This window comes from Apodemus sylvaticus, chromosome 12 (assembly GCF_947179515.1).
Source record: "Apodemus sylvaticus chromosome 12, mApoSyl1.1, whole genome shotgun sequence".
Classification (NCBI taxonomy): domain Eukaryota; kingdom Metazoa; phylum Chordata; class Mammalia; order Rodentia; family Muridae; genus Apodemus; species Apodemus sylvaticus.
Window position 1 is genome coordinate 59,728,489 of NC_067483.1, and position 288,358 is coordinate 60,016,846.

Consider the following 288,358-nt stretch of genomic DNA (forward strand, 5'->3'; position numbering starts at 1 on the left):
ATGTCTGAGTTGTGAGATGCCTGCCAAGGAGGGCTGCAGACTGGGAGTGAAACCAGGCCAAGAGAGAGAAGAATGTTACAGTCAACAAAGCTGAAAGGGTTTGGAGATCTAAAGAGCGCTTTGACATCAGACATGGAGAATTTGGAGTTTGGAGTTTGTTCTGCTGGTTTTAAGTCTTGCTCTGGTCCAATATTTCCTCATTATGTTCCCTTTCCATATATATATATATATATATATATATATATATATATATATATATATATATATATATATATGGAAATTATATATATGGAAATTATATATTTATATATACATACATATATATATATATATAAAATTCTGTGCCATTATATGTTGGAAGTATATGATCTGCTTTTGTATTTTAATTTTGCAAGGTGTTACAGTTAGGAGATTGCCTTGAGTCTCAGAAAAGGCTTCAAACTTTGCACTTTTCGATGGTGTTGAGATTGTGAAAGACTTAGGGGATTCTAAAGTTGAACTAAATGCACATTGCATCATGATGTGGCATCAAGTCTCTGGGAGACAGGGAGTGGGATGTGGTTGTTTGAGTAAGAATGGCCTCCATAAACTAATATATTTAAATACCTAGTCACCAGGAAATAGAACTGTTTAAAAGGATTAGAAGGATTGGGAGGTGTGGACTTGTTGGAGGAAGTGTGTCACTGGGGATGGGCAAGGCTCTCTCTCTCTCAGCTACTTCACCACCTCTGCCTGCTACCATGCTCCCACCATGATGATGTAATTAAACCTCGGAAACTGGAAACAGGGCCCCTGTAAACAATTAAACGTTTTTCTTTTGTAAGTGTTGTGGTGGTCATTGTGTCTCTTCACAGAAACTAAGACAAGAAGGAAGTTGCAGACAAATAGAACCTTAAGAAGCCAAGGAGTGGAGCTTACACGACAGGTCTGGAAAGCTGACAACAACAACAACAACAGATCTCACCACATTTGTAAATACCAAAGTCTCTGTGGATTTTGCCAGAAGAGTCTCACAGGAAGAGCTGGACAACTTTTTCTATGGAGAGAGCAAAAAGGAGATTAAGAAAAGAGGAAGGCAGTGTTGACAGAGTACCACAGGAGACAAGGTTGTTATTTTTGTTTCAGAAGCAGTTTTACATAGCCCAGGTTATACAACATTGTGATATGTAGGTAGCCAAGATCACCTTGGACCCCTGATTCCTGTCTCTACCTCCTTGGTGTTGGAATGGGGAGTCTGGCCACCATGTCCACCAATGCTTGTACAAAGTGTCTGTCTGTCTCTGTGTATGTGTGTGTGTTTGTTTTAAGTCTGTGGGAAGGGGCTAAGTCTTAGGATGAGAGAAGGGAGCTGCTGCAAATAGACCCCTGGAAGGTTTGGAGAGCAGAGCAGAGAGATTGAAGCCTTGCAACTGTTATGGAGAGGGAGCAATACAACCGGTAAAAGATTGCGTGTCAGAGCTGAGGGCTGGCTGGCCTGGCAGTGACAGTGGTGAGCTTCCAGGGTCCCCAGTTCAGCCTGCACACAGGGCAAAGGCTGTGGATTTCATGCCACAGTTTACTCTGGCCCCCATGCTATCTTCAAAGTAAACATTTGTCAGCTGACTGTGTTTTGTGTTCTACCGAGGTCCTGTCTTCCGGTCTTCATTCTCTCTCTTCTCTTTGACACTGATCTTTGACACTGATCTTTCCACTCTTTGTCAGTTTGGGTGATTAAGCGGGGAGGGGCATGTGAATCTTTTCATCTCACTTAGGAAGGGGCTCCTCAGGCTGGAGTGAGAGCCCAGCTGTTAAGCGTTCATACTGCAACCTATCTTGCAGACAGAGAGAGAGAGAGAGAGAGAGAGAGAGAGAGAGAGAGAGAGAGAGAGAGAGAGAGAGAGAGAGATTCCAGAATAGTGATCCATTAGAACCTGTTATTTTCAGGGTTCAGATTTGAGGTCTAAAATTCTCCGAGTCTTCAAATTTTCAGAAGTTGTGTGTCTGTGGAAGTACACGCATTCTGCCTCTGTGGAAGTTATAACATTGTTTCTCACAGTCGTGGGTGGTTGGGGAGACAACCAATTTTAGAACTCTAATCTGTCAATAGATGCCTTATAAAACCCTGAATACATCGCGTCACTGTGAAGGACTTCATTCAGACTGCGGTTTGCAAAAGCTGAATAAATTTTCTTGGGGGATTGTACCGTCGTTATGTACACACACACACACACACACACACACACACACACACACACACACACACACACACACACGGCCCATTGGCAGACAGGGCCACACCTCACAGCTCTGGAGGAAGCCGCAGACCTCATGTGGGAGCACAGCCTGGACTAGGGGAACTTTCCCTGGAACTCGGGAAGACCAGACCTGTCCGCAGGGCGGAGCACGGGGCGAGCGCTGGTGGCAGGGAGTCGGTGCACTGGGGACTTAGTGGTCAGAGCCGGGCGGCGGCGGGTCCCGCGAGCTGCAGAAGTCGGTGCCCCCGTGCGCGCTCCCGCTGTCCCAGGGCAGCCTCATCCCCGGCGCCGCGGGCAGCACCGCCGCCTCCCGCCGGCTACGGAACATGGCTGCGCGCCGCGCCACCGTCGCCTGCGCGCTGTTGCTGCTGTCCTCCGCCCTGCTCCGCCGAGGCTGCCGGGCGCGCTTCGCCGCCGAGTCCGACTCGGATGAGGACGGAGAGGAAACGGTGGCGTTCCCCGAGTCGCCCCTGCAGAAACCCACGGTGTTCGTGGCCGTCCTCGCCCGCAACGCTGCGCACACGCTGCCTCACTTCCTCGGCTGCCTGGAGCGGCTGGACTACCCCAAGAGCAGGATGGCCATCTGGTGAGTGGGTAGGGGTCCCGGGCCACCGCGGAGGATGAGGGCAGCCTGCTGCGCCCGTGGGTCCGGGAATGAGACTGTGCTGGGGCCGGGAGGGAGTGAGAGAACCAATGGGCGAGAATCTGGTGACCTTGACTTTCCCCATCCCCTTCCTCTGCCTGGTTTCTGCTGGGAGAGAGGCTCCAGATTGTGATACCCAGAACTTAATTAACTAAGACAGGGAGGGGGTTCACAGAGACTTGCGAGATGGAGAGTGAAGTACCCAGACTTGCAGGTGCTAGGCTCCAGCTCCTTGCATAACTTGGCTCCTGGTCCTCCCCTGGGTTATCTGAACTCGGGGATGAAGATTTTGAAGCTTTGTTTGGAGTCTTTCCAATCACACCACACTGTGGGCTGGTCTTTGGGAGCCCCAGAAGGTCTGCCTGTTGAGCCTCCTGGGACACTTTCCTGCTGCAGCGAGGTGCCCTGGGGTTTATATGCTCGACGAGATGGAGCCACCTTTGGGAGGATAAACAGTCTAGTTTTGTCTTTAGGCTAAAGAATTCTATGCTTGGTTCCTTTGGTGTTTGCTGTGGATCAGGACAGGGAATCAATGGAAGTCTGTCCCTTCCTCCTGTAGACCTCAGTCCAGTTCCACACCTTTCAATCCAAGCGTTAGTGGCGGAGTTGGGCAGGCAAGCTCTAGAATGGTCTGCAGAGACGGTAAAATCTGGCCAGGGAAGACAGGCTGTATCCCTAAGAATAAAAGCTAGAGGCATCCTGGAATGTTTTTTGAAAGGAGCCATATCCTAAAGACATATCCTAAAGCAGGGGTGGGGGGGGGGGAGGGGAGTTCATTGGCAGCCTAACAGTACCTAGTACCAGAGGTACTGAGGCTCAAAAGCAAACAAGTGGAACAGTACAGCTCTGTGGGCACACTGCTCCCCTATATGCCCTGCCATACGTGACTGCTTCCACGCAGAAGAGCGTATTACGACGCAAAGAAAGTGGGAACGTTGGTTAGCCAGATTTGAACCGTGTGTGTGTGTGTGTGTGTGTGTGTGTGTGTGTGTGTGTGTGTGTGTGTTAACCACTTCCATGCCAGAAGCATTTCAAATCTCAAGTCTTGTCCTACTTTCTTTGCAAAAGAAATCTACATATGGTTTTGGTTTTTATGTGCTATTTAAGATTTCAAAACCTTGCAGTATTTGCCATAAGGAGTTAGGAAGGGGAAAAGCAAGTACTGAGACTCACTTAAGGCCACAGAATTAATAAATGGTGTATTGACAGAAAGCAACATTGAGAAAGAACGGTCAAGGGTGTAGTTCACCGTGGCGAGAAAGGCTCAGCTGCAGAAGCATGCGATCGCTGGTCCCCTTGAATCCAGGCAGACTGCAGAGGTGGGTGGTGATATTCCTCTTGTCTCTGGCTCAGCCCGGGACCCCTGTCTGTGGAACAGCGCCACCTACAGTCTGGGTAGGTCTTCTGGTTTCCGTGCTGAAAGCAACTTCATAGACACACCCAGAAATATCTTTCCTTGGTGATTTAAAAATCCAGTCCAGTCCAATCCAATCCAATCCAATCCAGCTGACAATGAAGACAGGCCACCACAAAAGATAAAGCTAAAATCCGACACGCGGGCTTGTCTACAGACTGCTTGCTCTTCAAAAGGGAAGAAGGTTAGGAAAAGCAAAATTTACAGACGTCTATAAATTAGAATATCCTAGAATAACTTCTAGTCCAGTCCAATCCAATCCAATCCAATCCAATCCAATCCAGCTGACAAGGAAGACAGGCCACCACAAAAGATAAAGCTAAAATCCGACACGCGGGCTTGTCTACAGACTGCTTGCTCTTCAAAAGGGAAGAAGGTTAGGAAAAGCAAAATTTACAGACGTCTATAAATTAGAATATCCTAGAATAACTTATGTGATTGGGACCACAGATTACAGAATCCAAGGATATTGATTTCTCATAATTAGGAGAGAGTTGGAGTAAATGACTGAAGAAATTATTCCTATCTTAAATTCTGTATAGGTTTTGTGACATAACTGAAATCAACAAGAACCAATGTTTTATCCTAACTTCCCTGGGTGGTCCAGATCACGTGAGCCCTCATGCTCGCTCAGACGAGCACCATTCTGATTCAGGATAGGCTTCTGTGGCTTCTTTCCCCTTATCTTCACTTACAGTGCCTGTCACTGTACTCATCCTTTAGGGCCAGCATGAGAAGGCTCCCAACACGGTGAGGATGGGGCAATGTTCTCATTAGTCTCTGGATGCTCTTAGTTCTATCTAAGAAACTTGGCTCTTTCTTAGAAGCCCTGTATAACACCTTAAATATCAACAGAAATGCCAGTTCTTAGGGGGTGTAAGAGCGTTGGCTGCTCTTGCAAAGGACTAAGCTGCAGTTCATTTCCCGGCACCTTGTCAGACAATTGATAGCCATAGAATCTGCAGGTCCAGGGCATCCAATGCCCCGTTCTGTCCTCTGAAGACACACCCCCACATGGCCACAAATACACAGGGGATACAGAAAAAAAAAGGAATAAATCTGTTTTTAAAGTCAATTTTAAAGTAGCCTCTAGAAGGGGACTTGCCTGGGGCATAGACAAGTGGAATAATAATTGTTTCCTTCTTGTTTTTTCAACTCAAGATCTACTCAGCATCCGAGATGCCACACAGGATATCTACTCTGCAACTTTAAAAAGTGGCTGTGAATTACCACAGACATCCAAGCAAGCACTGCAGAGTGCAGTCTGGGATGCTAGCTTTCGCTGAGTGACATTTCAGTAACTCGGTGCAGACTCATTTTTCGCCTTCACCCTCTGTGAGGTCTGGAAGAACACAGGATAAGATTTCTATCCTAGACCACTGAAGATCGAGACATTTCCCCCTCGCTAACTGTGTCATTGAGTCTGGCCCATGGACCACATGCAATCTTCCTTGCCATGTGATTCTCTTATGTAACTTTCTAGATCTGATCTGACACACACACAGGTGAGACAGGCACCAACTCCTGCTTCTGGAAAATGCATTTGGGGTTGGAAAGGTTGAGTGAGCATAGGAAAAGTTTTGTTTCATACAACATATTTTACAGCAGCAAAAAGTGAAAAAAAAAAATTCCATCCTCTTGTCTGATCTCAAACTCAACACAATATTTGTCTTTCTTCAAGTATCACAAGCTGGGATAGGAAACAAGGCCGGAACTTGATTCTGAATGCTCTAAAACTTGTGGTACTGCTCTGAGGTACAGGAATTGCGAGGCCTTGTGCCAGGCGGCAGTGTGCTTTGATTGCTTCTCTTTAATTCCCTGGTGCCCAGAGGAGCAGCCACAGCAATAGAGGGAAGGCTGACCTCCCTTCACTCTCTAAAGCTGTGGTTTGGCTAAGTAAGGTCCATGTGCCAGCAGTGAAAACTGGAAAAGGGTGTATTTGGCCCAAAAGAAGAAATAACCAAAAAAAAAAAAAAGACCATAAGTTTATCATTTGGATGGCCTGTGGTGTTTATGGAGAGACAGTGACAGGGCAGTAGGTGCTGTGTGCCTGTGGAACAATCAGGCATTTCATCTGGCAGAGGGTGCAAGTGTTTTACTAAATTGAGAACCTCTTTTTATGGTGTTAAATACAGAGATGAGATTTTGTTGTCATGAGTATGCAGCAGTGGGCTTCTGCTTGTTTTAAGGAACTAGTACAAATATTTTGGTCCCTACTTTATCTCTGCATTGTTTGGGGATTAACTGGAATTTCCTTCCACATTCTAATGGCTTAGCAACAGCATTTTGGCAGATGCTCAACTAGATACACTGATGTAAGTGTGTTTGTAAACTGTCCTAAACGGCTATTAGTCATAGTTTAAAGCATCTCGGGTAGAAATGATGTCATAGTTTGCCAGGAGCGTGGCCTGCACTGTTATCCCATCAAAGACAAGTTTTAGCAGTTTTATAGTGAAAACAGATGATTCTTTAGTGGCATTATTGATATTATTATTTTTTTCTTTTTTCTTATTTTTTTTCCAACATGGTTAATTGGAATGGGGTTAAGGTTTTTATAGATTAGAATCAGATGGACTGAGGTAAGGTCTTCTGGGTCACCACAGGCACACCTGTGGTGAGGTGAACCTTCCTCATTGAAGTGACTGACGTAAGGACTTCCTCAGTTATTGTACTGATAAGTGTAGTATATGCATCAAGCCTTTTACTTGACTCCTGCTAAATAAATGAGAAGAACTCTCCTAAAAACTTGGTTTTTCTTCCTTAGCTTTCTCTTTCAAAAATGAAATTTTATTTTTAGGTTTTTTTTAAATGATTTTTCATTTATTAGTGGTGTGTGTGTGTGTGTGTGTGTGTGTAGGTCAGAGGACTTTCTTCTACCAAGTGGGTTCCAGGGATTGGACTCGGGTTGTCAGGCTTGGCTACAGCACCTTCACCCATTGAGCCTTGTCTCCAGGCCTCAAAATGAGGTTTTTAAAAAGCACTCTGACCGACAGTCATGTACAATCAGTATGTGGTTATCCAAAATAAAATAAAATAGCAAGTAAAAATATTAATCACTCTAGCAAGAAGCTGCTAGCACAACAAAGTTAACATCTATAGGACAGTGTTCTTAAAGTTTTGTGAGGCGTGCTGGCTAGTCTTATGCCAACTGGACACACAAATTGAGAAAATGACTTCATAGGATCTGGCTATAAGGCACATTCTTAATTAATGATTGATGGGGGAGGGCCCAGCCCCTTGTGGGTGGTTCCATCCCTGGGCTGGTGGTTCCTAGGAAAGCAGGTTGAACAAGCCAGAGGAAGCAAGCCAGTAAGCAGCATCCCTCCATGTCCTCTGCATCAGCTCCTGCCTCCAATCTCCTGTCCTGACTTCCTTTAATGGTGAACCAGTGATGTGGAAGTGTAAGTTAAATAAACCCTTTCCTTTCCAACTTGCCTTTTGGTCATGGTACTTCATCACAGCAATAGAAACTCTAACCAAGACATGTGGTAACAAGCTTATTCCCAGTAACAAATCTAGAAAGGACTATTACATATTTCACTACCTCACTTCATATAAGAGGAAGCTGAGGCACAGAGATTGTAAATGCCTTGTGTGCATAAGGTCGAAAGGCTAGACCGTGAGCCAGTGACTGATGTACCACCAAAAGTGCACACGGTCCACGTTAGAGCAAGAAAGGACCAATTAGTTCTCCTTTTGGCTTCTCTGTCCAGTTGGCCCAGCTTGGGAAGATAAGACCACCGGCGTTTCTTTCAAATGAGAATTGTCTCTTCCGCTTGAGTGATGGTGAGGGCTTGAGGGCTCTCGTCCACTTGAGCGGTGCCGGGGTTCCATGGTTCTCGTCCACTTGAGCGGTGGCGGGGTTCCATGGTTCTCTTCCGCTTGAGCGGTGGCGGGGTTCCATGGTTCTCTTCCGCTTGAGCGGTGCCGGGGTTCCATGGTTCTCTTCCGCTTGAGCGGTGCCGGGGTTCCATGGTTCTCTTCCGCTTGAGCGGTGCCGGGGTTCCATGGTTCTCGTCCGCTTGAGCGGTGGCGGGGCTCCATGGTTCTCTTCCGCTTGAGCGGTGCCGGGGTTCCATGGTTCTCGTCCGCTTGAGCGGTGGCGGGGCTCCATGGTTCTCTTCCGCTTGAGCGGTGCCGGGGTTCCATGGTTCTCGTCCGCTTGAGCGGTGCCGGGGTTCCATGGCTGCTGTCCCAATCATTTCATCACTTAGCTCAGGCACTGACTAGTTACTTACTGAGCAGCGCTATTTTAGAAGATTCTCCAGGAACAAACAATAAAGGCTATAAAGCGTGTTGTGTGTATGTATGAAAGTCACTTCCTGCAACCAAAAGAAACCTCCCAACCACGACTAGTGGCAGTAATTAAAACAGAACTTTGTATTCGTTTGTTGACTCTATTTGGGGTCCCTATTGCTAAAACCTTCAAATTTTCAGCTTCTTCAGTGGGTGATTTTAGATTTGCTTGTCTAAAATATAAGCCAGGCATAGTGGTGCATGCCTTTAATTCCCAGCATTTGGGAGGCAGAGGCAGGTAAATTTGAGGCCAGTCTGGTTTATGTAGTGAGGTCCGGGACAGCCAGAACTGCTATGTAAAATTTCTTTGCAATGATTGGAGAAACCTGTCCATCTTTTCCAGCCTCCAATTTTGAAATATGATTGGATTTCAAAACGATGCACTCCTTTGAGTAAACACTGAAGTAGCAAATGCTTCTGCCACCGATCCCATTGTTTCAACGATGGCAAACTGCCTACCGCCATAGAAAGGGTCCTGAAGTTGTTCCCAAATGCATTTCACACATGTGGACTCCAAAGCAAAGGGCGGGTGAGGAATTTACCCCAGTAGGTTGGGTGGTAAACAATGCTGTGGTGACATCATCGATCGCCACTCTTAAATCCTGAGCGGTTGTTTTGGTGTTGTTTGTTTTATAGCCGCCCCTCCTGGTTTGTGACGCATGCTCATTAGACCTAGCAGAAGTTGGTTTTACGGATATTTCTCCGGTCTTTATCCTGCATCCCCTTGCCATTCTTTGAGCATGGGCATGTGCTCGCCGCAGTCCTCCAGCACGGCTGTCTCCTGTGGCTGTTGAACAATGAGCGCTCTGTGACCAGGAATGCTGTCGGTTGTGCTGTGGTCCCTTCCCAACACTTAAATGTGCACACGGGTCATTTCACTGTGTGGCACTGTCTCCACTCTGCGGAGCAGGATAGTAGGACCATTATGAGGGTTTCCTGGGGTTGATAGTAAGGAATTATAAAGGTTGTTTCTACACATTACTTCACAATATGTAACATTGTACAGTAAAGTCAGGAGAAGGCTGTTGGCCTATAATGTATTTGTTGGGCTGTTCCTCAGTTACCACCTTATGGGGAGATTTCACTGTGTGCTATAAATCATAGCTATAATTCATTAATGACTATATGGCTTTCACATATTTGCTCTCAAAGTGGCTTGGAATTTTGATTACATTTATGTTAACATATCAAAAACTTGTGATTAAAAGTTATACCAGGGGCTGGAGTGATGGCTTGTTGGTTAAGAGTGGTACTGCTCTTGCAGAGGACCCAAGTTCAGTCCTCCACCCCACCCCCACCCCCACCTTTCAGCAATCATTTTGGGAGGCTCAGAATCACCTGAAACTCCAACTCCAGGGGACCTGATACCCTTTAGTCTCTGAGGGCATTGCACTCATGTGCAACACCAACACCCCCCCCCCCGGACCCTGACACACATGCACACTCCCCACATATATACACATAATTTAAAACAAAAATATCTTAAAAGGTTAATCTTTCAGCGCTCATGTGTTTTTACTTATTTATTTTACAACTTGAAATGCCAGGCCCCCATACGAAAACCATCAGACACTGTGCGTGGGAACTCGTTGAGATGTAAATCTCACCTGCCAGAGGTGAGCAGAGAGAGTATTTTGCATATTTGTCTAGAAGCTGTCAATGTGTGTGCATATTTTGGCCCAAATATAGATGCTGCCTGTACCCTGCACAAGTGTGATGGTTTGAAACCCATCTTTCTGTATCAGGGTCTTTACCCACCCTGGGTCTTTATCCAGGTAGGTACCCTTAGGGTCTTTACGACAAGCCACCCTTTCCTGCATCCTGCATCTTTCCAGCTGGTAGAATCAGAACAGTTTCACATAACTTCTAGTTCAGGAAGTTACTCTGAGCGCCTCTCTGATCACATCCCCCTCTCTGATGACATCATTTCCCTCTCTGATGACTTCGTCCCCTTCTGATGACATCAATCCCCTCTAATGGCATCTTCTCTCTGATGACATCCCCCTCTCTGATGACATTCCCCTCTCTGATGACATCATTCCCTCTCTGATGACATCATCCCCTCTCTGATGACATCATCCCCTCCCTGATGACATTTCCCTCTCTGATGACATCATTCCCTCTCTGATGACATCATCCCCCTCTGATGGCATCATCCCTTCTCTGATGACATCACCCCCCTCTGATGACATCATCCTCTCTCTGATGACATCATTCCCTCTCTGATGACATCATTCCCTCTCTGATGACATCATTCCCCCTCCGATGACATCATTCCCCTCTCTGATGACATCTCCCCCTGCTTTCTTGCCCTTGGCTCTTTGTCCTCTAGAAAATATGGCCCTAACCACTCTTTCAAAAATATTTTTTAAATTTTTACTAATTTATGTGTATGCGTGTTCTACCTGCATGTATGTTTGTGCATCACATGTGCCTGGTGTCCTCGGAAACCAGAAGAGGGCATCGGATCTGAAGTTACATATGATAGTGAGTTGCTGTGTAAGTACTGGGACTCAAACCTAAGGCTCCTGTTAAGAGTAACCAGTGCTCTTAATCACTGAACCATCTCTCTAGCCCCCTTAATCAGTCTTTTAAAAAGTACTTTTGTAATTGTACATAAATTGTAATGTGCATCTGCACATCCTATATCATAAACGTGTGAGTTGATAATGTTTTGCGAGTGAACATGTCTGTGTGATGAATACCTGACATTGCCAGGTCTGCATTTCTCCACGAGAGGCTGAGTAGTCTCTGCTGTGAGCTTGGTCCAGGCTGCCAAGTGCCCATCAGCCCCACACTGTGTGAGTCTACAGTAAGCCCCTGATATCTCTTTGACTTGCTGTACCCGACCTCTGCTGGCATTTGGGGACTCCCTCCTCAGGCCCAGACCCAAGTAGTAAGTACTTAGCATTAGAAGCCTTGGCAAGTGGCCATGGGGTGACCTAGTGTTAACCAAATCAAGGTTATATTACCTTTCCTTCTGTTCTTTATTCTTCTAGTAGGAAAGCCGTGTTAATGTTCATAACTTAAAAAAAAATCTTGTTATAGGTAATAATTGAAAATCCATGCAGAATACACTCATAATGGCCAGAATTCATTTAGTGGGACATGCTGCCTTTCAAACACTGCATCTGTGGTCAGTGGCACTAAAGTTTCTCACATGAATTAAACCTTAGATTTGGCTAGAAAGCGCTTCTTTTCTTCTTTAGGAACACCATGTGTGCAAAGATTTTTTTTTTCAGTCTTGAACATTGAGGAACAACTTCATGATGGTCTGCTAGGGCTAAACCCAGGGCATAATAACAAGTTCATTTTGTTGAATCTATAATTGTTATTGTTATTATTTTAGCTGGCAAATTCAACAGGCTGTTGGCTATCTCCCACCTCATTGAGATTTCGTTGTTTCTATAAACATAATACAAAAATAACTTTCCCCCTCCTGTGCTTTTTGATTCATGATACCTTGGGAAACATGCATTCAGGAGCAAGGATTACTTAAGTATTCATCCTAGACTCTAAGGTCCCAAATGAGGCAGAAAGCCAGAAAGACTTCTGCTAAAGGATTTGTATGGGTATCTGGGTTCTGTGGCATGTTGGCTGTGTTAGAATAGTTCATTTCTTTCCGGGTTCAGTTACTTCAGAGTCAGCTGATGGGTATATACTAGGCTGGAGAAAGGTTTCTTAAATTGGAATGTCCCCATTTGGGCTACTAGCTACCACCACTGCCACCACCACCAAACAATAATAATAATGAATTAGACCATAGCCTGTGCACTTTGGACAGTAGGATTTTAATACGGTATAGGCCTCTTTCTTCGCTCTTCTGAGAGTGACTGTCTGTGTTTTGGTGAGCAGGATAGAGGGCAATCACAAGGTAGGCAATCCTAGAAGGTAACAGATGAGATGGGAAGCAGAGGAATCTAGGATGAGCTGTTGCTATTCTCCCTGGAAGCTGCAGTGAGAAACTGCTCCTTTTTAAGGTCTTGAGAAATGCAGGATTTTCTAGACACTCAACAGTAGAAATTAAATTCCTGAGATACCTGTGAAAAATGTATTTGTAGACATTCGGGGCTCTGGCATTCCCAACAGAGCATCTTGCTGGGCTAATAGAAGGACTTCTTTGTTTGTTGGTGGCCAGCCAGCCTTATAACCCTAGCCAAGTGGCACACACCACAGTGATTGTGGTGTAGACCTGCCAAGATAGTGGAAAATCGATGCCAAGTGGGATCAGGGTTTTTCATGTCATTACTGTGCCATGGAACAGACAGCTTAGCACACAGCTCCTGCAGGCTGTGCTCCCTCTGGAGCACAGGTTGAGGGGAGAGCACCCAGGCAGCCAGAACGTGCCTTGTTTTGGGCAAGTTTTGTGGAGCTGACATGGGAGGCTTGAAACAGCTAGCACTGGAAATATTTTAGAAAACAACCATTCTCCAGACTTCCTTGGTCTTACTAGATTTTCAGCTTTGCTAAGTCCACTAATTTTCATTGTTTGATTCTAACTTTAGCAAGATAATCTATGGTTTCTAAACCAATGGGTTAATGATATCTATCAAGGACCTAGGAAGCAAGTGCAAACCAGCCCCCAAATTAGTATAAGAGAAGGATTAATAAAAACCAGAGCAGAAATAAATGGAAGGGGAAAAAAAGGTCCAAAAGTTCAATGAAAAAAAGTTATTTTCCCAATGCAACTGACAAACTTTTAGCCAGAGCAATATATATGGAGTCTATATAGTCTACAGATTCTAATAAATAAAATCAGAGATGAATAAAAGGGAGAAATACCAATGGCACTGGAGATTATTATGAACAAGAACAGGTCAATTAGCATTCATTCTTTCTCTAACAGTGGCTGGATTCATTCCAGATATGTTTAAAGACAGTACTACAAATGGTTGACTCTTTGTATATAGCTTGTGCATTATACTCAGTATAAAGAGGCAATTCCTCAAGCCCCCTTCTCAGTTTGCATTATTAAGCATTTAGTTTTATAGAAGAACGATATTTATTGGTGGACATTATTTGAGTGGTGGGAGATGAAGCTAGCTAGCATCTAACTATACACAGTATTCACTCGTACTATATTGGTTCCCATTTTCCTTGATCTTTGCACCCTGTTGCTTGTATTTAATTTCTCCTTTTCCTTCTTCTTCTTTTGCCTCCTCCACTTCTTCCACTTCTTCCCCTCTCTCCCTTCTCTCCCTGCCCCCCTGTGTGTGTGTGTGTGTGTGTGTGTGTGTGTTAGTGCATGTAGTATAGAGGCCAAAGAAGGATATCCTTTTTTAAAATTTAATTTAATTTAATTTTTACTTACTCAATTCACAACCTGCTTACTGCCCCCTCCTGGTCACCCCCTCCCTCCTACAATCCTTCCCTATCCCCCTCTCCCTTTCTCTGCTGAGCAGGTGGGACCCCTTCTCCCCTCCCCCTCCCCCGGTGCTGCGGGAAATATTAAAAAATGTACCTATAGGCTTCCTGTGCTACTGCCGGCAACTATTGGCAACTGACAGACCACATGGCCAGCCGGGTGATCTCAACTCAGCCATCTCTCTGTGCTGGAGCTCCCAAGTCCCTTGGCGGATCTCTGCAGCCAGGCCCACTCACTGACTGTCCACTCCACAGTCAGCCACAACACCCATTTACCCAGTAGAATCAAAACTCTTAAAGCTTATAATAAACCAATCAGATTTATGTATCAATAAAATCTAAATTTACAAGATGCCAATACAACAATTTCAGAACCAATTGATAATGATAAAAGCTTTATTGCAATTATTCTAACATTATGATATCATAACAACCTGTGGCTGGTTAAAGTCACTCTGGTTCATGTCTGCCTCCATCTTGGCGTTCCCTTTCTCTCTCTCTGAGATGCTCTCTGTCTTTGCAACTCTTACCTCTGCCTCCCCTTTCCCTGTCCAATCACAGGCCTCCTGCTACCCTAATGTAATTGGGCAAGGAAAATCCTGCAACACCCTGGAAGTCTCTGCAAGGCTAGGCACTTCCTCTCCCACTGAGGACAGACAAGGCAGCCCAGCTAGAAGAACACATCCCACTACAGGCAACAGCTTTTGGGATAGCCTCCGCTCTGGTTGTTCAGAACCCACAAATACCAAACCGCACATCTGCTACATATGTGTGGAGGTTCAGCCTCTGTATGTTCAAAGAAGGATATCTAATGTTCTCTGTTCTGCTACACTATGCTGTCTTACTCGGTTGAGACAGGGTCTCTCTCTGTCCCTGGAGCTTAGATTGGTGACCAGTTAGTCCAAAGGATCTGCCTGACTCCATCGGCTAACATTCAGGTGCCTGTGTTACCCTGGGCTTTATGTGGGTGCTGGGGATCAGAACTTAAGTCTTAATGCTTGTGCACAAAGCACTCTTACCTACTGCCCCCTCCTACTCCTGAGAAAACATACCCTTTTGTAAGACAAAGCCACACACTGTAAATAGCCTATGCCATCTTGTAACTAATTCTTTAGGCACGCACTGGCCTTGGACTTATGGTAGTCCTCCCACCTCAGCCTCCACAAGCTAGGATTGTTGGCATAAGCTATTATATCCAGCTTAATATTCCTATGTTTGATTTCCCTTTTTCTCATGTCATTAAAACTTCCTCCTCCTACTTGTGACTAGTAAAATTTGACTATTTTCAACAGCAGGCAGTTTAGCTATTAATTACATGATGTTACACATTCCCCAAGCCTGTGTCCTCACTCATAACGAACTTGCCATTTACCTTTTGGACAATCATATCATTCTAGCCTTCTATACAAAAGACTGCTTTGGGTTTGTCACAGATGCATTTTGTAAGAAGCCAATACAGTGGCATTATTACAGTTACAAGGGCCGCTGTCTCCTATGGGCAGCAATGACTTGGCTGCGAATCTTGTATGTTTCATACCCAGTTTTCTTGAATTCTTTCAAAAGAAATACCTATAGTGAAGATTTGTAAGTGCACAAATTTATAGGGTTTTACTGTTTGTCTTAGTTAGGGTTTTATTGCTGTGACTAGATACCATGACCAAGGCAACTCCTATAAGGACAACATTTAATTGGGGCTGTTTATATATTTATATTTGTTTTTAACCCTTTTTTTTTTCAAGAATATGAGCTGTGTTCTATAACTGAATATACAGCACCAAGCAATCACTGAGAGATGGAGTTAAGGGAGGTAATTGGTTCTCTGCCTCCAAACGCAGCTCTGTCCATTACCCATTTTCCCTGCAGTGGGCATTCAATTTGTTAATTGCATTGTCTTGTGAAAGGACCCAGATACATTGCTGTGTGTACCACTTTGCATAAGTAACTTATTCCCTGTGCACCTCAGTTTCCTGTCCAGTACTGTGATGACTTGCATATGCTCAGCCCAGGGAGGGGTACTATTAGAAGATGTGGCCCTATTGGAATATTTGTGTCACTGTAGGTGTGGGCTTTAAGACCCTCATCCTAGCTGCCTGGAAGCCAGTCTTCTCCTAGCAGCCTTCAGATGAAGATGTAGAATTCTTAGCTACTCCTGCACCATGCCTGCCTGGATGCTGTCATGTTCCTGCCTTGATGATAATGGACTGAACCTCTGAACCTGTAAGACAGCCCCAATTAAATGTTGTCCTTATAGGAGTTGCCTTGGTCATGGTGTCTATTCGCAGCAATAAAACCCTAAGACAATCAGTAAAACCCTAACTAAGAGAAATGTCCTAGAATCGTGGCTCTCAAATGGGACTAATTTTTAGAATCATTTGAAGAGGTCTTTTTTGTTTGTTTGTTTTTTTCGAGACAGGGTTTCTCTGTGTAGCCCTGGCTGTCCTGGAACTCACTTTGTAGACCAGGTTGGCCTTGAACTCAGAAATCCGCCTACCTCTGCCTCCCAAGTGCTGGGATTAAAGGCGTGTGTCACCACCGCCTGGCATTTGAAGAGGTCTTAAGGAAAGACCTAGGCCAGGGCTGATGGAGTAGGGCCAAGACAACTGACGCATTTTATAAACCTCCCAAGGGATCTCAGTGTGCAGTTAAGATTGAAGACCTCTGGGCCAGATGTTCTTGGAGTCCTTTTAAAATGTGATATTGTTTCCCACACCCTTAATGAGACTGACAATTCCTGAGAACTTTGTAGAATCATAAATGTGTAAGTGATTCTTCGGGGATCCTTAGTCCAACTTTAAATCTTTTGAGAGTGGCCTCAAAATGTCGGATTTTATTAGGAGTTCATAGTATTCCACCCCACTGTCTACTGCTACAGAGGTTCTTCCCTGACAGATGTTCCATCCTTTGGATGGAATGTGCTCCCGAAGGCTGGCCTTGCAGAGGCGTGTTTGGCATTTTCCCATAGAGGGTTCTGTGCACCAGGTGTAGAAGCAGCTTTAGGCCAGGACTTTCTTCCTTGGCGTGGACGGCTGCCCCTTGGCTGGGGGAGCTGGATGCGGCACAGCTTTTAAAGCACATTCAGCAGGTTCTGGCCAGCCCAGGGTCCCTTCCTACTCTGGGAATTTGGTACATCGCCCAGCTGTGCTTTGGGTTTTCTGTTTCAGACTGATGTGAGGCCTCTAATCATCTCTGGGTATTGAATTGCTGATGTTCCTTTTAATGGCTTTGGAGTTCCTGGATTTGCATAAACAGTACTGCCTTTGTCCTGTGGTCTTGACACAGCTTCAAAGCCTTGACCAGGCCTGAAAGCCGCACTGGGTCCTCAGCTTTCTAGGATCAGGTTGCAGCAGTGTCCGCAGGTGACTGAGGGGGACAGCAGTGCTTCTGGCTGGGTTTTCTGTCCACCAAAGACTAGGCTCAGTTCTGCTAAGTTTTCTTCTGAATCTCAAGAGAGTTCTCATGACATCTATGCAAAGACTGCTGAAACAGAAAAAAAAAAGGAACTGCTGGTGTTTTATCTGAGGGGAGGAGGAACATGCCTCAGGCATGAATACCCTCAGTCAGGGTTCCTGTGGGAAACAGGAGGCAGCTCAGTCCCCTCAACAGACATGCCCCTGGAGTGCATTTTGTGAGGACCCAAGCCTCATTTTGCCAGGTGGTTCATAAGCATAAGAGAAGCCCTTGACTCCTCCGTGGCCTCAAGGGATCCTTAGTTTAGATGTAACGAGGCCTATCTCTTACCAGATTTAGTCCAGTCATGTGATCCACCTTGTCCACGCTTCCCAGTAGTGTGCAGTTAAATATTTATTTTTATTAGTAGTAGTCATCTATGTTCATTTTTTATATGTACACTATATATATACATTTTGGTTCCTTTCTCCCATTTCCTTCCTCTCCTACCAGAGCCTCCTCCTCCTTATACATCCCTTTCCCCTAGTTACCAGTTTGGATGTTGGTTAGTATCCTAAGTTCCATCATGGTCATCTGGGACCCTGCCTTTGGGACTGTGAGAGCCCAGTGGTCTCCAGTGGGTCTAGAGCTTCCCATTCTCTAGGAATCCACAGACCAGCAGGATATGTGGCAGGGCTGGTACATCCCTTCCCCCAGCTAGCTGACCATCAGGAATGCTCCGCTTCCATAGACCCAGTACCAGTACCAGTACCAGTATGCACATCTGCTTTGAGTTCCTAGTCTCCCTGTGCTTCCTCAGAAGATGGCTTCTCACAGCCCCTCTCCCCACCCTCTGACTCTTACAAGCAGGTCTAATCTTTATGTCAATTCCAAGACAGAGTGAGTGAGAGGTATCCTGAAACATTCCATCTGAAGGCTCAAAGCTCCAGTCTCACTGGATTTCCTGAGTGCTATCTCTTTTCATCATTTCTGCCTTGCGTCTTCTGTGCTTTGAGGTTTCCCATGATGCTTTGCCGTTTATGTAGTTCCACCTCCTAAACCCTAACTACAAAACACCTCACCCCCTTGACAGGTTACTTGAAATGACATGTTGAACTCCACCCAACTTTGTGTCATATTTGTTTGCCTTGACTGGTTTGGAATTTGCTATATAGACCAGGCTGGCCTTGAATTCATAGAGATCTCCTTGCCCCTGCCTCCCAATTTAAGACACACAGTACCATGCCCCTTTTACTTGCACTTGAATTTGAATTCCATCCCAGTTTGGAGTTATCCATATCTCAAATCCCCTGTACCACAACTGATCGCTCATATCTGTGTTGGAAAAGGGGGTGTTTAGCCCTTTAACACAAACAAAATGCAGCTTTTATGAAAATGGCAGCAAAAACCGGGACTCTGAAGAGAAGAAACAGAATGTGGAGAATGTTGTAAGAACAGCCTGCTCTAGAGCTGACAACTAGGGAAGCCACTGCCGCAGCACTAGATAAAGCACGCGCTTGAGTGGACAGGATGCAGGTGTCCCGTTACATTTGACAGTTTTTATTGCAAACAGAATAAGTGAACAGAACTAGGCTCTAGAATGTTCCCTCTTTTACTATGGGAAAGACAAAAATGGGAGTGTGACATTTGTGGTCATGATGGGAAACAGTTTGTGTGTTTCTTCTATGTGAAGGCTGCTGGTTAGCCCTGGAAGCCAGTGCACTCTGCTCGGTCCATCACATGGTGAGGGAAGTAGCTTACTTACAAGTTATAGGAGTTAGGGCAGTGGTTCTCAACCTCTGGGTCTCGACCCATTTGAAGGGTGAATGGCCCTTTCTCCCTTTCACAGGAGTTGCTTGCAATCATCCGATAACACAGATCTTTACATTTCAATTCATAACTGTAGCAATATTACAGATATGAAGTAGCAATGAAAATAATTTTATGGTCGGGGGTCACCATACCATGAGGGACTATAATAAAGGGTTATGACATTAGAAGGTTGAAAACCACTAACCACTGTGTTAGAAGAACCAGGTCCAACAGGCTAAAGATCAATGGGAAGGTTTTACTTCACCTTGCTGCCGTTATATCAGAGGTGCTTATAATATCCTGCAAGAAAAGGCAAATGAAGAAGGCAAAGAATGTTCTCTTTCAGGATGTTCTCATTGGTGACCCTAACTTACCTGTCTGGGCTTTGGCCTTCAAACTCAACTCTTCCATTCCTGAACACCAGGGAATCAGAAGGCAAATCCCTCGGGCTGTCAGAAGCCCCTGAGAAAGCCCTGTTCCTTGGCTGCTTCCCTCAGCCTTCCTGCTCCTGGCTGCTCAGCTGACACTCTGCAGCTGTAAGCTGTCTGCCTGCAGTCCTTAAGGCCGGTGCCAGATGTTTGAGCCTCTGGAGGAAGATGCTTTAGAAGGCCTTGGTAATACGGAGCGCTGGGGCCTGCGTGTGTTAAGCAGACGATGCTTTGGTGATTGTTTTCATTCTGATCTCATAGCAAGTGGGGCTCAGCAGATGGGAGGCAACCACTTCTGCTCTGAAATAGGTGGAATTTTGAAGCTCGGTCCCTCTTCTGAGTATTTGGGATTTGATGTAGTTTTGCTAATCTGTACGCTACCTGTCAAGTTTCAGATAATAAATTGCCCTGGCATTCCGGAAGCTTTGAGGGCAAATAGTTTTCCTTAGAGGGACACTTTGGTGCTTTGATGTCAACCAGGCAGACAGCCTGTGAGTCTCCATTTCACTTCCTGAAATCATGTCTCCTTTTGAATCTTTGGGGTTTTCTTATTAATTATCTAGCCTCTAAAATTAGCTTCATTTTCCTGACTCTTTCCTTTTGTTTCCAAAGAGTTGTTTCCCCAGGCTGTCCTTCTTTGGTTCCTTTTACCCATATGGCTGCTTCGGGTGATGCTAGATCACCCTTCTCTGTCTTATTTGAAATGTCAGGGGAAAGCTGTGTGCTCCGTCCACCTTTGGGAAGATGATTAGGACATTTAAAAGTCCAGACAGATAATTCTTGTTTTCAGCAATTTCAAGACCAAATATTATCTCCTTTTCTCTTTGATCCCCAGGAAGGTAAAGGTTACTGATGATTGTGGTCTATAGTTAATTTCACACTGGGTGGTAAAATCACACACTATCATTTCCAAACCCCCGAAGAATCAATTGTTAACAAATGAGGTCATTTTTTTGGTAGAACTGCATATGTCATTGTCTCAAGGGGAAAAAAAAAAAAGACAGGCTACAGGTTCTGTCTGAGGATACGCTTCCAAACGTTTGTCTAAACTCCTCTCAGCTTAGTCTGAATATGGCGCTGATCCCGCTTTGACGGTTAAAAAGTTCCAATGTGGCACATCTCCAACAGTGAGAAGAAACAAAAACCAAAAACAGCCACCTGTTAGTAAAAAAGGGTCGACAGTTAATCATTTTAATAATCTTTCAATTTATACTGTCACCAAGATACTCATATTTCTTTGTGTGTGGATGCAGTTCTCATGCATGGGTGTATAAATGTTCTCATGTGGAGTATGCATGTGTTTGTGCATGCACATGTGTGTGCGTACATGCTATGTGTATCGAAGTCAGATGCCAATGTTTTCCTCTACCTGTTTTCTGCTGTTTTTTCTTGTTTGTTTGTTTGTTTGTTTTTGTTTGAGGTGGGCTCTCTCACTGAACCCAAAGCTTCCTGTTTTCCCTAGTGCGGTTAGCCAGGCTTGAAACGAAATCTCCTCATCCCTGCCCGGGAAAGGACTGGAGATTTTTGCAGGCCACCACACGCACCCAGCATTTACACGGAACTCCAGGTCCCACCCTTGCATGTAGCCAATGGACCATCTTCCTGACTCCAAATTTATATTCCTTCAGCCCCTGCCCACTGGCTCTATCTATACCAGCGAGTGGCTGGCCATTTGGGACTATGCCGGTGAACAAAGTCTTATCTGCTGGGACTCCTGCATCTTCTCCAATCCCTGGCATCCTTCCTGTGACCTTTCTCCTTTACTGACATGGGAGCTCAGACCTCACATAGATCTGTACTCATGTCCTGTCCTAAAGCACTGGGAGTGTTGACCGGACTTGTTGACCATCTAGCAGGCAGCAGCTGAGTTCCTGGTGAGCCTTCCATTTGATTCGCCCATGTAGCTATATATATATATATATGTATATGTATATGTATATGTATATGTATATGTATATGTATATGTGTGTATATATATAATATATTATATACATAATATGTAATATATGTAATAATCAGTGGTGCTTTAGATCCTGCTTTTCATATTCATGTAGATGTCATTTAACACAGTCCCTTCAATGTTCCTGTTCCTTCAGTTGATGTCATAACATGTCTCCTATGGATTTAAAGAAGCTCTCAGATCTGCTCTGGGCTACATAGAGCAGTGTCTTTGGGGTTTGCTTCAGCTTGTGGTTGCATTCCAAACCTCAACCAGAGACTGTTGGACTCTTTTAAACTACCTATTTGCTTTCAATTATTTTAGGCTTTGATTTTGAAATTAGAAATATTATCAGAAATCCATGAAGAATGATTTGAAAACAACTTCTTTGGATTGAATATTTATTTTCTGTTTCCTATCAACTTCCATGTCCTAATTTATCAATTAATATAACAAGGAAAGTATAAGTCAGGTAACCTATACTTGTCAGGCTTAAGGTCAAGGTAACCAATTATTGAGTTAAAAAAATTCCCCGTAAATGAAGTATGTCCTGCATAAACCATTAGCCTTGTCCTGGGAAAGTCTCAATAAGGAATTATTTCAGACCAATGAACTCACAGCTGTCTGCTTGGCAGGGCCCAGCTCTGTTTTCTTCATGAAGAAATAAGGGCCAGGGAATTTCTATCTATGTTTCTACTCAAGCCTTCACAATGCTACTTTAGACCCCCAGCGACTGAGATTCTTCAGGTCAAAGGCATCCATTTCTCCTGCCTCTTGAACCAAGAAGGGAGTTGATGTTATGTTAAAAAAAAATAGAGAGAAAGAGAAAAGAAAACCAGAGCAGAGAGAAATTGTTCATTTCTTCTGAAAGGGAAATATATGGATACAGTGACTGTGTAGGGGGACATCAGCTGCTCAAATGGGAATGTTCAAATTCAAGATGTTTCAGAGTCTAATCTCTAATGTAATCCAAATTATGATCTGATTGGCTCTAAGCATAGCCCAAGTCCACAGTGCACTCTGCTTTTTCAAAGCCTTCCCCCACATTTGGAATTCTTTCTGCTTGCTACTGGCAGAGAAATCTTTCTCCCTTCTCTGTTTACTCTGATTCCTGCTGTCTGGAGCCTCTTCCAGCCTATTAATATCTGGCGTTCAGAGATTTCATGTTCATTTCTATAGAGGGTGTCTGTGTTAAACTTGACTCTAAAGTACCAAACCTTTTCAGCTGGATGTTTTGTGTAGTGTTACTGTGTATATCTTATTAAGTGTATAGCTTTTCATGGTAACGTGAGGGCTGTGCATAATCCGAGAGGTTTGCAGTGTTGTACATTTGGTTGTTAGCATCTGTGAGCTGGGATACAAGAAAAGCAGTTGAGCTTTGTCTCTTGAAAACACTTCCATCAGACATGAAGCATTTGAGTGAATGGCTCCGTTTTCATTAATGTCTGCTTAAAACAAAACTTCTACCAGAGACATGCTAGGTAATGAAATGAACTCAACTGATTATTATCATAAGCAGATCAAGGCATACATCCTTTTTCTATGAGAATTTGAGAGATTTTTTTCCCCTGGGAAACAAAACATGCCTGTGCCTACTCACCCCAGAAAGGGGAACCATCACTAAGCATAGTAATAATAGCACCAAGTCTAACTTGATGGATAATGAGTCTTTCCTGGGTTTACTGACAGGAGTATGAGTGGCGAGTCACTCACAGGAGCAGGGACAATCCTAAAGCAGCGGAAACATGGAAAAAGCCAGTCCAGCTGGCAAAAGCTGTGTTCCTGCAGTCCTTGCATAGCTCACAGGCATCAGAACAGGGAGAAATCTCTCCCTGGTGCAGCTCAGCCAGTTAAATTCTCCAAATCCAGTAGCTATTGACTACCCCTCTAAGACTGAGGAAGGGCCTTCAAGGAGCTTGTACCTAAGTGTTCACTGTCCCAGACTTATGATGACCTGTTGTTTACTTCTGAGTCTGCTCATCCCTCTCCTCCTTCCCGGAGGGACCGTTTCAGTTTGGAGCAGACTGTCATACAGCAGGGAATTGCATGAGATACAGCAAAGCTGTTTCTAGACAAGAGGTCTACAGCAGCCTGCAAGTTTGAGCAAGTCGCCTCTGCTTTAATGCCTCAGGGCACATGAAAGGCACCTTGGGCTGACAGTTCAACATGGGATAGTTCATAAAAGGGTCACCAACGTGGTCAATGGATTAGTTTCCATGTTGCTAGTGAGATACAAACTTCAATCAACCATGATAGAAGAAAGACTGAATTATGATATTTCTGTTCCCACTCTCCAAAAAAGAGTCTGTGAATACTTGTGAAAAAACGAGACCACATAAAGAAAAATACAAGAAAGCAGACTGATTGCACTTTGTCGGGCAGCTGGTCCATGACAGGCAGCTGGTCCGTGACATGCTTTGAGTCTTGGATTTTTGCAGCATTTCTTGACTTTTAAAATACAGCAGATTTGTTTTCCTAGTGGAAATAAATACCTTGCATAGGTTTCTGTATAAGAGAATTACTTTGGGAGCTGGGGAGAAGATGGCTAAGGGGTTAATAGCACTTGTTGCTCTAGCAGAAGACCTGGGTTTGACTCCCAGGACTCTCATGGTAGCTCACAACCCTCTAGAACTCCAGTTTCGGGGATCCAATGCCTTCCTCTGCCCTCTTCTGGCACTGCATGCATTTGATTCACAGATATACATGCAGGTAAAACACCCGTACTTGTAAAAGCTGTAAAAATAGAAAATAGTCACTCATATTCAATCCATTTGAAATTGTGTATGGATTTTCTTAAAAATGCATTGCCCAGCTAAATATGCCTTGAAGTGTTACAAAGGCTGGATGAAATTGCACCAGACTCTTCCACTCACAGCCTGACAGTAGCACTAATACCAACAATGCTCTTTCAGAAATTTTGTTTTCACTTTTGATTACATCGCAGAGCCTGCCCTTCCTCTGTTAGCTTTGTGGTTCATTGTCTGCACTGTCAGAGTAAATGGCAGTTGGCCTACTTCCACACTGAAATATTACCACTGAACAAAGTAGCATTCCCAGGCCCGTAGTTATAAATATTAGTTTTAACACCTACACTCATTTCCCACAGTCAAATGCGTTGCGGGCCTTACAGATGGTCACTTTTGCCACACTGAATAGAACAAGCCATAGCACAAGAAGAGTCCCCTTCCAGACTGGCAGGATAATTCCCTCCTGGACCTTTGGTGTAACTCCATGAATGACAACAGTTTTGGTTTCTGAAGATTTATATCCATGGTGTAGAGCTCTAAAACATTTTGACTCAGGTTAATTTAATAATTATCATTTAATGCACAAGAAATCATTCTGTCGCATTTTATTAACTCTACATGGTTCTAGATACTACCATGTGTCTATAAATAAAGCCACTCTGACAGTTTGAGGCTCGGAGAAGAGCTCAGGTTTGCAGCAGCACCTTTGCCATTTGAAGCTCTTCAACGCGTTCACCGAAACTAAAACGACAGTCAATGAGTTATAGATAGAATTTCTAATATGCTTGAATCCCACACACATCGTGACATCCACACGCAAGATTTAGAGTCTTCTCTTAGTTTCATGTAATAGCTCTGAGCTCAACTCCTCAAACCCTCTGTGTCACACAGGAGGGGTCCCCAGGACCTGATGACTGTCACCTGCTGGTCAAGTCTCACTTCTTTGTTCTCTCAGCTTCCTTCCTGGCTTCCAGCAGAATGAGACCCTGGCGGCAGACCAGGGACCACCACTGAGAGCCTCAGGGCTCAGAATACTGCAAAGGTAGCTGAGCAGAGATTAGGGCACATGGACTCCATTCTTGCCAAGGTAGAAGATGTACAACCATGTAGAGACATCCGTACATGTATCCATCCACTGAAGACATCAGCTCTCATGCACTGCTACCTCCCTCTGCTTTAGAGAGGCAGTGTCCCAGCAGCTGCAGTGTGCAGCTGGGCTCTGGAACCTCCAGGGGGAGGGACTGTGGGTGACAGCATAGGGTAGGGACTGTGGGTGACAGCATAGGGTAGGGACTGTGGGTGACAGCATAGGGTAGGGACTGTGGGTGACAGCAAAGGGTAGGGACTGTGGGTGACAGCAAAGGGTAGGGACTGTGGGTGACAGCATAGGGTAGGGACTGTGGGTGACAGCATAGGGTAGGGACTGTGGGTGACAGCATAGGGTAGGGACTGTGAGTGACAGCATAGGGTAGGGACTGTGGGTGACAGCATAGGGTAGGGACTGTGGGTGACAAAATTCGGATCCAAACTCCTCAGAAACAGGAAACTGGAGCTCTTTCTGTGGCACCCTGCATCTTATTTGTTTGTTCAGGGGGAAAGCATTCATTCCAGATGGCACAAGAGGAGAATTTTATGTTCATTTGAATTTCCACATCCACACTGGAAACAGTTTACTTATCATGATACTAAGTTCAAGAAGACATACTGTGCTCTGTCTGATGTTTCAAAAAGCCATCACATTCTCTGTGAAATCAGAGTCGAGATTTTATTTTTTCTCTCTCTGAAGAGAGAAATACACAGGTGTGTGCACGCATGCGCGTGTACAAACACACAGACACAGACAGACAGACAGAGACAGAGTGGAGGGGGCAAGGGGTTGAATTTAGATTTAGTGATGCAATCTCTGATGTCATAATTTCTGTATTTTCAGAACTGATGTGACTATACGAGGCTTTTCTATAAATCAGCTTATAGTGGATAGTGGAGTTTAAGGATGGGTCACACTGACCATGCTAAAGAAGAAGACAGCAGAAGTGTGCTCAGACTTGCAGACACGTGGAGGACCCAGGGGAGACCTTGGAAGACTCTGGTTTTCCTTGGTTTATTATTCTATTTTTATTCTCTTTTGAAAGAGGAGCCTGGAGAAAAGCATCCTCAACAAACTTGCGGAAGTCCAAGCGTTCCCTTTTTTCCCTGTGTTCTCCCTGGAGATAACAGAATCCTGAGTTACAATCCAGCATTCTATAGTAAAAGCCAGGGTAAAACGCTGAGAATGTGCAAGACTTGCACTTCCTAATCAATCCATGCTGGTTGGGTGATACTAATAACTGGTTTATATAATAGCCTGGGAACATACTAACACAGGGGCCAGCCTGCTGCTCACTTGGCCCTCACATTAAGCTTGTACACACATGATATGGACATGCTAAAATATCAGCATATAAAATGGAGAGAGAATTGCATGGTGATTGAAGCACCACCACTACACAGAGGACAAAGGGGAGAGGGCTTCTGAACTGCAGCCCACTGCAGTCCTGCTGGGGCGGGCTGGAATGCCCATTAATGCTGAGAAGCAAGGCTGGCGAGGGTATTTCTCCTTCCATGTTAAGTCACTGGAGAACTGTGTTGGAGAACAGGGGCCAAAATGAAAGCTCAGCTTCTAGTCTTCATTCAATATGCACAGTATATACTCTGAATACACTTGTATAGCTACCCGTGGCTTGTGTGTTAGACTCTGTCTGGAGGAAAGGAATGTGGGTTTTATTCCTCCTGTATGGCTTTGAATACTTTCTTGAAAAAAGCTGAAATAGCCCTTGTCTTCCAGTGGCTTCTTTAGTATACTGTTGCCATTGGTAATTACATAGGAGGTAATGGCCACCTCCCAACTTGCCCCTTAGCCACAGCATGGTGACACTGGATCTTCCCACTGGCCCACTGGATCTGCTTCCTCTGGTTGCAGGGCACTGCCAACTTTTACCAAGTGGTTGCCATGCATCTCCTGGTAACTGGTAATCATTTGTTCCTGCTCCCTGAAATCTAGACAAGAGATTCCTATTGGTGTTTTTCTTAGAGGTGACAGGACCTGCAGAGCAAAGGCTGAGGTCTTGAGGAACCTTGATGTTCTCTCCTATAGGATATCAGGAAACTCTTGGCTGAGATTCTTGGCGGCTCTGTGACTTTCCTGTCTGTCTTGTCAGGTAACCAGCTGTCCCTCTAACCATGAGAGAGGAGCTTCTTTGCTCAAATCTGTACACCTCATCCTTTAAGAAGAGGACAGAGAGGCTGATGGGAGAAGAGAGGGGAAGCATGTATCCCCTATTTCTGGAGACACCCCTTTGCCTGTAGATGTCTGGAGTTTGGTTACTTCCTTGTCTCATAGGACTTTTTAGGGTCTTGGAGTAGTCTGGAGACAGCTGGTGCTTACACAGCAGAGCTGTCCATGGCTGTCAACCTCAGTGAGGAGAGTCAGGGGACTCTAAACTCAGGACCTACGGTGATAACCTGCTGAAGAAGCTAGAGGAACACTGTTTTAGTCAGGGTTCTATTGCTGTGAAGAGACACCATGACCAAAGCAACTCATAAAAGAAAGTATTTAATTGGGGCTTGCTTATAATGTCAGAGGGTGATTCTGTGGTCATCAGCAGACAGGCAGCCATGGCCCTGGAACAGCAACTGAGAACTCACATCTGATCTACAAGATGGAGGTCAAGAGAGAGACTGAGTCTGGAGTAGGATTTTGAAACCCCAAACTTCACCCTGCAAGAAATACATTTCCCCCAACAAGTCCACATGTCCCAATCCTTCCTAAACAGTTTACCAACTGGGAACAAGCATTCAAATATATGAGCCTATGGGGGCCATTCTCATCCAAAGCACCACAGAATATCGAGGGCTAATTTTTTTCTACAAACAAAAAGAAACTGGATTTTTATGTTCTCCTTATGAATTAGTCTTGATGTTACTAAGGTTGAGGTTCGAGTTTTCAGAGTTCTGACTTTCAGCTAGAGAATGTGGCTCCTCGCCAGTGCCATTGCTTAGGGACAAAACCTGGATCCCAGAACCAGGGGTTTTGGAGCTCTCTGTATTCAGTGTTTGTCGGTTCTTGCCTTTCACCATGTCTGAAATAGGGTCTCTTGTTTGCTCCTGCATACACTGTGCTGGCTGACCTAGAACCTTCTGAGGACAGAATCTTCCCTCTTACCCTAGGAGCACTGGGGTTACAGCTGTCTGTCTGGAGGAAGTGAAGAGGATTTTTAAAGAGGGCAGAGTATGAAACAAGTAATTTGAAGACTTGCCGTCAACAAGCCCAGCTTCCCATAGGCTCCGGGCATCTGAATTCATGACATCATCAACAAGCCTGGCTTCCCATAGGCTTTGGGGAATTCATGTCATCACATGCACAGAAACTGTTTTACCCACTGAGTCCCAGCTGTCAGTTTTCAGAAACTTTGCCATCTTGAGCTTAGGTGGCAGTGTTGCTAGGAAGTGTGGTCTCCTTAGGTTTCATACTTCTCTTCTTAGTCACCGATGCTACCTCAGATTTGATGTTACCAGTCTGGGTGACAACCGTGGCTCAAATTCTTTTCTTGGATGCTCTCAGTGTGCCTTCTGACTGGAAAGTTTTAAAAGACAGTAAACCAGAATGAGAAAGCACATCTGTCAGCACAGATAGCAAGGTCACACCCGGCTACCTGGTCTCAAGTGACGGGACAATGCAGGCTACCGGTGAATTCAGGGCTGGAGGTCCGAGGCAGTAATGAAGTGTGAATGTATATGGCATGCCAAAAAGAGTAACTAGCAGAATTAAATATGGTGGTCTCGTGCAAGGTTGGTGGGGATGTAAAATCAGCTCAAGTATCTCTTGCGCTGTAACCTGTTATCTTGCAGAAGGTGGTTTATAGCATAAGTACCTAGTTTTTTTTTTTCAATGCCTTAATGTCTCTTTGCATAGCTTGGTCTCTTTTCTAAGAAAATTACAAGAGATAGAGTTAAAGTTTTGTGACCCAAACATGCATCACAGTACTTCTAAAAATGTAGGCTTAGAAACAAGAACAACATTCAGCCTATGGGAGTGGAGTAAGAGAACGTCTCCCTGAAGTATTTAATCACATGCTCCCTGGAGCACAGGGAGATGCTTGCACAGCACGCTTGCATCTTTCTTTAGCCACATATTAGACCAGAAAGTGACACACAGGAGGGTAGAAAGAAGCTGCTTCTGTATGGATCCTTTCCTATAGTTCTCTTCAAACATCCCAGGAAGACCTCTTCCTTTCTTCTGTACGTAAATCACCTCCAGAGTTCCCAAGACAGCAACTACAGATGAACTGCGCTGCAGGTCTTTGTCTTGTGCTTCTAGACTGGTTTCTTTACCTCTCCATTTCTACCTTGTACACATTGCAATGAGGAAGTGCACTCAAGCCATGGATTTTCTCCATTAGGAGGGGATTCAGGTGCGAGCTGCCTCTGAGATGAGCCCACTGGGAGATGGGTTCTGGGATTTACACAGGGTCTAAGAAGATATCTATGGGAATAGCCCCACTTACATCAGCACTCAGGGACCAGATCTGTGTGTGTGTGTGTGTGTGTGTATGTGTGTGTGTGTGTGTGTGTGTGTGTGTGTGTGGCCTGCTGACATGGTGAGCATCAGTGGAGAGACAGAATATGGGTGGGGAGTGTACGCACTGCTAAGACAGCTTGCAGGAGAGTAGCTATCCTATCCACACAGCTTAAGACAGGAAAAGCATGAGGTAGGAACTCTAGAATCAGAGGATCTTTTACAAGTCTGGAATAAACTCAGATCCCAAAGAGCTGTCTGGACCTTAGAAGGCATGTTCATCACACATGGAAGCCTGAAAAGTACCCCTGACCAAGAAGGTTCTCATTACTAGTCATCCAACTACCAACAGAGAAGCCATGACTAGGGGAACACCAAGCAGATGGAGGAGATGAAGATGATTGGCTCCCAAGATGCCAGCTGTTTGAGGGCCTCTACTGCGGCTCGACGTCCCGTATGAGAAAGCATAAGATCAAGATGTCCAATGTAGGGATTTTATGTGTATTGATGGCTCTGTGTCCATAGGTTCAGGAAGCCTGGAGAACTTTGGGGCTTCCTGCAAAGCTTTCATCTGTAAGTCCGCATCCATCCTCTCTTTGGTGTTCTGTTTGTCCTTGGCCCAGGGCCAGCAACCTGGGAGAGAGAGTTTCTGAGTCCTCGCTCAAAGTCTGCCCCTCCTTCCACTAACTGTGTGGGATTCCTTCTAAGCTGGTAGATGATTTCTTTTCACTATAAAATATTAATTATTCTCAATGTTTCTTTCATAAACCTTCTGATACAGGGAACATTTTAAATATGTAGTAAACTATGGGTCCCTTGAGAGAAGGATACTTTGTGACTTCTATCCACCTCTTCTCTGCCATGACTTCCTGTTGTCCCCACACTGAGACTCTTTTGTCATGTAGTGTCTGAAAGCCATTTCCCACAGCATTCCCAGAATGCTAATGCTCTCTCTAGAGTCTGTAAAGGGTCATTGTAACCCCCAGGATGTTAATGCACCATCTCCCATGCTGGCTCAGACATTATAAAAATGGAAAACCCTGTGCTGTATTCTTCACATGAATGCTGTGTGGGTTTGTAGAGAACTTGTTACCTCTTGCCATCTAACATCTCCAGCAAAGGATTTGTAAATTAAATAAATGAACTAAAAAATACAGTAGGAAGGCGCAGAGCACACTAAAGAACTTTTTCTTTACTTCTTGAGATAGAATCCCGCTGTGGCTAGCCTGGAACTATATGGACTGGGTTACCTTTGGACTCACAGAGGTCTATCTGCCTCTGCCCCCCACAAGACCCATGCCCAGCCTCTAATGAACAAAATCCAGTTTGTTATTTTCTGTCTTATTTCCTCGTATTACTTGGAGTTACTGTTGTGTCTGCATCTTTCCCAGTAGCTTCTTCATTATGCAAAGAGGATTATTAAGTTTTATCTCCCCCCCATCATTATCAGACTAGGGGGCAGTGTATGAATTCCAAAGGTGCCCTGCTTGTCAGCAATGCTTAGGAAAGAGACACTGATGGAATTTCAACTCTCCAGCTCCCACCTCACTGTCCCAAGCTTGCCTTGCTTAGAACAAACCCAGTGTGTCTGTGTCTGGGTGTCTTTGTTTGTGTCTGTGTCTGTGTGTGTCTGCGTTTGTGTCTGTGACTATGTCTGTGTGTCTGTGTATCTTTGTCTGTGTCTGTGTGTCTGTGTCTGTGTGTCTGTGTCTATGACTATGTCTGTGTGTCTTTGTCTGTGTCTGTGTTTGTGGCTGTGGCTCTGGCTGTGTCTGTGTGTCTGTGTGTCTTTGTGTTTGTGTGTCTATGTGTCTGTGTGTTTGTGTCTGTGTGTCTGTGTCTATGACTATGTCTGTGTGTCTGTGTCTGTGGCTGTTTTGGTGTCTGTACTCTGGTTTTGTCAGTGACTGTGACTATGTCTGTGGCTGTGGCTGTGGCTGCTTCACCATTCAGAGGTAGATGCGAAATGCAAGTAATGTTCAGTATGCACCTCAGTCTAGATGAAAACGGGGCGGTTTTTTGATCCTGGGCATGGAGATCACTGTTTTCTTTTTTAATTACTAATTTTTCATGGAGAGTGGGATATTAACAAAGCACGTGGTGTGTGGACACGCTGTAGTTGCTAAGGCTGCTAGTAGGTTATTTGATTTTAAATACGATGACGCCTTGAGCATTACTTATGATCCTTGGCCGCTTTAGCACATCGTGCAGGAGCTGGAGACCTGCTTGCTCCTGGTGATGTGACCTGGCAAATGTCCTTGTTTTATATGCACCTGAAGATGCAGTAAAGCATAACGGAGGTGGTAAGAGAAAATTTGAGCTGCTGTGGAAAAGCACACAGCGGAGAATACTTCTCAAAACTGACTATGAGCACAGCGCAAACGCCCACAGGTTTAGTGGCACACAGTGGCAATTGTCTCACTACCATCACTAATTCTGTGGCTCAGAAATTCAGCAAGCACAGTAATGGGGACATTTCTCTGCTCTATGATTTCTGGGTTCTCAATACAAAGAATTTGAAGGCCAGGAAGTCAGAGCCACCTGAAGGCTCTTCCACCCTATAGACGAGGCCGATTCAAAGAACAGGAAGTCAGTGGAAGACATACACAGGGCCACTCTCTTCATCAAAGCACGGCAGCATCTTGTACACTCTAATGCATCGGTGCTCTGAACAAGGAGGATGTCACCGTGTCTTGTTCTTAGAAGTCCCACAGTATCACTTGTGCTGCCCAGATTTAAGAGGGAACCTAGGCCACATCCTTGAAGGGTAAAATACCCAGGCTATATACAATAAAATACGAGAGACTGTTGCAGCTCTGCTGGAAATGTAACACAGCCCAGAACTGGGAGTTTGCTTCACCTGGAGATGACTTCACAATCATGCCTCGGACTATTAACAGCTAGGTGATAATTGACAGCTTGCAGCACCTGATTTGGGTAAAACTGCCACCTTCGGTTGCAGTTTATTTGCAATCCTTTGGTACCATGACCGATGATACAATACATATATTCGGATTGTCTCTCCTTATGAAGTGGCCACCTGCAGTTATAGGATGTGGCCTTATGCGTAGGATTCCTTGTTCGAAGAATTAAGAGTTACAAGTTTAAACGTTAGCAACTCTCAGAGCTATATCATTGCATAAAGATTGTCTTGACTCTGGCCCAAGCCTCTGAATAACAATGGCCAACACCCATGAGGAATTATTTTTCTCCGTGAGGGAATTTGAAGGCGGAGAGGCCAGAACCAATGTGGTGATTCCATAGCATCAGGAAACCCATCTTCCAGCTTTCCACCCTGAGTCCCTCCAGTTTGTCTCTTGTCCACCTAATACAGCATAGCACCTCGCCATCTCGTCTCTCTGCCTTAATGAGCCTTCTCGGAAGCCATTTTTGGCCCTCTTCCTAAATTTCATTAGCCTAAAATCGTGCACAGAAAGGTGGGGATCTGGGGTAGTGCCAGCTTTGACATGAGTGGCGGTTTGCCCAGACAACGTCATAATTCTTACCCCTCAGGATGGGGAGGAGAGAGAAAGCTTGCAGGCTGCCAGCAGTTTCTGTGTCGTTCCTTTGTATGAGTCACCTCTAAGGCTCACATAGGGGAACTGAAGCTTAGAAATAGTAAGAAACTTTCCCTGATTCCCAAAGATAGAAAACAGAGAGTACACATTTAGATCTAGGCCCCTCTTTTAAATTGTCAAGGACAGGAGTGTAGCCCCAGCTCAGCATCTCTCCAGGCCATCCCAAATGTGATTACTTCACATGGAGACCCCAGTAGGGCTATTTGACTCTGTTTTGTTTGTGTGGTACCTGTACAGTGTCCATAAAGTTATCGTCATGATAATTCTTCTTGAACCGGTGATTTCCGTTCCTGCTTCTACACAGCCACCCTGGCGTTAAGTCGGCTGTGTGTTATCTTCACGTGAATTGTAATGTCCTCCGCAATGCTTCCTTTCATAGTTCCTGGCCTCCTGCTCCTCACACAGTGCGCCCTTTCATGAAGAACAGCTGAGTCACGAGCTGCAGTGCAGATGGCCACAAGTTTGTTTGCAGCCTGGAGTCCAACCTGGATTTCTTTCTGCAGCCTGAGGCAGCTGCCACCTGACAGCACTCCAGTCCAGACTAAACCAAGCCCACTTACTGACAGGTTCAGGACCTCTGGTCTGAAGGTTCTAAATATGCAGTATGTGGTGCGGGACTAGAGAGGAGGCCAGGATGGACAGAAGGAAACACTAGCCTGTCCATTCCAAACTCTCAGCAGCCTAATGCTTGCTGCCTATAGTAGTGAGGTGTGGAAAGGACAGTGTTCAGAATAGATTGAGGAGGATAAGCAGGACTAGCAGAGCTAGGGCTTTAACCGTTGTCATTAGGAAGATTTACTGGGAAGAATTATAAAAGAAATGAAAATCTGTACCCTACAACCATGAGGTCCAAACTCTTAATCCTGTGGGATATTCGCACCATGTCCTTCTGACTCAGCCTTCAGATTGTAAAATTCTATACTAGCAGAACTTGCTTTCAAAAGGAATCAACTGGACACCTTTTCAAGCAACAAGAGCTTATTCCTGGTAGACACATTTTTAGTATGTTTTGCGCTGCTGTCACAGAATTCCGATGGTCCTCGGCTCACACGGTAGCTCCCACAGACAAACCCGTCAGAAGTGGTAAAATGGTTATGTCGAGAAAGCATTTAGTATAGTCAGCCTTATATTCAGCCTCCCGAACACCATTCGGCTTAGCAGCCGTGCCTGGAGAGTTCCAGGCGTTTCCCGTCATGCACCACGGCTCTCTGCTGCTGCTCAGCCTCTCAAGTGTGTATCAACCTCATCCTGAAACTAACGAAAGCCAGGAGGGCGAGGGCTACCTGGTACACCACTGCTTTCCACTGTGGCAAAGGAGAAATATTCAGTGCAGGCAGCATTAGGAGACCATTGTTATCCTAGTCTGAATAACTTCTAATGGACAGACATCCATGGCTCAAACTCCTCTAGCCTTGGAGGCCAGATAGTACAAGGTCCAGTTGCCCTCATCTGATAAAGGCCTTGGTGTATCATCCAGGCAGAAGGGGAGGAGAGGGAAAACATTCTGGTGATGGAGTAAAAAGAAAGCACCTTTTATAAGGTGTCTAGGGCTGCGATGATGAATCTGTTCCTCTCAAGCAACAACAGGAGACTCACAGGGCCAGGCCCCGGTGACTCGAACACCTCCCAGCACCACATGGGGGGGGGGGGGTGCAGAGAGGGCAAGCTTCTAACTCATGAACTTGGGAGAATACATTCAACACATCCAAGGAGGCACCGACCCGCATCTTCTCCAGAAGTAAAGAAAACAATATCAAAAAGAACATCCAGGCTGCAGACAGCAGCGGTAATCAAGGAAAGTGGCAGCAGGCTGTGGAATCTTGGACTGTTGACTTTATAAAATATCAAGTGTCTAATTAGGGCACTAAAAATAGAGATAGAACTAAATTTTGGCACGATGATAATGTTTTATTTGGAGTATGAGCCAACTCGATTGTTAGGTCGCCCTAAGGTTATTTGTTTGGAGAGGATAAAAATGTTTATTAAATTTAAATGTTGTTATATTAGACATACACGCATCCTAATTTCTATGCTAATCATTAATTATCACAGGGGAGAAAAGAAAACAGATGGGGAAAAGATCTAAATAAGGCAAAAGAAGGAAAAATCTTTAACCTTGCAGCTGAAAAGCATAGGCTCCTTTCAGACACATGGTATATATATTTATATATAAGAAATATATATATGCGCAAAACAAAAATAGGAGAGACCTGGTAAATTGATGCACTCTGGGGAAGTAATACTGGCAGAAATGAGGAAGAAAAATGGAACTCAAATATTGCTGTTCTATTTGAAACCTAAGTCAAAGATGAAAAAGTCGATCACAGTGGAACTTTAGAAAACAGAAAGGCTTGCCCGCTACGTAACCTAGGAGAAAATGTGTCGTCTTGAGAAAGAACCAGAATAAAGTGAATAAAATAAAGAATTATAAATACAAAAATGAATGAACTAGAAGAAACTAAAGATAGTAAAGATGATCAATAACCCAATATAGGATTAAAAAATTAACAATGTCCTGGTAAGACTGATCTTAACCCAGTACAAAATGAAAAGAATAAATAATGGTGCAACCAATAAGAATATAAGAATGCGACTAGTTTGTAATAGCCAGATTCATATGTAGATACAGATGCTTAGATAGAATATTGAAAGTTTTAGAAGAAAAATATATAATAGTTCAACTCCGTGAGAAAAGAGAAGTCCCAAATATTTCCCAATCAAAAGGGAAAATATTTTTCTCCACAAGAAAAGAAATCATGGAGGGACTGGGGATCCAGCCCGATTGGTAGAGCGCTTGGCTAGCGCACTCAGCCCCGGGATAGCCGCCAGCACTGAATACAGCTGATGGCACACTGTAATTCCAGCACTTAGAAGGTGGAGGCAGGAGGATTATACATTTAAAGTCATCCTCAGCTACATAGTGGGTTTCAAAACAGCATCAGATGTATAAGACCCCATTTCAGGAAAAACAGAAAAGGAGAAACAAATGAAGAAAAGAAAAGGGGAAGGAGGGAGGGAGAGAGGCAGTCAGGGAAAAGAAAGAAAGAGGTCAAGTCTGGGAGATTGTATAGGTTAGTTTTACAACATTGTGTATTCACTGGGTGATTAGAAAAAGAAGGAATATTTTCCAACCTCCTTGATATTAACACAGTCATATCAAACCCTTGCAAGGGCAGCATAAGAAAGGAAAACGCTGGCTAATCCTACCCTCACACTCAGAAGTAAAATTCCTAGGCATCAGATCCAACTGTCAAAGTGATTCTGCATTAAATATAAATTGGGATTATACCAAGAATTACAGGTTAAAAAATCCGTAAATTCATTTTGTGGCAGTAAGAAAGGGAAACAGCTGTTTGCTCTATCTCAATAATCATTCATAAACATCCTCTAAGCAGTTTAAGAAAGCAAGAAAATTAAACTCCTAAATTTTGTCTACAAAACAAATAAAACAAAGGGAAAAACTAGACATCAAATCAGGCTATAGTAGACACAATATTTCATGGTAAAATAGTAAACTATTCCCTTTGAACATGAGAAACAAGATATAGGTGCCATTGTTACCCCTTATTAAATTTTTCTTCTTTTCTGAGAATTTCAAACATGTATACAAAGGGACTTAATCATATATAGGTCCCAGTTTTCTCCATCCAAATCCCCCAATATTACTCCAATAAGCTTTCTGCCCAGACTTATGTCTTTTGTTTATAACATCACTCTTATTTTGCAGTATCCAGATGTTACACCTTCATCCATATGACCAAAAAGGAAAAGGTTAGAGGTTTAAAGAAGAAAAATAACCATTATTCCTAGATGATATGATTACTGGGAAAACCTAGAATTTGTAGATGTTCTAAGATTTAATCGAAAATTTCACAAAATTTACATATAGAAATCTAGTCCACTTCTGTTTATTACTTATTATCAGAAAAGGCACTCTCATTAAAAGTTTTATTAATTAATTTATTTATGTTTGCTTGTTTTAAGATTTATTTATTTACTTATTTTTAGAGTAATGTCTATGCGTGTGTCTATGTGAGCAGATATTTGTGTGCAGTGCCCACGGAGGCCAGATGAAGGAGGTCTTCTGAAGCTGGAGTCACAGGACTGGTACCCACCAGGGAGGGTGCTGGGAACTGAACTCAGGTCCACAGAAGGAGGATGCACGCCTAACTGCTGAGCCACCTCCTCAGCTCACATTTGTTTGCTTTGAGATGCGACCTCACTTCCAGACTTCTTAAAGTCTCAAACTTTGCATACCAGCTAAAAGACGTCATTTATAATAGCTTTCAAAATTATAGGGCACATAAGAACAAGCCAAACTAAATAATTAGCATACTTATGAAGAAACCTAAAATGTGTTGAAATCATTAAAGAAGACTGAAATAAGCATGGAGTCATAGGTGTTTGCGGGTAGGACAAGTCAGTCATCACATTCTCTCCAGGCTGGTCAACAGAATTAACATAATTTTTAACAACAATAATAACAACAACAAAAACTGTTGTTCATTGAAACAGTTGATGAATGACTTCATGGATAGACCATATTAATACACATACCATTTCCTAAACAAATGTAACCTGTTCCCTGTGGGCTGGGAATGATGACAATCACTCAGGTCAAATAGCTTTGACCATAGCAGGAAATCTGTATCCGAATAATCATGCCTACAATTCATTCCTTGGCACAGCAGAACTGTCAACTCTTAGCTTAGCAACTATGGAGATAAAATCCTTTGGTTATGTGAGAGATATTGAGGTACAGCCTTATTACAATGAACTCCAATGTCTAAAAATTGTTCTTATTTTGGGTTTCTACCTCAGTGAGAGCCAAGATTTTACACTCTACTAAAAACACAACAAACAAACAAACAAATAGACCTTATCTTTTTATGTTCACTAAATAACATCTCCATCATTTTTATGATTGGTATAAAAATATAAATTGTGTTGAATATAATAAAAAAATAAATTTAAAAAAGGAACAAGATTATTCATGATCTTGGATTTATTCAAAAGAGCAAAAGTCCTGAGGAGGATATGGAACAGTTGGAGGGTGGATGGGGGGTTGGGGATAAAATATGGAGTGAAAAAATAAAATTAATTAAATTTAAAAAAAAAACAAAAGAGCAAAGGTTTTTGTATGAATCTTCAGTTACTCATAAATCACAATTAGGTTAAGGAACAGCTTTTAATCAAAAGATGCCATAAATAATACAAACAACCCACGAAGTAAAAAAAAAAAATCATCTTTGCTGAACACAGAATGATAATATAGAGAATCCGAAAAGACAGGGAAATAGTATAGACAGAAATAGTAAAGACAGAGTGGTGATATAGAGTATACAAAAAGAGCTCGCAAGTGAGCAAGAACCCGATAGACACAGGTAAACCCAGAACATTCACAAATAAAAAGCACCAATGTGAACTGGAGAGATGGCTCAGCAGTTAAGAGCACTGACTGCTCTTCCAAAGGTCCTGAGTTCAAATCCCAGCAACTACATGGCAGGTCACAACCGTCTGTAATGAGATCTGATGCCTCCTTCTGGAGTGTCTGAAGCTAGCTACAGTGTACTTACACATAATAAATAAATTAATCTTACAAAATAAAAAGATTCTCCTAATTCAAATTTACAAAGTCTTCTTAAAAAAAAAAAAAACAGTGCCCATGTATGTATGAGACAGTCCACCAAATGCTCGGTAAACAAATGAGGTACACGAACACCACAGTGAGAGATAAGTTCTCACCCAACAAGATGGGAAAAAATCTAAACCCTAGCCCAGTCTGGTTAGAGTTGTACAAGAGAGGTTAGAGAACTCTGTAATAGCAAAACAGGAAAAGTGATGATCAGGTAGTTGACTAAACCATGGTGTAATTGTAGAATCAAGTATTACAGTGCTGACAGTGATTAGCTTTAAAGACAAGTATTGGCTTGTATGAACTTCAGTATCAATGCTGATGTCACAGGAAATATGCACAGTCTAAGTCTGGTTACATGAAGTTCAAAAGCAGTCTAAATGAAGATGTAGCGTGTCTTGGGTTACACGTATCTATTAAAAAGCAAGAGGGGCCTGGGATACGGTTCAGACAGTAAAATGGTTGCTGAGTTTGGATTCCCAGCATCCACATGGTCCCAGCATCCTGTGAGTCCACTACTGGGAATGTGAAGATAGGAGGTCCCTTGAGGTGGATGGCCAGCCAGCCAGCACAGCCAACTGGTGAGCAGCAGGCTCAGGAGGAGACTGATGAAAGCGAACACCACCAGACAACCTCTGGCTTCGACATGAACACTGTGTGTGCATACAACACAGGCACACAGCGGATAATTAAAGGACAATATTTCAGTTGTTATTGGCGAGGGGGAGTATAGGCAACAGAGAGGCACACAGTCAATTTCTAAGATATCTACTCAAACTAGTAGATAGTCTTTGTTGTTGTTGTTGCTTTATTGCATTTTGTTTTGTTGTTTTGTTTGTTTTGTTGACACAGGGTCTCACTGTGTATGAATCTCTGTCCTAGCACTCACTCTGGCCTTGGATTCACAGAGATCTGCTTGCCTCTGCCTCCCAAGTCCTGGGATTAATGGCATATGGCAGCACATCTGGCCTTTTAAAAAATATTTAAGCCTCTTATATTTACTTCATAAAAAGATCCATGACATTATGTGGCTGATTTATGTAAACTTACAAATCCTAGCTGTTTCTCCAACACAAAAATCTATTTACACATTCTTTTATAAGAATGTGCTTAAAGGGATAGATAAACTCTTTACCTTTTGCTTTTAAAGCATATGGATATACTTTTATGATACAAATTACAATAAGAAACAGCACAATTGGCATTGTCTTATGTGGTTTTTGTTTGTTTATTTTGTTTTGTTTTTTGGGGTTTTCGAGACAGGGTTTCTCTGTGTAGCCCTGGAACTCACTCTGTAGACCAGGCTGGCCTCGAACTCAGAAATCCACCTGCCTCTGGCTCCCAAGTGCTGGAATTAAAGGCGTGTGCCACCACTGCCTGGCAGCATTGTCTTATGTTTAAGGGATACTTTTCAAGGAATATTTTTTATTTTAAATTTGTTATAATACCCCCTGTTAAGCAAAAGACAGTTTTGGTCTACAGAAAATAAACTTGAGTGGTAAATTCATTTGCTTGAAATTTCACACTAGGTTTGTGGTAGGCTCAGAGCCAGACACCCGGCTTCTTATTTGCAGAAAAAGTCCTGACACTCGCCCCTGACCCGGATCACGAATTCGTTCTCGGTTACTCATTTGTTCCTTTAAACACCTAATGCGTGTTGTGTCCTTGCTGGACTCCAGCACTACCCCACTGAAATTGTTTCAATAATGAGAAGTAAGAATGGAAAAATGCTAAATAGTTACTAGTTGAATTTCCTTCATGGTGGTGCCCTCTGTATGCAGAGTCATCATGTTTATAATAGGTCGTCCCCTCTCACACACCTGCGTGTCAACAACTTGGTCTCTGAGCAGACGATTCTCTCTGGTAGGCCTGTACCTTCTGATGGAGCCCATGAGTGTTCAAACAGCAGCCGGCCCTTAGCCCTCCCCTCAGAGCAGGGGCTTCTCACAAGGGGAGGCCCTAGTAGCTTAAAAGTCCCAATGTTTGCTTCTGTCCAGGAGAAAGTGCCAGAAAATGCCCGTCCCCTCTCAGAGCGCAGTACCCAAGGCTTAGGGCTAGGTCTCCTTTATTTCAGCTCCTCATTCATTGTTCTTTCCATTTTAGATCATCTGTGCCGATATCTGATTCTGAGTTGAAATGAACAATACTTGGTCTATTTGAAAAGTTAAAAAAAAAAAAAAACCACACACACTATTATTGCTATTTTGTTTCCAACCCAATTCCCTGGTAAAAGAAAGTTCAACTCAATCAGTTAACAAAACAAGCTAGATTGGGCAGATCTCCCACTACACTACTCTATTCCCATCTATATTATCCCATATAAATTGCAGTTTCTCCAGGCCATGAGCTTGTCTCTCTCAGTTGATCTCCCGTAGCTCCTTCCTATTTATCCACACCCCTCATCTCTCCTCCCCTAGACTCTCAGCTCCCCCCACTTCCTCCTGCCCAATCATTGGCTCAAGCCTTTATTTGAAAAGTTAAGGCAAGAAGAAAGTTCACAAGTTTCATCTGCAGTGGAATTAGCATCAAAATACAAGCCCAGGGCTATCCACAACACATGATCATTGGGAAAAGTAATAGAAAGTTAAATGTTAGGAGAAAAAAAGATTATAGTGAAAGTTGCACTTTTAAAATTAGATAAAAGAGAGCAGCGAAAGGTTGTATAGCATTCTACCTCATGAAGGTACAACTACAAAACAATAAGTGGGGAGCACAGGGAAGAGGGTGAAGGAAGGACGCTGGGATTCAGGCTCACAATTAGCTCAGAGATAAACACTTCTCAATGTCTGTGTAGGACAGGGCAATACTTATGATTGATAGCAATTGATCATATATTACAAAATAGCTAGTCGAGAAGATTTGAAAATGTTTCCAACACAAAGACATAAGTATCTGAGGTGATGGGCTTGCTAAGCTCCCCCCCCCAATCCAATCACTACGCACACACATAGTATGCAAGCTTTAAAGTATCGCATTGTATTTTATAAATATGTAAACTTGCTGCAATTAAAATCAATTTCTCAACAGGATACCTGAAGATGAACATGATATGTTTATAAACTTTAACATAATTAGAATATTTTAAGTAATTCAGGTGTTGAATTTAAAAAAAAAATATGAAGAAAATTCAGAGTGGTTCACAGAAAAACAATTGGGCAAACAGACCAAGACAACACACACATGCTCTGCCTGAATCACAATCACAACACACAGCAAAGCATTATGGGAAGCCCTCAAGCTCTGGCTAGCTAGTGTGGTGTGACTTCTCAAGGCTGAGACTTCACTTGCAAAAAAATTCTAGCTGGAAAATGTGTCATGAGGAATCCTAAGATCTGTCCTTTCCCCAATCCCCTAGCTAACTGGGATGAGTACCTCTCTCGCTGGGACTAGAGCGTTTACTAGGAGTTTGTTGTTCACCTCTGTTTAGACACGACTATATGCACTGGGAACTGTTCACCACTTTATGTGCCATTTTGCAAGTGAATGAGGTTTTTAAAAACTTTATTTGGGGGATTTTATCCTTACTGAATGAAGACCAAATGTCCTTTTTTTTATTATGATGTATACATATCATATTACTTATGAATTACTTATGCTTGCAAGTTATTGTTACAAGGTTTTAGACATTTTATGCATAAAATGCCTGTTAATGGGGTATGGTGGCATCTGATCATAATCCCAACACTCAGGATGGAGGTAAAGACAGTGGAATCATGAGTTCAAGGCCAGCCTGGGAGCAACATAGCAAATCCTTCTCAACAACAACAGCACACGCACTGTTGCTTCTCTTGGCTTTTTTCTTCTTCTATATTGTTCCTTTGTGGTAAATTTAATGATGAGTGGGGACACTGATGTTTATGGCATGGAGTGACCTGGCCAGTACTGAATACCTGGAGGACTCAGTCCCGAGTTGAGGATGGATTCTATCAACAGCATAGAGTCAGCTGCAGGTGACTCTGAGGTATCTGGCAAGTGTAAGACATCTGATTTTATGTTTAGCACTTTGTTGTTGCTGCCCTTGAGGCTTCAAACAAAATGTTTTCATTGTCTATTTCTTTTGAAAATACCTCTTTATTTACAGATTAATTAGGCTGGGTTATCAGTTACAGGCCAATTGGGATCAGGATACTTTAGATTCAGAGTCTTTGGGATATTGGAATATTTGAATAAATTTTATTCCTAATCCCTAAATCCAAATGCTCCAAGCCTTCTTTTTATTTATTTATTTTTTTTAATCTTTCAGATTTTGGAGCATTTGGGCTTTCTCAGACTAGAATGCTCAATCTGTATCTGCTTTGGGACTATTTTTTTCATCCAGGAATTAGAAAACACCTAATTCCTGGAATTTGTACAAATTAAAAGGAAAATGCATGTGACTCGTTTTCTGGGCTTTGTAAGAATGCGTGTAACTGTTTACCAGAATCTGAGTTCTGTACTAAATCTGAGGGCTTCTACCATGCATGGAATTCACAATTAGCAGTCTTCTGAAATGGGAGCTCCTTTTGGGGTTCTCTACTGAAGGAAGTTGGGTTGGCAGGTTTGAATATGGCTCTGGTGATGCTCTCTCCTCTTCTACACATCAGCCCATGGGAACGAAAGTAAGACTTTCCACAATGTCCCAGCAGAACAGAATTTAGAGACAGACAATTGAAAGCTTAGCTGGGAAGCCCCAGGGCAATGAATTCTGGTGACTGGACACCAACTGGCTAGTCTTTCATTGTGTCTCTAAAGAACTCCTTCAGCATGGGCTAACCTGGCAAGAAAGGGCTACACTAGCTTGCTTGGTCCTAGGGCGGCTTGCAAGGGAAATTGCTGTCTTCTCCTGAAGTAGTTCATCTGGACTCTGTTTACAATGGTGAGTGCCAAGCCCTTCTGCTGGATTTCTAATTTGGCTGGGAGGACACACCCCAATGAAAGTTGGGAAGAAGAATGACTCATCTCTTGCCATATTTACCACCATCCAGTCCCATTTGCTTCAACTCTGCCTTGGCCCAGCGTCTTCTGGGGTGCTGCCTTCAAAGCAACGGATCACATTCTCCACTACCTTTCAACAGCTCTGCACCAAACAGCATCAGACCCCAGTCTCCTGTCAGGGCCTGTTTCAAAGTTAGACTGTCCAGATAGAATTGATTCAACAGAAAGGACGTGCTCCAAAGACTTCACCATCTTTACCTGAGACTTTTTATTTCTATGGATGAAATATTTGCATATTATGCATTAAGAGAGGAAAAGAATGACACTTTTACATTCAATAACTTGTTTACTTGAGTACTACCGGCACTCTACTCAGTACTGGTAGACACTCACCTGAGCCTAAGGACACAGTGATAGAAAAAATGGTGTCCACATTTTGTGTCTTTGTCCTTGTGGACACTATATACTGGGGGTGGGTTGGGGAGAATAAATCATCAGTCTCAGAACAAGAAAGGGGGAAGTTGGTATCGAAAACATTAAGTCAGGGATTTGACCCACTTGGGGAAGTCAGGAAAGTCTTTGCTAAACTAGAAGTTTAGGATACAGAATCCAGAACTGTAGGTAACTTCCAGAGTCACCAAATGGAATCTGGAACAAGCTTTCAAAGGGCAAATGTTTTATTCATCCTTAACACAAATCTCAACTCAAAGCGACAGCAAAATCTGGGCCTGGTGGTGAAGATCTGTAATCTTAGCTCTTGGCACATTGAGACAAAAGGATTTCAAGTTTGAGGCTAGCTTAGGCCACACAGCAAGATTCTGACTAAAACGAAACAGAACACCTGCAACAACAAATAGGCGAAGATCTTTAATCTCCTACCTGTTGGAGGACAAAGCTAATGGTTTGAGAAGCATAGAAAAGAGTGACCAACCAGCTCTTGTTAAGCACTTACTGTGGACTCTTCAAGAACTCATTCAAAATCATAAACATTTCACTCGTCCTGGTGTAATGAGGATAGCTAGTGAAGGCTCCCAAACAAACTACGTTCTCTGTAGCCCAGGCAATTTTATTGGCTACAGACTGTGTATGCTGACGGGCCTAGCAGTCTGAGAGAACAGTTACAGCTTTCCTTCTACACATTCCAAAGTATTTCCTTCTGATTTGAACTTCCCTCCTAAGTACAATTTCCAGGTAAGACATGGAGTATTGGATGAGGTGATCATTTTCTGAGGCCAGCTGCCTGACAAGAGACTGGCTCCAACTTTTACTATCTCTGAAGCTTCAGGCCTCTGTGGCCCTGACTTTTCTCATCTGTATCATGGAACTAAAAAGAACACTCCACTAGAATGCAGTTAGGAGGAATACAGGAGATGCTCTAAGAATTCTGGGTCTGGGTCTGACAGATGAAGAATGTTCAAACTGATCTCTCTGTTGCCCTCTGCAGAAGACAGCAAGTCCTAATGACAGTCAAAGAATTTATGAACTGTGTGTTTGTGCAACACACACACACACACACACACACACACTTTACACAGACACCCAACCCATGAGAACTTCTAGGAGTACACAGTGTTCCTCTCCTCTGACATGAATTTTCCATAATAGGGATGGAGGAAAATATCATTAGCATAGCCTGTTTTTCTCTGACACTGCCATTAACTTGAAACTCTTCAGAAAACAGCTCTTGGGACTCCCAACTTAAGAGTGACTATGGGTAAAGAAAATGGACACCTATGAAGTGCCAGGCAACGGTAGTCTGTGGAGGGACCCCTCCACAGATGGAAACCACAAATGAGGTGACATGGGAAGACCAGACTTACGGCTTTTTAAAGAAAGTAAATTCAAGGCAAACGTTTTCTCTCCCCTGTGAGCGCTGGCTGGTGTGTTGTCCCTGAAATGGTGACAACAGGTATTAGACAGCTGAGACAAGCTGACTGTAGTTTTGTGTCAGTTGAACCAAATTTTTGTCTAATCAGAAAACAGCTTAAAATTTAGTTTGCAAACTGGGTCCTTCTTCCCTTGGTTCTTGTTTCCGGCCTAATTCTATCAATGGGGAAACAAGGTCTGTGGTAGGAATGAGTTCAGGGGCTTAAACACAAAACCAGAATGGCTTGCACAGGGCTGCTATTATCCTGTTAGACTTTTGATGTTTTCTTTGATTAAGTGCAGAATCTTAGCAAGCACGTTTTCATTTTGTTATTAACTTATAGGAACATTTGCTTATCCATGTAGAAGTCATCCAGCAACATACACACATGCACACACACACATGCACATGGTAAGCATTTATTGTTTGCCAGGAACAGTTTTTGAATGAAAGCATTGGACATTTTACCTGAGAAGTACAAATGAAGTTATGAAGAAAAAGGTTCATAATGTCAGACCTCATACCTTTCCCAGCCTATGTGACTACTGAATCTGAGAATGAAAGTTGAAAACACCCACTCCTTTGGTATACAAGAGATTAAATCTAGGCCCTGGCAGATACTGAAATCCACAGGTGCTCATGTACCGTGGCCTTGCCTCTGCACACATAACCTATGCAATGACTTCACTTAGTGGAATCACCTCTAAATTACTTGTAATACAATGTGCATGCCCTATAAGTGTTTCTGTGTGGTGTTGCATAGGTGATAATAATATGCATATATTCAATACGGGCACAGTTTATAGAAGCATATTCCACCTTCAATACTTGAATCCACCAATGTGGCCACTTAGGCCATGGAGGACCCAAGGCAGCCGAGAGTCTGGTTATCACATCCTTCTCAGTTGAAGAATTCAAAGAACAAATGTATGCCCAAGACGACATTACACTCTGAAACAATGTATTATTTCATGGGCGAACTCCCTGGCTCGATGTTTTCAAGCAGGACAAGATGCTAAGAACCTAGGGACACGGGGCACACAGCACCACTGCTTTCCAAACCCATGTCGTTTGTAACATTCTGACACCCCAAACTTTTGCTCTGTCTCACCTCCTCGACTGAGAAGTCCTGACCCAACAGATTGATATTTACTTCCCAGAAACCATCGTGAACCGCTCCACACATTTTCTTCTTTCTGGAAAATTCCTCTATCATTCCCTCCTAAATATCTGTCTTCCTCATGTTTCCTTCAGGCTCCCCATTTTTAAAGTTTTCCATGACCCCTCACCTCTCCTGGCATTCCCTCCCCGCCAGCATCAGGAACTGACACACAGAGTTATAAATACGTATGCACCTTTATTTCCTATTGGACTGTGAGTGAGTCTCCTTACCTTGACTTCAGTGACAAGCTAGGATTTCTCAGCAGCTGCTATGATCCTGGCACAAAGGAGAGGTGTGGCGGTGTGGGAGGGGAGGGGGATGGCACAGCGCTATTGTAAGTTCCTGTTAGGTTAAGCATTTGGGAAGAAGGGAATCACTCAATAAGTATATTCAAGCAAGTCCTATGGAGCATATCCAGGCACTGACTTAAAGTAAAGATGGGGAGTGAGCAGGACAAATAACACTATTTCCAGAGCACATCCTCTCAACTCTAACTCGAACGTCCAGAGGCAAAGTTAGATTCTACTGGGAAGAAGAGAAAAATGGTTGTGAATACTTGAGTTCATTCTTTTTTTCCTTCTGTGTTTAAATAGGCATGTATATTTTTATTAGTTCTATTAGTTCTTTGAGGATATCATGTGTTTTGGTCACATTCACCCAACTCTTCCGAGATCTACCCCCCCTCTTCCCTAGTCACCAAACATTGTGTGCTTTTATATCAACCTATAAAGACCAATTTGTGCTGCCCAAGTATTCTTGGATATGTCATCTTCCACTGGAATACAGTCAACTTACCAGAGACCACACCTAGAGAAAAGTGTCTCTCCCTCTCCCAGAGGTGATGTTGCCAATATCTCCACTGGCAGGGGTGGGAGTGTGTGCCCACCTCTCACCTCCATGCATGGATTTTGTGTATGCTGTTGCATCCACTGTGAGTTCTGTACGACTTCCCTGCTGTGTCCCAAGGACACTGTGTCCTTGTAGTTATCCACTGTCTCTGACTCTTACACGCTTCTTGTACCCTCTTAGCAATGATCCCCGAGACTCGGGAGCCGAGGGAGGAGTGTCCGTACTCCATTCGGGACTGGGAATTCTGAAGTCTCTTGTTCTCTGCACCTTGGCCACTTGGTCTCTGCGTTAATCAACGTCTACTGCAAACAGAAGCTTCTTGGATGAGGCCTGAGGCCTGCACTGATCTGTAGCTATAATGATAAGTCACAGGCCGTAAGTTTAATGTTTCATCTATTTAGCAAAATAATAGTAGTAGTATCTCTCTTACAGCCTATGACCTGTGTAGCAAAAGTAAATTATAACTCTGAATTTTTCACTTCAACTTCTTATGTTGAATATTGTTACATGTACCTTAAACTGATTTAACAAGATGCCTATTTCGTACGTGAGTGAGTATGTATGTAGGTATGTATACTTACATGTGTACTAACATGCACATATGGTAGAAATAGTCATCAGAAAAAAGACCAATTTTCAAAGTTTTGTGATAATCCCCTAAACTATTTACATATATCACACATTGTTAGTTCATTTTACAGATAGGAAAAACAAGACATAGACAGATGGTAGAATCATATCCCCAGTCTCCTCAGGTTTTTGTTTGTTTCCGTTACGGATATGATTTGTTAAATAGTTGAATAGCCCAGTTCCATGGGTAACCAAAACATTTACTATCACGTTTAACTGCAATTGTTTCTGAAGAGGAAAGCTGTTCTTCCTGTACAGCCTCCTCCTGATTCTTCATCACAGGAACCAGGTAGCCCTTACACTGTGAACATAGTTGATCCAAAGCAGTGCTTGGTGCTGGAGTCAAGCCCAGGCTGTGGGCTGTGGCCTTCTCTGTGGTCACCCTGGCTCTGGCTTACCATGACCTCATGTTTCACATGTTCCATGTTTTGTCGTGACATTGCCCTGCCAGGCCTTAGGGCTCGCTGTTTACATCAGGAACGTTTACCCAGCCTCACCATTAGGCAGTGCTGGCGTCCATCCTGCCCGGGTTTAATCATCACATCCTGTTCCAGCTCCTCCACAAAGACCTGACACTCCCTGCATACCAACGACTGCCCCTGAGATTCTGAGTTACTGTATCTGTTCATGTCATGAAGTCAACATACTGTGAAGTACAGGAAGTGTCCTGTACCTCAACATGGACACCTGGACATTTCAAAAGTTAAGAAAATATGTATCAAGGGTTAATTAGAAGTAAAAAGAGAACGAGATTTGGGAGAGGGTCCCTTGGCCTCGAGGTTCTCATCTGTAAGATGGGACAGTAGGAGCTGGGGTGATGTCTCAGTCAGTAAAGTGCTTGTGCCATAAACACAGGACCTGAGTTCAGATCCCTACCACTCACTTAAAAACAAAGAATGAGCATGAATGTCTATAATGCCAGCCCTGAGAGTCAGGGACAGGTGGGTACCCATGACTGGCTGGCCAGCCAGTCAAGCTGAAAACAATGAGAGAACTTGTCTCAAAATACAAGCATATAAGGTAGAGGAGGCATGCACCTACATGTGCAAGTGTGTGCATACATGCACAAAGTATATAACACACACACATAAGATAGAAATAATAATAATATCAGTATAGCGTAAACACTAGCATATAATAATGTTGGTATAGAATATCCTTCAAGATTAGAGTTGTGTATATAAACTATGCAGCTTTATGTCTGAAATGCAGTAGGCTTTCCATAAGTGGCGGTAGATATATTTAATCTCTTTCTGTGAATATTTGGGGGGACAATACTCACGGAAAATGAAAAGAGACCCACCTAAAAAGCTTGTGCATGTTCTCCATAGCAGCATTCTCTCCAACCACTGGGAAACAAAACTATTCCAATGTCCATTAGCTAAGGACGGGATAGAGAGAACAGAGATGAGACAGGGATAAGCCCACGCAGGGGAATTGTGTTTGGTGGTAGAAGAAAATGAAGTGCTGGTGTGTGTTACAGTGTGGAGTAACCTTGGGGGCATGTAAAATGAAAGAACTCACACAAAAGACCATTGTTGTACAGTTCAGTCTGTACAAACTATTCTGGGCTGACAAAGCCGGAGAGGTGGAAAGTGCAATTGTGCATAGGGGACAGGGAAGGAGGAAGGGCTCACAGACTCGGGGTTTCCTTCTGGGGTGAAAAAAGCAGTTTGGATGAGACCACAGTGATGGCTGTACAACTTTATTAACTGTCTTAGTCAGGGTTTCTATTCCTGCACAAACATCATGACCAAGAAGCAAGTTGGGGAGGAAAGTGTTTATTGAGCTTACACTTCCACGTTGCAGTTCATCACTAAAGGAAGTCAGGACTGGAACTCAAGCAGGTCAGGAAGCAGGAGCTGATGCAGAGGCCATGGAGGGATGTTCCTTACTAGCTTGCTTCTCCTGGCTTGCTCAGCCTGCTCTCTTATAGAACCCAAGAGCACCAGTCCAAAGTGGTACCACCCACAAGGGGCCCTTCCCACTTGATCACTAATTGAGAAAATGCCCCACAGCTGGATCTCTTGGAGGCACTTCCCCAACTGAAGCTCCTTTCTCTGTGATAACTCCAGCCTGTATCAAGTTGACACACAAAACTAGCCAGTACATTAACATATTTAAAATCACTGACCTGTGTACTTCAAAAGGTGCTAAATATGTAAATACATCCTGATAGAACTGCTACTTAACTGTCGCGAAGCAGTTGTGATGTCTCAGTTGCTAATCAACCAGCGAAGGCATGCTGCTGGGTGTGTGCTTTCCCCCTGGTGCTTGTTCCATTTGTTTGTTTATTTGAGAATTTTATACATGTATACAATGCTTTAATCAAATCCACACTGACACCCCCTCTTCATTAATTGTTCTATGTCCTGTTTAGCTTTAATGGTCAATTTTGACGTAGCTTGATGGGAAAGCCTCCAGGGAGAAATTGCCTAGCTTAGATTGGCCTGTAGGCATGTCTGGGGTGTGTGTGTGTGTGTGTGTGTGTGTGTGTGTGTGTGAGATAGTGTGTGTGTGTGTGTGTGTGTGTGTGTGAGAGAGAGAGAGAGAGAGAGAGAGAGAGAGAGAGATAGTGTGTGTGTGTGTGTGATGGTGTGTGTGTGATGGTGTGTGTGTGATGGTGTGTGTGTGATGGTGTATGTGTGTGATGGTGTGTGTGTGTGATGGTGTGTGTATGATGGTGTGTGTGTGATGGTGTGTGTGATGGTGTGTGTGTGTGATAGTGTGTGTGTGATGGTGTATGTGTGTGTGTATTGATTGTTATTGGTGTAGGAGGGTCCAGCCTGGGGCACAGCACTTTCCCTGAGTGGGTAATCCTGGAAGAAGACTTGCTAAGCGTGGCCCTGAGGGTGAGCAGCCAAGCAGTGTTCTCCGTGGTTTCTGCTTTGGTTCCTGCTTGAGCTCCGGCCCAGACTTCCCTCAGTGATAGACTGTGACCTGGATCTGTAACCAACAAACATTTCTCCCCCGAGCTGCTTCTCATCAGAGTGTTTTATAACAGCAACAGCAGCAAACAAGAACACCCCACCTGTGTGTAACTTTCCACTGGCATCGAGGATGCTTTCTGTGTTGATGCAAATGGAGAAGTGATATTTTTTTCTATCCTCCTAGGCATATTTGAAATATTTAATTACCAAACTATGCGCCCTGAGCGGGAGATGGATGGGCCTTGGCTACCAAGAGCTGAAATAATGTCGTCTTTGTGTTGGGTTCATGGTTTCCTGAGAAGCCCTGCCAGACTGGAATATTTTCATGGCATTTCAGCCTGAGAGCTCTCATAGGTTAAAAAAAAGAAAGAAAATAAAACACCCCGACTTTTATCTCTAAAACCTGCATACCTGGCTTCTTCTAAACAATTGAAAAGTCTAGAGTTTCTGAACATAGTCTCTCAGGGCGACAATCAGATGTAGCCTACGTGTGCCTCTCATTAACAGTCCCTTCTAGAGGCTCATTCCTATTTGTGCCCAACTTTTAAAGGCTTTGTATGGGATCCGTCCCCAGGAGATTTTTCATCCATTCAATCACCAAGTCCATACTTTATACTACAGACCCTGATAAGGATGGGATAATCCTTATCCTCAGGGACGGGTCTGATAGCAAAGAAATCAACCCAGCGGGCCACAATAGATGTGTAAATGGAGCAGTGGAGGTCAAAGAGAGATTCAGGCATCTAAGCCTGAGGGCTGACGGGGAGGGGTGGCATCAGACTCCCAGAGACAACTTTGTAGCCTTGCTTCAAAGGGGAAAGCGAGTCACTGTCTTCTGAGTACTTGTACACAAGAAAGGACTTAGTAGTGATGGTCAGAAAAATAAAAGGAAATCAAGAGTGGGTGAAACAGGTGGGGAAAAGGAATAAATGAGGAACAAAGGAGTGTAAAAACAGGAAAAGGAGGTACTTAAGACAAATGCAGAACAGATTGGTTTTGTCTCAGATAAATGCACTTGGTATTTTCAAAGACTAGTAGGGTTTTGACTCAATGGGAAACTGTGATGAATTAGTCCTAGCAGAACTTGTAGCAGATAGACAAGTCTGCCCATTTTTCTTGTTTCCTGTTGGGAAATTTCCATCCTCTCCTCCTGGAGAGATCATATTGGTAGTGTAGACTGACCTCCTGGTGGCCTGACAGGTGTCTCGTGTGCATCTACTTGCTGTTGAGACAGTGTGATGGGAACTTAGAAGGCCAGAAAGAAGCACTGAGGACCTGTAGGATACAATTAAAGAGAAGGAAAGAAAGAAAGAAAGAAAGAAAGAAAGAAAGAAAGAAAGAAAGAAGGAAGGAAGGAAGGAAGGAAGGAAGGAAGGAAGGAAGGAAGGAAGGAAGGAAGGAAGGAAGGAAGGAAGGAAGGTCCCTGACATGACATTATGGGATAAGGCACCTCCAAAGACGCCACTGAGTTTGTTTTGGGTTGGCCTCTAGTGAGGGGCATGAGTCTACCCTTAGGAATGATTTGTTTCCCCACTGAGACTCCCTTGGAGAAAACGAAATGTTCATGTTTAAGTGGCTGTCAACGGAAGGCTGCTTCTGTGTCAGAGGCAGGATGTGTCTGCTTCTCCTTTCAGCTCCACGACTCCAGCCTGTGCAGGCCCTGCGCATGCTCCCCCAGTCTCTGCGCGTGCACAGGGGCCTCGGTCCTGTTGTGTTTAAAAGGCCTTGTTTCCTGGTGTCTTCCATCCTCTCTGGCTCTGACTCTGCCTTCCTTTCACAGCGTTCCCTGAGCCCGGAAGAGAGGGATTTGATGGAGACCTTTTGCTTACAGCTGAGTGTTGCAGGGTTTCTCACTCTCTGGAAAATGTCCAGCTGTCTGCTCTATTTTGCTCCCATCTTCTGCAGGAGGATGCATCTATGACAATGGCGGAAGCAGGCACTGATCTATGAGTATAGCAGAATGTCGTTAGGAACCATCTTATTGCTATGTTCCTTTAGTGGCACAGTACTATTTGGTTTTAACTTAGGTTCCTGGGTTATCTACTCTCAGGTTTTTGGTCACCCAAGCAGCTTAAGGTATGGGCTCCATCCATGCAGTGGGCCTGAAGTCAAATCAGACATTGGTTGGGACTCCCAATTGGGTTACATGCCTTAAGTAGCACTTACCCAGTCTTCAGTACCATGTCTGTGGTTGTTTCTGGAGTGAAGGAGTGCACTGAGGGAATGGTTAGAGTACAGACATTTCACAAGGAGAGTTTCATGAGAAATCAATTTATCTCATCTCCTAGTTTATTAAGACCTAGGAAAGGGTTTTGTTGGGAGAACTCTCCAGTTTCCTAGTCTATACTTGTATCCTTAATTGTGTGTGTGTGTGTGTGTGTGTGTGTGTGTGTGCTCTATATATAGTTTCCAACCACCAAGATGGGTTCTAGATATTTGAAACCCTACTGGGTGACCAGGAAGCAAGAAACTGTGGGCATATTTTGCAGTGGCTAAGTGTGTGCCTCCCTTGGGTAAGTTCACTGCTGGGGAGGATCTTCCTGGAATCAGAATAAAGATGGAGTGCTTTATGGACTAACTTAACTGGATATTAATTTCATTAGTTATTTCCAAAAGTGGGATTTTATTTTTTAGGTGTAATGTTTTTTTATTTTCACCAATGAACCTTTCCTGAGTGCAAACAGTCACTGAAGAAGGCACTTCAATGTTGAAAATCTCAAGCTGGAAAATTCATTTTTTTTTTGCCAATTACTACTCACGGTGAGAATTGTCCAGGCCCTGACTAGCAGTGTTCATTCCACCACTGTTCTCTGCATGACTGCTGTTTGGTGATGCTGTTTTTCTGACATCAGCTGGAGTCCTGTTACTCCATATGCCGAAGGCCTAGACATTCCGAGGCACCAGAGAAGCCAAGAACGTCCCCCCGGGACCTAGTGCATATGGAAGCGATCGAGAGTGCATGCCTTCAATAGCTGAGAAATCCAGTCTAGCTTCAATAGGGTGCCAGTGCCCCCCTCCCCTGGCTTACCAATGTGAGTTTAGCCATAACAGCCTCCGAAGGACATGCGGTTAGAGTAAATGAGCCGGTCCTAATTATTTCAAACTGGTTATCTTTTAAGAGCCAAGATTTAGAAATAAAAACCGACTTTCTGGAATAAGGAGAGATGGCAGGCTTAGCTTAGCTGGTTTTAGCTATCCCCAGGTAAATCGGAGTCCTGGCCCCACCCGTGTCCTCCCTGAAGCCCTGGCAGCCTACCGGACAGGCTTCTTCAGTGGCCTATGGACTGTCTTCTACCAACCAGTGGCAGTGTGCCCATCAGCCCAAGGCCTTCCTCAGCTGATACAATCCTACATGTGCCATTGGCCACAATTCCAGTGTGTTTGCTTTTGACCTTTATTGATGCCTGAACCTTTACTGACTTTCAAAGCTAGAGGCGAGAAAGATTGGGTACATGGAGAGCTTTAGCTGTGGCCTGTGTGTCCCTTGGAGCCGTGTGGGTGTTGCACCTGTTTCTGTCAGCCCTACCATCTCTGTATAGAAAAGGAGGTAATCCTATCTACTTTATTTTCATTTTCTATGATGATGCTGTTTTTCTGTTTTCTTTTTTAAGCCTTGAGAGCTCTGGGATGCCATTCCTTTGTATTAGATGACTATGTCAACAGTAATATTTTGATTCCTTTTTCATTTATTTCAGTGTATAGTTTTTGGTTGTTCTATTAATGTTCCTCTGGGTATTACAACTCACAACTGGGTTTATAACTAGAGATCAGATTGGTAGCTAATATAGTTTTAATAGTGCATTGGTTCTGTATAGCTTTCACTCTCCATTTTATGCTCTTTTTAAAGTCACAAATCATATGCGATGTCATAGAGTCTGTTCACTCATTCTTATAATTACTGCTTTATAAAGTTATATTTGAAATGCTAGAGGTAAAACATTTTACAAAATTAAGATACTTTAACACTGCAAAAATACACAAAGAGGGACTAATAGTCAGAGAGGGCCTAACACTGAGTCCTGAAAACATCCCAGGCCAGAACTCCCTAAAAGTGAAAGAGGGACACCCCTCAGTGCTGCAGGTCTAAGTGTTCCCCAGAGGCAAAGAGAAACCCTTCCCCACCTGACCGTCCTGGCTGCATGTTTGTCAATTCAGCACAAGCTAGAGTTAGGGGGGGGGAAGAGGAACCATAGGTGGGAAAATACCTCCATTAGACTTTCTATAGGAAAGTCTGTGGGGCATTTTGATTTAAGTAAGAGAGCCCAACCTGTGGAGGGAGCTGTCACCTGGACAGTGGCCCTGCATTGTTTAAGAAAGCAGCTGAACAACTCAGTAAGCTGCGTTTCACCGTGGTCTCGTCTTCAGTTGTCTCTAGGTTCCTGATCTGACTTCCCTCAGTAATGAAGTGTCACCTGAATATTACAAGCTGAAATAAGCCTTCTCCTCCCCGAATTGCTTTTACTCGCGGTATTTACTACACCAATAGAAACGTAAGACCATGGCCTAAGACTCTAATCTTAAAAAAAAAAAAAAATCAGTGAGGCTCAAGCTTATTTTTTCCGTGTTAAAGCTCAGAAATGTCTGAGCTCCCCTTTCACGCTACTATAGTTTGGAGCGATTGTGGGACAAAGACACGTTATCAAGAACCTGCTTTACCAGCAAGTGCATGTAATTTGAGCTATTGTAACAAAATATCTTAGATTACACCATGTGTAGGCAAAAGACTTAGCTTTGGAGCCTGGAAAGTACAAGACTGAGTGAGGGGCTGGTAGAGCTGGTGTCTGATGAGGGCTCCACCTCTGCCTCACAGGTGGTGGCTTGTTGCTGCATCCTCAAATAGCAGGAGGTGCCGGGAAGGCTTTTCTTCCTTCTAAGGCTTGCCCACCCTCTTGAGTGAACAAAGGCCCAGAGTCTTATGCGATCACATTGGCCCCAAGTCCCACCTTCTGACTGAATTCCAAGAGGAACAATTTGGACCACAGTAGCAAGTTTTGTGTTTATGTGGACAGTGTCTGGTTTAGTGGCCACAGATTATTTGTGTGCCCAGCTGTCTGTTGCATCATGGTGGATTTGTGTTTGCTTGATGCACATTTATTTTCTTGATGCTGGGGATTAAATCCAGAGCCGTGTATATGCTGTGGAAGTATTCTACCATTGAGCCACATCCCAAGCCACTTCTCTGGTTATCTGGTTATCTGATTATCTTCCGTGTCTGAGGGAAGCCCCATCATTCCTCTGGGTGTCTTTCCTGGTCTGTCTGACAAAAGGATAAAAGACTCTAGAGAATTCTCACTTCCCCTTTGGATCTGATGGAGGTCGCAAGTTAAGTGGAGAACCAGAGAGCCTCAGCTTCTCCTAAGGGGACTCACACAAGCGCTGTGCTCTCAGTTGGATGGTTTGTATTCTTATGGAATCTCGTGGTGGAACACACCCCTCACTGGTACATTATTCTGCAGGACTATGAAAATAGACCCATTAACACAAGCCTCGTGTTTCCTCCCGGAAACCTGCATCTGAGCCTTTGGTATCTCTCTCCTGCTTCAGCCTGTCTGAATATCCCTGAGCCTACATGTTTTCATTATTCTGAAGACACAGGAACACTTATTTGTACAGAAACAGAAAAAGCTGTAGTCTGACCTGTCTGCCTGGGTTTCTGTGTGTTTGGCTATTTCCAAGGGACTAGGAGGTCTTAGTGGGAGATGAAAGGCTTCCTCTGTGGGCTGGGCTGGTCCAGCAGCACTCTTCCTCTGGGACCTGCTGTTGGAGAGATGGGCCCAGAACATCAAAGGTCAGAGGAAAAGCTTCTCCCTCAGCTGCAGCCAGGAAGTTGTCCTTTGCTGAGGAAGCCAGCCTGAGAACAAAGGGAACCCTGCCCACTGGGAAGGAACGTGGGCCTGCTTTAACTCTGCGCTTCTATGTTTAGTTACACATGGGTGTCTCTGCAGAGCCCATGCACCCACCTTCCCAGAACAGCCGTGGCTATTTGGGCAGATTCGGGGGTTGTTTCATCTGCAAGCCAGAAACCCTTATTTCCTCTAATAACAATATTTTTAAAGGGGACTGGGAAACGCTTCCATATGCAAAGAGGACAAAGGGAAGGTAGTCCTGTGTGACAAAGAAACAACCACCAAGAAAAATGAATAAATTATTCCACATTATTTAAAAAAAAAACAATTAAAAAATGGAATTTTACTGAAGAATGCTATGCTATAAATCTAATTCTTGAGAGAGTGGCTCGATGCTCCCAGCACTCTGTGTGGCTCCGGAAGTGCTAGCCTGTGGCCCTGGGGACCGGTGGAGAGGACGGTAGCTGCCACGCCTCAGTTCTTGGCACAAACATAAGCAGTTCCGTCCCTCCTTTGGAACCGCTTCCTACCTCCTCGGTTGTTTGCTGCCTCCTATAACCCGGTCTTTGTTCTCAGATACTCCCGGTATCACACACTACTCCATGTCACACGCTACTCCACGTCACACCGCTCCTCTCCCTCTCCGGGCAGCACAGGGGCACTGTGGGTGGCTGCGCCTTCTAGATCTCACGAGAAAAGGAGCTGCTTCCGGTCGGTCCACTTTCAAGAAGACACTTGAACGTACTCCACAGTTGGTCCCTGAAGCTCTTACCTTTCGAGTGATGTTTTTTAATAAGGCTGCTTTTAATTCAAGTATCTCTTTTGATGTACTTCATAATTAAGAGGGAAAAAACAACAACAACCTTGCAACTAGAAAACATCACACACCAAGAGTAACCAGACCCAAAGTCTGTGTATTTCATTGAACTTTTAATCAATTAGAATATCTGTTATGAGGCTGTGAAGCTTTACGCTAGAGGTTAAACTGTGTTTTTATACATTTATTCGCCACTAACACTGAAATTCCATGACACAATTAGATCTAAAAAATCAATTAGCTTTATAACATATACCTGTGCGTTTATCCAGATGCTGGCGTATACGTCTGTCTGTAGCTGTTCTCAATTTGTGGGTCATGACTCCTTTAGGGGTCACATATCAGGTATCCTGCATATCAGATAATTACATTATGATTCATAACAGTAGCAAAATCAAAGTAGCAATGAAAATAATTTTTTACTTAGGGGTCACCACAACATGAGGGACTGTATTTAAAAGGTTGCAGTATTAAGAAGGTTAAGGACCTCTGGTTTAACTCCATAATTTCGCCTCTTTTAAATTGATTTTGTTTTATTGGAGTGAAGAGTTATCCTTAATATCTCTGACTTTGAATTATATTAGCTTGCGTTTGTGAGCTCTTAAGTTAGCCATAATTGAAGAAATACCCTGGAATTGAAATACTTATTCCAGTTTAAGTATCAGGATTTTTATCAAGAGAGAAGTCAGAAAATATTCTAAAACTTACATTAATAAACATGGTTAGACTTTGCAGGCTTAACAGAATTTCCATTCCAAGGTAGTTAATTTTTACAATTTTTAGTATATTTACTTTGTTTTGCAAAAAAAGTAAAATTTTGATATCCCTTTTCTCACACTATGAAATTATAAGAAACTTCTGGAAAACCTTGTTAATACTCAACCAGAATTTCAGAAGCCTTGTATAAAATAAATCAATAAAGCTAGTCTTAAATGTTTTTCAAATTATCAATTTCAAACGACCAGTTTTTTTCAAATATTGACTGTGGGCCTCCGCTCTCCGTACCTATGACTTAAAATCACACAGCCTCCAGTTAGTTAATATTTTACAGAAATGTATTCCCTTTCGCTGTGTTTTTATCTAGCAATTTATTTCATTCTTGAACATTCCTGGACATCCTATATCTTAAAGATTTTTTTTTTTCTGTTACTCTTGGAACAAAACCCCCAGTGAATATAAGAAGAAATCCACCATGGACCAGACCAGGCATAACATCGCCATATATGGTGAAGTGCCCTGGTTCAGGAGTCTTCCTCTGCTCCTGTCAGGGCTGCGCCTGTCCAGGGGCCAGCTGCTGACAGGCTCAGCCTCTCCCATTTGTCACCTTTTAAGGGTGTCAGGCAGGCCTGTCTGCCCACGACTCCTTTTTATCTCGGTCACTCAGTTTTCAGTCTTCCTTCCCTCTCCCTCCCAGTTCCTTCTTTCTTTCCTCTTTTAGTTTTATTAAATGCCTAACCTCTGCCGATAACTTGCAAATCAATCTCTATCAAGTTGAAAATCTCATCTACCCTACAAAGCTAGGTTTTATTTTGTGATATAACTTGAAAATAGTTTTGGTTTTAGAAGCCGCTTCAGCTCCCTTTTAAAAATCCATTTATATGTGTCTGTCTGTGTGTCTGTCTGTCTGTCTGCGTGTATGACCACAGGTTTGTATGCACTTGTGCTTGCATGGAGGCAAATACCAGAAGGAGGTCTTAGACCTTTTGGAGTCAGAGTTACAGGTGCTTATGGGATGCTTGGCTCGTTGCATGGGTCCTGGGATCTGAACTCTGGTCATCCTGATTGTGCACCAGGTCCTGTGAAGAGCTGAGCCATCTCTCCAGGCCCTATCTGCCCCTCTTTAAGTGTATTTAGGTTAGTTTCTAGGTAGAACAGACATGCATTCGTATATATTATTTGAAGGATTTTTCAAATACTCTACTTTGGGTAAGTGATGCAAAAGCTAACAGGAAAATTCAAACAGGCCAAGCCTCCTTGGATTTTGGGTTTTTACATTTGAAAATACCATTGTTATTTCTCCTTCAGATAAATGACTAAAGCAGTCCTGACTACATATTTTGTTGTCATTTGAAATTTGATTTGAAATGAAAATAATGTATGGAACTTCTACGGAATTAATAAAATATGTTGGGAGAAAAAAAAAAGAAAGCAAAAACACTCCAATTTTATAATTATTAGAGAGTAGAAATTTTATCTTAGACAGCAATCTTACTTTCTCTAGGTTAATTCATTTTGTACTTATCAGGGTTTAGCATTTCCATGTGTTTATTAATAGAACCACGTGTGGATTCAACCGTTGGCTGAGCCTTGATTTGTGTTTTCATAACATGAAAATGATAAGAAGCCAAAGCTCTCACTTCAGATGTCCTCCAGTGTGGTCCATGGGAGAATTACTTTATATATAGTTCCTCCCACTCCACCCATCCAGAGCCGGAATGTCTCCTTTTAGTTTATTTTATTCAATTATTATTATTATTATGTTTTTTGAAAGATGTGACTGAATCATACTGTGTTGTCTTCTCACTCAGGGCAGCCACTGATCACAATGTGGACAACACAACGGAAATACTCAGGGAGTGGCTGAAAAGTGTGCAGCGCCTGTATCACTACGTGGAGTGGAGGCCTATGGATGAGCCAGAGTGAGTAACAGGAGAGACGCAGAGTAACAGGAGAGATGCTGAGTAACAGGAGAGATGCTGAGTAACAGGAGAGATGCTGAGTAACAGGAGAGATGCTGAGTAACAGGAGAGATGCTGAGTAACAGGAGAGATGCTGAGTAACAGGAGAGATGCAGAGTAACAGGAGAGATGCAGAGTAACAGGAGAGACGCAGAGTAACAGGAGAGATGCTGAGTAACAGGAGAGATGCTGAGTAACAGGAGAGATGCTGAGTAACAGGAGAGATGCTGAGTAACAGGAGAGATGCAGAGTAACAGGAGAGACGCAGAGTAACAGGAGAGATGCTGAGTAACAGGAGAGATGCTGAGTAACAGGAGAGATGCTGAGTAACAGGAGAGATGCTGAGTAACAGGAGAGATGCTGAGTAACAGGAGAGACGCAGAGTAACAGGAGAGACGCAGAGTAACAGGAGAGATGCTGAGAACATGGAGAGACGCAGAAACTCTTCTTCCTCCTTTGCTCCTTCTCCAGCCATCGAGGGGCTGTGCGCAGATTTTCATCGCTATCCCTTCTGCATCTGGGTTGCAAATGCAGCCTTTCCTTCTATTAATAGATTCGCGCAACTCCCTGTTCCTCTGTGTTCCTGGGCTGCCAGCCAAGCTGTTTTCAACAGCTTATAAATTATAATGGTGGTATATGTTTTAAATGTTGATTCCGTTTATTGCCTTTTTAGGATGAACTGGTTTGTTTTCAAGAAATCAGGGTGAAAGTTTATAAATCTTCTGCACATATCTTACTTTTAAGTTATGTCTTGAAGGTTATCACAAAGCAATCATTCAAGGTGCTAACTCACTTTGAACTGCTTAGTATCTGTCGTATACTGTGATTATTTAGTCAATATTATTCTAGTGCTGTTTCACTCCTGACATAGAAATTTCGTAGTCATTTCCAGCTCTAAGTCAGCCCACATAGTTACATTACTCTTGATTCTCTTGAGAAAGACCACTAGGAAGTATATAGTAGAATATACAGAAAATATTATGTATCGGTGATTTTTTTAGACTGGTTTATGGACGGGAGAAGAGATAATCCAACAACATCTCTCTGTATGCTAGATAGCCAGAGAAACCAGACGCTTCTCAACCCATGAAGCTGTATGCCTTAAAACAAGAAAAAATGAACTTATAGTCCTGGCTGAAGGTCTGGAGACACCTGGGGGGGGAGGGGTATTTGTGTGCAGCTCCATTGGAAGACTGAAGGAGCCAAAGGTGTGGTGACAGGAGTTAGCACATGCTCAGACGGGAGTTAGCGCATGCTCAGTCCGCGAGCCTGCTTGTGCTGTCTGGTCTTCTGCCTTTGTACCTAGGCCCCCATCTCCTACAGTGCCATCCACATTTAGAGCGGGTCTTCCCTGTCACTGGTGGTTCCTCATGCCAATCATCTCTGGAAATGCACACACAGACACACCTGCAATTTATTCATCCCCTTGGTGTCTCTCAAGCCAATTGTTGGTCGTCAAGATCAACAATCCCAGTGTCACACCACCAAGTGAAGTCTTCCTAAGATACAAACTTCATTTCTTTATATTGCAAAGACTCAAATAGATCTCCTGTGCATACAGAACAAAGCCTAAACCCCTGAGACATCCATCCAAGCTTCCCATATTTCTTGCTCTTTCCCCCCAAAAATATACTTGATCCAGAATGTCAAGTTTATTTCCAATGCCCAAGTCTGAGGCACATCCTGGAAGTGTTTTTCTTCATTGTAACCAGCTATGATCCTAAATCACAGACACTTTATTCACGTGTAAAGAACTTTTTTCTTCGATTGCTTATTTTCTATTCTGTCCTTTTGACCCAATCCATTGGGCTAGCCTTAATTAACTGCGATTTATTCAAGCTTTTTGAAATTAACTGTGAGCTTTTTGTAAAGGGTACACTATACAAACATTCTCCATCTCCCCAATCTATCTATTTTTAGAGGGCAACAAATCAAAACTTGCTGGATGAACAAATGAGTGGATAAAATAAAGAATAAGTCTATTTTGTTCCCCAGGCAAATATGATTCCAGTTTTAGGATTTATAGAAGCTGAGTGTACAAGTAGCCTGGGTTTCTGCACAAGAAAAGCCATTTATCAAAAGCCAAATGTATAGAGTAATAATATCAACAAATGTCATTGCAGAACAAATACATTCTTCTAGACTCTGTCAGATACATATAAACATACATAATAGTTGAATACATATGTGTATATACAATAGCTAAAGTCCAAGTCTATGGTCTGTATATTAAGCAAATTTATCAGTTAAGTTTGAACACTACTATAAAAGATTGTAAATAGCCCTCCGGTATTTCTTGGATGAAAATTAGCCTACTCTTAAAAATGTTACACAGGAAGACTTTGTTTCCCTGCTTTGCTTCCCAGATACGTTCTCTGGAGCCAGATTTTTACTTCATAGATTATATGCCAAGGTCAGTTTGAAAAATATTTCATAAGGCATTAATTTTTGGCGATATAGTCAGAAAAAAACAGGAATTCCAGTAATTTCCACTGAAAAGGTAATTGAGGAAGACATTCCAGAGAATTCCTGGTTTGTATGCATTTTATTTGTATAGTTACAGTTTCAGTGTTTTGTGACTTTTCACTTGTCAAGGCAAACACACTGCCCACACATCTCCAAGACCGTGAAGTGCCAGCCAGCTGGAGTGGCATTTTTATCCACCTCAGATGAGAGCTTTCAGAAGGACCTAGAGAATGCACTGAATCATTTGCCTCTGTGCCATTTACGAGTCTTAGTCTATGAATCTCATGAATGTCAAAAGAAATCTCTAGAATGTTATGTGTCTGCTCCATCACCTCACAAGACAGGTCAATGTGTTATAAACTTTAGAGAATCATTTACTGAGATTGCAACAAGTAATCTAAACCTTTGACTTTCATGAGACACTCATATCTTTACCTTGTACTTTCAAATTTATTTAATAAGATACAATAAGTATCTAAAAACAAAAGCTTTGGGGGAATATCTGCCTGGATACTAATTCTGGTTATATCACTTATTGTAACATTAATCACTCTACACCAGTATTGTCGCCTTTGAAATGGAGACATAGCAGGATTACTTCATAAGGCATTTATTAGAGGTTGCTGAATGAAGAAAAATCAGGCACAGCAGCTATTATATACTATTATATACTTTATAATTGGAAGGCTTGGCAGGAGGATACTTCAGGAACTCAAGATCAGTCTCAGCAACATAGTGAGACCTTCCTCATCTCAAAGAAGGAAGAGAAGGAAGCCAGAGAGAACGAGAAGGAAACCCTGCCGATGTACTTTATATAAAAACTCTCTGTTCAATGGGAAATAAATTTCTTAATCTCTCATTGTTCCAATTTGCTTGTCTATGATATAGGGATGATGCTTCCTGGTCTTTTGTGCTTGGTTCCTAGAGTGGCAGAGGAGTCATTGCATACAAACACCGAAGGCCGGGCCACATCCACGCAGGTGCTCAGTGACTGTGAATTCTTCTTTCAGGTCTTACCCTGATGAAATTGGACCAAAGCACTGGCCCAGCTCACGGTTCGCTCATGTCATGAAACTGCGACAGGCAGCCCTTCGAACTGCGAGGGAAAAATGGTCAGACTACATCCTGGTAAAAACAGATGCTTGATTCCTTGACAACTGTTTTCAAAAATGTATCTACAACATTTTTGAGGTGGTACCCAGGCAACAGTCAAAGCAGGATTTTGTTAGGCCTGACCTTTCCCATGAAAGATTCAAGGGAAAACTCTTGTGATTAAATAATACAATACCTGCACCTCATCTCAGATGCCCTTCGGAATGCGTTTGCAGTGAATTGTGTGGATAGTGAGGTTTGTTTCATACCACAGGCATAAGTCATCTAAATCAGTGTTGTAGGTGAAGCAAGAGTAAATGTCTTAATGGTTTTTGTAAGAATTTTAAAGACATAAGAAAAGGATTATATAACATGAGATCAAAAAGAACACATTTGACACTCTGCCCCTTTATCTCTTGGGTGATCTGGGAAATCTTCTGTTTGTCATTCTGGACACCACCTGGTTCTCACACAGAATTTCTCTCCCCGAATAGGTTCCATCACAGTCATGAGAGCTTACAGAGTGCTTCAAACAAATGAGGGGCTTGGGAACTAGGAGTCCATGTATCCTCATCCCCTATGAACCCCTCAGTTAGAAAGTATGTCTCCTACCTGGGGATAAAGGGGCCACCAGCCCTTGTTGCAGAAGCCTTTTCTCCATGGGTTTGTTGAGCAAATGTTTTCCACGTGACAGAAGAAATGAAGCCGATATTACCATATTGCATTTATGGGCATCTGATTTCACAGCCTCTGATTCCTGTAGGAAGTGGATACTTGTAATCTAACGCCACTCCCTAGTCCCCTGAGCACTCAGAAAAAGTCAGTTTAAAATGTTTTAGAAACATTGTCAACACATGCAACTTCACAGAAAGTTTAAAATTGTACTATAATATTTAGTGTTATATGCAACTAGTAAAACGTTAGTAAAATCTACAAATTCTAAACTATAATTTTTTCATAAGCAAATTGACTAATGATGTTTCTGATTATTTGGAAGTTATAATCACATAAATTGCAAAATCTATTGTTTGAGCCTTATGAAAGCGAACATTTCTCTGTGATAGGATCTGATTCTGTCTCTATAAATGAATCAGTGCTGGCATGAGGACATGATGCTAAGAAACATGATACTTGGCTAGCATGAGTTAATGAATTGACATTTAAACAAAATTCCTATTTGTGACATTGCATTGGCACTAGAGATCTGATATGGGCCATTTTGGCATTACTGTCAAAAACCTAAATAGATCTCCTGATGGATTCTGAGAGTGGGCACTGGTATGTGTTTGCATGAGTCTATGGGACCTTAGGGACCACTGACATCTTGAACCTAAATCATTTACCAATGAGTAACTTGTGTCCTGTTGATTTTCTACGCACCCACTGGGGCAGTACTGGTTCACAGCTTAGAGCTGAACACGGGAAGTTAGATTCAATATGTCTGACTGACTGAAAGCTTCCCAGCTGTAATGGCTGCTGAGGAGGGAGAAGAGTTCATGACCCTTTAGCTGTACTGAGTCATTGAACCCTAACCTTTCCCCTGACCTTGTCCTTCTCTTTTCCTAGTTCATAGATGTCGACAACTTCCTGACTAATCCACAGACACTGAACCTGATGATTGTAGAAAATAAAACTATTGTGGCGCCCATGCTGGAGTCCCGGGGTCTATACTCCAACTTCTGGTGCGGGATCACACCTCAGGCAAGTCTTTCAACTAACCAGTGGAGGCTGTGAGTTTGAGAGGGCAGGACCATGTGAGTAGTAGCCTGCTCTTTCTCTTCTCCTCTTTAGACATGAGTGAGTCACTGAAGCAAGGACACGCACTTGTCACTTTCAAGAAAGGAGGTAAATCCACATCAAAGACCAGAGCCAGTAGGCATTATTATCAACAAAACATTCTAAAGAGCTTAGTCCTAGAAGTTTCAATTAACCACTAAAGTATAACAGAATTTCTATCCCTTTTATCCAGTTCAAGGATTAATTAAATTTTTTTGCCACTCAAATATCAACATAAGAATACATTAGAAAAAAAAAGTACAAAAAGGTATCTTAAAAAAGTTGAACAACCAAAAATATGCATCTCACCACTCTACCAATGCCATAGACAGAAACTTGCATTTCTTTAATGACTGTGTCATCACCAAAGACTATCTGTAATTTACTCAAACTTCCTCTTACTTTGAACATTCAAGTTGTTTACAACCATTTTTAACAATTATAATTACCATATTATGGATGCACAGTCCTTGGATTAGTTACTAGTTATTAGTTATTAGTCTTAGTTACTGTTCTACTGCTATGAATGGACACCATGACCAAGGCAACTTTTTAAAGAAAAGCCTTTTTCATTAAGGGCTTGCTTATAGTTTCAAAGGGTTAGTACATGGTTAGCAAGGGAGGGAACATGGTGCCAGGCAGGCATGGCACTGATGCAGTAGCTGAGAGTTCATATAATCCACACAGTGAAGGCAGAGAGAAAGGAGAGAGGAGAAGAGAGGAGAGAGAGAGACAGAGAGATAGACTGACAGAGAGACAGAGAGATAGACCGACAGAGAGACAGAGACAGACAGAGAGACAGACAGAGACAGGCAGACAGAGAGGCAGGCTGGGTTTGGCTTAGACTTTTGAAACCTCAAAGCCCACCCCTAGTGACACACCCTCTTCAATAAGGCCACGCCTCCTAATCCTTCCCTAACAGTTCTACTAACTGGGGACCCAACATTTTAAAGTCAGCTTATAGAGGCCATTTTTATTCAAACCACCAGAGAAGCGGTGTCACTGTGTCAAAATTTATTCTGATGGTCTTAAATAAACAACAAATTTATTCCTATAGAGTTCTGATGATTGAAATGGACACAGAAGTTTGCTTTTCAAAACTTGAAGTTAAAAAATGTGAATTTCTACCACTTCTTTTTCTGTAGTAAAATCTTAAATTTTAGATATCTGTTGCAGTAAATGTCAATGACTGTTTTATTTCAATTCTTAGTGAATTAGACACATAAATTAAACTGACAAATATAATATATCCCCATAAGGCAAAAATGTAATAAAGGGGAAGTATGTTCTGATGGTTAGCAAGCTAAATTCTGTTTCACTGTGTTTGGTTAGGCTTTTGATGAGGAATGAGGCCAGTGTGTGATGGATACTTAATAACTGCCTTTGCAAAGGGAACCTTAATTGGTATGATGTTCTAATTTTTATGATGTAAATAAATACTTTCATACAAAGAGCTGCAATGCAGCCACTTGATGAAATGATTATTTTTTTTAGTGTAGAATAGAGTTTATTCAGGGCATGGGGAGGGGTAGTAGAGACAGAGAAAGGCAAAGAGTATGTGTGTGTGTGTGTGTGTGTGTGTGTGTGTGTGTGTGTGTGTGTGTGTGTGTAGAGGAGTAGCGGCTGGCCATGAGCACATGGAAAGAGAGGGGGCAGAGGGAAGTGGACAGAGAGGAAGCAAGAAGGTAAGAGAGAGATGAGATGGTTATAAAAAATGCACAGCAAGGCAGGAGACCCAGAACTGAGGCTCGGGATGAGCGGTCCAGAGTATAGGGCTGGGGAAGTGGCTTCATGTTTTCTGTATGTACACAGGACCTGCCCATGTAAAAAGAGCCAGGCATGGATGGTCCCATGTGTGCCTATGACGCCAGTGCTATTGGGAGTGGAGGATCACTGCAGAGTGCTGGCTGCCAGCCCAGCTCTGGATCATCAGGATAACCTGTCTGAAAAGAATAAGGAGGAGAATGACTGAGCCTGATGCCTGTTGGGGAAAGTATTGGCTCAGACCCTCCAAGGCCAAGTTCTCAGAACAAAAGAGATGTATTCGCCTCAGAGGGATGGAGGGCAGGGAAAAAGAGACAAGGACAGGAGATGGAGGATTAGGGAGAAGGAGAAATGAACAAGGGAGGGGGAGGGGTGTATCTCCTAGAGGACAAAGGACTGCCTCTGGCTAGAGAGGTGACAGACATGGCCTGTAAGTGACAGTAAAATGGAAATCTCTGTATTAGGATGAGGGGTTTAATTTTAATTGGGCATGTAAAGTAGGTGAACCAAAGGGAGATTTTGATTGTTGGACTTTCATACTTTAGATGGACCTTGGCAGTCAGCCTCAGGAGGAGGAAATGGCCAAGTAAGGGAATAGACCTTGGTGGCAAGCTTTAGGAATGTAGTCTAAGGGTTTTTATCAAGGCAGGGGGGGTGGGGGGAGGCAAGGCCAGCCAGAGCCACGCCCACCACACTTGAGCTGGCCAGAGTCCCTTCAGTACTTAATGTCCTGCTGTCCTCCATGTGCGCTCATGGGTGCATGCACTTTCCCCAAACACATGTGTATACACCACCCACATATATATCATACACATAACCTGACACATGTTGGATGACAAGACTTTTCCTGGGGAGATGCTACACATAAATCTATTCACCCCAGATACAGAGCACATGACAGAACAATGCGCAAATACCACCAAAGCCCAACTTGGTGAACCCTAAGTTTTACCAGGTTTTCTTATAGGAATTTAGGTGAGGGGTTAGTTACAGGAACAGAGGGCACTCAAAGACAACTCTATCACCAAAGCCTGTCCTAGCATGGGTGACACTCACAAAAGCCAGGAACCTCTAGCACTCTGTGCAGCCTGCAAGCAGCTCAACAGGTTAGAGTGTCCGGTCCAAACGATTCAGTTGATCTAAACCACCTCTGTCAAGCAGCTTGGGGGTAGGGGGCTAGTTTCTGCTTCTCCTAGGCAGCTGGTTTGGTCTCAAAATCCTCTTTGCAGTTTGCCTTCTCTTCTGAGACAATTCTCTGCAGTTCGGCTATTCTGAGAATGACTCCTAGCAGGATTATTGCTTACTCTGGCATGGAGGTACCTAGTGAATCTGATCAGTTTCAGGGACTTCCTGAAGATATTTTGGGTTTTTTAACCTTCCAACTTAAGACACTTCCCTGCAGGATAGAATGTTTCAGTCTCGGGGAAACTAATATACAATACACACACACACACACACACACAGAGGGGGGGAAGGGAGAGATTGATTCAAGGCCAGTGAGCACAATGGTGCATGTTTATAAAACTCAGAATTTGGGAATCAGAGGAAGAGGGTCAGTAACTCATGGTCATTCTCAACTGCTTAAGGAAGTCAGAGCACAAGTTACATGAAATTTGTCTCAATCAGAACAGAAACAGGCTAGTTTAAACTATGTAATAAAGCCTTGTCCCCAAAACCAAATTCTCACCAGAACAGTCTTAACGTGACTTTTGCTTTTACACATTTGAATCTACCAACATCTCAAATGGCTTGCCAAACTCCTGAGAACACAGTCATGAATGGCCCCAACATAGCACGAGACCAGAGATTCCTGATTGTGATTATATTTCTTGGTCCTAAGAGCTTTTGAATGATTCTTACTACCATCTACCTGACTTTAAAGAGGTGACACATCGATATGTAGAAAGTTTATTACATTTCTTGGGAGAAAACATTATAGTAAGTTAGAATAAACTCTCCACTAACCATCTGCAATGTTCTATTAGGCAGGGCCACTTGAGGCTTGTTGCTGGTAAGTTCTGCTTTTCCACCAGCAGCAGGGGTGGGGGCAGGTTATCCTGGTGACTGCAGCCTTCAAGTTTCTGTTAGTTCCTTATTAAAAGCAAGTAGGAGAAATGTGCTCACTTATTTTGCAGAGCAAAACTCAATTCTGTGCAACTTGGGCCAATTATAACCCTCCTCATCTGGTTTTGGCTTTCTTCCACCCCAGTCCATTTTCAACTTGGACGGGAACAGAAATGGCCAGTGACTTCATAAGCTCAGGGCAGGCCTACTTTCCAGATCCTTTAAAGACATCCAAAACAAAACGATCTTGGCATGGTGTGGCTAATGAACAGGACTTATACCAATAAACTTTAGTTCTTTCGGAAGAATGAAACAACTACTAATGTGTCCACCTCTCTTTGTGAAGCATGTTGGTTGTCTTTCGCTCTCTGCTTCCTTTCCTACCATTCTCTCTCCCAGGATACTGAATGATTCACCATCCACCTAAATTTTCCAAGTTTCTCATTCTGAGACTATTACTCCTAACAGTATTGACTTCAGTCTGTAGGGAGCCTCTTGAAGAACCACACCCGCCCCACATCCATTAAAGAACTCTCATAGGCTGAAGCATTAGCAGAAACCAATATTCTAAGATCCCATAGCTCACAGGTGGTGAATCTAAGGTGAATTAATATGAATCTAAGACACTGTCTTAGTTAGGGTTTTACTGCTGTGAACAGACTCCATGTCCAAGACAACTCTTATAAGGACAACACTTAATTGGGGCTGGCTTACAGGTTCGGAGGTTCAGTCTATTGTCATCAAGGCAGAAACATGACTGCATCTAGCCAAGCATGGTGCAAGAGGAGCTGGGAGGTCCACATCTTAATCTGAAGGCTACTAGCAGAATAATGACTTCCAGGAAGCTAGGATGAGGATCTTAAAGCCCACATCCACAGTGACACACCTAATCCAAGAAGGCCACACCCACACCAACAGGACCACACCTTCTAATAGTGCCACTCCCTGAGCTGAGTATATACAAACCATCATAGACTCAAATCTTCCAAGTAGCAGTCTGTGGTCCTTATCACAGGGGATTTTAGAGTTAGTTAAAGTCAGTTGAACTGCTCCATACCCTGAAAGGTATATCACAGAAGTAGAAAAGTGGGCGGTACCTGATGCATGGTGCCTACATCACAACCAAAACTGCGCCATAAGAGGGTAGTAATGCTTAGATATTTAGAACCTTCAGTATCCAGTGAGCATTGTGAGCCTCACGGTAGTCTTGTGCGACTTTCCAGTCGTCCCCTGAGCCTGCATCTCCTACAGTATGGTTTTTAAAATGCCTTTCAAAGCATTTACATACTTTAAAGTATATTGGAATTTTTATTGTGGTCTTTATGACTAGTGCCGCTGGAGTAGAGATCCTCTACAAGATCCTACACCCCACATCGGCTAAGCCTGTGCCGTATCAGTTATTAACTCTCCATCATTCATCTCAGCCGCAGCAGGGGCTCTGGAAGTATTTGTTGAATGGCAATGAAGTTTGGATGGGAAACAAGGAGAGTCACACCAACATTATTGAGAACCACAAAAGAGAGGATAGGTTAAACTGTGTTCTCACACCGGTTAAGGGTCCCCAAAAAGAGCACTGAGAAAAAAGATCAGGAAATAATGTATGTTTCAAAAATGTTAGCCATGTAACAGTCATTTCAACGCTAGCCAATACTGGTTGGTGCTTTCTTGATGCTAGACATTGCTCTAACTATTTCAAAGCACCTTCTGAAATAGACGAGAAAAACCTCTGGGGTAGATAATAGTGTCTGTTCCTGTTTCAGAGCTCAGGAAAGTGACTTAGCAAGGTCAGGTCAGGTGAGACACCTATAATCAATAAGGAATTGAGGTAAGGCTTGAACTCAGAGGGCCTGGACCAGAACACTCGCCCATACTTGCTTGCTCTGGCTCCTCCTTGTTCACATTAGTCCTTTGTATTTAACCATAAGCCAGGATCTACTACACTTTTCGAAAGTATTAAATCAACAGAAATGAGATAAAATGGTTCCTGCTATTAAAACCCCTCTACATTTTAAGGGCAGATTAATTTCTCAAGATCATTTAGAAATTTGCTCATGACAATAAAAGTAGCAACTCTGGAGATTTCTATTGCCCTGGGATGGCTTAGAGGGTCCAGATGCCTGCATAACGATGCCCTCAGGTGAGAGGACACAGTCTGTCTACTTGCTCTTTTCCAGGGCTTCTATAAGCGGACCCCAGACTACCTGCAGATTAGAGAGTGGAAGAGGATGGGCTGCTTTCCTGTCCCCATGGTTCATTCCACCTTCCTGGTTGACCTCAGGAAAGAGGCCTCTGACAAGCTGGCTTTCTACCCCCCACACCAGGACTACACCTGGACCTTTGATGACATCATTGTTTTTGCCTTCTCCAGCAGGCAAGCAGGTACTGTTTGTGCTCTGTGTGTGGGCTGCCATAGACACACTGCAAATGACATGCATATTTAAAAACACACCTATCTCAATTTCAAGTCTGTTAGAGGCGATGAGGTGTTTGTAGCAACCATGCCAGAATTCTCTGTGTTGCTGTCCCCAAGCACCAAAGAGCCGGGCTAGCAGCCACACAGGACTCCAGTCCTGTTTAGTGAGGATCTAAGTTGGTGAAAAAGACAAAGATAATAGGGGCCTTGGAAATCTCACTGACTCTAAAGCTAATGGTATCGTTGTTGCTAATTACAAGAATCCTGTTATCAAATTGGAACCTAGAACAACACTGGTTCAGTCTCCAGGCTTTGCAAATGGAACTGTTTCTTCTCAGAAATAATCTGTGCTGCTGTAGTGACTCTGGCCCACAGTTCTTAACAGCCCAGATTCTTTCCACATTACCTTTCCATCACTCAGGAGGCATTACCCTTAGTTGTAAGATCCAAGATACCTCACCACCCATCTAGGTAGGCACTGGGTTGTAGGACTCTGTCCCTGTCAGAGTCCAGTCCAGTCCAGTCCAAAAGTTGAACTCAACACTTCTGTGCATGTCTCCTTAGCCAGAATTTAGCAAGCTGTCTCTTCCTAACTGGGAGGGCTCAGGATGTCATTGGTATTCTGTGCAGTCATAAAACCCAACCCTCTCACTCTTGAGAACGGATATCAGAAGCAATCAGTGGTCTCAGCCTCCATCTCTGTAGAAGGGGAGGCATAGCCAGACTTAGCTGCTGAGTCACTAGACCACCATTGGCACTGGATTGTGTGAGCTTCTTGACAAATCCACATCAACAGGAAGGAACGGGGTTTTGGTTTGGTTTTTCTTTTTCCACCCTTTTCTTCCTCCCATTCCCTCAGGGAGGACTAATTCACCAAAAACAGGTCAGGAAGATTCATGGTTTTACTAAGGCAAACTCTCCTAAGTACCTCAGGCCTGCCTGACAGTCCTTGGGCCTATTAGCAATGTATCATTTAGACTCTAACAAAATGGGTCAACAAAACCAAGAAGATGGTGAAATATGACTATCTAAGTTATGGTAAAAATGATTTTCCAAAGCTTCCTGATAGCTTGCTAGAAGGCGAGAATATCGATACCAAATCCAAGCTGTGACATGCACATAGTCATAGATGTTCCACTCACTTGTGTGTGTACATTTGAAAAGAAGGAGAATATTTTGTAGAAATGGGAATGCCGGTTTCCATGTTTGGTAGAATCATTTAGACTCTTTGGCCAGACATAGGCATTTAGAGGCCTTATGTTAAGGGAAGGACGGGCACTCCTCATATGGTCTGGAAGTTTGCACGAAAGTCCTTGTGTCCATGTTAATAGGAGCTGCTTCTTAATGTGTAATTTGCTGTGACATCTCCAGGGCCAGAAACAGAAGCAGGGCCTTCCTGTTCCAGCAAGTTCTGCCAAGTCTTTGCTTTGGATTCTGAAAAAAAGGATGTTTTAAGAAGCGAGGCTTTTGATGATTATGGTGATGGTCAGTGCCTAACAGAGATCTCCTTCATACCTGGTGCACAAGGCATCTTTGTGACCCAGGAATTAAACGATGATGTATCTATTTTAAACTAACACACAGGTCAGGCCTGGAAGACAGGTGCAGGCTATACTGGAATGCTTCATCTTTGCTATTTGTATTGTCTCTTCACCACAAATTCATGCATTATTTGCCAGGCTTCCCAGACATATTTATGAGACATTAAAAGCAGATATAGATCCTCAAGGCTGTTAGCAAGTCATCCGAGGGAAACAAGAGGCAGAAAAGGAAAGAGGCGCTAGAATTATGCCCAGCATTATAGAGTCTATATTCTTTGGGAAGTTCAGATCCTTTTCCATGGAAACAATACGCTTTTGAGAGCTATGAAGACTGAGGGCCAGAGTAATGGTGCTGACTACAAACAAGGCAAGAGAGAATAGCTGAAGGCTACTGCCACACCTCGTGTTCTAAGGTTATAGCTCATTGATGTTTTCAAAAGAGGTTTAAATGGACCTGGGAACCACCTAGCCCAGGGCACTTCTCAAGGCTGTTTCTTTCTTCCTACTTGTCGGACTGGAGAGATGGCTCAGCAGTTAAGAACACTGAGTATTCTTCCAGAGGTCCTGAGTTCAAATCCCAACAACCACATAGTGGCTCACAACCATCTCTAATGGGATCCAGTGCCCTCTTCTGTTGTGTCTGAAGACAGCTACAGTGTACTCACATATAACAAATAAATAAATCTTTAAAAAAATAAAAAGAAAAGCATGTTCCTTTCCCCTGACAGTCTAGGGTGAAAAATAGCTGTAAATCTTTTGTTTTCATGGTTCCAAAGTTCTCTGAATGTGGGTTATCCATCAGAACATCAGTTTTAAAGCATACCTAAAGAATCAAGTTGTCTATACCAGACAGGACCTTGGGACCACATAAATCCTACATCTCAGATTATAGACTTTGGCAAACGTGAATGATAGAATAACACATTCCAAGGGTTTGGGTGAGCTATATAACTGGAGCAGAGAGCAGATGGTCATAGAAGACTCTCTGTAGCAATATGATGACAATGACAAGAATTCACCTCCCGTGTAACTAGTGATGATGGTTCTGTGTCATAGCCATGGGAGCTCTCTTCTGTACTAGTCAAGAATCTTCCAAGTAATTCATCCACTGGGAACCAAATAAATGTATGGTGGTTGGGAAAATCTGCCTCTGCATCACTTGTTCTGGTCCTAAATGCCTCCCAGGGGAGAGATGGCAGTCCCAGGAACCAATGGCCTTGAGACTATACTGTAAGCTACAGGCAGAGAGAGGTTGGAACTGGCCCTCAGGGACAGAGATTTGGTACTGATGAGTTACTTTGTGGCTCTGAACCAGACACAGCCCATGTCTGATATCTCATCCCAGGGATTATCTATCTGTCTTTGTGATTCACAGGTATGTGAGCTCAGGAAAGCATTTGGTTCCTTTATTAAGAAAACAAAGCACTTCCCTGTAACACTCACCTTTCCTTCCCAGAGATTTACCAGAAACTGTTACTACAAGACATTCTCAGAGACTTGATATAATTATCAGTGCATCTCCCTATTTTTATATTATCCATTCACATCATTGAAAGAGTCCAGTGACCTAAGATTTATGAAAACGAACACTCTCAATGTATCACTCTTGAAGATGGCTACAGAGGCATAGTATTAGTATCTTTGAATGTAAGTAGCATACATTCCTCTTTTCTTGCTTGCTTTCTTTTCTTCTGCCTTATATTTCCCCTTCAAAATCAACTCTTCATTATAGAAGATAGTAAGTTAGTTCCCTTCCCTTGGCCTTCATTCTTCCTATCACCTGTCCTCTTGATGTTATTTAATATGCTGGGTGTTAGGGGTGGATAAATAATTCAGTAATTAAGAGCATGTGGTGTTCCTGCATAGGCCTTAGGATTGGTTCCCAGCACCCACATGGTGACTCACAACTGTGTACTTTTAGTTCTAAGAGGTCTGATGCCTTCTTCAGTCCTCCTTGAGCGCCAGGCACCCATGCGGTACATGGACATACATATGGGCACTCACAAGCACACACAAATAAAAATAATTAAATATTTTTAAAAGACCTTTAGGTTTTTATTATAATCACATGATCCTAAAACACCAAGAGGAGTAATTTTTCATATACTATACATTTTTCCTTTATCAAACGTAGTCATTCTGTGTGTGTATGTGTGTATTGTGTGAGTGTGTGTATGAAATGGAGATCACTAATACAATTGAAAGCTTATTACTCATTTTCTTAAACCCTCTTATTGTATTCACAATTATCAGCTGTCCAATTCCACTTGGAATTGTATGAGACAATTCCAAGATGTCTCTCTTGAAATCTTCTGAGGAACTCCAATCTCTGAGCTTCACAGCCATCAACTTGGGACAAAGTTTGATTCTGTTGTACATCATCTTTCTTGTGTCTTGAGTCTTTCTTGTGCATGATGATCTTTCTCCTTTTCCCTCTTACTCTCCTCCTACTACTTGTCTTTCTCTTCATCGTGTAGTAACTTCCTGAGAAAGTGTGATGGGAGGTAAATGTTCCAAGGATTTGCATTTCACATCTGGAAATGCCTTCCTCGTACCTGCTCACCTGATGGATAGTTTGGCTAAGTATCATATCACCTTTTAATGGAAGCCATCGGAAGCTAAATGATAAAAGGGGGAGGGTTGTCTGAGTACCACAGAGAGGCAATGCAAACACTGTCTTTTTCTTCCATGTTCTTGGTTAATTACAACTTTGTAAGAAGTCACATTCTGGTTTGTATCCCCAGAAGTAGTCACGTGAGCAAATAGCACAGCTTGTGAGTTCACTTAAACAAGTCAGAGGAGGTGACAGCACCCAGAGAGACCAACCAGGATCAGTAAAGGTGGCGGACAAAAGCCCTTTTCTCTCCTTGTTCGTCTCCGTTAATGCCCCAAGACAGCTTCACTTGGCTTGGCAGGTGTTACAGCTAACTGCTGGAAATTTCATCTGTCCCAAATAAAGATGTCACTATGTAGATAATTTCCTCAGGAAAACACTGATGATTGTAGCAATTAACAAACCAGAGACTTTAGTGCACCGCCCAGAGGTTGGCAGGTTTGTCCTTGCAACTAAGGAAGCTGGGTTGGTGGCTGGGACTGTATGAGGCCATCTTGAGTCTTCCTTTTTTAGCTGTCTGACTGAACAGAGATGCTTTATAGTTCTCCCTGCTCACTGGTGGAACTGTGGATATTAAGACAGAATAGAACAGAACTAAGACATCATTGACTCTGCCACACTGTAGGTGCTTAAGTTTTGAGGGGGATGCTTTTTTTTGTTATTATTTTCTTATTCTTGGAAATTTTGTTCACTGATCATTCTAAATCCATCCCAGCACAGGAAAAAAAATAAAACTAAGAGGAATCATGGGAAGTTATAAATTTCCTCTGTATCTTTTAAATATTTTGTTTTTCATGGGCTTGGCTTTTGCTTCAATAGTCTGTCATCTCTACAGGATCTTCCTGCACGCTTTCATATCAAATATGGATTTCATTCCTTGACCTCTTCTTATTTCCTGCATGTGGATTAGAGTGTTCCATTCTGCTCTCTGGAACAGGAATTCCTTCTTCCTGTCTGATTGCTTCATGTCCATTTCAAGCCACAAATGTGCTTTTTTTCTTCAGAAAGAAAAATCAATTTCCTCTGGACTGAAGAATGGCTCAGGGTTTTTAAGAGCACCCCAGTTCAGTTTCTGGTGTGTTTATAAAAACACAAAAGCAGAAAGAATATGTTCTATGGGGGTGTAGTGAGGTGTGGGGGAAGGGGTGCCTCAGCGGGCCCATGACAAGGCATCCCTTCCTCCTGAGGAACCAGCCACATGATGGTATAGTATAGAAAAGAGTTTATTCAGGGCATGGGGAAGGGAGTTAAGAGGGTAGTAGAGGCAGAGAAAGGCAGAGAGAGGGAGAGAGTAGAGAAGTAGAGGCTGGCCATGGCCCTGAGCACATGGAGAGAGGGGGAGGGGAGGAAGAGAGCAAGAGCAGGAGAGAAGCAAGAGAGCAAGAGAGGGAGGAAGGGGAAAAATCCCCTTTTATAGGGGACCAAGCCTATCTAGCTGTTGCCAGGTAACTGTGGGGCGGAGCTTAGACAGAATGCTAACAGTTTCAACTTTTTAATAAAAAAAATATTGTGGAGCTCTATAGATAGCTTCCCAAATAAGCCCCTTGTTGGGCTTCAGCATTGAATTCCTGTCAGCCCCAGCTCCCGTTCTTACCTGGTGTGTTTTTTGATTGGTTGACTCTCTTCTCTCACCTCTTCAGGCATCCAGATGTACCTATGCAACAAAGACCACTATGGCTACCTGCCCATCCCTCTGAAGCCCCACCAGACGCTGCAGGAGGACATCGAGAACCTTATCCACGTGCAGATAGAAGCAATGAGTGAGTGACCCGGGAGCCAGGGCAGTGGTGCCTTGCTCATTATCACAGTAACCAGGCCGGCCACAGCCAACTGGGACCAGCCGTGGCCAGCCCTGGATCTCTGCTTCTCAGTCTGACATTTCACGGCTGTAATTCTGTCTAGGCTGAGGCACAGACATTCATCTGCCCTTGTGTTCTTAAATATTTTTCCATGAGATACAGATATGACAAGATCAGCTGGACAGTGGTGGTGCACACCTTTAATCCCAGCCCTCGGGAGGCAGGGGCAGGGAAGCTCTGAGTTCAAGGCCAGCCTTGTCTACAGAGCAAGTTCCAGAACAGCCAGGGCTTCAGAGAGAAACCATGTTTCAAAAACAAACAAACAACAACAACCCCAAATTCGATAAGGTCATTGTTCTCAGGGAGCTTCCTGTTTTGGTGGACAGCTAGATCCGTGAGTAAGTATTTGTTCCACGATGCAATACATGCTGTAATGGCGCTGTGTAAAATGAAGCTAAATCTTATCTTTGTTACTTTCTAATTATATGACTTTGGGCCTGTGGGGGGTATGCCATATATGTGTGCTTGTGCATGCATGTGTGTATATGTGTGTGTGTGTGTGTGTGTATACTAACCCGAGAACAGCAATTATAACTTTAATTTAACAATCATTTATGATGTAACATATACAATGCTGAATACCTTTTGTACACTCTCTCAATAATTGTCACAATAACTCCATGAAGAGCAACTATTATTCCCCCAAATAAAGCTGAAGAAATTCAAGTATAGGTGAGTCTGTCATTCTACCGGTGGCAGATTAAAGTTTGAATCAAACATGGTACCTCCAAATGCCGTGGCCTCAGTGACCACTGTGTTGTCATTGCCACTGAGTCTGGCACAATTTTGGAATTGATATGTTTAATCATCAGTAAGTAAACTTATTGGTGGCCAAAGAAGAAAAGCTAAGTGACCCATCAGTTCTGGAGCATACTGGTGGCGGCTTCCCACAAGGAATCTTGTCTGTGTCTCATGACAGTCAGGTGGGTTGGGGACAGTAGAAAGTGATGCTGGAACCTGGCGAAGAGCACGGGCAGAGGACACTAGTGAAGTAGAGGACATTGGACTTTTTTTTTTTTTGAAGGGAGGGAATTGTGAAGGATTTTGTGCTAAGTCGTGAAGTTAGGTTGAAATTCAGATATAGGGAGATTGCTCTAGGAAGAGAATAAAAGAATGGGTCATGAGCCAGTGAGTGCTGGTCTACACCAGACTGAACGGGACCCTGTGGACGCTGCATGGCACATCAGGCAGAGGATGGTTAAAGTTTGAACTAAAGCAGGGATCATAGAAATGGAAAAAAAAAACTTTTAAAGTGAAATAATGGAAATCAGGATGTAAATGTAAGAAGATGAAGCCAGAGTTGGCCACAGATGAATGAGCAGCAAGAGAGCTATGGAAAAATCTCCAGTGTCCACGTGATGTTAGGAGTTTTAAATGGACTAAGCCTTTAAAAACCAAAGTTTTAAAGAGAAGCACACAACTTTATTTTAGACCCACCAAGTTGTCTGTGAGTAGTTGTTTCCCATTCTCTCCACCTATAAATTTCCCTTGCACCATATTAGTCTCGGGACACAGAATACATCCCACTGCCTCCCGTAGTTACTGGGTCATGATTGAGTGGAGGGACAGATGCACTAAGGACAGAAGAGGGTTAACTCACTGACATCACTTCTTGGACCAGCCCATAGGAATCTCTCTCTCTCTCTCTCTCTCTCTCTCTCTCTCTCTCTCTCTCTCTCTCTCTCTCTCTCCCTCCCTCCCTCCTCTCTCCCTCTCTCCCCCTTCTCTCTCTGTGTATGTGTATATGTGTGTGTGTTTATGTATGTGTGCACATGTGTATACAGATGTGGTTGAATGTGCACATATGGAGGGAGAAGACCAAACGCTATCTTCCTCCATCACCTTACTGAACCTGGAGTTCGCTGAGTGGCTGAGCTGCCTGACCAGTGAGCGGCTCAGGGAACCCATCTGTCTCTGCAGCTCTCCCAACCAGCACTGAGTTATAAGCATGCACTATCATGCCCAGCTTTTACATGAGTTCTAGGAGCTGCACTCAGGTTCTCATGCTTACATCTCGAGCCCTTTACCCACTGAGCCATCCCCCCCCCCACACACACAGTGCATATGTGTGGTTTCCGTCTCGGGCCCTAGGGACAAGGTTGTTATGTTATTGCCTTGTGCCTCAAACACCTCACATAGTGCTCTGGCCTATGGTTGGGGGCAAAGAAATGTTTCCTGACTGTATGATCAGACGTTTGAAGGAATTAATAAGTGAGTGGAGACTGTGTTGACTGGAGCCTGAAGAGCCATCCCGAACCCAGGCTTTGTCACCTAGAAGGGGAGAATCACTTCAGGTTTGTTTTTGTTCTTTCTTTGTAAAGTGAAGATAACTAACTTTGAAGAACTGAGAGTAAAGAATGATATATACAATCAGTTTCATAAAATAATAAACTGTGAGAATTACATATGCACATAAAGAAGTGTGACAATTATATATTACATATATAATAATTTTCATAAAATAATAGTGTGATAATACATATATACAATCAGCTCTATAAAATATGAACTAAAGGGTGACAGTTATTATGACTCCATCTAGCTCTTCATGAAAATGCTAATCCTTATGGTTACCATTTCATGGCTTACAGCCTCGACCCCCACACAGATGGCGGCTCACAGAGTGACCGACTAGACCTTGTGCTCTCTTATTTTCTTCCACATGCCTAGGCATGGGAAAAGTTCTCCTACATGTGGTCGATAGGGACCTTAATAATCATAATTTACAAATATGCACAGCTCCTTTTCTAGCCAGGCAGACTTCATCCGAGACAAGCCGGTGAGTTCTGCCTTTCAATCTGCTCTCCCCACACATGGTCGCCCAGGCAATGCTATATATGGTATTTTATTTAATCCTTGTGCTTGTTGTTTAATAACTCTGTTAAGCATTCCCATCTTCAACTTTACAGCCCAGGACACAATTGAAATACTAAACCAATTGGAAACTCACAGGCCGCTCTGTGAGTCTAAAAATAAACTCACGGGTCTTTCATACAAACCTCTCCTTTAGTCTCAATGATTTGTTTCATGAAAGAAAAAAGGTTGATGGTTATAATGCAAAAAAAAAAAAAAAATGTGACCTGAAGTCCCATGTAGGAAGTTACACTCCGGTAATGGTGAAACCATAGCTGTAAACTTTCTAAATGGAGCTGAATGAGCTATTAAACAACCCAAGATCTGGATTCCCATAGGCAGTAGAAATTAGCTACTGACAGTGTTGTTGGTAGATGATTGAAGCATTGGAACATGTCATTTTTAATGAGGAGATGTGGGATGCATACCTGTGGTATAAGTCACTTCACAAAGGTATTAGGAAGTCAAACCTTTTATAGCCAACCCTCAATTTTCAGAGGATCACAGTTTAACTGAGGAGACAGGACTCATATTTACTAACATGCCACTAACAATACAGTGCACTGTGAACTGAGCAGGTGCAAAGGCAACAGGAATTTAGAACAGAGAGAGGTTACTGTGGCCGGTGTGCTCACACGCAGCCCTGAGACTTCTTCAGCTGATGTTGGAGAGAAGTGAGAAGCTCAAAGGAGAGAACTGATAGTCAGGGCACCACAGGATGAGGAAGGAGACAGGCAGACAAACGACTTCCGTCCTGAACAAAGTGGGCTAAAACATTAGAAGAAACTAAAGTTTGAGAGGTTGAAGTGGCTTGAATAAAGTGGTCTTTAATTGGACAGTCCAGATGAAGTAGACTATCTATCCTAAGGAAGCAATGAAGGTTTTAATATAAAAGGATCAGGCTATATAAACTCAGTACATGCACGGTGCATAATTTCTCATAATAATGAATTACATCAATGGAGAAATCAAGCAAAACCTTGCCACCACAAATTTGTATTTTAACAGAGATAAAAGTAATATATTAAGGAAGCTGTTGCATTAATATTTGGGGGATGAATTCCAAACATAAAGAACAATACATATAAAGACCACTAGAGAGGAGAAACCTTGGGAGTGATCCAGGGCCAGAGGCCAACATGGTAAGGAACAAGGAGCTGGATAGAAGGAGATGCAGCCATGGATAAATGCAGAACACACTAGCCATGGCAAGGAATTTGGATTTTATCCTAAGAGCACTGTGAATCCATAAGGTGGTGTGATGTGATTTATGTCTTTTAAAAGATCATTCAAGCTGTGGTTTGGCTATTAGAGTATAAGGAATTAATACGTAGCTCATGTTTAGAGATGTTAGTGGTTGAGATTTGAGCTGTAGCAAGAAGGTAATGAGAAGCAGACAGGCTTAGGGTACATTTGAATGGCAGAGTCCATTGTGTTTATAGGAGCTTGGAGGTAGCCCATGAAGCAAAGGGGAAATTAAGAATGTCTCTAGCACTGAGGTCCATTCAACTTATTGAGCCCATCATGTATGCTTGAAGTATTTATTTCAAATCTGAATAGAGAGGCTAGGATATACATGGATCTGTGGGTTTAGGGAAGAGATTCCACAGAGAAAGACATTTAAGACTCATAACATCAAAAGGATATTTGAAGCCAAGGAATAATGTGACCTCATGTAGTAAAGCAAAAGAGGACAGATCCCCAGAGTAGACAACAGCCAGAAAGTTGGGAAGGAAGCACGAGTTATGTTTTGAGAAAAAGCCAAATAATGGTGGGAAGCCAGCAAAATGAGGGCAAAGAAATGATGTTCAGTAATGTCGGGCTAGAGCTCTGTACCAGCTACGGTGGCTCATGCCTGCAATCCTATCCCTTAGGAGGCTGAGGGAGCAGCCTCGAGAGTTTCAGGCCAGCCTGAGCTACATAGAAAGTTCCAGAGTAATCTAGAGTACAGAGTGAGACCCTGTCAAGAGAGGATGGGAGGAAAAGAAAGAGAGCTCTGATAGGGACACAAGCTGGTTAGAGCGGACCAAATAGAAAAGGAAAATGAGAAGATGGAATTTTGATGGAGTGTGGAACAAGGAAAAGAGGCAAAGCTGCCGGGAGAGATTTGCTTCATTTGTATTTGTTTTGACCTGGATTCTTAGTGCTATCTGTTTGTTTAAGGTAAGAGTCTGCAGTGTGTCTATGTGCTGATGGGAAGGAGCCCAGATAAAGGGGAACTTGATAGTTTGGAACGGAAGGTATCTGTAAGGTTGAAATTCTTGGGAAAACAGTCCTATTGCCATAGCCTAGAACAATAGTGTAAGACAGTAGTTCTCAACCTGTGGGTTGTGACCTGTTTGGGGGGGGGGTGTCACATATCAGATATCTTGCTTATTAGATATTTACATTAAGATTCATAAAAGTAGAAAACTATAGTTATGAAGTAGCACTGGAATAATTCTATGGCTGGGGATCACCACAGCAGGATCCTTGACCATAAAGTTGGGTCTCAGCGTTAGGAAGGTTGAGAAGCACTTCTCTAATGGTTGTGTTCAGAAGAAATAAGAATCATCTTCCTTTACAAATAGAAAAGCACAAAGCAGAGATGTGGGTGCGGCTGGCTTTGTGTGTTTGGAGGAAAGAAAAAAATCTAATTGGATTCTGCATATTTTCTTGGACTTGGGAAATTAGTTGGAGATACCAGAAAAATCGGGGCACAGAACAAATCTCTAAAACACTAGGAAGTAAATTCACTGTTGGTGCCATGTCTGATGGGGTCACTTGCCGACTTGGCATTGATTTGTCACTTTGAAGTGACTCACACGGTGAATTTGTATAATGTGTCTCCTGGTCTGGTTTTTTGGATGCTGAGTTAGTGCTCAGTTGGGTATAACCAGCATTATGGTCTTATAAAACAAATACCAATGGTAGAAAATTAAGAATGTTTACAGGGGAATAGCTAGGGTAGTAAGCAAGGTAAGGCGTTTGAGCAGAGTAGACCTGAGTCCTAACAGTAAGGTCCTAACTCCATGAATGCACTGAGGTATATGGAGAATTTTCTTCCTGTGAGAGAAGACTGGCAAGGCAAATCTTGTTAAGGCAATTGTTAGTTTCAGGAATTTCCTGAGACTTGTGAGTTATTTACTTCCTGAGTCCCAAGATAGAATCCTGGATAGAATGTTTAAATTCAGAGGAAACTGCTGCACAACAATCACTATCAGTTCTGTTTGTGTGACCGTGGGTGTTTCTGTGTATATGTGGTATATGGGTCACATGCATATGTGTGCACCTACATGTGGTATATGGGTCACATGCATATGTGTGCGCCTACATGTGGTATATGGGTCACATGCGTATGTGTGCACCTACATGTGGTATATGGGTCACGTGCATATGTATGTGCCTACATGGGGAAGCCAGAAGTTGATACTGTGTGTCCTTTACTTTTGTCCACAGCATCTCATACTAAAATCAGAGTTTGCTGATTGGCTGAACTGCCTAGCCAATGAGTTCTGGGTGTCTGTCTGTCTCCCCCACCCTGCCTCAGGAGTTACAGATGTGCACAACAACTGTACCTGGACTTTGCATGGGTGAATTTAGGTTTCCATGCTGGTGTAGCAAGCACAGTACTAACATATCTCTCCAGCCTCACTGATAGTTTTCTGAGCACTTCAGCAACCAGTTATTACTTAAAAGTTTTGTCATCTTATCATTTGAAGGGAAATCAAATTGATACTTGAATTTATATAAGACTAATAAACCTTCAAGGCCTTCTCAGGTTCTTTACAAAAGTATTACCAAGTACGGGAATACATATAGTATATAAAATTTGCTTTTTTTTTTTAAGGCATTGAAGTAACTTCTAAAAATGTGATACTTGATAGAATGTCCCTCCCATCTGAAATCTTTTCTTATTCTTGTACCAAGTTCTGAGATGTGAGGCAGCTCTTAGAGCTAAGCTGGGGCTAAAACAGGAATCTCACAGTTATAGCCTATTTAGATAGGATAAAAGTGGTCCAGACTCTGGAAGTTTTAAAAGATTAGAAAATACCTGTCTTCAAGGAAAAAGATTATGTTTTGTAGTTCTTTTCCCATGGATCACAGTAGGAAACAGCTATAAGTATTTCCTCTGCTAATATACTGAATGGATTTGCATGCAGGTCTCACCCAAACGTTATAGTACAGATAGATACATGTATTATCCCAAACTTATGTACAAAGAAACAGATCTCCAAGGCCTTCTAGGCCAAGGGTCAGGTTGATGGGTCTGACTCCTGAGCGTTTTCAACCATCACCCTGCTCTGCACCATCGTATTCTTAGAATGAATGTTAATGAAAATGAAAATGGAGCAAATATTTCCACGTGCAAATGGACAGGTGCTCTAAAGCCACTGCACCGACCGTTAGTGCCTCGTGAAGCTGCTCAGTCCTGAGGAACTTCAGAACGGTGGTCCCCTGCCCTGGTCACCAAGCATGGCTCTCAGCCTATCGGAGTGGTGGCAGAACTCTATTCCTGACCCTTCCTCTGATAAAGCACTCTGTTTCTTCTGTTTCCCAGTTGACCGTCCGCCAATGGAGCCTTCCCAGTTTGTGTCAGTTGTCCCTAAGTATCCAGACAAGATGGGATTTGATGAGGTAGGAAAATCTGTCTGTCTGTCTGTCTGTCTGTCCCTCCCTCTGTCTCTGTGTGTACGCTCTTGCCCTTATGTGCATATGTGTGCACTAATATGCACATGTGTACAGAGACTTCTGTGTTTATGTTGGAACAGAAGACAGAACATCTGTCTGAGAGCAAGCAGGCTAGCTTGGCAACTGGAAAGACCCTGAGGACTTGGGTTGGTTGTCATTCTGTTTTCTGGTCTTTACAAAGGAAAATCATAGAAAATTGAATCAGAAAGAATTATATGGCAATGCATGTAAATTTGCTACATATTTTACCAAACTTTTTATTGAGGTTCAAGGGTAAGGTAAGGAGAATATATGTTTTAAGTTCTGGAGGACATTAGCTTTATTCTGCGAGAGTTGAGTGGGTGGAAACTATTCTAGAATATTCTATGTTTTGTTTGCTTTCTTCTTTTCTTCCATGGAAAAAGGTTGGAGGGCAGAGTTGAAAGGACTAATGAAGAGAAAAACATGTTCTAAACTTTGGTCTTTCGGCAGGCAGGAACTTTAGAGCATGTTCCCCAGGGCCATATCTACTGTGCAGTTATAAGGATATAAATAATGAGCGAAGCAGACGGGGAAGGTTAGCTCAGTGGTAGAGCACTTTCTTAGGATAAGTGAAGCCCTGGGGTCAAGCCCTAGCATCACAATGAAAGGGGGAGGGGAGAGAGAGAGAGAGAGAGGAGAGGAAAGGGAGGAAGGAAAGGAAGGGAGGAGGCAGAAGGAGGAGGGAGAAGGGAGGGAAGGAAGAAGGGAAGGAGTTGAGAAAAGAGAAAAGACGGTAGGAAAGAAGAGAGGAAGGAAGGAAAGAGAGTAATATAAAGAGGAGCTTTTCTTGGTTGTGTGTAAAACAGATGGTTGCCAGGGCCAGAACTGTGAGTCTGCGACATGAGACCTTCACGGCCCCTTATGTGGTTGCTGGTCAGTGCTGAGGAGTCTTGTGGTCTAGAGCGGTGACCTGCCAGGAGTCCACAAACTGAGACAGAATTCTTCCAGGGGTTCTGTATTCAAGCCAAGTATTGTGCTTTGAGTTCAGTATGCTTTTTTGGAAGAAAAGGCCTTATCACATTGGAACATTAACATCTGTGTCCCCAAATCATGTTCATCCCAAGGAGCTAACAGAACTAGGAATTGGGATCTCTGCTAGACTTCCAAAAGTAGGAAGTGAGTATTTCATGAATACCAAATAGTGATTGTGCCATTTCCACAGAAGGCAGAAAGGAGAGAGATGAATTTAAATGTGGCAACATATAAATAGACCCTATTGAGTCTATTCCTATTTACTAAAAATAGGAAATAGTTTCAAAACTGACCAGTGCTACAAGGGTGGGTTCACTAGCACCACAATGGTGGGTCCTTGCTGTGACGGGGGAGGGAGGACTCCCCCACACAGCTGCCTTTCGCCAAGGGCAGTTCTCCTGCCCAGAGGCTCTGGCCTCTCTTCATTTTCTAGGAAAGAGAGCCCAAGGGTCTTTCAGAATCTTCCTTTTTCCTCCTGGCATCACATTTCTGTGAGGACCAGATCACAGCAAACGAAACAAAGCCAGGACCATCTTGATCCGCCTCGGGCAGGGCAGGGCAGGACGTGGCCAGCCCTAGAAAGAGAGGCAGGCAGGGACTCTGCTTTCCACAGCCCAGGATAATCATCTCTCTGTCTGCAGCAGACATGGGCTGTGGAAAAGAGGTGTCAGAGGTCTTTTCTGCCCTCCAATCCTGTGACCTGGTTGCTAGCGTCTGGCTGTATTTGGCACTCAGTTCTTTGCTCTGTTTACTAAGTATGAGCAAGCCGTCTATGTTTTCTCTTCATGGCTACTGAGTTTATTGCCCTTGCCCTGGCAGGGCTCGGGAAGGGACTATTATTTACTAAAAGCTTCCTCGACTGGAGGCCTCTGGTTTGCAGGGGACCTTTTGGATGCTTCTCTGTTTATTTTGCTTTGTTTTGCTTTGTCTCCTCGGGTGACCTCAGATGGCTCTGTGGATGCGCGGGGGATATGCTGTTTCCTTCCTATGTCTGTAAAACCGGGGAATGGAACATAGCCCTTGATGTTAGGATTCTAAAGATGGACAAAATGAGGCATGAAAGATACAAGCACACACTTTAAGCTATAAGTCCCAAATATACATCACACAGAAATGATGGTGTATTTTTTGTTGTTTTATTAAAACTTTCCTGTTAAGTAAACTAAGAGGCTACCAAATCCTGTTGCGTGCCTGCCCTGCCCAGCATCTCCAGAGAACTTGCAAAGAGCATTCTGGTGCTCCTGGAACTCTATGTGTGAACAGAGACGAGAATATCTTGCAGGGGAGAGTTGAGAGCTTAGTATAACTTCTGATCCTGATAAAGCATACATTTAAAATTATATTCAGAGTGACCATTGAGCCCAAGCTCAGTGCAGTATGGTCGGGGCCTCAGCCTGATTACACAGTAGAATTTCTTCATGAGTCTCATAACATGAAACCAACTTTATTATAAACCGATATGCACAGATTTTCATATGTAAAGAGCTTGAGAGGTGGATTTGCTCTAACCCCTCCTTTTCTAGATGGCGAGCTAATTGCACAGAAGCATTAAATGCTGTCTCCAGAGTCACCCCGACAGTCAGGAGTGTCCTCTGCCCTGTTCCTTCCTATTGGTTTCTCCTTCACTGGGATGTAGATTCCCAGTGCTGGCTGGTAATGTCTCCCAGTCTTGAATAGTTTAATGTTCGAATCAGTTCTTCAGCGCTTGCAGACAGAGGCCCTTATTCAAATGCTAACTTATGCACTGGTAAGACAGACAGTCTGGTGGCAGAAAGCACTTGCTGCCAAGCTAGGAGACTGCCAATTGTCCTCTGACCTTCACAGCACACACAGTTCCACTCTACGCACTAAATAAATGAATAAATGAATAAATAAAACGCTAACTTCCCCTCAGCAGTCTCCATTATTTTGGATGTTTGGAGACTGAAAGCATAAAGACTCAGATCCTTCTTAGTTCTTGAAAGCTGCAAAGCTTACCTAGTGGATGTGAATTGTGACGATACCAAGCATAGGTCTTGTGGAATAGAGCCACCGTGGACCCCATTCCTGGATGAGGAGATCAAGACATGGAAACAGCAGGCCTCAGACAGACAGCAAGCAGCAGTATTAAGCCTGAAGTACATAGATGCATTTAGTCATTTGGCTTGACTTAGCCATTTACAAACCACTTCTCCCCTTCTGAGCTTTGTGCGCGCAGTTTAATTCACCTTTGACCTTTGGGATCTTTTGCTTTTGTTGTTGTTTTGTTTTTGTTTTTGTTTTTTGAACTTTATTTTCTCAAAATGAGAGAGAACTTGCCCGCCAGTGACTATCAGGAAAACAGCAGATTAGGCCATTGCTGACGTGGTTGCATTTAGAAAGCAGCTCCGTTCGGATAAATAGCATTTGCCCCCCACCCCACCCCCGTCCCCACTCATGAGCCCGAGAAGGGAGACGGAAGTAGAGCCATAGCTTTCTTTCCACCCCTTATGCTACAATCCCCTCGGGTCCTCATATCCGGTTTCCTACGCTTTTCAACCAGCGTGTTTCGTTGCCCTTTTGTACCCTGCTTTAGATTTTCATGATCAACCTCAAACGCAGGAAGGACAGGCGGGACAGGATGCTGCGCACACTCTACGAACAGGAGATCGAGGTCAAGATTGTCGAGGCCGTGGATGGGAAGTGAGTCCTCCCCCCCCCCAACCCCTGCAGGTGTGGTTGGAGCAGTGTGGTGCCTTGTCTGACTGAGAAGGAGTCCTGGAGGGGAGGGACCTCTGAGGCTCTTCCTATAGACCCGGGAGAGAGATGCACACAGGAGCAGTGACCTGGGACCTGGAGCGTGGGCCTGGGACCCACTCCCCACCCCGTGACCCCTGAGCCTCACGCCGCGAGATGTGATCGCCCAGTCTCTGGCCATTCTCAGACCTGTGGCAGTTTCCAGCTTTCTCTCCTGTAATAGAGGGAATGCGTCTGAAACCATGCTCAGGTCTGAAGAAAACAAACAAACAAAAGATAGATAAAGGTCTATGTGTCCTGTTGTGTGAGACATCTAGATTCCTCCTGGTCTGACCACAGTGGCCATTTTTCCTGGAGATGTGACAGGAAAATCATACATACCTAGAACTGACTATAACCTAGGCTAGACTTGAACTTGCGATTCTCCTGCCTCAGCCTCCAAAGTGCTGGGGTTTACAGGTATGTGTCAGTTTTCTCTCCTACATTTGAGCCTTTGATCTATGTTGAGCTAAGTGTTTCTATATGTGGTACGAAGCAGGGACTCCCTCCTTGTTTCCATATGGTCATCTGGCTTTCCCTGTACCACTTATTTCAAAACTAAACTTTGCCAACTGAATTCTGGGGCCCTTTGTCAAAAATCAGTTGACCACAAATGTAAGAGACTGCCCTGACCTCTTACTTTCATTACGTTACTTTGTAGCTCTATCCTAAGGACAGTAGCACACTGATGAACAGCAGCAGCTTTCTGTGTAAGGAGCATGAGGCCTCTCCTTTGTCACTTGGTTGGAAGGCATAGGTGCTCGGCGGTGTTCTGTGAGCTTTACTGCTATCTTGTCAGTTTACACATAGATACACACACACACACACACATACACCCCAGCTTGGGTGTTGATAGGTAGGAGCCGCACTGACCTACAGGTCAGTTGAATCATAACAAGTCACTTCATTTATTCGATATATGTCAGTTGTTTGAATGAGGATTCCTTGCTTTCAGTTTTTAAGTCTTTCATGTACATCGTTACATTTATTCTTTGGCATTTGTTGATGTGCGCGGGGGGAGGGGGTAATAGAATTATTTCCTTAATTTATTGTTTTTAGTATTTATTGCCAAATGTATAAAGACACTGTAGGTTGTTGAATACTGATCACATATTCTGCAGCCTTAGTTATCAATTCTAATTGTGTGTGTGTGTGTGTGTGTGTGTGTGTGTGTGTGTGTGTGTGTGTGTACACTCATTGTTTTGGTTCTTCTGTAGGCAAGATCTTGTCATTTATAATTGGAGGAAGCGTTGTTTCTCCTTTTGCAATCTAGATAGAGCTTATTTCCTTGTCTTGCCTTATGGCCCTGATTGGTTATTGCCTTGAACACAACATTCAAAGGATACAATGAGAGTGGAGATTTTTGTCTTATTCTTGATCACACAGAGAAAGCATTTAGGTTTTCTCTGTTAAGTACTATATCCAAGGTGCAGTTTTATCAAGCTGATGGTGTAGACTTTTTATTACTGTTTTCTTATCATTTTTTTTAGCACTAAAGTTCATCAAATGCATCTGCCATTGGGATGACCACATAGCTTCTTGTCCATCAACATGGTGCATTGATTTTATAGATCTTCACAGGTCAAACTACAGTTGTAATCCTGGAAAGCAAATTCACTTAGTCCTGCTGTATAATTCCTCTGTTGCTAGATTCTGTCCACTAGTATTTTCTTTAAAATTCTGCAACTATATTAATAGGAATATTAGCCTGTAGTTTTCTGGTTTCATTTCAAATAATACTGGCTTCATAGAATCCTTGGGTTCCCTCCTCTTTCTCTTTTTCAAAGGCTATTAGGAATTGTACTAATTCTTCTTTAAGCATCTGGCTCTGGGCTTTTCTTTGTGGATTTCAAATTACTAACTCAACCTATTTTACTTGTTTTAAATTCTTCAGAATTTCTTAAGTTTAAGTAATTTCAGTAGTTTTACCTTTGTATAAATTTGCCTATTTAATATCAGTTGTTTAAATTTGGGCAAACAAACATTTGTACTATAATTGTTTTTACTTCTATATGATCAATAGGATACTTGTTATTTCATTCTTGATTTTAGTAATTTAATAATAGTTAATGAGTATAGTTGCTCTGTTATTTATCAAGTGCATAATTTTACAAGTCTAGGTAAAAGACTGCTGATTTGTTGGGTTTTTCAAGTAGACAGGTGTGTGTGTGTGTGTGTGTGTGTGTGTGTACACTGTGTTGTTTTGTGTTCTATAATGCATTTCTATAAGACTGTTGGCTTGGATAAGGATGGTGTCCCTGAAGCAGGTCTTCAGGAAGTTCCTGTCCACCCTGTCACTTTCAGTGGCTACTCGAGCCCAGTACTCACAACTACTCATGGTTTTGTGAGGTGACTGTTTTTCAAAGATGCTGTTGAGGCATGGAGAAAAGAATCCAAATGGGTAAACATAAAACCCATCACATTGATGCTGGTTGTAGAGGCTCCACTGTTCCCTATAGTCATTGTGAGAGCTCGGTTGGTTTCCAGAGTTTTCGAAAGCTGATCGTGGCCATTTTCACCAGTGCCTCATTATTCTGATCATGAGATCTTCCCTCCACCATTTGAGAAATTTATCTGTACTGTTTCTATTTTTGGCCTTGTTTTAGTTTAAGGTCCAAAGGGAGGCCACCTGTGCGCAGCCTGTCCCCTCATTCTTTCCTGTCCTCAGCCCTTTCAGGATGTGATGTGCCTACACATTGCTTTTTCTTCATTACAAGAGTACCTTTCTAAAGGTTTTAGAAAACCTTTTGGAGGAAGAAATCATGTTGGGCACTGTGTGAGGGATGTACACACATAAAAGATGCCATTTTCTTCACCTTCACCATAATGCTATTGTATTAACCTGATGGTGGTTGCAGAATTATTGGAAACTAAGAAGTCTTTCTTCATGAATAGAGAGGCTCTGAGGAAACATGCAGTCTCTTTCTCTCTCTTTCCCCTTATCCCCTTCTTTCCCTCCCCGATCTGGAGTGGGGGCTCACTGACCTAGTGACCTAGTGACCTAGTGACCTTCATGCATATTCTTTGTTATTCAGGGCACTCAACACAAGCCAGCTGAAGGCTTGGAACATTGAAATGCTACCAGGTTACCGGGACCCCTACTCCTCCAGGCCTTTAACCAGAGGTGAAATTGGTTGCTTCCTTAGTCACTTCTCTGTCTGGAAAGAGGTAAATATTCCTTAGAGGAACACTCTGGTAATGAGGGAAAGGGAGCCTGGAGCTTCCCAGGTGAATTAGAGTCAGATACAAGAGAAGCCTGTGATTGTCCTGGAAGAAGGCTTGAAATTTGCTCTTGCTTTGTGCATCGAACCTGCCCGAGGCCAGCAGCAAAGGCACCAGGATGGTGGCCTCAGTGCCACGTGGGACAATGGGTGATAGCTTTCACATGGTAGGAACTTTGTTTTCCTGGGTTCTCCTTCCTCGTAAACAGGAATGATTTGTGTATGTCTGTCATGTTATCATTTATCAAATGAATCCATGCAAGAATAACACAGAAGGCGTGTGAGGCAGGGTTAGACAGGATGGATTCTTCTCACAGCAGGCAGAAAGTATTAACTGTTTTCAGGTAAGAAGAGGCAGAGCTGTAACTGGACCCCATGCCGTATACATCAAGGTACTAATGGAGGAGGCATTGGACCTCAGAGTACATGAATATGGGTCACTTCTGAGCTGGGCGGTGGTGGCGCACGCCTGTAATCCCAGTACTTGGGAGGCAGAGGCAGGCAGATTTCTTAGTTTGAGGCCAGCCTGGTCTACAGAGTGAGTTCCAGGACAGCCAGGGACTACACAGAGAAACCCTGTCTCGACCTCCCTCCCCCAAATAAAAGGTCACTTCTGGAGAAGAACATAAAGGAGGAAAAAACTGAATAAGGACCTCTTGGTGCCTTCGCTCCTTTAATGATCCAGTTTTGACTTGTCCCTTTGTTTTCTATGCTTTAAATAAAATGCTATAGAAATATATAAAAGTGCATAGATTATAAGGTACAGTCAACAAAACGGCACACATAGAACAAGACACCAGTGTCAAGCAATACTGAGATCAAGAAACAGGTGGCAGGCATGCCCTGAGGAACCCCCTCTGTACAGCCTTGTAGTCACCCTTTCCCAAGGGTAGCCTCCATCCTGACATGTGACAGCGTGGCATAACCTGTCTTTGAACAACACAATGCAAACAACCTCTCAGTGTTGGGTTTGAGAGATCTTAACCTGCAACGTTGCTACCACTGTACCATTAAGACATACCACTGTACATCAGATGGTCCCGTTGCTAGGAATATGGCACAATCATCTATGCGACCTGCTATCAATGGACATTTTCTTGGATCCAATTATGAGCTTTTAAAAATAAAAATGGGTCTCGAGTTTTCATTCAGCGCTCCCCACGGTTTCGTTGAGCGTTGGTTCCCCACCATGGCCTTTGCAGGTTATTGACCGCGAGCTGGAGAAGACGCTCGTCATCGAGGACGATGTGCGTTTTGAGCTTCAGTTTAAGAGGAAGCTGATGAAGCTGATGGACGACATCGACAAGGCTGGGCTGGACTGGGAGCTGATGTGAGTCACAAAGATGGCTAGCGCTGAAGGAATGGCGTCTTTTCCAGGGTTCAGAAAGCCCACCTCCCCAGTTGGTGGGAGGCGCAGTCAAACTTCCGTCCATTTACCTGATTTTTACACCACAGATGTCCCCAGAAATAAGAAGTAGGGAAAGGTTGGGTGTGGCTGTTTCTGCCTCCATCGACAAGGTGGGAAACTATGGGAAGTTTTGTTTCATTTGTTTGTGGTTTTGCTTTGTTTTATTTGGGGGGGGGACTTTTTGTTTTTCTTTTTGTTTGTTTGTTCCTTTGTTTGTTTGTTTTTGTGAGATTGGAGTCACCCACCTGATCAGGAGCCTCTTGACAGCAGAGGAAACACCCTGAGGACCACTGGAGAGAATAGTGGAAATTTCACCTCCAAAAGCAAAGTGGCCTGTGGGCCGGATGTGAAGGAGTAGCAGACATTCACTTAAGAGCTAATGTGTATTTGCATGCCAGCTCCCAGGACAAGGGTCGCCTCTGCAGTCCCTTATGGGATCTGAAGCAAGCTCCCCCGTGGGGGTGGGGCTGTCTAACCGGGGAAGGCACTGACTGCAGGGCTGGGGAGCCAGGCTCAGTCAGGGAGCACTGCCTCAGAGCGGTACTAGCTGGTGCTTGAACTCTTGCCCCTGGGCTAGCATCCTTTCGTTTTCCTTCCTTCCTTATTCCCTTTCTCTCCTCCTTTTCCCTTTTTCTTCCTCTTTTCTTTGCAAAATAAGCAACACTTTCTGTTCCCTCCAGCGAGGGAGAAACATCCTAAGTTTTCCACTCTCGAAATTAGAGCCTGCTCATTTGAAACAGCCCACCTTTCCCTGCCCTTCTGTCCTCAGCAGGAAAGATAGATTTGTGCCCTGATGAAACTCCTCTTTTGAACTTAAAAAGAAACCCAGCAATGGTCCAATTAACTAGGAAATAGATGTCAAAAATCATACGATGTAATAAAAAAGAAGCCTTCCACTGTTAGAGTTGAGTCACATGATATTCTGACCAGTGTGTTAGGATCTCTTGCCTCCAGAAGTCACCGTTCTTCAGCCTTCTGCATCTGTGGCTATATAGCCTGTGGTAAAACATCACACACCCCTGTGGACTGGAAGCTATGTGCTTATGTGACACACTCAAAGGCAACTTTGACTAATCCTCAATAATCACAGAAAACACCATCTGGGACACCTAAATCAGAGACCCACTCTTGGGTAGCGTGGTTGGTACATTCTCAGGACAGAGCATCATCAGATCCAAGAAGGAAGGACAGCTGTCCTAATAAGACAGAAAGAGTTGCAGGGCAGTGGTGGCGCATGCCTGTAATCCCAGCACGTGGGAGGCAGAGGCAGGCGGATTTCTGAGTTCAAGGCTAGCCTGGTCTACAGAGTGAGTTCCAGGACAGCCAGGGCTATACAGAGAAGCCCTGTCTCAAAAAAAAAAAAAACACCAAATCCAAAAACAAAAACAAAAAAACAAAAAACAAACAAAAAAAAGAGTCAAAAAGTAAAAATGCCACAGATTCATCTTTGAAAGAACGATTAACTAACTACTTTAATGAAGAAGTGCTACTCAAGTCAAATACAAAAGTGTTAGCTGTGTTGTTTCCAAAAGAAACCAGACAAATAATAAATCAGGACACTCTAAACAGTTGCTGGCCTTATCTGGGGGAGTTTTATTCAGTAGAAAATGCAGTGTAGTCCATATATGTTATTTCAAATTTTCTGACCACATTAAAAAAATTAGTGAGGTAAAATGAGTTCTACTTAATATGTTTTATTTAACTAACTATATCTAAGTAATCACTATTTTAGCATGTAAATACTATTTTTAACCATGAATGAGATAGTTCATAGGTTTTGTGCCATTTTCAAAGGCCTGTGTATACTTACACTCAGAACACATTTAAACCCAGAAAATAAAATGTCAACTGTTAAACTATAATCCTACCAGATAATAATCTTGCTTTGCAGGGGAGAAAAGCATTTTACATAGCTAAAATATTTAATTTTTAAATTTTAATTTATCTTAAAAATTCTTTTGTTAAGCTTGTGAAGTTGTAATATACTTTTCATCATTTCCCCTTCCCTTTCTTCCCTCCAATCTTTCCCATGTAGCTCTCCTTATTCTTTCTCAAATCCATGCCCTCTGGCCTCCTTTTCTTTATTGTTGTTGCATATATGTATAATATATATAACATATATTCTAAATATGTAAGTATTACTAGTTTAGTCTATAGAATGTTACAAGTACATATATGATTTCAGGGCTGACCACTTGGTATTAGATATCCAATTTGGGGGTGTGATGATTTGCATATGCTCAGCCCAGGGAGAGGCACTATTAGAAGTTGTGGCCTTGTTGGAGTAGGTGTGGGCTTTAATACCCTATTCCTAGCTGCCTGGAAATCAGTATTCTGCTAGCAGCCTTCAGATGAAGATGTAGAACTTTCAGCTCCTCCTGCACTATGCCTGCTTAGATGCTCCAATGCTTCTACCTTGACAATAATGGACTGAACCTCTGAACCTGTAAGCCACCCCAATTTGTCCTTATAAGAGTTGTCTTTGTCATGGTGTCTGTTCACAGGAGTAAAATCCTAACTAATACAGGGGGTTCTTCCCAGGGCTGGGGAGACTTCTACTCTGAGTATTCCTTAGTTTCCTGTAGTTCTTTATCTAGGGCTGAAACCCCATGAGATTTCCCCCTTCTGTGTCTAATGCTGTTACTTATTCAGGTCTTGTTTAGGTAGCCATGTTGTTGAGACTTGGTGGGTGTGGCTTTCCTGACCCTCCTAGGAGCCGCAGTCTCAGCAGATATCCCATACCTCAGGCTCTTACAGTCTCTCCACCCTTTCTTCCTCGATGTCTCCTAAACTTAACATGTAGGAGTTGCATTAGAGATGGGTCAGTTGGGGCTAGGCACCACCTAAGTTGGAATTTATATTAGTAAGATTATAAAGTCAGTTCCTCAGCCCTTGTAGCCACATTTCAGGTGCTCACTAGAAGTTAAGTTCTCTACAGCACACTTGAGAAAGTCAGACTCAGAGGACATCTGCTTGAGGGCCCTAGAAGAGCTGAAAGCAGAATATGTTCTTGTTCATTGGTCCTTGGTGTCTTCTTCAGCTCATGAGCAGAGTGTACAGGGGAAAGACTTTCAGAGCTGTCATTCGGATTCCCCAGAAGGAACCCTTTGGGGCTCCTCTTGGGTCTCTAGGTCCTCTGCTGAGGACTCTTTCTTTGCATTTAGCACCAGCTCTTGGAAAGTGGTACAGGAATCATCTGAAGCAAAAGCTCCAAGGACACAAAGACAACAAACTCAAGATTCTCACATCTGGCTTCTTTTGGTCCTTTCCAGCCTCTCTAAACACAGCTGGAAATATCATCCCAGGGAAATCATCCAAGCAACTTTTTCATCTCTTTGCATCTTCCATTTCTGGCTTAAAGACAGACCAGTAGGCCTGAGTAGTTGGGGTCCTGATAAGTGGAGTTGGAAAACTGACTTTATGGGGACCAATAGCAATTATGGATTCTGATAGAATGATCTCTGTGGTGGTATAAATTAGGAAAAGACATGACAGTCCAGGCTTTAAAACATCCTTTAAAACTGAGTATGTGCTCTATTCTTATAATATTCAATATTCTAATATTCAACTTGGAACTTTTCTCCTCTTCCAATCTCCTGACAGTTACATCGGTCGAAAAAGAATGCAAGTCAAAGAGCCAGAGAAGGCGGTGCCCAATGTTGTAAATCTCGTCGAAGCTGATTACTCCTACTGGACCCTGGGCTACGCCATCTCCCTGGAAGGAGCACAGAAACTCGTTGGAGCTGATCCCTTTGGGAAGATGTTGCCAGTGGATGAATTTCTGCCAATCATGTACAACAAGCATCCTGTGTAAGTCTCCTGCCACGGCCACCTATTTGTCGGTCACATGTGTTCATAAATTAAGCCTCCTGGGTAGAACTTGGTGTTTTGATAGTTGTATGGCTTTCCTAAAGCATCCTTTTATAATCATAGCCTGGAAAAGTTGAGTAGCTCTTTGAACAGACAGTATGAGTTTGAGGAGGTGACTGTCTTCCCTAATATCCTCTTCCTTATTCAGTGCACGGGATAATGGTCGGTTCAGAATCTTTTAGCATGCCTCCAAACCTTCTCCCATTGCTGCTATCCAGGTCTCAGATGTCCTTTCTTTATCAGTGGAAACAGGAATGGGACACGGATTAGGAATTGATCATGTTTATTTATCACTGTGAGTCCGATAGAGTTGTGGGGTTTTTTTTTAACCTTTCAGAGTAAGACTTGAAGCTCATTCGCTAAACTGTTCTACCCAGCTACAACAGGGTGGGCCTGGCTGACCCTTTTGCTTGTCTGTGCAGATCTTGTGAACACTTTAAAGAAATCCTTTTTGTGTTTGTAGTCTAAGGTTCTCCACAATCAATACAACTTTACAAAAGCAAGAAATGAACCCAGGCAGTTTCAGAGGTGACAGCACGCCCTCTGACTTCCCCATTCCCTGAGACTTCTGCCCCTTATGTGGATGTGCACCTCTTGTTCACAGGGCCGAGTACAAGGAGTATTATGAGTCCAGGGACTTGAAAGCCTTCTCTGCAGAACCTCTGCTCATCTACCCCACGCACTACACAGGCCAGCCAGGCTATCTGAGCGACACAGAAACATCAACCATCTGGGACAATGAGACAGTGGCCACTGACTGGGACAGAACACACTCCTGGAAGTCCCGGAAGCAAGGACACATCCACAGCAATGCCAAGAATACAGAAGCACTACCACCGCCAACTTCTCTGGAAACTGTGCCTTCAAGGGATGAACTCTGAGAGCTTCCTGGGAGTGTGGTCTTCATGGTTCACAGCTGTCTGGTTTCTCTAAAGGGCTACTCATCTGTTTGCTCCAGTTTGTTGTTGTTGTTGTTGTTGTTTATAGAGATGGCAGTCATCTAATCAAGTGGTTTGATGTCATTCACCAAAATTCTATAATTTGAATAGTGAAGAACAGAGAAATTAAAAACCAAATTCCCTAGGAAACCATTACTGGAATAGCTAAGTTAAACTTCAGTCCAAGTGCCCAGTTCTGCTCAGTAGCCATAGAATGCTGCTAGCCACACTGATGTGATAACGTGGCTCATAGTCTCATCCAAGAAATGGCACCCCGAGCTGTCACATCAGCCAGTGGACAGTCAACACAGACAAGCCAGTGGACCTCATTTACTAATCTGAGTGGTCCATTTTATGTGACTGATGTGACCCTGAAACCATCAAGCCATCTAGACTACATGTGTTCATCTATTTGATGTGACCTTGAAAACTGTACTGTGTAACAAGTGTCTGGGGGTGGGGAAATCAAACCATTAATTGGGCTTTTATTCGAGGGAGCTCTGTCCTGAGCTTGTTGCAAAGTGGATGCTTTGTTCTTGGCCTTTTTATCCAATGGAGTTCGTAAGTGGCTCAGGCTGAGACCTGGCTCTTGACCATCATGGCTGCTAGATCTTACATTAAAGTGTCTAGGTGCCACGTGGATATTTATGGGGGAAAGATCTCAACCCTTGGCATTTGTATTGTGGTTTAAGTCCAATATGTCTATTTATAAAGAAAACTGTAATATATACAGGTTGTAAGGGATGGGGTGACCCAGAACCTCACACCTTATATGTCACCCCTTTGCCTGGGGATGAACTTCAGGTATGAGTTTAAAACGTCACTGTTGATGAGTTTAATATGTTACTGTTGAGAGGCTGAACACATTTCAGCCTCACAATTGTCCTCGCCTTGGATTTTCATTATATTCTGAATTATTTATTTTACAAGTGTGGAAAAAAACATCGTCTATAGATAGGGTGAAGGAGAAAAACAGGTGTCTCAGCTCTAGTTGCATACTGGGGAAGATCAGTGTAGACACATGGGTCGGACCATTTGAGTTGCCTGCATTTCCCAGCGTGGCTTCCCAGGGAAGACCTCTGATGACAGGCTAACCAGTTAGGAGTAAGTTACTCTCCAGTGAATGCTTGAGACATTGATCTAGACAATAGATATAAGTCAACAAGCCACAGCTCTCAGAGCCAAAAATCCTAAATAGACACCTTTCAAAAAAAAAATCCCTAAAACTCCTTTCTTATTCTTCAGAGGCTAATTTTATGTCAGGTGCAATGCTGGGCTGTGTCATGGCGTCCAGATTGCCAGCCAGCTGGGAGCGCCTTGTGGTGCTTCCTTAGCCGCCCTTCCTTCCTGGTTATGGCTCAGTCTTCTCCACTGAAGCTGAGGCCAAACTTCTCCAGCTCTGGCTTGCTCCTTCTCTTCTAGAAAAACAGAAGAGCATCAGGGAGCTAGTGAGGAACCCTAAGTGATTCCTAAGGTGTCTGGTATTTTGTTTGTAATTTGAATGTGTGTAAGTATGGCTGGCTTTAACTGTGTATTTTATAGGGGTGGGAGGTAGCTGGGGTGCTGGGAAAGGAGGGAGACTGAGTTGCATTTTGTGTTGTTGTTGTTGCTGTCTTAATGAGGAACTTTCCCCCATTTGCCCTGTCAGCTGGTCTGACGGATTTAAGAATTTTCATTCTTAAAAGACATTGGATTTCAATTTTTGAATTTTAGATTAGGACTTTTCTAACTGTGAATAAAGTTCTGGTTCTGTTAGTTTAGTGCAGCCTGTGTTTCTGCCTGCTCAGAGTGAGTCCCTTGTAATGTTTTCATGTACTATTATAAATTGCAGATCAAGTACTTTAAAAAGCCATCTTTTTAGCAATCCAGATAGTTTGCTAAGCCTCCCTTCTGGTCTTCAACTTAGACACCTGACCACTGCCGTGAGTGGCACTTGAGGCCTTCAGTACAGAGCTTTGTTTCTGTCCCTGAAGCCTGTTCTTGGTGCCTGAGAGGCTGAACTCCATGTGGATTCCTCTCAGGATCCAAACTGGGATCTTCTGACCGAGAAGCCTGACCTTGATAGTGTAAGTGATGCCCTGTGTGCTGGCCCCTGCAGTCTGCAGAAGACTCATCCTTGAGATCCTTTGGAAACTGGAAGGAACGAGCGTCCACACACCCTGGTCTGTCTTGCTGTGCTGTTTCAGGGTAGAGAAGTGGCCAGTTGCCTTCTGGAGCGCTCCATAAAAATAAAAACAAGGAACCTTATTTCTAAATTATGCTTGCTGCTTGGCTCTTCCAACCCTTGCCAGTGACCAACACTACTGGGTCTGCATCAGTGTTGAAAACCAGAGAGCATCAGGAACTGTCTGTCATGGGATCCCAAAGCAAATAAAACACAGGGCTATTGCCCTGCCCATGCTGTGGGAAGCTGCTGTGTGTAGTATTGTGCAAGCTGGTGTGGATTATGCCATATGTTCAAGGCAGAAGTCTCCCCCTGCAGAAAACTGAGGGTATGGCATATGCTCCCCCTAGAGGAAACCGAGGGTATGGCATATGCTCAAGGCAAAAGTCTCCCCCTAGAGGAAACTGAAGGTATGGCATATATGTTCAAGGCAGAAGTCTCCCCCTAGAGGAAACTGAGGGTGCCCACTGTTCATTGTGCTAACACGTGATCTATCCAACCATTCAAAGATAAAATGGTAGGGAGAGTGACTCTAGTATTTCCAATCAAATCTCCCCCAAGTCTCCAGAGCCATGTGTCAGGATGGCCTGGTTTCAGGCCCTGTTTGGGGAATGGAAACACTCAGGCGGCAAGGGCAAGTCCCCACCTCTGTGGGGGTCCAGTCAATACAAGAACCACACAGGCAGGTAGCTGTATTTTAGAGACTAAAAGGGGGAAAAGTGGATTTTAGGGTCCTAGAGGATTTGGTTCTGCTGAGGAAGTCTACAACCGACGAGGACGAGGCTGGGTGTGGAAGTTGGAGCAGTTTTATCAGCACAGCAAAAGGAGGCCTGGGAAAGGCCATCCAGAGTTAATGGGAGGATTGGTGGGAGGTTCGGGTCCAATGATAGAACAGGACATAGGCAGTGCTGACAGGCCAACTTACTTACAGTCTGATCGTGAAGACAGAGGCTGCCATTTGGGGAGGAAGTCTAGGATTCTAGGTTTGGTTCCTTTCCTGACAGACAGTAGAGAAGCTTCTGGGATAAAGTTGGTGCCTGAAGCCAGAAAGGCTCCCATTCAGGCACAAACCTGTTGACCTGTTTCTCATTTGCGGTTGGAACAGGTGAGTAAAGGTGACATCCCAGGAGCCTTTCCACAGTGTATGCCTTCACATCCTCCATCAAATAAAGCAGTATCAATAAGCAAGGTGTGTCTCTTCATCAAGGATTGCTGGAAGCGGGGGTCATCATAAAAAGCCATGCCTAAATTTCCAAGAGAGGCGTTTTCTCTTCCAACCCTTCCATATTCTCTTGACACCAGCTTTGAATCCAACTCTGAATCACCCACTCTGAGTTTAGCCCACCCAGGGCTCCATGTTGTCCCTTTCTGTGGACCAGGACCCCGGCTCCTGGCTCCTAGTGGTACACGGGTGGCGCCTGGTACACAGAAGACCGGGAACCACAACATTCATCCCAGACTCTGCTGTTTCTCCTTCTGGGAAAATATGGGCTGTGGACCACCATCTGGACTCTGTTCTGCCTCCTCTGAGTGGCGTGCCAGCTGTGCCCACACACCCCAGCAGAGAGGCAGGACACATTAAGGACACCACAGTGTGTTTCAGATACTCTTTCCAACCAAGGAGGGGAAGGGAATGATGTACAAGTGATGGCCTTGACTGATATTAGTTCACTGTGGAGTTAAGTCATAACAAAATAAGGCTGAAATGAGGCAGATGTCTGAGAGAATGGGAGGGAATGACAGCCCCGAGGACAAACAGCCCTGAAGGCTGTCACTATGGCCATGTTGAGTTTCGTAGGGTTCTTTTCTTCAGAGACAACCTACTGACAACCTACTGCCTCAGAGACATTCTCATAAATGTGGCTGGGGGATTAAGCAGTAAGGAGAAAGGACTCGTGGGGTCCCCTGTGAGCCTTGGATGACAGACCCCTCAGCACAGGGCAGCGGAGGCAAGGAAGAAAAGTCTAGCATTTTCTGTTTGCCTGCTTGGAGAACAGTGGTGGCTTTAGTACCAAAGACTGCATAGAAAATGGCGCCTCCTCTCACGACAAGGACAGGAAAAGATGAACTTGCTTTAGTGTTCAGGAAGAAATGTTGATGGAGGTATGAGACACTGAGTGAGATCTGACGGTCAATAGTGAGCTGTGCCATCAAAATTTGGGGAGACAGGAGGCTAACTTGCTCTCTGCCCTATGATGTCACTGAAAATTCTCTCTCCTGCCCTCTCATGGTCTTCCCCCTCCTCCACCCGTGTGTGTGTGTGTGTGTGTGTGTGTGTGTGTGTGTGACTGTATGTGTGCACATGTGTCTGTGTTTGCTTTCTTCCTTCACTGCACATGGTCATGATTAAAATGGCCTCCCTTGGGCTGCCTCCACCACACCAACGGTGTTGCTCCTGCTCATACCCCGAACCATCTACCCCCAATCTGAGAAGGGCGGGAGGGTGGGATGAAGAACCACCTGAGAATCAATTCTCTTGACTTCTGAATAAACTACATTTGCTCTTAGATTCTTTAGCCTAGTTTCCCTTGAAATGGGTGTGCAAGTCAAAGCCCATGTGGGAGCAATTCTAAGGTCTGACAGGCATCTGCTTAGAGGCTCCCGGGGACCACAAGAGAGCTCCTCTGCGCAGTTCCCAACACAGGGCTGACCAGAATCTCTATCCTGGAAGAACGGTATCCTTCAGGATGCAAGGGACAGCTTTCTGTTTCTTTTAAGTTGTTGGTGAGAAGGGGGAGCCAGACGTGTGGGACAGGCACGCACACAGGCCACAGCTGACTTGCCAGGGTGCCAGTGGTGTGAGCAGAAAGGTTTGAACTGCTATTCTACACTGGCATGGTGGTGTGAAGACCTGAAGAGGACCGTACGATTGTACAACCTGGCTGTGCAGGAAGAAACCGGGCCGACTTGAGGGGAGGGGCTACCCATGGGTGGAGAGGAAAGTGGGAGTCTGCAGAGCAAAATCCCGATGCCCAGGGGGTTTCTGGGACAGAAGTACAGGGCAAGAGGAGAAAGGAGAATGCCAGGTCACACTTGGAGGTGGTGATTTTGGTGCAGGGACCAGACAGGAAAGAAACCAAGTGGAAACCAGCGGCAGAAGGCAGGTTTAATGGAAGTAGTAGTAGCCCAGTCCTTAAAGTGGCCACTTTATCCTTAATCCCACCACAGTGGGAAGCTGAGGGGGCTTAGGCCTGCGATGAAACGGTGTGGCCTGGATTCAGGCATGTGAGCGCCTCTGCCTGGGCCTGTGGCCCCAAAGCTCCTTCCAACAGGAAAGAGGCAGGGATTCGACTCTCACAGAAGAGGACCCAGGAGTGAGGTGGAGGCCCCTAGAGGGACACTCCAGCACAGGGCTCAGCTCTTCTGTCAAAGGCCCCCTCACTGCAAGGCCTGAGGCTGGCCAGGGAGGCTGTGCAGAGCCCACAGGATGGTCTTCATGAGTCGCTCCGGGTCACAGCCAAGAAGCAAGCTGCAGGAGCCCGGGCGTGCTCCAACTCTATGAGTCAGACTTTCCCAAGGCAGCAGCAGGCTAAGATTTTCCCAGGGTGCTGTTCCCCGGGTGATTCTCCCGGCTCACACCTGGAGTGTGGGCTGCTCCCCCAGCCAAGAATGTTGGTTCTCCCTTGCCCTAGGCCTAAAGGAAGGCAGCAGCCAGCTGAGGCTGTGCACTCAAATGAAGAGCTTTCTGTGCATGCGCTCTCCCTCGATACTGAACAGACCTCAAGGAGTGGGAATGCCTGTCAGTTCTGCTTCTCAGCTAAGGCAATGCTGAATGACATAACTGCCTAAGTGGCCAGGGAGCCTGTCTTCCCAGAAATTGGCTCTCTCTCCCCCTCCCCGCACAAACACAAACTGCAAACTACAGCCCCAACAAAATGTCTCATAATTCTAGTTCTCTCTCCCTCTCTCTGATATATCCGATATACTTATTATTCAAAAGGTTATCAAATATACATACCGTAGTGTACATTCTCAGGTTAGATTCTGTTGGCTGTTGGCTGTCATATAAATGAGGATCATGGATGTCTGAGAGAAAACTATCATTTAGAAGATCGCTTCCATTTCAAGTCTGGTGCCTTGAGTTTTTGAAAGCCGCCATGGGAGCAGTTTAGAAACCACCTTGATCATCTCTTGTGTAAGATGATGTCCTGGCCCTCGTCCATAAGCGTGGGTACAAGCCTGGCCCTGTGACGCAGCATGGTGTTCTGCCAGTTAGGGATGGAGGGACGTGATGACTCCTCCTGGGAAGGTGTGAGAAAGGGCTGGGGTGCCAGCCACCGAGCCCAGAGGTCAAGGGTCTGGGAGGGTCTAGGACTGGCTCCCAGAGAGGCCAGCCTTAGCTTCACAGTGAGATCCTTCATGCTGATTCCCCTCCCAAAGGGGCAAGGGAGGAGGGAGAGAGGAAAGAAAGAAGAGAGGGTCTGCCCCCCAAACTGCTAAGTAAAACAGAATACTTCTACACAGGCTACAGGTTTCTGCATAGGGATACAGGGGGCCCATACGCAATAGTAACCCGCAAGCTAGGATCTAAAATACTGGCTCTTATTGAATTTTTCTGCCTCTTTGACAAATTTAAACCAGTCTTTCTGGTATTTTCCCTTCCCTTTAACACCTCATCTTCAGCTTCTCCTTTGCTCTGTGCAGCCCCGGCTTAGGTCCTCACCATCTATTCTAAACGCTGTCTCTGGAGGGTGTGTGGGACAGCCAGGCCTCTCTGCACAGTCTATATGCAGCCCAAGCCAGTCAGAAGAGCTAAGACTAGAAGCCTTTGTCACTGCGACTTGAAGGAAAACAACATCAAGCAGGTAGAATTGTCCCAGTTAAGGGACTTGCCTGGCTTCCACTGTCCTCCCTTAGCTGCAAAAGAAAAGCTCTGCTTTAAGTTCCTGGGATGTTTTGGTTACTTCAGTCTGGTCTTGGGTAGCCTAATACACACTTCCAGTAGCATTTCAATTTTAGACATTTCCAGAGGAAATCATTGATGAGGACAGCAATGTAAGTAACTCCTCAGATTGGGGGTGTAGGCACCTGAAGAGAAAGATGGTTTCAGGAAACTCCTCAGTGTTACTGAGGTCAGAGCACTGTGGAGCACAGCAGCCTCCTGTGGTTTTTACACCGTGTGACCTTGAAAGTGGTTCAGAGAGGGGAGTCTGAAGACAGGAAGGCTTCAAGATCAGTTTCAACATATATAGGGGGAGGGGGCTCGTTTTCTAGAATGGCTTTGAAAATTAGTCACATAGTCTCAGAGGTTAGGCCACATTATCAATTCCCTTTCAAAACACAGACTTGGGTCATTTTAGGAACCTGTTGGAAAATAATTCTGGGTAACAAGATGAAAATTATGTGACTGTGTGTTGTGTGAAGTCAGGTGAGTGGGGGAAGGCCTTCTGAGAACTTCCAGGGAGGTGTTTCCTGCTGGGGGACCATCACGTCTGTCCAGACGGTGCCACCACTGCGCTCGAGAAAGGCTCTGGGGAGCTGGCAGGGACTGCCTTGACATCTCACCCCAGGTTCACACAAAAGGCCGCCCCACTGCACAGTCCGAAGAAGGCGACTGAGCAAGGCACGCGTCACTGGTCTGTCCTGAGTACATACATGCCCTTCCCTCTAAGCTCACAATCCTTGCCAGTGGGGACAGCCCTCTGCCGCTGGCTGTCCCCCTTCTGTCAGCTGATTCAGAAAGGGCCTCTGAACGCTGGCAAGCCTGGAGCCCGGGACCCACCCGATTAACACTCCAGATACACGCCCTTTGGGTCTGGCAGCACATGCCAACCAAGTCCCAAGCCAGTTTATTAGTTTAACCAAAAGGTAAACAGATGCTGGGGATGCAGAAAGGCAAGCGTGCAGGCAGCTGGAAACAAAATCCAGCTGTTTACCCAGAAGCAAAATTAAAACAACTGAAGTGGCATTAAATAAATGAGGCCATGTTTTACCCACCTGGGATTTCCATTGTCTTTTTTTAAAAAGGTAAATATATATATATATATATTTTTACATTGCAGTATATAAATCTAGGCTCTACATATACAGTTTAATTACACAGGGTACGCGCACAGTCATGATGTGTATGTCTTGTGAGCCACACCCTAAACCTGGACAATAGCTCTGCATTGACTTTTTGACCTTGACACTGAGAAAGCCAGGCTGAGGCTAGGTTTCCCTCAGTCTTCACACGGCTGTAACCCTTGCTGTCTCCCCTCCCCACACAGAAGCATTAACCAAAAAAAAGGTTGACAAACAAAAGAACAAAGTGCCCTCTGACGACTGGTCTCCACGGCTCAGTCCAGTCTACTAGAAACACCAGGGTACACCTGGTGTCGGAATGCACCAGACAAGGGAATCCGATGACTTCCTGGCTCTCTCTTTGGTCCACTGCCACAAATCTCTGAGCTTTTCCCAGTGTTTCTTGAGTTCCTACGGCTATTTACAGAACACAAACCCTACCTAACCTTTGGGAGCTATAGTACAGGGTTAGAAAAGAAAATTCCCTGTGATAATCCGGACATCATATTCTGGGTTCATTCTCTTTATTTTTGGAATAAAAACTGGTATTTGGAGAAAAAATTAAAAAGGGATAATAATTTGAAAGTGCTTCTTATGCATGTCAGCTCCTTCACATATGGCTTTTCCATTCAGCTCCCAGCACAGCGCAGACCGGAAGCACGTGTATGATGCTGTTATTACTACAGACGTAGAACGTCACTTACCAGTGCTGCTAGGAGAGTAAGTGTGAGGTGAGAAAGCAAGGGTGCTATCGGTCCCATCTACAAGGGAAAGGGCGGAGAGAGCGCCGGCAGTCCCCTTTCTCTCCCTGTGACTTGAGCACAGGAATGCTACAAAAGGAAGGAAGGAAATGAGTCACTGTAGTCAACGGGGGACATTTTCTGAGGGGGGGGGGTGCGTCGCTGCTCAGAAATCTTTCACAGGCTTGAAATGATTGCATGTAGTCAATTGCAGCAGAAATGTCTGCACCTGAGGAAAAATTGCACATAAGATAAAGGCCCAAGACTCCAAATGGCAGAAGACCGGACATACACGTTGCCATGCAGAGGGCCGTGAGGGTGGCGGAGTGGTCCGCAGCAGAGAAGAGTCCAGAGGAGTCGCTGATCTTCTGTGCTTTCTTCTCTGGCTGAAAAGTTTCGGAAGACCGAAGCTACTTGTGCGGTAATGATTGTGGTGTGTCCTTTATGAGAGAACGCAGAAACACAACAGGGGTTCCAGGAATTGAAACGAGCTTGTGTTGGCCCCAGGGGCACTGTGATGGGGACCTGCAAGGCACACAGGCCTCTGAAGCTCCAGCAGATGCCAGCCAGCAGAGGGCAGAGATTACTGACTCATCCGAACCCCTCCAGGGACCCTTCATGCAGCCCATGCCACTCTAACCTCTGCGGTTTGGGTATCTGGTGGCACGTGGGTGGAGAAAGTAATCCTCTCCCTTTATAAATGGAGCCTGGCCTTGTAATACTGGCATGGAGAACACTCTGCATTGGTGGGTCTAATTTTATTTACTTGGAAGCTATGAGACCAGGTTCTTGGTCCCTTCTGTTTCCCTGTAAAAAGTGACCTCAACTTCCCAGGCCATTGTGCAAATTGGTTTTTCCACAGTCCAGAATCTTCTGTATAGTCCCTCTGGTATATCTACATATCTACACACACACACACACACACACACACACACACACACACACACACACACGATATGTGTGTGTGTATATATATTTTAAAATATGGACTGTTTCGTATTCACTCTCTGGTCTAAAAGCATCAGTGAACCATTTATCCTTTTAATGTCAAATTCACTTCTACTCTCCCCCGCACAGTCCTCTCTCCACAGCTGAGCTCTATAAATATCTGTTGCTTTCACCAATGATTCCCCAACACTGGGTGGTGGTTGGCGTCACCATGGCTGTGCTCGGAGTCAGTCACCATGGCTGTGCTCGGAGTCAGTCACCATGGCTGTGTTCCGCATCACTCTGCCTTTGGCAGAAGGGGCGTGCCGTCCCTTCAGAGGGTGATCTTGCTGTGCCTGTTACTCCAGCAGCCCCGCTTAGCTGTCCTGGGCAGCGTCAGGCTGGTCCGACTGCGCAGCGTCACCTGCTCTTCCACCGAGTTCTTTTTGCGTAAAATGAAATCAAAGTTCACTTGGCTATTCATGGCATAAAAGACGTTTGCAGAGTCCGGGATCACCAGTTCTAGGAAAGAGAAGGAAACAGCAGCTGGTCAGTGTGTGTAGGGCAGCCCATCCCTGACTGGCAAAAGCCAGTGCTGCCCAGACGCACAGCTGGACGGAGTCTCTGTTTCTTGACTATAACCTAGACCAAGCAATGTGAATACTTCCTCATGGCTGGTCCCAAACACCTTATCCCTTTCTGAAACTGAGCACAAGGCATCAGAACTCCTGTGAACTGGCTGCTCAAATACAGGATGGAGCCTGAGGCAGGCGCAGGGGTGGGGCCACCAACGGCAAGACAGACGGTCCCAGGACCACAGAGCTGGAACCAGACCAAGGCTTCCTGGCTCCTGCAAGCACACACACACACACACACACACACACACACACGTACTCCCACAGCCTAGGGTGTCCAGTCACATGGATGACCTGCAGCAACTGTCAGGCATCTTTCCTTGGATTAAATTAAGATACTTTGACATAATTCCAAATCAAACCAGTCATTTATTCTTTTTGTCCAGAGTTTGCCTTTTAACACTAAACATAAGACAGTGTATGCCACTCATTTTTAAGCCATATTCAAATTCAGTGATGCCCAACTAAACACCTGTAATATATAAACAAGGGTTGTTATTACCAGTGGCATACTAAATTGTGTCAACGCAAAGTTGTTTTATGGTTTGAAAACCATAGAATAACATGGGCAGAGGTGGACATTGGGCTTTGTAGAAGTGAGGTCAGAAAAGAAAATGGCAGGGGCTTCTGTCTCCAGATCTGCATGAGGTGAGCTTCTGGTGAATTCCTCATACCAGGACCCCTCAGTTAGCCTGAGATGAACAGGCTCTCCAAGACCAGTACATGATGTCCAAGTGTGTCCCAAGGACTAACACCCCAGAGTCCTCACTTCCGCTCACCTATTTGGGGACCACGATACCGGCAATCCCAACTACACAGCAGTTAGCATTTCTGCAAAGCCCTGTCTGGTACATTATTTATGGTGATTTCATAATTGCCTTGAGCAGAGAGGGCTCTTGTCTCCAGGGAGCTGGTTAAGGGCTATGGCCACTCAGCTGGGGGCAGAGCTGAGCCCAGGTTTCCCTCTTTGAGCCGCTGGGTCTGCAGATCCACCGCTTCCCTTTGCTCCACTCTGCAGCCACGTGCTGCAATTCAACAGACCACCTGGGGAATTATCATTTTAACTGCAACCGCGTTTAGGTATTACAACTGAGAGTCAGGATGGCAGCGCCTGAAAAGTGCTTGCTAAAGGGCGCAAGGACTAAATTTCCTCCCCAGAACCTACACTTAAAAATAAAATAAAATAAAATTAAATTAAATTAAATTAAATTAAATAAAAATAAAATAAAATAAAATAAAATAAAATAAAATAGCTAGATTTGGAGCTGGAGAGATGGCTTAAGGTTAAAGAACACTGGCTACTTGTTCGAAGCACCTGGGTTCGATTCCCAGCACCAATAACCATCTGTAACTCTAGTTCCAGAATTAAAAACAAAAACAAAAATAAACAACAAAAACAAAACCCCACACTCTAAAACTATGACAAGAGTGCTTCCGGGTCAGACAGGACAGAGAATCGCAAAGGCAATAAAGGCTGTGTGTGAGGACCTGCCCAGACCCAACAGGTTCCACCTGCTTCCCACTCGTGACACACAGAGACTGCTCATGGGAATGTACTTCTCATGGGGAACACAAACAGTGGACAAGAGGAATTCTACAGAAAAGCCCAGAACAACAGCAAAGGAGTCTACGGGATGGGGTAGCAGCTTGAGAGTCACCCTGGCACACCTAAAAACCACCAGCAGGGGGCACTAGAGGCAGATCAGTGGATAAGGGCACTTGCTGCTGTGAGCATGAGAAGCCCCCTGTCAGGATTGCCTGGGCTTGCTGGCCACCAGCCTTGCTCCAGGCTCAGAGAGAGCAGGACACATTTTGTACAGTTCTGGTCACATGCACAGGCACACATCTGTACACTCATACAAATATGTGCACATGCCCCGCCATCACTAGGATCCAATGAAAAGAAAGACATCACAGGCCTTTCTGCTGTGGGCGGCTGGCTCTGCCGCAGTGCAGCGCGCGCCCACCTTTGTCCTCCGAGATGACCTGGACCAGCTCATATTCCTCCGCTGGGTCCGACTCCAGATTGTGCTTTGACATCGCCCTCTGGATCACGGCGGGGGTCTTATCTTGGCTTGTCAACTGCAAAGACAACAAACACATCTGTAGTGAACTTAGTTCACGGTTCCTAAGCTCCTGACCTCTGACTTGTGCTGTCGTGATAGAGTAGGTGGCGTTGGAACAGGACGAAGAGCCAGGACTCCTGAGTGCTAGTGCAACTTCTGTCTGAGCAGCTGAAGGAAGGCAGGTGGTGATCACATGCCCCCTCCCCAGCCCCGACTAAAATGGGGGAAACATGTATTGCCTATCAGCCCACCCTAGTTAAGTTCCCCGAATAAAAGAATATACATGAAGGAGCTATGAACAAGGAGGTACAGCATTATGAGCCCTGGGCCAACGCGATCTTCATGTGTCAACCTAATGCTAACATTAGCTGACAACCAAGAGAAAAAAATCCGCTCTAACTCTGCCCACTGACCACTGCAAAAAAAGAAAGGGGGGGGGGCAAGAAACTATGACCCAGCAAACCATTTGCTAAAAGACATGAAAGCTTCTGTGCACAAAGGCCTTCTGGGCCACTAAAGGAGAACAAGCTAAGAACTAACACCTGCAACAGTGGAGAAGACACCTACAAACGCGCTGAGGAAAAGAAACGAGCCGTAAAGAAGGCATTAGCCATGAAGCCTGTCTCTGGGGCATTAGGAAACCAGCCTCGAGTTTAAAGGGGACTGACTGGTGGGAGGTTGTAGGGAGTCTTGGTGTGGCAGACAGACAGATATATACAGACTTTTAAAACTCAAAGAACTGAACTTTAAGATCTCTAACTGTATGTAAATCACACGTCAATAAAAACCAGCTTCTAATTAAAGCACAAGTGTTCTGTTCATCCTCAAGTCTGAGTTTCCTTTTCTTTATCTTGCCCTGCTAGATGATTGGAACATAAGCTCAGGTGGCATGAAAGAGGGACATCCCAAAGCCATATCTTCAGTGATTTCTTTAAAGGCTAAAGACGTGAAAGGAAACTCAGGTTATGCATATTTTACAAGAAAATCTGTTCTTACCAGGAGCAGATTGCTGGAGCTTGGCACGCACATGTGCACACACACACACACACACACACACACACATTCACACAAGAGTTGGGGAAACAGTGAGAGTGAGAGAGAGAGAGAGAGAAAGAGAGAGAGCCCATGAGCGCGAGCACTTGATTTCCTCACGGCCTAGGTGTCTGACCCTCACTGCAGCTGGTGTCTGTGGTTCAGTAAACAGCAATAAGGACTTCATAGATTTACCTAATGCTAAAACACTAAACATGTGGCTCATACTTATACTTACAAGGAAAGAATTGGTGAACACAAATTTTAAAGGAGGGAGATATATTTTTTGATAGTATAAAGGAAATTATCCCCAAACAGAATCAAAGTCTGCCGGTAGTGTAATGCTGGGGGGAAAGCCACGTGTGGGGTGAGCATTAGGCTAAGATAGAGAAAATTTCGGTTTAGAAATCAAGGCTTCCTCTTCAGCGAGAAAATAAAGCTACAGATACTGGCTGTGGCCAAGAGCTTTCATTGGATCCTTATTATTTTGTGGCACAAACGCTATAGAGAACTAATAGTTAAAATTAGCATTAACAGCAGAGAAGGCTCCAGACTTCACCCTGTGCAACATAAAGGGTCCCAGGAAGGGACAATGACAGGGCCTGTTCTCCCAAAGGCAGGCCTTATTCCAAGGAAGGAATACTCTGGGGCCCCAAGACCAGGACAGCACGTTCGATCCAAGATGTCTCCTACAAGGCAGGTTTTCTCCTGACAGAGCAGAGCACACTGCTGTGGCCACAGCACACAGCATTAACCACGGGGTACATACATTTGTACTCTGATTCCAGACACTGTGGTCATGTAGGTGGCCCCTGTCTCTCTGGTTGGCATATGTAACAGAAGCAGATGACTAGAGTGTGCCAAAAACACAACTACTATTGCTGACTTGGGCTCCCTTGGGCTGCTGTTCTTCTAGTGCGTCTTCATTAGCCACTCCCCTAAGACACTGAACTGGGCCTTATCCCACACTCATTCCCACTCAGTGGGGCTGAAAGACACATACTATTGGACTCCAACACCAAGCCTCCATCACCCGTGTCTGTGGCAATCTATTAAACAATGTCATTTGGATGTCCCAATCTAAAGACCCTGAGACCTCCTCCTTTAGTACTTTCACCAGCTACCTGCCACCAGACGGCCTTGGGTCCTCCCTCTCCACAGAAATCCTCCCTCTTCCTTACTCTCCACAACAGTTACCAAAAGGCTGATAAGGGATGAAGGGCCTCATTCAAGCCCTTATCATCCCCTGCAGGAAAGATGGGAGCAGCTTCCTTCCTTGCTTCCCACCCACAGTGCTCCCTCCCTCCCACCTCAAGCAGCAAGTCTCCACAAGGCTTGTCACGTTTCTCAGGAACAAACCTAATCATTTCTTAACCTCGGCCTGAACATTAACACAAAGTCCCCCGAGGACACTAGGCCATTTCCAAGCTGGCCTGGCTTCTGTTAGAGTACCATTTGGTATATGACCTCTCTCCCGTTCCAAGTTCTTCAAAGATCAATGAGTCTTACACATCTCCCTCTCCTCACAGCTCAGGGCAATAACTAGTAACAACACATCCTCAATAATTACTGTATTCAATGAGTGCTTCAGCAAAGGTTAAGAGACAATGACTCCGCCCTACCTCCGGCACACCTAAGCCTCAGCTTGGAGGCAAATGAAGACATGAAATTTATTGTAGATTTTAACTACAGAGAAGATTTTTCTTTTCTTTTTCTTTTTTTCTCTTCTTTTTAGTATATGATAGGCCCTGCTGACTAAGGAATTTAATCACCTACCACAAGACTTTACAGTTAAGGTTATGACCATGAGAGGCCGAATATGTATTCCAGAAAGACCACCATCATCAGAAGTAGCTTTGGAATTTCCCTGTCTAGTGCTGTTTGTGTAAGAAGCACATAAATCTCAATTCCATTTACTGCTGAAGTGTAGCTACTTGCCTACCCAAACTGCACCTCCACCATAATCACCCACTTCAGGAGCTCGGCTTGGTCCAGATGGCTAAGGGAGAAAGTGGAGCCACCAGGGACTACACTCCTGAGAAGGCGTGCTAACTTAGTAGTCGGTGCGATCGTAGGAAGAACTCCAAGAAGACATGTGCAGCAATTGCATCTGCCCTGGACTACTGCCCCACAGTTACCCACACTGTGCACCATGAAACAGGACCTCAACCCGCATGAATGGGTTTAAACAATTCTTAAGATGTCAAAACTATAACCTATATGCATCTGTGCCTTAGATAAACATACCACCAATCTGCGCCCAGGAAGACATTTTTCATACTGGTTTTGTGTGCACGTGCAGACAGGTCTGATAAATGTGGGAATTCAAGGGTGTGGGTCCACACAGCCGACAGACCTCCCAGGGAGGCCGGCCCCTTACCATGATGCTCTTGTACATGTTGCCATTGCTGTCTTCTATACTGATGCGGATGATGCAGGTGTCTTCATTCTGCTGATTGTAAACAGGAGGCAGTACTGTGGAGGTAATGGACGTCACAGAGACGGAGCGCTTGTGGATTTTAGGGTTGTTGTTGCAGGATGGAGGGGAGGACAGGGGGTTGATTAGGGACGACATCCCTGAAGAATTCGTGTCCATGGAATGGATGGAGGAACAGGAGGAGGAGGACTCGGAGAGCTGGAAGAGTTAGCACATTCCCAGAGAGAACAAAACCATTAGAACCTGGACCAAACACGCTTTGCTTTCCAAAACAGAAGTAGACACAAAGATTGATCGGGTCTGATTATTTTCTCAATATCTCATGTGTCTCTTATCTCTGATACACACACACACACACACACACCATGGGCTCATGTGACTATCAGTGACTCTGTGTGAGCTAATCACTCTGAATCCAAGAAAGGCACAGTGGCTGTTTGATGGCCTGTTTTCAGTCGTCGGTATGAAAGTTAACCAGGAGGTGGCAGCAGATACCAGACTATACAGGCCGTTCAGGCTGTTTACAGCTGCTGGGAAGCCTTCCTTGTAGGAGCCCACTGAGTCTCACCAACAGTTCTCAATGTGGCCATGGAGAACATTCCGTCCTGACTACTTCATGTCCAGATTCTGTAGTAGGAGATACATGTCTTCATGTTTAGAAGCATCTAAGATAAAGACTACTGCTTGTGTAGTTCTGCTGGGAGGGCCTCAGAGATCACCTGACCCCTTTGTCAAATAGAGAAACTGGAGGCCCAGAGACAACACCGGGCCCCAGGTCCATCTACCCGGTCTCACGACCACCAGGACCAGAGTTCACCATCCCCCTTTGCTGTGGTGTTTGCACAGCAAGCGCCAAGCCATGCACAGCTATGATGAGTCAGCTAATTTGTGTTCGAGTTTTGACGCCCTTAGAGCTGTGAGACTGTTAATGAGCTTCCACTCATCCTTCTGCCTTAGGTCACAGCTGTCTTGCAGGGTTGGGGAGGGAGGAGGCACCCCCAAAACAGCATCGCAACAATGCCGAGAGCACGGTTCAGCAAGTCAAGTCACTTGCCTTGAAGACACAGCCTTGGAGGATCCCTGCCACTTTTCACATTTGCTGGTAGGACCAGCGACATACACTTTCACGGTCTACATCAAGGCCATCTGCCAGATGTATGGCTGCAGTGATGTGCTTCTCTGAGTATTTAAGATTCAACCGATATTAATTTCCAGACAAAGAGATGCTTTAAACTCACCAGGGTGTATTCCTGACATAAAACCATTAAACTGAATCATTTAAACATCAATTGTTACAGAAAAGTGTGTGTGTGTGTCATATTCAGAATAAATTAAGATGGATTATAATAATCCTATAAAATAAAACTCATTATTAACTTCATACACACACACAGTTTCACAGAAACAGATTAAGGAATTTAGCTTTTCGATAATGTGGCTTCTAAAAAAAATAATAGGAACTATGTTATCTGTAATTTCTCAGGGCTGCTTCTTCCTATGTCACCCTATGTTAAGGACTATTCCACAGCATGGGTGTCCTATGATGGCTTGCAAACTGCAATGCCAGTTCTGATATGTAGTGTCTACAGTGGGAATGCCATGATATCATTTAGCCATTTGCTGCTGCTGTTTGGAATTCTTCTTCTGTTCCCAAGTGACTCAGCCTGAGCACTTACTCAGAGTGGATAATTTTAACAGCATTATCTTGCCTGCAAGTCTATTAGCCAGGAAGGTCAGCTCTCCAAATGCTGCCTGAAGTTTTTTCACATTCACCTTCCTTTTTCCCTTGGGCTTTCCATGATCCTAATAAAATTTATAGCTGAGGGGGTAACACATTGGGATGGCGAGCTCATATGAGTTATATATAGCATCCTCGCAAGGATTTAAGTGGTAAGGAACAAGCACAGCAATAACTGTTTATAAGTGATGATAAGGTACATGAAGAAAGAGGAATGCAAATTACACTTTACTTTTAAAGAAAACAGCCTCATGTGGGAGAGCAGGAGAGATGGTGGTGTGGAGGCCACTAGGGAGGAGGCGTCTTCTGAGGCGCTCCTGTCTCTTCCTCCCATCTTATGCAGTAGTTCTAGAATTCCAAGTAGACAGACATGCCTGGTTTTTTGTACTTTGGAGGAATCTCAACTCAGGGACTTGCATTTGTGTGACAAGTGCTTTGTCACTGAGCCATCATCCTCTGGATTAAGATCCAGCTGATGTCAAGTCATGGAGAATGACAATATTCCAGGCTTAGGAAACATGGTTTTTGAGACAATAGCCAGATGTTAGCTGTCTGCAGCCTTTTTCCTTCAACATCTGGAACATGGAGGACCGTACCTGCTCCATCCATGGCAAAAACGATGTGAGAGCGGTTGGATCACCTCTAGCTGGTGAGTCCTAAAATACCTCTCAAATTACGACTTGGGGACACTTGAAGGGTCTCAGACTGGTGTTACAGCTGAGGACAACGTGCAAAGCAACACAAGTGCCCCCTACTGGGCAGAAGACATAGGGACTGTCACCTGTACTCTTCCCTGGTGTGAGTCCAAACGAGGAGGCCAGAAGAAATGACAGAATAAGTCTAGTAGCCAAAACTCTCCCCCAAATGCTGTGGGTTCCAGTCATGGCAGAGCTGACCTCTCTGAGCCAAGCTCCTTGGCCAGTGAGGAGACTGAAGGAGATGTTTTCTCTTACTTACTTGTGCAGCCATGAGGAATGGCCTGGACAAGGAGCCCATTATCAGGGCATACCGTTTGCAATCTATTTCCACTGTGGTACACTGTGCCACCATTATCAAATCCTCAGCCACTGAAGACTGCGCCCCCCGCCATGTGATTGGTTTCACTGTCCCTCCCACTGAAGCCAGATCATATCTCCCTGATTCCGTTATTTATGTTGGATTGGACCACATGACCGCTTTGAGCAATGGAATGTCAGTAGGTATGACCAAGAAAAGGCTCTCCCTGTGTGTCCTTGCAGGGCGGGGCTTTGTCCCCTCTTCATATGCCTCAGCATGGTAAGAGGATGTTCTGGAAAACCAATTATTCTAGATAAATAAATGACAGGTAACTGAAGCAGGCTTTGGGTTAAAATTGTAGTGTAAGGCCAAGCCCAACATAGCCAGTCCCCAAGACACAGGGAGGCTGTTCCCCATCATTGAGTCTTAGTGCTTCCCTGTGGGTGTGCTATGGGACAAGTGCGGGTAAGACAGCACATGGCACCAAAAAGCTGGTGGGCATCAATTTCTCGGTTTTGCTCCTGCTCAGGCAATCCTGCATCTGTTGTATAAGGTGTATTTGTGTTATGGGCCATAATCCTTCAGTGCACTTAGATATGGACATAGAAATGTTTGCAGGGACAAATGAATAGCAGCCTCCTTAGTACTTTGTATCTTTTTCTCTGGGGATGGGTCCCCAGAAGGAACTCTGCTTCTGATGCACTGGAAAACCTGGACACAGACATTCTTCACGTGGCAAGCAGCACGCTGGGGGCTGCGACAGGAGAGAATTATGGGAAGGTTTAGTATGCACCTTCTTTTGCGGCTCATCTGGTGTGTCCATGGGTGTGATGGAGCCCTCCTCGGCCTCGGAGTGGTTTGACTCACAGGACGACACGCTGACCGAGTCCATGCTCTCCCCAGAGCTCCCGCTGGCTGCGGACTTGGGCTGCTCTTTGGTGGGAGTGCTCCCGGGGATGATGTCAGATCCCAGAAACAGTCTGCAGGAGACAGAAAGCCAACATCTGAGCTGTTACAAACCTAGAACCCAGGACTGACTGAATAATGTGTGCTGATTAAGCCCTTAATGTTTTTTCAATCATGTATGTTCTATTGTAAATATTGTTTTAAAAAAAAACCTGTAATGTTTCTAACAAACAGCAGTGATTATCTTGTCCCAGTTGATTATGTCCCGGTTCAAATGACACATAGGTTGTTTAACTGATGTAGCCAGAGTCTTTCTAAGCCATTGGTCCTCCATCTTTTACATGGACCTCTGTGACAGGGTCCACTATCAGCACCCCACCCCTTATTGCTTCCTAGCCTAAAATGAACTTTAAACTTTGTGAATCTGGGAAGGGTGGGTGTGCGCTGAATAAATGGCCAAGGAAAATCACTTCTGCTTCGAGACATCTGGCAAACTAAAATAACCCACACCCTTCTCCATGAAATAACTAGGTAAGAAATATTAAAACCCCGCTTGAGCTGAGCTGGTAAGATGTAAGGGAAATCCCTACAGGCCAGGCCTTACAGAAAAAGGGAACTGAAAATCGGAAGCTGATGAGCTATTTCTGCAGCTGCTCTGGTTGGGAAATGGAAGATATGAATGTTGCCAAAACAGTCATTGTTTTAAAAAACACTAGCACAATTTAATTATACATAATAATGGGATTCCATTGATATTTCCATACATGTATACATAATTCATGTGTATGAATTTAACACATACACAGTACTGTGAAATGAGGGTTCTGCTTACTAAAGTAAGGTAGATAGCACCTAAACTCATATATAAAGCCAGGCACTCAAAGGGCTTTACCCTCAGTAAGGAGATGGGCTAGAAAAGTATCTTCTCACAGGCACAGGCGACAACAGGAAAGTCTACCTGGCCTGGCCTGAATTAATACAGAAGAAATAATGTCTCTATGCATGATGGCCCTGATAGACATGAAGCTATGGGAAGAGAGGTTAGGGTATAATGAAAACACAGGGAGCCCTGCACACGTGCAAGAGCAGAGCCAGGAGACACTGAGACCAGACAAGGAAACAGACAGATGCAGTGCCTGAGAAGATTCCAGAACTGCTGAGCTGTAACAGCCCACTGATCCAGAAAGCACTGCACCCTCACATCACAAAGACAACCATGATGTCTGCAGGCAATTGGTGGGCTTGGGAAGAGTCGAGGTAAACTGCTTGGCCAGGGAGAAGTGGCCAATGTTCCCTAAGGACTATCCTTGTTTGCCCCTAGCCAATGCAGGTAATGTCACCCAAAAGTCCGCTCTTAGGTTTGTAAGTGATGCGATCTGTGTGAGAGAGAAGCGTCCTAGAAGTGACACCTGCCTTCTCTGATCCCTCAAATTCTGAAGATCAGCTTTCTGGAGCAGAGCGGGTCTTCTCAAGCTCCTGTTGCAGAAGCTGGCTGGCACACTCCAAGCCTGGACCAAGTGAGCACTTTTTATTCCCTTTCTCCTCTCCTGTGGTGCTCCCTCCTCTCCCGTATCCCTTCCACCGCTCTCTCTCTCTCACTCTGCCTTCAGAATGTAATTTCACCATATGGTAAAATTTCTATAAACTTCACTCTGAGCTGAATCTGAGCATGCGTTCTGTCCTCCCATTGTAAGCACATGAGCCACCTTTTCCATACTTTGGTTTCCTGGGCTCTGTAATTGGAGCTAATTATAGAAATGGTTTCCTAGATCATGTTGTATGTAGATTTTATAAACACATACATTGCTCTTATAATAGCCCTAGCTTTTGGCTCAACTTACCTATGCTAAACATACTCACTAATCACTGGGGAGTGGGGGGGGGCACAGCATTTAGACCCTGTGAACAACAAATACAGCCGAGGCGTCTCTCCATGGACTTTAAGTTCTATACAGACACATACCGTATACAGTATAGTGGAAGAAGTTAATGAGATGAAAGAAAAAAAAAAAAACAAAGACAAAAGGCAACCAAGGGAGGGCACCAAGGCCAGGTAAGATGAAGGGCTAGAGTGTCCAACACGCTTGTCAAGATGACATTTCTACAAAAACACTGGAAGGAAGTGAGAAAGTGAGCCAGGTGGCTCTTTGGGAGAAAAGTTAGTAGAACAAAGGCAACTGACAATGACTGCCTGGTGTGTGTGGGGGGGGGAGGCGTCCTGAGGTAGCTGAAGTGCAAATGGTGGAGTGAACAGGAGAGAGGACAGACAGATGGACACAGGCAGACAGGGTGGTGGTGCTGATGCTGTAGGGCGATGGGGGGACAGACAGATGGACACAGGCTGATAGGGTGGTGGTGCTGATGCTGTAGGGCGATGGGGTCCTGTAGATGGTCTAAGGCCTCTGGGTTCTACCCAAATGGAGTGAGGCCTCTCGAAGCTGACCACAGAAGGCCTCCTCATCTACCATACATGATGAGCACTGTTTCTACTATAACACTGCTTACTCTAGGCTGTGCAAACAGCCGACAGGAATGAGGATGACCAGAGGAGACCTCACCATCGGAAGATCTCTTAGGAGAGAACATTCTGGCCGACATCTGAGGAAGATAAAGACCATTTCTAGCCTGTAGGAAGGACTAGTGTGAAGGGCCTGAGCAGGCAACAGCCTGGTGTGTCTTAAGGTTGGTGTGGTGAATCTTGGTGAGGATTCCAGAGCAACTGTTGGAAGCGAGGGAAGGTTGGGCACAGATCCTATAAGGCCTGGGAAACTAGGGCCTACAGTTGAGAGTTCACTTCAAAATAAAACCATTGGGAGTTTTAAAACTGACATAATTTACTGTTCAAAGGATCACCAGGCTATTTAGCGAAGAATGAATTGTTGGAACAAGAGGACAGTCAGATGACTGCAAAACTGTCACTAGAGTGTCCAGGAGAGGAATAGATGGACCTAATGAGCTGTCTGAGTTCAGGAGAGAAAATGCGCCTGTCACGTGAGCATTCGGAGCACAGTGCTCTCCCCTCTGTGACAGGACCTGACGGGGACTCACAGGCTCAGCCTCTTCACCATGCTCTTCCGAGGCTTAGGGGAAGTGGTGCTGGCGTCCGCAGCTGCTTCGATCTCACACGAGAGGGCATAGCTGAGAAAGACAGGGAAGGTTTGAAGTCAATATCTAAGCACAGAAGAACAGATTCCCAAACTCATGTGATTTATTGAAATACTGGATTTAGAGGAAGGTTCTGCATAGCCAAAGTAAAGCTCTGGACCGTGGTGTCCTGGCATGAGTATCAGCGGGGGCTTGCTGATGGCCACGTGTGACAGCTTTACACTGCAGGCCTCTCCTGCTCCTTTCACAGGCAGATGGATAGAGCCTGTCCTGTTCTGCAGGCTTCGACTCAAGGATGACTGGCAAGAGCTGAAGCTGACGGCAGCCTGCCCCTTGATCATCCTCATCTAACCCCAAGACTGGGGGCAGAGTGGGGGAAGGAGGGGAGAAGAATCGCCTTCCCTCTATCAATCACCAGCGCTTCCTTCCTGCTTCCTCCTTCTATGCGACTGTGTCTCTGTACACATTTCTAACATTATGTTAGAGAAATGAAAGAAGGTATTTTTGTAAAATATCTAACCTTTGGTGAATAGACATATCAATTACATTAGTTATAAAAATATATAAATATAATTACAGACATTATCTTTGATGGCCAAAAAAATGCCTCAATTAAAAATGCCTCAGCTTCAGATATTGATATGCCAGGCAAATGCTAACCAATACATGCACGAGAGGAGTTTCTGCTTTGGAATGTTTCTTGTGAGCGCCGGAGGCTGTAGCTAGCGCAGGTACAGTGGAGCAGGCAGGAGGGTCAGGACGCCCTTCATTCCAGCACCTCAGAGCTAGGGAGTGACCAGGTCGGCCTGTCACGACTGCAGTGCCCCTCAAAGCCCCAAGCCTCACAAATACTTATTGACTGTTCATTCCACTCTCGCTAATGATAAATCTTCAAAGAAAATCTCAGGTCTACCTCAGGGATCAGCAAACTTTCTCTGAATCAGACCAGATAGTAAGTATTTTAGGCTGTGGGCCATATGGTCTGTCTTAACGCACAAGAGCAACCACAGATGTAAAGGACTGGGCTACATTCCATTAAAGCCTTATTTATGAATCCTGAAATTTGAATTTCAAACGACTACTTTCCATGCCACATTCTTTTATTTTTTCCTTCTGCCACTTAAAAATGTGAAAACAGGCAGCGGGCCGGGCCACATATGGCCTACAGACGAATCTGACGACCACCAGACTGGAGGAAAGGTCGGAACCCACTGGGCCAGCAGTCAAAGCATGAGAATCAGGGTGCCTTTCCTTGTACACCAGCCAGTGTTTTGAGAGCTGTGTCCTGGGCCCCACCCATACCGGAGGCATCACTGGCCTCCACACACCCAGGCTGTCAGGACCTCAGGCCTTTACATGTTCCTATCTTGCTCTGTCTGGAATGTTCTCCAGCTCTTCGGATGAGGTCTCCCTCCACAGCCCCACCTACTTGGTAGTATCTGTCAGTTTTCCCTGTGCCCCGCCACTTCCTGGTCAGGGATCTGCTCCTGCCCATAGGTCCAAAGCACTTTACTCTATTTCATCTCTCAGGAGACCTCTTTTTTCCTCTTCCTCCACCCCTCCCCATCCCCGCTCCTCTGTCTCTGACAGTTCACACCATGAACTCTGGGACAATGGCAGGGGCAGTGATGAGGAGGAGCACGGTTATCATTCTAGGGCTTTCCAGAAAAGGACTTCATACATTAGAGCCAACAGGTTACAACCGGGTTTCCTGCAGATGGGGAGGGATAAGACTCGCTCTAGGCTTCCATGGTAAGGGGAGGAGCCAGACATAAGACCCACCCTCTAGTCCTGCTGACAGGTGACAGACAGGTCAGCCTACCTCTCCTCCTCTGTTAGAAGCTGCTGCCTCTGGAACCACTGGATAAACTTCTGGTCTGGGCTCATGCAGTAGCTGTTGCAAGCAGACTGTAGGAGCTTTATCTGGGCAATCACTTCAAATTCCTAAAGAAGACAGAAAACCAGGAGACTGAGTAATACGATGAAACCAATATAAATCTTTTCCACATGGAACTGTAATATCTAAGGGTATTGTATGGAGAAAGCCATTGATGAAGACTCTGCAATCCGGCTGCCTTAGAGAGTAAATCGTAAAAGTTCTAACTCAGGGGTGAGGGGTGGGACCTAGCTCAGTGGTGGAGCGCATGCCTGGTATATGCATGCTGCTCTGGTTTCAATCTCCAGTACAAGCACAAATAAATCTTAAAATACACATATGCAGCACTTCAGCTCCTCAGTCCTCATATGCTTCGTTTCCCAATCCTCTCTTCTTGAAAAGGAAACTCATATGGATACAACAGGCCATCCAGAGAAGCCGGCTCGTCACCAACTCAGTTCATAATGGCGCCTTCCTTCCTGTTGCCATTCTTGGGATTTTTTCTTTTAAATATAAGATTATGAAATATGTAAAAAAAAAAAAAACTTTTTTCACTTCTATTTCATATCTTAAAAAGAAGAGATGTGAGTCAAAAAGCTTGAAGCTCCCATCGCAGCGTCTCCAACTCTTCCCCCTCAATAAATGCACACCAGCGGGGCCGGCCGCCTAAACGGCCAGGGTCTCGGCAAGCCGGATGTTTAGGTTTTCTAGATCCTTGGGTTTTTACTACTCCAGTAAAGAAATCATCTAACTAAACCTTCTAAAGCTCACAAGAAGCAGGCACATAATTATGCCCCAATCACTTACATATCTTTGCTTGCTTCAAGGTCCCTTTTTTTTTAAAGGATTTGTTTATTTATTTTATGTATATGAATACACTGTAGCTGTATGGTGTGAGCCTTCATGTGGTTGCTGGGAGTTGAATGTTTAGGACTCTGCTTGCTCTGGTCCACCCCGCTCGCCCGCTCGCCCGCTTGCCCGCTCGCTCCAGTTAACCTTGCTCGCTCAGGCCCAAAGATTTATTTATTATTATAATTAAGTACACTGTAGCCATCTTCAGACACACCAGAAGAGGACATCAGATCTCATTATAGATGGTTGTGAGCCACCGTGTGTTTGCTAGAATTTGAACTCAGGATCTTTGGAAGAGTAGTCAGTGCTCTTAACCACTGAGCCATCTCTCCAGCCCTCCAAGGCCCCTTCTTAATGTCAGCAGTCAGCACAAACTGCAGCTTTAGGCTTTATACTTAAACTCTGTAAACATTTAGTTTCTTAGTCTTAAAGGGAAAGAGGGTAGCATGCATGCTCATGCTGAAGTTAAAGGACCACCATGATGCACTGTGGAGGCACAGCAGGCCGGGCCAGAAGCAACCGAGAGCGGGCAGAGCCTGTGGGCCTCAGCGCTCTCATCCCTTGGTCCAGCGCTATCGTCAAATATTTACCACCATGCCACAGGGAGCTCAGTGGACCAGGGACCCAAAGCTCCGGCTGGTTCGTGCTGGTATCTTGTTGCTCTGGAGTCGAGCCCAGCTTGCTTCTCTGCCCTGTGTTTGCATGATGTTCTTTGTCCCTGTGTGGTTCTCTGGCCTCAGAGCTGAGACTAGACTCGGCCTCCTGTTCGCTTCTCTAAGAAAGACCCTTCACCTCTGCTTTGAGCTTGGACAGATAAATATGGCTGCCTGCTCCCCTGCCTGTCTCCCTCCTGGATTACAGACTTCCTGAGGGCAGGGCTCTGGCTTTCCACTGTACAAGTTCCCAAACTCCCATACAACCATACAACCAGTGCAGGTGGCGTGGTGGATGAACACAGGAGTAACGGACGGAGGGGTCCTACAGGGAGTTACTGCACTCACTCGCTTTCCTTCCAAATACTCAAATGCCTATCTCATGTCCATCTGACCCAATATGATGGCAAAATTTACACTTAAAAAAAAACAAAAAACCACAGTACAGGAGGTGAGAGATGGCTCAGTGGTTAAGAGTACTGGCTGCTCTTCCAGAAGTCCATAGTTCAGTTCCCAGCAACCACATGGCAGTTCACAGCTGTCTATAACTTCTGTTCAGGGAATCTGACTCCCTCACATATGTAGGCCAAGCACCAATGTACATAAAATAAAAATAAATTCTAAAACAAACATAATGCAGAACTACTCTATCCACAGAAAGATCAAGTTTGATATAGAACACCCTTCAAGATAATCACCTACTTCTTATAAGGACACTATATCCTTTCCTCTCCCAGACAGACCCACCGGAGTAGCCGTCTTTGATAATGTCATTCACTTTTAGAAACTTCTTAAGTGAACTTGTTTTTTTTTGTTTGTTTGTTTGCTTGTTTGTTTTATTTAAGCACTAACACACAGGTCTATACAACATGATATTTTGGAATATGTATTTGCTATGAAATGACTAAAACAAGCTAACTAATGTATTACTTGTTTCACAAACTTCTTTGTGGAAGACTTCCACATATATCCTCAGCAATGATTTTCATGTGTTCCTACATATGAACATTAGAGTTCATACACTGTGACTAACTATAGAGTAAACCTGTATTGCTAAACATAGCTGTGAAGGTGATGGTAGGAAAGGAATCTCAAAATCTCTCTGACTCTGTATTAGGGATCAAATACAAGACCTCATGCGTGCTGCTCGCGTGCCCTGTCACTGTTGTGTCCCCAGCTCTACCTATACCACCTTTCCTTTATTAATGAGATTTGCCGCAGGACAAAGTGTGAACTCCGACTCCCCACCAGCTTACTGTGGCCCAGTCCTTAATCTCTTCCACCCCCACCTTTCACTGAAGATGTGGAAAGAGAGCTTGCAGGGCTCTTGTGGAGTAATGTGTAGGAAGACGCCGACATAATGGTATATTTATAAATGTTCAGTGATTATTATTTTTCTGTCTCCAAAAACAAACAAAAGAACATAGTTTCTCTCCACTTCTTTCAGTTTTTTCATGCCCAGGTGAAATAAAATGGCAAAGCCCAGGCGAGGGTGGTACTTACCCTTCTTCTTTTCTCGAAGTTGATCAGTCCACCCTGAAAAAAATGTTTGGAAGAATGTAAGCAACGGAACTGCAGCGCCCATGCTGTTGGGGCCACGGTGAGTAAGTTAAAGAGATGAGAGAGTTGTAACTCTTAATGATTGTATAAACATGGCAGCGATGGGCAAGACAACCATCCTTTTCTTGAAGAAAAATGTCCCTTTATTTATGATGGAGCAGCTCCTAAAATGTCTGAAACCAACAACAATGGCAGTGAGGAAGCACCGAGTCCGCATCAGGCACATTTGCCAAGCTGTGAGGAGCAGACTCTCCACTCCACTCCACGCCTCCCCTCGGCTGAACGACAGCGACAGGTGCACGTTGACTCACGCTGGGAGCCAAACTGTCCATGATTTATCATAAGGGAAGTCACTTCTCCACAGCGTCGTGGAAATTAAGTTTCAATTCTTCATCACTACTGTCCCTGCTCTCAGTAGGGTCAATGTAATTCCTCAGTATTTGCTCACTCCCTGCACTTGCTCAACTCTGAGATTCAGGGAGTTTCCGGAGAGGAGCTGTGGCAGAGTGTGTGAGGAGACATGAGCTCGGGAAATGCACATGAATGAGCAAATCTACACCACTTCAAGAATCCTTCCAAGTAAGCGGCTTCCCTTTGTAGCACAACATTTCATAGGCCGGGGATGGGGACAGACATGGCTGCTTTGTTTTGTAGCGTGTTGTGTTGTGTTTGTTCTGTGATCTATGCTTGTTTGTCATCTATAGTAACTGAACCAGAACATCAGAGACAAGTGCTCTGAGTTAGAAGATGAGCCCTACAAATTCCCTTTAACTCTCCTTTCAAATACCAAGTCCTTTTCTAATTGCCATTTTATTACTGCTATCAACAGTCTGCTTGTTCGAGTGGATTTTAGCTCTTCCTTCACAGCACAAGGAAGGCAGGACGTGGATCCAAGCACATACTGTACAACAGGAAGCGGTGGCACAATCATTATCGAAAGAAATGAGGAATGAACACTTGAAAACTCATTAATCTGTCTCATCCGTAACATATCCAGGCAGAGTGTCGGTGTGGGTCATCCCTTCAAATCCATCTGTAGCTCCGATGCTCAGACCCCAGCCCTCAAAAGGCAGTGCGGCCATATCTGTGCGGATGGAGCTAAACACGCTGTCACCTGACATCCCTCACACCCTCACCTTTCACTGCATTCCTGCCCACACTGATGCCATTCCTAGCCATTTCTACTGCTTTGATGAGCCGAGATCTCTTTCCATGGGCTTTGTGCAGTCTCTGGTGTCTTCTGGTGTTTGTTTTGTTTCATTTTGTTACTACCTAGCCATGTGTATTGTGGGCTCTAAATAGATCCTGAGAGAAGCAAACTTCCTCATGCAGCCAGGAAGAAGGCCGCAGGCCCAGCTGCACTGGCCGCACAGAACCCACCTCGATGTAGTCCTGCAGGGCGGTGTCCAGCATGGTCAGGTCTGTCAGGAAGGTGCCCAGGTAGGGCACGGTACCCTGCATCACACCCTGAAGAGGAAGAAGAGTAGGGCTGTCTTTGCTGTCACTGACATGTTAAAGGCTTCACAACCCACACACCAGAGAAAATGCCCCGGGATGAGACTACTTTGTCTGTCTCTTGCAGGGCTGAAATTGTTGTAAAGCCTAGACAAACAGGACAGGAACTGCAGGACCTAATGTCTAACTTTCATTCAGGAAAAGCAAGCCTCCAGCCATTAGATCACACACGTGTGCAGTGTGTCCACAGTGGGGTCCACAGTGGGGTCTACTGTGCTCAGGCTCTGGTCCGTGTGGGCTGCTCTCTTCAGTGTGTGTAGACACTTCCAGCTGTTAGGAATGCCACGGTCTCAGCATCTCTCAGAGGAGGACACTATTTCCTGATGAATGAAGGAGTGCAGGCTGCCTGTGGTGTGGGGCATCACTATGAGCGACTGACCAACAGAAAGACAGGAAGAACACTGACTTTAGACAGGTTAGTCTGACAGACCTCACTTTAACCATGTTAATGGTGGGTGATCTCATGACCATCAGTGTGACAGCAGATGACACACTGACACCACAGAACTCCTTCAAAGAATGTGAGAGGAGGGGTATTTCATCTCTGCGAAATTCTTTCCAAACAGGTATGACCACAGTTTAATCACTAGGCAAACAAACACAAACCCAGACTATAGGATGCTCTACAGGACACCGAGGTAACTTGATGACTCTGGAGGTCATGACAAACAAGACTCTGGAGCTGCCCTGGACCATAAGTGATTAGAACATCATGACAGCTAAGTGCTGTTGGTATGCTTGAGTCCTAGAACAGACAGGCGGACTCACTTCAAGTGAAGTCTAGATTTTAACTGGCAGGATTCTGTCTGTGTCCATTTCTTAGGATTGTCTGTTTTACCACCACTTTAGACAATGTTAAAAGCAGGGATGAATGAGTAGATTTTCTAACTTTCATCTCACCAAATCTCTTTTGAGTTTCTGTTCTCCACAAGACCACTGAGGCACAAGCATTCTTCAGGGAAAATAAACTGGGGGTGGGAGGGATGGAGTGGCTTCTTCTCATATATGCAGGTATGAGGGAAACTAGCATGAACACGCGAAATCAGAGCCAGGGCAAGACCAGGCCTCTTGGCAGAAGGTGGGCCATGTCCTCAGCCAGCTCACACCACACAGGACTTTGTCCTTCAGAAACTCACTGTCAGCTCCAGTTTAACTTGTCCTTCCCTGTTGTTTGTGCAAGGTCTTATCCCGAACTAAAATAATCTCTACCCCTCCCTCAGCAGCAGCTATTTTTAACTGTCTTTGAACAACCAAAAAGTTTAAAACACTTTGAGTTAGATTAGCATTAAGTTACAGGAGAGTTCTAGCTCTCAAAAACATTGCTATGTTATATCCACCCTCAAGGAAAGGCAAGGATGAAAATATTCATTTGTCTAGACTCTAATGTGCTCTTTTGTCCCCACACCCTATACTAAAATTTGGGGACTTAAGGACAGGGGCAAAGATGATAATAACTATTCTGCTTTCAGAAAGGATGCATGGGATTCTCAGAGACGTGAACAACAAGATCCAGTTAGGACCCAGAATAGTAAGGAGACTGGGCAGTGATTAAAGAACCTGGAAGCAAAGGGAATGATGTTCTCCAGGACAAAGACCAAATCTTCCTAATGGGAGACAATGTGGTTTCCTTGGCCATTACATCCCCAAAGCTGATGTAGATACAAGCCTAGGAGGCTTCTTACAAAAATGGCAGCAGCAAGCAAGATGTCAGGAGGATAGAGATACCCCACTGCGCATTTCCCTCTATCAACATCTGGTGTGTGTATATCAGGAAGATGGAGATACCCCACTGCACACTTTCCATCATCAACATCTGGTGTGTGTATATCAGGAAGATGGAGATACCCCACTGCACACTTTCCATCATCAACATCTGGTTTGAGTGTGCATTTTGTACGAATGCATCTGTGGAATTTGTACCTCTTGGTATCCATTTTTCACTGGGTCTAACACTTTTGCTAAAGACCTCCCAGGTTAAGAACAAATTAGGCACCGAATGGTAGAGCCTTCTGACAAGTGTGGGCGCCCTGCAGAAGGAATCTGCTGCGGCGGTGTGCCAGCTGCCTCTCTCCTGCTGGCTGGTAGACAACGGGGTCAGACATACCATATCCTTCTGCAGTTGCAGGCGCCTCTGGGTCCGCTTCTGGTTTTCTTTCACGCTGCTGTCCAGGTTTGCAAATTTTGAGGTTCCTTCCTAAGAAACAGGGCACAGAGGAAGGTCATGGAGGATGCCAATCTAGAGAGGAAAGGGTTATCTGGGTTCTATGATACAATCTCTTCCTGTGTCCCAAGATGCCATGCAGGCCTCTTGCAGGCCCTCAGGCTGTTAAGGCTGTATTTTGGGGCCTTGCTGCAGACAAGTCTCTGTGTGTGGTGGTCAGGGATTATCCTAGCCCCAAAATCTGTAAAAGCAGAGTCCCTAATTTGACTAGAAAATCAATCATCACCATAAGGTCACCGATTCCCAAAAATGGAAGATGTTCTTTTGTACATCTCAAGTTTCACACAAAGTATCTTTTATCTTAAAAATTAAGCTTTCTTCCTGCACATTTTATGACTTCTTTATCTTGGCCTGGAATGAATGTGCCAGCATTCTGTGAAGGAAGGGCACTGTGTGGTGTAACTTAGCTAGACAAAACCTTTACACAGCAAGATCTTGAGGAAGTCCAGAGTTGGAGTACATCTTGACCAATGAAAGGGGAGCCATTTGTGGGTTCCCTTAGTCCTCCTAAGATGCCTCCCTGGTTTGGAACTCTGACAAGTCTACCCTGCCTCTTGAAGGCCTGAGACAGCTTAGCCACCAAAGCTCCCTGCCTGCTGCCTGGAACAAGAACCCAGCTTCCATGTAACAACTAATCATGGCCTTGCTGACTGAATATAAAATGTTTCAGTTTTGTGGTTTCAGGGTCTTGTTTAGGTCTCATTTTCCAGGAACTGCTTGAATGGATGGCAATTTCACAATTCAGTGTAACATCTATATTAGTTTTTCCTTAGTCAGGTTTTATCACATGACCTTAGCATGTGACCTTACATCACCGTACAATCACAAAAGGAATCCTTCTGAGCGTCGGGGCCTGACTAACGTTGTCAGGGCATAAATGTATTCTGTTGGTAACCAGCTGTGATCCTGGCTGTGCATGACACTGGGGACAGAGTCCATCTCAGAAGTCTCTATCACAGATGATAAGAGAGAGTTATCATCTAATGACATTACACAGGTTTTCTTGGGGACACATGACAGAAATCTAGTTAGTACGTGCCACTTCCCAAACCAGGTGGTTGCAAGAGTCCCCAGATTCTTAGGATTTATTTTGGAGTGACAAATCAATTCTACTTGACATGAAGATAAGCACCCACCTCTTCCTAATGTATAACTTCTTCTAGAACCTGAACTATGGGTAGAGGGAAAGTGCTAGAAACTATTTTGGATTTATCTAAAATAATTCTTCTTCCTCCTCCTCTTCTTCCTACTCCTCTTCTTTTTTGGTTTTTCGAGACAGGGTTTCTCTGTGTAGCCCTGGCTGTCCTGGAACTCACTCTGGAGACCAGGCTGGCCTCGAACTCAGAAATCTGCCTGCCTCTGCCTCCCAAGTGCTCCCAGGCATGTGCCACCACCGCCCGGCCCTGCTCCTCTTCTTTTTCCTCCTTCTCCTCCTCCTTCTTCTTTTTCTAGAGAGTTCAACAGTGTAGCTCTGGCTAGCCTAGAACTTGCTATGTAGGCCAAGCTACACAGAGAGAGTCACCTGCCTCTGCCTCCCAAGTGTTGGTACTAAAAGCAGTTTCCACTATGCCGGGCTCATCTCAAATTCTTAGAAGGCACTTCTAAAAAGCTAAAGCCTAAGAATCATAAAGCAATGAGTGATCTTAAGGAGCACTGAAGACTCCATCCTATGAGCACTGGAGTAAAAGACCAGAGACAAGGAGCAGGATTTGTTGATTTCATGATGGTAGTTTCACGAGAATGAGATTCCATCCCTGGCTGCAGGACTCACACAAATCTGACAAGTCAACCATGCACAGCGCACCCCTGTAATCTCAACACTCGGGAGGTCAAGGCAGGAGGATCATGAGTTCAAGGCCAGCCTGGGATACACCATGAATTCAAGGTTATCCACACAATAAAATGCGGTCCAGAGAAAAGGAAAAGGACAAAGAAAGCAGTGACTGCCTGCTGCTAGCTCCTCCCAAGGGAATGTCAACTGAAAATCCATCCACTTGACATATCCAAAATTCGCATTCATTTCCTCTGCTGGCCTGAAACTCTCTCCATCGCCACCCCACCACAGTACCCGAGCTTCCCTGAGTTTCCCTGAGTGGCCTCCTGCAATGCACCGCCCTGGCTGGAAGTGACTTCAATCACCTCTGTGTGATGAATTTCACCTTCGCCGAGCTTCCTCCAACCTCTCACACAGATCCCTGTTCCTCCTGTGCTCTCTAACCTCTGGCCTTCTCCCCAGGCAAGTGTCTCCCTTTTCCTTCATCTCTGCTTTTGCAGAATCCAGCTGCCTTCTGTCGACCCTGAGCCTCGGAGACTTATACAAGGCCTCAGATGACTGTTGATGGGTGCTGGCTCGATTTTTAAGAAATGATGGTTAAATTGCAGCTTGGAAGCTACTGGAAACTTGTATTTGGATGGGTCTTCACAGTGTGAATGGCCTCTTGCTCCAACCTTGGTATTAACATGCTGCCGAGGCACACTGACCATTCATTTCCACCGGAGCAAGACTCTTGCAGGTGTTTAGACATTGTTTACATTGCAACCAGGGCGAGCTAACTGTCATCTACCAAGACACAGAAGAGCCAAGATTTGGTGGTATCCTGCTTTCCTATTGTTTCAAAATCTATAGATTCAATGATTTGTAATTATTCTAAGTTTCAGAAATCACAAGGTTATAATAAATTTAAGACTTTGAAGAGAAATTTAAAAAAACATCTTTTCTCAACAGTTAGAAGGAAAACCACAATGTTTGCTAATTATTCTGTTGTCTGGGCCATAGTATTTGAGAAGTGGCACATTCCATTCACCCACAAGTAGAACATAGGTCATTTTAAACCAAGATTACCCAACTATAAATCAGTCTAGGAGTAACACATTAGAAACAGGGCCCAGTAGTTTTTCTTAGTGCTTATTTTGAGAACTTAAGTACCTTGATCTCATTATTTACAACTGTGCTGAGAAGTTACACCCAGAGCTATACAGTTCACATGAATAATGATCAACAGAGATGATGGGAAAGGGATCTGCATGCACACATAGATGCCTGAAGCATTCCACCAGCACTCGTGACAATGTCCAGGCCACCTCCATCATGGCCAAGTTTTTCAGTTTGTTGGGATCTGAACCTTATATGACATCTAACGTAGAGCACTGAGGTGGATGTCTCCATTTGAGAAAGGTTTATGGGATCTTTAATGTCTAGATATAGCCTCGCCTCTAAGGTTTCAGCCAGAAGACTGTCACCAGGCAATGAGCTACACACAATCCAATTTATCTGCCTTGGGAAGGATGATTCAGGGCTATTGGGATTTCAGTGTGTGGCTCCAGTTAGTCTAGCTCTGTGTTGCAGACTGGGAGGCCACTAAGCCCTGTCCTTCCAGCCAGATGGGTTTCCATTTAAAGTCTGCAAATCCAGAAAGATGTGAAAGAAGGAGTAACACAATCCCAGGAATCACTGGGTTAGTGCGCAGTTTATCGGATATCAGTATAAACTGCCCATTCCATTATCAGCTGCTTCTAGAAGGAACCAGAGCAGGAAAAAGACAGTTATGTGGACAGCAAGCCCCTTAATCCGTGCAGTCAAACAATGGCTTCTGGATGTATAGTTGACGCAAAGCACTGTAGCAGGCATTGGCAAAACAAGGGATGCACCTTTGATTGTCCCTAAGTTGAAATCACAATTCAGCTATACTATATGTTAGGTGTAGACTTTAGGAATTACAGGAATGCTACACCTACCTATGGGCCTTAGTTATCTATAAAATAAAGATGACAAAATGTAGATAGTGGAAAACTGTGATAACAGTTAACTGGCCTGTATTAAGTGACCACTGATTGTGCGTGAAGTTATTTGTCATTATTGAGTGATTACTGTATAGTACTCACAGTCATCAACTATGAGTGAACTCCTAGACACAGAGGCTGCTGTCAGTCTTCATGTCTCTAAAGACCAGTTCAATGTTTTATAAACACTCAACACATTTCTAAAGAAGTGGAACGAGTCCGGCTATACCTTTGCCCAGCAGGCTCAGGAGGCCTCACTTATCTGGCGCTCAACATTGCCGACTGAAAACGTATTGTGCAATTGGGTCCAAAAAAAGGATGTGGACTTGGAGGCTGGCCTCCTCATTGTAAGAGCTGTGTTGCTAAGGAGTGATACTCCAAGGCCTCTCATCCACGCAACCAACAGCACTCAGTATCTGCTTGCTAGACACATCCTCATTCGAAGCCAGGTTTTCATGTCAGTTGTGTGGGTGGAAAGGAGGAAAGACAGGAGGAGAAAGGCTCAACTGGGTTTTGAATTTTTCTCACTTCCATGTTTCCCAGATTAGGTATAAGATAAACTTTCTGCTTCCCTGGAGGCCGAGGAACTTAAGTAGCTTTCAGGCCATTCTTCTCAGTTCCCAGGGGCTGCCAGGAATCCTCACCTTCATTAGCAGTTCCCGACTGGTTAGATGGTTATTATGGTCAGAGAAGATATCTGAAAGTTCTTCAAACATCAGCATTCTGTCCCTATGGAGAAAGATGAAGAAACAAATAAGCAACAGAGATTCAGGAAATCCAACACCTAAGCGTAGCTGTCATCAGTTCTTATTGCCTGTAAAGACTGTTTGGACCTCAGGATTTGGGGTAATGCTACACAAATGAAGCTAATGAGTGTCTTCATGTACACAGCCTTTGAAAAGATGAGCACGGTTACCAGAACGATAAGAGGAAATTTTCCAATCAAACCTATTTAATTAATTTAAAAAAATGATGATTCAATTGGGGCATCAAGTTCTAGAGAGATGCTCTCGTAAGTAAGTTTTAAAAGCTTTTATCCTAGTAATGCACACAGAGTCCTGCGGAGATCACCTTGGCCAGACACCCAAGTGCAGAGAGAAGTTTTCACTGCTAACTGTTGAGAGCTGCAGATATAGAACCCCAATGTTCAGCATCCTAGGTGGCCTCATCGTGGTTCTAAGCGCCATGGCGGATGGGTTCAAACCTCGCTTATCAAGCGGCACCTCACTACTTCATTGGTGATCCTGGACAAGTTGCTTAGCTTTCCAGCTTCAATTGTCTCTGTACATAGGAGACCTACCGCAGGGGTGCACTGCAGAGCACCTGTGGGGTTCAGGCCCCTCAGGAGCCGGAGCACCCTGCTTGTCTGCCTGTACATGCCTCTCTCCACAGCCACTGAATGGATGATGATTCTGAAGGCCACACTTGATTAGCAGCCAAGTCTCCATGTGTACAACATCTTCATTACCATAAAATATCATAAAGGCCATTATTAAGACTTATTTGCATTTTAAGGAGTATAATATTATTTGTATAACAAAACCATGAAAACTCTGTTTTGGAGAAAATAATTAGGAACTTAATTATATAAGTACTTCAATAGAAAGAAGGAAGTAGGTAGCCTCTGTCTGCTGAAAGCTAGAAATGTAAAAGATTATGATTAAAGTGGCAAATATGGTACCTTGACTCCACTCCCCCTAAATTCAGCCATGGAGACACATAAAACTGATGTGCAAAGGGCATGTGGTGTCCTACAGCACCCTTCCTAAAATGTAAATTAGTCAAGCAGCAAATCACATATGTTCAACAGGGTTGAGTTTTGTGAATTGTTTTGTTCTTTGGTGTTTAAAAAGTTGTTTTAAAGACACCTGGAAGAACGGATCTTCTCTCTGGCAACCCAAGAATCTAAAACACGCATATCGTGGACTAGCATTTTAAAGACTTATTATTACTTTCCATTATGTGTTTATGCGTGTCTGTGTATGTGAGGTGTATTAGTGCGATGCCCTCAGAGATCCAGAGATGAGAAACATCTGGTCTTCTAGAACTGAAGTCACAAATGGAAGGTGGTACTGGGGGCTGAACTCAGGTCCTCTACAAGAAACAGTGCTTATGATGTCAGAGGCCAGCCTGCAGGTCCACCTTCTTTTCAGTCAGCAATGTTTATGGAGTACCAGGCAAATGCTGGCTCCTGAGTGGCCTGCTGAGCAAAGGCACAGCCTGGAACATGGCGTGCTCTTAACCATTCAGCCCGGTGTACGCTAGTTTTTAAAGTTGCAGTTTAAGACTCAGACTTGCTGGAGAGGAAATCCTGGGACAGGGAAGTGACTTTCTAAACTAGTTGACTCTACTTGTCAACCACCCAAAACAGCTATACTCGGTTTTCCCTGAAGTCAGACAGATTTCACCATCTGACCATTCCTTTGCTTATGGGAAACTATAATGAGAGTGATACCAACCAATGACTCGTTAGGACCTACAGCTTTCATTAAATGTATGTTCAGAGGAAAATTAATCAATTCATCTCTCTCATACAGACTAACACTCACTATTGAAATTCGTAAAAAAAAAAAAAAAAAAAAAAAAAAAAGGAGATGAAGGGGAGCAAGAGCCGGAGTCAAGAGAGTGCACTGTATCTGCAGAGCCTGTGCTCCAGCTCTGTCACCCATGGGGTGTGGCTTCCATGGCTCTGTCACATGAAGCATGCTGCAATTTAAAAAAGGGGAAGGAGTCTCACTATATCCCTGGCTAGCCTGGAATTTCCTATGTAGATCAGGCTGGCCTCCAACTCACAGAGGTCCACCTGTTCGGCTTTCTGTGTGCTAGGATTAGCATCACTTACCTTAACTCCTTTTTAAAGCATCAAAGAATAACCTAACCAATGAAGTGACTTCTATCTCATCTGTAAGCATCTCATCTCCTCTGGCACCCATTTTTCAGCATACACTATAAAACTCTGGTTGGCCTCTTATAGGATTAATAGCATGGTTTCTGTGTTAGAATTACCATGGAAATATATCTCTGATTGTGTCTGTAAAAAAAAAAATCTAGATTTGATTGAGGTGGAAAAACCCATCCGTGGTGGTTCAAACCAGAATGTCTCCCAATATATTGGAGTGGTTGGTTCCCTGTTTGCAGAACTGTTGGGGAAGATTAGCAGTGTAGCCTTGTTGCAGGAGGTGTGTCACTAGGGCTGAGCTTGGAGGTTTCAAAGCCCATGGTAAATCCAGCATCTCTTCCCCTGCCTCTCTCTCCTTCCCTCAGCCCCTACTGTAGATCAAGAGCTAATCTCTTAGCTACTTCTTTCTCCCATACCAGCTTGATACCATGCTCCCAGTTATGATGGCCACCAACTAATCCTCTGAAACTGTAAGCAAGTGCCCAGTCAAATGCCTTCCTTTAGAAACTGCTTTGCTCGTGGTGTTTCTTCACAGCAATAGGGCAGTAACTAAGACTGGATCCTAAATGTGAATTATACCGTCCCATAGGCTGGAGTCCTGAGCTGAGCGAAAAGGAAAAACCAAGTTCAGAACAAGCACTCACTGCTCTCTGCTTCCTGACTGTAGAAACAACGCAACCAGCCGCTTCCTGCCTCCACTGCCACCCCCTCTACAGCTCCAAGAATTGTAAACCAAAACGAACCCTTTCTTCCTTAGGTTGCTTTGGTCAGGGTGTTTTTATCACAGCAGAGGAGACTCTACCTAAGACACCTTCTAAATCTGAACTAATGTGGGAACAAACTGTCCCTTCCTCTGGGGGTTGGGGGGAGGAACAAGCCTCTGGTCCTTCCAGAAGCAAAGTTCTGGAAGTGGAAGGAATACAGTAATGACAGAGGAAGATCTCTGTGTTGCTGATGATGCCAGAGGTGGGACTGAGAAGGATGAGAAGAAAACAGCACAGAATGTTAGTCGTTAATAATCTCAGTCAGAGGCCATGGAAGGAGTCCTGGGTCTCCCCTCACTAAGACATTTTAATATGCTGAAGCGGAAATGGACTCAATCTCCTCCTACTAAAGCTCAAAAGCTGAGATCTGAATGGTTATCCCTCATATGCTGGCGCAGCTTAGGACCTTGGAATGAGACTGAAAAACAATAACCAGAAGTCATGCAAACTGCCCAACGTCATCACCCTACAGCCTCATCCCTCGAGAGCCGGATAACAAGCACGCCCCGCCCTCCGAGCCTCGGAGACCATGGCGGAGAGTGGGTGTGGCTCCTGTAGCTGCCCACCGTAGAAACTCATTAATGCACTCTTCCTGGAATACAGAGAGGTTTCAAACATGTTTCTCTTGTCACATAATATGTGCTCTGATGGTAAAGACCCACGGTATGGAAGCAGACCGATCACGGGGGCCAGAACAACAGAGCAGGCACTGGGGAACTTACTTCGGGACTGCAGCCCAAGCCTTTTTCAACCGATAGATGGAATTAGACTGCAGTGCGGAAACGATGGCCCTCAAGGAGGAAAAATTCTTCAGGATTCTACATTCCTGTGTGGGGAGTGACGGAGACATAAAAGGCATTTAAATATCAGTGTTACAGTGAGTTGCTGGTTTCCTGTGTTAGAGGTATTACAGCTGCTATGAATTCTTACCACTAAATGGGCAGCTGTATAAATACTGCACATCAAAAAGTGGCTCCTTCCTCCCGCCCCAGTCACCAAAACACTTTATAGATCTTGGCACGGTAGGCTTGTTTTCCTCTCTAATATACTTTTGCGTTGTTGTTACAGTTTCATGGTTTCCAGCTTTCCCAGTAAAAACAACTCGAGGAAGTAAGCACGCGTGGTGGTGCAGGGAGCCTGTGCGAGCCTTCAAACTCTGCACGAACGTGTGGAGGACCACTGTGCCCTGCAGGCCTTCCGAGGGGGCAGGGAAGCAACCGCAGTCAGTCCAGATGGTACAAAGAGCCGCAGGCCTGAGAGGTGTATATAACTTGGCAATAAAAATTCACCACAAGTTGAACTTCAACTTTCATGGTCTTAGCCAAGGGGGGAATATTTTTATACACATTCATTTGGTTTCAAATTGGCTTGTCCCACAATAGCAAACATTCAGAAACACCTTGGTACTTCAAGGCTTTCAAAATAACTTGGGCTTTTAAAAATAGGATTCATTTTGGCAGTGTTTTAAAACAAAACAGAGAAAGAACAGATTTGGGGTGTCATTTTTTTGGGGGTAAGAAGAGAGGCTCCTCACTTAAATATACCCTGCCCTAGGGGGCCAAGCTCAGAGGGTGGGTAGTCAGTGGCCCTGGAGGCAAACCCTACAGAGAGCAGGGCCAGTAAAACAGGGAAAGAATTCCATCCCAGAGTTGGCTGGCCTGGGGGTGTGGCCACATCCGTGAATGTGCCGCATCTGTCTAGGTCAGAGGAGATGCTTTATGGGTAAGCAGGAGTGAGGTTTCTCAGCTGACTACATTGCATGAACACATGTTTGGCCTCATGCTGAACCTCTCAGGCAAGAGGTGCCAGGGTGGTTGGGCATAAAGCAACTTGCTTCAGGAACCATTTTCCTAAGTAATGTTGATCTGGACTATGAAGTAAAAACAGAATTCTCCAATTTGTCATGACAAAATTTTGCACGCTAACCAAACCTCAAATGTTTTCTTCAGAGTAAATTTCAATGTACTTCATAAAATTCATGCCCAGTCTTTTAAAATGTCCTGGTGTCCCCTTTATTTAAAAAGAAAACAGAGGAGGAGGGAGGCAAGGAGAGACGGAGGGGGTAGAGAGGGAGTGGGAGGGGGAGAACGAGGAAGGTGAGATGTAGAAGTGATGGAGAAAGAAAAAAGACAGAAAAGGGGAGGGAGGGAGGAACAAAGAAGGGAGGGAGGCAATGGCAGTGAAGACTATGAGACAGGGAGGGAGGGAGGGGGAGAGGGGGATAGGAGGGAGGATAGGGAGGGAGGGAGGGGGAAAGAGGGGGGGACAGGGAGGGAGGGAGGGGGAAAGAGAGGGGGGACAGGGAGGGAGGGAGGGGGAAAGAGAGGGGGGACAGGGAGGGAGGGGGAAAGAGAGGGGGACAGGGAGGGAGGGAGGGGGAAAGAGAGGGGGGACAGGGAGGGAGGGAGGGGGAAAGAGAGGGGGGACAGGGAGGGAGGGAGGGGGAAAGAGAGGGGGGACAGGGAGGGAGGGAGGGGGAAAGAGAGGGGGGACAGGGAGGGAGGGGGAAAGAGAGGGGGAACAGGGAGGGAGGGGGAAAGAGGGGGGATACAGGGAGGAAGGGAGGGGGAAAGAGGGGGGGAGGTTAGCCCTGCTGCTGTCTGAAACCTGTCTCTGACAGCATGGTTCAACAAAGGTTCAGCATCCCAAAATTATGTTCTAAAACCAGGAAACTTGCAATAAATAAAGACACCCAGGCCCCAATATATCATGTCTATCGTAATAAACATATGGAACACATTATTCAGTAACAGGCTGAGGCTAAGGGTTTACAGGAACTCATGAAGCATCCAGTCCTGTTTCTAGAAAAGGAGGCATATTCCAAAAGATGCAGTGCAAATCCAAAACTGCAGCAGAGGCCAGGCCAAGGGTACACACCCATATTAGGTCAGAAATAGTTTCTACAAGTAAAATTAATATCATTTTTCAAACTTTTTTTTCAGCAGAAATCAACTATGACTAAGGAAGGAAGAATAAAATAAATCTTGGCAGGAAACCACCTGCAAGTTTTAGCATTTTATGAAGTTATTCTCTACAATTTCAAGAGACAAAACATACTCAACATGGGGGGAACCCATTGCACAGCAAGGCTAAGGGCTCTTGGCTTTGTGCACATGCTGTGGGATGCGGAATACACTTGGAGTTATTCAGAGTTTCCTTATCATGTAAACACACAATCTATATTTAACTTCAACTGAAAGTCATGATTTGAGTCACTACCCCCACCGGGGATACTGCGTTCGGGCTACCTAAGGAGTTCAGTTTGTTTGTTTGTTTTTGTGGAACAGTAAGTGAGTTCTTTACAATGTCCATGCCTTGCTTCCTGCTTTGTTTTTGTCCAGATACTGGCATGTGTAGGGTAATAAATAGGCCATCTTAAAGACTCAAAACAAGGCAAATTCTCTGGAACTATTGTGGTTTTGCTCTTTGGTCAAAAACAATAAAAGAAAATATGAAAGACTTAGGTGTTATGTCCTATAAACAAGGCGTGGTGGACAAGTACATTGAATGGGACATGAAGCTACATGTGTTCTGGCTGAGGGTTAGCTATGGCCCAGAACATGGACTAATGGCAAATGTATACATCAACTAATTTCATGATCCTTGCCACTGCGGCTTCTTCTTGCCTTCTTCAATAAGCTAAAATCCTACTCTTTGATAAAGTGAGATCCATTCTTGCTTTCTTTTTTTAAAAATTTATTTATTTTAAGTTTATGAGTACACTGTTGCTGTCTTCAGACACACCAGAAGAAGGCATCTGATCCCATCACAGATGGTTGTGAGCCACCATGTGGTTGCTGGGAACTGAGCTCAAGACCTCTGGAAGAGCAGTCAGTGCTCTTAACCACTGAGCCATTTCTTCAGCCCCAGGGCATTCTTTTTGATCACTCGGACACAGAGATAACTTTTCCCTTCTCCACTTCTATACCATTTCTATTGCTGACTCCTGTCCTTCATAGGGTGAGGTCACTTCAGTGAGTCTGGCTCCTGTACAGCTAAATCAGTTGTGGTCTTATTATAGCCCTAAAGATTAATGTTGTAACTTACTAGGAACCCACAAAATAGATGATGGACAAGTTAGACACTACTTTTCTCTACCCAGTGTCAAGACACTTGTCACGGGCTCGGGATGGCGGGATGACGGCTCTGACAGACTAGAGTCCGAGACTCAGCGAAATGTAACTCATGTCTGATGTCAGGAAGGCCGTCTACCAAACACAACAATAGGATTTTAAAAGGCAGTTACGTGAGCGATGTTGATCCACTTCTCGATGACTCTGGCTCGCTGCTGAGTTTTGAGCTCTCTGCTCCCCAGGATGGTGCTGACAACACACTTGGTGAGGGTATTAAACTGAGAGATGGTGGCACGGATCGTAGGAGCCAAATGCTTGTTTTCTTTTTTATCCCGCTGAGACCAGATGCAGCCCAGGCAGTGGTGAGGCACTACTTTCTTGAACAGTTGCTGAAACAAAGGAGGGAGTGACATTAGGAACATGCAGATGCTTTACACAACGTGTCACCTGAGACAACTGGAAATCAGGGGCTTGTAAGTGGACAAGGCATCTTCCTCTGCTGGACTTGCCACATGGTGTTCATCTTCACACTCAAGGTAAGTAATGGATGAATGGATCAGAAAGGACCACATGATTTGTTGTTAGTTTGTTTTCGTGTTTTGAAACAGAAGCTCTCTGAGTGGTCCTGGCCATCCTAGAAGTCACTATGTATAACCAACCTGGCCTCGAAGTCATAGAGATCTGCCTGTGTCTGCCTCCCCAGTGCTGGAATTTAAGGTGTGAGCCATCACAGCTAGACTCCCATGTGATCTTTTAAATTTGCTTAATAGAGGGGAAAAAATTACCAAAAGAAAAATTAAATCATCAAAGCCATTTTTATCTATCCATTTTGCCCCCCAAAATCAAGTAACTCTAGTAGGATTGGCGCTACTAATCAAAAAAAAAAGGACAGTGGGAATGATCCTTTAGGAATGTCTTCAAAATCCTGCACACGCAGGGACACCAGCTGTCTAGCATGCTAACAGATGCTCTGGGGCCACTTGGAAAGAAGTTCACGTAGGTTATAACACATGCCACATCTCGCAGCTCAATTGAATCCCATTTTTCAAAGCAGAGAAAGAAACTAACATAGGGGGAAAATCAACCTCACATACTCACAGAAAAATGAGGGACTGTTTTCAGGTCTTTTCCTTAAAGCAATAAAAATATTTTTTTATCTTTTCCTTATTCTAACAACAAATGGTAGAATAGATCAGATTCTGATTTGTACAACTGAATATAAGGTAGTCAATGTGTAATATAATGTATTATATTATATAATTATTATATGTAATATATAATTATAATATAATACAATATAATATAATGTATAAAAGATGGCCAGCAGGTATTCCATATGACTATGTAATCTACTTTCCATATTCTATTTGCATTCCCATTGGATGGAAATTTTGGCCAGTTCATATGCTGCAAAAGTTTACGTGCTGAAGAGTAAAACCATCGTGATAATTGCTAATTCTTTGACTATGTTTTCCAACAATCTCCGAGCTATGCAATCTGGTTAGCACAATCAAATGTGCACAGCACACAGAGACTGTCAAAATTCAAATGTGCAGGAAGCACACGTGGAGACAGCCTGCCAGATGCGGCCACATGTGGACTCTGAGCTCACTTCATCCTAACTAAGCCCTCACCCCTTTACAGTCCTCCAAATAAACAGGTCAGCTCTTGAACTATTTATGAGTCCGAAGGGAGAGAAATACCCACAGCACAGGGTAGATTCTGTTTCGCTAGGATTAGAATTCTTACTTCCCTCTGTGACCAGAGCTCTGAGGGAAATGCACTTTCACCCAGGTCTTGAATTATTCACGCAGATGATTCGCACAGAGCCTTAACTCTCCTTTTGCAGGCACAGACTCTCAATGACTCTAGGACTTTTAGCACGCTCCCATGCTGCCCACTGCCCTCTGGGCCAACAGTACTGTCACTACCCCACGTTTTAAGTGGACTCACATCAGAGATACAGCAAGAGGACCTACCGCGTCCATGTAGGTCAGCTGTTCCGCCACGAGGTCTTCCGAGAAGCTGGTGAATTCTGCTGACCCTCCGCTCTCCAGTTCCTCTTCCTCCTCCAGGCTGAAGGAGCTGGTGTTGAGAAGTCCATCTGTCCACAGTGGGGAAACAATCAGTTCGTGCGTGGGGGCCGCAGAAGGCTTGGTTCATAGAGTCAAGCTACACTTCTTTCATTCAGGAAGAGGTTTTCTGAAGAGGGCTAACTCTTCAGAAAACCATAGGTTAGAGACGAACAAGAATGAGACATTGGAACAAAATGGAGGTCCAATCCTGTGTGTTCTAACGTTTGTATTAAGCTCAGCGAGGCCTTGAGTGATCCGCAGAAAATCATTCAGAGGCTAGCCTAGGCAAAGACTAAAGAGGCAACGCTGAGCACAGCCTTTGTCTAAGCTCACACCAACTCCATCATTACTTCTGGGACTAATCCAGCTAATACCTACACCGCAGCCCTGAATTCTGGATTGTTGAGTCACTGAGAACCAGCCGCCTAAAAGACTGAGCCAGGCGACCTGCAGGGTTTGGTAAGGTAGGACAGGTCGTTTGGATTTCAGAGATGTGGTGAGACCTGTAGAACTTTCAACAATACTGAGTAGACTCAAACGCTGCTAAACCAAATGGCTGCCGCCTGCTTTTGCATAGAGAACAGATGGAAGGTAAATGCCCGGGAAGCCTATAGAGCTTGTTGTCCATCTGAGAGTTACACAGGTCAGAGCCTGAAGAAGTGAGGGAAAATCACTTCCGGGAACCCATCTGAACTGACGAAGGGCCCAGCTGCTAGGCCTCCAGTCTCCTCTTTGAAGTCTCTCCCCCAGCCTCATTCCCATCACAGGCCTTGCTCTCTTCCCATCACAACTGCACTTCCTCTGGGGCCGGGGAGCCTGGCTGCACACAGCAATATCCAGGCAGAAATTCGGTTCTGTGTTACTACCCCCAGCATAGCTCCATTTTACTCCTTTTCTTTCTCTTTATGGGGGTCATTGTTAAGCATCTTGTATAGAATTGATGTAGCGTCTTCAAAGCTTCCTGTGAGAAGTGGAAATGCCCAAGGTGAGACCTTTACCCGCCCACTACCACGTGCTGCCTGCCCACTCTGGCAGCGGGCTGTGATTATGGGACTGGCTCTGGGCCTCAGAGCTGAGCGGTCCAATGTGAATGAGATTGGGTTATAACTGGGAGACGTAGGAGAGTGTCACTATCTATCTCTGTTATCCTAGATACAAGCAAAAATACCCAGTGAAGAGCCGAAATCCCACCCTTTGGAGGATGTTAGGGCCTGACTCAGTACTTCTCCACTCGACTCTGGCACTTTCTCATTGAGTGAAGAAAAAGAAATCTGATGTGCAACCAAAGGTTCAGAGGACCTTCTATCTACCTCTCCTGACGGCTACAATGTACCTGTAAAACCGTGCAGAAGCTGTCCGGCTTAAGCCAAAAAGAGTACAGGGTAAGGACCATTCACTCACATACTCATTAATTCACTCACTCACTCACTCATTCATTCATTCATTCATTCATTCAAGTACTTATAAATCTGGCATGCTCTTAGAATGTTACGACATGTGGAAACTATGATCCTTTCTCTCTGGGACCTGGTCCTGCTTTCACTGCTCCTGCCTGACTCTTCAGGGGTTATGTAAAAATCTCTATGCACAGTTTTACTTTTGCAAACGTGCAGGACAGCTCACTGCTTTCTCTAGTGTGCCCTGGGGTGGGGTGAGGCACAGGGAACCAAGCTCCCAACGCTCCAGTTCAGGAACGGAGCCTGTACTTCGCAAACAGGGCCTGGAGCATTCTTGGGAACAACTGCCTGTACTTAGGAAAAGATTCATTCTTGAGTATTGCCTAAAAGTTTTTTTGTCAAGTCGAGCCACCTCCCTCTGCCTGCCAGAAGAGCTCTGCCCTCCAGTCCCTGAGCTGGAGACAACCAATGACTGAGCCCACTGGCTCCCCAATTAGGCATGGGGCCAGAGGCGGGCCCCAGTGGGGAGAGCTGGACTCCAGTGCAGCAGCAGCAGCAGCAGCAGCAGCAGCATTTTCTACCCCAGCACAAAGCTGGGCAGGCAGGAGGGAGGGAGGGAGGGAGAGAGGGAGGTAGGGAGGGAGGGAGGCCCTGAAGGGAGCTGAGGTCTGGCAGCTGGAGCTTCCCCGGTATTCAAGCATTCCCGGCAGATGAAGTCATCTGAGACACAAAGCCTTTGGCGATCTGAGCCAAATGATGCAATTGCATTCCCCTTCTCTGGTCCCCAGTACATACAAACCACTCAACAGGTCCCGGGCAGAATTTAAAGTTACTGTATTTGCTTTGGCTCTGGTATAGAGTCCCTTATCTGTGCTAGGAGCCATTTCCTTTCCCTCACTGAGGATATCAGCTATTACTTCAAGGAAATGCCCATCAGAAGTTCCAAGTGGGTCAGCTGCCATGGAAACTGTTACCCAGCACCTCAGTGAAAGGACATATCATCAGCTAGAGCCCGGTGGAACCTCTTGACTCGTTTCTTCAGAGCTTGGCTGGCAGTCGTCATACTCTGTGGCCAGCAGTGGTGGCCCTGCATTTGTCTTTGGAAACTAGAGGTCAGCCTCCAATAGGAAAAAACAGCCTCGGAAACTTCCTGTGATTTGGCCATTAGAGACAGCAGATGACAGGAATCGAGGTTGCCAGGGGACATGACAGTAATGCTTTTTAGGGCAAAGGAGAGACCCTTCCTCCAAGCTTGTGTAAGAGGGAAGTGGTCTTGAATCCTTGCCAGTCGCACAGGTTGGTTGTCACAGGTTTACATTTGATACAGCATGTTAGGCAGAGAAGAAGTCAGTCCATGCTGACAAGGGAAAGTTAAAAAAAAAAAAATCCAGGAAACTCCCTTCCTGGTAACGTAACCCTGAGCCTCTACTTAGCTTCTCTGAGCTGGTTTTACAATTTAATCTTTAAAATCATAAATCCAGTCTTGAAAAATTCCTCTTTTCACTCTGAAACTCTAAGGACCTGAAGCTAACAGTTCAATAATTTTACACTATCCCAATTTTCTGAGGGTACCAGGGTTTCTTATTGAGCCAATAAATGGGGAACCCCTACATTTCTGAGTCCCAGTAGAGGTCTCCCTGGGACCAAACAGGTACTCACTGTCAGAATCCACATCTTGCTTTTGAAACTGTTCAAGAAGGTTCTGTGCTCTCCTCTCTGGGTCGGAGCCAGGCATCATCTGCTTGAGATACTCCAGCAGCTTCTGCAGGCAAGGGAAGTGAGGGGGCTCCCGGAAGTCCTCTGCACACTGGTCCAGCCAGGCCCTCAGGATGGAGGCAATGGCACTGGGGAGGAGAGACAGAGACCCGCTAAGCCCGATGCTTGATGCTTGTGGGACTCCAGACAGGCTCTGGACACCACAGCTGCTAGCTGGAGGGGGGCTTTGAGGGGATTGATAACGTTGAGTTGTTAGAAAAATCCAACCAAGGCAGATGAAAGATGAGAAGAGGATTTTTCTGAGTTCCAAACAATCCAAACACAAGCCACTAACTGTGTGTTTGCTCAAATTAAAGACCAGGAAGCCAGGCTATCAAGATGATTCCATGAGTAAGAAACTTTCTACCAAGCCTGACAACTGAGTTAGTTGGTGCCTGGGTCCCACAGTGGAAAAAGGGAAACAATGTTACCAAGTTGTCCTCTGACAACCCCTACTGTAGCAGCTGGAGCCAGTCCTGCAGACTCACACACAAATAGATTAACAAATGTAATAAAACAGAAAAGGAACCTAAAACTAGCCACACTGATAACTTAGGACATAACTGTCTACCATTAGGCCAGAAATCCATCTGGAGTAAGAAGTGTCTGGGTTAGGGGAAGTGGGGGGTGCTTCAGTTTAATCTTAAAAACATGACTAGGGCTTTAGCACAAGGACCAGAGCTTCCCTTATAAAGTTTTTCCATTGTTTCTCAAATTATAATGAGACTGTGTGTCAGAAACCACCCCCTCCAGGGGTGATGGAGTCACAAGGTCCCCCAGGGGGCAAGGCACAAAGACAGTCAGGTTCATTCTGGGTGCTTGGGGTGCTGTGCTATAGACACATTCTGAGTAACACAGGGTGCTGCCTCTAAGTTAGGGGTAGCTCCTCCCCCTGGACAGAGTCAGAGCAATGGCAAAGGGGCAAACTCTTTGCAGTGCCATTACTCATAGTCAGAAGACTTCAAAGACACTTCAGAGTCAGATCCAGGCCCGGCTGGGTCCCTTTTCTAAACACAGATACCCTGCCTCCTGAATAACACAACCTCCTCACAAGGGTATTCATTGATGCTTGCTGGAGAAGATATGAGGGAGAATCAGTAACCCCCTGTGCATCCCAACGCAAAGAAACCATACTTTGTCTTAGCTGTAGTGACAAAACTTTCACCCACCCAAAAGACTATATGTGTGTAGGTCAGAGGTTAACCTCCTATGCCACTCCTCAGGAGCCATCTACCTTTTTTGTTGAGATGGGTCTCTCACTGGGACCTGGGGGATCACCATTAGGCTGGGATGGCTGGTCAGCAGGCTCTAGAAATACTCTTGGGCTCTGCTTCCCCAGCAGTGGGGTGGTAAGCACATGCCACCATGTCCAACAGTTTTTTACACATGGGCACTAGGGATCCATCCACCTGGGTCCTAAATCTTGGGCAGCAAGCATCTTACAGACTGAGCTATCCCCCCAGCAAGCATCTTACAGACTGAACTATCCCCCAGCAAGCATCTTACAGACTGAGCTATCCCCCCAGCAAGCATCTTACAGACTGAGCTATCCCCCCAGCAAGCATCTTACAGACTGAGCTATCCCCCCAGCAAGCATCTTACAGACTGAGCTATCCCCCCAGCAAGCATCTTACAGACTGAGCTATCCCCCCAGCAAGCATCTTACAGACTGAGCCATCCCCCGCCCCCAACCACAAAATGTGTTTTTTAAAGGGGTTGGACTCCAGCAGTGGCACGGCATTTGTCTAACAAGCACAGGATTCTTTGGGTTTGGTCTACAGAATCAGAATCAAACAAATGAAAATTATAATTATCTACTGTAGTTAAACAAATAGTTCATGCAGTTAAGAGCTAGCATAGAAGCTAGTATCACTGTGCAGGGGGACAGCAGCCTGTTACAGCATCTGAACTCCCACGCTGTCCTTTCTTTTTCTTTTTTTTTTTTTTTGGTTTTTGGTTTTTTTGGATTTGGGTTTTTGGAGACAGGGTTTCTCCATATAGCCCTGGCTGTCCTGGAACTCACTCTGTAGACCAGGCTGGCCTCGAACTCAGAAATCCACCTGCCTCTGCCTCCCAGAGTGCTGGGATTACAGGCATGCGCCACCACCACCCAGCAGCCACGCTGTCCTTTCATACCAAAGAGCTGGACTTCAGTCAAGGAAAGCTACCACCAAGTCCACTGAGAGTTAACTCAACTTTTGGAATCCAAGTACAAAGAGCAGGAATGTTACACAGCGACTGTTTCTCTACGTACACATCTCTGTTTTGCTTCTGTGGACTCTACGGTAGCTACATGATTTAATTATCTACATGAAACAAATGACATTAGACTACCATCATAAGAGAAGAAATTTAATAATCTAAATCTTTAAATTAAATAAAATTAACCAAAGCATTATTTCCTTCCAGAAAGCTGAAAGAAAGTAACCTGGGCTTTGGATTAAAGTTGAAAACATGAGCGGGGGCAGTGTGGCACACACCTTTAATCCCGGCACTCAGGAGGCAGAGGCAGGCGGATCCCTGTGAGTTCGAGGCCAGAGACAGTTCCAGGATAGCCAGGGACACACAGTGAGACCTGCTCTCAGAAAAAACCAAACAAAGAAACAAGCACTGAAGCACGAGTACAGTGACGTCAACCACTTTCTATTGGGGGCCCTCATGCCTTTCAGTTATCAAATTTAATATTACCATTTTAAATATTTATCAACAGTTAATATTCCATAATTCCACTAACTGGCCTTCGTAGGATATCTTAAAAAAAAAAAAAAAAGAATACACAAGGCCAGAGAGGATGGGTGGGGAGAATTTGGCAAGGGTGGGAAGGGAGAGGTAAGGGTAAATTTGGTAAAGATACATAGTACATATGTATAAAACTGTCAAAGAATAAATAAAATAAAAAATTAGCTTATCATGCAAATGTTTATTTTTTATAAAAAATATAATTTGTAAGTAATTTTCCTTTCTTTGGTAAGCACAGAATCATTATACGTGCATAGTTGGTATACCAGAACACAGAAAACCTGCACTTAAATATATAAGTTAGATTCTTACAAAGGAACACTTTTATAATTCTTAAAATAAAGGTGGGTGATCACTACTCCCTTCCCATTTCAAAGAGAATACAGCCTGCTGGGGATACTAATGAATACACACACAGACACACACACACACACACACACACACACACACACACACACACACACACGCGCACGCACGCACGCACACGCACGCACGCAAGCACACACGGAATAAATAGGGAGAAGAAAGAAATCAGAGAAGAGAAAAACAGAGATAGTCTAAGCAAAGGAGCAGACCCTTGCCCTCCGTCCAGCAGAACTTGGCTTGCCAGGAACGGAGGGTTTCTGGAAAGGCCTGGCCCCTTGCCTGAAGTTCACAGTAGCCTTATGTTTGCCAGGCCTGGGAAGAAACTTTCCATTCTCAATAGAACAAGCAGCAGATACAAATGCTGGGCTGTTAAGATGCTAAGAAGGAAAGCAACATCGCAAATATGACAGAGGAAAGGGGACAGCAGCTTTTCCATTTTCCTGGCCTTGGCTCTGCTCCTCTCCAGGACTGAATGGGAGGATTAAGGAAGGGAGATACTGGCTGCAGTCACAAATGCACAGGCAAAGTGAGCCTATCCCACTGCAGAAGTCACTTGCCCCTGTGCACAGAACAAGAAGGGGCTGGGAGAAGGGAAGACCCAACTTCTCCCCACCTGTCAACCTGGAGAGTTTGTTCACACAGTCCCACTGATCCCTACCTGAAGAAGGGACGGAAAACACCTGCCTGCATCTATCCAACACTGATTGGTGGTGATCTGAAATGACATAATGTCAGTGGGACCTTCTGAGACACATCAAGAGGGGCATAGTCTGTAATATGCTTACAGTGACCTACCAAAGGCCACAAAAGGCTTGGTGAAACCAACTCAAAGAATTTGCCACCAAGCACTGAGACAAATTGTGCCTCCATATTTGTGACCCCCACACCTGCTGGAAGAAGGTCATAGCTTTGAACAAATACTGTACATGTGGGCAGAACCATGTATGCACAAACAAACATGCACACATACACACTGAAGGTCACACTAAGGCAAAGCAACTCAAAGACATCATGCTGGAGTATTCATCAGAAGTCAGGAAGTCTTTGTAGACCGGAGGAGTACCAGACGGAAAAATTAAGATTATACAGCAGTCTGCATTAAGGAGAAACACCGATGTACAGCCTTCCCCAAAGCAACTCTTTGATGGGTCACAGAGCAGAACTCCTCTGTCCTAAATGGAGGTATGAATCTAACCGACGTGCCAGATGGGTGGCAGCTCCAGTGGCCAAGCCAAGTGGCAAAGGGGATTACCAGCAGACAGCTTTCTACCTCGGGCATTCTTGGCAAGTGCCACCTTCTACCTATTGCAAAAGCCTATGGGAAAGAAACACACGTGGTCATGGCCCACATGTGGAGCCTGCTAAGGTCGAGTCTAAGGCTTTTCCTTCCAGGAGAGACCTCAGGGAGAATCTACGTGACTAACTAACTTATTGAGTACTCTTTGTTTTCCATACCCACTCACTAATTATGTGGTAAATGTCACAAGAGAGCCTTCAGGGACCCACAGAAGTACTATCCTTTACAGGGAACCTGGTCAAGGCTTCAGGAGGGTCCCCCTAGGAACTGAGACCTTAAGGATAAGAAGGAATCAGAAGGGTTGGAGAGATGGCTCAGTGGTTAAGAGCACTGACTGCTTGCTCTTCCAGAGGCCCTGAGTTCAATTCCCAGCTCACAACCATCTGTAATGAGATATGATGCCCTCTTCTAGTGAGTCTGAAGACAGCTGCATGTATTCACATGAATAAAAATAAATAAATAAATCTTAAAAGAAGGAGAAGAAGGAGGAAGAGGAAGAGGAGGAGGAGGAGGAGGAGGAGGAGGAGGAGGAGGAATTGGAATTAGTAGGAAGGGAACTGGAGCAGCACTGTGAGCAAGGGTCTCTAGGTAAGACAGCCAAACCCAGCACTGAGTAGACTTGAGAAGAGTTTAATGAAAGTACAGAAAGAGGAGACGTGCACATTGCAGTGACACGTGCTATGCTATGGCCAGGTGACACATGCTATGGCCGGGTGACACATGCTATGCTCACTGACTGTCTAGCCAGCACAGGTTGTACTTGGTAACACCTGGTTAGCAGGGTGCCTTGCTAAAGGGGTGAGCCCAGGAAAATGGTCCATACTTCCTAGTCACCCATAGGCCTTTGGGTTCGTGGAATACGGAGAATTTTTAAAGTGCACACAAAGGACTGACAGGCCACCAAAGCAGCAGCTGTCCTCCAAACACAGATGTGACAAACCCAGAGACTATGAGTACGTATATCAAATTATCCTAAAATTCCAATGGTGACTACACACTCTAGAATTAATAAGATTATCACTACACAAACAGAATAATTCTGTCTACTTAGCGGTGTGTTTTTCCTGACCTAGAGCCTATTTGACACGATAGCTCATATTTAATCACTGCCAGAAGATAAGACACAGAAACTTTTGGAAAGACAGCAGAATGTTTCCTTATTCTAGGACATGCTCTACAAACTTGATCACGTCCTGGACAGTGAACAGGAAGAAAGTGCAGCCTACGAGTACCACGCGTGTGTGGGGAACACAGCCGTGCCTCTGCCACGCCATGCCGGTGGGCTGTAATGCATTCTGTCAACCTCGACCCTGACAGAGCTGGGCCTTCCACCTTGTTCTCCAAGTCACCACAAGCTTTTCCTGAGTCTTAGGGAACAGTGCCAGGCCGAGCTATCAGCAAGATGGTTTCCTTGCTGAGAAAGAACAAAGAAAAATCAAAATTCTTTTCTCCTCCCCTCTTCCCTGAAGAGACACAGTGCTATCTGGACTGCCAGGGTCATCTGCTCAGCTTCCAGTACTTTCCATGTCACACTTCGGTATTTGTGGTAAATAAGGATTGAAACTCTGGGTGGGGATGGAGGGAGGGCTGTGATAAGGCCAGAGGAAATAATTGGAAACAAAGCCAGAATCAAGATCCAGGTACAAGGAGGCAGGGATGGGGCGGAGAATTAAGACGTACCCAAGGCAAGACAGGCAGAGGAAGGCACCCGGAGACAAAGCTGTGTACTGTAAGGAGGGGCTGTGCCTGGACCCTATTACCCGGAGTCAAGGTTACTCACACATCTGTCTTTCATTCCCACACTTAAGAGAAATATTTTCATTCTTATCATGGGGTTAGAATGAAAGGGTCTATGCTGTGGAGCACGGCCCTGGCTAACTCCGAGTGCTCTCATCCACTGTATGACCCGGGACATGCTCTTCCACTGCCCAGGCTACTCTCCTATAGCTGGAACAACCATAGAGAAGGTCGTCAGGAGAATTTTTAAAGTGCACACAATGCACTGTTCTTACTCAGCAATCAATAACTTCTAACTATTATTAGAAAAGCGCATCAGGCCTCATCAAAATTCTCAGTTCAGGACCTCACTAATTCCTTCCCCAATTCCCTGGTCTGAGGAGAGAGTTTGCACATTACAAATTGGGTGCTTCTGCTTACAACCTGCCAAAGTTTCACCCTGGATGGTGATTCTCTCAAAGGTGTCAGGTGCTACCAGGTACCAAGGACAGGAAGCAAGCCCTCCTTGACGGGACTGACCTGGTCTTCCTTCATCTCTTCTCCGTTCCTTCAAACCATCTGCCTCTGAGGGAATCATGTCAGACTTCCACATTTCACAAGATCTGTTTGGGGACCCCACTGGGGGTTGGGGGTATTGATGAAAGGGTTAGCTCTGGAACTTTGGAAAGGTCATGGAACACTTGCCCCTCCCAGAAGGGAGAGGCTGAATAACATTCTTCAGATCACAGGGAGGTCCCTGCGGCTATGGGAGGACCAGAGTTATTCCAGAGACCTTTGGCTACCTACCACATCTCCTAACAACCAATTAGTTTAAAGGTAACACTGTTCTGCCAATCACATTGTGCCTAATAGTGGCTGCCCTGAGGACACTATAAAGGCCCGCACAGAGGGCTGCTTGTGGTTGTTCTCACCCCATGTGCAGGGCGACCCCAGCATGCTGGACTGAATAAAAAATCGTCTTGCTTTGTGCATTGATTCTGTCTCCATGTGGTCCACTCAGGAGGTCGAGTCTTACACCGATGTGGTCTTACTGCTAGCAAACCCCATGCTTGCCCCTAAATGTGTGAAGCCCAGCTGAACTTGATTCTAAATCCTTGGCCCTGAACTAACTGCCTGATCTTGGCCAAAGCACACAAGTTTGATTAAACTTCAATTAATGGGCTTATGAAGTGAGGGCAAGATCTCTACACATTTGTAACAAATGTGTAACAAAGATCTCTACACAAAAGTAAATACATGGTAACTAAAAGAGCATCTGCAGCAAGAACCCACAGACAGGCAGCTAAGGTGGCAACTAGAGTCACAAGGATAACCCACCCACTGTCTTCTACTGATAAGAATCCACAGAAACAAAACTGGTTAGGATGTCTGTTAAACCGTTTCCAGCAGGTAGAAAAATACCGTCACGGGGCTGGAGAGATGGCTCACTAAGAATTCTTATAGAGGTCCCAGGTTCGATTCCCAGGACCCACATGGAGGCTCACAAATGCCTGTCAATATGGTTCCAGGGGATGATACCTCTTCTGGCCTCATAGGGCATTTCACACACATGGTGCACAGACATATATGTAGGCAAGGCACACATAAACATCCAAATAATAAATCTTAAAAATAAAATACTGTCATCTCTGATTTTTATCTTTTTAAAGAAAACTGCTTTAAATCCAGCTTAAGTCACTGATGGACTCTTCTTTGGTCAGAGCACCAGTTTTCTGAGGATTTCCATCTGCATCTCACAAAAAGAAACTAGCTCTTAAAATTACAGTTTTCCTTTTCCTTCTCTGCCCTGTATAGACATTTAAAAGGCAATGGCCTTCTCTTTAATGTGACACATCACTCTATTTCTTCTGTTTTACTAAAAGGATAAATACATATTTCTCTCACATTATGTGGTGGCATTCCTGAAGGCGAGGTTCTATTGATGCTTTTGTTTTGGTTGAGGCTGACTCCACCATTGAGTCCAAGGCTGGACTCAGACCTAAACGTGCTGCCATTACAGGGTGCGCCTCCATGCCTGAGCCTGGTGTGTCACATCTCATTTTTGTTTAGTTCTGGTTTTTGAGACAGGGTATCTCTACATAGTCCTGGCTGTCCCAAAACTCACTCTGTAGACCAGGCCTGCCTCTGCCCTACGAGTGCTGGGATTAAAGGCGTGTGCCACCACGCCCAGCTTTATGTCTCATTTTTGAGGGTTCCCCACCTCCCCACCCCTCAAATCTCTTCCTTTTCCCATTTTCCTTATAATCGGTCCATTTCAATTGCCTTCTTAGGGCATTTGGATTTTCTGGAATGACTACTGATTGCAAACATTCCAGGAAAGAGTTTTCAAATACTTTTCGATGTAATTTCCCCAGGCGCTAATAACTCCGGGCCTCAGCTTTTCTTTAAAGATGCCTGACATCTTGGGTTAATACTTCTTACTAGCTCTCTTACCAGCCCGAGCCCTGGGGTCAGCAGCCCCAGCCTCTTCGAAAGATTACAAGAATGACATTGTATTGTCTGAGCATGGGGTAAGGAAAATAAGGCAGCTTCTACCATCTGAAGCAGGATGATAGATAGTAAAGGTTTGAGAAAACAGACTTGACATTCCAGAAGGGAAGGGGTGGGACCCAAGTAAAAAGAAACAGAAGCTACAGAGTGCTGATTAAAGGAAAGTAATAAAGCATCGCTGCCTGGGGAGGGGTATTAAATCTCTATAAATAAAGTTACACACCCTACCTCCCCACCCCCACCACCCCCCCCCAGACCTCTCACACTTTCCAAAGAACTCACAAGTGAATGCTGGGGAGTTACCATCCCCTTCCCTGCTTCTGTTCCCTTCCGAGTTCAAAGGCTACAATAAATTTCCTAGGAAAAGTTTCTTCTTCCTTTCCAGTTCAAGTTCTGCTACTGGAAAAACCAGCGCTTTATCATGTAAAATGTTGGTGGAAGGGTGGAGAGGCCCAGGTGAAATGAATGTGAGCTGGCTTGTTTTCTTCTGTTACAGGAAGTGGGTTTCCTGATTCCCAAATAATGGTCATTTCTAGGAGGGGGGAGAAGGGGGGACGCGGCCTGCCTCATTATCTACAAAGCTCTTGTCCTCTAGTCCCAACTCCAGAAGCCACTTGTGAGGCAATGGTCTTGAAAACTGGGAGCATGGATATAAATTCTTGGCAAGTTGAGACTCTCATTGAGCTGGCTGATACTTTCTGGATACTTCCAGGAGCTGGACTCGGGCTCCCCAAAGGCTGGAGTCACCCTAGCAACCTGATAACTCAAGACACCAGAAACCATGTTTCATCCGTATTTCCATATTTTCCATCTTTATAGTCTTTTGTTGGCTTGATTATGTCCATTTTAAAATATCAGAAATGACTGGCAACTTGGTGCACGGAAGCTTATATAAAGTATATGGATCCTGCTACAATTTACAACAGAGACTGAAAAAAAAAATTAAACCATTTTGGGCACTTTGGAGTTCATGGGTAAATGACTCCCAGTCCCTGCTCCCAGTTCCCAGCAGGTCCACAAAACTGAAGGCAACTGCCCTGACACCGGGTGTCTGGTTTCCAGAAAGTCCCTAGATTCCTGTTGGCATGTGCCGCGCCTGGTGTTGCCCCGCTGCACAGTGTTTCTGCTTTGCTCTTTATTTATGACGGCAGGAAGCAGCTGTGACGTCACGGCTGAACACTAAGCAAATCAGAGCCTGGCTCCTTTTTCTGACAGTTTCTTCAGTCTGATACACATGCTTTCTCAGAGGAAAACACTGTGAGGGAATTTTCTCAAAAGCCTACTTAGTACTTAGACCACATTTCTGGTCTTTGTTTTTGGAAAACTAAATACATTTATATTAGCTATCACTCAATTGAAAAGGACTTGGAGATTGTACGCTCCAAGAGCTCAATTTTCAGGTGAAAACTCTGAAACCAAGAGACATAAGGTAACTACACAGAGGCCATTTTGGCTGGTAAGGCACAGGAGCCGGGCGCCTCGCCTTCCAGTGGCTGCCTGGACCACTGCAGTATTTAACTCTGATTATGAAAAGGAACACAAGTGGACTCCCTTCAAAGAATGTGTAGCAGGCAGGGTTTCCTACCAAAGCACTGGTGCTATTTAATGTCATATCACCGAATGGGAGGGGCCAGTCATGTCCTATGCATTGTGGGATGTTGTCTACTGTCATGCTTGTCCTCTGCTTACTAGATGCCAGTGACACACACCCAACTCAGGCACAACCAGTGTCTCCAAAAATGCTCGTTAATGTCCTCTGGGAGACAGAGTCATCCTGTGAGAACTGTGCCACAAAACCATGCCTTCTATGCAGCCAAGGCCAAGAGGAAGGCAAGACTCATTCCTGTGTCGGGGTCCTGAGGGATCTGCAGTGTTGCATACAGATTGGGGGAGATGCTCCCCTGGGGGGAGGTGCTCCTCTGGGTTCTTCTCAGGAAAACAAGGCAGTGGTCATGTAGACATGGGCACTGTCAAAAGGACAGTCAACAGAAAAAACAGTAGAAGATGGTAATGGGGACATGGAATACAAATTAATAAAAGGAGAAAAAAACTGGAAGAAAGAAAGAGGTCACCAAGAGACGGAGTTTTAACATTCCGGAGTCTGGGGGACAGAGCGACCTATTATAAAATAAAGTGCTCTGCGTTCATTGGGCACAATTCTTTTAAAAAGGCAACTCAGCTTGAGCAAAGGGGTCAAGAACTTTCTACCAAGTCACTGTGAGGCTTTGGGAAAGGACCATTGTCCCCAGATGACGGACCCCTCAGGGGAGTACTGTGTGAAGCTCTTTGTTAAGGTCTCATGTGCTTAAAACTCTAAAGCCCTTTAAAACAGCTTAGCCTGGAGTCTCCCCCACATTAGTGTTCCGAGTGTACAATGAATTTCAGTGGGACTTTAAAATAATGAACGTGGCTTTTCACATTCAGGATACAATCAATTTTCCTAACTGCTACTTCCCCCAAACCTATTTCATCTGAGAACACCCTCTGGGAAGCAGAAAGGCTCTGGGTATGTTTCAGACTGTACTCTTCTTGGTTCTTCCTGTGGCTAATCAAATGGTAAAATTCCAGATTGGCTGCCTTGCGACAAGTGTGGGTGACAATGTGCTCTGGACGGAGTCAGCTCACAGCTCAGCGCCAGGTCCTGCCAGTCACTGGAGTCTCATGCTCTCTCTTATGGATATCCACGAACTCCCACTAAAATCATATTTTAGTGACTTTTTATGGATGAACAAAATCAACTTTAAACACTCTAATCTTGCAATTTCCAAACCCTAAAGGACTCACTCAAGGGTCTGAAGCTGCAGATTCTAGTCCACTAGGTCAAGTTAGACCAGTGGGTCTCACCTTCCTGGTGATGCTCTGACCCGTTAATAAAGCTCCAGGTGCTGTGGTGATGCCCACATAAAATTATTTTGTTGCTTTATAACTGTAATTTTGCTACTGTTATGAATTGTAATATAATATCTGATATCCAGGACCCCAAAGGGGTTGTGACCTACAGATCGAGAACTACTGGCCTAGAAGCAGATTGGCTTCATTCCTAAAGCGCTTTATGGAGGCTGAGCTGTCGGTGTTCCCATCCTGATGATCTATCTTAAAATGCTTTCCATAGACACAAACCTTGGCATCTCTGGCCCACAGCTCGCTAGGGGACATCCAAACCTTATGTGCACCATTAAAGTCTCCAAACCTTATGTGCACCATTAAAGTCTTCCGCAGTGTGACCTCAGGCCAGCTTCAGCCACACAGACTCTCCTTACCCACAGGCTACACCATGAAGTAGCTCCAACAACAACTCTGTTGCTTTTCAAAATTCCACGGATTCTGAATTTCCTTGACCTGGCCCTGCTGGTCCCTCTGCCTGGCCAGTTCCACTGTCCAAGGTTTGACCATCTTTCAAATGTCACTCCTCCCAGAGGCCATCTCCTGAAGTGTCAATGTAATGGTTTTCTAGTACCATACTTTGCCCTTGACTTTTAAATATGTATATTAGTGTGTCTACTTTTCTGTAATAAAATTATTTTAAAAAAAAAAAAAAAAAGGAGTCTCTTACTTCCACACCTACAGTCTCTAAGGAAATCTTTTGGAGAGTTAAAAACTAAACAAAGAAGTCCAAGTATGTTCCCACTCTCTGATTTTGGCCCCAAATGAGTATTTGACACTAGAGATTATTTTTGGATCCCAGAATATCCATCCAACCTGCTCCAGAACACTGCCCCACAGTGGCCTCTATCTCCACACTGTGGCTATTTCTTCAGTATCTTCTAGATCGTTCTCTTCAATGTAAACAATTGCCCATTAAAACAGACCATACCTGGTACATAGCTGGTTCCTAAGCCCCAGACCGCATGCTATGAGATCAGAATCCTCCATCTCTACATTCACCACACCTCCATCCAATCTTTGTCAATGTACCACCCCAAGTGCCTTACATCCTGGCTTTGTTTGCACCTCCAACTCATGAGTTTCGTCCTGCATTGCCAAGCCATTCCCTGTATCTTCCTGCTGGCTCTCCAGTGCTATCCCAGCCTCACAGCCTCTGCCATTTCCTCTCTGCCTGGATGCCACATCGCTTGGCTCACACCTCAGATCACTATGTTCCACTGTCACCAGATCAGAGAGCCTCTTTCTGTCACCCTGCATGAAGCCTCGCTCCATGGCACCCAGACACTTCTTTGCTGCCTACTTCACTCGTGGGTTTATTCTTTGTCCTCCTCTGCTAACACACAAACTCTGCAGCAGCCAAGACAAGTTACTGCTGGTCACTCGTTCTACTCCTGGTTTCTTTCATATCCCTTCAACTAGCGCCTGGTAAGCCGCTATATTTTTTTAGATATATTTATTTTATTTTAGTTGTATGATTGTTTTGTCTGTGTACCGCATGTACACCTGGTGCTCTCATAAGTCAGAAGAGGGACTCGGATCCCCGGAACTAGAGTTACAGGTGGTTGTGGGCCACCATGTGCGTGCTGGAAACTGAACCTCAGTCCTCTGCAGAAGTAACAAGTACTCTTAACTGCTGAGCCCTCCCTCCAGCCCTAGCAAATGTACTAAGTGGGGGAAATCATGGTGGCACAGTAGCACCCCTTCCAAAGGAGTGAAACAGTCTGCTAACCTACTTCGGTTTTATTTGAAACATGCTGACCTCAAACTCACGCTTGTGCTGCCTTGGTTTCACAAGTTCTGGAGGTTGCAGGGACACACCACCATGTTCATGCACCAAGCGTGAGCTTGGCCAAGACACTGTCCTGACTGAGAGCTAGTAGTGGTGCTAATGAGAAGGAAGACACACTCACTTCCGGATCACAGCCTTGGACTCAGGTGAACTTTGGCTTCCATCGTCTTCACAGTTTGGGCCTGTCAGGTTTCCATACCTTTAAAGATGAAAACAGGCAAACAAAAACTGTCATAAGGCTGCTGCTCTATACCACTTCTGGCATAAAATAACATGTCAGGAATAATTAAAGAAATAAACATATGAAATAGCACCAAAATAAAGCAGCGTTAACAACAACAAAACCAAAGAAAAATAGGTAAGAAAACTCCAAACAGAATCAGGATTTAACTGCAACACTTCTTCAGAATGTTCGCATAATAATCCACAGTTCCTGGAGTTTCTTCTACACACCAAGGTTTCATCTCAGGAAGAGGATCAGATATCACACACTCTAAAGAAAGCAGATTCCTCATGAACTCTCATATAAGCCTGTCTTCCACTGTCTATGCCATGGGCACACAGCTGTGTGGGCACACGTGTGAAACGTAGGCCCTATGTGGGCACAAAAGTGCTGTGTCCACGGGACACCTGGGAGCGTGGTCTTTTGATCGGATCAGTGCTGGAGGGTCTGAAAGGCTGGGATGGAGTCGAGGGCAGGTGGAAGAATAGAGTCTTTTGCTGCAGGTAACAGCTGTAGTTGTGACTCCACCTACCCTAAGCCAGGCTGATCTAGATGCAGGCTGACAAGAGAACAAGTCCTGTTTTGGGGAAAGCAGTCAGTGCTTAGAACTGAAAATTTTGCTTGTCATAGACTTAAATTTCTACTAAATAAGTTGACCGTTCTCAAGTATACGATATGCTTTTACTTTAACTCTGTATGTGAGAAGGTTCATTTTGTACTAATACGTCATGTTTTGTTTTGCAGAGAATATGTATCTAGGGGATGGAGAGATGGATCAGTGGTAAAGTGCTTTGCCTGGCATGCCCAAGGCCCTGGCCTCAATCCTTAGCTCTGCACGCAACCTAAGAGAATATGTATTTAGTAACTGACACTCAATCCTTAAGGAACATCCCATTAACTCAAAAGGGCTGGACTATTTCTGCAGTTTTTCCTCCCAAGAAGAAAGAATTCTGAGTCCCTGGAGTTGGAAAAGCTGTTTGTTGCCCCCAAGGCTTTTGATACTAGAAATTATATTTGGTGGGTTTACAGTTTTAAGGAGGACACTTTGTCTTGTATGGTGGGATTAAAAGCTCTAGTGCCCTATGGCTCCTTGTTCTTAGAATTTACAAATTCCTTACAAAATAAAAGCCTGCTTTAATTGACTGTCAGTCCATCTGGTGTCCCAATCACCCCACCCTGACACAGACATTCTCGAACACACACACACACACACACACACACACACACACACACACACACAGCTCCTTTCTCCAGCGCATCAGCCCCATTGGTCTCTTGGCCTCCCGATGGTATTTTCCACAGTCTCGACCCTCCTGCCCTCTTCACCTTGGGCAGCACCTGCTTGGTGACAGCTTTCAAGGCCGCCCTCTGCTCTTCCTGAGACAGTAGTTCAGTCAGATTAAGATTTCCTCAACCCCACATGAGCCAGGCAGGGGTGGGAAATGAAGCTCCCAGTAAATAAACAAAGTGGGATTTTTTTTGGCTCTTTCCTTTGGCCACCATCATAGTGAACTGTGTCCTTATGTTGCCTCGAAGAGGATTTTGAGGTTTGCAGAAGTAGGAGAGTCTGGGGAGGCTGCAGGAAGGGGGGGTGGGGCATTGCAATGCTACTAAGCCCTCCTAGCTCTCCCAGTAGCCTGCAGCAGTTACTAACTAGGGCGCTTGATCTTTGTTTTGTTATGTTAATTTATCTGTGAGCCTTCTCTCTAGAAAAGTCTTTTATCTTCCAGCTTGGAAAGGTGAGATATAAAAACAGACAAGGGTGATCCAATGCTCCTTCAAGGAAAAGGTATACATTTTACCAACAGCTTTCTTTCAGATGCTTTCACTCAAAGCTTCCAGATCTTCCTAATTTTTTTGTCTCTAGTTTCTCCTGCTCTCCTGCTCTTTTGTGGTTCGTTTTGGAGCTGATGTGACACTAGATTGGGTGACACTAGCACCTATCTTAGTTCCTCCCAAAGAATTGGATGCCTCAGCGCACAGTCCATTGGTGTCAAGAGAGACTGAGCATTCTTGTGTGTTAGTTGGCTTGTTACCGCTAACAATGGCTAATATGATAAAACCATTCCTTTTCTCTGCTGCCAGAGTGTCTACCCCCAGTTCGCCACTGGGATCAAGGTGACAGTTTGAAAATAACTCCTCCAGGAGCTGTTTTCAATCATCAGGCAAGGGTTGGAAGGCCACAAGGTCCCAAGGCTCAAATCTAGCTCCATCCACCCCGTGCCCGAAAACTTCTTATCTGTTTTTATTCTGCCTTCAACTGGCGGCCAAAGCAACTCAACAGCCACTTAAACTAATCTGATCTCTGGGTGTCCACCCACCATCACAACAATTCTGTTCTATGAAGTCAGGGCCTGGCCCTTCTCCCTTTAGACTGCTCCCATGATTCCAGTCTGAGAAAGCACCAGTCTCACCTCTCCTGGACCATGACGTCTTCTGCTCACTGCGCTCTATCCATAACTTCCACCTTCCCCTCACTCACTCCGGACCATGATCTCTACCTGCCTCACCCACCTGTCAATCATCCCCCATCCCCTACCCCGCCTCACAGACGTCTCTTGCTTCTGCTGCTCCTCATGACAGGTTCCCGGGGTCCCTTAGATCTTTGCTGAAGTGCAGCCTTATCGGCGAGGCCTTCCCTGGACATCCGGTTTAAAAGGCAACCCAAATCTAACTCCACCCCTTCGCCACCATATTCTCTACAGCTTTCAATAGCTCCTGACATGGTGTAAGGTCAGCGTTGATTTCTTGGGGATCGACTGGAACATAAATTTGAGGTGAGTGGTATTTCTGACTCTGTGCCCACTGCTCTTTGAAGCTTACAATGCGTGTACCCAGTGAGGTCACAGCAGACATGCCAACCGACTGCTCTAATGCTTGGTTCAGAGACTGCAAAAGCACTATCTGCCCCCGCACACACAGGGCCTTAACCTGTCCTTTAAGGGCTTAGGACAGTGGCTCTCAACCTTCCCAACGCCGTGACCCTTTAATACGAGCTCCCCAAGCAGTGGTGACTCCCAGAATAAAATCACTGTCATTGCTACTGCATAACTGTTGTGCTACTGTTACGAACCGAAATGTAAATATTTTGGAGATAAAGGTTTGCCAAAGGGGTTGTGAGCCACAGATTGAGAACCACTGGCCTAAGAGCATAAAAAGTTTATTTTGAGCTTTGGCTGTGGTTATTCAAACCATCCAAAAATTAACATGAAAAAACGGTTTAAGAGGGTTTTTTTTGGTTTATTTTTAAAAGAGATCCTGGAGGTGTTAGCAGTATGAAACTCCAGGTATATGTACTGTTAAAAAGACAAGGGGTGGGAGAACCTTCTACAGTTGAATGCGCTAGTCAGGGGTGACTGTCTGCTCTTGCCCCTTTCTTATCATTATGGACAGGTAATGCTCTACGGGAAAAACAAAATGCATGCAGCCTTGGAATGGAGAGCTCTTTAATGTTCACGTCAGAGTTGGTTTTACCAGACAAGGAATGCCTCTTTGATGTTTCCCTGAACCTGCTCACTGCTTCCCATCAAAAATCAAAGTCAAGTTCACTTTGACTCCAAAGGGGTAAACAGAACATGTACATGTGTGTGCTTAATTAGTGGCAACAGAAAAGCTACAGACAGCCCTGTCATCGATGTCATCTCCAATTTCCACCAAGCCTCCTTAGGACTGGAGATCAAAGCTCAACCCCCTTGGGCGTACCAAGGAGCAAGCACCCTTCTTTATAAAACGTAAATCAAAATTCACATTGCCAGATGACTTTTGACATGGGTTGCTCGTGTTGTCATCAGGCAGAAAGAAAGGCTTACAAATGCCTTCTACAGTATAGCTGTAAGCAATTATTAAAATTACTTGGATTGAACAAGAGAAAGAAAAACATAATGCTTAGGTATGGAAGAGGCACTTCCAAGGAGTGTATCTGAGAGCCATCTGAGCAGAGTATCCACTATGTATCTGAAGTGACGGATGAGCAGGCACTGGTAGGTCAGAGAGGTCCTAAGTTGCCCACAAACACCACCTCTCTGTAGAGAGGACCATCTCCTATCTGTGCCCCAACAGCATCGTCTCAGTAGAGGCAGACCAGGATGCGGTCATCCCGAAGAACTTTGTGAGAAAGCCACTGGTAACCTGTTATATGCCAGGAGCTGTGCCAACTGCCTTTGGTGGAACCCTACAGGGTGCTATCACTCTTCCAATTTCACAGAGAGGTAAAGTGCGACCCGGAAAGCTTACATAATATCGCCTGAACAACAATCACTGGCAGGTAGGATAGGGATTTGAACTTAGCAGGCAGATCGTGGGCCCAGCACTAAGTCACTGCCCTCCCACACATGCCAGCAGGCCCTCTCTACTTGTTCAGGACCCTATCCACTCATTCATGAGCGCACTCTTGGCTGCTTTAGGCATCACTGGATGAGGACTGTTTACTAAGGACTGTTCCCAGGTACTTACTATTTAAGAATAAATCACTGCCAAAAATAAAAAAATAAAAATCACCGAGGCTAAGGAAATGGCTCAGGGGGTACAAGTACTTCCTAAATGAGCATGGTGACCTCAGGTCCAATCCCTAGTAGCCATGTTAAAAAGCTGGACATGGCTGCACACAATTAAGACTCCAGTGGAAGATGGAGACAGAAGGACTGACTACCAGAGCTACCTCCAGGTTCAGCCACAGACACTGTCTCAAGGGGATGAGACAGATGGAAAAGGACGCCTAACAGTTTCCTCTGCATGCCGTCATACACGCTTGCCAATACACTGCCTGCACACACACACACACACACACACACACATACACACACACACACACACACACACCTGAACATCGGCAGAGAGTGAAGAGCAAAGCAGACAGGAGGTGAGGCCTGGGGCAAACATGCAGGTCAGGATAGCCTGGCACATCATGGTGAAATTGTTGGGGTTTTTTGGTTTTTGGTTTTGGTTTTTTAAGACAGGATGTCTCTGTGTAGCCCTGGCTGTCCTAGAACTCACTCCATAGACCAGGCTGGCCTCAAACTCAGAAATCCGCCTGCCTCTGCCTCCCAAATGCTGGGATTAACAGCTGCAAGATTGGGTTTTACTCCTCTCCTGCCTCCTTCTACAGCCCTGGGCCTGGTGTAGCAGATAGCCAGCACAATCCAGGATTAGCTTACCTTCTCCTGCTCTGGCTGGTGGAAAGCCTGGGAAGAGCAGAGGAAGGAGGGCATACTTGTGGGAGCAGTGAATGACAGAGGGGGCAGTGCAGGCAGAGACCACACAGAAGCTGCTGACGTAAAGCCCTCTGGGAATCTTTGAATGAATCCCAGCTTTAGAACACTTGGGCATGCTTTCACTGACCCACAAGATCTCAAGTTGTAAGGCATGAAAGAAACGTCCAGAACCTTCCCTCGGGAGAACGCCAGGCATGCAGCGGCCAACAGTTGTCTGGGACTTCACCAGCAGCCTAGGAAGGTTTGCCCTGCTTCCCACAGCGCAGACAGGCTTGTTTTGAAGCACCCTGAATAACGCCCTCGGGCGGAAGGCACTCCCACCAGGTCTGACAAAGAACTGGGTCATGGTCACTTAGTCTATCTTGGAAAAGTCCAGTTCCCACTGTGAAGTTGGTTACTGAAGGGGAAAAGGATAAGTCAGGGGGCAGGGGGGGGGGGGGGCAGAGGACAAATTCTAGGCATCCTTTGCCTGGAGAAACAGAAGCCACGATCCTTGAGTAAATTTATTATTATTAACCATTTTTTTCTAAAGAAAGATTCTAGTGTTAGCAGGTAGACTCTTGTGGGAGTAGGGCATGTATGTAAGTATGAGTGAGGTGTATACATGTAGTGTACGTACGCTTCTGTGTGCAGGTACATACACTCCTGCATATATGCAGAGGCCAGAAAGAATGAGGGGACGTGGGAGGTGGGCAGTCATCCCCTATCACCCTCTGAGCCAGGGATTCTCAGTGAATCTGGAGAGAGACAGGCACCAGTGCCAGCAATTCTCCTGCCTCTTCAGCCGCACTGGGGTTACAGGTGGGGTGGCCACTCTGACGTTTTAGGTGGATGTTTGGGATTCATACTTAGGCCCTTCGAGTGTGTGCTCTGACCCACAGGGCCATCCCTGAGGACCCTGAGCAGACAAAGGAGTTTGTGATCTACTTTTTCTTTTAAATCAATTACTAGAAAATGGTCAAAAACTACTGCTTTAGCTTATGAGTTAAAGTTAAAACTTTCCAGTTACCGCTCAGAATATCCACATTGTTTTTCCAGTTCTTGTCAGTTTTCTAACTTGCAAATATATACATACTTTTAAAAGAATCTTTCAAAGTAATTCAATATTCTTCTCAGATAAAAAATAAAGGCAAATGTATCCTGTATCCTGCCTGCCTTGCCACTGTTGCTAAGTGGGAAAGGAAAGCAGAAAGGCTTTGCGTCTCTTAGGTCTTACAAACTACTTCAGCAAGAGAAGGCCTGTCTATAAAGGGGGGCCAAGCCTTTGGCAGTACCCTTCAATGCCTGTGTTAGCAGAGCATCACCACCATCCCACAGATCAGGATTCTGCTGTCTCCTGTGTTCCCATGGTTCAGCTGAGTGGGATGCAGGTCCACTTTAAAAAAAAAAAAAAAATCAATTGAATTACCAAATCAAAGTAACCAGGGAGAGAACTTATTTCCAGTTTCCCTTATGTGATTATGGTTAGAGGTAATTCTAAAACAGTATCAGATTAAAGTTTCCTGGTTAACCCACGGGAACGGGCATAGTTACAGGAGAAAACAGTAGCAGTGCCTGTCTGCTGAGGCGCAGGTTTCTGGCAGTGGTTTCTGAGCTGTGAGACCACAGAAGATCGGGGCACACAGCCCTAAAAAACAAAGGCAGAGGGTACACACCTGACCCTTGGCGCCCCTGCGTCCAGGAACATGAGATTTTAGGAGACAATCTCCCTAAGAAGATGTCCTTGTTTCTTAACTATTGCTGCTACAACAAACTGCCATGGAATTCGTAGCTTCCAGCTTGACGGTTTAATAAGTGCATCGGTCTGAAGTTCGACACAGGCCTCCGGGAACCGAAAAGCCAGCTGTCGGCTCGACCACGCTCCTTTCTACGTGCTTTAAGAAACCACTTTCACGAGGGCTCACGGCCTCCTTCTCTCTGCCACCCTCCACCTCTCTGCCTGCCACAGAAGGATGTGTAAATTATTATTATTGCAAAGGTTTGTCTTCTATAGTTCTATGAACTAAATAGTTCTCAATCCAAGAAAACACAAAAGAGCAAGAAAATGAACTTTATTAAAAAAGATGGACCTACAACTTTTTAAAATTCCTTCTTTTTATGCAATAGACATTTGTTTTGATGCCCACGGCTTCCATGGTCCTCTTCACCAACACTGTCATAACCTCACCTCTCTCACAGACGCAGGGCCAAACTCCCCTCAACTTGTCTCTTTTTTTTTCTTTCTAGGACAAAACACATCTAAAGTCTTTTAACTTTGCCCAAGGAATTATCAAAACCCAGACCTAGATATTTAAACTTATCTACAATGAAAAAGAAAAGCTATAAAATAAAATGTCCATCATTTGCTAAGAAACTGCCATCCCTATCAGGATGCCCAGGTTGTCTGTATTTTAAGCTGAACAAGAAACAAAGAAAGAAAGCAGTGTTGAGATTTCCTGAAAGGTTTGCCCTGAATCAGCAGGAAGAGCACCCAGAAGCCCACAGGCCATTAACTCTCCCGGGCCTCAGGCATCAAAGGAAGAAGCACTTGAGTCTCCTCCTTTCCACATGGCCCCGTGGGAGCTCAGCTGAATAGTCACTAAAACCAACACCAACGTTCTGAAAAGCTTCCTACATCAAGGATGAAAGCTGAACTTTAGTACTCTTAGGACAAGCAGAAGGTTAGAAAAGCCATGACTGGTTCAAAGAAGGTTACACCTGAGCCACTCCAGGACCTGCTTCCTAGTGATGTCCCCGCTGAGAGCCTCATCCCTTGACCTGGAAGAACAGAGAAAGGGTCCAAGACCCCTTGCCACACACAGCAAAGGAGCCCCTGTCTTCTCTGGGCGACACACACTAGTGGACCTCTAGGACTGCTTGTCAAGTGCACAGTTTAACTTCAGGACTAAATGAAGACTGGGTTGTTTTTCAGTGAGGCAGTCATTTGGGACATACTGCATGCATTTCAGACATCCTTAACCAGCTGCTTCTATGGAGGCGGTTGAGCACTGAATGGGTTTGTACGGTGTTCTTCTTACAAAATTTACTACTACCGATTCCTAGCTGCCAAGGGCACAGTTTTTTTTTTTCTTTCTTACTAAGAGCATGTCTTAGTCCTCGCTGTCTTGAGGGGACAGTGCACTCAGCAGGCAGGTTAGACCCTCCTAGTAGAGATGAGCACAAGTTGAGTGGCACCCAGTGATTCCAGAACCTTCCAACAGACGTGAACAACATACTGCTTGGTAGGCAGTGTTCCTAACACCCCACCCCCCACCACAAGCATCATTTCTCTCAGAGGTGGGGCAGTCCAAGAACACGCAAAGTAAATGTGGGAATTTCGAATCATCACAGAGAAAGGAACACCAGTCACATTCTCCAGTTGTAAATGTTCCCTTCATTATCAAGTCAAAGCACAGAAGGACCCTACAACCAAAGTGTTACCTTATATTACCATTGTGTAGCTAAGGAACAAGACCCAGGACCCTAGAAACAACGTGTTATTTTATATTACCACTGCATGCCTACAGAACCCCGACTGAGTGGACTAAAAATCAGGAAGGAGTGTGAATTAGCCAGCTGGTTGGTCAGCTTTCTCTCACTGTAACAAATACCTGAGCTAATCAATTTACAAAGAGAATAAAATTCAATTTTGATCCATGCTTGGATAGCCCTGTTATTTTTGCCTGTCTGAGCCAAGGTGCACCTCACGGTGGGAGGCATGGAAGAGCAAACCTGCTTCCTTCACAGCCTGGAAGAGGAGGAGCGAAGCAGGAGGGACTGAGGCTCCCTGCCCTCTGTGAAGGCGTGTCCCAAATGACCTGTCACTGTGGCTGTCTGTAGTGCCCCCTCGCCCCTGTACCTCACTAGGATCTAAGCCTCTATCACACAGACTCTGGGTGACATTTCAAAGTATTGCAGATCACAAACTGGAAATAAATCTAATTTTTTTAATTCCTGTGCTCCACTCAACCACTACACCTGCCTAACACACAAGTCTCACAAGTGACTGAAAGAGAAAAGTTGCTTTCTTCATAAAACATCCTAAAACCCTAAAAGCAGGAAGCATTTCTAGCCTAAGGAAAGGCCCGCCAGGTACATTTAAAGCACCTTGGTAAGATGAGGTTGAGAAAGCATCCCACTCTGTATCCGAGGTCAATCAAAAAAAAACTCAGTGATTCTCCTGCCTCAGCTTCCCAAGTGTTGGACTTACAGGCATGAGAGGCGCAGCAGTTTGTAAGCTGTCTTGATGAGGGTTCCTGTCTACCAGCACATGTTACATATTTAAGACGGCGGGAACTGAGGCGGGCCCAGCCCCATCTTCACACAGTGCCTTGCGCGTAGGCACTTTGCATTAAACAGCTGATAAGTAACTTGAGTTGGCAACCGAGAGTACTGCTGTAGTGGATTTCCCAAATTTGTGAAATATCATTTCCAGGGAAAATGACATGAGGAAGCAGCCAGGAAGATGACTAAGAAAGCATCCCCGCTCGCCCTTTCTTTCTGAGTTAGCATGGGAGGTGCTGCCGCACTGGGAAAGAGGGTCTGAATCACGCCGGGTCGCTTTGAGCTTTGATCCCTCCTCTGCTGCTCGCCCATGGCATGTTTTTTGAGCCATTGGATTCTCATTTGTGAGTGCAGAGTTGTAATAAACAAGTGGTGTGAGATGAAGTTTGAAAACACGTGGCAAGCAGATACGGGAAGAAGAAGTTCGTTCAAAGACCTGCCGATCGCCTTGTCTCTGTGACATAAACAGTTATCACCTTAAAGCATGGATTCATAGGTGACCTGGCCTTCAAGCTTCCCAAAGTCCTCTGAGGGAATTTACCTGCAATGCAGGAGAACTTAGTGTTCTCCACACTGACCTGAGGCCTGAGAATGGCTCGGCCAGGGCTCCCGGAGACCGGGCTCTCCCTGGCTGGCATACTGTTGCTAACGTAGTCATCAGAGAAGGCAAGACTGCCTGAAAACAGCAGGGTCTGCACCTTTGTGGGCCGTTCTCAGGGCCTCTGCCAGCATCTGAGGTTGGGCGTGTTCAGTGCTATCTACTCCCCTCCTTCTTTAAATGGTGGGGTGGGGCTTTGCACAGGCTTCTCTGAGTGAAATGTATGCTTGACATTAGAGAAAATAAAATCTCAGAGCCCAACACAGTCAACCCCCAATTAAATAACTTCCTCTTAGGTTAAAGGGAAGCAAAGAAAACCTAAGTCTGGGCCATGGCAAAAAGCACGGCAAACAGGAGCCCTTGAGTTACTGATCCCCCCAATAAAGGGTAAATAAAGGATAAAGTAAACGTGGGATTAGCTAGTCATGACTTCAAAACACTGTCTACTTGTCAATCATACAGACCCATACTAAAAAGAGGAAATAAAAGCTATGAAGAGATTAAAAAGAAATCCCAGAAAGTAAACAGTTGCATACATGAAAAACCACAACTGGAAGTCTAAAGGGAAATCAAAGCTTGACTTCACATAAGCCAGACTCCAGTGGGAAATGAACACAGCAGCATCTGCATGAATCTATTCTTGTCTGGTTGTTACAGGATTAGCACGTACTGCAATCGGCTCTCAACGTTTCTTCACACGCCACTGAAGACACCAAAAGAAATACATTAAAAATTCTGTCCGAGGCTCACAAACAAGCCCGACACCCTTTCGGTGTGAAACGGTGTTTCCAATGGTTATCTTCACGACAGGTGACTTCGCACAGTAAATTGCCTCCTCTTCATTACAGGCATTAAGATCCTAACAACCAATTTAGGAACACAGCGTTTCACAGAATCTACAGTTGGATTTTGGTGGAGACTGAAACAGGGCCACAAGATTTCAGCGTGAGGAAGAAATGAGGTGAGGAAGAAGTATTCCTGTTGAGGTTGGCACACACGCAGACAAGGTTAAATTTCTGCAGAGAAAGCAGAATAAATGGGATTTGTTTCTCTGAACTCCCCTCCCAGCACCTATCAGAACTCCCCACCACCTTGTAGGAGGTCTTGGCACGAGTGAGCTGGCCTTATCTTCTGCAGGAGAATGTCCTGAGGCATGGGTCTAGGTCTGATGGAACTGACCTTTGCAATTTGAGGGATTCCCCCTCCGCAGGGAAAGAAATATGAAATTAAGAGGGTAGAGTCATGGGAAAGAGCTCCAACTGAAGAGGCTCAGAGTTTAAGTGCCATCAGCTCAGAGTGATCCATTCCTGAACTACCTCAGCACAGAGACTAAATCATTTCTGAGACCCCTCTGAGTGATGTCTTTCAGAGTGCTTCCTGCGTGCCTACCACATTACACAGGTATTCCGCCCTTAATCCCCTCGCTGCAGAAACAAGCGATGGATTGAACTCTGAGATCACACTCAAAGCCAGCCTTAAGCCAGCTCACATGGTACAGACTAAGTCTTAATTCTTCATTCAGCTGTACTTCAAATGATAGTTTGAATTCAATGTGATCTGAATTCATATTAGATACACTATTTAACTACTGTTATCCAGTTAGTGTTTTTTAAAAAAAAAAAAAAATCCCAATGATTCTATGCATAGTACAAAGAAAAGATGTTTTAAAAAAAATCACCAAATAATAAGTCATAGACTAAACACTCTATTTCCTGGTGTGTGTATGTGTGCAGTCTTTAAGATAGACAGACAGCCGGCGCTTACGTGCATGCCTTTACACACTGTGGTCATCTGTGGGCTATTATCAGTGAAGTTACCTCCTATGGAGAAGAGGTCACTGATTCAAAGTGAACCTGTAAAAGAATTTCCTTTCTGCATTCTGACTGCCAACAGTTACCAGGGCCATCTTTACAGCTATAAGTACAGAAGAGAGAAATTTCACATAATTCTTCAATTTCTACTTACACATATGAACTATTATTACATAAGAACCATGATTTTAAAAAGAGACCCACCAAACTCACATTTTATTCCAGGCTTAATATTTTGTCAAGTACTGTTATGTAGAAAATAACACACCTTATGCCATAGCGCAGAACGCTGTGGGCAGATACATGCTTCATGAATGTTCCTGAATATAAACACTGAGCCAGTAACTTCTCTGTGTGTGCACCCATTAAAAACACTTATCCAATGCTTAGGAGCTTGTGCCCCCAAAGTGCCTCTGTGTTAGAAGTCTGATGCTTGGGTGGGCTTAGCAGGAGGGGGAGTAACTCTGACATAGCCTTTCTTACCTGGCAGTTTTTAGTCCCCTCAGGAGGAGAGAGCAAAAGCCCAGCCCTCCTTCTCTCTACTCTGTACTCAGAGGCGAGCAGTTTCACTCCACAGTACATTCCCACCATGAAACACTGACTTGTGACAGGACTAAAAGCAGCAGGGCCAGCTGATCACTGACTGAAACCTTCAAAACTTTGGGCTCAAAATCAACCCTCTCCCTTTATAAGTTGATTATGTCAGGTATGTGTCACAGGGACAGAAAGCTAACAAACACTACTCTTGTCAATAACTTTAAACTGGCATGGGAAGTTGTTTCTTCAAAGCCTTTCTGAAGACAGACAGAAATATTACATAAAATAGTTATATACCAATTCTTAAGGAACAGACTTTAAAATCCAACAACAAATCAGGAAGAATAATCCAAATACAATTATAAGCAAAAAATCAAATTTCTTTAATACACAAATAATTATAATTTGATGATTAATAATTAGATTAAAATAGTTCAAATAGTTCAATATAGGATAGGAGGAGTTTGTACCCAACTAATGGTGTGGTTTGTGAAATACCAAATGCTACTCATAAACATGGGAAGCTTGAGTCCTGGACCCATTTTTCAATGGACAGTTCAGGTAAAGACAGCTCAGTGGAGGAGAAAGGACATCAGTAGCTGGAGGGTGGGGGTGTGGCCTGTGGTGTGTGTGTGTGGCCTGTGGTGTGTGTGTGTGGCCTGTGGTGTGTGTGTGTGTGTGTGTGTGTGTGTGTGTGTGTGTGTGTGGCCTGCAGGAGGGAATGCTCAGAGCAGCAGTGTGGCTCCTGGTACTTTCTGGAGGCCCAGGTGGCAGGCTTCTAAATTCCTACATCCTGGTGTAGTTACTCTTCCATGAAATTATACTATAGCAATCTTGAAAAGCATCAAGAAACCATGCATATGTATAAAGATGATCCTGGTGGTATTGTTCTCACAAATGTTTCAAAACAATTTTAAAAACTAAAAAGTGCTTAGTTTTTTTGTCCATGAAATTATCAACTTGGTAAGTACTAGAAAGCAACTAAAAGAAAAGCTAGAAAACCCACCCATATGTGCTTATTTGGAAATAATAAAGTCACATCTCTTGTACTTTAAATATGATAGCCACGATTATAAGCCTTTTACAAAAGCCTTTTACAAATGCTGATTTACTAAATGAACTCAAATATCACCAAAATGGATAAATATGTAAAAATAAAAATTGTAGGATACTTCGTTACTCTGATGGATTTCGTTGTAACATATATGTGCTGTGAATCTGTATAGGCAGGTAGGGCTGTCACTACTGCCCAGCCTGGTCAATAAACTCTTGTGACAAATGAATAAGTTTATAAAGACAATATATATGATATACTGTATATTAAGAATGTAAATATATGAAGCTTTTTCATGTATATATGACATTTGTATTTCAAAATCTAAAGTGTTCCTTGAGTAAGACAGCAATTAGAGAAAACTTTAATATTTCTTTTCATACTTTCCATCATAAAGGAATTTTTAACATTTTCAACATGATTGTGTATTTCTTTAGAATTAAACACATACACACACACACACACACACACACACACACACACACACACACGGCCTAGCCTAACAAAAGCATTGGCTCCCACTTCCTTCCTTAGGCAGGAAACCCCAGACTACAAGGATCTGAATGAGGAGTCTCATGATTCTAAAACAACGGTTTGGCTGACAGTTTTCTTTGTCCCAGGACCAAGTCAACATAACAATATGTTTGCAGAGTGCCTAAGTTTTACTAAAAATAAAACAAAGGTAAAGGGGAAACAAAGATTGTCCTGTGAGTCCCAGTGTTCGCGGCTGAGGTGCACATGCTCCTTACTACATGAGCAGACATCCCTCACATCCACGTCCACAACCACTGACTCCACAGTGACTGCTTACAGTCCTGCCTGCCACTGCCAAAGCCCCGACTGACTCATCAACTTCTTCCTGCAGATCTAGGACGGAGCGCCATACTTCCTAGGTATGAGACACTCCATCCGTCCCCAGAACAAGGAGATTGCTGGCTGGTTGAGTACTTGTATAGAAATTAAAAATTAATCTATGTCAAATTTGAAATTAGGAGTAGCAAACAGATACTGAAATTTATAAATAGTTGAATCTATGTTTATAAAACCTACTTTTAATTCTTTTGTTTATTTTTATAGGCTATTGCTTAGTTTTAGTTTAGTTTGGTCCAGGCTGGTTCATCTTCGCAAGGACCCAGGTTAGAAGCACATACCAGCATATCCAGCCTTTATGGACGTTCTGAGTGGGATTTCTTTACCTTAGAAACAGACCATGCAGTTGACTCTCTGCATGCCACTCGTTCCAAAGGCTGGCCTTTCCAGTTACTCTTTCCTTTTTCCTCCTTCCCAGACTCCCAAGCGCCCTTGCTTCAGAGCCTCACCGTGTTCCCTGGGCAGTCTTAGGCTCTCCTCAACATTCCCCTTAGATCTTACCTGTCCAGCAGCAACTCCAGCACTTCCTTAGTCGAGGCAAAGCCTCTGTATGTCGACAAGAAGATGCTGATATAGGTAAAGTCATTGTCCCCAAAAGCCGTCAGCAGGTTCTCCACAAGCTTCTCTAGGGTTCCAGCTTTGATGGTCCTGATCTTACAGGTCTCGTACTGACTGACCGTGTGTCCTGGCGGTAGCTGGTCCCCTTCAACCTATAGGACAAATTCATTATTAGCATCAGATGGCATCACTCCCTGATAAAAAACTGGAAACATTGAAACAGTCAGCATTTCGGCCTACTCTCATACAGTCTCTGAAAGTCATGTGGGGCAGTGTGCTCTCCTGTGCACGAAGCGTGGCAGAATGGAGACCTTGTGGGCAAGTGTGTGGAGATAGTCCCATTCTTCCTGAAGAAAGAGAGATTCTTGCTTTGCAGCTATACAATGACTTCGTCTTACATCCCTAGTGACAGCAAGGGTGATGGCAAATACTTTATCAAAGATGTTGTCTGTCACTGGATGGAGTTTAGCAAATTGCCCACTATCTGATGCTCTTTGTACTGTTAAAGATATGTCTTCAATCTCATTTTTAAAAACAGTGCCTACTATGGTATGCCAGAAGAGTCAATACGTAATAGTTCTGGAAGTCTGATTGTTCCAAATTTATATACACACACATTTCTATATAAAACATACACACACACACATTCATATATAACATATATTACACATACAGAATAGGAGTTATATGAGTCAGCTGACATTATGGTCACAGCCTGAAAAATGAACAATGGAGGAGGTCTGTTCTCCATGGTACCCTATGGAGACCTAACACGATCTGACAGGCTTCAGTCTACAGACGGCGGGGTGCAGAGTCTACTTTTATCCACCGGTAACCGAGGGATCTAGGTGAGAAACACCTGCTCTGCAAAGCATGGGGCTTCCCAGGGAAGCACTGCAAAGCATGGGGCTTCCCAGGGAAGCACTACAAAGTGCAATGGGTACACAGCCCTGCTCTCCGGAAGTTTGCAAACACCAAAGGATAACTACTTATGAGAAACAACTTGCACAGAAAAGCAAACCTACAGTTTTCAGTCGATATCACTATAATTCATACAGGTAAATCATAATGTGGAAAGACTGGTGATAAAATGTGAAAACTAAGGCTAAGGGAAGAGAATCAAACTACAAAAAAATAAGGGTGTGCCTCGCATTCTCAGTAAATCTGTGCCTAGCAAATTACATGCAGATGTAATTTTCCAAGTTGAACTCCTTCATGGATGCTAAGGAAACTGACCTACCAAGAAGAGCTCTGCAATAAATCTGTGTCCAAAGCAAATAATTAGCCTCCCTGGTGCAAAGATTCTCATTGGTGCAAAAAAACTACCAGGCATCTGAACTATAAATTGAATTATTCAAGATTGACTGCCTAAAGTTCTAAGTTGAAATATATACGTACAGAAATCAGAGTGACAACATATGAATCTCTAATAATGACAGCTATGACTACTGAGTTCTGGGCTTGTCAGAAGTTAAACTGAAAGAAGAAAACTAACCCAGAAAGGCCCATGTGGTGGCGACCACTTTTAGGTTAGAATAGCTTAATGTCATCGTGTCTAGCTGCCGACAGGAACTGATGCGTGAACCACAGTGTGTGAGGTGCATGGCTTTGTTTCTTACTTTTTTTTTTTTTTTTTTTTTTTTTGGTTTGTTTTGGATTTGGTTTTTTGGAGACAGGGTTTCTCTGTATAGTCCTGGCTGTCCTGGAACTCACTCTGTAGACCAGGCTGGCCTCGAACTCAGAAATCCTCCTGCCTCTGCCTCCAAAGTGCTGGTATTACAGGTGTGGCCACCACCACCCAGCGCTTTGTTTCTTAATTTTTTTTTTAATTTTCTAAGGATGAGGCTGGAGAGATTGTGCAGCAGTTCATGCTTTCTGCTCTCTCAGAAGTCTCCATTCAGTTCCCAGAACCCATGTCAGGCAGCTCACAACCGCCTGGGACACAGGCTCTAGGGCATCTGGCCTCTACAGGCATAAACACACATGTGACACACATGTGTACATCACACACACACACACAAATATAGACATACAAATAAAAACTTAAAAATTATAAAAATTTTCCAAGGACAAAGGTCTGAGGCAGGAAAGGCAGGAGCTTCCCTGCCGGGCTCCTCTCTCTCTGCGGGGCCCCTCTCTCTCTCTGCTGGCTCAGGCGAGGTCTAGGGGCTCCTCCCTCTGCCCTAGCTTTGCCACAAGCTGAGCCACAGGGTCCATCTGTCCCCAGAAGTCCCAATTAAAGCAGAAACAATGAGAGAAAGACTATAGTCTCGAACTCTAATTACATGTGTAATTATACTACATGCAGCTTTTGAATGGGTATTGTAAAACACTCGGTTGTTTTGTTCTGTTCTGTTCTGGTTGTTTTGTTTTGTTTAATAGAAGGTGCTGTGTGTCACCTTCAGAGACTACAGACATTTCTTTACTGCTGACTTTGTGTCCACACATGACTTCATACTCTAGCAAGTAGGTATGACACCCAGCCTTTCTGGCTCCGTTCCCTTTTATTCTGTGAGCATCTTACAAAAGCCAGTAAAGAACTGCAATGCACTGAAGGCACACTTCATGTTTACCACTTTATACCTAGAGAGAAAAATCTAAGCGAAGAAATATAAAATATAACACTAATTAGCCAGGCCTAATGCCTCAGAACTATAATATGCACAACCATCCACAGGCTAACTACAAAGGATTGCTGTGAGTTCAAGGCCAGCCTGAGCTACACTGCAAATTCCAGATCAGCTTTGGATACAAAGTGAGACCCTTTTTCAATAAACAAACAAACAAATAAATAAAAGTATTAAGAATTAAATTTTTGGGGTTTTTTTTTGTTTGTTTTTTGTTTGTTTGTTTTTTTTGAGATAGGGTTTCTCTATGTAGCCCTGGCTGTCCTGGAACTCACTCTGTAGACCACGTTGGCCTGGAACTCAGAAATCCACCTACCTCTGCCTCCCAAGTGCTGGGGTTACAGGCGTGCACCACCAGTACCCGGCATCAAAGAATTAAAATTTAAATACAATAAAAATATTAATCTAAAAATACCTGTATCTCTTTGATCTCTTTCTTAATGAAATGCTAAAAACATAAGGATGTTTTGTAGTTTTTGCTTTGTACTTCAAAAGACTGTCAAGATAATTATCTGCCTACACAATAATATACAAGTCATTAAAAAATATTTAATGCCAAGTGTTACGGGCATAAGGCAAGGCTTGTCCATTAGTAGGAATGGTCAGGGTTTAATTTTAGATCAAACTTCCTTACTTTGTGATAAGTCAAGGCTCTCTTACTGAGCAGTTTTGTAATGTGATGAGTCTCACCTTACTTTGAAGTGCAAACTCCACTCAAACACTAGACCTTTCTTACAGAAACTAATGCTGACTCAAAAGAACTGATTTTTCACTGATATTGACGTGGCCAAGAACTCAAACACAGAGAAAAGGGCTTGTTGGAGGGCCTGACCACATGGGTCCCTTTTCCTGCCAGAGAGCGGATCTGGCAGGCTGCCAGGCACTCCCTGGGGAATGGGATGGCTGCTCCAGCCAGCCAGTCTCTTTCTTTTACTCCGCATGCCGGATGCTCTGTGTGTCCTGACTCCTGCTCCTCTGTGTGTGTAGCTGTACATCAGGAAGAAGCACGGGTGACTTGAGAGATCCACTCATAAACTGTGCTCGGTGCTCAGATGTGGAGGATTATTCGTGAATGCAATGGGCAAACAGCAGTATCAGAAAGTGAGATACAGAATCATTCGGTTGGCCAGAATCACTCTCACAGACCTCAATGACAAAGGTCGGGGCCAGCACGCCTACTCCGTGTTTTCTATAACACTTCTAGATTCTCAATGAGTACACTAAAGGCTGCTTGCTGTCATGAGGCAGACTAGATTTTTGTTGTTGTTGTTTTGCTAGGCTTTTATGTAAGTTTTAACTGAGCAATATTCAAACAGTACATTTCACAAAACAAGCAAACAAATGAACAAGCAAAAGACTTAGAATTATCTGCTGACTGCTGGAATTATTTTGAAGTGAAGTTTTACAGAAATAAAATGTAACAACATATCCACTGGGCTAACAAGATAGGTCTGTGTGTATAGGTGTTTATGACTACCTAAAACCAATCCCACAGACCCACGCGGTGGAAGGAGAGAACTGCCTGACGCCCAGAAGCTGTGTTCTAAACCCCACATGCACATGCATGGTACACAAATACATACATGCATTCGTGCGCACACGCCTACACACATACTTACACATACACACATACAATAAGTAAATAAGTAAATGAGAAAAAATTTAAATAACATACGCCACATTGGATAAACTAAAATGTTAAAGGTTTCATTTCTTACAGCGGAAGAGTTCATAGGCCCATAATCCTTTTAAGGAACTTCAGGACTTATTCTTGTTTGTAGTATCTGAATAACTTCTAATTGAAGGCTTTTTTTTTTTTTTTTTTTTTTACAAAAGGGTGGAGAGCTTGGCAGACAGTGTTTAGTAAGTCAGACTTGGAAAGGCCGACAAGGAGGCCTGAGCCTGCCCTGTGGGTTAGCACGCTAACAGGAAACAGCTCAATCTGGGTTTAATCAGAACCCATGACTTTGCTGACAAGACCATGATACCAAGGCCACAAAAATGCTACATGGCTGTGTATTTTGGTCAACTCTTTTGCTACCAGAACTCAGCTTTGTCAGCATGCTCACTGCCCAAGGCATAAATATCTACAATTCTGCCCAAGTAACTGAGCTGTGTGAACAAGTTCCCTAATTACCCAAGCTCACAAAGACTCTGGGTCAAAGACCACGAGCTCAGCACCGGCTACCTGCTTAGGTACGGACTCACTCTTCTGCGAGGTTAACCATGCCAGTTAAAGGATGCTGAACAAAAATTTACTTGCAGATAAACGATAATAACCTAATAATTTAGGAGCATTCAGAAATGTCTCACATGGTATTTGGGACCTACCCATAGAACTAAAAAATTCTACTCCTTATTTTAAATGTAAATGTGAGCCTCATAAATACATATACATGTATACATACATGTGTGTACTTATTTATGTATAGGGGAAGTCAAGACAGGTTTATAATCTGAAGTGAACTAATCGGGAACTAATTAGCACTTCTATCACCGCAAATATTACCATCCCCATGTATTTCTAACTTATACATTCCTCTGGAGCTGTTCTGAAATGCAGAACTAACATCATAGTCTATGGTCCTAATCATATGCTCTCTTACTAGCCACCGTCCCTCTTTCTTTTCTAACTTCTAGAAACCTCTATTTTCTCTGGCATGATCAACTTCTTAAACAGACACAACTGAGTGAGGACGTGTCGTTTGTCTTTTTGGGGCCTGGCTTGTTTCCTTTAACATAGTGTCTCCAGCTCTGTCTATGTTGCTGCAGGTAGCAGGATCCTTCTAAGGATGAGCAATGTTCCACTGCGCATATCCACGCCACACAGTGACAACCCACTCATCCACTCATCCCACACCTTGACAATGTAAACAGTGTTGCAGGAACGTGCAAGCTCAGGTTTCGCTTGTAAGTAATTAAATGATTGCACTTCCTTTGGGGATGTGTCCGGCAATGGGGTTGCTTTGATTAGATGGCAGCTCCATATCTGTTCCCATGCTGGTAGTGTGTCCTATATTCTTCTTAATGAGGTCATCAGCCCTACGCTAGCAGCACGCAGTGAGTGGGGCAGGAATAGATGCCTCTTCCACCTGTTCATCTAGTTACTGACTCACATATTAACACAACAGTACCACAAGCCAGCCAAGCCTTACAGTTTAAACATCCAGGCCATCCGGCACAACAGTGGGATTCATGGAAGGAAGCTATGAAAACACTTAAGCAGAAGAAAAGCTACTGTTCACCCATCACAAGGCCACACAGGTTACATCCCCTCAACTGAAGACAGGTTAACAAGAGAAACCCTACAGCAAATGATAACTTGCGGTTTTCCATGACCTGTGAGTCTGCAGAAAAGAAGGCTCCGGGAAACACTGTGCCCGTGCCTCTGCTCAGTGCAGGATGGAGCCAGGGAGAGACTGAAGTGGGCAAAGGGAGCATGATCTGACCTCAGTGACAGAGCAAGAGGTGAAGTTAGCACAGCCTGCTGGGACTCTCTCTGCATAGTGTGATGTATTAGCTACTTTTCTACTGCTCGGATAAAATACCATGGCCGAGGCAACTTGTAGGAAGAAGGCTTATGGTTCCAGAGAGACCATCATCATGGGGTTGAGGGGACACTAGAGTAGACAGACACAGATGGTGGCTGGACAGCAACTGAGAGCTTGCCTGCCTCTCAACCTATAACCTGAAATACAAGGACAGAACTGGAAAGAGTACATGGCTCATTGAACCTCAAAGCCCACACCCAGTGACATGCTTCCCCAGCAAGGGCACATCTTCTAAACTCACCCCAGAAGCACCACCAACTAGGGACCAAGTATTCAGATGCCCAAGAATATTGAGAACATCCCATTCAAAAGTCCACATCTGTCTTCTCTGAGGGCAGAGCAGAACCCTTTCTGGGATGAGGGTCCTAACAGCTATTACCCGATGATGTAAATCAGGTAATTTATTTATTGCAAACTATACACAAAAAGGTGGAGTGAGTTTTGAGTAACATTTTAGCTCTTCCAACAGCTTTGGGGAAGAGGTGGTTTAGTTTCTGTTTAAGGAGATAAAAGGGGAAGAGAAGTCAAAAAGTCAGAAACATCTTGCTTTTACACCGGTCCTTCAGTTCAAAATAATCCACATGCCAAAGTAACTACTTGGGGGGTGTTATTTTCTGAGCCCCAGCGTAACTCAACAGAGTGAAATGTGGAGAGACAGACAGCAAGCAAATCCTGGAAACGCCAAGAGGGACTGGTGCACTGGGGGTACCAAAGCCTTTCTGAGTAGGCGGTGCCCACACTGGGACTGCACACTGTTGGCCGGGGCACAGCAGGCACAGGGCCCAGCATAAACAAAGCCATTAAGGAGAATAAATAGTGAGGGGGAAGATGGTTGCAAAGGTAATGGGACAACAGGAACGGTGGCCTGGCTAGACAGTCAGCTGGGTCCTGCGTGACTACAGAGGTCTTCAGGGATGTACCCGAAGGCGTAGAGATGCTCGGTCCTCTAGGAAGGAAGCTGATGGTGAGGGCGGACTCTAGCTGGGGTCAGAAAAGTTGGTGCTGAGGAAAGCATTGGTGAGGAGTGCTTTGTAGCTGGGAAAACAACTGGTGAGCTGCTGGCCTGCAGGGGGCCTGGGGAAAGGTCTTAACTGGTACAAAGCAAAGAGCTGGTGAGAGAGACGTTCAAAAGATAAGAAAACCATGAAGACTTAGAGGGCAGTAAAATTATAATGCAGAGGTAAAAGATAAAGGCAAAGGAGCCAGGATGCTCACCTGGATGATTACCTGATTTCTGACATGGCTGACTGTTCAAAGACAGTGTCACCAAATCAAAGAAAATGGAGGGGCAGCAAGGGTGTGGTTGGAGAAGGACTGAATTCTGTTTAGAAATTACATAACTTGAGGAGCTGGGGACGGGGTTCCTTGTTAAAATGCCTGCAAAGCAAGCATGGGGACCAGAGTCTAAGTCTGGATCCCTAACTCCCATAGGAAAGCAGGGTATGACACATCTGTAACCCAGGGTACAACACATCTGTAACCCACATACACATATATGACACATACAAATTTAATTAATTAATTAAAAATAAAAATGTACAACTTGACCATTCTCTGAGAATTCTTATACTATGAACTAACTTAAGGACATCCAATGGGTATCCAAGGGGCATTTAAAAAAAATCTAAAAGTGGGCCAGAGAGATGGCTTGGTAGTTAAGAGCACCTGCTGCTCTTCCAAAAGACCCTCATTTAGTTTCCAGCACCCACATCGGTGGCGTGCAACCGTCTGTAACTCTAAACCCAGAGCACTGAAGTCTTTGGCCCTCAGTCACCGGCGCTCATGTGAACATGTCCACACTCAGGCGCCCATGGAACCAGAATAGGAACCAGAAATCTAAAAGCTGGGAAGAGGAGTTCCAAAGGGAAATCTGTTCTAACCACCAGACAAGATTTATTCTTCTAGTAAGTTATGTAAAATAGGAGTGACTTACTGAAGATGGCAACCGAATGTTGAAAATAAAGATGCTTCCAGAGGGAAGACGGCAAGCTGGGAGGAAGCACTCGCACAGATTCCTCGGTGCCATTTGTGGGCAGAGAACTCAGAAGACATCCTCCTCATTGCACTGCACACAGACTCAGAAGCACATATACCCACACCTTCCATCTGACCGTGCAAATACACCGCGCTGCTTAGCCAGCAGTGCATGCTGCCCAAGCCAGCACGTACCAGTAGCCAGCCATGCATACCCTCTCTTGACTCTAGTCAGTGACATCGTGTTAGTATGAACTCAACTATGCTGGGAGCATGCACATCAACTGTGACAAAACAGGATCTTGGAGAGCTGTGTTCTCCGCATCCCACCCCTCAAGGGCCCCTCTGAGTCTGGGGTTGGCAGCTCAACACTTTTCTCTTTGTGTCCCACTACAAGCGACTTATTTTGTTGCCACTCTGGTCGTCTCTGACCTCAGAGAAGACAGAGAATTTGCCTCTGGAGTTTAGAATATGATAAAAAAAAAAAAGGAGAAGTGTGGAGGAGGAGACTAGAACGAGTTCACAACAATGAACTCAATCAAAACAACCCTTGACCGCTGACCTCACATGAAGTCACCTGTCAGAATGGGGCCCAATGGCCAGGCCTCTGAAATGAGTGTCCTTCATTCTCAGGAAAATGCTAAGGGAGTCCTACCATGGAACAATAGCCAGCCATTATCACACAGAAACCCCATCCCCCTCCATCCTGTCTCAGCAAAGTTTCCTAGATCGCCCCTAAAGTCCAGGAACTATCCCTGAAATAACAGGAAGTTGTTTTTTCCACAACAGACTACTTCTTTAATATTTCCAGCACAAATCACTATTTCTGGTCATCTTCTAAGGGTTCAGAGTTTGTTGGGAATACTCTTAGCACTGCCTCCTCTCTCTATTTTTTTCTTTGTCTGAAAGCAGGTCTTGCTACCCAGACTGGCCTCAAACTCCTACCTGGCCTCTGGTGATCCTCCTGCCTCAGTGTCCCCCATCCCTGCCCCCACATCAGACTTAAGGTGCCTGTGACTAGTGCACCCTGTTTCTGCTTCTGTATCTAAGGTTGTTAATTTAGTATAGAAACTAAAGCTAAGCTTTAAAGTTCCAACTTAATTTCTCCTTATAAGTTTCTCTTTTAAGGAGAAATCACCCACTATGCTACCTTGAGAGGTCCAAGGACTTAAGAGTTTGAATTAGCATAGTCTCTGTTGCACTTCCTAAACATCACACGCGGCCCACCCAGAACAACATCCAGGGCAAACTTCCCAAAACACAACCCTTCCCTGTCCTCTCATCAAGAGCTTCCAAGGCCCAAGGTCAGCAAATACTGTGGCCCCAGGTCCATGGTGTCCTTCCTGTCTGGACGTTCATCTGATCTGTGTAAGCCAACTAATATCTATCTGTAAGGGTGGGCGGGATGTAGGGAGCTTCTGTGCGACCTACTGTTCTTTATGAATGAAGCCAGTTATGAAATGAAAGCCTTCTCCACAGCCCTGAGCTTTCCCACAAGCCTGGAGAGCCCTCAGACAGCTCCCTGGGGCTTCATCTCCTTGAGAGGACTTCTAAGTTTCCATTCACAGACCCTAAGCCTGGGTGCAGACAGAATTGCCTGACATTCACAAATTTAAAATCATTAGTTTGATTCTTCTTCTGTATATAACATCGAGAAATCTCTCTTCCCCATCTTCCTATGGGATTAGTTCAATTTTAACCACACTAAATATTTCCCTACTCCAGTTCCAGGAGATCCAACGCTTTTCCTCCGTGGGTACCGTAGACGTGTTCACAGACATATATACAGGTAGAACATACATACACATTAAATAAAAATAAATAAATCTAAAAAAAAGTGAGGACCTAAGTTAGGATCTCTACCACTCGCATAACAAAAGGTGGGTATTTCAGCACATGTCTGGTATCTTAGCACGGAAGGTAGAGAAAGTAAGATCCGTGGGACAGTCTAACAGAATCTGTCTCGGTGCTCAGAGACAGTCACAAAAACTAAGATGGCCAGTGAGTGAGTGAATCGCCTAGAACCCACACACTTCAAATAATTCCCTAAAGAACACTGAGACAGATGACAGACACAAGGCAAAGTGTAAGCCGGCACATTACTCGCTGTCCACAAATAAAATACTGTATGTGAAGTACTAAAACCCTTTTCATTTTTCCTCCAGCTATATGACTTTTACTAAAAGTTGGGTCTTCAAATCATCTCCAGCATTTCTAACTCCTGCCATAGACTGATAAGTGTGTTAACACTTAAAAGCAATATCGCCTTAGCGCCACAGGCCTTCTTTGGGGGAAACCAAGTCTCCCTCATCACTACATCTTAAATAACTAGACCGTGCCTAAGAAAGACGAACAGCTTCATCAAAGGGTGCAAGAGAAGCCCGGAGAGAGTAGGCTGCATGGAGCACTACAGAAGGAACACCCCTGGGGAGCACTCACGCATCTCCTGAGTTTCTCCTGTTAGTTAATTTACCTACGTGCTAGGTTTTTTAAGTCTACTCTAGAGTCACAGAATTTTATGACTGAAAACAAGGTATAAGAAAAAAGGTAGATTTATAAACTGAAACTTAAGAGAGGAAAAGAAGGCAGAGTATCAGAAATACTGGTGGCTGGGTAAAATTTCTCCATATGAAAACAGCAAACATCTTGTTCACTAAGTATTAGTGGTCAAAAGTACACATGTAAAAAGGCAGGTGCCAGCTATAAAGAAAAAGCTTATCTGCCTGATAACACGCTTACCATTCCCATGGCTAGTGATGCACCCTCATGTTATTTAGTGAAGAGAGCATCAACACAGCCTCCACTGTGCAAGGAATTTAAATGAGATACTACAGAAACCTTAGTATATGAAGAAAAGGAGAGGATCTTGTCTTAGTCAGGGTTTCTATTCCTGTACAAACATCATGACCAAGAAGCAAGTTGGGGAGGAAAGGGTTTATTGAGTTTACACTTCCACACTTCCACGTTGCAGTTCATCACTAAAGGAAGTCAGGACTGGAACTCAAGTAGGTCAGGAAGCAGGAGCTGATGCAGAGGCCATGGAGAGATGTTTCTTACTGGCTTGCTTCCCCTGGCTTGCTCAGCCTGCTCTCTTATAGAACCCAAGAGCACCAGCCCAAAGGTGGAACCACCCACAGGGGGCCCTGCCCCACTTGATCACTAATTGAGAAAATGCCCCACAGCTGGATCTCATGGAGGCACTTCCCCAACTGAAGCTCCTTTCTCTATGATAACTCCAGCCTGTGTCAAGTTGACACACAAAACTAGCCAGTACAGATCTGCTATTTAAAACTCTAATAGTACAGATTATAGTGTATATACAAACTTACTTATGTCTCAAAGGGATAAAGCTTAACATTAATTAAAGAAATGCTAAGTGAATGACAGAAAGCTTAAAGGGGAAATTACAGAACCCTGAGGTTCATTAGTAAGATTCACAAGTAACAGTAAATATGACAAGAAACTAGATTTCATTTCTAATTCTAGGCTGATAAATCACTGAGAACTAGCTAGTGTTCCCTACGCATCTCAGCAGTGAGCTAGCTTATAATTTGTGTTTTTGCTTGCTCCTAACTAAATGCACTTAAGTCAATTAATTCATTCAACAAATACTTGTTGAGTCTCTACTACTTGGCTGCTGGAAGTCACAGACACAACAAAGAACCAGACAGACAAGATATCCAGATATCACCAGATGAATGAACTCCTCTGCAATTAAATAAGATGAAAGCGATTCCTGGGCCCATGGCTGGCTGCTTAACGCCAGCTTGTGGGGCCCCAATCCCACAGAGACATCTTCAAACGATCGATCTGCACCTGTGAGTCGTAAGGAGCAGGCTAAAAATGCCAGAGAGATGCAGCCTGCTTCACTGCCATGTGCACAGGGAAGGCAGAACAGACAGGGAGCTCAGTTCCTCCTATCACTGAGTGCGGAGCGGACAGGACCCCTGGCCGGACACAGATCGACAGCAGTCCCCTGCCCTGTCGCTTCGCTAGCAGCTCCAGGGAACCTACCAATGGGTTCTAGTATTCAGTCATAGCAAAGATGGGTTTCTACATTTAAAACTAGTTTAACTTTGAAATTGTTACCAAGAAATATAGCACATACTTGGAGATGTGCTTATCTCCTCCCTCAAATGCTAGAGTCTTCAAGAAAAATCAGCTCAGGTTCTGGGTGACCAAGGACTTCTGCCGCTGTGCTCCAGAGGACCTAAAAGAAAGCCCCAGTATGGGCAGTGGCTTTGGTGCACTGGGTACCATTTGAGAAACACAGCGTGACAGTGTGAAGACAAGCACAAACAGGGCTTGGGGAGGGGACAGGGAAGTCACCCACGACAAGCCTGGACAAGGCACCTGGCTTCACTCTCATGTCTCGCTGTTTTCTTGTCACTGATTCTTTGCTCACTCACCTCGCCATTATGAAAATGGCTTTTCTAACTGTGGGATAAAACTCCAAATATTTGAGATTAAAGGACTGTGCAGCATGGAAAGACTTTCCTGCCACTCCCGCCAGTGGCCTGCGACACTTTCGAGAAAGCCATGGTGAGCTTTCTTGAGTGTTTATGTCATGGAACCCAGCAGGTTTTGCAACGAGAAGTGAAGGCATTTCAGTCAGCCTACGGAGCTGGCCTCTGCCTTCATTTCTCTTCCTGCTGGTTGTCCACTCTGTGGAAATGTTTTAAAACCTACTTCCTGTGGTGACCACAGGACTGGCACTGCGCACGCCTTCCTGGAACTCATTGACCCTTTTGCTCAAGAACAACAATAGGTTATAAATGGTACTCTGGTTCCTTGGCCCTTGCAGGGTACTCAGCAATCTGTGTCCTTCTAAGAAAAACTGACAATAACAATTAAGATCCTAAGAATCCTGTGCATATATCTCATAATAACCTTATATAGCAGATACATCTATTATCTCCTCTCTGAAGCTGAGGAAACTGAAGCCCACAGAAGCCAAATAGCTTGTTCTATATCACATGCTAAGTGGTAAAGCAAGGATTCAAATTCAAGTGGTCCGGACTCAGACTCTGACTTTGCCTCAGTACGATCATGTAAATCCAGGCCGACCACTAGTTCCTCAGACTGTCTTATGTCCCTCTGTTCACTCTACCTCCTTAGCCCCAGTGCCTCTTCTTAACGTAGACCCCACACCTTAACTGAGGATGCGTAATGACCTCATTGCTCTCATCATCTGCTTCCAACCTCTCCTTAACCTGTGACCTGTAGCCACAATGATACTTTTAAAGTACATGTTCTGCATTAGAATAAAGTCCAAGTGTCTACAGAATCTAAATTTATCCCACATCTCAGTAGTTTGCCCCAAAAATGTCCAGCACTGAGTGTGTCTGTCCACCAGAAGATAAAGACATGAGTTTATTCAGAATAGCCACACTGTTTCCATATCAGACTATTTGTTTGCAGGGATCTGCCACTTATCATAAGATTACAGATTACTCATCAGGGTGGCAGTCCCCCCAGTCTGTGTCCCAGTCAGGCGGGAAGCTTAGGAGAGCACTGAACTGCCCAGAGCAGCGCCCTTTCAACCCCGACTGAGCCCTCACTGCGCACAGGAGTTTAGCATGAACGGCCACAGCAAAGCCAGCACACAAGTCTTTTCCTTCTTTATAACTTCATGACTAGAAGACTCATTCCTCTTACCCGATTCTTAGCTTCAGGTCACGTCACTCTCTTGCTTCAAACCCCCCTTTGGCTTTCCATGACGCTTGGAAACGATTCAACCTTCTGCAGGAACTCCCAAGGCCAATCCCAACTCTCCCCTGGCCATTTGCTACCACCACCACCATCCACTCGGTTCCCCTGCAGGTCCGTGGGTTCCTAAAATGCAGCAGGTTCCTTCCAGTCCGCAGACCTCTGCATTCTTGCCTTCCATGCTGCCGGGGCCAAACATGGCCTCCAGGATGGCTCCTCACTCATTCTCATGAAGAAGCAATATCTGCACACAAATCAGCATCCCAGCATCCCTCCACAGCTACTCCACCTCACACGCCAGCTGTAACCAGAGAGCAGCCATCCTGTCTGTCTTGTTCCAGGCGCTGTCACTGGTCACGACGGGTCTACCATGCCATAAATGTTCTGCAAATGTTTGTAATAATGAAAGGCATACGAGACTCCACATATGATCACAGGAAAAATACAAAAATCCAACCCACAACTCATAGATAAACAACGTAAGCCGGTGTATTCTCTGCACAGCAATGAAGTGTTGCGGTGTATCTGCTGATTTCATTATCCCGAGCATTTTCCTGAGACTAGTCAGTTCTGCAATTCATCATCAGAACTAAAAATTACTAAACTCACGAGATTTTTTTTTCCTCCAGAATTCCTTTCCTATCGAGGTGGAAATGCTGAATCAAACTTTTGGTCTCTGGGAGCCACACTGCTCCCTCAGTTGTAAATGCCACAGAGCCGTTGCGAAATGCAAACTCTCCTGTAAACCCACAGGCTCACTCTCTCAAAACAGAGAGTGAACATCTGCATTTGCCTGCTTTCTGGCAGTTCCGAGTTGGAATGTCAGAGAAACAATTGCACGAACAAACTAGCAGCACTAGGGCATGAGTGTGAACATGCACACTGCAAGAGATGTACTTGTCCACTACCACAGCTGTCAGCTCCTCCCACACCAAAGATGTCACACAAAGGAAGGTGGGATTTCATGAACCCTTTAATTGACATTTTCCTCAGCCAGGTTCTAAACTTGGAAGGTTGTGTGGGGTCTCCGAGTTTGTAGTCAAGTTTTCATAACTAAAACGATACTTCACCCAAACATCTCCTTCTAAAATGTGGGCCAGAAGGACTCTGATCTTAAACCAGTCATGTTTGGGAAACAGTTGAGAGCTATACACCAGTGAGTATGTCAGGATGAGCACTGAATACAAAACAAGTGTGTCATGATCAGATGGGTCTACACTGTAGAGTCTACAGGGAGAATGAATTGAAAACAAGCGAGAAGGTGCCATTAGAACACAAGAGAGAGCAGAAGCAAAGCATCTCAAACTGTGGACCACTCTCTCTAATGTCAGAGCCACCACGAGAACTAATGGGTATAAATGGCAGGCTATGTGCACACCTACCACCCACTCTATCCAAATGCTGGTACTGACGCTGTGTGCTTCGGCCCATGTCACTATAACAAACATTACTGAACAGGAATCGCGGCGCCAGGCCCAGATGAACTCCAAGGATGAAGAAAGGGAAACCAATGTCGACAGAAGTTGAGAAAACTCCTTCTCTACTTCTAGAATTTCTGCACTCCCCCCTTCCTCCAACCCTCTTTCTTCTTCACCTTGAACAAAGCACCAATTTGTTTTCTTCTCAGTCATCGGCTGGCAGCAGCTCCACACTGAGCAGAAGTGTACATTTGTTTTGAATTGTTCCCCACTGGAGCAGAGGAGACGGCATGCAGGTTTGCATCTGACTGGTAAATCTCAGAGACGATAGGTATTATTACTACTTGTATTTGTGTGGCCTTTTCCAACGCTCAGAGACTTCCTCTGTACACACTCTCATCAGAACCTCACATCAATTCCATTTAGAGGGGTGATGCTGGCAAGGTCAGAGCTCTCCTGGGACCCCTCCTGACGCTCAGGGTGCACATGCAGACCCCAAGAGCCCACTCCAAGGCTGATGCTGTACATGAAGCGCAAATTCAAGCCCTATACAGACTTCCTCTACTGGGGATGGGGGTGGGGGGGAAACAGCGTCTGCATCCGTCTGCCAGTTTTTTATCATAACAAAATGGCAAAGACAGGCTAACCTCCTAAGGAAGAGATTTGTATTTAGCTCACAGTTTTGGACATCAGAGGGTGAGGTGACCGTATCAGCTCAGCTCTAGTGAGGACCTGGAAGGCAAGAATCACCTCCAAATAGGAAACAAGAGAGACTGGGAGAGACAGGATGGCTCTTGCAGTGGCTGGCTCACATGAGAACCTAGGGAATCCCACGGCCTTAACCTAAGGGAGACGCTCCTCCAATGACCTGTACATCCTAAAGATTCTATGTCACCTCCCAATACCAGCACCCTAAGAGCAAGCCCTGGAGAATCCTACCCAGACCAAACCAAAGCACCACTGTAGGGCAAACTGTGAAATCCCTGTCCTGTGTTACCAACATTTTAAGGTAAGTTTTTAGTTCTTTAGGTGTAAAATGTATTTGACCAAGTTTTACCCCAATAACTCTTTCATTTCCCCCCTCGATCATACTGAGCCCCTTCAAATATTTAGATCAAATTAACATGACAGAGATCATGAAACTGTGGAAAATTATAACTGTCTAGATCTAACAAAACACAAGTTGTCTTGTCAAAGAAGTGTAATGGCCATGTGGCCAGCAGTAATTATATGTTTGGATTTTCAAATAGGCATCCTCCCCTCCCTCTGAGAGGGGGAGGGGGGAGCTGCAGTCTTTTCCTTTCCAGGAATGCGATTTAACTTAATAGCTAAGCTAATAACGGCAGGACGCTGACTTGCTGAGCACAAAGAGGGCACTGTCTCTGTGGGGACACAATGGTCCTGGGTGATGGATTCCAGTATCTGCGCTGAGTGACCATTCCATTATGTAACTGACGGAGCTGTGTGACTGCCCGTGACCAAGGCCACACGGCTCTGTCTCTCTAATCGAGCCGGAGGCCTTCCCTTCACATTCAAAAGCCGTCCTTGCTTTTAAGGTTATGAAGCTGAGATTATTTTCAACCAGGGAAATCGTGGACATAGCTGTTGTGCCTCCACGTAAAGAACAACAGGAAAAGAAAGAACAAAAAATAAAAAGGCTGTATTTTTAAGGCTCAGGAGCCAACTATGCACAAGGATAACAGGCACAGAAAGGAGCCAGACTCTACTAAGTCTACTAAGGACCAGTCTACTAAGGCCAGTCTACTAAGGACCTACTCTGTTAGCTAAGACTTAATTGAGGAAATCACAGTGTTTTCCAAATCTACTTGTGTGACTTGATAGACGCTCTGCAGACACTTAGGAACACTTATCAATTCCTTCTTCCAAAAACGGCATGAGAAGCCGTTGCCATCACACAGCAGATCCAGGGAGCCCAGGACTCTGCACACCGCCCTGCGCGGCTCAGAGCCACCCCCACGCCTTCGGGATCCAGGTCTCTGAGGCAAGGAGAGAAACATATCTTTAAAAGGGCCTTCAGGTAAACTGGGAAGATGCTGTCCAGGGTGTGAATGAGGCCGAAGAACAAAACCAATGTTAAAAAGAAGCAGCCTGTGAATTGTGCAATGGGGGAAGAATTCAATGTAAAGTACGCAGTCATTTTCCCAAGGGGTGAGCCCTTCAAACGCCAGTACTTAAGTTTCATTTCTTTTGATGGAAATGTTTCAAAACTATGTTCTTTTTCTGCCTTCAAAAGTAGAATATACTGAGTGTGATTTAGCCTTTCATTCACAGCCCAGTGGGCCACCAATTGTGATCCGGGCTGTGGTATGTCCTCTGACATAGATAAATGTGCTTATTCCAAAGCCAAACAGTCGCATATGCTTTTCTCAATCTTTCCCTAGAACCATCTTTTCCTGGCATACATTCTCCAACAGATATTCCTATCTTCCACCGTCCGTCACCATAGCACTGGGCGAGGGAAGGAACGAACCCATGACCTCTGGGATGTGGAGTCCAGTGGAAGAGAATGAAAAACCAGAGAGTGAGGGAGCAAATGAAGAAGGGAAGGCACTGGTGATGCTCTCGGGGAAAGTGAGGCAAAGGGGGTAAAGGACTCTAGGGTGGGAAGGAAGGAAGGAAGGACTGCCCTTGAATGAGCAGACAGAGAAAGCCCCTAAGGGGACATGTGACCACAGCCCGCACCTAGGGTGTCCAGATGTCAGCCTCCAAATCCACTACACACACACACACACACACACACACACACACACTTGCTATACAGTAAGCACTGGCATGGAAGTCATCAAGAATGCTCTCTCCTGGCCTAGCCTCTGAGATATCTATTCCAGAACCCCTTGCATTAGCATCAAGATTTTCTTATTTGGTTTTTGCTTGGTTTTTTGCTTGTTTGAGTACATACGTGTGTGTGTGTGTGTGTGTGTGTGTGTTTTAAAGAAAAAAAATGAAATACCCAAAAGCCCAATCTTTAAAGTCCTTATCTTTAAAGTACACGTAAGATTTTTAAACATCTTAAAACGATGGCCACCCAGGTAAACTGTGACCTTCCTGACTCTGCCCTTTGTGACTCTTGTGCCAACCGTTCTCTATGCCCTGGCCTCTGAATGTGACAGTACAAGTTCAGTCCCCATCTATGTGACTGTCTGTCTCTGTTAACGGCTTACTCTTCTCTGCCAGTAAGTCAGGCCCAGCAGTGTGCTGTCATGGAGGCAGGGAGGACCCCGCCTCTCCTTGAGGATTTATAAGCAGCAAGGTTGATAAGGGAGAGACACTTTCTTCAGTGGTGTAGCCCCTGGTAAGAAGCCCATGCTCCTTTAAAAAAGCCTGTCCCATGGTGCTGTCCTGTGATGCTGTAAGCAACTATAAAGATACTCAGTGGAACCAATAAAACAGAGCCTCGAAAGGAGCCAGCTGGGAAAAAGTGGATTAGCCTGAGTGGGAGGGAGACAAGAGAAGGTAAGGTGTGGTGTGTGTGTGTGTGTGTGTGTGTGTGTGTGGTGTGAACATGACCAAAATACATTATGTATATCTATAAACACATATTAGTATAGTCACCAAAATTTGTTAGTACAAATGTTATAAGCATAAATAAATACAAAAAAGTTGACCTGCTCTCCTATTCTTTTTTTGGAGTAAAAAAAAAAAAAGGTTGTTTTTTTTTAAGTTAAAAAACAAAAATGAAAAAACAAAAACAACAACAACAACAACAAACCCAAAACCTTAATACCGTGATTATCCAGGTTTCTAAATTATGAGATAAAAGGGATTGTAAAGAGTTAGTAAAGACCCAGTGCTCTTAACCAGGACCATGATTGAAATCTCAGAACTTATTCAATGGCTCACAGCCACTGGTAATTCTGTTCCAGGGGATCCAACGTCCTCCTCTGGCTCCTCAGGTACCAGGCACATACGAATAGTGCACAGGCAAACATGCAAGTAATACCCAAACACACAAAATAAGTTAACTCCTTTAAAAGGCTTTTGAAAATTAATGGAAGAAGGTCTTGCTTAGAGTAGAGTGAGTCCCAGACACAGAAACTGGAACAGTCACAGTGTTAACAGACAAAGAGCACTGGGAACGCCTAAGGCCAGGTCAAGGGCTTTCTTCAATTATTCTAGGACAAGAATAAGGAAGGGTGTGGCCCACTGCTGATAGGTGGGGTCCTTAGGGCTGATAATTCAAGAAAGCAGAACTGTTCAATCCTATCTCTGCTTCCATCTTCCCTATCAGTAAAAGGCCTTTGAGCTGGAAAGGGGGATGGAGAAGAACAGCGCTCACAACACTGATGAATGGAAGAGAGGCAGAGCCCTTGGGGCGTCTCGGCATAGCAGCAAGAAAGATGAAAACGCAAGTGAATGAGCGGAGACCAGGAAGGACAGGCTGCGGTTCCCAGGTCGGGCCAAACTCCAGAACTGCTTTGCAAATAATGATCACTGGCAGTTCACATAATATCATGAGACAAACAAAGTCAAACCAAGCTAAGGATCCTCTGTGCTGACCCACATGGGCACCCCTGCTGCCTGCTCAGGCGTCAGGGACACCAGGACCATGCCACACTCCTTCTCCCTCGGGTCACAGGAGCCAGGATGGAGATGTGAGAATGGAACAGTTGGAGAGCTGGCTAGATCTGAGTCCAAACCCCATGGGAAGCCTGCAGATAGAGGTGCGGGGTTACTGAGCGGACAGCACAGCAGCTCTGTGAACTGAACTGAAAGCTATAGCTGAGGCGCTGCTTAAACTGAATTGGGATTTTAAAAGATGAAAAACTAGGGAAAAACATGACTACAGCTAAGAAAATTGAACTTAGTGGAAGTAAATATTTTCCATAGTTAGATGGTTAAAACATATATCCTCTAAACACAGGCCTACTAAGATAGCTTAATGGTACTTAACAATGATTCCTAGTTTTGAAAAGATACCAAAGAATGTTTGCTAAATATGTCTTGAATGCAGCACATTCAGAGAGAGACCTATCTCAAGTCCTATACGGAACACAGCTAATTTTAGACAGAACTAAATGAAAACTGCCAATACTTGACCATTTTTAACACAAAACTGATGACTCTATGTGGTGTGGCTTAGAAGATAACATGGAATATCCCTCAGTACGGCATGCTTTGGTGTGCAGAGAAAGGACATGTAAGTGCCATTTGTGAAATGGACGACACAGCTTTATGGGGAAAGTGGCATGAGGGCTAGGATGCGTGAGGTGGGATTCAGCCGGAGAGAGGTGTGACAAAAGGAGGGAGAGATCCTCAGACACTGGTGTCAGAGACAAGACCCTAAGACAAGGAAGCAGCCCAGTCAGCTACAGCATAGAGTGTGCAAAGAGGAGGAAGCTGTCCCAGAAAGGGTCCCTGGAAACTCGCATCTTCAAATCTACTGTGATAAAAGCTCCAAAATCATCTGCTCCTCCTATGGAGGCTCCATCCTGAAGGGAATAAGTAAACAGACAAATGAACGATTTTGATGGGTAGCCATTTAAATGCCTGGTGCCCGCTCAGGCTGTCCTTGGTACTCCGGTAGGAACTTGCAGATCTTTAAACCGAGCTCCCTTAAAAATCCTGTGTGATCACCAACAAGGCTGGAAGTGTCCAGGGGCAGAAGAGGCGAAGTCTGCCTGGCTCTCTGCCAACGCCATCAATGCCGTCCATGCCGTCCGTGCCATCCATGCCGAGGGTGAGCCAACTCAGCTAGCTCCCGGGGCAAGCGATCCGCAGACAGTTCTGGTTCAGTGACTCCTAAACGCTGTGCTTTAAGATTCCTTCCTGGAGACAAATACCAGCTAAATCTACAAGCTTCAGGAACAAATGTTTGGTGGCTTTTGTGGGCAACTGTTTTATAAAACTCAAGCGTGCCTAAGTCATAATTTTAAAGACCTTGGCTCCAGGAGAAGGAGCAGAAGCACTGAGTCACATGGTTCACATGTCTTACTCTTGCATGCCAGACTATTTTTTTAATTAAGAAAGGAAAAATGGGTCAACTCAAAAGAATTTTTACAACTGTCAGAATAAATACAAGGCCATAAACTCATAAACTTTATTATTGGGTGAGGGGGGGACTTTGTCCCCTCCCCATGCTGTAAGTATCCTGTGTTTAGAACCCAGTCAAACATACATACATACATACATACATACATACATCTGATGTACTGTAATGTATTGTCCCTATATCTAATGTACTGTAAGGACATCTTTTCTGGAGGAAGAGTGAAGAGATCCCAAGTTAGAACAACAGACTCTTCTAACCCCCCCCACACACACACACACACAGTGGCCTCTTCAGATGCAACTGGGACACAGTAAGGAAAGGCTCTGCACTCACAAAATACAGCAAAATCTTTTACATCTGACTTGAGTCCAAGGTCACTAAGAAACATCTCACTTCTTAGAAAGAATCACCACTCATGAGACCATTTTGAAAATGGTTTTAATCACACAAGAGAAGTTGCTCCTAGACTCCAGGGGAACCTTAGGGCTGAGCTCACAAGACAGGCCTTCAACAGACAGAACTGCAACATCTTTGCTCCCTCTTCTCTGGAGTCTCCTGGCTAACTGAGAGGAGACTGATACGTGGGCTTATGTTCCTGCAGGGTCTGATTTAGACGAGGAGTTCTGTATCAGCCCCAACCTCTCAGACATATTAGTTCTATACAATGTTCTTGGTACCAACCTGCTCTCTGGTAGAGCAGGCCAGCCCTTCTGGTAATGCTCCAGATTAAGCTGGCTTTTCTGATATTTCTAATCCATTCTATACTAATTTTAAAACACTATTTTCATAATCACTGAATTAATTTGAGACCCCTACAACCTGCATTTTAAACACTAAGGTCGAAGAACAACACTGTCCAAAGTAAATATAATGCCAGCCATGGGTAACTTCTGTAAGTGCCATATTAATAGTGAAAAGAAACATGGTTTATGAATTCTAACAATATTTTACTTAACCTATCATCCCCAGAATATCATCACTTTACCTTGCGCTCACTACAAGAAATCACTGCGATATTTTCTATCACCAAGTCTTCAAAGTTTGAAGTGGACTTGGTATGGGCAGACAGCCAGTCCAGAGGAACTCATTTCAAAAACCCTGTAGGCTACCACTGGGCAGCACAGCCCTGAGCCTGGCTCCCACAGCGCTGTGCAGAGCAGAAGGTAGGCCTGGTCCACTCCTGCTGAATTCCCTGCACATCCAGTCACGAGCCCTCCTCCCACACAGCGCTATCAGCCTCCAGCTCCTCCACAGGCTCCAGAGCTCTGATAACGGCCAGGAATTTCACAAAGAAAAGGCCAGAAAGAAGGCCTGTAAACCAACAACAGGCATTGTCACCTTGAAATGCTACAGACACACAGTTGGGAAGCTTTGAGGTCGCGGATGAGGGTCGTCCTGGGCTATCAGAAACTTAACAAATGCCACCAGCAACTCAAATCAAAAAGTAAAATTTGGAGAACTTGCTTGTAAAAATATTTGCTGATGACAAAACTGAAGAGAAATCACAACAGCAGCAATCTCAAACAGTGCCAGTGACTACAGATGGGGTGGGGGGACAAGGAGCAGGAGAAGAGCTGTCACTGCGGGGACTGCAGGGCACAGGCCATTAGCCCAGCACTTGGGGGCAGAGGCAGGCAGGTCTCTGAAGGGTCCAGGCCAGGCAGGATTCCATAGTGAGGCCAGGGTTACAGACAAATACTCCCGCCCCCACCCCGCAAACACATGGTAAGATTATGAAGGACATTTTTTCTTGTTCAAAATAGCTGCAGTACTCCTTCAGAAATACGATGTCTTTAGTGTTTCCTTTTTTTCCAAAGCAAGCGCATGCTCTGTTGGATACCTACCCCAGGAAAGGGCAAGCAAGCCGGAAGGGAGGGCCAGAGCCGCCAGAAAAGCCTCTGACCTCTGACCCTCCGAAAGCACCTAGAAATGGACGGCAGGAAACAAGACAAACAGCTTCAACTCCAGCTTCACATGTTGCTGAAAGTAGAGACTTAGTGTTACGGATCTGAGCTGACAGGGAAAGGGAAAGGAAGCAAAGCGGTCTGTGTCTCACTGGGAAAATGAACTGAAACAGAGAATATTTTATATTATGTAGCTTATTTCTAAGTCTCTTCCTCTGTCTCAAACAAGTCTCTAGCCCAAGCTGGGCACAAACTTCCAGAGAGCCCTGGAGCTGAGGAGAGATGACCTTGGACTTCTGATCCCTGCCACCATCTCTCAAGTTTCGGGATTATTGGCATGTGCCACTATGCGTGGCGAGTGCAGCCCGGGGGACAGAACCCGGGGCAAACACTCTACCCACTAGGATGCGTTTCCATTCGACTCTTTTGGCCAGTGAATCCTGGCGAGAGGAGCACCTCTCAGAAAACAGCCCCACAGCAAGCCTCCCTCGCTCATCTCACCACAGGAGGCTGGAGCGCGTGCGCACACACCAGGCACTGTTTGGCACACGAGGAGGAGTGCCAGGGCCCTCTGAATAAACACACTCAACAAAGTAAAGCCAGACCAGCTTGATACTGAGTTCATGGACATGTGAGGAAAATTACAGAGTTTAAGTATCAGATATATAACACAGACAAAAATCCTACGTAGGGTCACTTTGGGGTTCATCAAAAATGAAGTTCCCAGAGGTTCATTCCTGATTGGTAATTCAAAGCATTATATCTCTAGGAAGTCGACAAGTGAAGTCTCAACTCCATGCCAGCCCATCTGGCTATGAAGTTCACTTCATAGATCACTTCACAAGACCATGTAGTGTGGAGATGAGATGGCGGTAATGAAGGGCAGCAAAGGCAGGATTCCCTTCCTCTGTCCTATGGTTGGCTGGATAGGCAGCGGGAAATCCAATCAGCTTTGCTTATGCAATGCTTCCCTTCTGTTTCGAAAACTGACCCTGAGCATTCAACCAATGACAAGAGATAACACCATTAAATATACATCTTTTAGTTCCAAGACAACCTGGGCCAAGCAGAAGGCCCCTGACTCAAACAAACATGGAAAGAGATACTACTGAGTACATGTAACATGACGTCCCAGGTTATGGGGATGAAACGATGAATGAAATGTGAGCCAAGCCTCCAGGCACTCAGGTGAGTAGGGTAAAGGAAAGTTAACAACATGCTCAAGGGCTCTGGATGACGTAATCTCAACACCTGGGAAGCTGAAGTAGGAAAACCACGAGCTCATGACCAGCCTGGGCTACCCAGTGACTCTGGGTCCAGCCTTGGCTTATAAAGCAAGGACCTGGCTCAAAGAACAAAAATTATCAGGCTAACAAGAGTTGCAACAGTGCTTAAGTGCTAAGAACATCCCGGAGCCCCAAAGAGGCAATGAAACCAAGGAGGTCAGAAAAACAGCAGAGCAAAGATAGCATCTTGGCTGACTTGCAAGGTAAGTAGGGGTGGTCAGCAGTCTGTGAGACTGGAAGGCAGGCACAATGGCAGAGGAGAATCTGAACGGGAACTTCACTCAGGATAATGACATTGACAGCTATTCACGGAGTCAGCCATGCAGGGAGCTAGAGGGCCAGAGGAAGGGGAACCTTTGAGATCATGTTCTGCCTAGCATGGGTTCTAGCAGACCCTCTTCAACCCTCTTGCTGGCCATCAATGTACAGGTTGGGGTAGAGGCTGGAGTCACCTCTTTGGCCACCAGTCATCCAAGTCTGTCAAGCACTTATCCTAGAGTGCACGTTTATTTGGGGACTGCCTTAGTCAACATTGGCTAGGAAGCTATTTCTGTAAAGAATATCATAGTCTTCCAACATCAATAAAAGGCAGTTCATGGAGAAATATTTGAGGCAACATGACCCCCCCCCCCACATACACACACACACACACACTGAGAGATATTTCAGTGGGGGCAGAACAGCTGAACACCCCCCCCCATGATACCCTGCATATCATGGTATCTGTGCACAAAGATGAATGTCCCAGTCAGTGCAGCCTCTTCTGCACCACAGGCAGTCAGCAGGGGAGGAGAGCTCAGGGTTTGTCGGGGACAATGTGAACAAGTCACTGATTAAGCACCCTGGTACAGACGAACTTAATTTTCAGCCAGCTCTCTGAGTACAAGGGTCGGCGAGCTCCACAAGTCAGCTGAGAATAGACACAGATTAGCAGCGTGGGTCCTGGGGTGCGACTATCTCAGTGAACAGGATGCAAGATGCTCGCTCGGGAGAGACCCATTTGAATAGAAGGAAGGTCAGAGTTGTGGCCAACCAGCCAAAGACCCTATTTTTAAACCAGAAAGGACAGGAAGGAACAAGAACAAAAAAAGGAACTCACACAGGAGAGATGGAGAGCACGAAGGAAGCATCTGGAATAAGCAAGTGGAAAGGCAGTGCGGAAAACGGGAGGCCGGGAGTGTGCAGGAAAGACACGGGGGTGGGGAGGAGGCAGACACAGCCACAGTGCTACTCAAGCATCCCAGATGCCTATGTTGCAGGAGGGTTGGTCCTGGGTGGTCAGCCACATTCTTGCATCCTGGCATCAGGTCATGAATTCAAATCCCACATTAGCTTCCAACCGGGGGCTGACTATGCAGTCACTTTACCACTCTGTGCAAGAAACTAGAAGGACCAGCAAGAGAAGGAGCGTCAAAGAGAAGAGAAAAATTTCTCTGTGCAAGCCGCTCATGACAACTGTCTACAGCATCCTGTGAGGAAGGGCTATTTATTCCCACCACCACCATTGTACAGACAAATCCCAGTGCTGTGCGCCCTCACTGCGCCCACAGCACTGGAGGCACAGACTGGGGTGGCAGGGCCAAAGCCGTTCTTAGCGAAGCAGCAGGTGGAAAGAGAAAAATACAGAATACCCTTTCCAGAGTGAGGCAGGACTGAGGAGCAGGGCGCGCCCACTGAGCAACCAGATGGCGAGCAGAGAGAAAAAAGGTGAACAGTCCCTTAGATTAAATGTTTATATCACAACCCAGTGATAGACTTTAACTCAGGCGATCTTCATACAACCCACAGGCAGAAGAGAAACCAGGTCCTACCCCACTTTACAGATGAAGAACCCCTCGAATCATGTGACAGTTTCAAAGTCACATAGTTACCTACTGGCTTGGGACCCAAGTATTGTATTAACTGGTCAGCAAGGGGCACAAGGAGTTTATCATTAGCTCATACAGTAGTTAGGATTTGATATTATGCTGTAAGCACAATTTGTGATCACCCTAAATTTCTTCCACCCGAGTCTAACACAGTGAAATAGAACTATTTGCTACCCTCCAATTTTTCCACCAGAAATATCAATTATAGAAAACAGAACATTAACCACTATTGGGTCATTTTTAAAATTTATTCTTGTTTCTTTTAATTAGCGTGCCTGTATATGTACGTGTGTGTGGGTGCCCACAGAGGCCAGGAGAAGGTATTAGATCTCCCTGAGTCAGAGATACAAGTGGTTGTGAACCGCCCTACCTGAGTGCTAGGGACTTAACACCAGTCCTCTGCAAGAGCAGCAAGTACTCCTAATCATTCTAGCCCCAGTTGAAAAACAACACCAACAAAGTAACTGAAAAAACTACAGGAGACTGAAATGCAAAATGTTGGATCCTAAGGAGTAATTTCGTCTTTCACTGTGCGAGTGGCCAACACACTAGATAGTCACCGAGGGTTAATCTTGAGGCTACAGCTCACTGGGGTTAATCTTGGGATCTGACCTGAGGGTTTGGGGTGAGTCTGTGAAGCCCTTCTCAGCGCCCTTACAGCAGGCGAGCTTGGACAGTTTGGGCTGAATCTACTGCTGGATTTAAGACCCTAATTGGCGTTGGGAGCTGGCAGCACTGTGAAGGTGGAACCTGCCTGGAAAAGCAGGTCCTTGGCAATGCATCCTTGGGGCTGTATCTTACATTCCACACCTCTCCCCTCACTTCTCTAAGTTTCTTGTCCAAAATGCTACGAATTGTTCCTTTGCCACTCTCCTTCCCATGAGAGTGAAACTTACAAAACAGTGAACAAAATAAATCCCTTTAACACTGAGACACAGCACTCTCTGAACTATGAGAGAGTGGACACCGTACTCTTTTAATAAGCAAATTATACTAAGTCCCATCGTGGTTGGGGCTTCTGTTCTTGTGTGTAAAATGAGAGGACAGAGCTGGGATCCTGTTTAACACAGTTTGCAGAGCATCCAGGGGGACAGAGCCGGGACCATATTTAACCCAGTTTGCAGGGCATCCAAGGGGTCAGAGCTGGGACTGTGTTTAACACAGTTTGCAGGGCATCCAGGGACTGCTCATAACCCCAAGCTTCAGGAGGCACATGGGGCAAAGTCACGAATCCCTTTGATGTTCCATGGCTGGGCTCCAAAGAGGCTTCTGCAGTGGGGAGCCAACAAGAGGGCCCCCCTCAGTGAGCATGCGTCCACCAGATCCTATGCCCTGTGCCAAGCACCTTCCATGAGTCACGTACACCCCATGGCAATGCACTCAGAAAGGCACTGGAATTGTCTCCCCTTCAGAGTAGAGGAACCCAGGGGGTGGGGGGTGGGGGGCTGGGGGGGTGGGACGACACAACATCTCAGCACGGCACCCTGAGGCTGGGATGACTTTTCACAGTAGATCTGTTAAGGCTCCACTAAGCAGGCTACTTACCCCAGCCCCTCCACCCCCACCTCCCACCTCCCCATCCCCTCACCCCCCTACACCCGCAGGAAATAACCCTGAAAGGGAAGAACAGCCAGGAGGGGCCAGCTCCTAGGAAAACCCAGCAGAGTTCAAAGACCAGTGTGCTAATTCCCCAGCCAGGCCTCATGGAGCTAAGCTCTCCCCATTAATGCTTCCTCAAGTCATTTAGAAAAAAAAAATTGTTTATTGTGTCTGTCCGTCGGAAGTCAACCTTTGGACAGAGGTGGCTGTCCTCTTTTCCCTATGCTTTGCAAACTGACCCAACGCTTCCGATTTCCTGGGATTTTCCATTCAGAACTATAGTTATCTCAACAAACAACTTCAAGTGTTGCAATTCCAAGCAGGGAAGGGAATGACCATAAAGCAGTGTATTTTTAACCAACATCTAATCTAGCTTCAGTTATTTTTACCTATATCGGTGAAACCTTTTTTGTGTTTAATTTTGTAGATAAAAACTGTCTGCAGACCCCAGCCCCACCATTAGCAGCAAGAGAAGAGGCAGGCACACATCTGCCTACCATGAGAGGTGTCACTAGTAAGAGGGTACCCAAGACTTAGGTGATAGACCAGCAGCCATTAGGAGAAAAGACATGGAGAAAAGACATGGTCTGGGCCTTCAAATTGTCCTTAGAATTATGAAAGATGTGGCCTTGGTTTTGTTTATACAAAAGATATTCAATTGGCAGGAAACAACAACAACAACAATAACACACACACACACAGAGGAAGAGAATCATGGCATTGTTGAATACATACAGAAAAAAGCAAACATCCAGAAAATATCTAGGGTTTACATACACGGAATAAGATTACCTATTGAAATGAAGTTAAATAAACTGACTATACTGAGCAATAGAGTTACAGATCCGGGGCAATGGGTATCTGTTTGTTGTTTTAATGAGAATTTTTAAAAGTATCTAGAGCCATTGACACACGATCTCTATCCCAACTACCACCACTGGTACCCTGAGGAATCACACCCTGAATGGCATCAAGGAGAAGATGGGTGTGGAGAAGGAAGCTATCCAGAGCCTCACATCATCAGAGCACAGCACAGGGCCATGGCAGAGATGAGAAGGAACAACGCAAGCTTTTCTCTGTGCGCACAGACAGTGCTTCCTGCAACAGGCAACTAAGTAGCTGGCCACTGAGTGAGCGCTGTGGGCTTGTTCTATCTTTATTCCTTCTGTGCTTCCTCTATTTGTGTCTTTTTTTTTTTTTAAACTAAAGGTGGTTCTCAGATTAACGTCAGTCAGGTGAGCTCAAGAACCACGGGGCTGAGGAAAGGCAACCAAGGTCAAACTTTGATCGGTTATCCAGAAGAGGCTACAATGGAGAAGTGCAGACATCCTGCAAAGTGAGATATGAGGAAATGCTTGAACACAGGAGCTGAGAAACAGACAGACAGACAGGCAGGCAGGCAGGCAGGCAGCAATCACAGTGAGCCTGAGAAAGCAGGAATGACAGCAGCCACACACAGTGTCAGGGAAGGGAGACACTGTTAGGGACAGAGATGAAGACCAGAACACCTGACTGCAACTGTGTCCCCAACAACATGATTGTCAGGTTAAATGCTGTTATCTAAAAACACAGCTCTGTGATCACGTCACGGCGGGCTCTGTATTTACTCTCCCTCCATGGTCTTCGGAGTCCATGTGTTTCCTTGGCAGGGGAACCAGAAGAGTCAAGCCACAGAGCCCTCTGGAGTCTGAGCGGCGACACAGAGCTTTCTGCCTCATTCCTGGGGCGCCTATACTGATATTGGATCTCTGACTGTGACACAGCAAACACACCCAGCTCTGGAGTTTCTCCTCCTGGGACAGGAAGCATTGCTAGTGAGTTGTCTTAGTGCCTCTGACTCAAGGAGACAGGAGTGACAGACACTGTCCCCAGGAAAGCGGGCCAACTTTGGTCTGGCCCATGCATGGAAAGCCAGGTGCTGAAGACCTCTGCCTGCCAAGAGGACCCCAGCTGGGCCCCACCCCACTACCCTTCCTCCCCAGTGCTCTCTGCTCTGCCACTGCAGTCTCCCTTCAGGCTGTCGTTCACCATGTGACTCTGAAACCTTCCTCTGGGGTCCCCCTTGCTCCAGTCTGGCTTCCTTCCAATGCATCCCCCCTCAAAGCCTGTCAGCACTCTAAAATGAAAATCCGGCCATGATGCCCTGTTTAGAACCCTGCACTCACTGTCCCTGTAATAGCACAACTCCACTACTATAGCGTACTCACCCCACAGCTGAGAACCGCGGCTCGCAACACCAGGCTCCCACCTGTCTTCCAGCCCTGTCCCTTGTCACTCACCCACCAAGTTCTGGCCTCTTCCCAGGCCTCATGTACAAATTCCATTCCTGGCCTCCCTGCCTCCTCACACTCTATACTCTCTGACTGAAGTGTGTCATGGACCTGAGATTGGCTTTAAGTTCCTCCTGAGTCATAGCCCTCCACAGAAAACCTCTCCACAGCGCAGCTTGCCTGGGCAACCCACCACCCCTGCCTCATCCACAGCCCCCAGCGGGTATCACATCTACAACACCCTGGACTTGGCTTGGTGTCTCTCTCACTTGTAACCCTTTTAGAACACTGTTTACTGAACTCTGAATCCACATATTTAGCATGCTGTCTGTGCTATCAAAGCGATAGGTGCTATCAAAGGCATGGTTACCGGCTCACACACACATGACAGAAACAAGACCAGCAAGAGATCTCATGAGGATTGTGTTTACCCACAAATGACCCAGAAACTCCAGAGAACCCCAAATCAACTCTGTGGAGCTAGCCACACCCATTGGCCGGCCAGAGACAGACTGCTGGCTGCCTCTCTCTAGGAGAACGAGGCAACTTGTATGACCTCTCCACATTTTCACTCCTTGCCTTGCTCTGTTTATAGAAATTAGCCTTTCCTGCCAAGACGCACACCGTGGCCGAGATGGTTCACTTAACTTTTCGAGTATTCTAATGTAGCACGTGTGTGAGTTATGGCAAAGTCTGATAACTTAGAATGGGAGTTCACACTGAAGATAAACGAGACAGAAACAGGCCGATGCACTGACAGATTCCAACAGTGAGCTGACGTGGACAGGCACCCCACTTAGCTCTCCTTCACTTTCCCAATTTGAAACTCCGGGGGCGTTTACCTTATAGCATTAGAGAAGTAAGAAAACAATATGTCTGTAATAGGAATAGGATGTATACTTTTAAGTATAAAGACTTAATATGCCTCTTAGGTTTATGCTGTTCTTATTTTCTAGAGGTAGATATGTATTTTCTTTAGTATTTGTGAGCATTTTATTCATTTTTATGTATGTATGCTTTGCCTGTATGTATGCCTACCATGTGTATGCAGTACCCAAAGAAGTCAAAAGAGGGAGATGGATTCTCTGGGACTGGAGTCACAGAGGGATGTGAAGGTCCGTGTAGCGCTGGGAATCGAACCCAGGTCGTTTGAAACAGTAGCCAGTGTTCTTAACAGCTCCTCCATCTCTCTAGACAGGCATTTAAAAAAAAAAAAAAGCTAAATTCAGTATTCTCTGGGTTGACTAACTGAAATGGATATTCTTAATTAGCTATCGCATATTGCTTGCTCAGATCCCGAGGGATTTTGAAAGCAATGATGAGAGAGATACCCATATCTCAGGCAGTTCTGATGGCCTGCGTTTTCTTGGTTGGCTCGGGCTACCACATTTTGGACTAATTATTTGAGAAACATGTTTCCAAAGTCAAATGAAAAATACCAGTTGCTTAGTTTTCAAGTGGCTGGTAGATTTGAGCTTTTTCTGTTGTAAAGCCCACATTCAGCATTCAGCTGACACGACCAGCCAACCCCAGGCCTGTTTTCCTAAGTGAAGACAAGGATGAGCAACAGCGAACCAGAGGCTCCTCCGGCCTTATCTCCTTTCAGTTCTAAAATCCCACTCCTGCTCTCTCCAGCCACACAGAACTGCAGCGCTTGCCAGGACTTTTTAACTCCTGTCTCGCCCTTCCCTCTTCAACAGTCCACAAGCAGCAAGCACAATCGGAGCTCATAGTTTTAAAAGGCACTGGGAAATTTTATTTTGTTCAAAAGAATAACGCTATCTTTGCGTGTGCTCTGCTCTGTTCCAGAAAGAATGTTGAGACAGGCTGCATCATTACCTAACTGATTTTTCTAGCTCCTACACCCCTCTGCTCCTCCTTACAGGCTGACATCTTCATGGTGACTTGGCTTTAACTGAGAAACAACCATACACCCATATTTATTAAGATAATATGAGTGCCCCCCAACCCCGAAAAAGGATGAAGCCTGATTCATCCACTCAGCAAACGTTTATTGGCTGTAGTTACAAGATACTATCTAGTGGGGAATATAAACAGACAATTACAGCAACACAAGGGAAGCACATAACAAGATACCCAGAATGCTCAAGAACACAAAAGGCCGAGCTCCTCTGCCCTGTGGGGGAGGGGCGCATGTCAAAGAAGAGACTCGGAAGAGAGGGAGCTGACAACTCAAGGAATTTCCCCACATGAAGGCCAAGCATGCAGCTGGACCACTGAGCTGTCAGGTAGAGTCGGTGCAACTGGTGTAAGTAAGAACAGAAACACTCAATGCAGAGATTACCAGGGCTCACCAAGGCACGCCCAACATCCAAAAGTGGGCCACAGGTCACCTCTCGCCATCTCCTTTATTTCTATAATCCATTCTCTTCTATCAAGCTGGCTTCTGCCAGTCTCCTACCTATCAAAAGTTCAACTCAACCTAACAAAAACTCATCAAGAACTGAAGTGTGCAAGAGTGTGACAAGCCCAAGACACTGGAAAAGAGGCCCCAGGGCCCTACCACAGGGTCACATGATTGCAGCATGCAAGTAAGAAAAACCACAAGACTATCCACTGGCCCAGGCCACTCCCCAGAGACCATGCAAAGTGAACCCATAACTAACAACCCAAAGTCAAGCTTATTCTAAGTGTGATATGTTTTTTCTGGACCAGCAATCTGTCCTGTTTTGAAGACTCCAATGCTCCTTTCCTTAATTCTTCTCTTTTGCCCCTCCTAGGCCTTGGTCTGACGTGTACTTTTCCTGCCTCAGGGAACACTGCTTTTCTCAATCCCTTTGTTCCTGTCACTGTGGATGAACACCACAATGCTGGCATCGAAGACAAATAACACAAGATGACCATTTGCCTTCCCAAAATGCTACAAACTAAGAGGATAGTTAGATTGAATTAATTTTTAATGTCTCTTCCAGTCTGCGACATGGCTGGAGCCACTTTCCTATGAGAGCTTTTATTGACTTATAGTCGATAAAACTGTAAAGAAAAGGTAGGTCAAAAAATTAATGCCATTGTTGATCTACAGTGGCCACACTGCCAGCGGGCCAGACTACCATTGCATGTGTAAGTAAGCCTGGCCTAGATCACCCTCAGGATCTAGTTTAGAACCAATGACAGTGATTTCCTAAAATGATCACAAACTAAGCACAAACTTAATCAAAATAAAATAGTATGACTTATGTGTTTTGTTCTTTATTTAATACAAGAATGTGTGGTTATGTTTTACCTTTTTTTATATTTATTTTTTTTTATGTGTGTGGGTATTTCACCTGCATGAAGGTATGTGAATTACATGTGTGCCTGGTGCCCACTGAGGTCAGAGGGACATACGCACTGGATCCCCCAGGAACCACAACTGCAGACGGTAGAGAGCCACCATGGAGGGTCTGAGAACCAAACCCAGGTTCTCTGCAGGAGCAACAAGTGCTTTTAACAGCTAAGCCATCTTTCTGACCCCAAATACATAATTATTTTGCTATACTTCCTAGGACTAAATATTAATTATCTTGAGATTTTAACACTTCGAAAACAGAAAAATTATACTCCATTTTTTGAACTTAGTATGGTTTGGGAGCTGTTGTTGTTTAGACTGGGTCTTGTATAGCCCAGGCTGGCCTTTAAAATCACTATGTAGTAGAGGATGACCTTGAATTCCTGGTGTTCCAGAGTGCTGGGTTTACAGGTATTAATCTTTTTGAAGAGCACTCCAGACACAGCACTAAGACTACACCTACACTCACATGCCACACTACAGGACCTCACACAGCTCCCATGTGCCACTTTATGCATCCCAAGAGTGGAACTTATCAATTAGATATACATCATCACAACCCATCTTATAATCTACAGCACAGGTTCTCATTCAAAACACAGAGAAGACCAGAAGGCTCCAAGGATGATCCCTAGGGGAGAAATGCTCTAAGCCTCCTTGTTCTTGTGCACCAGTGTTATCCTTAAGAACTATGGGAACAGCCTTAAAGCTCCAGGCGGTTCTTGACAACAAACTTGTACCCATCTACAAATCCAGCCTCTACTATTTCTTAACTATATGACCCCACAGGCAAGCAAGCAGATCACTCTGGGCATTATTTTCCTTGTGTATAAAGGAAAGATGAAAGAGAGCATCGTAATACCGCCTTCCCCATAAAGTTGTTGTCAGATGCCAGTGTACACGAAGCGTCTTCCTTGCCTTCCCCATTAACTCTAAAATTGTTCACTTTGAAGAATTCTGAATAGGTTACTGGAATGTAGGAAAACAAACAAGAGGAAGCCAACTGGGTACCAAAGAGAAAGATTTCATAATTGCTGTGGCTCAATTGGTTGAGTCATATTAAATTAAGCCGGGATTTTTCAAGGACAAAAAAACAACAGAGCTTCCTCACAGGACACCTAAGACAAGAAATCAAGTGGCATTCCAGGCAGAGAGTTCTAAGAACTGGCTTTTGATGAGCAGTACGGTGTCTGTGAGTCACTTGTTCAAATGGGAGGAGGAGGGATCCCTGTGTGAACCAAACACAAGCTTACTTGATCTTTCTTCTCAACATTTCAGATGTACAGTTTAACTCAGAGCCAGCTCCTCTGAGCTCTGTAAGGCTATGGAGGCACAACAAGAAGGGAAGTGGAGTCAATGACCAGAGTAGCTGATAAGAATCCCTAAGTGACTGTTGGCATCTAAACGAAAGACAGTTTATTTGGGTTGGGGTCCCCTCTACTGCTCACACTACATTCATTGCTACCATATCTGGCTAAATACTAACACTGCCACCCATGCAACATTTTGCATCATTAGAAAGAGTAAAATAGCCCAGCTCAGTGGTGCATGCCTTTAATTAAAGCACTCAGAAGGCAGAGGGAGGCCAATCTCTGAGTTCAAAACCAGTCTGGTCTACAAAGCTAGTTCTAGGATGGTCAGGGCTACCCAACACCCAAAAAAAAAAAGCTAAATCTATTTGAAGACAATTGGTTTAGAGCTTATTAATCATTAACAAGTAGCTATACAAGTCAAAACCGTACCAATATCACATTTAAATAATGTATATATACATAAAGCTACCAAAAGCAACAGTGGTTTGTCAGCACTCTAACACAATTCATGTTAGGATGGTGTTCTGAGTAAGGCAACCACCTGCTCTGTACGTAAAGACTTCTAGTTTTCACTGAGAACGTTCCTAACTTTGCAGACCACATCTTCAATATCACTAGCAACTAACCCTCCTGGTCAACAGAACCCTGACCCAAGCACAGTAGCAGGCAAATCCTGACTTAAGACAGGTTGGGAAGGTCGGTGTGGGGTTGGGGGAGATCCAGGGTCAGCAGCCCCGGCAGAGGAAGACAGGGCTCCTGGCTTCCTGCCTTCAACTCTGAGTCTTTCAGGTCATGTTGCCTCCACTCTTCCCAGGAAGCCCTGGGCACTCCACACTCTACCTGGGAACACTGCTCCAAATCTTGTGTGTTCTGAAACTAAGGTCAGTAAGCTGTGATGCAAGCATACACTCCCCATTGCTTTGAAGACCTTAACCCATAAGTCCTAGTGAGGCTGTAAGGACGGCCAGCAACCCAGCAAGCAGCCACCCATCCTGCCTCTCTTCAGACACGGCTCTGTTCCTTCCTATGTCATCTGTAACCTCTCTCTCTCTCTCTCTCTCTCTCTCTCTCTCTCTCTCTCTCTCCCCCCCCCCCTCTCCAGCTGAAGATGTCCTCCATTCTCCCACATGGTCCTGATCTTTTCGCTAGGCTTTCTGCCCTGCCTAGTCCCTTCATTTGGGATGTGTTGAAAGATTCATTGGTCGAGTTAAGAACTCACATGACCCTCCCCAATAGTTTATGGAAAGCAGATTTTTCCAAGTGTCTGCCCCTGACTCCATACTCTATAGGCAAACTACCAGGACTAAGCACGCATCAGCCTACTCCCATTCTACAGAGAGGAGGTCCCAATGGGAAAACCTGCTGCCCCTCAAAGGAAGCAGGTCTCAATGGCCTCTGTCGCTTGTGCGTTCTGAAGACTGGGCTACAGCATCACTATGTAAGGAGGGGGGAGGGAGGGAAAGGGTATCTTCTGGACACAGTGGTGTGTGACACGTGTAGAAGCTAGTGGTGCTCTCCAGCCAGGTCGCGGTGTGGCTGTCCTCTTCTGCCACAGCACTCCTGTCTGTTTGCCAAATACCTCAAGATGATTCCGGAAGGTTCTGAATTATTGACAGACTTAGGGAAGATGCTTAGGAAAACACCAAGTACTAAAACAGACCTGTCCAGCTAGTGCAAACACTTGGCCATCAGCAGTTTCCTTTTTAAGACCAAGGGGGAAAAAAGGAGAGGGGGGTGAGGCCGCCTTGGCTAAATAATAATGATATTCACAGAAGAGCAGACACTGAAATTCCAAAGTTCAAGATCTCGGAAGCTCTACTCACCCCTAGCCATCTCGCTCCTTTATTGGCCGCCTGTTGGATCTGGACTCTTTTGAGGGTGACATGGTAAACAGCTCCTTCCTCTACCTCTTCACCCCAGTCCTGAATGGAGCTCTGACGGGATAAAGAGAAAGAAAAGAGGGTGGTAGTGTGCGTTGTTGTCTTCTTCCCCTCCGCTAACCACAATCTATCCCAGCTGCTTCCCTGCTTACAACTGCTCTCAAAGCCCAAGACAGGCTGTTGGGAATAAATCCTCCAAACCGAGCAACACAGGACACTGCAAGAGGCAAGGCTGAGATTCCTTGGCTGGCAGCCTTCTCCTGCGGTATCAGGATCCTCTGACTTCTCCGTTCAGTTATTTTTCCTAGACTGGCCACATATCTTAAAGCGTTTTTATCAAGTTTTTTTTTTCCTTCATAGGGAAACTGTGGCTTAGTCCTGATCAACTCTGTCCCTTTAAGTGAAAGGAAAAATAACTCATTTGCAAAAACAAAAGTTTATACTTCTCTGAGTACACAAACATTTGAGCAATGGCGATGTTAAACTCCCTCGAACAAGTGTTTTAATGCCATGAGCTCTCTTTGCGAAGTTAAGTTGTTCTTTTTCTCCTCTTACTAATTTGGAACCCCCCAAAAGTTACGTGGGGGTGGAAAAGGTTTAATTTCCAGAAAGAAAAAAGAAAAAACCCTCTGGCAAGTGCAGAGAAAGCAACACATCTTCACACAGCTTCCACAGCGACCCCCTGGATGGCCATGTCGCCAGTTAAACCTCGGATCCCTGTTAAAGGGGCTGCTGCTGGGAGGCAGAGCGGCGCCGCTCCCCCAGACTGAGTTCTGTCCTTTCCAAGTTTGCTCTCCTGACACGCATCTGCTTGTCCCAGACACCCCGCAGGCGATGCCTGAGAACACAAGCTTCGTTTCTAGGGAGAAGAGGCACAGAGAGGGGAAGGCTACAAAGCAGAGTGAGAAAGCTCCTCTCAGAACGCGGGGTCCGGGTGGCTCCCATCAGTTAGTACTCCAACAACCCGGCCCGAGAAAGCGGGAGATGGGAAGATTCCCCCAGCAGAGAAGCGTCCCGGGGAAGGCGGGGAGCTCGCGTTACCATTTTAGCTTGCCAAAGTAATTTCATTCTCAGTTTTCTCTCCGGCACACGGACGCTGCATGGTGCGCCCTGCTCCGAGGCGGTCGGGACGTCTCTCTGGCCCGGCTCCGGGTCCCCGCGCTTCCCACGCGCCTTGCTGCCCCACCGCCGCTGCCGCCGCGCGCGACCGGGCCACAAAAGAGCGCCGGCCAGCGAGCAGGCAGCCCGGGAGCCCGCGGCAGCAGACTCCTCCCCGCCGCTCCGTGATGTCAGGCTTTCCTGTTTGTGCTTGCGAGAGTGCACTCTCCCTTTCGGAAGCCCCGCGGATCAAGGGAGCAAGCAATCGTTTCTCCAGCTCCGGAGTGGTGGGGAAACGATGCTTTCAAGTAGACCGCTTCATCGGGGTTTCCTGGTGGCCACCAGGTGCCAAAATGGAACCATGTGTGCCACGGGACGTGTGTGCGCCACCTCCGTCTGCTTTACTGAAGGAAGCTGGGGGAATTCAGGGTGAGGGACTCTTGTGTGATCTGCTTACTATTTGGAATTTGGAGCAATTAAATCAGAGTCCCCTCAGTTTCAGAGAAGATTTTCATTAGGATAAAGTCAAAAGCTATCTGGGTATCTAAAAACCGGGTCCAGGGGCTCTACCCTGCCCCGCACCTGCAACTGCCTGGACTTGTTCCTACTGCCCATTCTTGTTTGTGGCTTTCTTGCTTCTTGCTTCTCTTCTTTCTTTCTTTCTTTCTTTCTTTCTTTCTTTCTTTCTTTCTTTCTTTCTTTCTTTCTTTCTTTCTTTCTTTCTTTCTCTCTCTCTCTCTCTCTCTCTCTCTCTCTCTCTCTCTCTCTCTCTCTCTCTTTCTCTCTCTTTCTTTCTTTCTTTCTTTCTTTTTTTAAACAAAAGGTGGCCCTGGCTAGACTTAAACACTTGGAAATTTTGTGGCAATCCTCCTGCCTCTGCCTCTGAGTGCTGAGATTACAGGCATGCATCAGCTCCACCACCCGGTCTGATGAGGCATAAGCTACTGTGGGAGAGGGCAGAGAGTTTTGCTGGATCGACAGTTTGTGACAGAGGCCATCAGTGGTCCTGGGGGTTTCTGGAGCCTCTGTGAGCAGCCATGGAGGGTGTGCACTGTGGGGACACAGAGGGATAACCACTGCAGGGAAAGCCTTTCAAAGGACAATGCTGATAAGAATTTTATCCTAACACAATGGTCTGTGGGGGTTCAATACATTACATTTTAAAAGATCTAGTTTCAGTAAGTCAACCACAAGAGCTAACCCACAGTAATGCAGACAAAACTGCACCTGCTGGAACTCCACATCAATTACAAAAACTTCCTATGTTTTACAGATGTCAAATTGAAAAAGACCTCCTCCTGACTGCTGTGCTAAGGCACAGCACTGAGCTTTGGTTAGTAATGAATATATCATGAGCTGAAAAGTCAGGTAATCAAGTGCACTGATGTCTCCAGAAGGGCATTTAGAAATGACAGGTCACACCAAGCAAGCAAAGGCCTCTGCACAATGCAGAATGTCTTCAAGTCAGCCACACATTCCTCAAAAAGCCCCAGGCTTCTGGGGTCCAAGACTGTGTAGAGAGAAGAATGTTTTTTTTGTTTTGTTTTGTTTTGTTTACAACCAAAGTGGCTGTTTCTATAACTTAAATATTAAATACACACACAAACATATACACACATTCCTTCTTCCATGCTCAGAACAGAGTGTCCCAGGAGCCAAAGGGAAAATATGGCGGCCCTACCCCAGGCTTCTTAGCTGCCTCAGGGTCCCAGGTCACACCTAGATGACTTCCTTGGTGATTCTGAAGACAGTGGGAGGTAGCCCAGGACAGGTAGGCAATGCTTTGGTTAATTCACCACCACTCTAATCTAATCTGCTTTGTAAGTTTTAAGACTGTCAAAAAACAGCCGGACGGTGGTGGCACATGCCTGTAATCCCATGAGTTCCAGCACAGTCAGGGCTATACAGAGAAACCCTGTCTCGGAAAAAAACCAAAAAAAAAAAAAAAAAAAAGACTGTCAAAAAACTTCTTCACAAAAGTAGTTTCTTCTCCAGAAATTCCTGGAGAAGGTGGATTGGCCCTCACAAGCCTCCCTCAGGTTGTAGCTCTCTCTTCCTCTCATCCTACAGTGATGTCTTGACTAGATACCCGGCCTGCAAAGGGAATGACAACAGAATCCAGTTCAAACCCAGACTTAACAGTGGGAATCAGCACAGACAACTACTTCCCTCCAATTTGCTTCCTTGGCTACAACATGGGACAAACCTCACAGAATTTCAGAAAAGGTTACATAAAGTAACGCACAAACCACCTAGTGCACGCACTGTCCAGAAGGCTCCATTGTCCCCCTTCTCCCCTTCCCCCTTAAGCGCTACAGGCCCGGACTCCATGAGAAGCTGTGTCATGTCTGCAATGCGGAGAACTAGGAAATGAGGTCTTCCAAATTATATTCAAGTTCCAGAGAGGCTTTCCAAGAATAATTATTTGTGTTTATTCCTAAGAAGGTGTGATTTTGTAAAAATCCTTTTATGAAGGAAAGAAAAAGATAGAAAGTCAAATAGCTGAATGTATGTGATTTAGAACTATCAAATGTTGAGGGCTTTTACTGTTTATGTTAAGCTATTTCACTTACAATGAGTGCTAGGCCCCAAACACAGGATGCTCTGCACTGCTGCAGGGGGACAGAAAAGGGACGCTGGGACTTGTAGACCTGACGGTGAAGAATAGCTGCTAAATGTATGTGCTGTCCCTTTAGTGTGCCCTCAGAGGAGCTTGTAGTCTAGGAGAGGAACACCCAACTGTGAACCTCTTTTTTTTTAGCACTTTTAATCCAGGAAGAGAAAAAGTAAAACTGTAGCTGAAAAAAAAACTCACTTATAGGCAATGTAATCAATATTACCTTTTACCAAGGCTTTTGGATTAGAGTACTAGTTAGTGTGTGAGGAGCATAAACCTGTAACCCACTTATCAGTCAGTGTAATTGACTCACCTAGTAAACACCTTACCTAGACTCAGACTACCAAAGAACAGCTCTGAAGCTTTCGTGTCTGCTCTGTTCTTTTTTGACAAGTTTGTTTCTAAGTATCTGATTCTGTCTGGTATAATTATGATTGGCTTTCCTAATTTTAATTTTAGGTTGTGCTGTGACATGTATGAGTGTGCACAGGTCAGGGGAAAGGCATGGCCACCGAGCTGGCATGCTCAGTGTGAAGGCCAGAGGTCGACATCTGGGTGCCTTTCCTTACCTGCTTTTCCAGCTCTTTGGGAAGGGTCTTGCACCGAAGCCCAGTCTTGGCAGACTGGGTGGCCAAGGAGCTCCCAGAACCATGCTGTCTCTGCTCACCAACCCTGGAGTTACAGGTCCACGTGGCCACACACAGCTTTTATGTGGGTTCTGAGGTTCCAAACTTAGCAAATACTGTACCCACTGAGCCACCTAACCATTTCTGCCCCAGTACTGGGGATTCACAACTAATGTTTGAACTTTGGTTCTGTGTTCTGTGACTTTAATGTATTTGTTCATTAGTTCTAACTGACCTTCTGTTGATGTAAACAATGAAATAAATACCTATTTGTAATCTGCAAGACTTAATATGTTAGAAGTCCATGTTAACCCAAACTACCAACCAACAGCAGCTCTCAACAGAGGGTGACAAGAGGGACTACATCAAGCCAAGCAGCCTGGCCCAGCAGAGCCATCTGGCCAGGCTGAAAAGGCAACCTGCAGAATGGGAGGAAAACACTTGCAAAGCACATGACCAATAAAGAATTAACATCCATAACAGACCAGAGAGTCCTACAACTCAATAGCAAAAGAATAGCTATAATCCAATCAAGATGGCCAACAGGCCTGAGCAGACATTTAAGAAAAAATTATAAAAACACTCACAAGTAGATGAAAACATATCACCAACGGGGAGAAGGAAGGGAAGAGGAGAGGCAGGAGGCGGGGGCAACGGACAACGAGGAGTATTAAGAAAACGCCGTACTGTTTTATACACTGACTAGAAATGAATCTTTAAAGGAAAGACAGAAGGGAGGTGGGGAAGGAAGGGTTGAGGTTCACGTGTTAATGAGGATGCAGAAAAGAAGGGTATAGATGTTTCTCAAGAAATTAAAAATATATAAAACTAGCCGAGTGGTGGTACACGCCTGTAATCCCAGCACTTGGGAGGCAGAGGCAGGCAGATTTCTGAGTTCTAGGCCAGCCTGAACTACAGAGTGAGTTCCAGGACAGCCAAGGCTACACAGAGAAACCCTGTCTCGAAAAAAACAAATCCAGAGAAAAAAAAACAAAAAACAAATATATATCAGTAATGCCAATTGTGGCACTTATAAAAGAATGTACTCCCAGATCTCTAAGAAATGCTTTACACTTCCATGTTCATTATGACATTCTTCACAATGGCGTGCTACAGAGACGATCTGAATGTTGATCAATGGATGAACAGATAAAAGTAAATGCAATGCAATGGAGTATTCTTCAGCTTTTAAAAAGACAGAAGTCCTTCTAAAGAGACCGCATGGGTGGGCCTGGAAGATGCTATGCTAAGGGAAATAAGTCAAGCTCAGAAAGACAACCTGAGAGCTACTTCCATGGAGTCACTCAAACACACAAAGAGGCAGAACAGAGGGGTGAGCCCGGGCAGGGGTGGGAGTAGGAGGCAGTGGTCAAAGAATATGAAGTTTCAGTTATAGGAGATAATTTTTGCACAGGACCTACAGCTGCTGTTGCCTGAGAGTAGACCCTATGTTAATATTATAGCAACAGTAATAATGGGGCAAGAAGAAACGTGCTGCATCTGTCCCTGGCCTTGATGGCAATGATGGTTTTGTGACTATGTACTGACCTCCAAGCTCATCAAATTATAAATATTAAATATATACAGTATGCCACATGTCACTTATACCTTAATGAAGTCACTTAAAAAACCTTGTCTTGAAGACGGCAATGCCAATATAAGATGACTAGAAATAGCAAGACCTTAGCTCCGTCATCCCCAAACTCAATGCTGGACTATAACGGCCTATGCCCAGTCAAAAGTTTAGAGGAAAGCAGTTCTAAGGAGTAATAGCAGTAACTGTGGGAAGAAAAGGAAGAGTGGTCTCTGATCCCTTTACCCCTCGCCTTACCATGGTTGAGTAGCAGCTGTCTCCACCCAGTCACAACTACTACCTAACAGGCAGCCTTTCCTATTCACTAACAGATTTTAAATGAAACTAATAAGAGGCATTTGAAATCATTTTATTAATAACCATACCTTCAGCTACGTCTAGGTCCTTAACAATAACTTGGAAGGAAGATAACAAGCAAATAAATCGGATACTTCTTAACTTTTAGGTCCAGCAATATCCAAGTGTGGCTGAAGCTACTCCATCCTACGGACAGTCCACAATTGCTTCTCCCTGGTCTTCAGACTTGTGGGCTGTGTTGCTTAACAGTTATCTTCCCACATTCAGTTTCCCAGTCAGCTGGGCATTCTGTTAGGGTTGTTTCCAGCTGTGAAAACTGGGGTTGGCCTGGGGGTGCAACTCATTGATAAAGTGTGTGTTTTGCATGTACAAGGCCCTGGGTTCAATCACCAACTTCCAAATAAAAAAACAACAACAAAAACCCCCAGGGGCGCTCTACTTGCCTACTTTTTGTTTGAACTTTCAACCTTGCTTTCCAAAGGCTAAGGAGGCAGTCATGCTTGGTTAAGGATGAATGGTCCTTTAAGCCCTTCTGAAGCAGAAGACAATCGCTGTCATTTTCTGAGCCCAAACTGACCTTATTAATTATCACAGAGACACTATATAGTATCAATTAAAATTCTCAATGTTCTACTATTGGATTATTCTATTCATGTAAGCAAATTATGAGCATTTTAGATAGTCCTATTACAACTGAAGAAAAGGCTGCCCAAAGGGATGGAAAGTAAAGGCAGAAGAAATACCAACAAATACCATCCAACCACTGCCAGGCCCGAGACAAAGGGCTCCTACAGCTATATCAGGAAATATTTTTCAACCAATATTTTAATCATTTGTTGGTGGTCACTCTTAATTGTCGGTGATGCTCACTTACAGAGAATGATGATTTATGGCATACTATTTGTACCTGGGGCTAATGTACATTAATGCCTCATCTAATTATAGATTCCTGTAAAAGAAAAAAGGACACAGCCAGCAATGTTCCACAGAGATGAAAAGATCAAAACACAACAATCAGCTGAGACATGTCGCCAGGTTCTGGGTGACACCCAGTAAAAGAGTCAGAGGGCAAGGTGAGTGGCTGACCTAAGCTTCAGGGCTTTGACCAAGAGTCTGTAGTGTACTGGACAATTAGTCTTCCCCTCCCCCCCAAAGCTAAAGGGCCCTTCTTTTGACATAAGCACGGTATTGAAATAGTAGTGAACCTCAGGTAAAGAGGCTGACGTGGCAAAGAGCCATGGCTCTTCAGTCAGAGACATCTAAAGCTGAGGTCTAGCCTGACCACTTCACTCTGAGGCAAGACCTTCATTTCAACCTGCTTAGTCCTACTGAGAATTTAAGAATATAAACACTTCTGTCATGGGCCTGAAGTAGGAATTAATCAAGACAGTCAAGATGTCAAGCCTTCAGCACTGTACCCAACACCACGGTTACTACTCAGTGCTATCAGCAGTTGGGGCTGCGTGTGTTAATTGCAAAGACTATAGGAAAGTAATGATGGTGGGAAAAAAAAAGAAAAGAAAAGAAAAGAAAAGATCAGGTCCCTCTTTCAAATAGCTCAAGATTCTACAGCTTGAAAACAGAATTTCATGATACAAAGATCACAGCAGTCTCACACTGCCCAATCAGTGAGCAGTACTGAGCGAGTTGCTACAACCCCAGAAAAAATGCTGGCTCAATGTTCCTGCCTACTCCAATCCATTCTCCTCCTAGACAGAGTGATCTTTCCAAATGACACTGCCATCTCCCCCTGTCCTTTACCCCTTCTAGTGATTCCATCTTGCCAAGGATAAAAGCCTAAATCCTTGCTCTACCCCATATAGCCTGGCTGTGGCAAACCCCTGTCTGCCCTTCCCCTCCTTCCCCTCACCCCATCGTGCTATTGAACTCCATGTTTTTTACAAAGTCATGACATATCCAACCCCTCCTGCCAAAGAGCAGGACGGCATTTCCCTTATGTGGGACATCCCAGCTCTTCTTGCTCTGGTTAAATGCCTGTATCATTCATGTGCAGCCACTGTGCCATATTCGTCTTTCCTTGTAAGTCAACCCCAGTTGAATACACATACTGACAGCTCTAAGATTCTTTTACTAGACTGTAAACACTATGAAGGCAGAGATGGTATATAACTTTAATTTTCTTAAGGCTTACTTTTAATGATGGTTTTTAAATGTTTTAACCTCTCTTTTAGCCCACCATCCACCAGAGGTAGTGGGAAAGAAAGGATACAGGGAAAGTGGACCCATTTAGAAAGGTTTTTTTAGAGTAACATTGGTCTGTGTTGTCTAGAAATCGGCAGTTCGGTTCACAGGTTAGCAGCGGCAGCTCTGTCTACTCATAAACACTTCCCAGATTCACCAGCAGTCTAGTTGAGCAGAGTGGGGAAAGCAAACACGAATCAGCAGTGGTGGCATGGCCTAGCAGCGGGAGCCAGGCCTCAGCCTCAGGACAAGTCATCAGGAGAGACCAGGAGAAGTTCTCAGCTGTGTCTCTCAGCAAATCAAAGATCAGCGAAGACTCGAGACCAACAAGCATTGCACAGCTAGCTCTATAAGCTCAGTCTCCATCGCTGTCTGTAGAGTTTATATCCTCCAAACATTACACGTCCTCCCCGGGTCAGCCTCAGCTGACATCACTCTGTCAGTCAGCCGGGGAGTCTGAGGAAGCAGCAAGAAGCCACAGCACACCACCAGACGTTTTCAGGTACATTTCTCTCTATGGAGTCCTGACAAATGCAGCTCAATTATACAATGTAAGATGGATCAATACATGTGTGTTGCTAGCAAAGAATCCTTTATCATGGGTCCTTTCACGTGCTTGCTTTAGCAGAACACCCTTTCACCTGTGTCTGCTTCAGCAAACATGTGTTTGCCCCAACTTACACCATCTAACACAACTTTCTAAAGACTCCTTAAGTTTTCACTTGAGTGGTGCCAGGCCTCCTCTCCCTGTTCTGTGCGAGCACCTCACAGTGCTGAACAAACAGAGACCTGCTATGGTTATTAGCATTGCAGATGCCAAAAATAACTAAAGAGAGAGAGATGATTTGGCAGGTAGATGAGGGGGCCATGCTATAAATTCAATAAGTGACTAGTTAATATGGTTGAATGACTAATATTAGATATTGTCACTAGCTTAAAGGTATTTATTATACTTTAACAAGAAAAGTATAGAGGAACTGGGTGAAAGGATTTTGAATGCCAAGATCAGCAAGTAAAATTAATAGATCAGCTTTCTCTTCTGGTCCCAGGCTCTGCGGGAGGCGCGAGTTACTGTGTAGATATGGTCAAGTCCAAGAACCACACCACACACAACCAGAAATGGCATCAAGAAACCCTGGTCACAAAGATAGGAATCTCTTGAGGGGGTTGACCCCAAGTTCCTGAGGAACATGTGCTTTGCCAAGAAGCACAAGAAAGGCCTGAAGAAGACACAGGCCAACAGTACAAAGGCAGTGAGTGCAAGTGCAGAGGCCATCAAGGTCCTTGTACAACCTCAGGTCATCAAGCCCAAGATGCCAAGGGGCCCCAGCCTCAAACTCAGCTGTCTGAACCCTGCGCTTGGGAAGCAGAGTCAAAGCTACATGGCTAAGGGGCATAGGCTCTGCCAGTCAAAGCCCAAGGTTCAAACCAAGGCAAAGGCCACAGCTCCAGCTCAGGCTCCCAAAGGTGCCCAGGCCCCTGTGAAGGCCCTGTAGAAAAGGCTCCTGCCAGTGTGAAGACAGAAGGACTGCTGGGACACACCTACCCACACACTATTTGCAGATGACCAGTGTCCTATGATGTTTTTACAAAGAAACTTGAGGCTAGGAATAAAAACTAACAGACTGGAGCAAGCAGAGCAAGGGAACAGAGACAGGATGACACTCTGTCAGGCAGCGTTGACTCTTACAGCCTGTCGGGATGGACAGATGACTCAGCAATTACCAGCACGTACTGCTTTTACAGAGGACCCACGCTTGTTCCTAGCACCAGTGGGCAGCTGTGACTCTAGATCCAGGAACCCATGGCTTCCATGACACCTGAGCTTGAGGTGCACGTAGGCACACTGGATGTTCATGGTTTTAAATTATATTTTTAAAAAGTTTCAAGTCTTCAAGGAGAGAAATGGGAAGCGAGAGGCAGAGTAGGTATCTTTAAGATGCACCATATGTCAAAGAATACATAAAAGTATTTCTTAAATTCTTCCGGTAATACAGCTTTTCTTACAAAGGGTGCTGTCGTGTAGTTTGGAAGAAATGAATGGGTGCAAGGGGACCAAGGGGTTCAAAGGAGAGAGAAGGAGGTAACACTTGAACCATGTGGTCCAGGAAGAGTTTGCAATTGAGAACTGCTGGAAAAGGAATCAGATTCCCCAATAGTGTCAGCATGTACTAATGGGACTCCAGGTCAGGGGGCTTGTCCGGCGGCTAAGTTTGCTTGTCTGTTTTGATTTTCTTTTGTTTTTGTTGGTTTTTTTGTTTTGTTTTTCTTTTAAGAGAGAGAGGGAGAGGGAGAGGGTGAGGGAGAAAAAGAGGAAGAGGAAGAGAGGCCGAGAACATCAAGTTGGGTGGATAGGGATGTAGGGAGAATCTGGAAGAAGAAAAATATGATCAAAATATATTGTGTAAAAACAAATAAAAACTTTAAAAAGATAATTTGAAATGACAAAAGAGCACATCAACCAATGATTCTAATACTGTCCTGTAAACTAGCTTACAAGGGGAGAAAGGACCAAGAGAAGGCCATGGAAGAACGCCCTTCTAAATTAGCAGCTGCGCTCAGAGCGACCACAGGAGAGCTCAGAAAGGAAGAAACAATCTTGGGTGTGGGAGGAACACATTCTGCAACTTGATGACAGGGGGGCTTGTGACAAGAAAATGAGAGAGGAAGCAAATAAACAAACAAACAAAATTAAAAGTTGTAGGACTAGAACTCTGAGAAGGTAGGGCCAAGTAAATAAAGATAAAATAAGAAGGGATTCTGCTTGGGGAAAAAAACATTGGCTCAATTCTTAGGAGAAAGAAACTAGAGATAGTGACAGAGGAGTGACCAAAGGGAGGGAAATGTAATGATGTTTCAGTCCTTTTGCAGAAGCAGGAGAGGGCGGGGATGGGGTGGGGTGGGAGGTGGAGTACAAAACCTATCTCACAATATGTGTCTTACAAGAAAACAAAAACAAAAACAAAAACAAACAAAAGCGAAACACAAAAGGACCAGAGAAGAGAGCCAAATGAAGAAGGAAGCCAGAACTGTGGGCGGTAGTGACGGGAAGAAAGCTCACTGCACTCACAAATTCTCCAACTGAAGTCGGTGTTGGAAGAAGTCAATGGACTTGTCCATGTTTCAAACAAGCTCTGCCCTCCGCCACTGTTTGCTAGATGCTGCGCATATTTTTAAGCGAGCTCTATTCTGAAAACCTGCAGATGTTTTTGAAAAAATTATCGCAGTTATTTTATGACACTCTTGAATAAAATGTAACCAAAGTTAATTCAAAGCCTTAGTGTGGTCAGTTACATAACAGCAGAATTGCTGAATGGCTTAAACACTGTGTTTTCCCAGAAATATTTGTCTTCTGGATGAAACCAAGAATGGAAAGTTCCTGGCTTCAAGAACAACTGTCTGAGAAGGTGGAAAGAAAAGAAAAACCTACATAATGGGAAAGAAGCATTAACAAAAGTTAACCAAATGGCCACAAATGTGCTAGCTTCTCACACAGGGAAGCAGAAACAGGAGAATAGGTTTCACACTTTAGAAAGCCTGTTATGGATCCATTAGATAACCCCCACTTTCTTCAAACAAAGGGTTGAAAAAGCCAGAAAATGTTTCATACATTGCATTGCCAAGAAAATGTTAGGTAGATCTTTGGGCTTTGATATGTAGTTATTTGCCTGTTAAATTGATGGGATCAGTTCACAGTGGCTACATTGATCCTGCTTCTTTTAAAGCTTGAGGTGAGACCTTAGAACAGTTTGCTTTCCTGTTACTGTGATAAACACCAGGCCCAAACCCAACTTAGGGAGGAAAGGGTTTCATTTCGTTTTATAGCTTACAGTCTATCAGCCAGGGAGGCCAGGGAAGCCAGAGCTGACGGGGCCACGGAGGAGCGCTGCTCAGCCGACTGTTCTTGAGTTCTTGCTCAGACATCTTCCTTATACAACCCAGGACTATATGCCCAGGGTGATGCTGCCCACGGTGGGCTGAGCCCTCCCAAATCATCAACCAAGAAAATATATCCCACAGACTTACGTACAGGCATCTTCTTAATTAAGGGCACATCTTCCCAAATGACCCTATCTTGTGTCACGTTGACAAAAAAACTAGGCAGCGAGGGCCTACAGAAGGAGAATTGCCCTGCCTGGGGTGGAGGGCAAGAGGGGGAGTTACCTTGGCTCACTCGGCTTCTTCTATGTGAGAGAAGAGCCGATGTTCCTACAGTCGCCACAGCTCATCCCCAACGACCTGGCTCTCCCTTTGAATTCCTTCTCTAGGTGAAGGGGTGGTAGTGATAGTGGTGGGTGTCTGTCTGTCTGTCTGTCTGTGTGCCTGTGTGTGTTAGGGCAGTGGAGAACTGATTGATAGAAGAGACTGGGTCTTCATCTCAAAACACAGACATAAAATTTAATGATTTCTCTCAACATATACCCAATGGAAACACCCTGTAAAGAAATGGAGGTACAGGCCTGTAATCTAGCTATGTAGAAGGCTGAGTCAGGAGGATCATAAATTCAGGCCTATATGTGTTACAGATGACTGAAAGGCCAACTTGGACAATTTAGTGAGGCCCTGTCTCAAAATAAAAAGTTAAAAGGGGGGCACTTGGGCTCAGTGTGAAAGAGTGTTCACCGTGTGTGTGGAAGGCCGTGGTTTAATCCCCAGAAATATAAAAACAGAGGAGGGGAAAAGGGGAGGAGGACGACGACGATGACGAAGAGGAAGAGGAAGAGGAAGGAGAGAAAAGAATGACTAGTCCAATAAGTAACATGAACATTGAGCTTTGTCCAAAGGAATTTCTCACCTCTGTCTTGCCAGGCTGCCCACCTGCTGGGTTGGTATGCCATGGTCCTTGGGACAAGGCATGGTCCTGGCTTTAACTCATGACTTTAGACCAAGAAGCATTTGGCAATCTTGGCACCTGTGCCCAACCCGTTTCTAGTCTCCTTATGGGAGGAAGTTCAGGATAGAGTGGAGGGTTGGCCAAGGACTAGAAGGTCATCACCCTGCCTCTAACATACACACCACACTGGAGCAACCCCAGAGGACCCAGGAAGATTAGAATCAGTATCCAAGCAGCCAAAAGAATGACGGACTTTGGGTGCAGGGTTCAAGAATTCCGGGACATAATTAGACTTTCTAGAAAGGGTCAAGGCAACTATTCCACAGGGAGCAGCAGACAGAAAAGGCCTGTCGTGACTCTTTCCTTACAGAATGACTGCCATGTTAGCCAGTGGTTGCCTCTCTCTGGGTAAGAAAAGTATAAGTTTTTAGTTGTTGAACTTGTCAAGACAGCCAGACCTATACTCTAGTCAATACACTCATTAAACAGAACAAATGATAGAGATTAAGAGAACCATTTTGCAAGAGTAGATCACCACATCTCCAAGAGTGGGGAATTAGGGTCTTAGATATCATGAGTCAGATTTTAAAGGTCTTTCCCTAATTAGTACTTGAAATAAAGTCTTGCTGAGTGCCCACTGTATACTGAACCCTTTGCTAGACATCTCAGAAGGAACTCAACCTCACAGTACGGATGAAGGAGAGGACAGACAAGAAGCAGAGCAGTCTTGTTACCGCATGACAGAAGCTAAGAGAAGACGTACCCGTGGCAGGCACAGGCCCAACATACAGCATTTAAAGAGAATTCTCCAGAGAAGGTGATCTTTAAGGTGAGGCCTGCCTGGTGAAATAATCGATGAGAAGCTATAAAGGCAGAGAAGGAAGGAGCCAGGCAGACGCATGGGACAGAAAGGGAGCCAGCCCTCTCTTCTGTGGGTGGACATCATTCCCAGACCACTGTGGGTCTGAGCAGGACAGAGGAAGGAGGGATTTCCCTGTCTCTCCACTTGAGCTGAGACATCACCTCTACCTTCTCTGGAGCTCAAATTGGATCTACAACCTTGTTCTCCCTGATTCTCAGGCCTTTGCCCTTAGAGAGAATTATACTACCTCCCTCTGGGTCTCTTCCTGACAGACAGAACATCCTGTGACGTCTCAGCTTCTTTGATTGGATGAGTTGTTGGGCTCAGTGTGAAAGAGTGTTCACCGTGTGTGTGGAAGGCCATGGGTTCAATCCCCAGAAATATAAAAACAGAGGAGGGGAAAAGGGGAGGAGGACGACGACAACGAAGAGGAAGAGGAAGGAGAGAAAAGAATGACTAGTCCAATAAGTAACATGAGCATTGAGCTTTGTCCAAAGGAATTTCTCACCTCTATCTTGCCAGGCTGCCCATTTATATCATTGTAATTTGGTATAACTCTTATATACCTAGTTCTGCCTCTCAGGAGAACTCAGCCCGACGGAGGAGACAAACATGGAGATGTGCACTGTAAGCAGTTTGGATGGAGCCATCCTGACCCCGCGCTGCAGGCGACAGTGCTAGTGCTGCACTGTGTTCATTTACAGACGCTTCCTCACACATCTCAGGTGGGACACAGCTGGGACCAGAACCCAGGCCTCAAGGCAAAGCCTCTTGCTTCTCACCCTGGAAATGCTCAGGTGTCAGGCCCATCCTGACCAAAGGTGAGAGAAGAAGACCAGCCCTTAGCATCTCTTTTGAAAGCGGACAAAGACTTGAGAAGTACTAACCCCTGTGAGCCTTCAGAAGAGAGAGGAACGCACCCAACGAAGGCATACTGAAGCGTGTGTATGGTCTCAACAGGTTTCAGGGTGCTGGGGAGGAGTTTAGAGGTGGATGGAAGATGAGAGTATTCCAAGTAGAGAAGGGGGGATCATCACGGACCGCAGAGACCACGACGGCCACTCGTAGCCATCACAGTACTGCGAGATGTGCCCAAGGGCCTTCCGAGAGCCCTATTTAGTGCCCAGGGAAGACTGCCCATATCTGTGTTAGGGAACAGGGATGATCCAGCAGCACCTGGGTAGGTCACAACTACCTAGCATTCAATCCTAACAACTTAGCAGGCTTGACTGATGCCCGCCTGCAGGTGTGAGTGGTGTGGCCACTGGTGCTTTCTGCTGCTCTGTAGCTTATAGCACCTGGGGCAGATACCCTTTCATCATCTCTCCCTGAGAGTGTTATTAGCTCCATCTTATGTCACAAGAAACAGAAACATCGATAACTCCTACAATATAAATGCTGAACTACAGTCAGAATTCCAAGTCTTTTGACTCCAAATATAGCGATTTTAAGAGACTTTTTTCCCTTAGGTCATTTACATGGTTAACATCTTTGCAGTATATAGTATTTCCATTATTTGTGAGCTACAGCATCTTAGGAATTGTATTAGTGCTTCATTCCCTCTGGGAATTGGAATGCACGCGCCAGAACTCAAGAACTATGTTCTCGGTGGCTCTCCAGGGATTTCTATCTTCTTCCAGCGCCACTACCCCAGTGAAGGCCCGTAACTGCCTGGTGTGAGCATCCCGTGTGTTCTCTCACACAGGCACGCAGGCGGCCCATCCTAGTACACCTGTAGGGTTAGCAACTGCCTTGCTATGGGAAGCCAAGCTCTCGATCTTACAGGTTAAGTCTGGGCGTGGCCATGCACCTCAGTAGGTTCAGTTACTCCACAGGCTGAGGGGAGAGTCTGAGGCCAGTGTGAGGGCACAGCAATACGCCATGTTGAAAGGAGAGGAAGAGAAACGAAAGGAGAGATGGAATGAGAGGCACAAGGAAAGGAGAAAAGTAACGAACTTAGGGCCTGCCTGAAGGAGGAGCAGACCGAGTGACTGCCCTCACCAGTCACATGAGAAGTGCTGTGGGCTGCTATGGACTCCCCCCCAGCTTCCGGAAGAGGCACCTCATTCTCGGCCAGGCAGTCAGATCTGTATAGCGCTATGCCCGTGATAGAAGCAAAGGTCAGCAGATGCAAAGGCAAGTGTTCGCTTGGCCAAAGAACAGCACAGATGAAGGAAGGCACGGATGTCGAGACGAACAATGGCGATTTCCCAGCTAGACCGGAAAGTCCTCTAACTTGTGTGGAGGGTGGGAAGGGCCGGAGTGCAGGCTGGGAGCCGCAACCTTCAGTGCAGATCCCTGGAAGACTCAGGGCTAGAGCTGTGTGTGCTCAGAAGGTAGAGTGCTCGCCTAGCATACGCAAAGCCCTAGTTCAATCCCTGCTAAGTCAGGCATGGTGGTACTGGCCTGTGATCCCAGTGCATGGGAAACAGAGGCAGGATCAGAAGCTCAAAACAATTCCGAGTAACATAGTGAGTTCAAGGCCAGCCTAGGATATATGAGACCTTGGGTCAAATAAATAAATAAATAAATATCAGCTAGATGGCTATGTGGGTAAAATTACTTGCTGTCAAGCCTTATGGTCTGAGTTTGTCCCCAGAACCCATATGGTAGGAGAGAGTCAACTTCTGCAAGTTGTTCTCTGAACTCCAACTTCACATGCTTGTGGCGGCATGAGGAAACACACACACATTAAATGTTTTAAAACACATTTAATAAATAAATGTCTCTCTCTCTCTCTCTCTCTCTCTCTCTCTCTGTGTGTGTGTGTGTGTGTGTGAGAGAGAGAGAGAGAGAGAGAATGAGAACAGAGACATGGCCACAATCTGACAGAGATTAGAACGGCACTCCAGGGAGATGCCTTGAAAGCTACTCCAATAAGTTCAACTTTTTAGAAAGCCCCACCTAAAAAGTGGAAAAGGACAGATAAAGCTGACATTTTTATGAATTACTTTTAGCGATTTCTATGCTATAATTTTTCTGCCTCACAGGATTTAAGGAGGCACAGAGGGAAGTGACCACGAGAATTCCTTAGGAAGATGTAATGGTTGATTTTTTTTAATGTCAATTTGACACAATTTAGAATTCCCTGGAAAAATTGTCCTGATTGCCTACATTGCTCTGGGAAGACCCACCCCAAATGTGTGCCGAACCTTCTAGTAGCAACCCAGAAAACAAAAGGCACAGCCCAAGAAAGACACCCCTCCCTCTGCTGCTTGGCCTGCCCTCTCATTTGTTGAGTCTGAGAGCAGAACTGGGGATTCCCAGGCTTCCATCACTGAGTAAGGACCAGGGCTCTCCAGGAGCTCTCCAGGTTTTCTGTGTCACATTGGGACTTCAAGCACCTAGCTTTGGTGACAGAGAAGCTAGCCAATTCTCTGCCCCTCCAGGATAAGAGCATCATTGGTAGGGATGCTCTACACACTGAGCAGCCCAGCCTCTCAGGTGAGACAAGTGCTGTTGCGAATGCCGTGTGTGTGTGTGTGTGTGTGTGTGTGCGTGCGTGCGCGCGCGCGCGCGCGCGCGCCATAGATAAGACTTCACTGCACTCCAGTTCACTTTCCACGCCAGGCTCAAACTAATCTCCCTAAAACACTCCAGTTGAGATATTCCCTGTGCTCACTTCTCTGCTTTTCCCCTTTCGCCTACCCAACAAAGGTCTGACTCTAGCCAACAGTCTCCTCCTGCACACAGCTGGACCTCTTTGTTCCCACCTGTAAGCCCGGCATCTACGGTCAGAACCTTAAGCACAAGGAATGAAAAGCCTTTGGCTCAGCATTCTGGAATGGCGCATCCAGCCATCTCTTGTGCTAGACAGGCCCCATGTTCCAGGCCTGATTCCTGGCTTGGCGTTCTGCCTGGTCCCTCTGTGGCTACGGCCCAGCTTCTCGATTTCCATCCTGCCCTCTCCTCCCAGAGCTTGGAAGTCAGCCCACAAACCTGAGCAGAGTGTCTGGAGCCTGCTCACTGCTGACACACATTTTATTCCCTCCTTCCTGATTACAATTCCAAGTGCCACCTGTTCCTGCGCCGCTCAGGCCTGCACCTTCCCAACGCCAGCTCTACTCGCCTAGATGATGGCCTGTCATCTTGCCACATTCTTCAGCAGACCCTTCCAGGGCCTGGCCTGCCAGCTTAGACTTCCTGAAGTTCCTGCCCCAAACTCTTGTGCAGATCCAGACTCTGCCGTTTGTACTGAGCATAGCCATTTTAAACAATGACTTGAACCATAGCAAAAGACATTCAAAGCCATAGAGGCTAGAGTCCCCAACATGCCACTAAAATGATTCCTTGAATGTTTATATATCTTTCCTCCAGCCCAAATTATCTCGTTGTTATTCGTGCCCCCCCCCCCATTCTCTATGCTTACAAGACTCCCCAGCTTAGTCCTGCAAACCCCAAAGTCTAGAGAAGACTTTCTTCAATTCCTTCCCATGTGCACATTCCTTTTTTTTTTTTTTTTTTTTTGGATTGGATACCTTCTTTATTTACATTTCATGTTTTCCCCTTCCCAAGTCTCCCCTTTGGAAACCCCCATCCTATCTCCTCTCCCCCTGCCTCTATGAGGGTGCTCCCCCACCCACCCCCTCCTGTCCTCCTGCCCTGGCATTCCCCTACACTGGGGCATCAAACACCCTCAGACCTAAGGGCCTCTCCTCCCATTGATGTCCAACAAGGCCATCCTCTGCCACATACGTGGCCAGCACCATGGGTCACTCCACCACATGGACATTCCTAATAAACTGTATGCTCAAAGAGGTGACAGACCATAATACACCCCTACGCAGGCTGGAAATTCCATCTTCCTCTGATGGCTTGTGACCCGTTATCTAGGCTCCTATTTGGAATTTTACTGCATTCTTTCTTATTTTACATGTCTTATCTCACTAAGGATATAAATAAGTATCCTGGGAATTAGATCCAGGTCTGATTACTTAGCACAGCAAAATACAGGCATAAGGAGGGTGGGGGAGGGGAGGAAATGGCAGAAGAGCCTTGGCTTAACTTCACAGCATGAGTAGCAACCGGTCCTGAGTCCATGTGTGAAGGCGCTCACACTGAGTGACTGCTTAGCATTCTTCATTCAGTCCCTCCTGAAGCACCGGGTGTCATAGCTCTGCCCTCCCCTCAGTATCCTGTAGAAACTGGGCAGTAAGGAGAGGCTCAGGAGACTCACACGTGTTAATACACATGGAGTTTCCAAGTGTGATTAAAGTGCGTGGAGTTATCCTGGCATCCAGCACAGTACACGGCTTCCTGGTCCTTAGAGCAATGGTGTCCAGGGGTGGAGACCATAATGCTTCTTATTTTGTCAGTGTCCTTGCCACTGTGTGACCAGGGAGTGTGGCGCTTACTGTATATCACTATTCTATACTCTCCCAGCCCCTGTCCAAGTTTTCTCCTAGAATTTTCATATACTTAAGCAAATATGACAGCAATCCCACCAAAACCCTGGAGAGAAGCTGGATCACAACCCCAACAAAAATAATTATAGTCCACCAACCCCAGTCTTCTGTCTGCATTTTTCGATAATACTGACATTCAGACAGTTTTCATGTGTCACCTTGTGATTTGACTATATGTACACAGTGCCCAAACCTAGATCATGAGCTCAAAAGGCTATGGTCAGGAGTCCTGTGGTGCCAAACAGACATCACAAATCTGTTTTAGGAAGGAGCATCTGTGACTGAACGTTCTTCAAAGAGCCCTCAATTGCTGACTCATTCCTCCTAGCGTCCCTCCTGGGAGATGGGCCCCACGTCCCTGCTGAAGTTCGGGGTGCTCAGTTCCTTTGGAAGCATCAGAGAAGGTGGAGCCCTGTGAAGGCCACAGAGCTGGTGACAGCCACTCAAACCCCTTTCTCTGGGTTAACATGGGGTGGTCTGAGATGCAGTCCTAATATCCTCAAATCCAGGGTGTGGGACAGGGACCCTAGTTTGCTGCAAAGCTAGACTGAGACTCAAGGCAGCAAATAGGGGATAATTTATGCATCATTTATTTATGTGTCGCATGCATAGAAGCTAACCCACGGGCAAGAATTTAAGGACAAAAACAGAAAGCAAAGATACAAAATGAGAATACAGTATCTTCCCACCTATTCAAAATGCATGTTTGCACTCTGACACTGAGATTAGGCACAACCCCTTTGGAGTACAATTTGGCAATATTTATCAATATTAAAAGTACATCTTTGTAGCATCCTTAGCCTAGATTCAGTGAGAGCTGCTTTCTATCAAAACCTGAGAATTTAGCTCTCTTTAGGATACAAAAAAAATCACTGAGTCAGAATGCTTACCTAGCTTGCCTGGGTGAACTGGGGCCCTTCCCCAGTGCTAGAAAAATGTGAATAAATTTGTATAATAAATTAAAAAAAAAACACACATCCTGGATGAAGGAATGTTATCACTGCTAGAAACTTACCTATGGATTTACAGACCATCTCACTAAGATATAGAGGAATGGTTTTTTAAAGCATAATTTGTCTTGTTGTTTAAAAATACATCATTTGTCCCAGCTCTGGGACTGGTTAAAGAAAAATGGTATGTCTATATGATGCATGATAGTCCATTACACAGGGGCTATAGGAATTGGTCTGTGTGTGCCAACTTGAAATTGTTTCTAAGATGCATCATGGCGTAGAGGAAAGCCAGGTGCAGAGCAGCATGTGCAGAACGGCCCCTTACATGTAAAAATGAACACACGAGTAGACGGAGCTGATGCTGAGACACACAGAAACACACGTGCCAGTTTTCTTCTGTAATGAATTTCAAAGAATTATTCTTTCCTAACTTTTTTTAAATTTTAAATTCATTTGTGTACACTGATGTTCTCCCCGCTTGTATGTGTGTGTGAGGGTGTCAGATCCCCTGGGAGTGGAGACACTGACAGTCGTGAGCTGCCACATGGGTGCTGGGGACTGAACCCAGGACCTCTGGAAGGGCAGCCCCTGCTCTTCACCGCTCAGCCATCTCTCCAGCCTCTAGCTTAACTTTAAAAAAAAAAAGCGGCTTGAGGAATGGTTATTAATTCATAATTTGCCACAGTGTTTAAAAATTCATCAAAAATTTTATGTATTTTTTTTTACTTTTTAAATTTAAATTTAAAATGAATATCTTGAATTTATTTAATTTTATGAACTATCCTGATACTGGGCACCTTTACTTAAGAAATTCCACTTTTATCAGATGATGAGTTCTGACATCTGTTTCTAGGTCTTTTCCTCGCAGACACATTATTTATAATACTCCCAAACTGAACAACCCAACTCCCATAAAAAGTAGAATGGGATTTTTAAAAACTATATCTAGTCAATGAAATATCACAGCATAAATAAAGGGAACAAAGTCTTGAGACATATGAACGCATTCCATGAGCATAATGTTGAGTTAAAGAAGCTAAACATGGAGGAATACATACATCATACACACAGGAATACATACATCATACATACAGGAATACATACATCATACATACAGGAATACATACATCATACATACATACATCACAGCTCTGAGAGTCCATTTATATAATTTTCAAAAATGGGGCAAACAAATTGGCAAGTTTTCGTCCCAGCACAGCCTAGTAAGGCGAGTGGAACTCTGTTTACATGACTCAGTTTATATTTTTTGACTCCTGAGTCATGCGTATATACCATGACTGTTTACATTTCTTTTTATTATCATCCAATGATTCTCTGCAGAGATGATTTGGTGAATAGCATGTGTAATGTGTAGCATGCTGAGCGTGGGGACCCGTGTTTGCGTCTCAGCTCCTGGGTGTGGAAGCACATGTCTGTAATCCCATTGCTTGTTGGGAGGAAGTGTTGGTGGGGCAAAGACAAGAGGCTCCTACTCAAAATGATGTGCTCCGGAATCACCGAAAGCTCTTGTTCCAAATCTAAAGTAGAAAACAGTAAGGAACGCCTGCAGACAGAGAATTCTGTCTGGCCAGCACAGAGAACACCAGGTGATCACACGGGGATAAACATAAACGCGTGTACAAAGCCTAATAATATCCTATTATTAGTTTAGTGAGTCTCTAAGTCGATGTCTTCAATAGCAATTAGGTATATGAGCAAAGAGGAAAGGGCAAAAAAGATTCTTAGCCAATACATTTATAATATTCTCAGTCAGTCAGGCTAAAGAGAAAGAAGCCGGCCTCTGCAAAAAGACGTTCACTGGGCATCAAATGCAGGAGGAAATAGAAAGACTGGTCATGGCCTCATCTAGGTCTTTTCACAGATTTTTTTCTGCTTATTTCACTTTGAAAGAGTCTTCGATAATAACCACAGGTCCTTGCATGAAAATATGAAGGATTAATCACACTTGGTCCCAGCTTTCCAAAGACCAAGCAAACTCCCTCCTGCCCCACGTGGCCAGCCTGCAGGGAATGCTGACAAACTTTGAGGCAACAGGCCTGTGGTGCAGAGAACACACTGAAGCAGCAGAGCTGGCCTACAAGGCTGCTGGTGGCTCCGCTCCCACTAATGGCACGGTCCCTTCACTTTGGGGTGTCTTGGGTCTTGTGTACAGCTTCACACTGCAGCTCCATCAATCCCCTGCATGGCCGGAATCTGTGTGGCATGTGTGAGGATTTATCTAGATGATCAAAGGCTGAGACTGAAGTGGCCACTGTGCTGACAAGGACACACAATGAGTGTGCATAATACACACTGAGGCTTTCTATTGCTTCAAACCTACGCACTGCACTGGCTTCCAGGATGGGACAAGGTTACCACAGTTATCTGAGTGCAGCACTCATTGGCACTGACTTAGAAACAAATCCTGTAACTAGGCGTGACTAGCTTTTCTTTGTCTACCTGTATTTGGTCCCCAAATACCAATCCCAAAGTTTTCACAGAATCTCCCCATCTTACTCTTCATCCAAACATTCTTCACTGGGGTAAGACAATAAAGCAACAAAATGATAAGCCCTGTTGGGTAACTGCTAAATGCTGGCGCTTCTTCAGGGAAGGTGACCTGCCCACAGGGCCGGTTACTTCAGCAAGCTACAGCCAAGGACTAATGAGGCCAAGGTCATGCGCCTGCTTACCCTACAGGCCAATTAGCTTTGTATGTTTCATGGCCACATCCTATATCCCTAACCTAAACAGCTGTTTCCAAAATGGATGCCTTTGATGTCAAGGTCCAAAGTAGAACGGGTGAATGAGTTCAAATGTATCATACTAATGCAAAATGAAACAAAACACATTAGAGACACTAAAATTACATCACCTACATAAAAATGCATGCACCCTAGTACAAAACATTAAAATGGGCTCCAAAGAGATGAAGGATAACAGCACCAAGCAAAGAATGTTTCACAGATGTGCCCAACCTCTCGACTGATTACCAACAAGAAATGGTCATGTGCTCGGACAACCTGTTTCTTAAGAAGGCAATCACATCATGAACCTGCTTTCTCAAGGCAATTATTCCTTGAAGAAAACAATTTAATTTAGCAAAATAAGAGTCCCACCATTCGGGAGGCAGAGGCAAGAGAATCTCTGTGAGTTTGAGACCTGTCTGTTCTACAAAGAGAGTTCCAGGACAGCCAGGGCTACACAGAGAAACCTTGTCTCAAAACAAAACAAAACAAAACAAAACAAACAAAACAAAACAAAACAGGGGTCCCCTACAAGGAAATGGCATTCGTCGGCCTAATTCATATCCTTCATTTCTCACCGCTGGAGGTGTGATTTGTGCTTAGATGGGAATTTGCAGGTCCCTGCCGACAGTGGGTTTTTTGACTGATCGGGAGCAGAATCGTCATGACAGGGAAGCAGAGAAATCTCCGACTTAGGAGCCAGCTGACAGGGAAGCAGCGTCAGGGAAGCTGGCCCAGGGGTCTGCTGGTCTGTGGTAGCAGAGATGAAATACAGATTAACCGAATAGTAACGCAGGAATATCTGAGTGTGTTAGCCCTGTTATCGGAGGTTCAGGAGTGGCCCAGGCATATTAAAAATAGCCTTACTAGCTCAAATAGTGTGTGTCTTTCATTTGTGAATCCAGAGCTCTTGGGCGGGTGCAGAGCTGTGGGCACCAAGAGAACAGAGTGAGTGGCTTTTAAATACCCACCTCTACGTCTCACCAAGGATTTTCTTCTTTTTTGTTGTTAGATATTTTCTTTATTTACATTTCAAATGTTATCCCCTTTCCTCGGTTCCCCTCTGAAAACCCCCTATCCCATCCCCCCCTTCCCCTGCTCACCAACCCACCCACTCTAGCTTTCCTGTCCCAGCATTCCCCTACACTAGGGCAGCAAGTCTTCACAGGACCAAGGGCCTCTTCTCTCACTGATGTCCAACAAGGCCATCCTTTGCTACATATGCAGCTGGGGACATGGGTCCCTCCATGTGTACTCTTTGGTTGATGGTTTGGTTAGTGATTGGTTGGTTTGATTTTATATAAAAACTAAACTGAGTCAACACTGAATTACTGTTTGACCTGAGCATCTTTCCTGCTAGCTACCTACTTTGCTCTCTTATAGACTGATAGTTTTTCAACCTGACCCAACTCTCCCTTCTCAGATTATTCACCTACACACCAGCTTCTTTTTATGGTTGGGTTATAGAGTGTGACACCAACATTTTCCCATCATTCATGAAAACATAAAATTACAAACTGTCTTTCCTTATCTCTGTCACTCTCCTTTAAAGATTTGTTTGTTTGTTTGTTTTACTTTGTTTTGTTTTTTCAAGACAGAGTTTCTCTGTGTAGCCTTGGCTGTCGTGGAACTCTCTGTACACCTTGAACTCAAGACATGCACCTATCTCTGCCTCCTGAGTGTTGGGGACAAAGGCGTGTGCCATCACCACCTAGCATCTTGAAAGTTTCTAACACAATCCACAAAATAATAAATATCTGAAGCAGCTCGTGCACCAGTGTTTAAGCACATCAGATCTTAGAATTAATCTTGGGAATATCTCGTTCACACACTCCTGGGCCCAGAGTTAACTTTGAGAGCTGCCTCAAGCAATGCCCTAGAGTTAACACTGGGGTTTAATACTTCAAATTTAAGTACATCTTCAGATGGCATGTCTTCAATATTAGGAGAACAAAGGTCTTTTTTGAAACATTATAAATTGTCATTTTAAATCTTTGACACCTCTCCCCCCCAATAGATAGCTGTATTAGTCAGGATTCTCTAGAATTTCTCGCTCATATGTATATGTGTATATGCATATGTGTGTACACACGCTTACACATGTATCTGTTAAATATATATACACACACACATCTATATTGGAATGACTTACAGGCTGTAGTTCAACTAATCCAACAATGCCTAGCTGTGACCACATGTCCAAGAATCTAGTAGCTGCTCAGTCACACAAGGCCCAGTCCTTCTTCCGTTGTCCTTATATAGGCTTCCAGCAAAAGGGGTGACCTAGATTAAAGGTGTGTCTTCCCTCCTCAAGATCCACACCACAGGTGTGCCCCCCTCCACTTCTGCCTTGTAGTTTATTACAGATCTACTCAGGCCGACGCGCCTTCGCTTCGCAGGAGCTGGTCTGCTCACTTACTGATGGAAGCCTGCTGTGGTAGAGGCTGTGTGTCTCTCTGTTGTGTGCCAGCACCGGCAGGAGTCTCCTGAAGGACTAAAATAAGAGTCAACGGAAAGCTCCACTTCAGCAGTACCAAGTGTACAATTCTTCCAGGGAAAGGAATTGTTTCTTTTAGAACCGGCTCCCCCATCGCTGTTCATTTGTCTTCAGAAATGGCCAGAGTACAGGCCTCAGGGAATTCTGTCAATTCTCTGAATACTGAGCTTGTTTTGGCAATGATCTGAAAAAGTGTTTCCCCCTCCAAAAAAAATGACTAAAAGCTGATCAGGAACAGTTTGAACCCACCCTGGAGATAGTGACTGAACCACTGGCGACATACAATCCATCAGGCTGAGGACAGGCAGTCTGGGGATGGACGCACATCCTCTTTCATCCTGCGATCTCATACTCCCTAACCCCTGTGGCTCTCAAGGTGACCCACATTTCCCCTGATTACACCATAAGGAACAGAAACATATTATATAAAATAACATTTCCAAATCTCTTACAGCATTAAAATGTATCTAAACATTACTTTCTTAATTTAATATAACCTAGGCTTGTATGTAGTTTCCTCCTCATTACTTATTTATGAGGTCACTGGGAAAAGCCCAGCTCTGTTAATGTCCTCTCCTGTTTATCTCCAAGGCCGCTCTCCTCCTCTCTCTCAAAAAGGGTAGTGTTAGAGTAACTTTTCTTGTTTTGTTTTTGGTTTTGTTTGGGTTGTTTTTCAGTTTTGGGATTTGGATTTTTTCAAGACAGGGTTTCTCTGTATAGCCTTGGCTGTCCTGGAAGTCACTCTGTAGACCAGGCTGGCTTCGAACTCAGAAATCCGCCAGCCTCTGCCTCCCAAGTGCTGGGATTACAGGCGTGTGCCACCACCGCCTGGCTTAAAGTAACTTTTGTTCACTTGATGTAATTACCTCTGAGGCTTACTGTCTCAGTCTGCTAACTTAGGCCTAGTCCTGGAATCTTCAGCCTTCCCTCGATCTAATCTAGGCCCAGAATGTCTGCAGTCTCTGAGACTTACTGTGAATGAGCTCTCTCTGTCTTGCTCTTTTTGAGCTCTTGGCTGGATGGTTCAACTCAGCTGCTCTGGCTCAAAACTTGCTCTCCAAGCTGAATGGCTCAATCTGGCCTCTGCCCCTTCCACCAACACACACACACACACACACACACACACACACACTCTTCATCTCCTGAATTGTTCTGCTTGGCCTCACACTAACTCTAGCAATCTGCTCTTATCTTCCGGCTCCCTCTCATTCTCTAGCTCACTTGTCCTCACGTGTTTTTAGCTTGTTCTCTCTGCAGCCTGTCTGTCTCTGCACGACTGTCCTGGCCAAACCACCTCCTCTCTGCGCTGCCCTCTTGAGTAGCTTCCCTTTCCTCTCTCTTCTCATGAGAGTTGGGCAGATCCGATTCTGTCAAATCTTTCTCTGATTTGTCATTTTGTCTGCCACTCAATTAGACATCACTTTCAAACATTGGTGCTTCCTCCTACAAACTAACTTTACCCTCATTGTTTGGGATTAAAGGTATGTACTAAAGGTATGTGTGTATTCTAGCCAGAGGGATTAAAGGTGTGTGCTAAGGGCTGAGCCACACCATAACTAGAAACGGTTTTTCAGTAAATAACACAAACTTGGGGTTTGCAGTGTGATCAAGTATCCTGCATCAACACGGCTTTTCTATAGAATTCCAAACGTAAACACTGCCAATCCCCCTAAGCTGCATTACCCTGTTGTTGAGCCTTACGATGGCTTAGCCCTCACTTACAGCAAGGTCTCAGATCTTCCTCTGAGAACAAGATTTCACGGGTATACCTAAAAGCCACCACACAGGACAGAAATGATGCCTAAAATAAATTGATCCTGTTTAGGATTACTGAGCACATTCAATATTATAGGTGAGGGATAAATAAGGGGGCAAGAAGGATGTCCCACAAACTTGTAAGTTGGAGATATTTTTGTCCCCCATAGCGGGCCCCCTCCCCCCACAATGTGAAAAGAGACACCTTGTTGGTACTGTTTTTCTCCTAGGCATGAGCCACAGTCAGGGGCAGAGCAGATGGCAGGCCTTTGTTCATTCTAGCTTGGTGCCTGGCATGGTTGGCAGAGCTGATTTATGTCTAGAACACATGAAAATCAGAGCAAATCAAATCCAGGTAGCACAGCACAGGAGGAAGATGGTAGACAGAACTGCGTCCACCATAGCACACGGTACAGGTGGGGAAAGATGCCCACAGATCTACCCTGAACCCCATGGCATGGGCGGGCCATAGACGCGCACAGCTCCACCTACCACCAGAAACTGCAGCATGGGAGGAAAAGACAGTCGGACCTACACCCACAGCCCTGCCCTCTAGCACGAGGCACAGTCAGGGCACAGACACCATTTGCTAGCTAGAGAATGTCTCCTGGGAGCCTGCCAGCTGCATGACCAGCCTTCCCTGGAAGTCACCACAATGTGCCAGAAGGTGGTAAGCCGGTGGGCGGAAAAGAGATGTGGGGCAGCTTCAGCCTCATGAAGAGAGATGGCACTGAAGAACCAAAGTTGGAGAAGAGTTACCCTGTTGTGGGTGGCCAGCCCTGCCACCTGAGGCCATGGTAAAGTCCCAGCATGAGCTACAGCTGAAGGATATGTCTGTGTCTGTGGCTGTGCAGTGGCAAGGATCGTGTCAATACCCACGGCTCAGGTCATCACTGGAGAAAACGGGGACAGCCCTGGTTGAGCCAGCCTTTCCTCTCTCTCTCACTCCTCTGTGAGGTGCCCTCTGCCCCGTGCCCCTCACCACCTGAGGCAGCTGGGAGAGCTGATCCAGAAGTCACACGAGTGGGCGAGCTGGCCTTTCCCTCACCAGCTGGGAGAACAGGCCCTGCACCTCATCTGGGCAGCCCAGTAGGACTGGCCCTGGTGAGGGGGCATGGGTGAGCTAGCCCCAAGGGCAAGAGCAAGGGAGAGCTGGCCCCACCACTCTCGTCTCCATGAGATGTTATGGGAGTGATGACCTCTCCTTCAGCCACCTTAGAGACAGCAGACCCTGAGGGTATGAGAATTGGAGAGCTAGCCCTGCCCCCTCACTGGCTGCAACACTTGGGAGAATAGGGCCAGCTCCTCACCTGGGCAACACAGAGAAGTTGGCCCTGACCGCAAGGGCACTGAGAGCAGGAGAGCTGACCCTGCTCCTGCCAATAGCTGTACTTGGTGGCCAGGCCGGAGCAGTGCTGAAGAGCTTGCCCTGGGGCTGCAGATAAGGGAAAGCCAGCTCGCTGACCAGCTCAGCGACCACCCAGGCCGAGACACGAGGCTCTGAGTTGGCTCACCCCAACGTCTATATCATCTGGGAATGGTTAGGACTTGTAAAAGGGCCAGTCCTGCTGATTGATCTAAAGCTACAGGATCTCCATGACCCAGGGCAACAACAGGACAGCCTGAAGGAGACCCGATGAGGACCCAGTATTGATGGTGTCACAGATGCCAGGGACTTTGAACTCAGTGCAGTGAACATTTAAAAGCAGGGATGTCTGGACAGAGGGATAGACTGTGGCTCACACCGACACACTACAGCTTCCAGGATGAGATGCTTTCTATGCTTCGGTTTTGTGTGCACGTGTGTGTCTTATTTGGGGGGAGGGTTCAGAGTTAGATATAAGGGGATGGGGAGGTGAGAGGGTTGGAGTACGTGATGTGAAACTCACGAAGCATCAATAAAAAGCTTTTTTTTAAAGGTGTTCTTGGACATACAAAGTGAACTATAAGGTCATCTGTCCCTCAGACATCACACTTCCAAATGAAATGTTAGCAGTAGGGCCAGAGGGGAGGGGCAAGTCAGAGTGAGAAAAAAGGGAGGGCTGTCATCAAAAGAACTCAAGTAACAATTAGCACTGTCAATCTTTATTATCAGTTAGATGGGACTATAAGATGCTACTTTGTTTGTTTGTTTGTTTGTTTGTTTGTTTGTTTTTTCCTGCGGCCAGTACTACACACCCTTAGGAGGGAAAGGCCTATTTCAGCCCACAGCTCCAGGCTGCCTTCTCTCACTGAAGGAGGTCAGCGGCAGGAAGCTGAAGCAGCTGGCTACGTCAGAGCAGAGAACAGACACGCATGCATATTCGAGCTCTGTTCACCTTCTCCTCGCATCCACTCTGAGACCCGACCCCGGGACCGTAATGCCCAATTACAGGCGGGTGTCTCGGCTCAGAGAGCATCCCAAGATCACCTCACACAGACCTGTGTGCCCATGGGCCAATCTGACTTAGACAATCGTTCACTGAGACTCTTCCCAGGTGATCCTACATTATATGAGGTTGACAAATGAAACTAGCCTAACCATCGCAGATTCCCAGAGGATTAGTGAAGCACACCCCCAGGGGTGTCTACAAGGGAGATTCCAGGCAAGACTTAGGAGAAGGGATGTCCTGACGATGCTGTCACTATCCCACAGGCGGGGACATATGTAAGACAGAAGAAAAAGAGAGTCTCTGCTTTCTGGCCTCTGTGAGGTGAGCCTCTCTGCCTACTACATCCATCCCTCTCATCACGATGACACCGTTCCTCAACCACAATGGACTGCATCCACACTGTGAGCAAGTCTTCCTCCTCCTCCTCCCTCCAGGCACTTCTTCACGGGGTGAAAGCAAGCCCCCCAAAAAACAGACCAGACATTAGCATAACAATAAGAAGTATTCTCTGGAATTAGAAGACAGTGGCCAGGAACTCTGTCTCCTCACCAGATTTTGTAAAGCTTAATCTTTGGGAATCTTACAGGATTGTTGAAAAACAAACTCAGGCTATGAAGCAATTGTTGGACAGTAGAGTACGATGATGTTATAACAGAGATGTGCTACGCTCCCAACTCTGGGCAAGTCACAAGCACAGATCATCAGCTTTTCTCTCTACTCCCTCCCCGAGGAGGTCATCAGATGGTTAGCTGTATAACCAATTGTCTGGCCCATTTATTTTCCATTGTGAAACCCCATGTGATGGTCCTGCATTTGAACATGATCAGATATTCCAAATTCCTATCATTAGAATGCAATCACCCTTTGTCTCTGCCCCAGTGTAGCTGTATTCCAAACTCTGATGTCCTGACGCCATACTGGATGCCATACATAATGGATATATGTCACCGGCTTGGTTAGGAAGAAATAGCTGCAAAGCTACTTATTACTTTCAAAAACTCAGAACAAGCATGCAGACACGTTCTGTCTAATACAAGAGGACAATCAGCTATGTAAAAAAAAAAGTTAATTTTCATTACAAAGCTTGCCTACCTCCGTCTAAGTCTAAAAGATGCTCAGACGGGGCTCTATGGATGTCTGCTGATGAGAAGCAGAACCGTGGCGCTATGGCTCGGGCCAGTTCCTACCAGCTTACCGACAGAACTTCTATGCTCATTTTATTCACATGATGTAACATACATTTCTGTCTGCTGAAAACAATAGCAACGATGACTCCAGACTCCCCAGAAAGCATGACATTCTACCAGATACCAGATGGAATTAAACTCTGAATTATCGGTTCCTAAACGCCAACAGTCTGAATACAAAAGTGAGACCTTGGGGGCTGGGGAGGTGGCTCAGAGATTAATCACTAGCTGGTCTTCTAGAGGTCCCAGGTTCAATCCCCAGTAGCCACATGGCAGCTCACAGATGTCTGTAATTTCAGTTCTAGGGGAACCGACAGCCTCACACAGACCTACATGAGATAGTTCAGTGGGTGAAGATACTCACCACCCAGCCTGGCATGTACAGGAGGAGAAAGACTTTACAGACTTCTCCTCTCACCTGCATGCATACTCTGTAGCATGAGCTCCCACATATTAATAATAATAATAATAGTAATGACAATAGTAAATTATTTTAAGTCAACTTGGGTGGCTGGAGAGATGGCTCAGTGGTTAAGGACATGCACTGCTCTTGCAGAGGACCTCAGTTCAATTCTCAGCACACATGTCAATGAACCACAACTATAATCACAACTCTAGCTCCAGGGGCATCTGATGTGTCTGGCTTCCAGAAACACCAACACTCATGAGTACACACACACACACACACACACACACACAAATAAAAATAGTGTTTTAAAAAGTGAGTCCTTACCAACAGCAACAAATGTGGGTAGGGGGATTCCTAGATGTTTTTGTGGTCAAAATCTGCCCCAGAGGTAGAAAGCAAGCAAGACCAGCCATGACCTGGCCTCTCCTCACCCCTGCATCCCATCTTTATTGGTGCTCTGCATTGCCCTATCTCTCTCTGACCAGCACACATGCTCTACTGGGTGTGGACCACACTCTTCCTGTCCATTCTCTGGGTACCAGCTTACATATGGCGTCACTACTCCTAAACACTAGCCATTACCTTTTCCTTTTCCTAACCCTCCACATTCAGATGAAACATACTCTATCCCCTGGCAACTTTTTATTTCCTTTTAATTGCCCTGATCACAAGAATAATGAATAGATTAAATAAATAATCTATTATGGGGGCTGGAGAGATGGCTCAGCACTTAAGAGCACTGGCTGCTCTTTTGAAGGACCTGGGTTTGATTCCCAGCACCCACACAGCAGCTCACAACTATGTAACTCCAGTTCCAGTAACTCCAGTTCCAGAAGTTCCAATACCCTTACACAGACATACATGCCTACAAAACACCAATGAAAAAATAAAAAATTTAAAAATTAGTTTGTATTCTCACTGAACTGGAAATTCCAAGGCAGAGATGTGTTAGTATTGGTGTTTGTGACAGTAACTGACAAGCAAACACAATGTAAATGGAATGACTCAATTTCTCTAATAATATATATGTCTTTACAATTAATTAATTTATTATTCATTAGTTCAATTTTTAAATATATGAAAAAAGACACAGGGAACACAAATATATAAAATCATATTCATATCGTCACTGTCTAGAATTGACAAATGTCAAAAACTTTTCACATTACTTCAGTTTATTAATTAAAGATTATTTTTAGGAGGCTGGAAAGCATGGTTCATTGGCCAGAACAATATAGTGCTGTTGCAGGGGACCTGAATTCAGCTGCCAGCACTCACTTCTGATAGCTCACAACCTCCTGTAGCTCCAGGCAGCCAACACCCTCTCGGCCACACTCTCCTGGCCTCCACGGGCACCTGCAGTCATGTGCACACACCCACATATACTACACACATACACAACACACACACACACACACACCACAGACACACACGCACACTTAAGATTAAAATACGTCTTGAAATACTTAAAAGGACTTTTCAAAGAATCAAAATGCTACTGATTTTTGTGATCCATTTGTGTGAACTAGAGAAGAGAAAATTTGGGTTCAATATTATGTTCAATCTTCCTATAAAAGCATTAATGTATGCATCTTCTAGATTCTTTTTTAAACCTGAGACTTGAAGGATTAACTCCTGCCCAGAGTTAACACAGCCAGGAAATGTCAGAACTACATTTAAACCAATTACATTTCGATGCAAAAATCCATCCTTTATTTCTTACACCTGAGTTCTGTCCATGTCTGGAAGGTTTGGAAGGAACATGAACTTTCTGAGCCAGAGAACGTGCTTTGCGTATGTTATACATCCATTCTCTAAACCTATCAATGAAGTGTCTAGTATGGGCTGTGAGCACTATTGCTCATAAATGTGCAGAAAATTAAGTTAAACAGAGCACTTCACACATAAGCATTCTGCCTAATCAGTCTAGGCTGAAATGAGGAAGTACTGTGAGGCATAGAATTCATCTATTATAACACATATATGAATATATATATTATACTATATTCATCAGGGCAAATCAAGAAGAACAGCAGCAAAAGGCTAAATCGACGGCCCTGGTTAAGGTGACAAGTGGCAAAGCACTGGCCAGGCGGCTCCTGGACTCTTCTTGTGGTCGGTCCCACGAGAACTTCAGTTATGCCTGCAGTGTGGGAAGACTTTATAAGGAATGTATACATTTTGGTTACACAATCAGACAGAGTGTGAGATGTAGGGTTGAGCACTGTGACCCTGTCCCCCTCTGTCTTCCCAGCACCATGCTCCAGGCCTGTGGCTCTGGAGTTCAGGTTTGGCCCAGCAAATCCTTTGTCTCATCTTCCCTGCAACCCCTGCTTGCAGCAGAAGATGGCTGCCATCACCCCTCACTCAGAGATGACTGTCCTCAGGTACGTGCTCTGCACCAAGGGCTTTCCTACAGTCCTCCACTGAGCCCTAGTGTAAGCCCCTTGGAATGACTCACTTCACTTGTGACAATATTGGCCCAATATTGGCCGCAGTTTGGACTTCTCTCAGTAAATTATAATACTTACTATGGACATCCATTTGGATTCCTGGCTTTTTTTTTTTTTTTTGCCTCCTCAAATCTCTTCCACTCCCAATTCTTCCTTAGAAATGACACCTCCTCCCGCCTAGATAAGGCATGATTACCTCATCACAATGTCCCAGTCTCTTTGTCTGCCATTTTTAACTGCCTTGGTCAACATTTTCTATTTTGAAACAATTCAGATTTGTTCTGGTATGGGATTTATCTTACTGGAAATGAATGTTTGAAATAACAATGAGCTAGTTTGTAAACACAGCCGCCCATAAGGGTAAACAGGAGTGGGAGGAGCCCTCAGTTTACTGAAGACCCTTCTTTAGCTGTTTGTTTCTTTGTCATTGCTTCTATGATGTATGCATGCCGTTGCCTCTCAGAAATCCAGTACAAGTGAAATGTTTCCTGTTACTGACAAGTACAAGCCCCTCGATGAAGCTCCGGGCTCTGAGCCGTGGAGCTGTTCTTGTATGATGTCAGAACAAACAATTCCAATCCTGAGAGACGGAAATTGCCTCTTTGACACACCAAGAGAGTTACTGATCTGTTCACTATTTGTTCGTTCAACAAACATCTCAATATTCTAAGGACACAGCTCGACACAGCTGTGAGGAAAACAGTGTGTAGAGCTTCATTCGTAGGTTCTCAGTCTACTGGGAAAGGGCACCAAACCAGTGAGCAAGACACACGCTCATTAAATATGGAAACACAGGCCAGGAGAGAGGAACAGGGAGAGGAGGGTGGGGAGGAGAAGGGGGAGAGAGGGGAGACAGAAAAGGGAAAGAAAACAAGTGCTATAGTATGGACATGACCCATTCCTCACAGGTTCAGGCTCTCCGGCTTCCGAGCTGTGTTTAAAGTTCACAGATTAGAGCCTTTGGGAGGCGGTGCCTAGCTTGTGGAAGTGCATCACTGGAGAGTGGGCCTTGAGGGTTACAGCTGAGCCCCACTTCCTGCCCAGTCCCTCTCTGCTTCCTGAATGCAGAGGTGAGGTGACCAGCTGCCTCACACTTGAGTTGCCACATTAGCCAACACTGCTCCCACTGCCCCATGCTTTCCCTCCCTGTCATGATGACTGGAGTCCTCTACACTATGCACCCCAAACAAACCTTCTTCTTTAAAGTTGCCTCTTTGCAAGTTTCCCTCCTCTTTGCAAGTAACTAAAGGAACTGACAAGGAAGGAGGGAGGAAAAGGCCACGCCTCCTTCGTTGAAACAGGTTAGTTAACAGCTCAGTCTTCCTGTCTCTGTCTCCTGAGTGTGGGGATGCAGCCATCATGGATCCATGGGCATTACAGTGTGGTGAGGGTGGGAGAGGAGATCCCAGGATCTAAGTGATGAGCCAGCACTCAAATATGGAGAACAGCATGGTATGAGGAGAGGCATGGTGTGTGGAGAGGCATGGTGTGTGGAGAGGCATGGTGTGAGGAGAGGCATGGTGTGTGGAGAGGCATGGTGTGAGGAGAGGCATGGTGTGTGGAGAGGCATGGTGTGAGGAGAGGCATGGTGTGTGGAGAGGCATGGTGTGTGGAGAGGCATGGTGTGAGGAGAGGCATGGTGTGTGGAGAGGCGTGGTGTGAGGAGAGGCATGGTGTGTGGAGAGGCATGGTGTGTGGAGAGGCATGGTGTGAGGAGAGGCATGGTGTGTGGAGAGGCATGGTGTGAGGAGAGGCATGGTGTGAGGAGAGGCATGGTGTGTGGAGAGGCATGGTGTGAGGAGAGGCATGGTGTGTGGAGAGGCGTGGTGTGAGGAGAGGCATGGTGTGAGGAGAGGCATGGTGTGAGGAGAGGCATGGTATGTAGAGAGGCATGGTGTGTGGAGAGGCATGGTGTGAGGAGAGGCATGGTGTGAGGAGAGGCATGGTGTGTGGAGAGGCATGGTGTGAGGAGAGGCATGGTGTGAGGAGAGGCATGGTGTGAGGAGAGGCATGGTGTGAGGAGAGGCATGGTGTGTGGAGAGGCATGGTGTGAGGAGAGGCATGGTGTGAGGAGAGGCATGGTATGAGGAGAGGCATGGTGTGAGGAGAGGCATGGTGAGAGGAGAGGCATGGTGTGAGGAGAGGCATGGTGTGAGGAGATGCATGATGTGCAGAAGCATGGCTGTTGCCAGTAAGGAGGCTATGTTTTGAAGAATGTTACCTCTTTCCCACCAGTGTTCTTCCTTACCCCCGATTGCCTAAAACTTTGCCTATCTGAGATTTTCATTTACAGTTTTCTAAGATGGTTAGACCAGACATTCTCAAGAAGACAAGTGAATATGGCAGCTGCCAGACTATGAGGGAGAAAGTCTAAGAAGGTCTGGCAGGTACTCTCATATCTGAGCCTGAGGAAGAATGGGTCGGCACCGGGGTGGGGAAAGTCCAACCTTTGTCAATTTTTGACCCAATACTTGTATGGCAGAGACAAATTTACATAATATCGTCCTTCCTCTCATTTGTCCCTCTGAGGAAAGGCAAGTCAGAAGAACAGAACTACCTCAATTGTTAGCCTACTTTGTTCAGTGCCCACAGGAAAGCAGTCAGTCTGTAAACCCCTCACCTCACCCCTGCCTCTTCTTGCCCTGACAAGCAGAAGAAGATCCTGAAGTTTATTGCAGGCACACTTTAAGAAACAAGTGCTGCAGAGATCTGACGTGCCAGGGTGGGGGATACCCCGGGGACCCCCACCCACTCCAAGGAGAAGAGGAAGGGGTGGGAGGAAGAGTTGTGAGAGGGGGTGACTGGAAGGGGGCAGTGAGTGGGATATAAAGTGAATAAGTCAAAAGAAAATAATAATAAAAAAATAATAATAATAAATTTTTAAAAAGAAACCAGTGCTGAAAGAATTGTTTCAAAATATTTTTCTTAGAGACTGAAGACATCCAAGAATTAATTATTTCAATAAACTGGTTGTCACACTTCTCCCATGCCATGTATTATATTTAAAATACATTTACTGGAATTTCCTTTGTTTTCTACATGAAAACACAAAGAACTGCCCATGCCTGGTAGAGTAAAGACAGGCAGGGGAGCCTAGCAGAGCAGCATAACATGACTGTAAAAATCAACATTTTCTAGGAGAAAGCCCCTGCATGAGCAGGCTGCCTTACCGTGTCCTAGAGGGGTTTGCCTTTTCCCATTTAAATGGCTGTCACCTGCGCAACCTAAATTAGAAGCCAGGATAAAGTAAGGTCATAAACCACAGAGGGAACCGTCTAGTTGAGCTCAAGAACACGCCCTGAGGAGCACACTGCTAAAGCTGGGATGGAGAAGACCCAGGGGTTAGACACACCACAGCTGGTCTGCCCCAGAGCCAAGATAACCTGTACGGCTCAAAACAGTGCCATTTAACTGGATCCTGGTGTGTAAGAGGAGGTTCTGATGCAAAGGTATTGTTCCCCAATTGGTTCTTGATTTGTCAGTAAAGAAAGCAGGGGGCCAATTGCTGGACAGAGGGTACAGGTGGGACCTCCAGGTCCCAGGGGGAAAGGCAGATTTGAGGAAGGAGAGAGGCTTTTTCTGACATGCTCCGGAGGAAGAACACAGCAATCGTGTAAGGCCTGAGGGTGGGGGAATGAGGAGCTGGGGCCCGCAGCCTCCGACACAGGTGGATGGCCAAGGATGGGTGGGGCTAGAGGGGACAAGTGCAAAGATGGAGATAGCAGTAAGGGCATGCTTTTCCAGGAAGGAGATATCTGCGCCCAGTAATTGTGCCAAAAAGGAATTAACTCTCTCTCTCTCTCTCTCTCTCTCTCTCTCTCTCTCTCTGTGTGTGTGTGTGTGTGTGTGTGTGTGTGTGTGTAGCGTCTCAGGAGTGGGCTTGTAGAGTAGTCACCTCCCATAGCTAAAGGCAGGTAGAAAGGGGAGCCGGGAAGGATTGGCAGTGCTACCCTTCCCGGGCAAAGGCAGTAAGCATTTTAAAACTACAACTCTGGTGTCTTCTGGAAAGATGGCCCTCTATGAATCTTTGGCAGGCTACTATCACCAGGCACAGGCAAAGGTACATTCAGGTCCAATACTACAGGCATTTTAAAACAGAAATGATCATGGAAGCTAAGAGGGTTTCCGGAATCCTCGCAGACACCTTGAGTTCGAGCCATTGTCGTACACTCGGATTGCCAGTGTGGTGTGAGCATGTGCTCTCCATGTTTTAAATACAGTTTGTTCCCTCTGAAAGCCATGGCAGAGTTTCTCCCATTGTGAGTGATTAAGGAGGCAGACGGGGGCTGGGCAGATGGTTCAGCGGGTAATGAATGCTCTTTGCTGTGCAAGCGCGAGGACCTGAATGTCCACCTCCAGCAACCATCTAAAAGCCAGGCTGGCTGCACATTCCTCTAAGCTCACAACTGAAGAGCAGAGACAGGAGAATCCTGGGGCTCCCTTGCCAGCCAATCTCACGAAACAGCAAACTTCAGGTTGCATGTGAGACCCCAACTCAAGGGAATAAAGCAAGGAACAATAGAGGACCCCTTGTCTTCACTGGGTTTTTATTACTGTGTAGAGACATCATGACCACAGCTCTTTTTTTTCTAAAGATTTATTTATTTATTATATGTAAGTACACTGTAGCTGTCTTCAGACACACCAGAAGAGGGTATCAGGTCTTATTATGGATGGTTGTGAGCCACCATGTGGTTGCTGGGATTTGAACTCAGGATCTCTGGAAGAGCAGTCAGTTCTCTTGAACACTGAGCCATCTCTGGAGCCCAACCACAGCAACTCTTATAAAGAAAAACATTTAATTAAGGCTGGCTTACGGGTCATGAGATGGCTCAGCAGTTAAGAGCACTGACTGCTCTTCTAAAGGTCCTGAGTTCAAATCCCAGAAACCACATGGTGGCTCACAACCATCAATAATGAGACCTGACACCCTCTTCTGGTGTGTCTGAAGACAGTTACAGTGTACTTATATATAACAATAAATTATAACGATAAATAAATCTTTTTTTAAAAAAGGTTGGCTTACAGTTTGTGGCAAGAAGCATAGGGGCATGCAGCAGACAGAATGCTGAAGAAGGAGCTCGGAGTTCTCCATCTTGATCCACAGGCAGTACAAGGAGCCTATGCTTTGCACTGGGGATAACTTGAGCAAATATGAGGCCCAGGCACACCTACTCCAACAAGGCGACACCTCCTAATAATGTCACTCCCTACATGGGCCAAGTATTCAAACATGTGTCTACAGGGACCGTTCCTATTCAAACCACTACAGCCCTGAAGTCTTCCTCTGTTCTCTGCATCCATGTACCCTCACACACTCACACACGGACAAACACACCCTCACCTCTCTCATGAAAGGAAGGAAGGGAGGAAAGAAGGAGGGGTAGAAATTTAACCTAAATGTGGTGTTTAGAGGCAAAGACTTTGAGAGTTGAGACTCAGATATGTCATCACAATGGAGGTGCAGAGATTAAGAAGATAACTAGAAGAAAATCACGCTAGTTTGTAACTCTTTGTCCTTTGCCAGGCACTGCCTGGAGCTGTGTTGGAACTTATCATCAAGAAAGCCATTGCCAGTGCAAACGAAGGAGAGATGCCCTCCTCTTCCCTCATCTCTTGCCACCTGTGGCAGGAGGGAGAGCTGGCCGCGGGGTCATGAGAGTGGGAGAACTGGCCGCATTCCTCACCAGCTGCAACCCCAGCAGAGTGGGCCCTGCACCTCACCGGGCAGCAGGGTACACTTGCAGGAGTACAGGAAGGGGTCTGTCCTACAGATCCAAATTCCAGGATCTCCTTGACACAGGTCAGCAACAGGATAGCTGAGAGGAGTCCCAGTGACGCTCCAGTATGGACGGAGTAGCAGAAGCCAGCGCAGAGGCAGACTCAGCCCAGACCAATGAGTCAGGCACGAGCATTTGTAAACAAAGAAGTGTGGACAAGCACAGCAGTGGTGGCCACACCTTTAATCCCAGAACTTGGGAGGCAGAGGCAGGCGAATTTCTGAGTTCGAGGCCAGCCTGGTCTACAGAGTGAGTTCCAGGATAGCCAGGGCTACACAGAGGAAACCCTGTCTCAAAAAACAAAACAAAACAAAACAAAACAAAAAAAAAGTATGGACAAAAGTATACTGTGGGACACACTGCAGCTTCCACAGGGAGGCTTTTTTCTCTCTGTTGGGGAGAGGTTTCAGTGGTAGAGGGTGGGGACGGGGGAGAGAGGGAGGAGTGGGACTGGAGTGCATGATATGAAATTCACAAAGAACCAATCAAAAGTTAAAACAAACAAACAACAACAAAAACCAGAAAGCTACTGGCAGATACAGCCCTGTAACCCTGGACCAGAACCATGAGCTAAAATAAGCCTTTTGCCAGTTGATGGCCTTGTGGTATTAGCTGCAGGGAACGATGGAGGACAGTGGCGCTCTTCCGCCATAGACACAGTCGGTAGCATTCTGTCTGCCATGCGTTACACATGCGCCTCTGCTCCAAGCACCCCCACGCTGTAACTCACTGTAATGTAATTCTCACTGGAACTCCATCTCTATGCCTAAGTTACAGATGAGAAACTAGAGAGCAGATGAAAGACTGTGATTCTGTGTGGCTGCAGAATGACGCTCTTCACCCCTTCATGAGTATTCTTTATTCAGAGAGTACTGGGTGCCTACTCTGCCCCAGATATTGAATGATATTGGATTTGATACAGGTGAGTATAACAGAGGCCCTTCCTTGAGAGACAGCAATATATAATATACCTCTCGTGTGATGATCTTTACTAGACAGAAAGGCACAGGAGTGTCACTAACCTGACCAGAGGATGTCAAGGGTCTCGTTCTGGAAAAGGCAATAGAAAGGGACTGTGTAGTCTAACACCAATGCAAACTGTATCAAAAGGAAAGTTTGGATTCCTGAGTGTTTCCTTCTACTTTAGACCATGGAGCTGATGGACACATCATGGAAAGCTTGAGACTCTGACAACAAGGACCAATAGAGAACACTAAAAAGTCACGGTGTATATTAGAGCCAGAAAAACTTCCCCGTACCATATTAGTAACTGTGCTTCAAGAACTCTGTTGTAAATACTTTACATTTTTCTATATTTTACAATAAATTGGTGTCTTTAAAACTCTTCCTGGCCATAAGCCTACCTCTCAGAAATGCTAACCAATTCTTAAAGATAAACAGGCCAACAGCAAGACTTGCATAGGTTAACTAACCACTCCAGAACTACTGCTTCTACCTGATCTTACAGTCATGAGATGCTATCCCTATACCAATCACACCGGGCTGGGTACCAAACAGCTAGAATCAGCACAAAACCAATAGAGATCCCTCACACCAGCCAATCCTAGGCTGTTCTCCTGCCCTGCCTTGCCATAACAGCTTATCTCCAGTACAGGAATGGTTTAAACCTCCCCCAACCAGCTTCCTGAACTCCACTCTCTTCTCATACGGCCTTGGGTGGCCTGCTGTATCTCATGTGATCATAACAAGCTGGGTTATTTTTTTCTCAAAAGTTTCTCATGTCCTTCTTATGACCACACATGACTGCCTAACTAACCAGCACAAAACAAGGACATGTGATGTGCTTCTGGGCGGCACATCTAATGTCCAAAGAAGGACCAGGCATTAAGGGAATCAGTGAGGCAAAGCGAGTTACAGCTAGGCTGTTCGAATCAATAGCTTGGGATATGAAGCACATCTCAGTAACACAGACAAGGCTACAAAGAGCTTAGTGTTTCAGGATGCCATTTCCAAAGTGTAGAGTGAAAGAAATACCAGAATATTGATAATAATTGAATGTGTTCCCCAAAGTTTGTACCCTGGAGGGCTCTCCAGCTTTTTCTGCCACATGGGGGCACAGAAAAATGTCAGTTGTCTGCTACCTGAAAGAGAATCCTCACTGGAATCCAACCATGTTGACCCTGTGATATTGAATATCTTACCTCTAGACCTGTGAGAAATAACTGCCTGTTAGTTACAAGTGTGGCTGTGTGAGCTGCTATCTCATAGCTGCCTAAACCAAGACAGATCCTACATAGTGGGGACCTAAACACAGTTTGTCACAAAGACTGCCGACACGGTCAAGAGTGGAAAAGGCGGTAGCTTCGATGGGCCATGGTGTGTATTCACAGGACACTGCAGAGCCATGCTTGCCTCTCCGAGAGCTACTGCTGGGCTAGGAGCTGGGCTACTGCCTGAGCCAGCACAGGCTGAGGTCTGCACACAGAAAGTCAACAGAACCCGACAGATCCTGAAGCTGGCAGGCGCTTCTCAAAGAAATCAAAGTGTAGAGCTGGAGACAGACAAACTGACTTTCAGCCTAATTCTGCCACTTGCCCAACACCTGTCTTTGGCCACGTGCCTTCATCTCTAATCTTCAAAATTATTGTAAGTGAAATGAAGTTTTCCTGGGGCTGGGACACTTGAATGTATTGATAAAATATAAACGTGCCACGCACTGTTCTGTTTTATGTGGTCTCTTTTATTATTTCATACAACATATTTTGATGATATTCTTCCCCTCCCCCACTTATTTCAGACCCTTTCCACTTTCCTACACACCCACCTTCATGTCCTTACTCTCTCTTAAAAAACAAAGAAAAGCAAAACAAGCAAACAAAAACAAGGCCACCAGAAAAGCCATGGAGGCGGACTTGCCAGACGGTTCTTACTATACAGACGGTGCTCAGTCAGTTCTGTTCCCTCTCGAAGTGCATTCGCTCTCAACAGTCGACCTCTCGCTCCTGATGATGTCACCTTTACTCATCTCAGATCTCATGCCTCAAAGCATTTTATGCATTAATAACTTCCTAGCAAGTAAATTTTTGTCTCTTTGTCTCATATGAAAACTTTGGCAGATAAAAGGAGAAATTCTAAGAACTGTAAAGAGTCCGGACTCTGCCATCAGCCCCACAGGGTCCAGACTCTGCCATCAGCCCGGCCATTAGGCTGATGGCTAAAGATCTGGATCCTCCGAATTTAGCACAATATACTCCCACTGCTTGTCCAAACTGTCGTCCAGTTTTTTAAAAGATCCCTCTCTTCATGTCCCTCATGAGGATGATTTGATCACCCAAGCATGCGTGATGAACACATTACTATTTCCTCCCCTAAGAACGTGATGTGACAACATGGGGGGGGGGGGAGCGTTCCCGAGCTGGATAAAGAGAGAAAGGTCACATTCTGTTTCCACTCAGGCCCTCAATCCTTCACTTTCACACAGAAAGTCTCTGCCCCAGAGCCAGAGAATATTGTGTATTTTTGTGGCCCTTCTCACACATGCAAACACCAAACACAGATTAAGTCCAGAGGTGACAATCCTATGAAGAGTCAGCCAGCAACAACAACAACAATAACACAATATAATAATACAAAAATAATAATAAATCACTATAACTTAGTGCTACCTCAAGAACACATCAAATTTCTCTCTGTTTGCTTGTGTCTCTCTCTGTGTCTCTGTCTCTGTCTCTGTCTCTGTCTCTCTCTCTCTCTCTCTCTCTCTCACACACACACACACACACACAGGACAGAGGACAGCACTGTGGTGGATATGACCAGTTAGTAAAAACAACATCTGACTATTAAGTCATGAAAACACTCAGCAGTCAGTCAGGTATTTGTTTTAGTCGTGTCTAGTTGGGTGCCAGTGCTTTGAGGTTTATAAACGAAATAAACTTAAAACTGAAGAACATGGTCTCAAGGACAGTTTTACTGGGAAAAGAAAATTACCAGCTTGCAAAAAAAGAACATCCTCAAATAATCCCTAGTTTAGCACTGACTTGCACAGCGGGGTCAGAGAAGAGAGAGGGTAGTGTAAGGGAGAATGGTCTGGAACATTCTGGGCCATTCCACACAGGTCTAATAGAGACTTTCTGAAACCTAAAATGGCATACCTGAAGCCGCTATTGACTCCCGGGGACCCACGGGTTCTGAGTGCGCGCGCATCATGAACCTCCGGTACTCAGTCACTCTATGTCCCAGCTTCTGAGTGCGCGCGCATCATGAACCTCCAGTACTCAGTCACTCTATGTCCCAGCTTCTGAGTGCGCTCGCATCATGAACCTCCAGTACTCAGTCACTCTATGTCCCAGCTTCTGAGTGCGCGCGCATCATGAACCTCCAGTACTCAGTCACTCTATGTCCCAGCTTCTGAGTGCGCGCGCATCATGAACCTCCAGTACTCAGTCACTCTATGTCCCAGCTTCTGAGTGCGCTCGCATCATGAACCTCCAGTACTCAGTCACTCTATGTCCCAGCTTCTGAGTGCGCTCGCATCATGAACCTCCGGTACTCAGTCACTCTATGTCCCAGCTTCTGAGTGCGCTCGCATCATGAACCTCCAGTACTCAGTCACTCTATGTCCCAGCTTCTGAGTGCGCGCGCATCATGAACCTCCAGTACTCAGTCACTCTATGTCCCAGCTTCTGAGTGCGCTCGCATCATGAACCTCCGGTACTCAGTCACTCTATGTCCCAGCTTCTGAGTGCGCGCGCATCATGAACCTCCAGTACTCAGTCACTCTATGTCCCAGCTTCTGAGTGCGCTCGCATCATGAACCTCCAGTACTCAGTCACTCTATGTCCCAGCTTCTGAGTGCGCGCGCATCATGAAGCTCCCGGTACTCAGTTACTCTCAGCATCCTCTCTTGCTACTTCTCTGCTACAGGCACTCAAAATTCTAGGATAGAATTCTACACAGAGATTTCCTTCTCCTAATTCCCTTCTAGCATTCTATTTGCTGGACTGATTTCCACCTTTCTCTTAAACGTGAACTCAGGTACAGTTTGCTATGACGTTTGTTTTCCCAGTCACCCACACCAGAGTACGGGGTACACTGTCTGCTCTCAGCTCACCCATGGGCGCGTTTATCACCACACTCACCCCACTGCCCTGCGGTCACCACCTTATTGATTTAACTGTCCCTCCGTCTCAAGCCCAGATATCAAGATCAGCCTACTGAATATGATAAAGATCTAACAAAACTGTTTAATGTGTAGTTTAGTCAAGCCCAGTGCTGCCCAAGTGTAATGCGAGCTCTCAGAAGGCTAAAGCAGGCAGACTGTATATCTGAGGCCAGTCCGAGGCTACATAGCAAGTTCCAAACCACTCCGTATTACATGGCAAGACTTTGTCTCAGAAAAATCCATAACGATAATAACATATATAGTTCAATTAGTTTTGAACTATTTAACTTACATAATAAGGTTCACTTGAAAAACTAAAAGCAGCCGGGGGGCGGTGGTGGCACACACCTTTAATCCCAGCACTTGGGAAGCAGAGGCAGAGGCAGGCAGATTTCTGAGTTCAAGGCCAGCCTGGTCTACAAAGTGAGTTCCAGGACAGCCAGGGCTACACAGAGAAACCCTGTCTTGAAAAACAACAACAAAACAAAAAACAAAAAACAAAAAACAAAAAACAAAGAAAATAAAAAGAACTAAAAGCTATAGTGATCTTATAAAAGTATTTTTCATACATAAGCCTTCTATGAAGATAGTTTGTTCTATTAAATATGCATTTTATTTATAACCTAAGATTAAATATTTATAATATTTATATTTTAAGAGCATTAAATAGGATAGCTATGATTAATCATTACTCTGACTATCAAACCCTTAGCTCCAAATATATGACACTCCAGCCCAAAGAGGCAAATAATGACACTTTGAAAAAAAAAAAAAGACCAAGAGCCCCTCCCCCACACCGAGATAGCCTGATTCCCAGGAGGGCCCTCATAACCAGGCTCACCGGTGAGGACCCATCCCTGTCCCAATGCCTGGCCTAACTGGAACAACCACAGAGCTCGGCAGATGAGAGACCTATCCGCCCTGCCAGAGAGACAACTGCCTGGGGAAGATCGGGTGCTCCAGATCCCCTCCTACACCCAGAGAGAGCCTAATAAGTAGATTCTTAGCCCAAAAGCTTGAAATACCCACGATACAATTCATAGACCATATGAGGCTTAACAAGAAGAAAGGCCAAAGTGTGGATGCTTTGGTCAAACTTAGAAGGGGGAACAAAATAATCATGGGAGGCAGAGGAAGGGAGGGACCTGGGTGGGAGAGGGGAGAGGAGGAAAAAGGTAGAGGCGGGATCAGGTATGGGAGGAGACAGGAGAGAAGTCCAGAAGGCCAGGAGAATGAATAGAACTATGCAGCAGTGTGGGGGAGGGGTGCTGGGGGACCCACTAGAAAGTCCCAAACACCAGGGATGTGAGTGGCTCCCAGGATCCAATGGAAATGGCCGAATTGCCCAACATCAGTAAGATAGAACCTGAAGAGAACACCTCCGGTAAATTGACATGGCCCCTAGTTGAGTGATGGGGCCACCCACCCATCTCAAAATTTTTAACACACAATTGTTCCTGTCTAAAGGAAATGCGGGGCCAAAAAAAAAAAAAAATGGAGCAGAGACTGAAGGAAAGGCCATCCAGAGAGTGCCCCACATTGGGATCCATCCCATCTGCAGACACCAAACTCCAACACTATTGTGGATGCCAAGAAGTGCTTGCTGACAGGAGCCTGATATAACTGTCTCCTGAGAGGCTCTGCCAGAGCCTGACAAACACAAAGGGAGATGCTCGCAGCTAACCACTGGACTGAGCAAGGGGTCCCCAGTGGAGGAGTTAGAGAAAGGACAGAAGAGCTGAAGAGGTTTGCAACCCCATTGGAAGAACAACAATGTCAACCAATCAGACACCCCAGAGCTCCCAGGGATTATACACCAACCAAGGAGTACACATGGAGGGACCCATGGCTCCAGCGGCATATATAGCAGAGAATGGCCTTTTCTGGCATCAATGGTAGGGGAGGTGTTTGGTCCTGTGGAGCCTCAATGTCCCAGTGTAGGGGGTGCTAGAGCAATGAGGTGAGAGTGGGTGACTGGGTGGAGAAACACCCTCTTAGAGGCGAAGGGGAGGGGCAGGGGGAGGGGTTCTGCAGGGAGACTGGGAGGGAGGACAACATTTGAAATGTAATAAATAATTAAAAAGAAAAGAAAAACAATAACCAAAAAAGGTATTTCCAGAAGTAAAAATATCATTTAGTGGTTGGGATGTAATCATAAGATTAACAAGAATGTAGCACAAAGAGCGATAAAGCTCAGTGACTCTGAGAGAAGTTACAAAGCAGAAACAAGGAACAAGAAAACACAGACTGGGGGGCTGGAGAGATGGCTTAGCGGTTAAGAGCACTGACTGCTCTTCCGAAGGTCCTAAGTTCAAATCCCAGCAACCACATGGTGGCTAACAACCATCTGTAATGAGATCAGATGCCCTCCTCTGGGGTGTCTGAAGATAGCTACAGTGTACTTACATATAATAAATAAATATTTAAAAAAAAAAAAAGAAAGAAAACACAGAGTGGGTAGGATGCGCAAGAGGAGAACTGGGAAAAGCTGAATTAAAAATTCTGGAGACATTTCCAGATCAAAGAAATTCATGTAGTGTGTGTATGTGTGTGTGTGTGTGTCTGTCTGTGTCTGTGTGTACCTGTGTATGTCTGTATGTGTCTCTGTGTATGTCTGTTTATGTGTGTATGTGTGTGTGTCTGTGTGTCATTGTCTGTGTGTAATTGTGTGTGTAGGTGGCAGAGAGAGACTCATTACACTGTAACTCTCAGAGAAGTAAACACTAATGGAAAAGTAAAAGCCAGCTCAAGCTGGTGAGGAACGTTCATTCACAAAATAAGCACACCGAATGTAAAAAATACATTTAAAAATTTTTTATTAAAAGCAGTCTCAGATAAGGCTGAGATACAAAAAAGAACTGATGAACAACGAAAAATGTATAACAATAAGAGAAAAAATAGGAAATCTAATAACTCCAAGAGTTGACATGCGGTTAGATATATGAGACGTGATCCTCCTGATGTGAGTTATGGCCCAGACCCTGGACAGCTCTCTCAGGCAGTGAGGGCACCCAGGCGAGCCCTCTGAGGATACTCTTCACCTTCCCACAACCTGCTACAAATGTCCAGAGTTCCCCCAGCACCTTTCCAGACCACACTGGCTATCTTGAAGTTTTGGCCTTCTCCCTGGGATGCTCTTTCCATCCATCTGTTACACCCTAGCCTTCCCCAAGCTCAGGTCCTCAACTCTGTCCTCACAACTGATCTTCTTGTAATTGCTTCTCATTCCATGGTGCCTTAGGGAAGTGCTTCTTCTGGGGTTCATCATTACTTAGGAGCTTATCTCAGAAACATAACAAAATACAAGCCATCATGTACTACTTCCACTAATGAAGGGCTTGCTCCCTCTACCTTCTGCACCACGTGCACACAAGCACACACACACACACAACACTAGTATTTGTTGAGACCAGTAAAAAGGCTTGAGAAAGAAGAAAATCACAGAAGAGCAACCTTGGGAAAGAAGACAGGAAGAAGAAGACTTCATCTTTGCCACTGGGTTATCCGAGCTAGAGGACAGGTCCCATGCATCTGAGTTCAGATCATTCCTTTATGTTTTGGTTGTTAATATTATGAGCTCCTTTACCTGAGCCGCTGTGTTATCAATAATGTCTAAGGGACATATCTCTAGCTTGTTGTTCTCCAGCCTTGGCTGTGCCTACATCCCTCAACAGATGTTCAAGCAGGCAGGGGGATCAGTTACAGCAAGGATTTTTCTAACTCAGGTATGAGTTAATCCATCACTGCGCCAGCTCTGTTGTTTAGCATCGTCTTACCTCCTCTGTCTTTAAAGCTTCCCATATCCGAGCATGATCGTCCACCAGCCAGTGTCCTGTGTTCTCTACTTTTGTGGAAAGTTTGACTTTAGACACCACTTGAGTAGGCTCTCCCACAGATTTGCCCTCCATCTTGAAAGAGGTAAGCAGGAGGCATTACGAATCTGCTGAAAGAATAAAATACAATCTAGATTAAAATAAAAAATATTTGAAAAACTAAGAAATCAAATAACTGTGCTCCTTTTTAGACAGTGAAATCACTGAAGGCAATATTAAAACAGTCATTACTCTTATGTCCACTTTTCATATTCAAATACTTCTTCCTGGTATTTTAATGCAGGCTTCCAGAAGCCAAAGATCACGTCTTGATAATGGACAGTGATGCAACTCTATTTTTAATAAATTTTATTTTTAACTAGAAGGGGAAATAGGATACTTGCACATGGGTGCAGGTACCACTGGAGGCCAGAAGAGGGCATCAGACACCCTGGAGCTGGAGCCCGAGGGTGGGGGGAGTGGGGGAGGTGTTGAGAGGCACAATGCCAGTTCTGAGACGTGAACCTGGGTTGTCTGCAAGAGCAGTATGGGCTTTCAATAGCTGAGCCAGCTCTGTAGCTTCTGTGATACAAATGTCATAGGAAGAGTGTGTGCGTGCGCGTGTATGTTTATATCTATTGCTCTGGACCCTGGGGAGAAGATATATGAGGGGGTTCAGAAAAAAGAAAGTCTTAGCAGCCTTTTCACATTCTGTACTTGGCAGACAGTTTGGAAGAAACTAGCCAAAGCATGAAGAGTTTTACTCCTCAAACACACCCTGGGCAGCTGTGCATCCAGAGCTCCGTGTTAGGCACACACATAATTCAGTACCTTTGTTCTCAAATCTCCAGATGGCTCCAGAGCAGAAAGGTTGTAACTAAGCTTTAATAATGTGACATAGTACGATATAATGTGTGAAATGCCACAGAATGAAGTTTCCAAACTGTGATGGAGGGCTGGGGTGTGGCCAAGCACACATCTAGTATGCAGTAGGCCCTGGATGAGAGACCCAGCATTAATAAGTAAAAAGGACCACAGGAACGGCCGCCGAGGAAGCAGGAGGAGGAGAGGGCGACTCCCATTCGGGGTTCAGCTACGGTGCCTTCTCATGCTCTGGGTTATTGTTGGAGCCAAACAAGACTTTTCAGTAGATCCCTATTCTAGAAGGTCTCCTTCAGCTCTTGTCAGAATCTCACCACAACCCTCCTCATCACTACACTGTCCTAAGGCATCTTCTTGCTTTCCTTCAAGTCCCACAAACACCCTTCTTAGGGTGATTTTTACAAAAAGCCTCTCTGTTCATGATATTCTCCTTACTTAAAGTTTTCTTGGAGAATAAATCCAAACTCCTTCACATAATGGTTGGGGCGCTTTGTGCCTGGCTCCTTTCATTTCCCTTTCCTTACTCTGAGCCACTGACCACTGCTTACCACACAGGACATACTATCCCAGCCATGTGAAGACATATACAGATTCCCAAGGCATCAGGTCCTTTTACTCCCACCCCCACCCCCACCCCCATGTGAGTGTGTGTGTGTGTGTGTGTGTGTGTGTGTGTGTGTGTGTGTGAAAGAGAGAGAGAGAGAGAGACAGAGACAGAGACAGAGAGACAGAGAGACAGAGAGACAGAGACAGAGAGAGAGAGATCTGTTCCCTCCAGGCCACACTCCCAGATACTACTGGAGACCCTGCCTCGCATGCATGCGATGGGCCTGTAGCCCACACCACCCATGAGCATCTGGAGACTACAGATGTGTCCTATTCAGAGCAAATATAAGTAAATGCTAAATGAACGTCAATTCATTATTGACATTATTATCCAATAATTCCGTAACTCATGACAATCCAGAAGTAAAAAAGAGGCACTGTTTTGCTAACTCACTTAACGAGCAATAAACCAGTTACCTCCTCCTTAAACCCTACTGGCTTGCTGGGCTAAGTTCTTCATACTAGGGGAACAAGTCTAGATTCCGCATGTATTCCAAGTGGCTAATATTGCAAGACGGAATTGATCATTAATTAACAACACTGGCTTTTGTGGCTCTGGCTTCAGGGACTTGAGCCTATCTGCAAAGACAGGCCTTATGCTAATGTGACCAGCTGCCAATAAGAGAAAATGGAAGATGAAGTCAATGAGCAGGACGGGGTGACATCAGAGAGACGAGACAAGTCTCTACAGAGAGTCTTCTCTTTGGGCGCCATGCGCTCCGTCTGGAAGCCACAGACAGCAAGCCTGACTGCTTGCCGGGCGCGGCCATGAGTGCCAGGACAGCCCAGGCCATCATCACACGGTGGTGAGAGGCATGGGGCTGATAACACACTCACATCAGATCCTGGCAAATGCAACCTACACAGTAAGAACGACAGAGTTCCTGAGGGGACATGCTGACAAAGGATGCTGACACAAGTGAGGAAATAAACAAGACAGAGCCATCGGGAGGTTTCATGCCAAGAAAAAGGCTTGATTAGTGGGGAAGGAAATTCCATGGTTGTTGCTGGAGATAATACTGTAAACAACAAATAATAAATCAAAATGGAGCAAGGAAACCACGGGCTGCATTCCCCTCATGTCATGGAAATGTCGCCGGGTAAGCTAGACAGATTACTCGATCTTGGAACAAACACTGCACACTTGTAAGCACTCTGCATCCCAGCGAGCCCACAGTGGGGACTCTACTGTCTGCCCCCAGCTGCTCTCTGGCTCCACAGTGTGGGTGCAGGCTGGCCCATTTTCAATGCTGGGACTGAACTCCACTGTGAACTGACTTCCCCCTTGACCTGTCTGCAGGAAAGATGCATTTCTACGTTGGTAACAGCCCCAAAGCACCCGGCAGCTGAGGGGGTTGGAGTGGGGTCTTAGAGAGGCAGCCAGCTCTTACAAGGCACTGCAAGGTTGAGGATTCTCCCCTCCTCCTCCCATGACACCGCAGTCTCATCATATCTACTCACTTAGAAACGTAAATGGCGCTGGGTACTAGCCGCTGCGCACCGGTATTCTCTCCCTTCAGGCACACAACAACCATACAAGGTGTTTACCACTATCTACCATGGTGAAAAAAAAGTGAGGGTCAGAAAAGCTTATACTAGTGGGAAGTTGGAGGTTCCCAAGCAACCCCTCCCCACAGCACCCCTCCCCCGAGTCACTTAAGAAGGTACTGTCTCCCTCCCTCTTCTACTCCACGTCAGCACTGAGAGCCTCTCTCTTCAGCTGCTCATCCCTGCTGCACTATTCTTGTGATGCCCCTTCACATGGCACCCAGGCTGGTGTCAGTGTCTCCTCTGACACAACAGCGCCCCCTGGAGAGAGGCTCACACCTGAGTCCACAGGTGAGAGCCGGCTAGGTGGGGGAGGGGATTTCATCAGCCTAGGTTTTCCTTTTCCTCTCCATTGCTGTCTAAAGCTTTGACTCCAGTAGGCTTTACAAAGGCGGGACGGACTGACTGACCTGCTCAGTCACACAGGACCCCCCCCCCCCCCCGCCCCGGCTCAGCGACTTCCCATACATTAGGCTGAATCCTTGTCTGCCCCACCTCCAAATTATACAGTCTATTCCTCTTCGAGCATATTTTATACGTTTTAATTTTTCAAACTTACATTATCCTTTATGGTTTCATCCCTCTGATTCTTCTTTAAAAAAAAAAAAAGAAAACAAACTCAGCTATAAGGTTATACGGTAGCTTTACAATTTTTGTAATCAGAGAATGGGAGACATCTGTGGCCCTTCCTCTCCTGTGCCACAACTTAAGTGCCCCCTTTCGTAAGGTTAGAACCCAGCCTCTGCACAAACACCACCGACATGAGCCACTCAGCAGCAGCACACATTCAATGTGGACTCCTTCCACATTCCTCTGGTTACGGAGGAGTATTAGTTATCATAAACCTTATGAAAATCGGTTCTGAAAAGCTGACACCCTAACATACCCAACACCCCAAACATGACTTGGTCAAACTCCTGGATGGTCAGACCAGCCCTCAGTTGGACCCAGGCTGGGGAAAGAAGTAGAGTATTCAAAAAGGTAAATATGTAATCAGAGAACACAGAAGCAACTTTTCTTTCCTCAAATATTAAAAAATAAAATTTCATGAGAAAAATTTCCTGTTGTCTCCAGTGCAGGAAGCGGGGGAGTAAAATTAAAACAAGAAAACCAGTGTGGTGGCAGGGGAAGGATGCTCCAGAGAACCCACACAGAGGATGTCCCCATCACAAGCCACCGAAGGGTTCCCAAGGCCATCTTCAAGTCCTGCAATTCTTTTGTCTCTACCACAGATAAATAGCTTTGTTTTCTTTTCTTTTCTTTTGTCTTTTTTGGTTTTTTTGAGACAGGTTTTTTGGATTTTTTTTTTTTTTTTGTCTGTGTGGCCCTGGCTGTCCTGGAACTCACTCTGTAGACCAAGCTGGCCTCGAACTCAGAAATCCGCCTGCCTCTGCCTCCCAAGTGCTGGGATTACAGGTGTGCGCCACCACTGCCCATCTCTTGCTTTGTTTACTTATTAGGGTTTTCTAGTTAGATCCAAGGATCCTGTATCAATTGAAGAAACCAATAGTTTAAAACTAGTGAGACAACTATTTTTTAAAATATGATTAGTGCTAGAGAGAAAGATGCATGACCTTATAAGGGGGTATGTCTTATAACTTAAATTTGTACTTTTAATGTCTGTATTTGTTTATGTGTGTGGTGTTCAAGCTTATGACATGTGGGCACTTGTGTGTGTGTGTGTTTGTGTGCACACATATGCACGCACACATGCATGTGGAGGCCAGAGAGTGACACTGAGTGTCTCCTCTGTTGTGTCCCACCTCACATGTTGGCACGGGAAACTCTCATCACAGCCCCATAGCTCAGCGCGTCTGTCTAGGCAGGCTGCCCAGGCTCCCTCTGCCCCCCCCCCCCCCCCCCCCCCCCCCCCGCCTTCTGAGGCTGGGACTCGGGCAGGCCATCCTGCCCACCCAGCATTTACATGGATGCTGGACATCCAAACTGATCCTTGAGCCCATTCTGCAAACCCATCACCCACCAAGCCTTCTCTCTAGCCCCTGTCTACTCTCTTAAAATATTTCCTAACACTATCCTCATAAATATACGTGTCATCTTAAGAAGCTATCATTTCTTTTCCTTCAAGAATAATTATAAACTGGAGATCATCACATTTCCCACGGCTGTAACAAAGGTCTAAGCTCAAGACTTCATCCCCAATGGCCGCTGGTGCAAAAGGCAACTGGCAGCGGGTAATCTTAGAAACGCAGATCCTGACTGGCAACCGAAGGACACAGAAAACTGCTATTATTAGTGTCCTTATTATCTGATAAAAGTTATGTGTGACTATTGTAGAAAGACAGTTTTTGAAACACAGCTTCAGGGTAAGCCCTGGGGCCTGAGTGCCCTCTAAGCCTCTGTTTGTATTGCTAATCCCGTGCTGGCCTTTGTATGACAAATCTGCCTGCACTTCATTGAATTTCACTTTCTTCCTAGGGTTATAAATAGGGCATGACACATCCCTCATCAATTATCATCTTTTTTTTTCCTCCTCCTTCTTTTCACTAAACGCTTCTGGATGGGAAAAAGAAGGCTGCATCTCCAGAGCCTTCTGGAATGCTCTGGAAGTTCTCGTCTTCCTGTCAGAGTCAGCTCCCTCTGCCCCTGCAGAGTCCATTACAAGCATGAATAATACACGAGGTTTTTTCTTTGTGTCTCTGACATACCTAAACTCTTTGCTTCTGCATGAAGAGATCTTTTTAGTTTTTCAAATTCCACCGAGTCCTGCAGACGTCTGGCATCACCTTGTTCCAGTCCCTCCCTCCCGTGACTGCCTGCCATTTCCACCCTCTCGCCCCTTCCTCCTCAGCCTTCTTCCTGATGAGCTGAGGCCCTGTCCAGAGAAGCCGGTTTGTTTGTCCTTATCTTCTGCTCTCTCCAGCTCTCCCATCTATCTGGAGCAGCCTCTGGACTTCAGTTTGACTCACAGGTTCAGAGTTAGCACAAAGAACAGTGCTGCTGCGTTGTCAGAAGACCCGAGCCCAAATGATGGATGATTCAATATTTCATTTTCTTTGTAACTCGAGGGCAAATGATTTCGCCTTTCTTGGCCTCCGCTTTCTCATCTTAAATGTGAATTGATGACGCTTCAGAGACCTACAACTTATGAAATAATGTCCTCGTCCCCTTTAAGTGAGAGCAAAACTAATTGAATTATTAGTCCATATTAGTTGAAGAATTTATAGTGCTAAATATAACTAAGGATTTACATTGAGGTCTGGCTCATCACTTACATGTGTGCATTCACTATGCAGAAATAAACAGGGACTACATTATTGCCTGGCAGTGTTAAATGTCGGTCATGTTTGACATGACATGACACAGATAGGACAGCTCACCAGGAGGCACGGCAGCAAGAGTCACACAAGCACTTCCCCTTTGGAATGTCCACTGCATTTCTTCCTACAGAAGGCAGTCTGCCTGCGTTCTTTAGGCTGCTGCACTTCCCACAGCTTACTCTGACCTCCACCGTCAGACTGGCAACTCATCATCAACTTTGTACGCTGCTTCAGTCTCGGTGCCCTTTGGAAACACTTGTTTTTAATTAAAGGCCCTTCACTAGAATAAAGGATTAAGCAGATGACATCATGGAATTTTGGAATAAGTGTCAATCATTGGACAACCATTTGCAAAGGAATTTTCATTACATAAGGTCTCATTGGAGACTGGGGCAAGATTGCACAACAGAGTCTGAAGTTAGAACCAACTCTGGCAGCAACTGTGTCCACTTAAATGTAGAAAAAAATTAAAGTGGGAGGGATTCCTACTTGATTCCGCTTGATTTGTTTAAAGACTTAAGTTTATGTGTATGGATTTTTGTCTGAATATGTTTATGTACCACGTGTGTGCAGTTCGGGTGGGAACCAGAAGAGGGCAGTGGGAGGGAGTTGACTGTGAGCTGCCCTGTGGTGCTGGAGAACTAAAGTTCTCACCAAGAGCAAAAGTGCTTCTAGCTGCCGGGCCAGGTGACCCATTGCACTTCAGACTTTGTATATTTTCTCTGAGTAGTGATAGTATTTGGCAGAACTTCTTGATAAGAAAGTTAAGAAATATCCAGACTGATCTTGTACTGCCTTTGTGAACCTCCCCAGAGAAAGTCTGCTCTGTGGGCAGCAGTTCTTGCTGAGCTCAAGAAAGAGTGGGGCTTCCGTCCTGGCCTCCACTCAGTGGAGCAATCTGGCAACGCAACCACAGAGACAGGTGTGGGGGTTGGGGGGGGAGGTGAGGAGACCTAAGCAGGGCATGAGGTTGACATCACAAAGAATCTTTCGGTGTTCGAGGACAGCTAAGAGGAGTTCTAGGAGACTGAACCTTTTATAGCCTGATATGACCCAAAGCTCAGCTACTATGGAGTCTGTGCTTGAAAGTTTACAATGAGACAGAACTGTAAGTCACACAGCTGGCCCTGGCACAAATGTTTCACAATTCTCTGTGAAGACACACACACTGGCTCTGGCTCTGACTGGCTGAACACAGGCGAAAGGCGAGAATCCTCAGGGAGCAGGCGCAGTGCACCAGCAGTGGACTCTCTTTCTCCTGTCCACGGTCAAGTGAGAGCCATTCTTCTGAGGTCTCAGCAGCTCTGACAGTGACGTGGACCATATGACCACCCCACAGGCACTGGACTGATCTCACAACCGTCACCTCAGCGACATGGGAACTTGAGCAGAACCACCAGCACCCCCGCCTCCCCACCCCCATTTGCTCTTAAGTGTCTGACCCAGAGCCTCACCTCTGCACCCCATACCTCCCCTCACAGAGATGAATGTGCTATTCACAGAATAGTGTCATGCGGATGTCAAAACTCTGAGCTCCAGGCTGGCAGGATTGCTCAATGGGTAAAGAGACTTCTTGCCAAGTCAGATGACCCGAATCTGATCCCTGGATCACACATAGTAGAAGGAAACAACCGACTCTGGCAAGAAGTCCTCTGTGTCCATACACATGCTCCAAAGCTCGTGTGTACATACGTGTACATACACACACACACACTAAAGAAGGTAGCTGTCTTTGTTGGCCTTCATCATGCCACACTATGGTGGCCTTGGAGTGAGAAGACAAGTTTCTTGAGGAGTCTGTTCCGTCCTTCCACCATGGGTTCTAGAGATCATGCTCAAATCATCAGGCATGTGTGGAAGTGCTCTGACCACTGAACCACCTCACCAGCACTGTAACTTAGCAGAATTCTTTTTAATTGTTTTAATTATAAACTTGCTATATATCATATCACGACATTTTCACCAGAAAATGCTGTATCATGATGTGAATTGTGCTCTGCATATATTGGGAAAGTATGCAATCTATTTTTAATGAGACTCTCATTTGTCTGTTAGTGACCTGTACTAACAATACTACAACCTGGGCAGCGTGACGGCTCAGGAGTCACAAACATTGGCTGCTCTTCCAGAGAACCTAGGATTGGTTTCCAGCATCCACACGGTTGCTCACAACTCTAAGTCTAATTAGAGTCTCTAACTCTAATTCTGGGGGAACCGATGTACTGTTTTGGTCTCCAGCAACACCAGGAACATCCGTGGTATAGGCATATATGTACAGGCAAAACATCCACACACATAAAAAGAAATTAACACTGCAACTTTTTTTCTTCCCCTCCTTTTCTCTCCCCTCCTTCAAGTTCTGTGTGGATGCACCGTCCCGTGGGGAATGCCTCTAGTATTCCTGTGCATCCTGGGGGGGGGGGGGCGAGAAATTTAAACATTCAATCTCTACAATCCATTAAAGACAAAATACGTTGTCTTGAAGTGAACAAAACAAAAAAAGCTTTAAGCTGCAATGAAACAACCAAAAGCTAAATTTTGTTTTCACATTTTAATCAGACTGTTAAAATCCATTTGGAAAACTACTTTATATAGGGAACATCAGGAGTGCTTTCAACTCAGCCTAGGGGAAAGACCTTGCCGGGATATATTAAAGAGATGTTGAGTAGGAATTTAAAGTTTTCTTTAAAACATTCCCAGCAGAGCCGGGTCTGGATTTCTCATCAGTCATCAGCCTAGAGCCAGTCAGCCAACAGTCTTCTCAAAGGCTGTGGTTAAGAGATGTGTGCATCTGCAGGACTTCTGTTTGATCCTGGATTATGTTTTCACTGAGGGTTATAGTCTAGACAGATGTTGCCGTGGTCTAATTGGACCATTTTATCTGCCCATTTTCCACAAGCATCACAGTATTTGATAACCAAGCTGAAACACCTCAATTTCTATACCAGCAAATGAGAAATGACTGGAATGTGGATTTTTGTTCCAGAGTCCTCATGAAATCTATTCCAGCGTCTGTCTGAAGGGAAGGACTATTCCATCCCCGGTATGGTTTCACTGCAGCTCGGCTGCAGCTTCTTTTCTCTTTCCTTAGGTCACTCCTCCTTAACCTTCACAGGACTGTGACAGTTATTCTTCATCACCACCCTGACTGGGGTTTAATTTGCCACGGAGACATATCTATAGGCATATCTGCGATGGTATTGCAGACCACCAGTTCAACTGAGGTGACCCACCTTGAATATGATGTGGCATCATCCGATAGGCTGCTGTTTCAAACTGAATAAAAGGGGGTCAAAGAGGAAGGCAGTTCCACCCCATCCCCCCACCCCTGTTCATCTCTGCTTCCTGACTATAGGTGAGATATAACCAGCCACGTCAGCCTCCCATTACACCTTCCCTGCCATGATGAACCATCTTCCCTCAAAGCATGAACCAAAACAAATGCCTCATTCTCAGCTTGCTGTAGCATGGAAATACAAAGACCTTTCCACTCCTTTTCAGTTTTCTCAGCGCCACAGACTAACCTTGCTATTTCCAGTAAAACCAAACAAGAACATTCTGGATTCCAAGTTCTTAACAGCAACTTTCTGAATACAATACTAAGCTGTCCCTGCTTCCTGGCTGGACGGCACCAGACCAATCTGACCAATCTGACTTCCAACTTCAAGATGGTAAGCTTCATGACCATACTAAAACTACATCCAAAGGCATGCTGTACCCGGGAAGCCATGACTTAGCTCTTGACCAGCCCTCACATAAGGGGTGAATAATGCAGGGAAAACCAAAGTAAGTGAGGATGGTGAGATCTCCTAAACATGATCAAGGAGCAGCATCCATATGAGGAGGAAACATTTCCCACTACCAGGAGAGGTGCTGGAAGGTTCTACACAGACCACTCTCTGCAGTGAGCAGTGATTCCTTCCTAAAGTGAAACTGGAGCTTGGAGAACCTGAGTGATTTTTCCAAGATCACATAAAAGAGTCCAATTTTGAAAATAGATCTGTCTGACTCAGAACAATTCTATTCTTACACTGTCTTTCTATGACCTTCACTTGCCACAGAACTGTGGTCATGTTGATTTGGGGCTCTGTGAAGGAAAAGAGCAAAGTGAAGAGTCAGCCTCATGGGGAACAAAAGGCTTTATCAACTATACATCGGACAGGGGATTAATATCTAGAATACATAAAGAACTGGAATGATTCAACACCAAAAAGAACAAAGCATTAGTCAGAAAATGGGCTATGGAACTGAGATAGTTCTCAAACACAAGAAATACTTGGGAAAGTATGTAGCATCCTTTGTCATCAGGAAATGCACATAAAACTGTCTTTGAGTCCACCTCAGTCTGTCAGAATGGCTAACAGCAAGAAAACCACAACCAGTGTTGGCGATGAGGCAGCAAAAGGTAACCCTTACGACTAGTCAGAATGTGCACTCGGACGAGCTACTGTGGAAGTCAGTGTAGACTTCCCTATGTGACCCAGCTCTACCACTTCTGAGAACAGATCTGCAGAACCCTCAGTCAGCACATCAGAAAGATACTTGTGCATCCATATTTATTGCACACCAGTCACAATCGCCAGGACACAGAACTAGCCGAAACGTCCATCAAGAGATGACTGGTGAAGAAAGTACGGTGCATATACGGAAGAATTTTACTTAGCCATAAAGAGAAAAAAATTAATGAAATCATGACTTTCTCTTTTCAGAATAACAGGAGATTGTTATGTTAAGCAAAATGAGCCATACTCATAAGACACCTACTGTGTGTTTTTTCTCATGTCCTTAACCTAGATTGAAAAATGGGCGTGGCACAAAAGTGTGAGAGTAGAGGAAGGAAGGACTACAGAGGCGAGGGAGGGAAGGTGTGAGGTCGGATGGGGAGACGGGCAGACGGGCAGAGGAAAACAAAGGAGGATAGCAGGATAACGTGTGTGTGTGTGTGTGTGTGTGTGTGTGTGTGTGTGTGTGTACACAGCTAATGGAACTCGGTGCCTGGTAAACTAACATAAAAAGTTATCAGGAAGAAACATGACTCTAACTTTAACACCTAAAGGAAAACCCTAACACTCTTTAACGCAGTAGCAGGGGAAAGGCCAGGGTTACAGAAATGTGCTCTTGTTCCTCTGGGCCACTCCAGTGAACGGCTTTCAGAGTCTTTGGGATTCACTTGGTCAGTTCCTCCCCATCCCTGGCTCCTGTCAGCTTCCTGACCCTACCCTTCCACACAACATAAACAGCTGCACCACCACAAGGAGTCAGAAAGCAGAAGTGAACACCTGACAGACAGCCTTATCACATTTGTGAATTTTGGTTATAGGACATGATCTGTAAAGGAGTCACTTGAAGCCTCTTTTTCAAGCCACGTGTGGCTGCCATCCCAGCACCCACTCCTGACTTCTTCCCCGTGTTGTTCTGGAAGGGGATGGACTTGTAATTCACCAGGCCTGCCTCCAGCTGAGCTTACCACTGACTCTGGGTCCCAGAGAGGCCTGTGCTGCTAGTCTCAGAGACTGGAGATCCATTCACACATCAGCTTAGCTTCAGCAGATGTTGGCAATCCACACTTCTGCCCCCTCCCTCCCTTACTCGCTGCAGTCTAAACCAAAAGAAGGGGTAATGTTTCATGTTTTCTTCTGTGTCCTTAAAAGGAATCCCAGGCGTAGGATTTTGTGTATATATTAGCACAGATAGCAAGAGGTTTAACGAAATCTGGTCCAATCAGTCCTCGGGTCTTATCCAAGACATAAGTGCATTGATTAAGTCACCCCAGCACTCCATCAGGAGGCTGCCTGGGGGGCAGCTGATGAGGTCTCCCCGGTTCCTTTCCACAGACCCCCAGAGTTGTTTAGCTCCCACTCGGGCTCCTACCGGACCAATTAGTCAAAATTATGCTCTGTACTCTCCAAATTAAAATCTGGCAGCAGGAGCGCTCCATATTTATCAGGCTGTCACAAGTGGCCTCACATAACCACAAAGGAAATTGCAGTAGAAAGGCAGAGCCTTGGATAAACTGGAGTAGTACATTAGCAGAGACATTTGTTTTAAAGGCAGAGTGGTGTGCTTCGCTCTGAGCTGTCAGAGTCACGGAACACACTCATTATATTATCTTAAGGAGAAGAGGTCCTGGACTCCTCTGTGCTGGCCAGAGTGTGGGGGTGTCTCTCTCCTGGTTTTACGTGGTTGGAACTCCCATCAGAGTGGTTCTATCTCTTCCTCTTGACATTTTTAAGGAGGAAAGGTGCTTCGTGTCACAGCCAAAGTTTGTGCCACAGAAGCTAACACGTCCTTGTTTGAATTACCATGACTTTCCAGAGCACTGCAGAGTGGATACTAGGCAAGTTTCACAAACATGCCCATTCTTCCCATAAATCAGAAATTAGGAGGAAAAAAAAGTTTTCAGGAATATAAGGAACTACGAGCTCTCCCCAGCCCAGCACAGCCCTTCTCTGCGATGTTACAGAGGACCTGACCCTGTGACTCTAAGTGGGTGACATCTGTCCTTGATATTCAAAACTGTCCTGCTTTTGATTTGTGTTTCTCATTTCAACAGATTTTTCTACTTTGTATATGTTTTATAATGCATATGAATATTAGGCTACAATTGCATGTTTATTATTAACATGTAAACAGTTAAACATATTGGAGAATACTCAAAACATGTATGTTAAGAACAGTATCCAAACACTTTTCAAGTCACTGCTTTCTTCAACTGCTGTTTTAACTCATGAAAGAAACCTCTCCTTCGTGTCCTTACTGCTTCTGTGACCCACTGCACCACCCCCAGGTACCCAGGCTACACTCTTCAGAATTATCTTCAACTGCTCCCGTTCGTGGAGTCCCTTATCCAAGGTACCACCACATTCTGTTGGTGACTTCTTTGCAAGGAAGCTCAGCCTAGAACCATCTTTGCATTTGAGCATTGTCCTCACACTCCCATTGTCTCTAAGCTGAATGACTGCAACAGCCACAACACTGAACTCTGCATCCCTCGTTTTCCTCCTCCGCCACTGTCAGCATCCTCCTCAGAGTCACCTTCTCAGAAACCTCTTATAAACCACTGCCCTGTTTAGGAACCGCACCACCATAGGGCACAGTGCAGTGCCTCGTGATCGTACTGGATCATATGTTTACTCGGTACAACTCCAACTCCCCTACCCCCATACACTGCCCAACGCCTTTTTCTGGAACTGTGGCCTCCCGTGCCTTGGTGCACGTAGTCTCTTACAGCCAGAACACCGCTCCTTCCCCCTCTTCTGCTACCCAACTCCAACACAATAGTGATCACTCACTAAGTGCATGGATGACTCCATGACGGTCAGCCTTATGGCACTTTACACTGGATTCTAACTCGACATCACCAGAATTAATAGCATGGCCAGGATTCCATTCCAAATCAGCCTGACTTCAAAGCATAGACGTTTAACCACTGATTGGTTTTCATAGCAAATGCAATTATCACCTCCTGGGTCCCAGACTATGGGGATGTGGAGGTCAACGTTGGGAAGGGAAACGCGCGGGCTGGAGAGGAAGATGCCACAGGCTCCTGCAACTCCCTGAGGGGTCCTATTAGACCTAAGATGGCTCCCAGAACACCAGTGAGACAGCAAAAAGAAACTGAGGCCAGGGTGGTGGCTGCCTCCCCCATCTTCACAGAAGTCCTAACGGGTGGTGATGCTCCCCCACTCCTTCCAAGTTACCTCATCAGGCAGGCTTCATTGGAGCACAGTGACAGTGTGGTGAGATACGGCTGGCTCAGAATTTAGGGGCTTGGGATTGGCTCGAACACTGTATATAATCATATATGCTGTGCAATAAATTCAGATATACACCCTGATGCTGGTCTCCAGAGTCTGATTCCCGGGATTTGTCATGTGACTTTATCGCCTCTTACCCCTCCCCCCTCACCCCATCCCCATCCTCAGTCCTGTTCCCACACCAAACCACTGTGGGAGTGCATTACTCTTCCCTGTGTAAGTTAGCCCATGACACTTTTCTCGCAGCACTTATAACGCCATATTTGGTTTATACTCTAGTAGCCAGGAGCTCTTTGGAGGTCAAGGGTCGTTTATATCTCCCTTTACATAACAGGCACCCAGCACACACTGATACATAGAGTACTCAATGGATGCTATTGAATAAATCAATTCACAAATATTTTTGCCCTTTCTTTTTCCCCCTCCACCTACTGTGCTCCACCACAGCCTAAACACAACAAGTTTTACAAAAGGGAAAACTGCCAACAGCTTTCTCAAGTTTTTCTTCATGGACTCCAAGAACTTGCCCCTCAAAAATTAAGCAACTTCTGTGTACAGCCTGGATTTTTATTATGTTTATTTCTTCATTTTGTGTGCTTGTATGCACATACATGTACTCAAGCCATGGTGCACATATGGAGATCAGAAGACAATTTCCGGGAATCCGTCCTCTCCTTCCATCACGTACAGCCTGGGGATTGAACTCAGACTGTTAGGCTTAGTGGCAAGCACCTTCACCCACTGAGCCATCCCATAGGCCATGCAGGCCCACGGAGCATATATTCATTCTATGAGTTTTGACAAGTGTGTTCTCTCATGTTCCTGGGAGTGAGATCAAGATACAGAACATTTACTGCACATCAAAGGGGTTTTAACTTGCTTCCCAGTTGATGTAACCCTACCCTCAGCCCCGGGCAAGCAGGGATTTCCATTCTGTCCCTACGTTAACCTCTTCTTTCCCAGGGTTTTACTGCACATTCCTACGGGTCCTCTGGCAGCTTGGCTTCTTCACTTACAACTTGTATTTCGAGATTCATCCACGTTGCTACATATTTAACTGCTTTGCTTCTTTTTATTGTGGGATACTATTCCACTGTTAAATGTCTTATTTATAATCCACTTGTTAATAGAGATGTGTGTTGTGTCCAGCTTGGTTACTCGGGAGTGAGAAGAATGTTTGTGCACACTTTTTAGATAGGCACGTTTTCTTTCCCCTTAGACAAATAAATATCTAGGAATGGAGTTGCTGGGTGAGATGGTAGGTGTATGTGTGTAACTTTATAAGGTACTGCCGAGACAATCCACTCAAGCACTTCTGGTACAGTTTTACACTCCTGTGTGCAGTGAGTGAACTGTTCCATATCTGCTACCAAAGGGTGGTAATTTCAGCCTTTGAAACGGTCCCACTCTGCTGTTCTATAAACCTATGGCAGCATCGCATTGTGGCTCTGATTGCGTTTCTCTGACAACAAATGATACCGAGCCCCAGGATATCTTCCTTGGTGGAGAAGACATTCAAATATGTCCCTTTTTAATTGAGTTTTAAAAGGTTCCATCAGTGACGTCAGGGCTGAGTGTGCATTCTAGACACACTTTGTGATGGTTTCTACTGACTCTCAACTGGAAGTAAAACCGCCTAGTAGGCCAACCTCTACTTGAGGTTGAGTCTGAGAAGGAATCTCTACACTGAGTTAGTACTAAATGTATGTGACAGCATTCCACATGGGGACAGGGGGAGTTTCAGAGGGATTACCAAGGAGAAAGCAAACTGAGCCCAGGCAGCCATCCCTGGGTGTTCTGTAGAAGGGGTGGAGCAAGCTGTATGAAGCTCCTCCCACATTGTCTCCTCCCACATTGTCTCCCCGAGCCCTTGAGCTTCGAGGCAGGAGAAAGCCTTCCTCCCTTGAGTTACTTGTCCCAGGTACTCTGACAACAGTAAAGAGAAAAGCACTCATGGTTCTTACAAAATAATATATAAATTATATATGTACATGCACACACGATTTCATGCATGCACGGCTGCACCAGCAATCTGAGCTCTGCCTTTTTCATCTGCATTTTCTTACTGATATTTTGTAAGAAACATGAATTTTAGCTTCTCACATTTTAATTATATATGTATCAGTGTTTCCTGGTTTTGTTTTTGGGGATTTTTGGCCTGCACGTATGTCTGTGCTGTCATGTGGGTGCTGGGACTCAAACCCAGGTCCTCTGGAAGGGCAGCCAGAGCTCTTAACTACTGAACCATTTTCCCAGCCCCAACAACATTACTTTTCAATTGTTAGTAAGTTCCAATTTACAATGTTTTTCTTTTACGTTCATGGTTTTTGTGTCCTACTTCCAAATCTTTGTCAACACAAATGTTACAAGGTTTCTTCTGAGAGCTTTATTGTTTGACATTTATGATTAAGACTATTCTAGTCTCATTCTGCTGCTGTGAGAAAAACACTCTGGCCAAGAGCAACCTGGGGAAGAGAGGATTCATTGGGTGTACGTGTCCAGGTCATAATCCATCACTGAGAGATGTCAAGGAAGGAACCACGACACACTGCTTACTGGCTTGCTCTCTGGGTCACTCGCACGCTCATGCTTAGCCAGCCCAGAATCACCTGCACAGGGATGCTGCAGCTGCCCAATGCAGGCGAGGCCTCCTCTATCAGTTAACCATCAAGATTACACCTTAACAATAGTGCCCACAACCCACAGGCTAATCTGATTAGTAAATTCCTCCCTTGAGAGTTCTCTGGAAGGACTCTGGGCTTCATCAAGTTGACAATTAAAGCTAACCAGACAGAGGTTCTGGCACAGTTCCAGATAACTCGTAAGATAAAGTCAGGTCCCTTATTTTTCTACACAGATTAAATTGCTGTAGGGCAGTGTTTCTCAACCACCCCAATGCTGTGACCCTTTCATACAGTTCCTCAGGTGGCAGTGACCCCAACCATAAAATTATTTCCTTGCTATTTCATAACTGTAACTTTGCTACTGTTATGAATCACAATGTAAATATCTGATAATGTAGGATGGTCTTAGGTGACCCTGTGACTCCCTCCAAGGAGTCGGGACCCCACAGGTTGAAAACCACTGTTCTAAGAGCATTTTTTAGAGAGGCACTTCTTCCCATGTTGAACTGCCTCAGCAGTTAGAAATCAATTGATTAGAAATCAATTTTAATATGCATGGGTTTACTTTTGAATGTTACTATGTTAACTGATTCTATGTTAAATTTATACCAAAACCCACTGGCTTAATTACCTCATCAGTGTAATTTTTTAGTAAATGTAACTCTTTGTTAATTCTTTTTCAAAACTGTTTCTACCAGTCAGGTATCTAGATTTCAATAAATCAGCTTTTTTTTTTTTTTTTATCTCAGAGCAGAAGCGTGCAGTTATTATACTGAGATTTTCACAGGACCAACTTCAGGTTTCACTGATAGTTCTTTTGCCCTTTATTATAGAGACTCCTACTGCTTGAGAGTTGTTTGCATTTATATTCTGTAGTATAATGTGGATGCTTGGGCTGTCACTTGGAGAGTCGGCTTGTGTTCTGATGTCCACATTTAAGCCTAGAAACATCTCTCCCCTTGAATTTCATAAATAATGTATATGCTTTCTTTCTGATAAGCCTAATATATATCTTGGTATATGTGTGGGAAGGGTCATTACATGTCTGTGTGTGTGTGTCTGCATGTGAACAGATGTATATACAGAGGCAAGAGGTTACCAACAGATGTCTTCTCTGATCCATCTCCACCTTATTGTTTTAAAATATACATGTTTTGAAATTTGTTTTTAATTCTACATATGTGTGTGTCAGCATGTGGGTGTGTGCACATGAGTGCAGTGTTTGCTGAGGACAGAAGATGGTTTCAGACCCCTGCAGCTGGAGTTCCAGGAAGCTCACAGCTAACTTAAGACTTAGGAGATGAGCGATCCCTTCAGCCCCTGTCTTCATCTTATCTTGGGTCAGGGTCTTGCACCTTGAGCCTGGAACTCATCATTTTAGCTAAGCTGGCTAGTGCCTGAGCCCTCGCGTCTTTCTCCCAGCATGGAGGTCACAGGTACATGCCACCACACCCTGCTTTTTACAGGGGTGCTAGGGATCCAACCCCAGTCCTCATGCTCATGAAATCATTTTTCAATCCCATCTTACCAGTGTGATTGGTTTGTTAGCTCTACTGTATTTTAACCGATGAATCCATGGTTTATATTATTCTACTCGTTAACCTGCCTGGGCAACACCTCGTACAGATAGAATCTCATTAACTGTGCACCTCGTTCCGTTCTCCCCTGTGCTTGGCACTATTGAGGCCGTGCTTTTATCTGCCGTGCTCTGTGTAAATCCCATGACATGTTGTTGTTACTTTACATTTAAGTGATAAATAACTGCTACTTGACATCTACCCACAGATTTACCACTTTCAAAGCTCTGTTGAGCATGTTAACTCCCATGTATAGATCCACATTTTCATCGGGTATATTTCTTTTAACATATCCCTTTGGGTTGTCTGTTTGCTTGTTTGTTTGTTTGTTTGTTTGTTTGAGACAAGGTCACAAGTAGCGGATCCTCCTCCCCTCAAATTCCAGGACTCCTGGCTGGGCTCTCCACCTTGCCCCCTTTGTTATCTCATTCTCTAAACTGGCCACCAGCTTTCACGGTTTTTCTTGCTCTGGGGAAAAAAATGCTTTATTTTACTTTCATCTTTAAAAGGTGTTTCATTTCTGAATGTAGAATTTTAGATTGGCAGAAATTTTCCCAACACGTTAAAGATCTTTTGTTGTCTTCTAACTCACAGCACTTCAGTAAGTGGGGAAACGTTGAAATTCCTCTATTCTTCCTCTGTGTAAAACATACCCTCTTTTCTCTAGTTAGTTTCAAAAAAAAATTTTTTGCACAATAAATGTGCTATTGTGGTTTGATTGTGAAGTTTTGGTGTGGTCTTCTTTGTATCTTAATCTTCATTCATCTTCTGAGGCCTCTTATGTCTATCAAGTTTGTATTCTTCACAAAATTAAAAAATATATATTGGTCATTTTTTAAAATAGTCTTTCCTGATCTTTTGTTTCTCCCTTTTCTATGGACCACAATTTCCATGTTTCTTTATTGTCTCACAGATCTTTTTCTTTTTCTTTTTTTAAAGATTTATTTATTATTATATGTAAGTACATTGTAGCTGTCTTCAGACACACCAGAAGAAGGTGACAGATCTCTTTACAGATGTTTGTGAGCCACCATGTGGTTGCTGGGACTTGAACTCAGGACCTCTGGAAGAGCAGATGGTGTTCTTAACCACTGAGCCATCTCTCCAGCCCCTGCCTCACAGATCTTGTAACTGGAAGGAAGCTTCACAGGAGATGGACTTTATTGCTGAGCTTCCAAGCATCTTTTGAACATCATCGTAGAAGACTCTTCCTCTAGAGGTGGCACGGTTCCTGACAGTCTCGAAATCAGCAGCTGTGACCGGAAACTCCCACAGGATCCAGGCTATGTCAGACCCTCATAGAGAGGATGTCAGCAGACCCTCCCCTGAGAACCCAGCTACTCACGTGCCTTCCTGAGCCCTCACCAGGGACAAGGAACCCCTGGTCCAGATGCATGTGGTAGACGGTAGTGTCTAAACTGACTGGTGTTGGGGTTCTGGTGACACTGCTGTCAGGTGTTATCACGTAGGTTGGGATTGTTTGGTGATGTAGATTATATCCCTGAGTCCTTCATGCTCCTGTAAGATGGCAACCCCTACTCTCCCATGAGCCTTTAGTAATTCAGATGAACTCATGGTTCATCAAGCTGGACATGGACAAATAATTCCTTTGTTCTACTGCCTGAGCTGAAGTGAAACAATGTTCTGAAGTCTCCCCAGGAAAAGGCATGCAGCAGCCATGTCTGCCCTGTCTTTGGCCCTTCATGTTGTGATGTTCCTCCCGACAGTAGACTCTGTCTTTTTCTACCGCCCCTTCTCTTTGAGCTCATATTTTTCTGTTTACCAGCTCATCATATTGTGTAATTTTATGACCATGTTTTCAGGTCTTTGCCAATTTTTTTTTTACTTTATCATTTTGAAGCTCGTGATATTGACTGATTTTTCCCCTAGACTTTGTATGTTTTGCAGTTTTTTTTTTAATCAGATGCTAAGCACCATAAACTTGGCATTAAGTGCTGACTGACATTCTTTTTTTTTTTTTTAATGCTGCCCATTGTTCTGATGGAAACTAAATCTTTTGTAGATTAGTTTAAATCTTTTGGTGCTTTTCCTAAAGCTTTTTAGTGAGTGTCTAAATCACCATCTACTGTGGGGCCTTTCTCACCCACTCACAGCTGAGCCTCACAGGGTTGCTAATGGATGTACCATCCCTGGCTTAAGCCCTCTCTACTCTCAGCTGTAGAGAGCTGGTAGAAACACCAATCACTCTGACCCTGAGTGGCCATTAGGAATGGCCAATCATGCACAAAACCACGCAATGTTTCTTTACCAAGCTTCACCCTTCTGAGGGGAACCCAATGCGCGTCCTAGGAATTCCTCCTGGCGGAGCAGTCTCCTTCAACACTCTGTCTCACAAGATCGAGCTGTTTTGAATCGCCTGAACCCTGACCTCTTGACCTCTATCCTCACACCTTAAGCACAACACAGGCTCTGTCTGCTTCCCACTCTCTACAGCAAAGTTTAAAAGCTTCCCAGAAGGAGCGGGCCAGGGCCAGGGCCAGGACAATCTCCTAGTTCACATGCTGAGTGTCCATCCTGCGGTCTCAGACCTTTGGTGTCTGACATGGATTTGAGGGAGGAGGTTAGGAGGGAACCCTATTCGTCCTCGTGCTAGAAATGAAAGTCTGTGTGGGTGTTTCTACTTAAAAAAAAAAAGCACAAAAAAACAAACTATTATTTTAAGTGCCCATAATTTGCATAGAACTCTATATAGCATAAGACAATTTCCAAAACACAACTGTTAAACAAGAAATCAAATAAAGAATGGTATAAATTAAGTAATATGAAAAACTCATATACATGTTTGATCACGTAATTATTGAAGCAATCCTAATTTATTTATAAAAGAAAAGTCCTCTATGCAATGTAAGACTTATTTGTATCAGAATGCTACTTTTAACTCTTTACAACAGAGCCCACTACAGAAATCTAAAATCCAATCAAAAACCAGCTGCGGAGCCCAGACCCAGTACATTACAAAACACTGACTGCTCAGAGAGCACTACTGAAAAGGAGCCAGAAAGACTGTAAGAGCCTGATCAGAATGTGCGGTAAGATTGGGTTTCCTATTAATGTCAGAAGTTACATCCATAAAGTCTCAGCAATATGACTCCCACATGTGAGCTGAACAAGGATGCCACCGATGGACGTGCCAAAGTGAACAGGTGAAGTCCATGAAGCCGCAACCTCCACTGAGAACTAGAGACATCTAAGGAAGGCTGAGAGTGAAGAGATAGATGGTCTTCCTTAGCAACCAATTGGCTGTCCAGGACCAAACAGCCCTGAAAACAAGTCAAATTGTACGCACTGAGCAAGTTATATTTAGGAATACATATGTAGAAATGTTTTGTACTATATGGAGTTGCTAGAGAAATTATGGGCCCTTAAAACATATATGCAAGCAATAACAATGAATAAAAGAAAGCATCATGAATGTGAAAAAGAGCAGGGAGGGGAAGATCAAGAGGGAGTGTGAAGATCTGTATAAGCTCAGCCCAGGGAGTGGCACTATTAGACAGTGTGGCCCTGTTGGAGTAGGCGTGTCACTGTGGGCATGGGCTTTAAGACCCTCATCATCCTAGCTGCCTAGAAGTCAGTATTCTACTAGCAACCTTCAGATGAAGATGTAGAACTCTCAGCTTCTCCTGCATCATGCCTGCCTGGCTGCCTGCTCCCATCTTGATGATAATGGACTGAACCTCTGAACCCGTAAGACAGCCCCAATTAAATGTTGTCCTTATAAGAGTTGCCTTGGTCATGGTGTCTGTTCACAACAGTAAAACTTTAACTAGGACAGGAAAAAACACTGTAATTATACTAAAATCTCAAAAAATAAAAGTTTAAAAAAAAAAAAAAAAACGGGGCCATGAAATCTACTGCATATTTGTATTGAAATGCTACAGTAACTACTTTTAAAGATGCAAGTAGTTCAGGAGTGGCCATGAGGACCTTTAGTCCAGCACTCAGGAGACAGAGATAGATGGATCTCTATGAGTTCAAGGCCAGCCTAGTCTACATAGTGAATTCCAGGACAATCAGATCTACATAGTAAGACCTTAAATAAACAAACAAATAGAAAACCAAGCTGTTAGTAGTTTTCTCAGCATTCGTCTAAGGGGATTCAATCCTTTAACTGTTTTGTTCTCAGAAAATTTTTCTGAACATCAGTATGAATTTCCTAATATTTCATGATAACTCCTGGCCACTATTCCTATGTCTGGCTGTCTTAGTTACTTTTTTTTAATAATATAATAAAAACACCATGACTAATGCAACTTATGGAAGGAAGGCTTTGTTTTGGACTAACTAAACATCAGATTGCTTGTGATCCTAGGTATCTATGTAAAGGTAAATCCTCAGTTGGGTGGTAGTGGTACACGCCTTTAATCCCAGCATTTAGGAGGCAGAGGCAAGTTGATTTCTGTGAGTTCGAAGCCAGCCTGGTCTACGGAGCAAGTTCCAGGATAGCCAGGGCTACACAAAGAAACCCTGTCTAAAGTAAAACAAAATAGCCAACCAAACACCTAAAAAGTAAATCTTCCAAATCTCATATTAATTTTGACTAAGAAAATAGCATTTTACACCAAACATTCCTTCATTTTTATTGGGGATGGAAAGTCTTCCTGACAGACATGATATCTCACTACTACCTGAGGAACTCTCAGCACGTGATGGCTGGCTCCTAGAGAGGGAGAGTCATCTTCCTTTAATTATGTGACCCTAGCAAGCTGACCACACACCAGGGCAAGTCTAGCTGCCAAGATTAGCTGGGCAACACGAACTAGACTCAACAAGTTATGGGGAGACATCTTAAGTTGGATAAGAAAGATGGGAGGGAGGGAAGGGTAATGGAAGGAGTTGATGGGGTGAGTATATTTACACTGTATAGAAGTCTTGAAGAATTAATAAAAAATATCACTAAAACTGTCACCTTCCCAACTATCTATACCCTCCATGGTACAGAACCTCCACGGTGACTATAACTCAAGTCCCAGCTTACCCTCAGGCTACTGACAAACTGCTTTCTATACTCACACTTTCTTAGAAGGTTAAAGGACCCTTCAGGTATGTCAGAGAATTGGTGAGATGCTGCATGTGTGTCACATCCTTTTTGTGGAATTAACATCAACTCTCAAGGAAATCATTGTAAGAGAGAAAAGAGCTAAGCATGCTTTCGTAACCGGCTGCAAACTAGGGATCCCATCACTCTGTCTCCCATGGGTATTCTGAAACTGCTTCATAAGCATTATGGTGACTCTGGCCTTGGAACCAAAAGAAAGGATGAAAATGGTGTGGTCAGATTACAAGCCACTAGCCACAGATTGCTCAAGGGCAAACGCAAGAGCTAAACTTCCACTGACTTGCCAGGCGGTGGTGGCACATGCCTATAATCCCAGCACTCTGGGAGGCAGAGGCAGGCGGATTTCTGAATTTGAGGCCAGCCTAGTCTAGGATAGCCAGGGCTATACAGAGAAACCCTGTCTCGAAAAAACCAAAAAAAAAAAAAAAACCTTCCACCAACTTTGTTCCCCATCCTCACGAGTTAAAATGACCTTCTTCCCTTCTTCCACTGCTGCAGACAGCTGAGTGCTGCTGTGCAGAGCTGTCACATCCTGAAATTATCTTCTGCATTTGCTAATTTACATCTGACACTGTCTCCCTGCCTGGCCTGTTACCCAGGAGGCAGTAAGGTATTTCCTCAATTAGTGATCAAGGGTGGAAGGGCCCCTTGTGGGTGGTACTACCTTTGGGCTAGTGCTCTTGTGTTCTATAAGAGAGCAAGCTGAGCAAGCCAGGGGAAGCAAGCCAGTAAGAAACATCCCTCCATGGCCTCTGCATCAGCTCCTGCTTCCTGACCTGCTTGAGTTCCAGTCCTGACTTCCTTTGGTGATGAAGAGCAATATGGAAGTGTAAACTGAATAAACCCTCTCCTCCCTAACTTGCTTCTTGGTCTTGATGTTTGTGCAGGAATAGAAACTAAGACACCTGTTACTCTAAAACCTTGACCAGTGCTTCATCATGAGCAAGAAATAAGCCTGAATTATGCTTGAGTCAGTATAATCCCAGATCCTGTTTTCCACAACAGTAAACTGTCCCTGAATATTACACAAGCTTTTGTGACATACCACCTTCCCCTCCCTTTGATCTATCAAGTCACTTCAGCCTGTCTGAAATGGGATAGGGTAAAAATAGTTCTAATATATCATGATACTTAATTTAATATACCAACTGAACTGGACCACAGACTGTCTAGAGAGTTAATATTATTCTGGGGGACTAGAGAGAGGAGACTCAGTAGTTAAGAGTACTGATTATTCATTCTTCAGAGAACCCCCGTGGTGACTCACTAACATCTCTAACTCCAGTTCCAAGGGATCCAACAGCCTCCTCTGGCTTCTAAGGGCACCGGGCGTGCCCATGCTGCACAGATATGTGGGCAAGCAAAACACATACACATAAAATAATTTTTAAGATATTACTTCAGAATGCCTCTGACTTGGCAGAGCTGACTACCCTCCCTGGTGGGTGGGCTTCATCCATTCTACATAGAACAAAAGGTGAGCAAAGGAAGGGTTTTCTCTCTGTGATGACACTGGACTTGAACTTTGGCCATCAGCTGCCCTGGCTCCCAGCTTTTGGCCTTCTTGGCCTCATAACTACAGGAGGCAATTCTTTATAGTATTTTTTTCTGTAGCCCCTACTCCACAAATGTGGAGACACGGGGAGGGAGAGAGAGGGAGGGAACCCAGATCAACACATCTCTGAGGATAATAATTTGGACTACTACTAAATGCTTGCACGGGCTAACAGGCAAAGCACTAGATCCTTGCCTCTTAAATATCAGACATGTCAACAGAATCTGTCGCCTAGTTATTTAAGCTAGTGATAGCTTAGTATCCTAAGAAATAAGGTTTATACTCCAAGGAAACAAATGTCTGCTGTCCTCAGCGGTCATCTGAACATACAATCTTGGAAGACAGACTTATGAAAACCTAAACATCAGTTCACAAATCTAAGGTGGAGGTCAGGGAAGAGGAGTGGACTAAATCTTAACTATTAAAAGCTAAGCATTGGGCTGGAGAGATGGCTCATTGACTGCTCTTCCAAAGGTCCTGAGTTCAAATCCCAGCAAGCACATGGTATCTCACAACCATCTGTAATGAGATCTGACACCCTCTTCTGGAGTGTCTGAAGACAGCTATAGTGTACTCACATACAATAAATAAATAAACCTTAAAAAAAAAAGCTAAATAATCAATTATTTAAAAGTCAGGATCAATAGAGACTCTCCAGATTTAGAGATGGGGAAGGACTCTCTCATACAGACAGAGGTTCCACATGCTGGCATTCACCCTAGCCTAAGTGCATCCTGGACCTCCCTACACCATAGCTTCTTCATCTACAAACTGAGAGTCTCCACACTCATCTGGCAGAGGTGGTACTGGGCTGAAAGGCGATAAAATGTATAAAGCGTGACAGGGATGCTATAAATCCCGGTTCCTTCCTTGTAACACAACCAGAACGAGAGCCCAAGCTTCCTCCCCCTCTGCACCTGCACCACACTGCCCCCGGCTTCCAGGCCCACTGTCCATAGGCCATAAAGCACATTCGGATGCCCTAGGAGCCGGGGCAATCAAAATACAGCACTAATAACATCTGAGCTTTGTTCTGGTTTTTCTCATTTGATATATAGTTATTAAAAAGTATATAAAACACTTGCTCCCTGTGGCTAGCTGTGGCAATATCGCAAAAAAAAAATGTAGTTGACTCAAGAGAGTTTAATTTTTATGCTTCTTTAGTCTGTAGCCCTTTGGGCTTTGGTCTGCTCAGTTAGAAATCAAAAGGCTGAAGTCCTATAATGATTATCGCTGAGTATAAGATCTTGCTTGCTCGCCAGTGTCTCACGGACAGCATCGTTCCCTTTGTCCTGGCTCGCGGTCCTTACTCTGTAATTCTGTAGTCCTGGGGGTTCTGTGTGTGCAGGCAAAGCTGCAGTAAATGGAATGTCTGTATATGAGCTTTCAAGATTAATTAGTTCTGAAGCACGGGATGGACCACCTTGCTTTTAAGCCCGCACATGGCCGGGAAGCTAAAGTGCACTGTTGTCTGGCATGGGTCTAAGTGTGACTAAGATGCTGAGGAAAAAACGGAAGAAGACAACAGCATCTGGGTTTAGTTAACATCACAGGGGACAGCTACATGAAATAATAAATGAAATAAAATAAATTTCTGTTCCAAAAGAGGAGTAATTCCCCACCCATGCACGATGTCCATTTATTTGAGAAATATTTTTGGAAAGAGGAAAAGATCATTGAATGGTGATCTCACAGACCATCAGTGCAGTGGAGAAAATTATGTATTCCTTACAGCTTCAGATGCTAGCACTTCCAAAGGTGGGTTTACACTGAGACCAAGAAACTACTCCTAATGTTAGGTTAGATCCCGTCTCACTGAATCATTCACTAAACCACTCCGAGTGTTTCCTGAACACGTTGAAAGTACACCAGAGTTAGTGCTAGGGCTTGAGGTGCAGGGGTGAATAGCCTGTACAGATATCTTCATTCCGCTGTGTCTTCCACTCAGATTGCTATAGGCAAAACTCTAAGCTAATGACTTCCACACAACAGAAATTTATTTTTCATAGTTCTTGGTAATGAGAAGTCTAAAGTCAAGGCAGATTTGGTGTCTAATGATCTACTTCATAGATTGTACCTTGTGCCTAGGTCTTCTCAGAGGTGAAGGAATGGGGAACCTTTCAGGGACCTTTTTCATAAGGAAAGTATAGCATTCATAAGGACTCAGATCTCAGAATTTATTTAGCTCCCAACAACCCCATCTCCAAATGCTATTATATTATGGATTAGGTTTTAATACATGAATCTTGGGAAGTCACAAACATAATCTGCAGCATGGAGAAACCACACTGAAGAGGTAAACTCACCTCTTACCCTAGAATTAAGTAAAACTCCAACCAAAACAGTTGTTTGAAAAACTCAGTGTGCTATACTTCTAGTTTTGTCTTGTTCTTTAAAATAAAGGCAAAATTATTGGTTCTTTTTTTCAAAAAATGTTCATTCTATTACTATCCAGTCACCAAATTACAACTATGCACGCCACAGATCACATGGAGTGGCCAGTGACAACA

General features: G+C 44.9%; 2 protein-coding genes across 2 annotated transcripts; one reads left to right on the top strand and one right to left on the bottom strand.

Annotated features, from left to right (window-relative positions):
• The first annotated feature begins 2,309 nt into the window (after positions 1 to 2,309).
• Colgalt2 (collagen beta(1-O)galactosyltransferase 2) lies at positions 2,310 to 102,200 on the top strand. Its single transcript, XM_052200960.1, has 12 exons — positions 2,310 to 2,820; positions 60,575 to 60,685; positions 64,201 to 64,318; positions 65,849 to 65,983; positions 72,061 to 72,265; positions 78,095 to 78,214; positions 85,707 to 85,783; positions 89,385 to 89,491; positions 92,620 to 92,752; positions 94,008 to 94,135; positions 97,817 to 98,023; positions 98,688 to 102,200. Exons 1-12 carry the CDS (start codon positions 2,561 to 2,563, stop codon positions 98,962 to 98,964), a joined length of 1,878 nt encoding a protein of 625 aa, XP_052056920.1. The 5' UTR covers positions 2,310 to 2,560; the 3' UTR covers positions 98,965 to 102,200.
• Positions 102,201 to 107,173: 4,973 nt separating this feature from the next.
• Positions 107,174 to 213,694, bottom strand: Rgl1 (ral guanine nucleotide dissociation stimulator like 1). Its single transcript, XM_052200238.1, has 18 exons — positions 213,358 to 213,694; positions 212,260 to 212,370; positions 175,562 to 175,770; positions 160,616 to 160,693; positions 147,095 to 147,279; positions 143,943 to 144,067; positions 142,137 to 142,352; positions 138,613 to 138,716; positions 134,872 to 134,956; positions 130,331 to 130,420; positions 128,092 to 128,178; positions 126,655 to 126,687; positions 123,593 to 123,714; positions 121,714 to 121,803; positions 118,553 to 118,739; positions 114,969 to 115,223; positions 111,458 to 111,572; positions 107,174 to 109,377 (listed from the first exon to the last, which is right to left on the bottom strand). Exons 1-18 carry the CDS (start codon positions 213,382 to 213,384, stop codon positions 109,190 to 109,192), a joined length of 2,307 nt encoding a protein of 768 aa, XP_052056198.1. The 5' UTR covers positions 213,385 to 213,694; the 3' UTR covers positions 107,174 to 109,189.
• Between the last annotated feature and the right edge of the window lie 74,664 nt (positions 213,695 to 288,358).

Coding starts and splice junctions, on each gene's coding strand:
- Colgalt2 (XM_052200960.1), top strand. CDS start 2,561: ATGGCTGCGCGCCGCGCCACCGTCGCCTGCGCGCTGTTGCTGCTGTCC. Junction 2,821..60,574: donor AAGAGCAGGATGGCCATCTG/GTGAGTGGGTAG, acceptor CTTCTCACTCAG/GGCAGCCACTGATCACAATG. Junction 85,784..89,384: donor ACAAGATGGGATTTGATGAG/GTAGGAAAATCT, acceptor ACCCTGCTTTAG/ATTTTCATGATCAACCTCAA.
- Rgl1 (XM_052200238.1), bottom strand. CDS start 213,384: ATGAAATTACTTTGGCAAGCTAAAATG. Junction 175,771..212,259: donor AAGGAGCGAGATGGCTAGGG/GTGAGTAGAGCT, acceptor TTTGTCCTATAG/GTTGAAGGGGACCAGCTACC. Junction 134,957..138,612: donor GCTTGGGCTGCAGTCCCGAA/GTAAGTTCCCCA, acceptor CTTTCTCCATAG/GGACAGAATGCTGATGTTTG.